Source organism: Xyrauchen texanus, chromosome 18, assembly GCF_025860055.1.
Source record: "Xyrauchen texanus isolate HMW12.3.18 chromosome 18, RBS_HiC_50CHRs, whole genome shotgun sequence".
NCBI classification, from domain to species: Eukaryota; Metazoa; Chordata; class Actinopteri; order Cypriniformes; family Catostomidae; genus Xyrauchen; species Xyrauchen texanus.
The window spans coordinates 10,349,787-10,596,402 of NC_068293.1; the positions used below are offsets into that span (position 1 = coordinate 10,349,787).

General features: G+C 39.3%; 10 protein-coding genes and 1 pseudogene across 18 annotated transcripts; 6 read left to right on the forward strand and 5 right to left on the reverse strand.

Moving 5' to 3' along the window:
- Nucleotides 1-21,204: 21,204 nt before the first annotated feature.
- Nucleotides 21,205-31,980, reverse strand: LOC127659287 (uncharacterized; annotated as a pseudogene).
- A 1,375-nt stretch (nt 31,981-33,355) lies between these two features.
- On the forward strand, nt 33,356-59,798 carry LOC127659073 (glucose-6-phosphate exchanger SLC37A1-like). Its single transcript, XM_052148705.1, has 20 exons — nt 33,356-33,424; nt 33,847-34,098; nt 37,166-37,247; nt 37,712-37,817; nt 38,134-38,212; nt 40,590-40,725; nt 41,775-41,851; nt 42,028-42,194; nt 43,937-43,989; nt 45,688-45,765; nt 45,971-46,099; nt 46,195-46,285; nt 48,137-48,199; nt 52,438-52,523; nt 52,938-52,986; nt 53,704-53,777; nt 55,181-55,259; nt 55,389-55,486; nt 57,964-58,028; nt 58,131-59,798. Exons 2-20 carry the CDS (start codon nt 34,043-34,045, stop codon nt 58,144-58,146), a joined length of 1,584 nt encoding a protein of 527 aa, XP_052004665.1. The 5' UTR covers nt 33,356-33,424; nt 33,847-34,042; the 3' UTR covers nt 58,147-59,798.
- A 2,781-nt stretch (nt 59,799-62,579) lies between these two features.
- Nucleotides 62,580-105,132, forward strand: pde9aa (phosphodiesterase 9aa). The gene is made up of 18 exons (XM_052148441.1): nt 62,580-62,743; nt 73,451-73,521; nt 73,616-73,693; nt 74,436-74,479; nt 83,469-83,523; nt 83,690-83,760; nt 87,060-87,144; nt 90,069-90,126; nt 92,067-92,141; nt 98,495-98,581; nt 99,444-99,548; nt 100,337-100,419; nt 102,852-103,008; nt 103,095-103,208; nt 103,999-104,103; nt 104,622-104,750; nt 104,829-104,924; nt 105,005-105,132. The coding sequence occupies exons 1-18, from the start codon at nt 62,681-62,683 to the stop codon at nt 105,053-105,055; spliced, it is 1,527 nt and encodes a 508-aa protein (XP_052004401.1). The 5' UTR covers nt 62,580-62,680; the 3' UTR covers nt 105,056-105,132.
- An 866-nt stretch (nt 105,133-105,998) lies between these two features.
- On the reverse strand, nt 105,999-114,398 carry LOC127658892 (tRNA (guanine-N(7)-)-methyltransferase non-catalytic subunit wdr4-like). Of its 2 annotated transcripts, none has more exons than XM_052148440.1 (12): nt 114,291-114,398; nt 113,067-113,210; nt 112,560-112,628; nt 112,284-112,427; nt 111,111-111,267; nt 110,792-110,904; nt 110,651-110,711; nt 110,458-110,562; nt 108,174-108,238; nt 107,841-108,027; nt 107,679-107,751; nt 105,999-106,209 (listed from the first exon to the last, which is right to left on the reverse strand). In XM_052148440.1, exons 2-12 carry the CDS (start codon nt 113,147-113,149, stop codon nt 106,013-106,015), a joined length of 1,254 nt encoding a protein of 417 aa, XP_052004400.1. In that variant the 5' UTR covers nt 113,150-113,210; nt 114,291-114,398; the 3' UTR covers nt 105,999-106,012. The 2 variants fall into 2 exon arrangements, with proteins under 2 accessions (XP_052004400.1, XP_052004399.1); XM_052148439.1 differs by having other exon boundaries at nt 112,284-112,430.
- On the forward strand, nt 113,886-122,271 carry LOC127658891 (ice-structuring glycoprotein-like). Of its 3 annotated transcripts, none has more exons than XM_052148437.1 (8): nt 113,886-114,039; nt 114,352-114,412; nt 115,050-115,140; nt 117,915-118,567; nt 118,598-119,552; nt 121,025-121,088; nt 121,574-121,698; nt 121,939-122,271. In XM_052148437.1, the coding sequence occupies exons 2-8, from the start codon at nt 114,368-114,370 to the stop codon at nt 121,968-121,970; spliced, it is 1,965 nt and encodes a 654-aa protein (XP_052004397.1). In that variant the 5' UTR covers nt 113,886-114,039; nt 114,352-114,367; the 3' UTR covers nt 121,971-122,271. The 3 variants fall into 3 exon arrangements, with proteins under 3 accessions (XP_052004397.1, XP_052004398.1, XP_052004396.1); XM_052148438.1 differs by having other exon boundaries at nt 117,915-118,507; XM_052148436.1 differs by having other exon boundaries at nt 117,915-119,552.
- Nucleotides 122,272-129,624: 7,353 nt separating this feature from the next.
- ndufv3 (NADH:ubiquinone oxidoreductase subunit V3) lies at nt 129,625-137,288 on the forward strand. Its single transcript, XM_052149012.1, has 4 exons — nt 129,625-129,700; nt 130,641-130,752; nt 132,995-134,203; nt 136,972-137,288. The coding sequence occupies exons 1-4, from the start codon at nt 129,656-129,658 to the stop codon at nt 137,136-137,138; spliced, it is 1,533 nt and encodes a 510-aa protein (XP_052004972.1). The 5' UTR covers nt 129,625-129,655; the 3' UTR covers nt 137,139-137,288.
- Nucleotides 137,289-142,033: 4,745 nt separating this feature from the next.
- Nucleotides 142,034-151,561, forward strand: pknox1.1 (pbx/knotted 1 homeobox 1.1). Its single transcript, XM_052149050.1, has 10 exons — nt 142,034-142,461; nt 143,442-143,572; nt 146,088-146,259; nt 146,347-146,517; nt 147,194-147,308; nt 147,450-147,547; nt 147,650-147,778; nt 147,893-147,969; nt 148,857-149,020; nt 149,806-151,561. The coding sequence occupies exons 1-10, from the start codon at nt 142,408-142,410 to the stop codon at nt 149,991-149,993; spliced, it is 1,299 nt and encodes a 432-aa protein (XP_052005010.1). The 5' UTR covers nt 142,034-142,407; the 3' UTR covers nt 149,994-151,561.
- A 67-nt stretch (nt 151,562-151,628) lies between these two features.
- Nucleotides 151,629-170,871, reverse strand: tmprss3a (transmembrane serine protease 3a). Its single transcript, XM_052149049.1, has 13 exons — nt 170,770-170,871; nt 164,393-164,654; nt 163,318-163,425; nt 162,719-162,832; nt 160,116-160,239; nt 159,089-159,217; nt 158,090-158,136; nt 155,119-155,284; nt 154,795-154,967; nt 154,514-154,609; nt 153,264-153,406; nt 152,495-152,647; nt 151,629-151,970 (listed from the first exon to the last, which is right to left on the reverse strand). The coding sequence occupies exons 1-13, from the start codon at nt 170,869-170,871 to the stop codon at nt 151,926-151,928; spliced, it is 1,662 nt and encodes a 553-aa protein (XP_052005009.1). The 3' UTR covers nt 151,629-151,925.
- Nucleotides 170,872-179,519: 8,648 nt separating this feature from the next.
- On the reverse strand, nt 179,520-195,650 carry LOC127659119 (poliovirus receptor homolog). Of its 6 annotated transcripts, XR_007972495.1 has the most exons (11): nt 195,344-195,650; nt 191,761-191,802; nt 189,403-189,744; nt 188,723-189,019; nt 188,169-188,262; nt 186,997-187,142; nt 185,411-185,504; nt 182,841-182,925; nt 182,677-182,722; nt 182,208-182,477; nt 179,520-179,844 (listed from the first exon to the last, which is right to left on the reverse strand). XR_007972495.1 is itself a non-coding variant. In XM_052148776.1 (10 exons), the coding sequence occupies exons 1-9, from the start codon at nt 195,516-195,518 to the stop codon at nt 182,684-182,686; spliced, it is 1,290 nt and encodes a 429-aa protein (XP_052004736.1). In that variant the 5' UTR covers nt 195,519-195,650; the 3' UTR covers nt 179,520-182,477; nt 182,677-182,683. The 6 variants fall into 6 exon arrangements, 5 of the variants coding, with proteins under 5 accessions (XP_052004736.1, XP_052004735.1, XP_052004734.1 ...); XM_052148776.1 differs by having other exon boundaries at nt 179,520-182,477; nt 188,723-188,995; XM_052148775.1 differs by having other exon boundaries at nt 179,520-182,477; nt 186,997-187,139.
- Nucleotides 195,651-196,124: 474 nt separating this feature from the next.
- On the forward strand, nt 196,125-199,941 carry LOC127658620 (uncharacterized). Its single transcript, XM_052148000.1, has 6 exons — nt 196,125-196,148; nt 198,867-198,917; nt 199,012-199,056; nt 199,156-199,220; nt 199,353-199,488; nt 199,624-199,941. Exons 1-6 carry the CDS (start codon nt 196,125-196,127, stop codon nt 199,939-199,941), a joined length of 639 nt encoding a protein of 212 aa, XP_052003960.1.
- A 4,810-nt stretch (nt 199,942-204,751) lies between these two features.
- On the reverse strand, nt 204,752-213,781 carry LOC127659348 (uncharacterized). The gene is made up of 6 exons (XM_052149127.1): nt 213,648-213,781; nt 212,623-212,931; nt 212,400-212,493; nt 212,081-212,129; nt 211,855-211,964; nt 204,752-205,421 (listed from the first exon to the last, which is right to left on the reverse strand). Exons 1-5 carry the CDS (start codon nt 213,715-213,717, stop codon nt 211,881-211,883), a joined length of 606 nt encoding a protein of 201 aa, XP_052005087.1. The 5' UTR covers nt 213,718-213,781; the 3' UTR covers nt 204,752-205,421; nt 211,855-211,880.
- Nucleotides 213,782-246,616: the final 32,835 nt, after the last annotated feature.

The following is a 246,616-nucleotide window of genomic DNA, read 5'->3' on the forward strand; positions in this document are numbered from 1 at the left end:
TGAGATGTGCTTTAAAGAAGGGAAGAGAAGCACAGTCACGAAGAGGTTGTGGGAGGCGGTTCCAGAGTTTGGGGGCCAAGGCACTGAAGGACCTGCCACCCAGGGTGGAAAGTCTGAAGCGGGGGATAGCCAAGAGATTTTGATCAGAGGATCTCAGTGAGCGGGAAAGAGTGTACGGGGTCAGGAGGTCGCGGATGTAGGGGGGGAGCAAGGTTGTGGAGGGCTTTGAAGGTGAGTAGTAGTACTTTGTATTTGATCCGGTACGGAACTGGTAACCAATGGAGTTGGTGGAGAATGGGTGTGAAGTGTGCTGATCGTCTGGTATGAGTGAGCAGCCTGGCTGCCGAGTTTTGAATATATTGTAGCCTTTGAAGTGATTTAACAGGGAGACCAAGGAAAATTGCGTTGCAGTAGTCAAGACGGGACATAATGAAGGAGTTTACCAAAATCTGTGCATCACTAGCAGAGAGAAAGGGTTGGAGGCGAGATGAAAGAAGGCAGTCTTAGTGAGTGATTTGATATAAGGATCAAAGCTAAGGGTGGAGTCAAGCAAAATGCCAAGGTTTTTAACAACAGGAGTAGGGTGGATAGGTGAACCATCAATGTTGAGAGTGAAACTGTGAGATTTGGAGAGGATGCTTTTAGGACCCATCAGCAGAATTTCGGTTTTATCTGTATTGAATTTGAGAAAGTTGTTTTGCATCCATAATTTTAAGTCAGAGAGGCAGTCAGTGAGGGAGCATGGTGGTGGATCAGAGGGAGAGGGAATGGTAAAGTAGAGTTGGATATCATCTGCATAACAGTGGAAGTTTAGACCGTGGCTGCGTATAATCGGGCCAATAGGGAGGATGTAAACGAGAAAGAGGAGGGGCCCAAGTACAGAACCCTGGGGGACACCACGGGTGACAGGGGACTTGGAAGACTGATGTGAACCAAGTGTTACAAACTGCCTTCTGTTGGAGAGGTATGACTGGAACCAATTCAGGGCTGTGCCAGAAACACCAATAGCAGACCAGATACAAAGTACAAAATAGTTTTTGTATTTCAGTATGTATCTGAAATACTGCCCATCCCTGCATACATCCCAGTGTGATGTAATAATAACAATTATTGGGAAGAAATAGGTAGGCCTATCACCATATATAGGAATAAATTATACAAGTAAAGTGCACGTAAACCAAGTCAAAAAAGGCGCACTGCCCTAAAGATCTATGCACATTATACAGTATGTTTCACAGCAGAGGCCTTTGTAGGCTTTCATCATTACTGGGAGTCTGGGGCCCATTAAGTACACAATCCATTTATTTCATTTATTTGCAAACACCGCACCAAAGCATTCATTTTGGTGATTTTCAGAGCATCATTTGAAAATTTTCTTTAGTAACATTTTCTTTATTATATTGTTTAGCATTAATGAAACCTATGGAATAAAATCATATTGACACCTTTTCACATTACACAGCACAAGATGAAGTTTATCAAAGTAATTTTTCTCAAAAGACTGCTGTGTCAGTATCATGGTATAGTGATGGTACAATATGGTAAAACCTTGTATTTTTATAAAATATGGTATTTATTGTCACTAAATGCAGAGTCAGGACCCAAAAGCAGAGTTAAAATGTGGGATTTATTTATCAAATACAAACACAAACAGAAACCTCCCACAAAGTCTAAAACAAACATAAACTACCCTGTAGGGGAAAAAGGTAATCCAGGCCTGGGGCAGAATGCAGCGGGGAATAGTACCGAACGGACCGGGTAGGGATGAACAGGAACAATCACTGAGGGTGTTTCTGAAAATAATTGGGGTGCTCTGTATAAAGTGGAGATATATTGTAATTACAATGTTTTAAATATATTAATGCTACTAAAACAATGTAAATACAAAATTGTTTGTACAAAACATTTATGACTTTGTTTCACATGATCTGTCTGAAAATGACACAACTGAATAAAACTGCATGACACTATAAATGGTTATAAAATATCTGCCAGTGTAACATTCACATACAGGTGTGAGGGACTGCAGAATTTCACAAATAACACAAAGAACAAACATGTTTTTCACTCGCTTGGTTTTGCTCACGTGTCCCCTCCACATGCGAATGATGCGAAGATCTATTGTGATTTTACTAAAGTTCACCACTGAAAATGTTTGCTCGCAGACTTGGCACTACACAGCCTCAAGAATGGACACGGATTGACTGCATCATACTGTTCTTTTAGCATTATATTGCACCATTGAGCACTTAATTTTTTTCCGAAAAGGAACGAGACAGTGCGCACTCGCAGGCATGGTTGCCAGATAAATTAAGTATGACATAAGGTGAAATTGTCTTATTTGTGCAAGTTTAAATCTCTGATTGGGGTGTTGCATATATTATCTGGCAACCCTGAGCATATTAAAAGCTTGTGGATGCAGGATAGGTCCCAAAGCCAAATAAATTAAAGATCTAATAAAAAACGTTCATGATAAATCGACCCACGTGCAGTAGTTTGCCTTGGTCTGCAATCGATGGTGCTCTAAAGTTCGTTCAAGCTCCCCAGTAGAACCGGGCCTGATCTCACAATACAACAAAATACCCGAATGGCATGAGCGCACCTCACCAAGACAATGATGCAATATACGCTCATGCCAACCAACAAACAAGACAAGAGAATGCGTAGCAATGCCATGCAAAGCGACACCACACATTCCCACACTATATGAAACCTGAGCGTACATCGTGAGTAAAAAACTACGCGATGCACGCAACCGGTGACACACACAAACCCGAAACCCCAGACCGAAGTGTCCGAACCTTAGCACAATGTGAAGACAGCACGTGACCCAAGCGCAGCTGAAAGTTTTGTTTCAATGAATTGTAAGTAAATATCCACTTCATTCAGCGTTGTTTTTGTCTTCTGTCTTCTAAAGCAACCGTTACTGTTTTACAGGGTGGCAAAGAGCTTCAAATGATTCAGCCCACACGTTAGACAGATGTTGCATTTGTCAGCCGCATACGTCATCGAGGCTGTCTCGTTTATGAAACGCGAGTAGGACACTTCGAATGTGACCTTTCACAGGAATTCGGAGGATGCATGAGGTGTATCCTTCGTGAGCACTCATAACCCACAATTCTTTGCTTCAACGGAAATGTCTAAAAAAAATTACGCCACTTTGCCCGTAAATATGATGTTCATACGCAAAATTGAATATGTTAATTCCCAAATTGAAGTAACTCAGTAGATGGGTGCAGAGTATATAATATGTATAATTATGTTAATATATAATTAAAATAAATGACTAAAACTACACCTGTAAAATCTACTTTCTTTTCTCTCTACATCATTATAACTCTCCTAAAATGCACCTCATTTATTTCCTTCGAAAGGGACTTTGTTCCCTTCTCACTTTAATCGTTCGTGCTTGTTAAAGAGTGCCGTGCTGTCATAGCAACCATGTTACATTCCGTATTCATTTGTCCTACTTGTTTAGGCTTGTTTAAAGGAGGACGCTCTGTATACTGAAACCTTCAAAGGATGCGTCCTACCTAGCATGCAGCCTTCAAAACGAGACACCTTCATCAGAATGCACAGGGCGCATTTTGTTCAACACAGAATTAGACACTTATTGGCTCGGCACTCACCTATGTCGCCCAATGGGTTGACCAGCCCTGGCTTTTATATTTTGACATTTTTCTGTGATATTTTAAGCAACTGAAACTCAAAATGTATTCTTTTGATCTGGCTTTCAGTTAGAAAATAATCCTAACAAAAGAAATATGGGTTTTGCATACATATTCAATGACCACATTTCAATATCTTGTAGAGAGTCATGTTTTGTAGTTTTGTACCAGCTTTGCACACCATTAGGGAGGTGTAGTAACAAGTAGCAACACTACTATATTTTTAAATTGTGACATCAGCTTTTTTCATTGTTAGTGCTAGTGCATTGCTGCTTTTATGCCACTCAACATGACTTCCATTCAGCGTTGCATCCGGCCCCTCCTTTATGTGGTTAATTTCAATGGGCAGATTAAAAAACCTGAATAACTGTTTTGTTGGGAGTTAACACACAAATTATTCCCAGATGTCCCTGTATGACCTTTGCAACCCTTGCTGAGATATTGATTGTTTTGTGCCAGTTTAACACCACTTCAGTTTTGGTGCTGAACATATACTGTTTATAGTTACCTTTTTTCTGAAGTGAAGTACATCTAACTACTTCATCAAAGGGTAGTTTTACTGTAACTAAATTTAAATTATGAGTGGCTTTTCAATGTAGTTTTGCAATGTTATCAGAAAAATCTGGGGTACTTAGTTCTCATCCATTTTTCTTTGCTTTTAGCAATGTCCAGTCTCTGCTTATGAAAAGCAGCCCCACAGCATGATACTGTCACCGCCATACTTCACTGTGAACTATTTTGACATATTTGGTTGCACTTTATTTTACAGTAGGTATACTTTCAGTATACTTAGTGTACTTACGCAAGAACGTGCTGTGTAATAGTATGCAAGCCCATCTACTTAATATGGGTTAAAGTTGGGTTGGGGTTAGGTTTAGGGTTATTACCAAGTAATTACTGGAGTTGTTGTAATTATATAAGTACATGTAGAACAGTACTTTAAAAAGAAATGCTACCATTTTTTTTTTCTTTAGATCTGGCCAGTGTCAGATTTGTGCTATACATATGACTTTGAGTTTTGGCTTAACAAGCTCGGCCACAATTGACCGCAATTGTTTTCCCTCACTTTGTAGCAAGGTCACGATTATGTTTGTGTTTCAACATGGAGGAATGTAGAGTAATGATTTATTTTGTGCCACACTTCACAACAGGCCAGCACTATGCAAAGCTCTTGATGTAGGTGTTTTGATGTAACATTCACTTCCTGATAACTCCTGATAATAATACTGCCCATTGGCCAGTGGGATATTCAAGCACTCTGATAATGTTTTGAAGGCCACTTTCTCCACAATTTAATGCTTTTAATTTTTTTTTACTTTAGCTTATTTGGAAAGCTCTTCCTGAATAATGATACTGCAACTGGGATTTTTAGTGTGAACTGTTTTAGTTACAGATTTTTAATCAATCACAGGAGAGGCCAACTGTAGGGCAACTGTGTCCTAGTTTGGACCCTTTATTTTTCATTGGTGAGCATGTGGAGCTGGAACATTGGGGTGGCATATTTCAACATATTTACGTGTGTGTGTGTGTATATATATACACTCACCTAAAGGATTATTAGGAACACCTGTTCAATTTCTCATTAATGCAATTATCTAATCAACCAATCACATGGCAGTTGCTTCAATGCATTTAGGGGTGTAGTCCTGGTCAAGACAATCTCCTGAACTCCAAACTGAATGTCAGAATGGGAAAGAAAGGTGATTTAAGCAATTTTGAGCGTGGCATGGTTGTTGGTGCCAGACGGGCCGGTCTGAGTATTTCACAATCTGCTCAGTTACTGGGATTTTCACGCACAACCATTTCTAGGGTTTACAAAGAATGGTGTGAAAAGGAAAAACATCCAGTATGCGGCAGTCCTGTGGGCTGAAAATGCCTTGTTGATGCTAGAGGTCAGAGGAGAATGGGCCGACTGATTCAAGCTGATAGAAGAGCAACTTTGCCTGAAATAACCACTTGTTACAACCGAGGTATGCAGCAAAGCATTTGTGAAGCCACAACACGCACAACCTTGAGGCGGATGGGCTACAACAGCAGAAGACCCCAGCGGGTACCACTCATCTCCACTACAAATAGGAAAAAGAGGCTACAATTTGCAAGAGCTCACCAAAATTGGACAGTTGAAGACTGGAAAAATGTTGCCTGGTCTGATGAGTCTCGATTTCTGTTGAGACATTCAGATGGTAGAGTCAGAATTTGGCGTAAACAGAATGAGAACATGGATCCATCATGCCTTGTTACCACTGTGCAGGCTGGTGGTGGTGGTTTAATGGTGTGGGGGATGTTTTCTTGGCATACTTTAGGCCCCTTAGTGCCAATTGGGCATCGTTTAAATGCCACGGCCTACCTGAGCATTGTTTCTGACCATGTCCATCCCTTTATGGCCACCATGTACCCATCCTCTGATGGCTACTTCCAGCAGGATAATGCACCATGTCACAAAGCTCGAATCATTTCAAATTGGTTTCTTGAACATGACAATGAGTTCATTGTACTAAAATGGCCCCCACAGTCACCAGATCTCAACCCAATAGAGCATCTTTGGGTTGTGGTGGAACGGGAGCTTCGTGCCCTGGATGTGCATCCCACAAATCTCCATTAACTGCAAGATGCTATCCTATCAATATGGGCCAACATTTCTAAAGAATGCTTTCAGCACCTTGTTGAATCAATGCCACATAAAATTAAGGCAGTTCTGAAGGCGAAAGGGGGTCAAACATAGTATTAGTATGGTGTTCCTAATAATCCTTTAGGTGTGTGTGTGTATATATATATATATATATATATATATATATATATATATATATATATATTATTAAATGTTTCCTAAAATATATCAGTCACAAATTTCGAATTGTAAAGCTGAGAAATCAAATCAGAGAGAGCTAAATTTGAATGCAGTGTAGAGTATTGGAGAAGGGATTTTACCATGCACACATGCTTTATTATTTAAAATGCATTACTGAGAATCTCTGCAATGATACAGTTCTCAGAAAACAAGGGAATGAGACCATGTTAACAGTAGACAGCTGAGCTGCTGATTCTCTGCTTCACTGTCATACATTCACTATTCATTTTGAAACCTTTACATTTCTTAACTTAACTTTTAGTTGTGAAAGTGTCATAATGTGTACAACAGAGACACTGGCAACCTAAGCAACAATCACAGGCAAGATGCACTTACCTCATGGAAACTTTACAGTCAGACCATTAGTTCTCTCTCAACACAAATGTAAATGCTAAGACCATAGGACCACCTTTGTTGTTCACAGAATATAGAACAATGCAGGTTTTAACATGTTCTCTTAGCATTGTAGCTCATTAAGCAAATTTACCTCTGTAGTTTAAAGCTCAGGTTGTTCTCCCTTTGATCAGCCCATAGCATTAGTAACATGATTGGTAATCCTGTAGGGAGTCCAATTGAGCAAATATGTCTTTTCTCTAGCAGATGTTAATATTGGTTCCAAATACCTAGTTCATTGTGACTGCTTACCCCATGTTGTGTAACAACATGCAAGTTGTAAAAAGACAAACGTGAACACACTGTCTTATTTTCCTGGACAATAAAAGTGAAAATGTTCAATAGCATTGTAGCAACTTTAAGGTATGTGGCTATGCAGAAACTGACTTGCAAACATTATCTTGGTCTGAGAAATAGTCACTGAAGTACAAAGTGTGACAACTTGGCCCAGTCTCCCCAGATTGCTTGAAATATTAGCTGCTTAAAGGTTTACATTAGTAGTAAACACGGCACAAAGCACTTAAATTTGTACTCGATCTTGTACTCTGTCTTACTCCCTCCTTTATAAGGCATTATAAATGTGTCCCAAATATGGTTGAGTTTATTTAGAATTCTCAAGGGAAACTCGTCTTGAATGCAGATAAAAGAAAATCAGTTTTTTAATAAGGCCCAAAACAGTTTTGCACGTCTGCACTTAAATCAAAATTAAATTGAATGGCTTTCCGGTCTTAGATACTTGACATTTGGATGAATAACATTTACAATGGCTGGTTTTCAATGGAAACAAATAAAGATAAAGCCAACAAAATACCTGTTTTAACTGTGCCTCCTGCTATGTATAGAAGTAGGTTGTTTACCCCCAATCCCCCACCACTCTGTGGCTTTTGTTAGGCTGCATTTTTGGATTTATTATCGTGTCTGTGTGCAGTGCGGCACACATCAAATGCAGTTAATATGTTGGATATGTATCGTGGGAAACAACAGTGCTGTGGTCGGTGAGTTGAAGAATTGGTTTCTTGCCAATCTCACAGTCATGAGCTCAGTTGATGCTCAAGGCAAAGTTTTGCAACAAAAAGATGAGCTTCTCAACCTCCTGTGAAAGTCTTTTAAAAGCTAAGACTGCAAGTTCTTGTTATTCTCATTGTGTGACAGCCATGTTTAGGCAGACTGTCTGAACTATTGTTTACATGACAGTGACAACTATTGAACTAACATACTGAAATAATTTAATATACAGTAAGTAGGGTTCCAAATGTCTTTGACATATTAAAAATCTACAAACAATATTTTTGGATTTTGAAACATTTTGAGAATTCGGCTACTAAATTTGGTGAATTGAGTTCTGCTGCTGAAATCGGTCTGCTCTAACCAAAATTGAACCAGAAGCTGGAAGTGTTGTTGACCAGTTTCCATCTGAAATGTCCACAAGGTGGAGCTAAATGCGAGTTTTATTTTTAGTTGCACAGTAATTGTCAACAGGAATGCATATTTTATTAGTCAGACGCTCTAACCCAAACCCATGAAAACGCAACCCCTGAATCCTGAAATTTAAAGAAAACACCTATGTTTGGTCATTGAATCAGTGTAAGAATTTGACTTTGACTGTACATCAGTTTTGTTAAATCAGCATTGAATTTCAAGTTAATTCAATGATAATGGCGGTTACTGAATCAATGTTAGAATTAAGAAGATATGCTATCAGTAGTCCCAGGGGGAAATTTCATCTTTGAATCGATGCAAATCGGCACTTATAAGTAATTCAGCATAATGAGGTCATTTTCAGGGTACATGAACATTTGGAAGCCGGGGGTTTGTTTGTTTGTTTGTTTCCAGCAGTAGAGCATTAACTAATCTTGTGCATTGCTCAATTATTTTGGGGACACTTTGTTGTATAAAATAGCAATAAAAATCCATAAAATCAAGATTGTAAGTACAACTAACTCAAACAATCAAGTACAGAACTGAGGATCTTGCACTTGATTCATTTAAGCATGTGTGTTTGTTCAAAAGGAACTTAATTTTGGGCATTTACTGTAATTAGTTGTTTTGTGTAAAGTCACCATTATGGTGATTAGGGTTCTTTTGGTGAAGTTGGATTCTGTTCAATCCATGAAATTATTCCCTTCACATGTAAATGTGCGTAGCTGAAGTGCAGCTTTATCTGTCACGTTTAACGACTGTTCCCCTTCTGTCGCTCTCTTACGTTGTGTCAGAGAACGACACTAGGGGTCTCTCTTGAGCGCCGATATTCACCTCTGTACTATGAAAAAAGGCCAATGAGAGTTGGCAGCCAGTATTTGCATGTCCCGCCCCCGGACATACGGGTATTTAAGCGGCGCAAATATGGGAGTTCATTCAGAAAATTTCTTCGGAGCCGATGGTCATTTGCAGTTTGCTGCGTGACTACACACCGAGTTCCTGCTATCCTCTGCTGCATGCTGTTGGATTCTGCGGCGCACAACAGCGGCTTTCTCCTGGTTGCACGGCTGTGCACTTCCTGCCCCTGAGCGCATCGACAGTTGCAGAAATAAGAAAGATCTCTCACGAGTCTTTCTTTCATAAAAGAGTTATTTCCTTCTAAAAGAGTAATTTCTCTAAAAGAGCAAAAACACAGCGGCGTGAACGTCCTTTTAAGGACGCCGTCTTTTAAAGATGCCCTTGCGCCCTGTGTTGTTCCTGGATGCGTAGAGTACTCTCCGCTTCCGACGGCCACAGGTGTTGTCTCGTGTGTCTGGGCAGTGATCACACCGAGGCTGCGTTTGTGGATGGTTCATGTTCTCACTGCGAGAACATGACCATGACAACGTTAGCGATCGCGGCTTGCTTACAATCGTAAGCAAGCCACTCCAGCCGCCCCGTGTCGCTCCTTCTTCCCACAGGATTGAGGACGATGCGGCTGGCGATGGAGGCGATTTGGGGATGGCAGCGGGTGCAGCTCGCCGGTACGCCCCTCGGACCACCAGCGCCCGGCACGCTCGTTGACTCCCGTCCTCGCTCGAGGTGGCGGCGACTCGCCTTACAGCCAGTCTGCCTACCCTCAGGCGATGGAAGCAGATGAGTTCGCCGCGACATCGGAGGGCGTGGGCTCTGACGCTGAGGGCTCCTCTGGGCTGCCGCCTCGGGCTTGCACGCCCAGCAGGAGGCCGACGCGCAGATGTCCGATATGCTTTCCGGGCAGCCAATAGCGTGGGCCTGGATTGGAACCCTCCATCCTCCCGCAGCCATCACGGCTAGACGATTGGTTTTGAGCGTGGCGCGCCACAGCCTCGCCCCCAGTACCTTTCTTCCCGGATGTGCATGATGAGCTGACGCCTTCGTGGAGAGCACCCTCTCCACTCGCCGTGCCACCTGCTCATCCGCCCTCGCCACCCTCGACGGCGGAGCGCCACGGGTACACGGAGATCCCCAGGTGGATAGAGCTGTTGCGATCCATCTATGCCCGGAAGCACTACCACCTGGCGGGCCGCCCTGTACTCCCTTCCCGGTCCTGTAGAGCAACATCCTCGCTCACCGCTAAGGCCTACAGCGCTACCGACGCGCTGCTTCGCCCTGCATGCCATGGCTCTCCTGCAGGTCCATCAAGCCAAGGCACTCCACAACATGCACGGGGTGGCCCTGATCCCGACACGCTGCAGGAACTGCGCTCAGCGACCGACCTCGCCCTGAGAGCGACGAAGGTCACAGCGGGCACTCGGGCAGGCGATGGCCACTCTGGTGGTCCAGGAACGCCAGCAATGGCTGGACTTGGTTGAGATGCGTGAAGCCGACAAGACTCGCTTCCTCAACGCTCCTGTCTCCCAGTTCGGCCTCTTCGGCGACACCGTGGAGGACTTTGCCCAGCAGTTCTCCCTGGTGAAGAAGCAGACGGAGGCCATTTCTCACATCATGCCGCGCCGCAAGCCTGCCGCCACGGCCCAGGCCCCATCTGCTTGCCGAGGGCGTCCTCCTGCGGCCAGAAGACCTTCTGCTCCGCCCCAACCTGGGCCCAGCTCTCAGCCCCAGCGTCGAGCAAACCGCAGGAAGCGTACGCCCCTGCCTCACGGACCTCGCCGAGGACCCGGAAGGCTCCCAAACGTCCCTGAGACAGCGGACCCAGAGGACGAGAAGTTAGCTCCGGAGATGGTGAGACCGCTCCGTCCCCCGGTGGAGGGCCGGGAGGAGAATCTTGTGTTTTTTCATTTGCCAAACCCAAATTCTCAATAAAAGAGCTATTTCCTTTACCTCTGGGTCACATGGCCCGCAAATGCCGTTCTCACGGCACTTTTGTTTCAGGCCTCAACAGTCCCGGCGCCCAGGATGCGGTGCTCCCGCCCTCAGCCCCACGACTGTTCCCCAGCCGGCCGGTTCAGACGAGTCCAGAGGACGCCGACATCAGACCTCCTCCTCTGTCACGAACCCGCCCCCTGCCGGGTGCGCGGTACAAGGTAAGTGCTTTGAGCTTATTCTCAGCACCAGAGCCTCGGACGCCACAGAGCCTCCCGACGCTGCGCTACCTGTTCCACGACCGCCACGAAGCCCGCCCGGTACGCCCAAAATACTTGTCCCCTTGGTGCCCCTAGCACAGAGCGCAGAGGCATGGCTTTCTCTGCCCAGCTCGTCACGCTGGCTGCACCGACCATTCGACTCGGTTACGCAATTCAGTTTGCCAGGTCTCTGCCCCTTCCTGGGCGCTCGTTCCTCCGCAGTGCACGGCTAACATGCCCTCTCCTGCGCGAGGAAATCGCCTCCTTCTAATCAAGGACGCGATAGAGCCTGTCCCTCCAACCGAAACGAAGAAGGGTTTCTACAGCTCTTACTCGTTGTACCCAAGAAAGGCGGTGGCATACGACCGATCTTGGACCTGCGAGTTTTCAATCGGACCCTGTCCAAACTCCCGCTCAAAATGCTCACCCAGAAACAAATCCTATCTGCCGCTCGGCATCTAGATTGGTTCGCAGCGGTAGACCTGAAGGACGCCGTACTTTCACGCCTCAATTCGCCCTCGACACCAACCCTTTCTACGGTTCGCATTCGACGGCCAGGCGTATCAGTACAAGGTCCTCCCCTTCGCCTGTCTCTGTCCCTCGCGTCTTCACGAAGGTCGCAGAGGCGGCTCTTGCCCCGCCACGAGGAGCGGGCATACGCATACTCAATTACCTCGACGATTGGCTCATTCTGGCCCCTCGCAGGAATTACTATGCGCACACAGAGACCAGGTGCTCGAGCACCTCCGCGCTTGGGGCTTCAGGTCAACTGGGAGAAGAGCAAGCTCACCCCAGTCCAGAGCATCTCTTTTCTCGGTTTGGAGTTAGACTCAGTCTCAATGACAGCACGCCTCTCCAACGAGCGTGCTCAGTCAGTGCTGGAATGCCTTGCTTCCTTCAAGCCAGGCACCGTGGTCCCGTTGAAACGTTTCCAACAGCTCCTGGGGCATATGGCATCCTCCGCGCGGTCGCGCCACTAGGGTTGATGCATATGAGACCACTTCAGCATTGGCTCCAGACTCGAGTCCCGAGACGAGCATGGCGCCACGGCACGCACGGCGTGGAAATTACCACTGCCTGCCTCCAAACCTTCAAACCCTGGACAGACCTCTGCTTTCTTCGGCAGGGGTACCCTTGCAGCAGGTGTCCCGTCGCGTTCTGGTTACAACCGGCGCTCCAAATTGGGTTGGGGCGCCGGTGTAACGGGCGCAGCAGCCGCAGGCCGGTGGAACCAAGGCCGCTGCGCTGGCACATCAACTGCCTAGAGCTGCTGGCCGCTCGTCTTGCCCTGAAGAAATTTCTTCCGATGATTCGTGGGCAAACATGTCCTGGTCAGGACAGACAGCACCACGGTGGTGGCTTACATAAACCGCCAAGGCGGAGCACGCTCCCCACATGTCACAGCTCACCCGTCGTCTCCTCCTTTGGAGTCAGCAGCGACTGGAGTCGCTGCGCGCCACTCACATCCCCGGCAACCTCAATGTGATAGCGGACGCGCTGTCAAGACAAACCTTGCCTGGCGGAGAGTGGAGGCTCCACCCCCAATCGGTCCAGCTGATTTGGGACAGGTTCGGCAAGGCCCAGGTAGACTGTTTGCCTCCCAGGAAACCTCCCACTGCCCGCTCTGGTATGCCCTCACAGAGGCTCCCCTGGGGACAGATGCTCTGGCTCACAGCTGGCCCGTGGGGCTGCGCAAGTACGCTTTTCCCCCAGTGAGCCTTCTTGCACAGGTGCTATGCAAGGTCAGGGAGGACAAGGAGCAAGTCACTCTGGTGGCCCCCTACTGGCCCAACCGGACATGGTTTTCGGATCTCACGCTCCTTATGACAGCCCCTCCCTGGCTGAATTCCCTGAGGAAGGACCTTCTTTCTCAGGGACGGGCACGCTCTGGCACCCGCGCCCAGACCTCTGGAAACTCCACGCCTGGTCCCTGGACGGACGCGGAGGGTCTAGCCGGCCTACCTTTAGCCGTCATAGACACTATTAACCAAGCCAGAGCCCCTTCAACCAGGCATCTTTACGCTCTGAAGTGGCGTCTGTTTGCTGAACTGGTGTTCTTCCCGAGTCGAAGACCCGCAGAAGTGTGCAGTTAGTTCAGTGCTCGTGTTTCTTCAGGAGAGGCTGGAGAGGAGGCTGTCCCCTCCACCCTCAAGGTGTATGTTGCTGCTATCGCGGCCCACCATGACACGGTAGACGGCAAGTCTCTTGGCAAGCACGACTTAATCGCCAGGTTCCTAAAAGGTGCCCGGAGGATGATTCCCTCCCGCCTAACCTATTTCCCTCCTGGGATCTCTCGGTCGTCCTGAGGGGACTCCGAGACCCCCCTTCGAGCCGCTTGACTCAGTTGGACTCAGGGCCCCTCTCTCAAGACCGCCCTGCTGATCGCGCTCGCCTCCATCAAGAGGGTCGGGGACCTGCATGCGTTCTCTGTTAGCGACGCCTGCCTGGAGTTCGGTCCGGCAGACACTTTCGTGATCCTAAGACCGCGACCGGGCTACGTGCCCAAGGTTCCTACCACACCCTTCAGGGATCAGGTGGTGAACCTGCAAGCGCTGCCCGGGAGGAGGCAGACCCAGCCCTCTCACTGCTGTGTCCGGTACGTGCCTTACGTATTTACCTGGACCGCACACAGAGCACCAGACGCTCTGAGCAGCTCTTCGTCTGCTTTGGGGGACAGCAGAAAGGAACGCTGTCTCCAAGCAGAGACTCGCCCACTGGGTTGTCGATGCCATTTCCTGGCTTATCACACCCAGGCCGTGCCCCCCTTTGCGGGTCCGAGCCCACTCCACCAGGAGTGTTACGTCCTCATGGGCACTGGCTAGGGGCACTGCCCTAGCAGACATTTGTAGAGCTGCGGGCTGGGCAACACCTAACACTTTTGCGAGATTCTACAATCTCCGAAGTTGAGTCAGTTTCGATCCCGTGTTCTCTCAGGTACCGAGCCCGTGAGAACTTCGGTGACACGTCGACGATCTGACCGGGTGGATCGCTTGCACCCAGCCCTTCCCCTAACCAGGGAAACAGTGCGCCTTCTTCCCAGGAGATCCCAGGCTTGGGACACTGGTTGGCTCCTCCCCTAGCCCTTGCGGGTCGCAGTTCTCGTGGAGGGACTCGCCGACCCAAACCACTGCGGTACCGCTAGCTACCCTGTACTGGTATAGGGGCCCCACAGGTAAGGCCTCCTGCTCGGACTCCCCTGTGTGTAAAACCACGGTTCTGTCCCCTCACGTGAGTTGACGCCGTGTTTCCCTTAGGCAGTCACAGCTGCCTCAGGTGCCGTGCTGTATGCTCCCCTCTCTGAGGCTGGTGCTACCACCAGCACTACTGTTCACGATAAGGCCTAGGTATAGGCCATGCGATGTATGTGCCACTCAAATTTGCCTCCCCTCCGGGTAGGTGTGGCCTCCGCGAGGGTCTTCCCCGCCCTACCAAGGGCTAAGACCCCCTTCCCTCAATGCGTGTAAGGGCCCCGGCGTAGTTGCTCTATCGCGAGAAACATAGAGAGAAAAGAGGCCCAGCCAGGCTGGCCCGTTCCCATGTTGGCGGCCGTCACCTTGTTCCCTCCTCGGGGTAACGATAAGGAATCCTGATGGCTTAAATGGGGCATTGGGGAAGAGTACGTCGCGGCTGATACAGTTGGTCGTTCTGCACGTAGGAATACCTGCTCGCTCCTGTATCAGCGGATCACGTACACGGCTCAGCGCATGGCGCTTTTAAGTGGACCCCTAGTGTCGTTCTCTGACACAGCGTAAGAGAGCGACAGAAGGGGAACGTCTAGGTTACGTATGTAACCTCAGTTCCCCGATGGAGGAACGAGGCGTTGTGTCCCCCTTGCCACGTCGCTGAGCCGCGCCCCTGTTGTGGCCGGACCATTTCCGGCTCCTCAGAAAAATCCTGAATTAACTCCCGTATTTGCGCCGCTTAAATACCCGTATGTCCGGGGGCGGGACATGCAAATACTGGCTGCCAACTCTCATTGGCCTTTTTTCATAGTACAGAGGTGAATATCGGCGCTCAAGAGAAACCCCTAGTGTCGTTCTCTGACACAACGTCTCGTTCCCTCCATCGGGGAACTGAGGTTACATACGTAACCTAGACGATCTCAGTCATTATTTTCTTTTGTGCTAATTAAATTAATTATAAACAACAATTTAAATGTTAATTTGAAACAATGTGCTGCTAGTTGTTAAATCAAATTTTTGTGACATATATTTTTATGTAAATAAAGTTGAATGAACTGATACATTTGTGTAGATCTAACAAAGGTTTTCTAGTTATGCTGACATAAAATGACCATAAGTTGAATCTACTTAAGAAGCGTGATTAAAAAATGCAACATATATATTTTAAAGTAAATCCAACACATAATTGTTTTCAGTGTACGTAATTAAAAAACGTTGTATTAAATTTGAAAAGAATGCAAAATAGAAGCATTTTAGTGGTCTTAGACTTTTGGACCCTTACATCATGTGCAAAAAGTTATACTATCAACTGATTGATGTTTTGGTCTTGAAAACCTTTGGGTAATTTGTATATTCGTTAAAATATACATACACAAACAAAAAACCTGTGGTAAAGTGCATTTTAAAGCAACACTGCCTCCCTCTGAATATTACAAACACTGCAAGAGAGCTCTCAAACTACCATTTCACCAAGAAATAGAAAGAGAACAAAGAGAATCAAAGAGAACATATCCTTTGACTATATACTTTATTTCTTTATATTTTATCATTGCACTTCATTTATAAAAGACAATACAGTATTGCTATAGATTTAAAATATATGAATAAACTCCATGCATTAGAATGAGCCTTGTATTAACATTTTGTCTAGGGTAATTGCATTGCATTGATATCCTTCCTAACAGTAAAAGAGACACGAGGTAACTCTGGGATTTTTTTCAAGGGTGAGATATGATTAAAAACTGTCTCTTAGCTTGCAGATGAAAGAACCAAAGAAACTGATTTCCATGACGTAACGGTCAAATAGGGTTATATGAGATTGGTCTCATGCAGAGGTGAAAAGGCACCGGCTGAAACAAGATTTATTGAACATCATTTGAATCATGCATCTCTTCCTATAGTATCAGCCCTTGCAATACTATGCTATAGTGTCACATGCATTACTATTAAATGACATTCCCATACTATGGAGCTAAAAGAGTCTCAATAAAGATAAATGCACACACTACATTCACATATGCACACACATGATTCATACATGCACACACATGATTCATACATGCACACACAGGATTCATAAATGCACACACAGGATTCATACATGCACACATAGGATACACAAATGCGCACAAAATTCACAAATGCACGCACAAAATTTAAAAAGCACAGAAGATTCACAAATGCATAAAAGAATCATAAATGCACACAAAATTCATAAATACACACACAATTCAGAAATGCAAACAAAATTTACAAATGCACACAAGATTAAGAAATGCACAGGACAAGATTCAGAAATGTATTTCTGATGCACGCACAAATATATCTTGATTTACAAACTTTTGCGGTCTGTGAACTTCACTGCATTTGTGTGTGAATTTTGAGACTCCCCTGACTTGGCTCGACACACAAATGCCTTTTTTTAAACAAGGAATGATCTGGAACCAATCAGATATCTCCCTTGTTTTAGCCAATCACGAGAACGCACCCCACGTGGGGATTGAGCCAATCACATGAACAGCGTTCACACAGCGCGTGCATGTGGTGCGGGCGCGTTCACGGTCATTGTCACTCAGTTGAGACCTCAACATGGCTTCTGGCAACGACAGGGGAGCGGTAAGTATAACTTAACGTGTTTAGCTAGTTAGAGCCCTGTTATGAGATGTTGTTTAATTGTTAATGTTAACCTGTTTATTTGTGCAACTATCAACATAAGCTAGCGAGCTGAGCTAGCGAACTACGCTAGCGCGTCTGCATGCTAATAGGGTCAGGCTAACGTTAGTATCTTTCCATAAAGTTGAAATTCTTGTGAATTAAGTGACTGTTTGACAGGGTCTGTCGCCCCAAGCCGAGGTAGCAGCTCGGGCTTTTGTGCAGTTATTGGCCCGGGAGCTGTCCTCGACTCCAAACGCACCGAGAGAGAGTACAGCAGCAGTCAGGGCTGGAGGCAGTGCTCCTCTGCCGGTTAGCGATGGTAGGGTGAGACAGGTTATGAGAAGGTGATCCATTTAACTTAGTATTTCTACATTTGCTAGTAAAGTATAAAGAGAGACCATAGTCCCTCATCTAACTATTCTTATTGCCCTCTGTCTGGTAGGGTTGGGAATCTGAACTCAAAAACTAATTTTATTTTGGGGGGTGTTCCATGCAGGTGCTGAACTTGTCCCAAACTTTATTTCAAATAGCTTAATTGGCATGAATGTTTAGGTGAAGTATGTTGCTAAAGCAGAAATTCACATACAAATTTACATTTGGTGCTTAAGAAAAGATTAATCAGTCCTCCAAAGTTTTTGGTACATAGATAAAGTATTATGTATTGTTTATTAAGTGACACATGTTTACTTTACTGACAGTGAAGTTCACAGACCGCAAAAAGTTTGTAAATCAAGATATATTTGTGCGTGCATCAGAAATACATTTCTGAATCTTGTCCTGTGCATTTCTTAATCTTGTGTGCATTTGTAAATTTTGTTTGCATTTCTGAATTGTGTGTGTATTTATGCATTTCGTGTGCATTTATGATTTTTTTATGCATTTGTGAATCTTCTGTGCTTTTTAAATTTTGTGCGTGCATTTGTGAATTTTGTGCGCATTTGTGTATCCTGTGTGTGCATGTATGAATCCTGTGTGTGCATGTATGAATCATGTGTGTGCATATGTGAATGTAGTGTGTGCATTTATCTTTATTGAGACTCTTTTAGCTCCATACTATACTGCATCACTGAACAAATTGGCATCTAACAGCATGTGTCTAATAGATACAGAAAGTTTCAATGTAGATTTCATTTTCTACAGTAATATTATGCAAATACTTGTTAACCCATGATCAAATCATTATATGAAATAAGCCTGATTAATCAGCCTGTTGCGCTTTGAATAATTTATCAAAATCATACCATACATTACAAAAAGGATTCAAAAGAAATGTACTTGCTGATAAGATTCTGATAAACGTATGCGTATGCTGCTTTTTCATCTGCTGAAGACATCCAACACATAAATGAAAAAACTTAAATTAGAGGTCAAAAGTACAGCAAACAGCATGAAATGGTTCTAAAATGAACTCCACAAAATCTTCCATCTCCGACACATTTCCCCATAGATGTTTGGAGAAGAACCACACTATGGGGTGTCCAGACGCATTGTGCAATGAACATCTAAAGAGTGAACATCTCTTAAACGCAAGGATAAACCCGATACCCAAGAAAATGCCTTGTAAATGCATAAATGGACCTCACATAAAAGACCAAACAATACTAGGGCTAGGCGATTATTTTGCTGGCGATACAAAATTAAGCAAATTTGTGAATATTGCAAAGCTAATAAAACGTGTATCGCTAGATTACATTTTCCTGTCTCATATAAATATGTTTACATAAAATGGCATTTGCATTTGTAGCAAAAATGCCATTTGCATTGGCAAGTTCTATTTCCGTAAATGAGTTCAAACAGTCAGTTTGATTAAAATGATTCAGTAATTTGTTTGTTTCATCGCTCAGAAATCTTCACAGAAGTCTCCATGTGTTTCATAAAAATGTAGGTAAATATTGTTGTTGTTTTGTTATATTGTGCCTATAAAATTTAAAATAATTAAATATAAGAAATTATTAGTTGAATTAATGACATCATGTGCCGGTTAATTAATTGAATGAATCGCAATTAATCGTAATTAATCGCAATTAATCTCATACCAATCAGAGAGAAAGGTCCCCAAATAAATATAATTTAGTTTATAATATAGAAATTGTAATATATAAGGATATTACAATTCATATAATTCAGATACATCATATACATGTATTGTGGCAGCAGGCATGTTAAGCAACATTTTGTCTTTTTTTTTTTTTCATATCATACTTCCCTATTTTTAATTGTTGGTCTAAGTTCTCATGCATCAGACGGGCACTTTTTGAGCGTCTCACTTTGGTTGCGTTTTCAGTGCCGCCAGTCATAAGAGCGGTGTCTTTAGAATGCTGTGTCAAGTTAAATGTAGTTTGAAACGTTGAAAAAATATTAAGATCCCTGCATTCTAATGTCCTCGGTCCAGCTATCTAAGAGTGCAAAAGCGCATCTGTGGAAGGCTGTTCTGCCTGTTGCTCTTGTTGCTTTGACGAGGCATGTTGCCTGTCAGCTGGAGCTGACTGCCCCCTACTGCCTCATCAAGCTTGAATTGGAATAAGCTAGGCATTTACAGCAGCTCATGTTCGAGGACGCACATGATCACATCTTCGAGGACCTCTCGGAAGGTGTCCAGTCTAAAAGACGAGAGTTCGACGAGGTTTGGCAAGTTTCTTGATCGTTTGGGTGCGGCACAATTTTATTCTACTTTGGACTTTAACAAAGAGTTAATGGCAGATCCCTTTAACTCGAATCTCCCGAGAAAAACTGCTTTTTCCAAACTGTTTGGCTTACACCAATTTGTGACCCTTCCGTTCGATTTGTTCGGGGCCCCCGCCACATTCCAGCTTCTCATGGATAAAGTTCTCAGACCACATACAGCATATGCTGCATATTTAGACGATATTATTATTTATAGTAATGACTGGAGGCGGCACATGCGACACACCTCTGAGAGCTGTCCTGAGGTCGCTGCGACGGGCGGGGCTCACGGCCAACCCGAAGAAGTCTGCAATTGGGTGGGTGGGTGGATGTTCGGCATTTGAGGTTCCACTTGGGCCACGGGCAGGTGCGTCCCCAGGTTAACAAAAACGCAGCGATCGTGGTCTGTCCGAGGCCCAAGACCAAAAAGGAGGTGAGACTGGCTGGCTACTACCGAAGGTTTGTGCCTAGTTACTCTGACGGCACCAGCCCGCTGACTGATCTTACTAGAAAGGGGCCCCCCCGATTGAGTCGTGCCAATGGGCTTTTCCTCAAAAAAAACTCTCTCTGAGAGAGACTAATTACAGCACCGTGGAGAAGGAGTGTCTAGCGATCAAGTGGGCCTTCACCCTCTGTTCATATCACGCCCCAGTCCAGTGGCTCCACTGCATGAAGGATACCAATGCACGGATCACCCGTTGGTACCTGGTACTTCAGCCATTCAAATTTGAGGTGATCTACAAACCAGGCATGCAGATGGCTGTGGTTGACTTTCTCTCCAGAAATGGGGGGACTGAGTCAGGCGGTGGGGATATGTGGAATGGGGGCGTGTTTGTGTGTCTGTCTGTGGTAGAGAGAGACCGGTAACGCTCGTCACCTGGGATATCATTATCTATAAAACCTGTTTCTATTTGTAGTGAAGGCTGAGGGAGACATAAAAAAGGTGCACGAGGCATCAGAGTGGACAGAGAGACCATGGAGAGAGACACTGTACCTGTGTGTGCGTGACAAGAAGCACTTTTCTTGTGTGTGTGTGTGTGTGTGTGTGTGTGTGTGTGTGTGTGTGTGTGTGTGTGTGTGTGTGTGTGTGTGACTAATTGGCCACTGAGTGCCCTTTTTGTTTTAAGTTTTGTGAACGATGCTGAAGAGTAATAAAAATACTCACGTTGACAGTTTACTGCCTCCTGACTCCTTCATTGCATAGAGAATGAACCTGCTACTATATATATATATATATATATATATATATATATATATATATATATAACATTTTGTCTTTTTTTCTATCTATGTATTTTTTATTTTATTTTTTCACGTGTGGAGAAGCTCTTGGTTAATCTAGCTATGTAAATTTGTACATTTTTGACTGCAAAGCAAACAAAAAAACTAAAAATGTCATATCATTAAATTACATCAAATTAGGACAGCCCTATTATATATAATTCAACCTTAATCTTATTGAGTGAAAACCTGTGTGGAAAAAATATAATAACTAGATATTTTGTTTTATTGTTGTTAAAATAAACATTTTGAATCTACTTTGCCACAATGCCTGTTTTCATTTAGATTCGTTATTTTATTTATTTATTTGTTTGTTTGTTTTTAGCTATAACGATATAACATTTTAGCCCTAAACATTACATAAAAGACATGCTCTTGTGTTCAGTGTAATCAAGCAATTAATGCACCATAGTTTGTTTGTGCATATTTGTGCATAGCATATTGTCCTTTTTTGCTTTTCATAGTGTTGCTTAAAACTCTAAATTAAAGATATAAAAAAATAAATTCACATTGATTCAATAAATATGATAATTTAGATAAATTAGCCTATATACATTTATAAAGACGTGCTTGTAGGAGAAATGTTAAGACCATTAACAGTGCATAATAATCAGTGCAAAACACTGTAATACAATTTGTAAAATTACAGGTAGAAAACTAGGTTATAAATATTAGGCTACATATCCACATTGCCATTTGGGAAGTTGCAGAATAATGAAAGGAGATCTAAATGCATAGTTACTCTAAATTCATTGAGGGTACATCTCTCTTATCTGCTGTATGTGTTCAATACAAACACAATGCCCACAATGAGTCAGTGATTGAGCGATAATGTGCGTGAGAATGTGGTTTAGCTCAGTCTGTGCAGTTTGTAGACCAGTCATATGGCAGAAAGCTCACTTTGACATTTCCTTCCGACAGTAGGGCTTGTAGACTGCACTTCTTTTGTGATGCTCCCATGTGATCAAACACCCAATTTAGCAGCTGGAAAAAACATTGCTAACTGATCAAGTGCACCATTAAATTCATGATTTACTCACCCTCATGTAATTCTTTACCCATGTGACTTTCTCAATTGCATTAAACACAAAAAAGTTATCTAGCAGGACTACTTTTATCATCTTTTTATGGTGCTTTTATATCTACTTTTGGGCCTTCACAACACCTGGTCCTCATCCACTGTCATTGCCTGGAAAAGAGTGGCTTGGACATTATGCAAAATTTCTCCTTTTGTGTTCCATGGAAGAGAAAAGTCACACAGGTTTGTAACGACATGGTGAGTAAATAACAGAATTCCAAGAGTATTTAAACATTGTTTTCATAACACAAGAATATCTTCCATGTGCATACATGGAGATTGATATGACAACCAAAGGTTTTAGTACCTTCTCATCAGTGCCTCCAAAGTCAGCCTTGTACCATTTGAATATCTGGCTGAGTTTCACCTCTCTTCTTGCACTGTCAATCATGCAGCTGTCATCGTTCTCCAAGAACGCTTCTGCAGCAGCACACAGCTGACTATCAATGTTCTGATGTGAGACAGGCATGATCATTTTAATCAAAAAACATAATTTCCTTCCCATTCTTATAAAATAATGTGTAGAGGTTTACAAGTAGTATTGTAAATGAGAATAGTTGGGGCAGTAACCTGTGGTGTGTAAGTCTTGATGGGAGGGCAGCCCTTTGCACCACAGTTCAGTGCAAAATGAATAAGAGGCTCAACATCAGGAAGCGCCACCTAATGGATAAGAACACATATAATTGATGTATTTACAAAAGGCCATCACAACTATCCTTTTATTTATCTCTGGGGCTTTTTTATGTTGAAAATAGGTAAAAACCAGAACATAATGTGATACTAAACTTTGTTGCTAAAAACATAAAAAAGCACTTTTCCTGATCATTTTAAATACATTTCAGGCCATGCAATATTCATAATTTGTCCCTTTGTATAAAAATACGCTGATTTTAGAGGTAAACCAATATATCGGTTTTACACATTAATTGGTACAGATAGTTGCCTTTTGGAACTACTGGTAATCTTCATCTGGTTAATCTATAAGCAATAAAAAGCTTAATTTGGTAAATACACACATATAGAGCATTTTAACTGAGCCAAATCTCTTTAACTTAAAAATGAGAGTCCCCGGTGTATTACGGGCTTGTTTCAAGTAAAAAGTCCCACATTATGCATCGAATCTTAATATATCTGGTTATTATTGGGATTTTGGTTGCACAACAGACTGTAAGGAGAGAATAGGGGTTCTTGTTTATTCTATGGATCTATTTTTAAAAACTATCGCCCAGTTAATTGGTTATTGGCTTTTTTCACCACCTCAGTTATCGTAATGGCAAAATCCACTATTGGTTGACCTCTAGCTGATATTATGCATATTTATTCACTTAGCAGATGCTTTTATCCAAAACAATTTCCAAATGAAGAATTTAACAATACTCTATATAAATACAGTAGACTTTACAGTATACTTAAGAAAGTTTCTAAACAAAATATACTCCTTTTTAGCAACAAACCGGTACAATTAATTACAATAAAAAGATATGAGTGTGTATCTTTAAAGTGATACTTTACCCAAAAATTTTAATTCTTTCATCATTTACTCACCCTCATGCCATCTCAGATGTGTATGACTTTCTTCTGCAGAACAACAAATTATGATTTTGAAAAGAATATTTCAGCTCTGTAGGTCCATACAATGCAAGTGAATGGGTGCCAAAATTTTGAAGCTCCAAAATCCACATAAGGGCAGCATATAAGTACTCCAAGCGACTCCAGTGGTTAAATCCATGTCTTCATAAGTTATATGATAGGTGTGGGTGAGAAACAGATCAATATTTAAGTCCTTAATATATTATAACTTCTCCTCCCTGCTCAGTCAATGCCCACTTCAGTTTCACTTTCACATCCTTCTTCTTCTATTTTTGGTGATTCAAATTCCTGGAGGTGACTGTTCAACAGACGATGCCATCGCCACCACCCTCCATCTGGCACTCACCCACCTAGATAAAAAGGACTCATACGTTCAAATGCTGTTCATAGACTTCAGCTCAGTATTCAACACAATCATTCCTCAGCACCTGATTGGAAAGCTGAACCTGCTGGGCCTGGACACCTCCCTCTGCAACTGGATCCTGGACTTCCTGACTGGGAGACCTCAGTCAGTCCGGATCGGGAACAGCATCTCCACCACCACCACACTGAGCACTGGGGCCCCCAGGGCTGTGTGCTCAGTCCACTGCTGTTCACTCTGCTGACTCACGACTGTGCAGCAATGCACAGCTCGAATCACATCATCAAGTTTGCCGATGACACGACCATGGCGGGTCTCATCAGCAAGAACGACGAGTCAGCACTGTGTACTGGTCGGCGCTGCACTGTCTCTCACTGTGTCTATTGTCCTGTTCATTGTATGTAATTTATTGTACTGTCCTGTACTTTTTGCACACGTTTGCACATGCACTTTATATAGGTATATATAGGTAGTTTATATAGGTATGTTATTTAGTCTGTGTAGTCTCATGTGGTTCTGGGTTTGTCCTATGTTGTTTTATGCAGCACCATGGTCCTGGAGGAACGTTGTCTCGTTTCTCTGTGTACTGTACTAACTGTATATGATTGAAACGACAATAAAAACCACTTGACTTGACTTGACTAATGCACATCGCCCCCTACTGGGCAGGGAGGAGAATTAATAGTGAAATATTGATCTGTTTCTCACCAACACATATCATATTCTGTCTGAACACATGGATTTAACCACTGGAGTCATATTGATTAATTTTATGCTTCCTTATGTGGATTTTGGAGTTTCAAAATTCTGGCACCCATTCACTTGTATTGGACCAACAGAGCTGAAATATTCTTCTAAAAATCTTAATTTGTGTTCAGCAGATGAAAGAAAGTCATACACATCTGGGATGCCATGAGGGTGAGTAAATCATAAGAGAATTTTCAGTTTTGGGGGAACTATTCCTTTAACAACACTTTGTCATATGAAACAAAGGTATTTTCTCAGTGAATATGTTAAGAACTACTCAGTCAGTGAGTGGTTTTTATCGATGGACAATGCAGACGTTCAGGAACAATTAGCAAAACCGAATGTCACAAGAACTGGTTCTCAGTTCTCAACCATTAATGCAACCACATAAACAATCAGCATATTAATCAGCATATCTGATGAAAGCGTAAATAACCTTGAGTGAGAACAAATCACACAATTTCAGCTTGGAATACCTGCAGTCGAGGGTCGTTCTTTGAAAAGGGCTTCATGAGTTGTGCCACGTCCTTTCGATTTCCCCTGAGCACTCCATTTTCAATATCCTGCAGTGTGAAGACCTCACCACCAATGAAGTAGCTCACATAGTTAAAGAACTGTAAAATCAGAAGCATCAAAAGTAAAAGTTATTTCACTTTCTATTTTTGACCAAAACACCATAATCAAGTCACATGGGATCATGTGGGATCAAGAGCTGGGTATCTTACCCGGTACCTTTGCCATATGTTTTTGGGAAAGCCCAGGCGCAGGTTGCCGTGGATCACGAGAGTGTTGTAGATGTTGATAAAGAAGGACAGTTTCTCTTCACGACTCAGGGATAGCAGCTCCATGCGCTGAAGTTGGACGGCTAGCTCACAGTACCGCTCGAAGTACAAGCTCTGAGACATGGCCTTGTAATCAACTGTCTGGTTGAAAGTAAAGACCTAGACATTCGTGACATGTAACTTTTTTATTTAAAACATAATGTGGTGAAATGCTCCTCAGGTCCTTCACCCACCACAAACATCAAACATTCCATGTAGCATTCGTATCAGTAGCCTAGTTTCCATCCACCTTTCATGCTGTTTTGTTATCAACAAAGTGAAAATGCGACATTTGCCGCCTTCTGTCCGTTTCCATTCCAATGGCCTTTTATCGATAAAAAGGGTGTGCGTGATGACGTCATGCCTAAAAAAAACACTTTGTCGCATAAGTTTTGGTTTAGCACAAAAGAAATCTGCCCTGAAGCCGGTTCCATTCAGAAATGTGTGTTTATCACTAATTTGCCTCCCAGATGTCCCTAATTGTTTTCCTCCGAAGTTTTGGTAAAATGGGGAGATTATTGAGACAATTCATTAAAATTTGCCAGTTTACTGTCATTTTAATTTCACATAAAAGCAATCAGAAGAGGAGGAATTGCAATCAAAAGGGAGCAGTTGCCCTTCTGGTAGGACTGTAATATTGGTCCTGATGTTGCGCATATCGCAGTTTGTCATCGGTTCCGACCCGAAAGTGGATCATCACGGCCCTGTTCAATCTGGCAACCTGCACCAAGTAGTGGCGGAAACTTTCTGTCTCAGTATAAGGACCATCAATCGATGTGTATATGCGGTGTGCAGAGCTAATAAAGAAAAAAATGATGCGGTGTAATATCAGGATTTACATATGATACATTCCCGATATTCTATATTTTGAACAATCATCTAATCAAAAGCATCGCCATCACAACTGCATTATGTCCCGCATATTTCTCCAGAAATGTTTAACGACCATCTGAACTTGATTATCATATAAAATGTATTTTAGCTTCATTTTTCCATCAGCTTTTGATGTGCTAAAACTTTTTTCGCAAAAAATCCTCGGATGGAAACGTAGTTAGTGGCGAATCCATTTAACATGGTCTTCCATCTATTTGATATGCAGTGAGTCTGTAATGAGATGGTGAAATGGTAGATTACCTTGCCATCTTCAGAGAGGTGATCAGGGTAGAGTTTCAGAATCTGATTCGTCAGCGCTTCAGAGAGGTCACAAGCCGCTTAAGGAAAGTGTAACAAATAAAGAGTATAATAAGAACGGATGTAACAACCAAACACAAAGAACCATAGTTGCAGATGTACTGTATATTTCATTCTTAGTCCATAATGTAGCCAAACTAGATTTACATTCTCTGAAGGAAAAACAAATTTAATAGTGTCAACATTCAAAGTTAAGAGTGTAGTATATGTTATGCATAAATTGAATGCCCCATCAGAGCCGCTTTAAAGTTGTCTTACACTCTGCACGTCTAGAAGTTCACGCCAACTTTTTCAGCTATCTGGGTTCTGGAAGTACTATTTTATCCCATCCATTTTTTATATAAATAACATAAAGGCTATGTACTTCCCATCTTTCATAAGAGCATGAACTACAGTTTCATGAAGCATTGTGAATGATGAAATCGAATTAAAAATTATAAAAATATTTATTTAAAGAAATTGATTAGAATATATGCAAAGATACAAGTATTTCGGAAAATCTACAATATTCTCCTTTGCAAACAATTTATGGGATTTTTACATCCGGAACTGTTCTCTATGGTTTTCTGTTGGCTGTGCACAAGAATCAACACATACCGTGACAGTCTTTGTGTTGTTAGGGCATCTATAGATGATTACAAATATGCAATGAAATTAAGACCAATAAAAATTCTGTATGCATATATTCTGATCATTTACTCAGCCTTATGTTGTTCCACATCTGAATTTCTTTCTTTCTTCAGTGAGCACAAATTGAGATGTTGGGCAGAATGTCAACATTCACTTTCAGTGTATAGAAAAAAGATGCAATGGAAGCCAACATCGTCTTCTGTGTTCCATGGAAGAAAGAACGTCATAAAGGTTTGGAAAACATGGTGGGTGATAGAATTAAATTTGAGGTTGAACTATTGCTTTAAGCGGTTTGAGATGAATTAATTGCATACGTTTATTAGTAAGGGTTAGAGGTTTACAATAATCCCATGCCAGAATGTTTGACGAATTATCAATACAGTGCTGCCTGGCAAACAACAACCAGTCAATAGATATTTTCACAAAAGTCAAGTACATGTCTACAACATTTCCAGTTATAAGACATTGCTATATTGGTAATTATACAAACTTCGAAATGACTAAAGAATCAGAGAATGTACCACAAGCTTCATTCATTACAGACAGAATGCAGTCGCATGCAGATCACAAACACATGCAGGTCTGGAAGAGCTTGTGTACAGTAAAGCCTAAAAGATGTGTTTCAAAAGCATTACAGGGGGGAAAGATATATGGCAACCCAAAGAGGAGATAAGATGCCACCACATTATATGGTAGACTATAGATTATAGACTGTAATGCACCACCAGATTATAGAGTATACTCTAGTTAAGATTATGAGTCTGTAATTCCTAGCCAAGATAGAATAGTGGCTATGGGAAAACTGGTTCCACATACCCTTCATGGGGCTGCATGCTGCCGTTTCTCCAGAGTTGAGTACTCCATTAGGAACGTGCTCCGGTAACCTGAATAAGGCGCTACTCTCATCAAACTCTTTTTGGCCTGTCACAGAGATCAAAAGCTTCCTGACCATTAAACTCTGGGCAGTTTCACCAATTTCCTTCCTATCTACACAATGCAAGTATTAGAAGTCAGAATATTTTAGGATAGCAAAGACCACAACCCAATAGACCATACTTTCACTGTGCACACACGTAAACACAAGCACTATTCTATCTAGACTAGACATATTCAGTTTCTACAGAAAGTTACAAGTCCCACACAGAATTTTTGCACTTTTTTCCCATTTTCTGTGGCCGAGTTGTGAGTGAAAATCTGTGGAATTCTACAGAACAGATTTAAAGGAGCTTTTACACTTGAGTTTTTGGTGCAAATATGTTTTTATGTGGTCTGTTTGATTGGTGTATAACTTGTTGCACATTACTGAACCACACTTGAATCCACTTGAAAAGGTGGTCTTGGATACAGTTAATTTGAAAGCGCACACAGTTCACAATTGGTAAATTAGCAATTTGTTGTAGTTTACCCAAAAGTGTAATGTGAACAGAGACCTGCAGGGGGAGAGATTGAGCTCGGGTTCGGACCAATCAATCAAACCAAGGGTAAGAATAACATCCATCCATCCATCTAAACACATACATACATGTTTATCTATCTATCTATCTATCTATCTATCTATCTATCTATCTATCTATCTATCTATCTATCTATCTATCTATCTATCTATCTATCTATCTATCTATCTACCTAACACATACATACATGTTTATGAGGGCATATTTTTCTAAACATACTGTATATGTAATAATTTATTTACATTCATCAGTTTAATTAATTAATAAAAGTTCTCAATCTGAATATTTAGCCTCCGACCCATAAAATTCAATCAACATCAAATTATATTTTATGTGATAATGTGTTTAACTAATAGAATATTAAGAACTATGTCAGATGTTGTATAAAAAAAAGAAAAGAAATGCAATACAAGGGCATATTGAACAGAATTTTATTTAAAATTTCCGGGGCATTTTTGTCACACTTGGTGACTTTTGAACCAAGAGTGACAAAATATTTTGCCCTTAGCACCCCTTCATTTCTGAACCAGTGTGCGTGTTGATATACAGTATATATATATATATATATATATATATATATATATATATATATATATATATATATATATATATATATATTTCTTTTTAAATGGAGCTGAGAGTAGTAGCCTACACTTTTATTGGTAGATGAAAGCAATGTCAAATCATTAATAAAGGAACATGCCAGGTGTCACATAAATGTCACATCCTAATCAATTCCTCTAGTGTTATAGTTGCCCTGCTAAACATTCCTGTTTTTATGGAGCAATCTGAAGTAACTTACCCACACCATTCTCTCTGCACAGCCAGTCCACCAGCTCAATGCCAGTGAAGCTGTTCCTGTACACCCTCAACCCCCTCCTGTGGCTGCCAATCACCACGCTCCTCTTCAACTCCTCTATCATGTCCGCATATCCCTCTCACACTTAAACTCTGTTAAAGAGGTAGTAAATAAAATTTGCAGCCAGACTAGTAGTGCAGAATCTATATAGACACATTTGTATTAATTCTTGGAGAAACAGCTGGTAATACTGAAAGAGAGTGGAAGACATGCAGCTAGAAAAATCCAAGAGAAACCATGTCAAGTTCTTCAATAAAAAGATAATAGTGGCAACACAAACAGCAGTCCTTCTCTAAGGCAAGCAACAAGAAGGAACAAGGGAAACATGAGAACATAATGACCACATTATGTGACAATCTAACCTCCATCAAGCTCAACCTCAGGGACTGGACTGTTTTCCTCCGGTACAGGTGGAGCATCCAGGGGCACAGGTTCCTCTCTTATCAATAAGATGAGCTGTTCCAGATGTTCAGGATCCTGAGAACACACATAAAAACATCCTTGACCACTAATAAATCATATTTCCCAGAAGCAGATATCAGAACCAAAGCCAGAGCTTATGGATGCATAGTCAGTACTATTCAAAGTCAGGTACTGTGTTTATGTGCAGACTGTGGGACTCACCAGGTTCTGAAGGTCTTCGTTGTTTCCAACGTAAACATTATTGAAGAATATCTGTGGTGCAGTACTGCAGCCTGTAAGCTCCTTTACTTGAGTTCGTAGTTCTCTATACTTGTTTACATCCACATCGCACACAGGCAGACCTAATTTACTCAGAGTGGCTTTGGCCTGTTTGCAGTGTGGACATCCTGGCACAGAGTACACTGTTATACGTCCCTTCATGCTGGTATTATTATCCAACATCAAAGCATCTGAAAAGCAAAAACAACACATAAATACATTTGACTACCACTAGTTATCCACTAACTAGCAAAACAAGAAAGAATACTTTTCCTTTACAAAACTATACCATGGTGCGCATGGTTACTGCCAAGATAGCAGATACTCCAGTTATTGTTACTCCTGTAACAATATGTATGCTTAATCATATATATATATATATATATATATATATATATATATATATATATATATATATATATAAGCATCCAGAAGGTATTTTTAAGTGATAACAAGTCAGTCTTGTAAAATGCTTATTATACAGTATATTTACATATATTCGCAAGATTTATTACATATTTTTCATTAGGCCTCTGCCCTATGTTCCACCATGTTGGACACATTTATAAAGAAATTTTCTTAATGTATCAAAATTTACATTGTGAATGTTTGTCCTTTTGTATTTTGTGCATTTTTACATAACTTCCATTATATAAGGTTGACTTGTAATGCATTGTATGTTACAAAGCAGGCCATGACCACTTACAGTATAATAGAATATGATCACATCATAAAGCCTTATGTCTGTTGACACTATGCTGCTTTTGCCTAACAGCAAATATACAATAAAACACACATATGACATTACAACTTCTGTGGATAAAATTGGATGGTAATTGTGCTCATGGATTATACTCTTTAAGGTATAACTATAAGCCCTATATTATAACAGTAGCTACAAATATTTATGAGAAGTTATGACATTTTATAAGCTGCATTATAAGACATTGTGAATGTATTATGTAAGCCTTACAATATGGGCTTCATAGAAAGTGTTGCCATTTAATCATTTTGGCAGTCACTATTCTATACTTTAATGACTATTATAGCCTACTGTACTTAAAAATCATCACAATAAAATGTTTGTAACAATAACAGATGTTAATGTACATTTTGCCGATAAATATGGTGACAATGAACAATTTTTGTAAAAGACAAATATCACATCTTACATGGATACAACAGCACCAGGGAGTTATAGGAAGATTATTAATCTTTCTGACCCTAATGAAGTCAACAATATTGTTGCAAAAGCTAAATATACAAACATAGCAACCCATCAGATGTTATGTCACTGTATATTTTGGACTTACCTTTTCTATCAAGCTGGTTTTACGTGTATCAGTGCGCTTGGCGTCAGTCACCATAGACTCAGATAGATAGAAAGATCACAGAGAAGTATTGTTGTATAATGTATTGCACACTAGAATGCTATTCATATTGACACACAAAAGTGATTCATCCGCAGTTGCAGACTAGAGAGAGACTGGATGGGACAGCAGAGGAGCATCGATCTCACAGCAATGTGAAGTCAGCAAGCGCAAGGGTCTAATTTAGAAAAGAATAGAATATAAGTGTGCCATCAATACATTTCAAATATTGAGTGCACAGTGTATTTTTCTTTTCTTTTTTAATTACAATGGCACAATCCTTTCACGGTCCAACTCTGGATCCAATTTATATTTGTATACTAATCTAATTAGTTCACGAGAAACATCAACTCATATTAACATATTAAACTGAAATATAAACGGAATATTTCTTCAGCTAAATCAATTTTAAGCAAGGTTTCATAAGCCATCTTTACACTGCAAAGCTGGCACATAAACTGCATCTAAAGTGGGATTTAGATGTGTTTACACAGACCGTTTAATGCTCAGATCAGTCATAAATGCATTTACACTGCATTACAACTGCATAAATCATGTTATGAGATTAATGTTTGGAATATAAAACTATGAAAATAGAAATTTTAAATGAATGTAAATACAAAATTATATCTATTTGTTAAATATTAAACTAAATGATTAAATATATGCTCTATCATGACAACAACTATTTTAAGGCTTTTCTGATGCAGAATTTCATTTATACAGGACCAAAGCAGCATCAGAACTGCCATTGCTACTAGGGACTGAGGTGAGTCAAAGGCTTAAAGGGATAGTTCACCCAAAAATGAAAATTCTCTCTTAATTTCTCTCCCTCATGCATCCCAGATATTTATGACTTTCTTTCTTGTGCTGAACACAATCAAATATTTTTAGAAGAATTTTTTACTATAAATTCTCCCCCCTGCCCAGTAGATGGTGATATGAACGACGAATGCAATCGGCAAAAACAAAAGAAGAAAAACGTGAAAGTGAATGTGGAGATTGATAGTAAAAAATGACTTAAAAATGTATCTGTTTCTCACCCACATCTATCATATCACGTATTAATACATGGATTAAATCACTGGAGTCTTATGGATTAATTTTAAGCTGCCTTTATGTGCTTTTTGGACCTTCAAAGTTCTTGTCACCATTCACTTGCATTGTAAGGACATACAGAGCTGAGATACTCTAAAAATCTTCATTTGTGCTCAGAAAGAAAGTCATACACATCTGGGATGACACGAGGGTGAGTAAATGATGAGGGAATTTAAAATTTTGAGTGAACTATCTCTTTAATTCAGTTTGGCTTTTGCATATTTACGCAGATTTGTACCTTCTATTTTGAAATATTTTACTTCCTGAAGTCTTCTTGTAGTGTCTAGTTGTGTCTGTGTTCATGCTGCTCTGAGTGTCGTCATCGCATCAGCGTGAAAGAGGAAGTGAACAGACGGTCGTGACAGACGTCGCTGAACCGAGAGTCGCACGGTACGTTGAGACCAACAACAATGTTTGATACTATTTTAAATTAAATCATGCATTAATGGTTTCATATCTCTTAGTCCGTTATCAATTGATTAATAAAAGTGTTTTCTTCCCATTACCTTTAGAGAATGCGACTCTTGACATCATATGCAATAATAATGATGTGCAACGTGAACCCTCACTGTAGTCTGTCTGTAATTTAATATTTATGATCTTGGTTGAATTATATTTTAGCACAGTATCTGATATAAAGCTTTTCTGTAAAGCTTTTCTCACATGTAATTGAGTTTGTGCTGTCTTTAAGTTACTCTTGTTGTATATTATTTAACAATCAAGTCATGCTTTATGATCAAAGGAGCAGGTCAAAGTTTAATGAAGTAGTTCTCTGACAGGAAATCATTCTCATTCTTTCTTCATTTGTTCAGGATATAAAGTCACATAACATGGGACAGATCGGGTTTGGATCTTGCCTCTCTTTGATCACATCCCAGGCCCCTCTAAGTCAGAGATGGGTCTTGTGACTTTAAATCTATGGCGGGCATCCTGCCTAACATCTTTATGAGATTTAGTAGGCAGCTTTATTAAACACGCTGTGTTAATTCACTTACAATATATACAAACATGGCAACAGTCCCACCTGGCATTCGCTTCCTGGCGTCCTATGATAAGAACCAGTGGTGAGTTTCTTCTCCTGTTTAACCATTTTTTGTGCCTTTAAACTAGCTTATAGACATAGTTTACCCCGAAAGTAAAATTCTGTCATCATTTCTCACCCTTATGCCTTTTGAAACACCTATGACTCTCCTTCTTAAGTTTGGAACGACAACAAGGTATGCAAATGATGACAGGATTTCCTTTTTTTGAGGTGTGATTTCATCAATATCAATATCTAACTGTTATGTGACTGGCTCAAAATGTTGTTGTTTCTGTGTGTGCTAGCTCAATGTCTTTACTGCTGTATAATTAAACAAAAATGCCCAACTTATACATTTTTGATTACTAGTCAAGCATTAATACAGCTCCTCCTGATCTGCACAGGTCTGTAATAGAATAGCATGTGCAATCTACCTATGTTTACCATTAACACTGCTTAAATACAGGCCTTGCTTTACACAATTAGATAAGCATCAATATTGCATTCTGTTCCATAAAAAAAGTGTTGTTCTCTTTCTTGACCTCTGCATTTAAATCCGTGGTCGCTGCCTTGCACATAAAATCATGCACTGCCTGAGGTTTAGATGAGCACTACTGCTTACTTGGTTTCCATTGCATGTATACGTCATTCACACATTTCAGTGCTGTGGAAAAGTATTTGTCCCCATCCTGATTTCTTCTGTTTTTGTGTATATCTCATACTAAAATGTTTCAAAAATTCAAACAAAATCAGCTAGACTAGATACTCCCAGACCTGATTACTGCCAGCCCTGTTCAATCAAATCAACACCTAAATAGTTCTTTAAAGCAGCATGAAATTGGCTAAAAGGTCTCACCCAGTAGCACACTATGGCAAGGTCTAAAGAAATTCCAGAAATGACGAGGAAAACAATTGGGATTGAAATACATCAGTCTGGGAAGGGTTACAAAGCTATTTCAAAGGCTCTGGGACTCCAAAGAACCACAGTGAGAGCCATTATCTGCAAATGGAGAACACTTGGCACAGTAGTGAACCTTCCCAGAAGTGGCTGACCTTCCAAAATTTCTCCAAGGGCATAGCGACTACTCGTTGAGGAAGTCATAAAAAGCCAAGGACAGCATCTAAGGGCTTCCATGGAAGAGTGGTGAGGCGAAAACCACCACTAACCCAGAAGAACATTAAGGCTCACATGAATTTTGCCAAAACACACATTGATGGTCCTCAAACCTTTTACATTTACATTTATGCATTTGGCAGACACTTTTATCCAAAGCGACTTATAGAGCCCTTATTACAGGGACAATCCCCCCGGAGCAACCTGGAGTTAAGGGCCTTGCTCAAGGACACAATGGTGGTGGCTGTGGGGATCGAACCAGCGACCTTCTGATTACAAGTTATGCGCTTAGCCCACTACGCCACCACCACCACTCCACTCCACCTTTTGGAGAATTTTCTGTGCACTGATGAGTCGAAATTGGAACTGTTTGGAAGACGGGTCCCGTTACATCTGGTGTAAATCAAATACAGAATTCCATAAAAAGAACATCATACCTACGGTCAAGCATAGTGGTGGTAGTGTGATGGTGTGGGGATGCTTTGCTGCTTCCTGGCCAGGGTAGCTTGCAGTAATTGAGGGAAACATGAATTCTGTGCTCTACCAGAAAATCCTATATGAAAATGTCCGGTCATCAGTCTGTGAGTTGAAGCTCAACCTCAATTGGATTATGTCGCAAGACAATGATCCAAAGTATAGGAGCAAGTCCAAATCTGAATGGCTCAAAATATATACATTTAAAGTTTTAGAGTGGCCTAGTCAAAAACCCTCCAATGTGGCTGAAATAAACCAGTTCTGCAAGGAAGAGTGGGCCAGAATTCCACCACAGTGTTGTGAAAGACTGATCTCCAGTTATTAGAAGCATTTGGTTGCAGTTGTTGCTGCTAAAGGTGGCTCAACCAACTATTAAGTTTAAGGGGGCAGTTCGTTTTTCACATTGGTGATATAGGTGTTGGATAACTTTTAGTGAGTTTCCCTTATCAAAGGAACACAAAGACAGGCTAGACGTGTTTACATTCTTGCGTCATGTAGAGAAGGGTGCTGTGCCTTGTACATTAGCAAATATAGAATTATATGGATATTTGTTTTAAACTAGCCAGACTTTAGCTATGTGGTCCAAAAATGAACTTTTTGCCACACTGACCAATGGAAGGTGTATTTAAAAAAATTGTCTGAATATAAACTTTTCATACTGCCATGAAACTACATTTAGCATTATTATTAATAAACAATATATCTATCAGGTTTCCCAAGGCTATAGAAAACATGGAAAGGTCATTGAAATGGATAAAATCTTAAAAAGTAATGGACAAGTCTGAACATTTCTATAGCCAACATTAGATTTTTCTAGTTTTGCTCAGCCCTAAAATATTGAATTGCTTACGATGAGTGTAATCTTCATAAAAAAATTTAAATCCTTAATAAAGGGATAGTTCACCCAAAAAAAAATACATCTCACCCTTTACTCACACTCATGCTGTCCTAGATGTGTATGACTTTGTTTCTTCTGTTGAGCACAAATAAAGATTTTTAGAAGAATATTTCAGCTCTGTAGGGCCATTTACTGCAAGTGAATGGTGGCCAGAACTTTGAAGCTCCAAAAAGCACATTAATGCAGCAAAAAAGTAATCAATTGACTCCAGTGGTTAAATCCATGTCTTCACCAATGTGATAGGTGCAGGATATAAACAGATCAATACTTAAGTCCTTTTTTGCTATAAATCTCCACTTTTACTTTCACATCCTTCTTTTATTTTGCTGATTCACATTCTTCATGCATATCGCCACCTACTGGTCACGGAGGAGAATTTAAAGTAAAAAAATTACGTACATTTGTATCTGTTTCTCACCCACACCTATCGTGTCACTCCAGAGGGTATATGATTTACCAGTTACAATTTAATGCTTGTTGCATATGTCTAGTATCCGTCTAGTATTTGGGACAGTTTTGGAGTGCAGCCAACATTTTTATCATATATGGTGTGACAGTCCATGAACAGAGGATATTTCACAGTTTTTTTTTTTTATTGAACCCTGTTGGCTTTGCTTTTCGCAGGTACAGGGCCTTTACATTTGCTCTCACTTTCCTGCTCTACACTAGCTTCCATCTATCCAGGAAGCCTATCAGCATTGTTAAGGTAACCTGACACCTGTCAAATTGAATAACCCTTTGCATGTAAGAAATATACATGATCAGAACAGTGTTTATTTTATTTTTTTATTATCAAAACCAAATTCATTACATTTCTTGCAATTCCCATCCCTAAAAATCTCTATATGAGACAGTGCTTAAACAATGCTACATACTGATGGTGTGATAAAACATTTACACATCCTCTTACCGACAATGTGCTTACAGGAACTCCTAGAGCTATTTTTGTCGATTTCTGTAACACATTAACGCTTGTATCTGGGCATTATCTAGAAGTACATGGAATGCAGCCATCTAACCATGTTGAACTTACTTGCACTGTTGACCCTGCCTTGATATGTGACCTGTATCAAGTAGTAGTACGTACTCACAAAACATTTATGAGCCGTCAGAGATTCGTTTATATTGTGTTGACTGATCTCTGTGAGTGATGTGTATGTGTTTGTGTAGAGTGAACTGCATAAGAATTGCTCTCATGTTACGGAGCTGTCGACAGATAGCAGCAGTCAGCAGCCTGGACTTCACTTGGATCTAGACTGCAGCTGGAAACCTTTCGGTAAGATTCTAGCTTGGATATAATTTACTATTCTTTTTTTCTATGCATCTTTACGCAGTACTTATGGCTTAGAGATGCTGGAAAACCAGCATCACAAAGACATTCCATCTAGCATGTTTAAATAGAAAAAATATTACTATTTTAATAATTGTGCAGACGGACATCAAGAATGCGTCTTTTGTCACCCTACTAAATGTGTTTACTCCAGAAACAATTGAGATTAATCATTATTATTTTAATCAGTTCACTGGCCCTATTCTGTTAATACTGTAAATTTCAAACTATTATTTTGAGCCATCTCTGTGTATCCCTATAGATAGAAGTAACTATAAGCAGTTACTTGGGGCAATGGATTACTCTTTCCTGTGTGCTTACGCTATAGGCATGTATCTCAGGTAAGAACGAGTACAAAACACTCCCCGTCTCACCATAAAGCCTAACTGAGAAGAGCAATCACTGAAGTTCCAGCAGTTTACATAAGGGGTGGGCAGTATGACCAAAATTATATATTGCTGTTATGAGTCATTTACATCACAGTAATATAATATAACATGATATACTGTAGTTAATGATGCTGGAAATCCACTGTGGTAGTTTTTCACAATTCCTGACATTTAATCATAGAAAACTTTCCCTGTCTTAGGTCAGTTAGGATCACTGCTTTATTTTAAGAATGTGAAATGTCAGAATAATAGTATAGAGAATTATTTATTTCAGCTTTTATTTCTTTCATCACATTCCCAGTGGGTCAGAAGTTTACATACACTTTATTAGTATTTGGTAGCATTGACTTTAAATTGTTTAACTTGGGTCAAACTTTTTGGGTAGCCTTCCACGAGCTTCTCACAATAAGTTACTGGAATTCTGGCCCATTCATCCATACAGAACTAGTGTAACTGAGTCAGGTTTGTAGGCCTGCTTGCTCACGCACACTTTTTCAGTTCTGCCCACAAATTTTCTATTGGATTAAGGTCAGGACTTTGTGATGGGCACTCCAATACCTCCACTTTGTTGTCCTTGAGCCTTTTTGCCACAACTTCGGAGGTATGCTTGGGGTCACCGTCCATTTGGAAGACCCATTTGCAATGAGCTTTAACTTTCCTGGCTGATGTCTTGAGAATTTGCTTCAATACATCCACATCAATTTCCTTCCTCATGATGTCATCTATTTTGTGAAGTGCACCAGTCCATCCTGTAGCAAAGCATGCCTACATTATGATCCTACCACCCCCACACTTCACGGTTGGGTTGGTGTTCTTCAGCTTGCAAGCCTCACCTTTTTTCCTCCAAACATAACGATGGTCATTATGGCCAAACAGCTACATTTTTGTTTCATTAAAACAGAGGACATTTTCTCAAAAAAGTAAGATCTTTGTCCCCATGTGCACTTGCAATCTGAAGTCTGGCTTTGTATGGTGGTTTTGGTGCAGTGGCTTCTTCCCTGCTGAGCAGCCTTTGAGGTTATATTGATATAGGACTCATTTTACTGTGGATATAGATACTTGTCTACCTGTTTCCTCCAGCATCTTCACAAGGTTCTTTGCTGTTGTTCTGGGATTGATTTGACCTTTTTGCACAAACTACGTTCATCTCTAGGAGACAGAATGTGTCTCCTTCCTGAGTGGTATGATGGCAGCATGGTCCCATGGTGTTTATACTTGCACACTATTGTTTGTACAGATGGTATGTTCAGTCATTTGGAAATTGCTTCCAAGGATGAACCAGACTTGAGGAGGTCCACAATTTTTGTTTCTTAGGTCTTGGCTGATTTCTTTTAAATGTCCCATGATGTCAAGCAAAGAGTCACTGAGTTTGAAGGTAGGACTTAAAATACATCCACAGGTACACCTCCAATTCAGAAGCTAATTGCATAAAGGCTTGACATCATTTTCTGGAATTTTCCAAGCTGCTGAAAGGCACAATGAACTTAATGTATATAAACTTCTGACCCACTTGAATTGTGATAGTCAATTAAAAGTGAAACAATCTGTCTGTAAACCATTTTTGGAATAATTACTACTAATGTTCGCTAGATAATGTTAAAATTTGAGTTTTAATTACTTCAACTTGCATGGAAACTTCTGATTTCAACTGTATACATTTATATTTATAGATTATAAACATCCCATTCCAGATGTGTAGGTCTTATTTTAATCTGTAGAACACAAACAAAGATTTTTAGAAGAATATTTCAGCTCTGTAGGTCCATTTAATGCAAGTGAATGGTGACCAGAACTTCAAAAACACTTTGGATGGCATGACAGTAAATGATGAGAGAATTTTAATTTGTGAGTCAACTATTCCTTTCAGTTATAAAAACAAAAGACTCACTACAGTAACATTAATATTATGCAATGGACAGTTTACGCTCTAAATTCTGATTTGGTATGTAAAATAGCTGAGATACGCACACCAGTGACCACACAGCAGTTAAATTCTACTTCAATTCTGCCTAATAACACCCCATAATATGTTCTTCCTCCTTTTAGCTAGTTTGTGACACGTCCTACTATGTATTTCCAGGATTCATTGCTCTCACATGTTTAATATGTAAAGCAGTCGTACACACTGATGGCCGCACAAATTAATATATGGTGGTATAAGCTGCATAGCCAAATCTCATGTTGACACATTTCTGCCATTGTAGCATACAATCGTATCACCCATATCTAGTACACACTTGATATATGTTTATAGTATGTTGCTGACATTAGACATCAATTGTATAACTGTCTGTAAAATGGATCTGATTCATTGTCCTGTCTCCTTCAGTGGAATAATTGGAGAGCGTTTGCCCATTCGTCTGTACCTGACTGTGGGCATGTTGACCAGTGGCTTTTTCACCTGTCTGTTTGGACTGGGATATGTCTATGACATCCATAGCCTCGGGTTCTATATATTTGTTCAGGTGAGAGTCATACAAAAACAATGAAACGACACCCTCGATGACTTTCATTATTTAACGCTCATTCACTTTGTTCATGGTCATGAAAAACCTGGAAATATCAGGGAATTTTATAAGAAAAGTCACAGAAATGTGAAAGTCATGGAAATGTTTGCTAGTTATGCTCAGCTTAAAAATATTGGCTATAAATTGCATATTGCGAGTGCAATCTCTTTGAAATGATTAAAAAAAAATCCTTATCCAGAAATAAAAAATGACAGAAAATTAAATGGTCAAAGGGTGTGGAAACCTTTGTGTCTGGGTGAATATACAGTCAGGTCCATAAATAATGGGACATCGACACAATTCTTATCTTTTTGGCTCTATACACCACCACAATGGATTTGAAATGAAATGAACAAGATGTGCTTTAACTGCAGACTTTCAGCTTTAATTTGAGGGTATAGTACAGATAATATTGCCCGAAACACTTCAGAATTCATCCTGCTGCTTTTGTCAGCAGTCACATCATCAATAAATACAAGTGAACCAGTTCCATTGGCAGCCATACATGCCCACGCCATGACACTACCACCACTATGCTTCACTGATGAGGTGGTATGCTTTGGATCATGAGCAGTTCCTTACCTTCTCCATACTCTTCTCTTCCCATCACTCTGGTACAACTTGATCTTTGTCTCATCTGTCCATAGGATGTTGTTCCTCACACTTGAAATGAACTCTGGACCTTTTATCTGCTCCTTGTAAATGGGATAATGAGGGAATAACACACACCTGGCCATGGAACAGCTGAGCAGCCAATTGTCCCATCACTTTTGGTCCCTTAAAAAGTGGGAGGCACATATACAAACTGTTGTAATTCCTACACCGTTCACCTGAAATTAAAGCTGAAAGTCTGCAGTTAAAGCACATCTTGTTTGTTTCATTTCAAATCCATTGTGGTGGTGTATAGAGCCAAAAAGATTAGAATTGTGTCGATGTCCCAATATTTATGGGCCTGACTGTAGCAAGAATTCAAATGATGCCAAGCAGACTCTGTTTTCTGTCTGTAGGTGGCTAATGGTTTAGTTCAGACCACTGGTTGGCCTAGTGTCGTGACTTGCATTGGTAATTGGTTCGGCAAGGGCAGGTATGAGGCATCACACTATCCACCATCACAATAAATCTTTTTTATGTGCTCAAACACTCAAAGTGTAGTGTAGTTTATTCACCTCTTAGCTGTTGTTTACCCACTTGAGTGTATCAGATCTGTTAATGTCACTCAAGTAGATGTTACATAATCTCTTTTTTTGCGTTTCATTTAAGGAGAGGCCTCATCATGGGTCTGTGGAACTCTCACACATCAGTGGGCAACATTCTGGGCTCTTTGATCGCTGGATATTACGTGTCCTCTAACTGGGGTCTGTCTTTCATCGTCCCTGGCATTATCATCGCTGCTATGGGGGTCATCTGCTTCTTCTTTCTAATAGAGCGTAAGTGTTTTGAATGTGACATCTCAAGATGCTAGATTGACCTTTGTCTTTATTTATTTGGAGTGACAGGTGTAAATAGCACTGGCACAACTATTTGCACCTGGTAGAGCTATACAAATGTTGGTGACATGGCCTGTTGGGTAGTGCGTGTTCTGACATTTTGCATGGTAGTGCTTATGCGTGGGTGAGCCGAGATTAAATCCGGCTTGTGACATTTTCCAAATCCCACCCCCCACTATTCCCCCCATGTTTTCCTGTCTCCTTTCTCACTACCTCTATAAATAATAAATTCCCAAAAATGCAAATATTATGTTATAAATTTATTATATTTTACATTGTTTTATGTTGTATTATATTATGTAAAAATACATATATTTTTGACACTTTTAGCCACTGTTAAAAATATGTGGATTTCATTGCATCATATAGGAAAATAACAAACCAAGTGGCATCTGCAACTTTTCTCTGAACTAAATTAACTTTTCTGAGCCATTTTTGCAATTACGTTTAACCAACAGCATCTATAGTGATATTTAATGGATCTATGAAGTCCTAACAGCACATTAACTGAACATGTTACACTGCGTTTGACAGACAGAAAGTGCCCAAATGCTTTTGTCTATTTACAAGTTTGTATTTTCTATGCCACCTGCAAAACTAGAAATGGCTTACTTAAAGTTGTCACGGAATATTAAGATGGGATAGATATTATATTTTAAAGGGATAGTTTACCCACAAATGACAATGCTCTCACATTTACTCACCCTCATGCCATCCCAGATGTGTATGAATTTCTTTCTTCTGCAGAACACAAACAAAGATTTTTAGAAGAATATTTCAGCTCTGTAGATCCATACAATGCAAGTGAATGGTGACAAGAACTTTGAAGGTCTAAAAAGCACATAAAGCAGCATAAACGTAATCCATACGATGACAGTGGTTTAATAAATGTCTTCTAAAATGATCTAATCGATTTTGGGTGAGCACAGACCAAAATATAATTCCCATTTCACTATTAATCTTGACATCAGTCTTCTTGGCGGTCCTGATTTCAAACTCAATTACATTTTCTAGTGTTCTGAGCATTTGTCAAGCACTAGGAAGTGTAATCAAGCTTGAAATCAGGACATCATGATTGTGCCTAGAGACTGAAATGACATGATGTACAGTGAAAAAGGAGTTATTTCCGTTCTTACCAGAAAACTTGAGTCTTATGGATTACTTTTATGCTGCCTTTATGTGCTCTTTGGAGCTTCAAAGTTCCAGTCACCATTGACTTGCAAAGTGACAGAGCTGAAATATTCTTCTAAAAATCTTGTATCTTGTAAATCTGTATTCATCTGAAGAAAGTCATACACATCTGGGATGGCATGAGGGTGAGCAAATGAGAATTTTCATTTTTGGGTGAACTATCCCTTTAACTTTGAAAATGTTATGCTGTCTTTAATATAAATGCCACATAAATGACCAAATAATCTTTTGTTGTCACTGTTTGTTATTAAACTATATATACAGCAATACTCTATACAGTATATCCTATTTACTTTATTATTGTACATGCTATTTTAGAATGGTAGACCATGTTACTTGATAAAATGTAAATAGCATGTTTCTGTTTACACCGAGGTGCAAATAACATCTGCCTTACTTATGTGTAAGGAATGAACATTGTTGCCGTATAGCCTAGTCAAGATGTTCTTGTTTCTTAATGAGCTCTGATAAAATTGCCTCTGTATCTTCAGACCCTAATGATCTGAAGACTGCCAGCGCCCAGAGCTCAGCTCCAAGTAATCAGGTGAGTCACTGTTTTATTTAGTTTTGTTTGAAGCCCTAATCACCTTCGCTTATTTATGCATATGTCTAATAAACAGTGAGTCAGACAAAGTCTGTGTCATCTTCACATTAGTTACTGTCTTTCCTTTGGGATCTGAGGTAAAGATGGTTGGATAACATTATTGCCTCTGATGCATTCATGCTCTAAATCTGTCGCTATGGCAACGGCATACACTTGTGAGTCTCAGTAGAGCAAGAGGTGCCCTTTTAAACAAAGGGAGAGTTCAGATTTCTGAAACCCCTCATCACATTGATTTTGATTTGGGAGGAGTGGCTAATCAGGACTAACAGAGACGTTAGGCATGGAGAAAGGGGGTGACAGATGCAGAAAATGTTGATTGATGCCTCTTTTTCTCATTTTGACTGTGGAGGAGGAATTAATTCAATTCAAGAGGAACTTCAAACACTTTGCAGCTGGCTGCTGCATAATTCTTGATTCTTTTTCATTGTTTACTCTAATGCCTCTTGAATTGTTTCTAAAGGATCCTTAAATATTCATAGTGATTCATTAATTACAAATTACTGGAGGTGTGGCACTGATACTTAGAGCTAATGCACAAAACTGCTTGTTTGGAAATATGCAAAACCATAAATCCGAGGACCAGAACTTGTAAGTTCCAAATAGCACATAAAGACAGCATAAAAGTAATCCATAAGACTCCAGTGGTGAAATCCAACACATTTACCAGCATTCTTACTGGCATATCCAAACCTGTTTACGTTTTGATGTCAAAAGCAGAAAATAATCTGCCGATTTCAAGTCTCATGTAAACACGGTTTTCTTGTGTTGTCATATTTTTTTTTAATTCACCGATTTTTGGGAGTTATCAGTGCAGTGATGTGCATGTAAACACTAATTGTGTGTTTCTCATGATATTTAAAACCATTGGTTTTAAAGGCTTATTATGCTTATTTTTTAATACAAATATACTCATACACACTAAATTGTGCCCCATGGATAAATGTCTTTGCTTAATTATATTAATATATACTGTATATACTTTTTGGTAACACTTTAAAATAAAGTGCCATTTGTTAACATTTGGGAACAACATTCGTTAATATCTACTAACAATGAACAACACTTTTAAAGCATTTGTTAATGCTTTGTTAATGTTAATTATAACATTAACTAATACATTTTAAAAATCTAAAGTTGTATTTGTTAACATTAGTTAATGCAGTATGAACTAACATTAACTAACAATGAACAATTGTAATACAGCTTAATAAATGCTATAATAAATATATTGTTCATTGTTAGTTAATGATACCTAATGCATTAATGTTAACTAATAGCACTTTATTGTAAATGGATCAGTTAGTGAAGGGAAAATGTAAATGATCAAAGGAAGACTGAATTACTTTGAAGAATCTGAAATATTGTATTGTAAAATATTGTAAAAGCATTTTTGGTCACTACTTTATTCTCAAATTCAATTAGTTATTTTATAGTTTTTGATGTATTTACTCTTAATAAAAATGTGGAAAATAGTAAAAGAATATAGAATGAGTAGGTGTGTTTTACCTTTTGACTAGTAGGCATATATCTTCTGTTTTTTATATTATGACTGTTGAATATATCTCTTGCAGTGTGTACCCAAACTACTGTCCTGTTACCTCTGTCAGGCAGTTTGAACGCTTGTTGTGTTTCTTTCAGAAAATGCATAAAAACTGGAATGGTTTGAACGGACATAAAGACCTCTACTTGCAGTACAAGCAAGGAAATAAAACACAGGTACGTTTTTGATCCCATTGAGTCTCTCTCATTGACTCCTATACATATACACTCTGCTGTCAAAAGTTTGCTTTATGTGCTTGATGAACATTTAATTTCAAAACCATAGGCATCAATTCCTCATGTGCAAGAAGGGTGTGTGCACATGCTTTTGGCCATACACTGTAGTGTCTCATACATAATATTGTACTGCTGTGTTTGTTAGAGCTGGGATACAGAGCTTCTCCTGGGGCAGGAGAGCATTGGCGTGTGTGTACCTGTGCAGCAGGTGGTGGTGGTGAAGAGTGAGGCTGAACCGTCAGCCATCAGCTTCATGGGAGCGTTACGCATTCCTGTAAGTACCGCCCATCCGTCAGTCCAATACAAGACTCCATTCAGCAGTGTAATGTGTCACTGAAGTTTCTGCTGGTTTTGGCTATGTTTTTGCAGGGAGTGGTTGAGTTCTCTCTTTGTCTGCTCTTTGCCAAGTTGGTCAGTTATACCTTCCTTTTCTGGCTTCCCCTGTACATCACTAAAGCAGGTGAGAGATACAGTTTTATGTTTCTTAAATTAAGACCTATTCTCTAGAAACCTTTAGGCAGGTGTGCCACATAGAGTAGTAATCATTGGCAAGTGAACAACATGATCGAGAAAGATTAAAGAGGTCAGATCAAATTTATTCCCTGCAGTCTACTTACAGTATAATTATTTTGGTACAAAGAGCATAATACATTTTTTATGGCCACTTTACACCGTCTCTCTGACCCATAGAATTAAATGGGTAATTTTAGCTGCTGTGCTTTTAAGAAGCGCCCTTGTCACATGTGAAATGAGAAACATTTATTTGCCTCTCTCTCGCTCAGGCTGTAGGCCTGCTGTCAGGTCTAATGTCGTTTTTAATTGTCGGGTCCGTCAATAAGAGCTGCTGCAAATCCTGCATTACTTTTTGAAAGAAATAAAAAACAATCCACACTGAAATGTGGCAGAAAATCTATGATTGTTGCGTAAAGATCAGGAACCTTGATAAAAATTAACTTCAAGCACTCTTTCCTGACTTTAGGGTTCAGGAACTGAACAAGATTGAGCTAACATTCACACCTTTAAAGTAATTGATTTCCTGGCATTTAGAAATATTAGCATCTATTCTGCTTGTGGTATCTGGGCAGTCCCAAGGATTTTTGTCAACAAATTGTGCTTGGGTTCTACTAAAGAGGACTTTTGAGTTCTGACAGTAACAATATCTTTCCATAGCTCAATGAACTCTTAATTTCAAAAGATTGGAGAAAATTTGATTCCTCATTATACGGTGTGTCCCCTTTAGTATCAATTATTATTTTCACGTCCCTTGAATCTGCATGTCAAATAACCACATGCAGTGATCCTCCCTTGTAGTCACATGGCCAGTGTTATTGAGTTAAGAGCTGAATTTGAAGCCAAACTCTCTTACGAAGCTTTGCTATCTAACCGCATTGATGCCCCGACCTGTTTAGAGTATGCACTCTGCGTATCATGGCAACGCCGGCATTTCAGACCTGTATACATTTTCTGGAACATCATTTCTAAGTAATTAAATTCATTCTGAGTACAAACAAATGCAGTATATTCTTTCTGTTGTTTCTTTTGGTGTGGGCTTGTAACGCAAGTTCCTGTGGTGACGTGAAGAAGCACCAATACACTGTTGATTTGTATTCTTATGTCAATACGTTTAAGCCACAAAGTTTGCGTTAACGTCATGCTTGATACAGCACAGTGATTGACAAGACAAATTAACAGTAAACTCAGCAGTATTGAAGATGTGCACAGTTCCACACACTTGTGAGCATCCACATTTGCTTACATATTTGTCCTTAAAGGGGGAGTTCTTCCAAAAATGAAATATTGTCTCATCATTTACTCACCCTTATGATATCCCAGATGTATGAATTTCTTTCTTCACCAGAACACAAATGAAGATTTTAAGAAGAATATCTCAGCTCTGTAGGTCCTTAAAATGGAAGTGGACGGTGATCAGACTGGTTTATAGTTAAAAAGTTCTTAAATATTGATCTTTTTTGCAGCAAAAGTGATTGTTTCACTTTAGATGATATTAATTTAACAACTGGAGTTGTATGGATGACGCTTATGCTGACTGATTTTTGGATCTTCAAAAGACAAATTTCCATTCACTTGCATTTTAAGGACCTACTGGGCTGAGATATGTTTTTCTTTAAAATGTGGTCTGCTGAAGAAAGAAAGTCATACACACCTGGGATATCATAAGGGTGAGTAAATGATATGAGAGAATGAGAGAATTTTCATTTTTGGGTGAACTATCCCTTTAATCTATTAGTACATAATTAACAGATGTGGATTCTCTGTCTTCCACAACTAACATGTGATTCCTTTTTCTTAGCTCACCTAGATGCCAAAGAAGCTGGAGACCTTTCAACACTGTTCGATGTGGGAGGCATTGTTGGTATGTTGTGAAAAATGTCATGTATATTCTAATAAAACATACAGTATACAGTTGAAATCAGAAGTTTACATACACTTAGGTTGAAGTCATTAAAACTAATTTTTTAACCACTCCACAGATTTCATATTAGTAAACTGTAGTTTTGGCATCTACTTTGTGCATGACACAAGTTATTTTTCCAACAATTTTTTACAGGCAGATGGTTTCACTTTTAATTTACTATATTACAATTCCAGTGGATCAGAAGTTAATTGTTAATTAAATTAACTGTACCTTTAAGCCGCTTGGAATAATTAGCCAATTAGTTTCTGATAGGAGGTGTACTGAATTGGAGGAGTACCTATGGATGTATTTTAAGGCCTACCTTCAAACTCAGTGCCTCTTTGCTTGACATCATTGGAAAATTAAATTAAATCAGCCAAGACCTCAGAAAAACAATTGTGGACCTCCTCAAGTCTGGTTCATCCTTAGGAGCAATTTCCAAATGACTGAACATACCACATTGTTTACAAACAATAGTGCGCAAGTATAAACACCATGGTACCATGCATCCATCATACCGCTCAGGAAGGAGACACATTCTGTCTCCTAGAGATGAACCTAGTTTGTTGTGAAAAGTGCAAATCAATCCCATAACAACAGCAAAGGACCTTGTAAAGATGCTGGAGGAAACAGGTAGACAAGTATCTATATCCACAGTAAAATTAGTCCTATATCAATATAACCTGAAAGGCTGTTCAGCAGGGAAGAATCCACTGCACCAAAACCACCATAAAAAAAAGCCAGACTACAGTTTGCAAGTGCACATGGGGACAAAGATCTTACTTTTTGGAGAAATGTCCTATGTTCTAAAGAAACAAAAATTTAACTGGGCCATAATGGAGGAAAAAGTGTGAGGCTTGCAAGGTGAAGAAAACCATCCAAGTATGGGCGTGGAACTATCATGTTGTAGGGGTACTTTGCTGCAGGAGGGACTGGTGCACTTCACAAAATAGATGACATCATGAGGAAGGAAATTGATGTGGATGTATTGAAATAATATCTCTAGACATCAGCCAGGAAAGTTAAAGCTCATTGCAAATGGGTTTTCCAAATGGACGGTGACCCCAAGCATGCCTCCGAAGTTGTGGCTAAATGGCTCAAGGACAACAAAGTGAAGGTATTGGAGTGCCCATCACAAAGTCCTGACCTCAATCCGAAAGGAAATTTGTGGGCAGAACTGAAAAAGTGTGTGTGAGCAAGGAGGCCTACAAACCTGACTCAGTTACACCAGTTCTGTATGGATGAATGGGCCAGAATTCCAGTAAATTATTGTGAGGAGCTTGTGGAAGGCTACCCAAAACGTTTGACCCATGTTAAACAATTTAAAGGCAGTGCTACCAAATACTAATAAAGTGTATGTAAACTTCTGACCCACTGGGAATGTGATGAAAGAAATAAAAGCTGAAATAAATAATTATCTCTACTATTATTCTGACATTTCACATTCTTAAAATAAAGCAGTGATTCTAAATGACCTAAGACAGGGAAAGTTTTCTATGATTAAGTCCATGTAAACTGACTCCAACTGTATATAATATTATTACATAATATATACAAACGTTTTAGGCACCTGTGAAAAATTTAGATTTCTTAAAAAAAAAGAGGATTTCTTCAAAAATAATGTCATAAATAGTTTTCATTATCATTTACATTTTACATTTACATTTATGCATTTGGCAGACGCTTTTATCCAAAGCGACTTACAGTGCACTTATTACAGGGACAATCACCCCCGGAGCAACCTGGAGTTAAGTGCCTTGCTCAAGGGCCCAACAGTGGCATCTTGGTGGTGCTGGGGCTTGAACCTCCGACCTTCTGGTCAGTAACCCTGAGCCTCAACCACTGAGCCACCACTGCCCCATCAATTGCACCATGTAAAATCCAGTAAACATAAAACAAGCCTTCAAAACAGCACCAATTCTCCTAGGTACACCTGGACAGTTTTTCTTGTTTGTTTTCAGATAGGATGTTCCAAGCTATTATCAATCTATTTAGTGTCTCTCAGTTACTTCTGTCTCTTCATGTAATCATGTTTGACTGACTCAAATATGTTGAGATCCAGGCTCTGTGGGGGCCATAACATCTGTTGTAGGCTCCTTGTTCTTCTATATAACTTTTGCACAGTACTGTATATAAATTTGGTTATGCCCGTTTTGTATAACCCTATGTATTAAATACTTTTAAAATGGTGCTTTTTCTCTTTTTAGTATTTTCTTTTATTTGGGAACATGATGGGCGCAAACCAAAGATAATATTATTTATAATAAATTAGTTGTAATTCTGGCATCCATGTAGAAACCGCTTCAGTCTACATACAGGTGAAACTCGAAAAATTAGAATATCGTGCAAAAGTTCATTAATTTCAGTAATTCAACTTAAAAGGTGAAACTAATATATTATATAGACTCATTACAAGCAAAGTAAGATATTTCAAGCCTTTATTTGATATAATTTTGATGATTATGGCTTACAGCTTATGAAAACCCCAAATTCAGAATCTCAGAAAATTAGAATATTGTGAAAAGGTTCAGTATTGTAGTCTCAAAGTGTCACACTCTAATCAGCTAAACACCTGCAAAGGGTTCCTGAGCCTTTAAATGGTCTCTCAGTCTGGTTCAGTTGAATTCACAATCATGGGGAAGACTGCTGACCTGACAGTTGTGCAGAAAACCATCATTGACACCCTCCACAAGAAGGGAAAGCCTCAAAAGGTAATTGCAAAAGAAGTTGGATGTTCTCAAAGTGCTGTATCAAAGCACATTAATAGAAAGTTAAGTGGAAGGGAAAAGTGTGGAAGAAAAAGGTGCACAAGCAGCAGGGATGACCGTAGCCTGGAGAGGATTGTCAGGAAAAGGCCATTCAAATGTGTGGGGAGCTTCACAAGGAGTGGACTGAGGCTGGAGTTACTGCATCAAGAGCCACCACACACAGACGGGTCCTGGACATGGGCTTCAAATGTCAAACGTCTTACCTGGGCTAAAGAAAAAAAGAACTGGTCTGTTGCTCAGTGGTCCAAAGTCCTCTTTTCTGATGAGAGCAAATTTTGCATCTCATTTGGAAACCAAGGTCCCAGAGTCTGGAGGAAGAATGGAGAGGCACACAATCCAAGATGCTTGAAGTCCAGTGTGAAGTTTCCACAGTCTGTGTTGGTTTGGGGAGCCATGTCATCGGCTGGTGTTGGTCCACTGTGCTTTATTAAGTCCAGAGTCAACGCAGCCGTCTACCGGGACATTTTAGAGCACTTCATGCTTCCTTCAGCAGACAAGCTTTATGGAGATGCTGACTTCTTTTTCCAGCAGGACTTGGCACCAAAAGTACACTGACACTGACACTTGACACTGCCAAAAGTACCAAAACCTGGTTCAGTGACCATGGTTTTACTGTGCTTGATTGGCCAGCAAACTCGCCTGACCTGAACCCCATAGAGAATCTATGGGGCATTGCCAAGAGAAAGATGAGAGACATGAGACCAAACAATGCAGAAGAGCTGAAGGCCGCTATTGAAGCGTCTTGGTCTTCCATAACACCTCAGCAGTGCCACAGGCTGATAGCATCCATGCCACGCCGCATTGAGGCAGTAATTAATGCAAAAGGGGCCCAAACCAAGTACTGAGTACATATGCATGATTATACTTTTCAGAGGGCCGACATTTCTGTATTAAAAATCCTTTTTTTATTGATTTCATGTAATATTCTAATTTTCTGAGATTCTGAATTTGGGGTTTTCATAAGCTGTAAGCCATAATCATCAAAATTATATCAAATAAAGGCTTGAAATATCTTACTTTGCTTGTAATGAGTCTATATAATATATTAGTTTCACCTTTTAAGTTGAATTACTGAAATTAATGAACTTTTGCACGATATTCTAATTTTTCGAGTTTCACCTGTACACTTGAGTTTATAACAATAGACTTGCATAGTTCAGATTATAGAGTCTAAATGACAAGCCACATTTGAAGCTGTTTTAAAATAGGTGATATATGCACACCTCTGACCACATTTAAGTTCTTTATTTCTTTAATAGAAAAAAAAGAAATAATTCTTTATTGATGCTGCAAATTGCAGTGTTGCGCTTTTTACCTGTTGAGTTGACTCGTCTCTACCATTGCACGGTATATAACGTCAAAATGCCCAGCCCTATTCAACAATTAAGTTTTTAAAATAGCATCCTACATGTTTGTGTTTGTGTGTAGGAGGTGTCCTGGCTGGAGTGATCTCTGATAAGATTGGAAAGAGGGCCACCACTTGTGCTGTGATGCTTCTACTGGCTGCACCCACAGTATGTCATTCTATTGCCCTTACAAAATACACTTACCTATATGAACCAAACGGAAGAGTCAACATTTCCATGTGTAGAAATGCAGCGAACCAAAGCATGTGGATTTAAAGGCTCTTCTCTATGGAAGCCGCTGCAGGCTGTCTCACGTCTCCTTCAAGGGGCACGTGGGTGAGGGGGTGTCTTAAAACAGAGTTGAAAGTTCATTGGTTGCTACAACGAGTCAACTGTCCAATAAACTCGATTGTCAAATGGAGAAAGAAAAACAAATGGAAAAAGAAAAGCCAAAGTTAAATGAAAAAGAAAAGGCATTGGCAAATAGATGACGAAAAGTAACTGGAAAATAAAATAATTACCAAATGATTTTTAAATAGGTGCATTCTCTCACCATTGACTGTGGTTTATGTTTTTCAACAGCTCTATGGCTTCTCTGTGATGAAGCAGTTTGGCTTGGGGCCCACTATTGGTAAGATCATCCCAGTGTTGCCTTTCAGAGTTACATAAGTTTTTCACCACATTGCTTTGCCACTAATGAGATGTGCAAATGAGCTACTTCTAAACGCCGTTCTTTCAATGATGATGATCATGAATCGAATGCCTGCTGGTGTCATTGAGTTAAACCGTATTTTGCAATATATAACAAATGCATAACGTTTATAATCATTTTAATTAATATTAAATCATTTCAGTTTTACTCTTAAGTAAATGTCTTGTTTTCTAATGTTTTTTCAGTTTGGGACAGTCTTAAATGTCAACTCTGTTACCACGATTTATTATAGGTAACAAAAAAATAAAATAAAAAAAATTCCAGAAAACAGACCAACATCATTGCAGACTTATTCATGCAGGTTTTGTCCAATTAAATGCTCTCTAAAATGAGAATGTCCCTCCCCCTTATACCACCTGCAACCAACTAGCATGCAGCAAATCATGCTTCTTCATGTTGTGACATAACTAATGTCTATTGGCTGTTTAAAAAGGTACAAACTCTTCAATATGTCCAGCCCAAACCTCCTGTTTCATTGAGAAATATGTCAACAGAATATTCATGAAGTCTTACAGACATTAACGTGAAAAGTCACCTTTTCAAAATGGAAAATTCATAGAATTAACCATTTTGTGTTTCATATGTTGTTCTATTGCATGTTTTAGTGGTCTGATGTTTGTGTAATTTCACATAAAGGTATGCTGCTGGTATGTGGTGGTTTAGTCAATGGACCTTATTCTCTTATTACGACTGCTGTCTCTGCTGATCTGGTGAGTGTGTGGGTGGGTGGGTTTGGGTGGCAAATCACTTAAAGGTGCAGTATGTTAGATTCAGAAACCCTTGTTATTAATGACACCTGTGGCCATTAAGGGAACTGCAGCCAGCTACCTGTTGCTTGTGCACACACTCCATAGGGACGCCAGCGAGCATTGACCAAAACAATGATGTAACGTACAAAGAGACTGAACGTGATTCACCGTAGATTACTGTAGCTGTATATTATATTTGACTCTCCAGTGCTGGAACAGGGCTAAAACAAAGTGTGGATATAGGTCTGACTATGCGAGTCTGTAGTTTGAAGTAAATACTTTTCTTTGCATGATACACTGACTGCATTTAAACGATAACCTCTGTCGGCGTTATCTAGCCAACTTTATCAATAGCTGTAAGCTAACTTTGGTGGATGATGACAGTAGCTGTTTATAAAATAGACAGTACATTATAAATAAGTTGAGACAATTCAGTATTGATTTGATTCCATCACAACTGTCATTTGGTATATTGATGTGTTATTGTTTTACAATAATAGAATGTATATATTTACTGTATAACCAAGTTACGTTACACTAATGAAAGGGACTTTTTGCATTGTCTTGAACATTGTCTAGCATTCATTTAATGTGTCGTTGTTTAGCTAAAATTACCCAGATCAATCCTTATGGCACAATATTTCACATGCTTTGCAGTTATGTAAGTTTACCTGTCCAATAAGATGAACACCAATTTAGGGTTGGTTTTGATCCCCAAAATAAAACTAAGGTCCCTCCAGGAATCAAATGCCCTGCCGATGTTCATTCTAGTTTTCGCTCAACCACAATCACGTTCCCGCTTCGCCAGAAGGGATTCAGTAGATAAATGGGCTTGTTGTTTTTTTTTGGCTTGCTCTGATTTTGTGTTGGAGTCGGACATTTGCTGGATTCCATCTCTAAGATAAAGTTATCTAGTGTAGCTGTTTGTTTGACGCTGTTGAATAGCGGAAGAGAAGCGCTGAGGCAAGGCTCTCCGGAGCACGCATAAATGTCACGTCCTTTGGATTTTCGCAAAAGCGACCTGCTCCCTTCGCATGAAAATCAGTCTACAGGCTTTAATAGGCAACCTAGGAAGTCCGGGAAGGGCTGTTCACACATAGACAAAAAAAAGGGGCGAATATTACAGGAAAAGTGTTACATATTGCACCTTTAAAAAACATACTAAACTGTTTTGGGGTTTTTTATGTTAAAATGCAGAAAGTTGTTTTGTGAGGGTTAGGTTTAATCTATAGTTCACACAGTATAAAAATCATTATGTCTATGGAGAGTCCTCGTAAGGATAGCTGCACCAACGTGTGTTTTTGTAATGCATAATCTTCTGCTCATGTCTATTGTTATTTGACTTATTTTATTTAATTCTATAGGGAACACACAAGAGTCTAAAGGGCAATGCCAGGGCTCTCTCTACAGTTACAGCTATTATAGATGGCACTGGATCAGTTGGTAGGAGCATTATTACTGCTGAATTGCATATTTTATTCAAGTAGTATTGGTAGACATTGATATCAGGATGAAGCCGTCTCAAGCACTTACAGGTAGAACTGACAGAAGTAACTCTTTCATCTTATGCAGGTGCTGCTGTAGGACCTTTGCTGGCAGGGCTTTTGTCAGCACGAGGCTGGAATCAAGTCTTTTACATGCTCATGACTGCAGACTTTTTGGCACTGCTGGTGAGTTTAAGCTCATGCTGACTGCATTTCCAGAGCTTTAAAGGGACAGTTCACCCAGAAATTAAAATTCAGTCATCGTTTACTCAGCCCCATGTCAGTCCACACCAAAATGCCATCATTTTTTTCTGTGGAATGCAAAAGGTGATTTTTTTTTATTTTTTTTTTTTAAGAATCTTCACACAAGTCTTTTGTTTATATAAAAAAAAGTTTAAAGTGACAATAACTGTCAAGCTCCTAAAAGTAGTAAAAAAAAAGCACTGAAAAAGAAAACAGTCTGTGGAACAATATTCAGAGTCATCTGAAGGCATAAAGTAGCTTTGTGTGATGGACAAACCTAAAATTAAGTCTATTTGTTGAAAATCTTCCCCTCTTCTGTAGCGCTTAATTCAAATTCTTCATCTTTCATATTAAAACTACCACTTTGTGTTTGTTTATTACATATTAGAACCAATTATGTTTTGCCGTCAAACCTGCTGGTCCAGTTTCTGAATGCAGTTGCGAATTATATTTTAGAGCTTTGTTGAAGGGGAAGATTATCAGTAAATAACGACTTGGGTCTGTTACTCAAGCAAAGCTACAGAGTGCACTAGTGCCCTCTTTATTTTTCAGTCGTCTTAGTTCCACATGTATATTTTCTATTCTTTTTTTCTGTAGGGATTTCATAAGAGTTCTAATGAACCAAACCAACAAGCTCCGAGTTGAATCACAACATAACAAATTTTGTCTTGAAGCTAAAGTATTTAAAAAATCGGACAAAAAGACTGAGTACTTTACATTTTTAATAAGGGACTGTACTACAATCCTGTGGAGCATTGCAAATGACAGAAACAGCTTAAAAAATGTATTTATTTGAAGATGTTGATTGTATATATAAAATCAATATGTTTGTGGCAAGGTGGAGGGCGGGGCCAGGTCATGATACCGCATACCAGTGTAACATGGTTAAATGGAAAGGAGAAGGCGAAAACCGGCTTGACAATATCAATAATAATTTAATTATAAACTTAAAGTGTTAGTTCACCCAATAATGAAAATTATCCCATAATTTACTCACCCTCAAGCATTTCCTAGGTGTATAGTATCAGAAAATGAGTTCCAGGATTGAGAATGTTATCAGTAACATTGCTAACACTGTTCTACATTTCAGAGAAATACTAAACCGTAATAATGAGCTTTTAAAATATAATTTTTCAAGCGCACGCACGAAGCGAGCCGCAGCGACACCGGGAAAAGCGGTAATGATTCTGAATGTGTCGGCAAAATTAGCAAGAACATGTCATGATGATATTTGGCTGGTTTTCCCATGAATCTATTAAATTATTATTGATAATAATTATTAGACTATTATTATTATCAAATTAATATTACAAATAATTCGCCTGTAGACACAAAGACATACGTTTGAAGAAACACTCTATTATATTATTAAGTACAGATGACAGAAAAGCCGTATATGCGCATATATGACGCGCTGATACAGAGGCAAGCAGTCTCGTGGAACACGTGCTTCTAAGGATCTCACTCTTTGTTTCTGCCTTCCGATTTAAATTTTTTATGAGTGCTGCAAATGACCTCTGACATCTCAGTTCAGGAGGTGCTTTGAGTTCAATTCACTTTAATTCCACAGAGCAGTTTATTGTGAACGTAACTCTGCAGCCTGTATATATATATAATAAAATAATACAAAAACACTTTCACCTTGAACCATGATTTATATTTCAGTGATTATTATCATCATCATAATTATTATTTTTACATTTATAATTGTTTTTATGTCTTCATTTGTGTAAGTAATTTTCCGCCTGCATGTTTAGAAGGATTCTTGCCTGACGGTAAATGGGAAATGTGGTTACGTGTGTATATATATAATATTTTATCATTTTATTATTTATTTATTTGCTTTTTCGTTTAGTTTGGAGTGCAATTTGAATTTGGAAATGTTTTTGATTTTAAGTTTTTGTTTTTTAAATAAATTATTTAATTTTCAATGCAAAATCAAGAACGCAAGAATATTCACTAATCCCTCAGCCCCGAGGTTTCCGATGTAATTGGATATATATATCGTGAAGGAGGGAACTAAACAAATGTATTAACATGCATGATACATTTTCCTGGATAACGAAATACCCGATGGGTAGAGAATGCACGGATGAAGCTTCTTTGCCAGAGAGATGTTCAACTGTTGTAAAGCCATCTTTCAAAAAGTTGAACAACACATTTTAAATGCACTTATTTTTTCCCAGTTTCATTTCAACTTTTTGTTAAAATATATAAAAAATAAAGTTCAAAGTTTGAAATCAAGGTGTCTTGCTTTATTGTTTAAGCTTAACCCTAACCATTTTTACCTGCTGTTTTTTTTGTTTGTTTTTTGTTTTTCGACCAAAGTATTGAAAAACGTATCGTTTAGGAACCGGTATTGAATATTTTTGAACGATACCCATCCCTAATAATGACTTGTTTGTATGTTTGTTCTTTAGCTTTTGCTAAGACTTGTGATGAAGGAGCTTCGCTCTCACAAGAACCGTCCAGGAGTTGCTGTTGAGTAAGTGACCTCCCCCATCTTATTTACCATATCACTATTTTATGTATGCAAATAATTTACCAAAGTTGTTTGACATTTTTGTAATTTATTTCTTTTTCTTAGACTGAAGGAACATTGAGTACTTTGCACTAACAGAGAGAGAAAAAGGGGGAGCACTGGAGCCAATTATTTAAGTTAATCTTTTGCCAATTCAGATATCTGACCACTTCCTACCCTGGACCACAACTTGAGGTTTGGACCAAAACTTGACTGAAACCTGTGTTTAGTCTACAAACTTCTGTTTTAAAAGACGTTATTTCCTTTTTCAGCACAACATCTTGCAAGCTCTAATTGCATTTGTCCTTTGAACATTGTAGCCAAACAAATGAACATGAATTGTAGATCAAGCCTAAATATATCTCCAGTTAATGGCAAACTTGCACAACCAGAAGGTAGCCTCCTCTTTGCTTTTATCAAGGGAAATCTTAAATAAATACAGTGTAATTTCTACTCCTAGACCTAGAACCCCTCCCAGGCATATAGTACCTTATTCACGAAACACAAGCAAATCCATTCTTATGTAAACGTTTGAATTGAGTTGCATGCAACAAATAACGCAAGGATGGTTATACGAATGATTTATGTACATAGAAAATCGTTCTGCTCGTGTTTCATGAATAAGGCCCATAGAATGTATATAGTTGGTTTATTTGTTTTGTATATGTGCTAAATCTATGATAAATTACTATATTATTCTGCCTTTCAATGAACCAAAACCAATCCTATTTGTTGTACCTTATATTTGGACCAGTTCCTGTGTCTTAGATATGTCGTACAGTTTGGTGACATTAAATGTCCTTATCCTGTATTTGCATGTAGGAGATCCATAAGGGGATTCAGACATGTAATTGTTCACTTTATTTTCTTATTTAATTCTATATTTATTTATTTTTGTAATTGGAGTCTTTCTTTGCTGGCCTGTGACTTGAATAATGTGAAAGTTTTTTTGAATCCTCATAAAGGAAGGTTAGCAATAGATTTTTATCTGAACATTCAAGTACATGGTTACTGATTACTACAGTATACCTTCAGCGCTCGGCTGATACACTTATTTTGTATATTCACATTCAGAGTTTGTTTTATGTTAATAAAGGAGGATACAGTATTAGTTTACTTTTAATAGTTTCACTCATTCTCAGCTTGGTTGTTAGCCTCAAAACATGTTCACATCAAACTCAATTTGTGTGATATTACAAATCTGTGTGAATAAACCAAAAGAGCCTCTTGACCATAATTTTAGGACTTGCACCTGCCTGCTACATTCATGAATATATAAGGTGTATATTTGAATGTTCAGATTACTGTAGGACTTTGTTGCTCTGCAGTGCTAGAGATACAGGACCTCTTGCATAATCATATGTTTAGCACGTGTGCATTTATCCATAAAGGACACTGCACTCTAGATAATTGAATGTATCTGTATAATTTATGGGTAGCACCTTGGTGTAATGAGAAAAAAATACATTGTGCCTTTTTTCTATTTACTTTCTTGTATATGGATGTCTTTTAAGTGTTCATTTTTAATTTACTATCAACTGCTTTACAAAATATCATGTAACAAATAGAGTTTTGGGAATTATCTGTATATTGTGTTGCTGTGTGTTTAAAGAGAACATTCTAAATAAAACAAACAAATAGCAATACATCTTTTTTGTGTGAATTAAAAAATATAGATAAAATATGATGCTCTATGTACCACTAGAAGTAGTGAAAATAAGAGTAAAATGTTGGAAACTGTCAAACCTTGTACTGTGTCAGACTGATCTTACAGTAAAATCGGAAACCGTAGGTTGACTTTTCTTTAGCTGAAATCATTCTGTGCTTAACGAAATGTGAAACACTGCCCCCAGTGGCCAAAGCTGTAAGTGATAATGGGCATATGAGCGCATCTGAGCTATATTTTCCAGGAAAATGTCCACGGACGGGTGCCAAAAGCGAGTTGTGAATTAAGTTGTTTTCGGCTGTAATACAGTGAAGCAGAATGCATGATTTATAAACCTAACCACCCAAACCTTAAATTAACCATCAGTGGAGTAAAAATGTTATGTTTGATGGGAAAATTTAAATCTCTTAATCTTGCTCGTCACTGATTATGCTAATGTCATTTATTCCTGGTTTCAAAGTGGTATGCTAACTCAAGTCTCCTACGCTGCTGATGCAATGATCTTCAGGTCACACAACAGGGGAACTGATCCTAGAGTACCGGTACTCTCGCAAATAACATGCCGACTTCCTGTCTGATCATGTTGGATGTGTCCTGGTTGCGTGTAGCACCTGCTGCTCTGCACATCCTTTTGAAGTGTCTCATTGTTAATGGCTGTAGTTCATAATTATTTCAGTCCGATCTTAACAGTTTGAGCAGCACTTTTCAGGATTGTTTTGTAAATATGCCATAATGTATTGCAGGTTTTGCAAAAAGCTGTAATTGAAGGATAAGGCAGTTGAAAACATATTGGACCCGACAACAAATCTGCAGCTTGTGAAAAGTTCTGATTCCCATTTATATGTAAAGAGGGCGTTAACAGTCATAAATGGGTTGCACACCAGATGTGGCAGACCAACAACATATACAGCATAAAAAAAATGTAAACTTGTTTTCTGTTAATGTATGCAAACCATTCACCCATCTACAACTTCAGGGGTTGCTCAAGATTATTATCTTAAGCCTTTAAAGGTGCCGTAACATGATTTTTTATTATTTTAAATATGGTCAATATAATATTAGTATTGGTCATATATTTGTAAAACATGATCATTTTCCACCGTTATTATGACCCTTTGGCAGAAACGCTCGGTTTTGGTGCTGCTTCTCTTTTAAGACTTGACAGTAAACGCCCACTGTTCTGATTGGTTCTCTGATCTTGACTGACCTGCTGTCTTATTCCATCTCACAGATCACCGCACAAGGGGTGCTCTGACTGCTTCAGCTTTCACCTATGGCCACACCACCTCGGGCATGTCTGATCTCGGAAGCTAAGTGGGGAAGGGCTCGGTTATTACTGACCAGATTAGTTAGTGGCTACCAGAACCCTTCTAAATGGAAAGCCTAATAGCGTAGCCTAAAATAGCATAACGAGGTGCTCCCATAGACATTATATGGGCGGTACACTGGCAAGGATACAAGATGCCGTTCTTTTTGAATGGATGTCTATGAGGAGATGCTTCAGTGTGCTGAATAAACTGCTTTTGTGAGAAAACTGCTCATCACTTAAGGAACTGACTGTCCACTAATCTTTAACATGTTTATACTAAAATGTTCTTTTGGACTGAACTATGTGTGGAGTTTACTATGATAAAATTGCTGTTTTATAAGAGAGGTCATAGACAATTTTTGACAGGTAGGTGTCACATGAGGGTTCTCCCCATTCAATTGTATGATATCCGCAAACGTTGACTGTCGTAACATGCCAGTTGACCGCTACTAGCCGTTACGCTCTCTCAGGGCGGGACTGGTAATCTGGCATGCCGGGCAATTTCCCGGTGGGCCGATGCGCTTTGGGGCAGATCAGGGGCGGACTGGCCATCTGGAGAACCAAGCGGGCTGGTTCCCCCCCAACCAAACAACTTTTGGGCCAGTTGCCATGTAAAATCCTGGGCCGATTTCTCTTCCCAGTCGAGCCCTTGCTATCTCCATATATATAAAATAATCTCTGGTGGTTCCGGAAGTAATAAGGTAAAGTAGGCATTGATGTGTTGTGGAGGCAGTCAGATTTAAATGTCTATCACAGTGTGACATCACAATGTGGAGGGAAAAAAAGTTTTTTTGTTTTTTTTTTACAAGATTGCAACAATGATGTTGTCATTTTAAAACATCATATGTTAGATTTAAATGAAACTAAATACAATACAACTTTTTGACAACTTTTTTTTTTTTTTTTTTGCAGTGAGGAGTAAGTTTTGAGTTCTGAAACATACAGGGTGTTTTTATCGTACAATGATGTAATTCCCTCATGTCATGACCCCTTTAAATTCTCCCCCCCAAAATGGCCTCATTCACTTCCATAGTAAGTGCCATTCAAATAAAGTGCTTTTTTTTTTAAGAAACAAAAGGACAAATAAGCCTAAATTGTGTGTGTGTGTGTGTGTGCCACAAATGCCTTCAATTCAGCTTAACTTGTATTGAACCTGGAATTTTCCTTTAAGTAATGTGTCTTTTACTTGAAATGCGTTTTACTTGACCAGTCAATTAATAAGATATTAGACATCCACCCAGTGTGAGTCTCGGGTAATCATGACAGATGATTCATTAAATTTGCCTCAAGGATTCAATCACGTTTCCTCTATATGACTCCTGGACTCCGTCTGTTCATTTTGCCACTTCAGACTCACCTTCATCAATTCTTCGTTATTCGTGCAGTTCTCATTAAATTATTACAGTTTGTTCTCAGTATTCACACGGCGGGAAACGCCACTCCATCCTCGCGCGTCCTTGTGTGGTTTGGTTACTATGGAGATAGTGCGCGTGCACTAGTGGGAGTGAATGGGGGCAATAAATTAAGAAGAGATCAGTGGCAATGAGAAACACAGTCACTACGTATGTAAATCCGTTCCTGTTCAAAGAAACGGTCAGGATTTTACTCTAGGTCGGCCTCGGAGTGCCGCGCACGAGCGAGATGGGCAGCGCGTCTTCGGCGTATCGGATCATATACCTGGACGTGGATGGAAGGATTCAGAAGGTAAAACGCTCGTGTGATGCGGAGATTTTTGTTGTTGTTTTTTTGTTTTAATTGTTTTACGTATTATAGAAGGTAGCTTTTTATGTAGTTTCCTTACTCAACCCTTTTCGAAACATTGTCCTCCTTAAAACAGTTCATTAGCTATTGTATTTAGTTTCATTTAAATCTAACATATGATGTTTTAAAATGACAACATCATTGTTGCAATCTTGTAAAAAAAAAAAACATTTAACTCTAATTAAATAAGTATGACTATACCCAAAGTGTCAGACGTTTCGCTCATGATTAAAGCAAAAATAAATAACAATAAATAACAATCATTCAATATACACATTTTTCTTTATACAAATATTCTTTAAAGGATTTTGATGCTGGGACACACCTTTAAGAAAAACAACTGCTAATAAACACTACATTTAAAACTACTAGCATAGGCCTACTTGTATTTTAGTTTCTGTTTGGATAATTGTTCTGATAATAGTGATAATGATGATTAAAAAATGTTTTATATTTATGAACTACTTTCTCTTGCACACTTTGCCACTCCATAAAACACCTTTATACACCATAAAAACTTTAAACCCATTTCTATCTTTTTATGCTTCAAAATGTAATAGAACCCACCTATTCTCATGCTTTGAGGAGTGTGCTCTCTACTCTTGGTGTTATAAGGTCAAACAGCTGGTCTAACTGCCTTTGATGATCAGTTATCTAGATCAAACAGATAACTGAGATATTTGCTTTACAGTTACTTTACAGATATCCATGATGCCATCAGTTGCCATCACTGTATATTTATTCAAAATCGCTTATAACAAATTAGTGTGTTGTGCATACATTAGAGTAATATAATGCTTAGTTTTCTGTTACAAATGTGTTATGGTTCTGCCTTGGCAAAGTGACAAAAAAATCTGCATATAAAAGCCTACAGCACAATAAAAAACAAAAGGACATCTTAATAAGCGCATCTGTATTTGTATGCATACACCCACACTGTCTGCACACACACACACACACACACACATACACAAAACATTTTTAATACAGAAGCGGGAAAGTAAATATGATTTACTTTGTTCCAGTGCAACTGTCTTCGGCACTTTTTAAGTGACATTCAACTAAAACTAAAATATCGCATCGACACTGGAAGATACTTGAAAAATTTAAATGCTCCTCTGCTAAAATGAGACTATGATTTTTGCTCTGTGGTTGGTGGTACATAATTTTATAATCTCTATTATTAAGGCTGTGAGATGTTGTTTTAAGTTCATATTTGACAAATTATTAAATTAGAAGCTTTTGTTGGACACTAATAAGATTTTCTCATATCCTTCCATTTAAAACCTGCAATTGCATTATGTAAAGATCTGGTCATATAACTCTCTTTATCCCGCTCTTTTTCAATCATTCACTTTTCTCTTTTAAGCTGTAAGTCATATTTAACTCACATTTGCACTCTCTCTCTCTCTCTTTCAATTCAATATCAGTTTAATTTTTTTTTCTAACTTTATTGGCATGATTGTGTTTACATACAATATTGCTGTTTAATACACAAAACAGATAATGACAAGACAAATAATAATAATGTAATAGTAACAAATAAAAATAAAAATAGAATTAAAATAAGATCTCAGGTAATGAATAAAATAAAAACTATAATAGCAATATACACTATACAATATAAAATAAAATAAGCCTTTAACAGGACATTAGAAAATAAAAGTACTGTGACTGAAGTACATTAAGGCAGTGATTGGTTTCTGAGGAGTTGCATCTCAAAAATGAATTTAGCTGCAACTGATGCATGATGGTCCTCCCCCAGTAACACCAGCATCTGATCTGTTTTTGCTGAACTGGAAAACTGTGGCGTGAGGTTTGAGAGTTTGTGGAGGTATCTCTCTCTCAACTCTGTAAATTTCTCACAGTGAAGGAGAAAGTGTGTCTCTGTCTCGACCTCACCCGTGTCACAGTGAGCACAGACTCGTTCTTCCTTTGTGGAAGCCATGTTTGTCTGTGTCTGCCTTTTTCTATGGCCAGACTGTGATCACTGAGTCTGTATTTGGTGAGGATCCGTCTCTGTTTTTGATCTCTTATAGTGAGATATTCTGCTACATTATATGTTCTGTTTAGGGTCTGATAACATTCCAGTTTGCTTTGGTTTTTACTTTCATTTTCCCAATGGTCCAAATATGAATGTTTGCTTTGCTTCTGCTCATCTGTCTCATATCACTGATGTCATTACTTGTACTTCAGACACCTCACAGTTGGTTGAAGTTTTTGACACCACTTGCACTGCCATTTTAGATCAGGTTGCTCCTTTAAAGTCACGGAGATGTAAAAATAAGTCAGGCATCCAGCCTTGGCTTAATGAGTATACTCGCTCTGTTAGGCAGGACTGTAGAAAGGCAGAGCGTAAGTGGAAGAAGGATAAACTTAAGGTTTCATTTGAAATGTTTTTTGATTCCTTAAAGCAGTATCAAGTCTCTGTCATGACTGCAAAATCGAACTACTTATCTGAAATAATTGCTAAAAATGCCCATAGGCCTAAGATAATTTTTAATACAATTGATTCTGTTTTGAAACCTGCCCCTGTGGGCTATCCTGATGCAACCCCTGAGACATGTGAAAAGTTTCTTGAATTTTTTATTGACAAAATTCAAGACATTAGAACACATGTCATGGGCCAAGCTGTGATACACTCTGATCCCACGCTGCCATCCAGTTATTTTAGTCACTTTGACCCTGTTTCATCTGCTCAACTGTCGGATATAATTTTGTTAATGAAACCTACAAATTCTCCCATGGATGTCATACCATCACGGCTTCTCAAAGATGTTTTTAGTACTGTTGCATCCATTATGCTGGCCATAATCAACAGTTCTTTGAGAAATGGAGCAGTCCCTGCCAGCTTTAAACATGCTGTGGTTCAGCCTTTGCTGAAAAAACCTAGCCTTGATCCTATAGTTTTTAAGAATTATAGGCCTATATCAAAATTGCCCTTTCTGTCCAAAGTCTTGGAAAAGGTGGTTTATTCGCAGCTCAATTCTTATCTAACCACCTTCAACGTATTCAACAAATTTCAATCAGGCTTTAGGGCACTGCATAGTACTGAGACTGCACTAGTAAAGGTGACAAATGACATATTAGTCTCCCTGGATTCTGGAAACGGGGCCATTTTAATCCTTCTAGACCTCAGTGCAGCATTTGACACGATTGATCACTCCATTCTCTTACATCGTCTTGAGAAGGTGGTTGGCATCAAGGGAGTTGCATTAAACTGGTTTTCATCATATCTTAAGGAAATAACTTTTTCTATCAATTGATAATCACTTCTCTTCCCCAACACTGCTCACATGTGGCGTTCCTCAAGGCTCCATATTGGGTCCTCTGCTTTTTTCTCTTTATATGCTTCCTTTAGGCTCCATCTTTCAGAAGTGCAGTATAGCTTATCATTGTTATGCTGATGACACACAATTCTACCTTCCTGTCAGGTCTAACGATTGTTGTTCTATCAGTAATCTCATCTCCTGTCTTGAGGAAGTTAAATTATGGATATCTGAAAACTTCCTCATGCTTAATGAGGATAAAACCGAGGTCATTGCTTTGGCTCTTCGCTACATATCGCTGATATTGAAAATCAGTTGGGTACTTTGTCTTTAACCATGCACAAGATAGTTAAGAACTTGGGTGTCATCTTTGATTCTGACTTATTTTTTTATAAGCAGATAAATGCTGTTGTTAAAGGAAGTTTTTTTCATCTAAGGTCCATTGCTAAATTAAAACAGTTTCTCTCAAAGAAGGACTTGGAAATAGTAATTCATGCTCTTATTACATCCCGGCTGGATTACTGCAATGCCTTATATGTGGGTCTGTCTCAATCTTCTTTTCACATCTGCAATTAGTCCAAAATGCAGCACCTAGACTCCTAACTGGTACCAAGAAAAGAGAGCATATTAGCCCAGTTCTCGCTTCCCTACATTGGCTTCCAGTTCGATACAGAGTACATTTCAAGGTTGTGATGTATGTTTATAAGGCATTGCATGGCTTAGCCCCTCAGTACATTGCTGATTTACTCCATCTACATTCTGCACCTATGTCTCTTAGATCATCAAATCTGTTACTCCTCTCTGTTCCTCGTTCCCGGTTGAAAACTAAAGGTGATCGGGCGTTTGTAGTTGCGGCCCCCAGATTGTGGAATGCACTCCCATTTACTGTTAGGTCTTCCACCACACTGCCGATATTTAAATCTAAATTGAAGACACATTTGTACTCTTTAGCCTATAATGTTGGTTGATAATTTTAATAGTTTTCTGTGTAGGTTTTATAATGTTTTATTAATTTGTTCTTTTTAACATTGTATAAGTTCTATTAAATTCTGTTATTAATGTTTGTAAAAAATTGTACAGCACTTTGGTTACAACATTTGTTGTTTTTAAGTGTGCTTTATAAATAAACTTGACTTGACTTGACTTAACTTTTATGATTTGGTTTATTGTGATTTGGTTTAATTCAGCAGTGCTGGTCTGAAACTGGTTTTTGTTAGTTGTTAGTGGGTTTGTGAGTTTCAGAGCCAGCTGACAAAGGGGACTGGTTTTAGGCTTCAGATCTTGGGTTTAAAGGGCTTCATGTTGCAGTGTATTGTCACAGTTTGGCTCCACAGTGTTCAAGGACTCTTATTTTGAAGCTTTCTCCTGCACTACATTTCCCAGTATCCACTGCCCCAATCACTTCTTATTATCCACACCTGTATGCCATTCCCTCATTAAGTTTCCAAGTGTATATATATACCCTCTAGGTTTGTTTAGTAGTTGTCAGTCCTTGAATTGTTATGTTTGAAGTCTGATGTTTGTAGAGTTACAATTGTATTGTTGAGCCTTTAGTCTGTTTTTCCCAGAGTGAATGTGTATCTGGTGTCCTGTAATCTGGCTCTTTTCTGGAAGATCAAAATTTCTGTTTTCTCTTTTTTTTTTAGTTTAGTCTCTCTTGACTTTGCTCTTTGAGTCAGCTGCAACCCCTCTCATTGTCTTCTTTTCTGTGTGTGTGTGTGTGTGTGTGTGTGTGTGTGTGTGTGTGTGTGTGTCTGTGTGTCTGTCACCTGGCTTGTTGTGTCTGCTGATAGCATATACACAATATGTTTTTTAAGTGGGTCAGGGCCACTCAGGGGTCATGATTGACACTACAAATGATAGGTGAAAGGAGTTGGCCTTGGCTCTGCTCAGAAGTCTCTACAATCAATAAAATGTAATGTTTAATGGTCAGCACCACATGGAAACCAGGAATATTTTGGTCAAATTCTGCAATTAGGGTAACTTTTCTGTCCTCAAAGATATTGTTAAAGAAAAATGCTTTAAAAAAATCAATCATTGGAGTTTTTTTAAAAAGTTGATTAACATTTTTGTGTCACTTTCATTATGTTTTCCACATTTTGGGGAAAAATTAGTTTGGAAAGAAATTCAGTTCAAAACAGAAACAAAATCCTGCACACTGTTGCAGCTTGCAAATAAAACACGTTAATTAATACAACATTTTGGTCATGTCATCTTCGTCAGGCATGACCAAAACATTGTATTAATTAAATTGTTGTTATTTGTCCAATTAAAATTAGGAAACTTCTGCTTTAAACCTTTTCAAAAGATCTTAAAAAAATTTTGCTTTTCAGATATATTTAATTTCCATGAAAATGTCAAAAATGGCGTTTTCAATCTAATTTCAGTTCATCATGCAGCCTTTATGGGTATTATAATTTAATATAATACAGATGATGTCAGAAGTTTACAAACACCTTAAGCATACATTTAAACTCAGTTTTTCACATTCCTGACATTTAATCGTAGTAAGCATTCCCTGTCTTACGTCAGTTAGGATTACTAATTTATTTTAAGAATGTGAAATGTCAGAATAACAGAAGAGAGAATGATTTATTTCAGGTTATATTTCTATCATCACATTCCCAGTGGGTCAGAAGTTTGCATACACAGAGGGCTGTCGATTTAACGTGTTAATTCAGTGCGATGAATAAAAAAAAAATAACGCGTTAAAAAACTCAACGCAATTAAATCACATGCCCCCGGACCACAATAAGGAAGATTCCTGGGAAATGCAAGCTTGTAGTACCATCTGTTTACTCCAGAGGGCAGTAAGTGAAATTTCAGCTGTGTGGCAACGCGCAGTTTACACAGTGAAGAAAACGTTACATTCTTGCATTCTAAACACTTGATGGAGCGCAAATTCGAACTAAGGGATCTCAAGATGTGTTTAAAGATTGAGTATTAAACTATATTTAACTTGACACAGTGACCTAAAAAATCGTATGTTTATGACGCAACGCACCCGAGACGCTACACAAGCATCTGTCTGACGCAGGTGTAAATTGACGGGTCCTTAAACAAGCCCTTATAATAAATCTCGAACTGATTGACAAATTCACTTGTGAAATGGATTGCTGTGAACTGTATGACAATGATTGACTTATGATCAATAATATGGTAGTAAACAATACATTGTATTCTAAAGCTGCTTTTTGTATTATCTTATCAAAGATTAACTCTTCTGCTACAGGAATGTAATTCATTTGAATTATCTGAATATCTTTTATATATATATATATATATATATATATATATATATATATATATATATATATATTTTAATATTTAAAGATAACTATGTATAATTATTTCATCATTATATATTGAATTATTGTTATATATTATATATATAATATATATATGTTATATAATTAATCGGGACACCACGTAATTAATTTGATTACAAATATTTGTACAGTCCTAATACACTTTGTTATTATTTGGTAGCATTGCCTTTAAAATTGTTTTGGTAGGCTTCCACAAGCTTCTCACTATAAGTTTCTGGAATTGTGGCCCATTATTCCAGACAGGACTGGTGTAACTGAGTCAGGTTTGTAGGCCTCCTTGCTCGAACACACTTTTTCAGTTGTGCCCACAAATTTTCTTTCAGATTGAGGTCAGGACTTTGTGATGGCGACTCCAATACCTTGACTTTGTTGTCCTTGAGCCATTTTGCCACAACTTGTATCCTTGAGGTATGCTTGGGGTTATTGTCCATTTGGAAGACCCGTTTGCGACCAAGCTTTAAATTCCTGGCTGATGTCTTGAGATGTTATTTCAATATATCCACATAATTTTCCTTCCTCATGATGCCATCTATTTTGTGAAGTGCACCAGTCCCTCCTGCAGCAAAGCACCCCTACAACATGATGCTGCCACCCCCATGATTCACGGTTGAGATGGTGTTCTTCAGCTTGCAAGCCTCACACTTTTTCTTTCAAACTTAACAATGGTCATTATGGCCAAACAGTTAACAGAGCAGCCTTTCAGGTTATGTCGATATAGGACTAATTTTTACTGTGAATATAGATACTTGTCTACCTGTTTCCTCCAGCATCTTTACAAGGACCTTTGCTGTTGTTATGGGATTGATTTGCACTTTTCACAACAAACTAGGTTCATCTCTAGGAGACAGAATGGTATGATGGATACGTGGTCCTGTGGTGTTTATACTTGTGTACTATTGTTTGTACAGATGAATGTGATACCTTCAGGCATTTGGAAATTGCCCAGACTTGTGTGATTTGGAGTGCTTGTAGCCTGCTAGCCTGCTTAGAATTGCTTATTTTTATTCTCATACTGTGGCAGCGGGGGCGTGGTCAAGGGGGAGGGAGAAAGCGGTAACATTACTCATGTCATGCACAAAGTAGATGTCCTAAAAGATGTCATGTCTGTAACGCTGGTTTCCCATTTAATTGAAAACAACAATGAATAAAAATAAATATTACATATTCTAAGAAGTGACAACCCTTCTAAATTGGATTGTGCATTATAATTCACAGAGTTTTTACAAAGTGTGTGGTCGCCCAAAAACGTGTGTCCATTTTTGTCACATCTGTAACGCAAGCTCATTTCCTGATCTAAAATGGAAAGAAACTTGTACAGATTGAAACCTTTTTGATGTCTTGACACTATCTGCAGGGGTTTTCTTATTATACATAAAAATGTTATATACTGGTAACGAATATTTTATATATGAAGTTAAATTATTAATTTGCACTGAAAATGTCACATCCATAATTTGAAACATAACTTTATGTATAATATATATATATATATATATATATATATATATATATACAGTATACACTCATCTAAAGGATTATTAGGAGATTAAGAGTTCAGGAGATTGTCTTGACCAGGACCACACCCCTAAATGCATTGAAACAACTGCCATGTGATTGGTTGATTAGATAATTGCATTAATGAGAAATTGAACAGGTGTTCCTAATAATCCTTTAGGTGAGTGTATATACACTCACCTAAAGGATTATTAGGAACACCATACTAATACTGTGTTTGACCCCCTTTCACCTTCAGAACTGCCTTAATTCTACGTGGCATTGATTCAACAAGGTGCTGAAAGCATTCTTTAGAAATGTTGGCCCATATTGATAGGATAGCATCTTGCAGTTGATGGAGATTTGTGGGATGCACATCCAGGGCACGAAGCTCCCGTTCCACCACATCCCAAAGATGCTCTATTGGGTTGAGATCTGGTGACTGTGGGGGCCATTTTAGTACAGTGAACTCATTGTCATGTTCAAGAAACCAATTTGAAATGATTCGAGCTTTGTGACATGTTGCATTATCCTGCTGGAAGTAGCCATCAGAGGATGGGTACATGGTGGCCATAAAGGAATGGACATGGTCAGAAACAATGCTCAGGTAGACCGTGGCATTTAAACGATGCCCAATTGGCACTAAGGGGCCTAAAGTGTGCCAAGAAAACATCCCCCACACCATTACACCACCACCACCAGCCTGCACAGTGGTAACAAGGCATGATGGATCCATGGTCTCATTCTTTTTACGCCAAATTCTGACTCTACCATCTGAATATCTCAACAGAAATCGAGACTCATCAGACCAGGCTACATTTTTCCAGTCTTCAACTGTCCAATTTTGGTGAGCTCTTGCAAATTGTAGCCTCTTTTTCCTATTTGTAGTGGAGATGAGTGGTACCCGGTGGGGTCTTCTGCTGTTGTAGCCCATCCGCCTAAAGGTTGTGCGTGTTGTGGCTTCACAAATGCTTTGCTGCATACCTCGGTTGTAACGAGTGGTTATTTCAGGCAAAGTTGCTCTTCTATCAGCTTGAATCAGTCGGCCTATTCTCCTCTGACCTCTAGCATCATCAAGGCATTTTCAGCCCACAGGACTGCCGCGATACTGGATGTTTTTCCTTTTCACACCATTCTTTGTAAACCCTAGAAATGGTTGTGCGTGAAAATCCCAGTAACTGAGCAGATTGTGAAATACTCAGACCGGCCCGTCTGGCACCAACAACCATGCCACGCTCAAAATTGCTTAAATCACCTTTCTTTCCCATTCTGACATTCAGTTTGGAGTTCGGGAGATTGTCTTGACCAGGACCACACCCCTAAATGCATTGAAGCAACTGCCATGTGATTGGTTGATTAGATAATTGCATTAATGAGAAATTGAACAGGTGTTCCTAATAATCCTTTAGGTGAGTGTATATTTAAACTTCTTAAAGTGACAGATGGGCACATCTCTGGCAGAGCAGCAGAGTGACAGACTGAAGATCAGAAATGTAATTCATTTCTTGTAATTCAATTCATTAAAAGTTTTTAGGCTACATCATGTTTGTAGGGCTGGTTTATTAGCTGCCATTACGAACAAGGAGTTGGTGTTTGAAAATTTAAATTCAGAAACAACAAATTTCTTTTTTTATTGTTGTTAATTCACAGTTATTACAACCATTTGTCCAAAAACATTTGGCATTACACACACAATATGAAAAATCCATATTGCCACATATTATAATAAACTTGAAGGTAAAATTTGAAGGTTGATCAAGGGCATGATCAGATTAATTCATAAATAAATAAATAAATAAATAATCTGTCTGAACAAACACTTCCCTCCCTCAGGGATGTGGGGAACTATATGAAATCTCTTGGGGCGTTGGGGAAGGTTACGCACAGTCTGATTTACCTGCTATTTTTGCATGCAACAGCTTGCTTGCACCTGCATCAGCAGTCAACGTAACACATTCAGTGTTGTGGCGTTTTTAATTAGGGACCCCTAGTGTCACTACATCGACACAACGTTGAGTGAGTGACAGAAGGGGAACGTCACGTTTACTGTCGTAACCTCCGTTCCCTGATGGAGGGAATGAGACTTCGTGTCCCTCTTGCCACAACTCTGTACTAAGCCTCTGAAATGGCTGGTACCTTACTCTCAGCTCCTCTGCTCAAAACCTGTCTGAACAGATGCACGCTTCCCTCCTTTTATACCCGAATGTCTGGGGGAGGGTAACCGAGACGTTTTCAGTGCAGTGTAATACAAAGTATTAAATACTACATACTGAATACTGCACAGCACACAATGTACTGTACTATTTAAGTTAAACATTTTACATTATATAACAATTAATTAACATGTTTACATTTACACCAATCTGGTGATAGCTACCAAAAATGTGCTTATTATAAAAAACAAAAAAACAAAGTTTACACACAAATACTCGTAATTGTGGAATCAACCTATTATCTAGATTATTAAGAAATGCACGTAATATTAATATAGAATATTATCACAAAGAGAGTTTAATTTAGTTAGATGACAGTGAAATGACTGTTTGTGTTTCTTTTAGGTTGTTTTCAGCCGTTCCTGTAGCCCCTGTGATATTAAGGAGCTATTCTGCACTGCCACAGGCCTCTCCAGGTAAAATGTGTGTGTGTGTGTGTGTGTGTGTGTGATTGAAGTGTTTCCAGTTTTGAAGTGCTCCATATTTAGAGTGTGTATCTGCTGCTGACAGGAACACAACCATTTCCCTTCTGGACTCAACAGGTGCTATGGTCTCCATCGACCCCACAATGCTAAACAACTCAGAGAGGTAACAATGCCCTATTTCATTTGGTCAGAATCTCTTTTCAAATTTATGTTTCAAATGTAAAAGAGGTTACAAAAACAAACAACAGGTAATTTTATGACCTTTTATCTAGACTCATGCTTACAGATGAATTCTGGAAGGACTACTGATGCAAACTCCTGTTTAAGTTTATCTGTAAAATAGCCAGACCCCTCTATAGATCCACTTAGAGCAGTGCTTCTCAGCTGGTTGGTCACAACAAAAAAATGGGTAGTGCGTTGGTTCATCACTTGATGTCCAGAGAACCACTGCTTTACAGTCATTAATTAAAACCTCAGTGGGGTTTTTGTTAACTGCAAACTTTAACTAAAGGCTGGAGAGATTGTAACATAAATCCAAGGTTAGCTCTGATCCATGTTAACAGAGGACACACATACAACATAAAGGAATTTTTAAAAGATTCTGTGTTAAGAAGCCCAAATAAAGTAGCCTAATCTCTGTACCTTATCCGTGGGGTATATGCAGGTCTGCCTACAAAAAAAACAATGGATGGCAGCCAGATAAAGATAAAATGGAAGAGCCCACTTGCTGTCATGCCATAGATACATCCATCACTTGGGTTGTAATTCTACAGATAACTACAGCACTCTTGTGGAGTGACTGGACATGAGTGGGTATTGATGATCAGTTAGGGAGAGGGGACATATTTTAATGTGGCACCATAGCTGCTTTGTAACTGCGTTTGCGTGTTCTGGTGTTTTTGAAGGTCGCCGTACAAAGTGGTGCCTCAAACCGATGGACAAATTGCAAGTAAGTGACCGATGTTCCATACTTTTTAATGATCACAAGCATGTTAAGGTCACAAAATGCAAAGGCAGGACCCAATAACAGAGTTCAAAAAGGAATTTATTGAATACAAAAAATAAATGGAAAAAATTTAAACTCCAACAAGGGAGAAAAAACAACATTAACTACCCCAAAGGGGAAAAACACAAAGTAAGTAATCCAGGCTGGGCAGGGGAAACAGGGAACAGGACCGACTGGACTGGAAAACAGGAACCAGGGAAAGAGCAACAAGACAGACTGGCAGGACCGACAAGGGAGAACAAACAAGACTGGAAACAAGACGAACTGGCACTGGACAGCTTGGAGACTAAAATAGGGTGAGAAATTAACAGGTTAACAAGAGAGTGCAGGTGTGACTAATAAACTAATAATGGGCTAAAAAGGAAGAGGGGTATGATGTAAGACAGAGAGAGACGTGGCGATACAGAAACAAAACAAAACGTATCGGTTACCTAACGTAACCTCGGTTCTCTCTAGATGAGGGAACGAGTATTGCGTAAGCTAGCTTACGCTACGGGAAAGATTCATCTTTTCTGAGATATTGAAGCCAAAAAATTATCCTTAATTTTTGTATCCATTGTCAACGCAGTGCGGCAGCTGCAGACCTTGAGCGAGCTAGCTAGCGAGCTCATAGGTTGCTCTGCGGCAACTGCTGCAGCCTATAGACGAGCTTGGGCTGAACTCGCGATCCAATGAGAGAGCGTCCGCGCTCACTGCATCAAAGCCCGCCAAAATGGGCGTGACTAGAGTGCATATAAGCGTAGTTCGTGAGGCTGGAACCCTGGTTTTCATTGACTGAAGCGTAAAAGTCGCCGTAGGCGCGAGCACGGCCGGCTACTGAAATACTCGTTCCCTCATCTAGAGAGAACCGAGGTTATGTTAGGTAACCGATACGTTCTCTTACGAGAGGTTCTCTCGTATTGCGTAAGCTAGCTTACGCTCACGGGAACCCATTGTCAACGCCGTCGCGCCAAGCATCCACTGTATGAGCCCCAGGGAATTAGGGGGACCCGGGGACCCGGGGAGCCCTTATGAGTGGGGAAATAATATTTGGCCGGCAAGAATGCGGGTCATTGATTGTGTAATACATAAGCACATAGCAGGACGGGAACGACAGAGCGGCGGTGCCGGTCTGTGTGGAATGTGTCCCATCAGTGCAGCTCACCAGGGGAGCTGTAGCGTATTAAACCGCTAGTAGTTTTGCCTGCAGAGCGGGCACTTCCATATTGTAAAATCTGACAAAGTTGGAGGGGAAGTCCATCCCGCTGCCACACATATGTCGTGAATGGAAATTCCGCTGGACCATGCCCACGAGGATGCCATGCCTCTAGTGGAGTGAGCCCTAATGCCCAACGGGCATGGCAGGTCTTTTGACGCGTATGCAGCAGCAATAGCGTCCACTATCCATCTAGATAGTGTCTGTTTCGAGGCGGCGAGACCTTTGGTGCGCCCTCGAACGAAACGAAAAGCTGCTCGGAGCGTCTGAAAGCAGCGAGCGCGCAGTATACAATCTCAGTGCTCTGACCGGGCAAAGGAGATTGGCGTCGCGTCGCTATCCGGTGCTGGCAGCGCCGATAGGGAAATAACCTGTGCTCTGAAAGGAGTACCGATCACCTTGGGAACATAGCCGTGTCTAGGCTTTAAAATGACCTTGGAGTCACTTGGTCCAAACTCAAGACACGCAGCGCTGACAGACAGCGCGTGAAGGTCTCCCACACGTTTGACTGATGACAGGGCAGTCAGAAAAACAGTTTTGAGTGAAAGGTATTTCAAATCCACGGATTGAAGTGGTTCGAAAGGGGGCTTTCATAGTTTCGAGAACTATAGAAAGATCCCAGATAGGAACCGATGGGGTGCGGGGGTTCATCCTTCTAGCTCCCTGAGGAAGCGGATGACCAGCTCGTTTTACCCCATGACTGGCCGTGCAGGGTTCAGCGAACGCCGCAACGGCCGCCACATACACTTTGAGCGTGGATGGGGATCTGCCCTTATCCAGCAGCTCTTGTAGAAATACTGAGCAGCGACGACACCCCACATGTCCGTGGGTCCAGGTCTCTGTCGGTGCACCATTTTGAGAACACAGACCATTTTGACGCATAGAGTCTTCTCGTGGAAGGGGCTCTAGCGTGTATGATGGTGTTTATTACTCCTTCTGGCAGAGCGACGGGTAGTCGTTGATCACCCACGCATGCAGCGCCCAGCTCTGGGTGGGGATGCCAGATTGTGCCGCGAGCTTGAGAGAGGAGATCTGCTCTCACTGGGATGGGCCACGCGCTGTCAGTGACAGCTGCGTAAGCTCCGGGAACCATGTCTGATTCTCCCAACGCGGGGCTATGAGGAGCACCGAGTGACACGCTTCCCTGATCCTCTGCATTACCTGTGGCAATAGCAAGACGGGAGGGAAGGCGTAAGCGGGCGTCTGGGCCAGTCCTGGGCCAGCGCGTCCTCGCTTCGAGAAAAATATTGGGCAGTGAGAGTTCTCTTTGGACGCAAAGAGGTCTATCTCTGCTCTGCCGAATAGGTGCCATAACGTCTGGACTGTTTGAGCGTGCAGGGACCATTCCCTGGGGAATATTGTCTCTGGACAGTCTGTCCGGGCCGTCGTTCAGGTGGCCTGGCACGCGCGTCGCCCTCAGCGAGCGCAGGTGGCACTGGGACCAACTCAGTATGCGTTTTGTCAGATGGAAGAGGTTCCTGGATCTGACACCGCCCTGACGGTTTAGGTAGGATACCACAGATCTGTTGTCCGAATGGACCAGGACGTGGTGACCCTGAATGACCGGGAGAAAGCGCGCAGCGCGTACTCGACCGCTATCATTTCCAGACAATTTATGTGAAGGAGCTTTTCCTGAACTGACCATAGGCCGAAAACCGGAGAGCCCTCGCGAGACCGCGCCCCAACCCGTGTTGGACGCTGCCTGTCGAGATGACTTTTCGGCGAGATACAGCTCCCATTGTCACTCCCCGCTGATACCATTCGGCCACTGTCCAGGGCTGCAGAGCTGATATGCAGGTCTGAGTCACCTTGATGGGCTGGCGGCCTGTGGCCCAAGCCCGGCGAGACGCTGGTGTTTAGCCAATGCTGAAGCGGGCGCATGTGCAGTAAACCCAGCTGAAGTACTGCTGCGGCTGAGGCCATGTAACCTAGCACTCTCTGGAATTTCTTCAGAGGCGTGAGGCTGTTCATCTGAAAAGATGCGGCTAGTCGCTGAACACGGCGTCGGCGCTGTGTAGATAAGCGAGCCGTCATTGCCACGGAGTCTAGTTCTATTCCCAGGAAGGAAATGGTCTGACTGGGCTGTAGTGAGCTCTTGGTCCAATTGACTGCAAGACCCAAACTGTTCAGATGGCTGAGGAGAACTGCTCTGTGAGACAGAAGCTCCATATGTGACTGAGCCATAATCAGCCAGTCGTCCAAATAGTTCAGAATTCGCAAACCCTGACTCCGCAGGGGTGCGAGCGCCGCATCCATGCACTTCGTGAAAGTACGGTGTGCTAAGGACAGGCCGAACGGAAGGACGGTGTATTGATAAACCTGGCCGTCGAGGCGAATCTCAAGAATGGCCTGTGACGGGATTTATCTGAATCTGAAAGTATGCATCTTTCAGATCGAGAGAAATAAACCAGTCCCCTGGCGCACATGCGCGAGGAGTTTCCTGATTGTAAGCATTTTGAACGGTCTTTTGCAAGCACCTTGTTCAAAACCCTGAGATCTAATATGGGTCTGAGGCCGCCGTCTTTCTTGGGAACAAGAAAATAACGGCTGTAAAGCCCCGACTCGCTCAGAGAGGGTGGCACTTTTTCTATGGCCCTTTTGCACAGAAGGCTTGCTATTTCTGAACGAAGCATGCACGCTGCTTCCGTGTTCACAGTGGTTTCGAGCCGCGCTCTGAAGCGAGGGGGCGGCGATCGAACTGTAGCAAATAGCCCTGTTGTATTGTGCTTAACACCCACTTGGATATCCCTGGAATAGCTTCCCACGCTTTGAAGCGTAACGCTAGAGGGTGAATGGCCAATTCGCTCTGATTGCCGCACACAGAGCGCTGAACAAAATGTGTGAGCGCGTTTAGTGTGTTCATGCATGATTGCTCGCAGACAGCATGAACAGGCTGTTTTGTGAGTGACTTCCCGATTGGAATGAATGGGGAAAGAGTCACATCTGTTACGTGATGCGCATGCATAGTCATGGGCACGGGGCTTACACACAGAGGAATGGTTGCTGGCCGTGTAACAGAGCGGGCAGAGAATGGGCGCGCGCACACATTTGTGGGCGCATTCATTGACTCTAGCGCTCGAGCGGTTCGTAACCACTTTATGTGAGCGTGCTCTGGTGGGGACACGAGACATGCAGTGCTTGTGTGCAGAAGTGAACACTGGATTGTGGGCACATTTTCTACACATAGGGCTGGTCGTGTGACAGAGCGGGCAGAGAATGGGCGCGCGCACGCATTTGTGGGCGCCTTCATTGACTCTGACGCTCGAGCGGTTCGTAACCGCTTTATGAGAGCGTGCTCTGATAGGGGCACGGGATGTGTTATGCTTGTGTGTAGGGGCGAACACTGGGTTGTGGGCACTTTTTCTACACATAAGACATGTTTGCTCTTTACAAGATTTATTTGGGTCGCCGTGAAAACGGCGTTTGAGTGCAGGCAAGCGGGCAGTGTCACCGGCTTGTTGGCTGCTAAATTCACCACTGTAGTAGCCTGAGAGAAGGGGACTGACAGGGGGTAAAGCTTTGACAGTGGTCCGGCCGCGGCGGACTGAGCCGTCGTTTGTTCAACACAGTTAGGAAGACTTCGGCTGCTCGGGTTTCAGCGTTACCTTAGATCGAGGCCCGCGGGGCGGCGGTCTGCGGCGGCTGTCTGAGCGCGATCGAGGGCGGCCGCCCTGTCGACGCTGAGAAGTCTGAGATTGTTGAACTGGGCGCTGTGAAGAGGCTCGTGCAGGAGGCTGATCACGTGAGCGGCCTGCAGAGGAGCTTAGCGCGACGCGGCAGGAAGAGGTTCATGGTTTGGGTGGCTTTCTGGACTTCTGAGAAGCGGTCAACAATGCCACTCACCGCGGAGCCGAAGAGACCGGTTGGAGAGAGCGGTGCGTTGAGGAACGTGGAGCGCTCTGCTTCTCCCATGTCGGCTAGTGTTAGCCATAAGTGTCTCTCGGTCACAGTCAGCGAGGCCATGCACTTCCCTAGAGCTTGGGCTGCAGCTTTGGTAGCCGAAGGGCGAGGTCTGTCGCGCCAGTAGATCAGTAACAGCCTCTGGGTGCCTGCCTTTCTCATCCCACTCGAAGAAGGTCTGCTTGTAGGATCTGTAAAACGGCCATTGAGTGCAGAGCAGATGCGGCTTGGCCGGGCGGCGGAATAGGCGCGCCAACATAGGCGGAAGTCGCTCTGCAGGCCTTAGACGGGAGCACAGGCTTGGAACGCCATCTCGCAGAGGGCGGACAAAGGTGTGCTGCTACCGAAGTCCTCGACCGGGGGATGGAGGAGTAGCCTCTCTCAGTGGTGCCGTCCACCGACGCGAGAGCGGTGGAGACGTGTGAACGGGTCCTGGCTGAAAAAGGAGCTGCTCCACGACTTTGCAAGCTCCGTATGTAATTCCGGCAGGAAGGGAGCGGCCCGGCCGCGGGTGTAGAGCGGCGATGGCTTTGAAGAAAGCAGCCGTCGAGTCTGTTGGGTGCCTGCTCAGGGGCGGTGACCACTCGAGCCCGAGGCGGTCGACGGCCTGTGTGAGGAGGCGTGTTAACTCCCTTCGACTCGGGCGCTGGTCCTGCTGGATTCCTGGGCTGAGGAGGAGGCTTGGGAGCCTGTCCACTCCTCGCTGTCCGAAGCCATGATGGAACAGCGGCCCTTATCCTCCGCTCGTCATCCGAGATGGCAGCAGTGCGGCCGCTCGGCGGCAACTGCGCGTCCCGGGGCGGGAGGGTGAAAGCGATGCTCGAGGGAGAGGTTCCGGCGAGGCAGTCGCTTCAACCACAGTTTCCGGCAGCCTTTGTGAGCGGCGCTTCTTCCTGCGCTGGCTGAGGGTAAGGCGGCGCGGCGGTTTCTGCTTTGATCGGCTTCGAGTCGAGCCCGCGAGGGTCGACATCGGTAGCTCCTCGCAGAAATCGCATCCGCCCTCAGTGAGGGCGAGCTCTGCGTGCCCCAGTCCCAGGCAGAGAGCGCAGATGATGTGGCGGTCTCCTGTGCTGAGAAGGGCGCGACATGAGGCGCAAGTGGAGCGAGGCATCTTGAAAAAGACGCTCGTACTCTTTTGTGAATAGTTCGTGAGAACTAGCTTGCTGAATAAAAGGATACGTCGTCGGATGGCGTAGCTCGCAGGATGGCGTAGCTCGCTAGCTAGCTCGCTCAAGGTCTGCAGCTGCCGCACTGCGTTGACAATGGATACAAAAATTAAGGATAATTTTTTGGCTTCAATATCTCAGAAAAGATGAATCTTTCCCGTAGCGTAAGCTAGCTTACGCAATACGAGAGAACCTCTCGTAAGAGAACCACGTGCTCTCTCACAAGACAACAAAACACCTGAATTTCATGAGCGAACACATCGCCAAGACAATGAGGCAATATATGCCTATGCCAACGGACAAACAAGACGAGAGAATGCGTAGCATGGCAAACAAAGCGATGCCACACATTCTCACACTAAACTAAACCTGAGTTAAACACCACGCGATGCACACAACAGGCGGCAAAAACAAGACAGGACACCTGTGCAAGAGTTTGGCCACACAAACACCTGACACCTCCGACCGACGTGACCGAACATCAGCACAACATGAAGACAGCTCGCGACCAGGGCGCACAACGCAATGCAAGCGCGCAGTGAGGCGCACCCGTGTTCGCGAGAGACAGACAAACCATTGATGTGAGTGCATGCTGCCAAGATGACATAAGTACGATGCACCCATGTCAATAACAGACAAACATGGAGCACGAGTGACCGGATGATCCCAACACAGACTGAAACCAAACCATATAGGAAGTCCTTTAGGAAGGTTCTTTACAGTTAACCTAAATATTTATATACAGTGGCTCCAAAAAAGTATTTAGACACTTAAGTCAATTAACATTTTCAGACTGTCATTGCATTATATATTCACCACTGAAGTGATCAGTCATAAATGTGGTGTACAGAGTGGTGCATGCGTGTTGAAGATCATTGTGGAAACACTCTTACAGCAAAGGTGCATTACAGTCTCGCTTATCATGAGCTGAGAAATAACTTTTTACTGATTACAAAGCAAACTCTAATACACAAGTTCCTTTTTTTGGACAGGTTTTCTGACTCATCTCCATTCTGTGACTCTTTGTCAGCAGATTTATTGTTTATGTTGTGTAGTTTTCCTGCTTTTTACGCTTTAAACTCTAATATTGTTATTACTGGAAAATTCAAATGTCTTAATTAAACATTACTTGAAATGTCAAGTTTTGGGCTTATTACACAACTAACTATGTTCCTTGAATTTATTAATCTTAAAAATCTAGTACAAACTCAAGGCTACTGTATGTGGAATACACTTAATCCCTTGCGATTTAACGATTTAATTGTGTTTCCTTCATCAAAGGGAACATATGAGATCATTTAAATAGTTATCATTAAGAATTCATAGATATTTCAACACTTTTGTTATATTATTTATGTTGTTTTGTTGCAAATAGTTGTTTCGTGTGATGTCACCATTAGGGTGATCTGTGTCTCCTTTGGTCAAGTTGGATCCTGTTTACACTATCACAGTTCTCCTTGTGCATGTGCAGCCAAAGTACATGTGTATATGCATTTCTGTGGAGAATTATTTGATAATTGACCTAGAATCATTTATAATCTTCTATATTTGAGCTGTGTTATTGTACGATCTAAAATTTAGTTAATTCAACTAAAATTGTTAAGTAGAAACAACATATAAATAGCAAATCTGAGTTAATTCTACTTGCATCTAGTTACCTTAACATAAATACTTAAGTTAATTCTATATGAACACCAAGTTAAGTGAACTTAATTACGCATATTTTCGATATGCCATTAGTCAATTCAATTGAGGGAACAAGTTTACTCAGTCAATTAAGTAAAGTCAACTTATTATGGTTTTCAGTGCAGTGAAATACTAAGTTCTAAATACTACATATTGAATAATGTAATGTATACTGTCTACTATTTAAGTTAAACATTTTACATTATGCAGTCATTTATTAACATGTTAACATGTGTACCAATACGCTGATAACTACCAAAAATTAGCTTATTAAAAAAATACGTCAACACAAGAAAAACACCTTTATGTGAGATTTGATATCATTGGATTATTCTTTGCTTTTGACGTCAAAACTACAACAACATTGTGCACATTGGCTAAGCCAGTAAGAACACCAGTAAAGGTGTTTACTTGCAACATGAAATCGGGGTAATGGGCACAAATCTACACATGCTGATCTGTATATGTTTAAACTGTTTATAACCTTACCCCAATAAAGGAAAGTCATGAAATACAGTAGCCATAGCCTGTGTGTTTTGCCGCGAGTGGAGAATAAGTTGATTGTAAGCGCTGTGTGAAGTTATTTGGGAATAATAAGAGAGAGTGTGCAATGATAGCCAGCCAATAGGAAGTCTTTGTGTCCCAGGCTCTTTTATTGGGCTCTTGGGTTGAACTTTGATCAAGACAACTAGTGGAGCTACATCAGACAAGCAAGTTTCACTCTATAAAATTTGTAAGTGACCAGTTAACACACAAGACCGGGCAAAGTGGTTACAGTTTCTCTGATACAAAAGCAGGTGATATTGTCAAGAAATTTGGACTTTCTTTATCTTTACCTTCTTTCTATCCTCTTGTCTCCATTAATATAACCATACTGTTTATTGCGAGATGCCTAATTGCTTAATACATCATGCTGCTTTTATGAAATAATTGTACATCAGTGTTAGACCATGATTTAGGATGCTGATTGTTTTTCATCTCTCAGATAAAGAAGAGCTGTTCCAGAATGTGTTGACCCAGGTGGCGGAGCAGTTCTCCAGGTATTGTCACAGTCTCTGCTTCTGCATTTCGTCCTCAATTGCTCAGCTTATTCAAAATGACCTTCTTTTGATTGAATCCTTTTCTATGTGCTGCATTTCAAGGATGAATGATTTCTTTGTGTATTTCCCTCCATCTGCATTGGTCTGCCTCCCTGCTGTCCACAAGGGCATTTAAAATCAATGAACTGAAGACTGAAGTGACAAATCGCTTGGCCATGCTGGAGAAGAGAGTGGAGTGTGAGTTTGAAACTGTTTCATTGAATATCTTTTGTCGTTTATTGCTAATGGAGAGGGTGCATGCTCAAATCAAGGGGTTCCAATGTTGCTGTTTAAATCTGCAGAAAGTGAATCATTAATTTTCGTGGGCATTCAACAAAAGCAGGGCATACGTGAAGTGCACCCAATGTAGAATGCTATTTCTATGAAGGTAGGCATTGAGATACAAGGAAGTAGAGATGTTTTTGTTTGATTTATGTAACTGGCTCATTTTGTTTATGTAAGAAGCCTTCAGTACCACAGCTGATAACTTACATTGACAGTGACAGGTATTTATTGTGCACTATATCTTTTATGATTTATCGGAACTGCAAATGTTCATGTAGTTTACATGCTGTAGATCACAGTCTATACATTAGACCTGCAACAAGTGACTGTTCTTAGTTGTCATCATTTGAGTCTGTTTATTGTTGTGCACCTTGAGCCTGGTGTTATTTTATAGAGACAGCTTTTTTACACATGTACTCTTGTTAATGGAGATTTTCAACAGGGTTCACTAGGCAGATATATGAAGGAATATGACGATGACAACAGCATCACAAAATATTTTGTTGAATGTCACAAAATCATGTCCAGATTGCATTTCACCAACAAATTGATGAATGAAATTATCTATCTATCTATCTATCTATCTATCTATCTATCTATCTATCTATCTATCTATCTATCTATCTATCTATCTATCTATCTATCTATCTATCTATCTATCTATCTATCTGTCTATCTGTCTGTCTGTCTGTCTGTCTGTCTCTCTATCTATCTATATGTCTGTCTGTCTAATTATCTAAATAAATAAATAATGTTTTCATAAAGAATTAGAAAAAAATTGAAAAAAGACTATGGCATCAGATTTGACTTAATCATGCCCAGGATATGAAATTAAAATTATCTATAATTAAATATAGTATTAAAAAAATATAATGTTTTATATCAGGAATGGAATTACTATTAGTGAAAATGCTCATTTTGATATCAGCATTTAGGTTTGGTCTAGTCAAAACTTTAATTCTTGATATAAAAAATGACCTCATTAGTCATGACAGTACCCAGACTTGATATTAAAAAATGTCATTTCAATTGGTAAAACGAAAATTATTCATATCTGTATTTTTATTATCACTTGCCAAAAACGTTACGATGATTTGAGATTCACTCTTGTTCAAAATACAGTTAAATGTATCTATAACAAATGTTGTTCAAGTTGGAATTCCAAATGCACATATCAGCTATGCACTTCTTCAGGTATAAATGTTTGATAAAAAGTAATTACACTCTTACTATGTCCATTCCTGACATAGACAATTTAATTGCAACTCATTAATGAGATACTCTGCCTTTTAATTCAAAAAGCACTCTCACTGTCTGGCATTTATTGAACAAACAGGTATAGTCCAGCCCACAACTCATGCCATTGGTTGAGCCTGTGGTGCTAGTGCCACAGTGTTTACACTTTTGGTGGCAATCAGCCTACAAATGGCTTACGGTATTGTTGTCTGCATATTAGGCCTGGATTGGAGAAAATGTAATGTTGAAAACTTTGGTAACATTGAAAAAAAAAGGGGGGGAAAAAACTGTCCAAACAGATAGAATAAACAAAGATCAATGCATCATCTTTGTTTATATCTATGCTCAATAGTTGCTTCAGAACTCCATCTCAGGATACATTGAATTCAGCATGACTATGTGTTCATAGAAATTCATAAACAACTGTGACATATTCAGTTACCAAGGTGATGGAAGTTGGCCCCTTCATTGGTGTGGACAGTAAATCAACCTTCTATTATTTTAGATTATTTATTACTGTGGACTGTCGATAAACAGAGTTGTAGCAGTGACAACTCGAACTAAATTACACATTATAGTCAGAAATGTACCAGGGCTTGAGGTAAATATACCTCTCAAAGTGGGGGCCCATGTAGCTCAGCGAGTATTGCTGCTGACTACCACCCCTGCAGTCGCGAGATTGAATTCAGGGTGTGATGACCAGCCCAGTCAAGTCTCCTAAGTAACCGAATTGGCCCGGTTGCTAGGGAGGGTAGAGTCACATGGGGTAACCTCCTTGTGGTCGCCATAATGTGGTTCTCACTCTCGGTGGGGCACGTGGTGAGATGTGCGTGGAAGCCACGGAGAATGCCATGGGCCTCCACACATGCTATGTCTCCGCGGTAATGCGCTAAACAAGCCACGTGATAAAATACGCGGATTGACAGTCCCAGACGTGGAGGCAACTGAGATTCGTCCTCCGCCACCCAGATTGAGTAACTACGCCACCACGAGGACTTAGAGCGCATCAGGAATTGGGCATGCCAAATTAGGGAGAAATAATATATATTATATATATATATATATATGGGGCCAAAAGTAAAGCCCCAGATGTTCAAAATGCAATAGGTTCAAATAGGTTCAAAATGCAATAGGCAAAACATGCCCCTATAGGGATTTCCTCTGTATTTATTTATTTATTGTAAATAATCTGGACATTGTAATCTACTTTAAACTACATTGTAATTTTTATGTATTTTCAAAAATGTCAGTTTCTTGAAGTTTTCATGATCAAATAGATCAGTTTTGTTGGGTTGCCACTTGATGTCCAATGTGAAATCTGGATCCTGAAACAAAACCACTTTGTTAAACTGTGTTAAGAACCTATGTGATAGATTTTACAGAATAAAGCTGTTGCTATAATCTTAACAGGGGCCAAACAATTATTTATTGCTCAGATTGGCAATAGACAAATTCATTTAAAGATTTTCACATAAATGAATACCATGTTGTGTTTTTATATGGTTTGGCAAAAAAAAAAAAAAAAAGCACTTGTAAGGACAAAATTGCCCCTTAAAACCTTAAAAAGTTCATTTCTGACACTGCTTCAAAGAGTTGACATCAGCGGTCATAAAATGGTGGTTAATAAAAAATACCTGTACAATCTGGACGTTGTAATCTACTTAAATTACACTGGTGAACTGTTTGTACTCCAGACCAGGAGCATGATTTTGGACAATAGATGGAAACATGCCAGACAGCAGCAGGTGTCAAATACCCCTTTTCTGCATTGGCTCAGCTGTAATTTCCTGTATGTGTTTGTAGGGAAAAGTGTACAGGAAAACCCTGTGGGTATGCAACCCATGAACATGACCAACAGCTCAATTTTATATTATCTTTGCATTTGGCTCTCTTTAATTTTGTAAAACCATTTAATTTGTTTCCTTTATGTGTCATACACCTTATTCATGCATTTCTTTTGCATCATGTCCCTTCAGTGGAGGGTATGAAGGTGGTGGAGATAGAGAAATGTCGTAGTGATATTAAGAAGCTGCGAGAGGATATGGCCTCAAGGAACAACAGGTCAGTCACCTTATTGCCTTTTTTAAGATTTAGATTAAATGGAAATATCAATACAGTTTTTAAGTGTCTTTTCTGCGGCACTAGCATCAATGAACTTAATTGCAAAAATAGTGATTGTTTTTTAACAAGTTTCCCAAACACTCCCGTTGTGTACCATAGGTCAGATAAGTAGATAGTCCCACCCCAAATTCATGCCATTGGCTGAACTAATGTTTTAATTGAGACTCAGGGTAACTCTGTTTACAGTTTTCAGGGAAATTAACCTATGAATTTCTTACTTATAGTTGTCTATCGACATTTAGCTGTGATAAAAGAAAGTATTGTAATGTCAAAAATTACACACTTCACCTTTCAAGTCAACATGTAATGCTGTTTCCAACCCGATTTACTACCAGAATCTGGTATATTTCAGCGAAATAGGATATTCTATGATGAAAAAATACAGGTGGTTAGGTGGCAAATACTGAATAATGTGCACTGACAAATCTTTTACTGGGATCGGGAAATGTAAATAGGGTCAAATTATATTGGTATTAAGTATGCCAAATTCATCAGCCTGTAAAGGGCTGGCTCCTGGCATCTATTCTCAAGTGGGCTGGTGGATATGTGTGTATCCACTTGATTTAATTGTCAAGATTATAAGGCCCAATATAACTATATTTGACACTTTTTCACCCATATTAAAAAATATATTGAAATAAATAAACTGCTAAACATTGTATATAATCATAAGATGTAAGTGGGCCCTGGCAAATTTACACTTTCAGAGTAATTAGAATTACAGCTTTAAAGCAAATTACAAAGACAAATCAGAGTCCCCATGAATGCAGGGATGGAGTGGAGAGAAATAATATCAAGGAGGAAAAGAAGGATGGAGTGAAAGGAAATATATTAAATTGAGAGATCAAGATTAAGAACCTAAAATTTGACACAGATGGGAACTGCTTAAAGAAATATTAATATAATATTAAATGATGAAAATTCACAGAAATGTTTGACAGAAATGTAATGAGCCATGATCCTGCCCCACAAAGGCAAAATAGGTATATGAATGAAACAGGTCTCTTATGATCTGTCCGGTTACATAGGAGTTTGTTCCGTTTGCTGAAATTCAGAGTAACATTGTGAGAAAATGCAGTAACAACAAAATCAACATCAAAATAATTCAAGCCATTTTTCTCAGTTTCAATGTTAGTTAATGAGTATGACCTTTGTAGGGTAGTAAAGGGTATTGATATTTTTACCAGTGAAACTGTATGTGTAAAGCCATTTAGGGAATACAGGAATTTGGATGGATGGATGGAAAGGAATGCCATGTAAGCACCAAAAGTTATTTTCATGGCAAACAGAGTAGTTTAAAGCTCAATGACAAACAAAAAACAAAAAACTATCACTGCACTGTAAAAGTGTGTTAAAGCTTTATTAAAGATTTTTACGAACAAAACTTTGAAACCAACTAAAGGTCAATCAGATATTTGGCAATGTTAGAGTGATAACAAAAAAAAAAGATTTTTCACTAATTTTTTTTGCGGGTGGATTAAAAAAAAAAAAAAAGATACCGGATTAGGACAGAATCTTAGGGGACCGGAACTAAAACATTTGCGGAGACCACTACGCTACCTGTGGGCTTGCGGGTGGGAGCGGGAAAAAACGTGAAAGTTGCAGGCAAAATATGACATATTGTTTGCGGGAGTGGGACAAAATCTATCTTGAGATAAATGAAAAATCCATCCCGCGCAGACCTCTACTTTATAATTCAGGTCCAATATTTCACGAACACCCGCAGCGTGATTTTGGGGAGCTGATGTGGAGAGAGAGAGAGTCAGGGATATATTTGATAAGAGGGAGCTTGTGATACATTAACAGCAGCCACATGGTCACAGCACACTGAGACAGCACCAGGCTTCTTTATGGACATTAATGTTAGATAATTTTGTCATTCAATGTATTTAATTTATTTTCTTGATCTGAAATCCCCGTCTCGATGCGGCTCAGCTGAGGGAAGAAAGACATGACACAGAGACCCAATGCTATCAGAACCTTCTTCAACGTTTATTGTTCAGCACTTCGTTATATGGCCCAGAAAAACCACATTCCACTGGACCCCCACCAGTGATATAGTTCTTTACCTTATATGGGGGTGACATACATGTTGAGCGACGTGAAACGTGAGAGTAGAGACAGGAAACACATTCCTATAGAAACAACCTATTCTTGCAAGGGGCAGCTTTGATTTGTGATGACACAGCAAGCTACATCACCCAGAGAAGTTGTTGAGAAGCCTTCATTATTTCACAATTAAAAACATATGCATTGCACAAAAATATCTCTTATTGCCATACTCGCTCGCAGGATGTCTTAAACTCCCTAGTTTGCAGCAGCAGCTTCTTGAGTGAGTCATAGCTTTCGGCCAATGACAAAAATAGAAAAACACTACAGTTTCCTGTGCTGTTTTGTGATTGGTTGGGCAGTCTACAGCCCACCCTTAAGGTTTGTAACAAACAATGCACAAATTGGAAAAAGAAATAATAATAATAATAATGTAAAACCATGTTTCCAAAATGTTTTATTGGGTGGCAAGACTCACGTTTTGGTGGGTTCAGCCCACCCCTGCCCATGGGTACATCTGGCCCGAGCCTATATCTATATGTGACTAATCATTGCACCAACTGCACTGTTTGCTATTAATGAGAGGAGAATTAAGAGGCCGCCCGGGTGTTCTGTTAGTCAGTTCTTGTTAAAATACACCAACAGATAAGGTCTTGTCTATTCTCGTTTGAGTCTTAATGAGCTCGGCCTCTCTTTGAGAGAGTATCTTGAGAATGGTACTTAAAAATGGAAAACACATCATGTTCTGTTCTTAAGCAACTGAGCTCTAGCTCTGCTCACTACTAAAGTGTGCTTTTTTTTTACTTTTGCCGTAGTTTCCTAGATGACAGCAAGAAGTTAACTCCTCGCAGAGATGTGCCTTCATACCCAAAGGTAAAAAGGGAAATGTGTACAACAAGCGTATAACCTTTTTTTTTATATATATATATACTCATTGTGTGCTCTAATAGTTTAATACAGGACAGCACAGAACTCTTTGTATAATAATGTTTAGTGTAGATCCTATAGGAAACCACGTTGTGTTGGTTTAAGGATACATTAGTGAAGGTTTTAAGAGATCGGTCACCAAAAATGGAATATTTTGTCATTATTTACTCACCCTCATGCTGTTCCAAAGCCATGTGCTGTTGTTTTTGCTCATGGAACACAATAGGAATCTTCACGCAGCTCTTTTCCATATAGCAGCAGCCGTTCATAGTGCTAATATCTATCAAGCTCCAAAAAAAAAAAAAAAGAACAATAAAACCACAAGATATGTAATATCTTGCTTTTTCCAAGTCTTCTTAAGTCAGCTCATTATTTTTAGAATTGTACTTTTTTGTGAACTGTTATATTAAGGGTAAGATTAGTAGGGTACAACTGGGCTAAACTGGGATCACTGCTGTAGCCTATTCATGAGACAAAAATTTTACTTTCTATAGGTCATGGTTTATTTTTCAATTATTATTATTATTTATATATTTACAATTGTATTTGTGATCTAATTTGTATTGGTATTTTTCCACCTGTTGTCATACAGTGATTTTTAAGTCACTGCAAAAGGGGCCGGTGGAATTTAGAGAGGGTATAATGCTTGGATTTGGTATGATTATTAATTTTTTATTTTTTTTGACCACATCCATATTTTGAATATATTTTCATTTTGTTTGAAGTGTGATTTGAATTTAGATATTTTTTTTAATGTTTCAATAAATGAATTTAAGACCAGTAGAAGTGAAGTGCATGCTGTTACAATCACAATTAAAATAAGCCATGATTTGTGTGTCAGTACATTCTCTATAATTTAACAGAGCGAGATTCACATTTTCCATGTGTATAAAAGGAGTGTGTCACTGTCATAGAAATATGCCTGATATTCATCAAGGATGTAATTAATGCACAATAGAACGTAATTTTCAATTCTTCTAATTCATCGCACACAGTCTATTTATACTACCAACTTCTTTTGAATGTGCTGTCTTTGTTTATAGCACTGGTGCTTGAGGTAATTAATTATATAATAAAACAGATGGTGAAATGACTGGAAAAGAACCTTAGAATTAAATTGCACTTGATCCACCCCATTTCACCAAACCCACTTACGCCTAGACTTAGCACATGATTACACGAAAATACCAAAACTTCATGGCCATGCCCACTGACTTTGCACTTATGACCAATGGGATAGAGCTACACTTAGCACTAGTGCTCTTACAATAGAGACCATTGTTTTTCTTAAGTGGATAGATTTGTTATGAAAGTGTTCAAAGTGGGCTCACATTGACTGATCTCATCACAGTGAAGATTCATTTTGCACCCTTTTCTGAAGTGGTTATTTTGAGCATAAAGCATTATCTTAATTTGTTACTCCAAAAAAAGCATCTTGCCATCTCAAAAGTTTTGTATAAGTTGACTAATGTAGCCCTATAACTGTTGTCCCTATATTTACACAATATCAATAAACTCAAGTGTGGGGTAAAAGGCTTCCTTGCCACCTTCATTTATATAATGCATTTGAATCAAAACAACCTTCAATTATTATTTCTTTTCACACAAATCATTTTGCTGTTTCAATATACCAAAAATATAAATAAATTTTTTTTTAATATCGATACACTATGTGACCAGAAAAAAAAAAACATTTTCCTTAAGGTGTGCCTTTAGCCCCGTTGTACCCTACTCTCTATCCAGACCTTTCACATGTACTGTAGAAGCATGACCACTTTACATATGCTTTAATGCATATTCCTCATAGTTGTGTGGATGAAATGTTTGCAATGGCCACAGCCAGGCGTTGGTTACCGGGGCTTAACTGGGAGCTCTGTTGCCTGCAGTACATGCTCTCACAGCAAACCATAGATGCCCTCAGAAAACCCGCCTTCGACGTCTGGCTGTGGGAATCCAGTGAGGTAAGAGTCTAACATTACACTGTTCTATCTTTCTCCTCTTCTCTCTTCCCTGTTTTCTCTTTTCTGCATCTGCTGCTTGTGTGTTTGTGTTTGTGCATGGGGCTTATGTAGTACCACCTCTCCCAGGCGACAGTAGAAGCTTTGAGGCAGCCAATCTTCGATGTGTGGCAATGGGAACCTAATGAGGTGAGGATTGGCCGGATTCAAGATGTTCTGTAGACCAGTGGTTCTCAAATGGTTTTGCTACTGAGCATTAAATGGTGACTGAATACTGTAGTTGTCACAAACCATGTTTATCCTAATAGCCAATGAACCCACATATGATGTACCTGTAGTTTGATTAATTTGATTTTATTTTATTCACATTTTCATTTTGTTCATTGTTTCCGAGGCACGTCACTGTACATGTTGGCATCTACCTAATTTTGCTAACTTGAATTTGCAACATATGGATGTCAACAAAAACTACAGGAAGCATTTTCTCATCACTTTTATAGTTGAATAGCCTATTTATAAATTTTTTCATCTTAACCATGCATAATAATGAAGTTAGTTGCAATTTCTTATTTGCATTTTCCTGCTGTCAGTGACCCAATCAGAACAGACCTACAGCCCATTTTAGGTCATGACCAACCAGTTGAGAACGACTGCTGTAGAATAGTTGTGCAAGTTGTGCGATACTCTCAGAAAAAAGAACCATTAAAGGTACAAAGCCGTCACTGTGGTAAGTGGCCATAGGGAGAACCAGGACTTTTCCCAGTGGGCCACCGGGTTATGCAGAACGGGCCACAAAATGCCGCTGCGATCTACCAATGGGGCCAGCGATAAGGACACCGATAACTGTTTCATTATGTTCTTTCCATGATGTTGATGCATTTTGAGGAGTATATAACTTGTGTTCTCTTACGAGAGGTTCTCTCGTATTGCGTAAGCTAGCTTACGCTATGGGAAAGATTAATCTTTTCTGAGATATTGAAGCCAAAAAATTATCCTTAATTTTGTATCATTTGTCAACGCAGTGCAGCAAGTGCAGACCTTGAGCGGGCTAGCTAGCGAGCTCATTGGTTGCTCTGCAGCAACTGCTGCAGCCTATAGACGAACTTGGGCGAACTCGCGTCCAATGAGAGGCGTCACGCGCTACTGCATCAAAGCCCGCCAAAATGGGCGTGGCTAGAGTGCATATAAGTGTAGTTCAGTAGGCTGGAACCCTGATTTTCATCTCTTCAGCGAAGCTCTTCGCATCTCTGAACTGGAAGCCGCGTCGCCGTTCGAGGGGCATCTAGCAAGCTTGGACAGCGCTCGAAGAAGCCGGCCGTCTTCGCCACCTTCAGCCATCCTGCGAGCTACGCCATCCGGTGACGTATCCTTTTTTAGAGCAAGCTAAGTTCCTCAGCGAACTTCACAAAAGAGTATCGAGCGTCTTTTTAAAGATGCCTCGCACTTCCTGCGGCTCATGCCGCGCTCCTCTCAGCACCGGAGACCGCCACCTCATCTGCGCTCTCTGCCTGGGACGGGAACATGCAGAGCTCGCCCTCGCTGACGGCGGATGCGACCTCTGCGAGGAGCTTCCGATGTCGACCCTGCGGGCTCAACTCGAAGCATGCAAAACCGAAGCCGCCGCGCCGCCTTTCGTTTCGCCGTGCAATAAGAAGCGCCGCTCCCAAAGGCTGCCGGAACCGGTGTTAGAAGCGACTGCCTCGCCGGAGCCTCTCCCTCGAGTCTCGCTTTCACCCTCCCCGCCCCCCCAGGACGCGCAGTTGCTGCCATCTGGGATGACGAGGCGGAGGATAAGGGTTGCTGTTCCATCATGGCTTCGGACAGCGAGGAGTGGTCAGGCTCCCAAGCCTCCTCCTCGGCCCAGGAATCCAGAGGATTCGGTAGCAGCACACCTTTGCCCGCCCTCCGCGAGATGGCGGTCTAAACCGGTGCTCCCGTCTAGGTCTGCAGAACTACTTCTGCCTGTGTTGGCCGCGCCTATGCCGCCGCCGGCCAAGCCGCATCTGCTCTGCATTCCATGGCCGTCTTACAGATCCTCCAAGCGGACCTCCTTCGAGAATGGGATGAGAAAGACAGACACCCAGAGGCTGTTTCAGATCTAAGGACAACGCACCGCTCTCTCCGTCCGGTCTCTTCGGTTCCGCGGTGAGTGGCATTGTTGACCGTTTCACGGAAGTCCAGAAAGCTACCCAAGCCATGAATCTCTTCCTGCCTCGTCGCGCTCAGACAGCCGCCGCAGACCGCCGCCCCCCCCCTGCGGGCCTCGGCCTAAGATTGCGTTGAAACCTGAGCAACCGAAGTCCTCCTAGCTTTGTTGAGAAAACGACGGCTCAGTCCCGCCGCAGCCGGACAGCCGTCAAAGCTTCGCCCTCTGTCAGTCCCCTTCTCTCAGGCTACTGCAGTGGTGGATTCAGCAGCCAACAAGCCGGTGATACTGCCCGCTTGCCTGCACTCAAACGCCGTTTTCACGGCGACCCAAAGAAATCTTGTAAAGAGCAAACATGCCTTATGTGTAGAAAATGTGCCCACAATCCAGTGTTCACCCCTACACACAAGCATTACACTTCCGTGTTCCTATCAGAGCCCACTCACATAAAGCGGACACAGCCCGCTCGAGTGTTAGAGTCAATAAACGCGCCCACGAATCCGTGCGCGTGCCCCTTCTCTGGCCGCTCTGTCACATGACCAGCCTTGTGTAGAAAATGTGCCCACAATCCAGTGTTCACCTCTACACACAAGCATTACACTTCCCGTGTCCTGATCAGAGCCCACTCACATAAAGCGGACACAGCCCGCTCGAGTGTTAGAGTCAATAAACGCGCTCACGAATACGTCGCGGCGCCCATTCTCTGCCCGCTCTGTCACACGGCCAGCAAACACTTCTCTGTATGTAAGTCCCGTACCCGTGACTATGCTCGCGCATCACTTAACAGATGTGACTCTTTCCCCATTCACCTCAATCGGGAAGTCACTCACAGAACAGCCTGTCCCTGCTGTCTGCGAGCAGTCATGCATAAGCACAGTAAGCGCGCTCACACATTCTGTTCAGCGCGCTGTGTGCGTCAATCAGGGCGATTTGGCCATTCACCCTCTAGCGTTACGCTTCAAAGCGTGGGAAGCTATCCCAGGATATCCAAATGGGTGTTAAGCACAATAAAACAGGGCTATTTGCTACAGTTCGATCGCCGCCCTCCCCGCTTCAGAGCGCAGCTCGAAACTATTGTGAACACGGAAGCAGCCTGCATGCTTGAACGACGGCCCAGACAGACTGTCCAGAGACAATATTCCCCCAGGGGAATGGTCCCTGCACACTCAAACAGTCCAGAAGTTATGGCGCATATTCGGCAGAGCAGAGATAGACCTCTTTGCGTCAGAAGAGAACTCTCACTGCCCAATATTTTTCTCGAAAAGCGAGAACGCGCTGGCCCCCAACCGCCCGCTTTACGCCTTCCCTCCCGTCTCGCTATTGCCACAGGTAATGCAGAGGATCAGGGAAACGCGTCACTCGGTGCTCCTCATAGCCCCGCGTTGGGAGAATCAGACATGGTTCCCGGAGCTTATGCAGCTGTCACTGACAGCGCCGTGGCCCATCCCAGTGAGAGCAGATCTCCTCTCTCAAGCTCGCGGCACGATCTGGCATCCCCACCCAGAGCGCTGGGCGCTGCACGCGTGGGTGATCAACGACTACCCGTCGCTCTGCCAGAAGGGGTAATAAACACCATCATACACGCTAGAGCCCCTTCCACGAGAAGACTCTATGCGTCAAAATGGTCTGTGTTTTCAAAATGGTGCACCGACAGAGACCTGGACCCACGGACATGTGGGGTGTCGTCGCTGCTCGTGTTTTTACAAAGAGCTGCTGGATAAGGGCAGATCCCCATCCACGCTCAAAGTGTATGTGGCGGCTGTCGCGGCATTCGCTGAACCCCTGCACGGCCAGTCACTGGGAAAAACGAGCTGGTCATCCGCTTCCTCAGGGGAGCTAGAAGGATGAACCCCCGCGCCCCATCGGTTCCTATCTGGGATCTTTCTATAGTTCTCGAAACTATGAAAGCCCCCTTTCGAACCGCTTCAATCCGTGGATTTGAAATACCTTTCACTCAAAACTGTTTTTCTGACTGCCCTGTCATCAGTCAAACGTGTGGGAGACCTTCACGCGCTGTCTGTCAGCGCTGCGTGTCTTGAGTTTGGACCAAGTGACTCCAAGGTCATTTTAAAGCCTAGACACGGCTATGTTCCCAAGGTGATCGGTACTCCTTTCAGAGCACAGGTCATTTCCCTATCGGCGCTGCCAGCATCCGATAGCGAACGCGACGCCAATCTTATTTGCCCAGTCAGAGCACTGAGATTGTATACTGCGCACTCCGCCTCTTTCAGACGCTCTGAGCAGCTTTTCGTTTCGTTCGGAGGGCGCACCAAAGGTCTCACCGCCTCGAAACAGACACTGTCTAGATGGATAGTGGACGCTATTGCTGCCACAAGAAATGCCACTCTCCACTAGAGGGCTCACTCCACTAGAGGCATGTCCTCATCGTGAGCATGGTCCAGCGGGATTTCCATTCACGACATATGTGTGGCAGCGGGCTGGGCTTCCCCCTCCACCTTTGTCAGATTTTACAATCTGGAAGTGCCCGCCCTGCAGGCAAAACTACTAGCGGTTTAATACGCTACAGCTCCCCTGGTGAGCTGCACTGATGGGACTCATTCCACACAGACCGGCACCGCCGCTCTGTCGTTCCCTTCCCACAATGTGCTTATGTATTACATACACACTGGCCCGCACTCTTGCCGGCCAAATATTATTTCCCCACTCACAAGGGCTCCCCCGGGTCCCCCCACCCCCGGGGCTCATGCAGTGGATGCTTGGCGCGCACAGCGTTGACAATGGGTTCCCGTAGCGTAAGCTAGCTTACGCAATACGAGAGAACCTCTCGTAAGAGAACGAATCGGTTACCTAACGTAACCTCGGTTCTCTTTAGACGAGGAACGAGTATTGCGTAGCCGGCCGTGCTTCAGCGCCACGGCGACTTTCAGCTTCATTCAATGAAAACCAGGGTTCCAGCCTCACGAACTACGCTTATATGCACTCTAGCCACACCCATTTTGGCGGGCTTTGATGCAGTAGCGCGCGGACGCCTCTCATTGGATCGCGAGTTCAGTTCGTCTATAGGCTGCAGCAGTTGCCGCAGAGCAACCAATGAGCTCGCTAGCTAGCCCGCTCAAGGTCTGCAGTTGCTGCACTGCGTTGACAAATGATACAAAATTAAGGATAATTTTTTGGCTTCAATATCTCAGAAAAGATTAATCTTTCCCGTAGTGGAAGCTAGCTTACGCAATACTCGTTCCCTCGTCTAGAGAGAACCGAGGTTACGTTAGGTAACCGATTCGTTTTTTAGGCGAGTGAGATGAGTAAAGAGTGCTGTTGGGTATTTAAAGCACATGTATTTTGCTGCAAGAACGGGCTCCTGAATCATTTTCTCTTTTTGTAATGCCTGCTTAATGCCTGGATAATATAGCACAAGGTGTTTGCCAATTGATTAGCGCCACCAACGTGCTGGATTGAGCCGCTGCAACAACTCCAGAAAAATGCTAAAAAGCTCTCATCTCATTGGTCAGTCAGTTCTCATCACAGTACAAAGGAAAAAATGGGACCACTCTCCATCAAAAAAACTTTGTATTATCAGCTGAACTATTTTCCGGACCTGATGTGAATAGCGTCATGGGAATCCATTGTTCCCATTAAAAAGCTTGTCGGAACAATCGCACCGAAAAAAACTGACTTGGTGTGAACAGGCCTTAATACAGCAAAGAGGAATGCATATTTTATAAACTGAACACCCCAAACCTAAACCTAACCATCAGTGGAGTAAAAATGTTATGTTAGAGGGAAAAATGCAACCTCTGATTCGCACTTATCATATTGAACGTGATTACTTCCTGGTTTCAAAACATATCTGAACCCAGGTGTTCCATGCCGTGACGCAATAATGTGGCAGATCCTAGGGTACTGGAACTCTCTGAAACAACATGCCGACTTCCCATGTGATCATGTTGCCTGGGGTAGTACCTTTAAGGAGACAAAAAGATCTTGTTCCTTTTTAACTAGAGGGACAAAAATGGTCCCCTTAAGAGAACCATTCCAGTGACGACCATGGAGTCGTCTGAGAGTGTGATGTATCTAAAAGGCTGCTTAAGATACCAAATATGCCAAATGTTCTTTGCAAATATGCATTTATATTTATACAAGATTATCATAAGTCATCTATTTCAAGAAGACGTATGAGAGACACTTGATGAGCATGCAGCAACTGTTGTTCTTATCAAAATATGTTATTATCATTGTTTTGTACTTAAAGATGCTGAGTTGTCTGGAGCACATGTACCATGACCTGGGGCTGGTAAAGGACTTTAATATAAACCCCATCACACTGAAAAGGTGGCTGGTAAGAAAACTATAGCTATTTAAAGAAATATTCCGGGTTCAGTACAAGTTAAGCTCAGTCGACAGAATTTGTGGCATAATGTTGATTACCAGGTTACAGTGAGGAATTTACATTGGAAGTGAATTGGGCCAATTTTTGAAGGGTTTAAAGGCAGAAATGTGAAGCTTATAATTTTATGAAAGCGCCTACATTAATTACTCTGTTAAAACTCATGTATTATTTGAGCTGTAAGTTTGTTTAAATATTTTTTACAGTCGTTTTAGGGTTTTAGGATTTATTGACATTTCATCGTCATGGTAACAAAGTTGTAAAATTGGCTTTAACTTCACTCAGGAAAGTGATTTTTATCACACTAAAATCATGTTTACATGCATATCCTTTATGTCTTGTGGTTATACTTTTGAAACAGTGTATATTTTAACATTCAAAAATTGGCCCCATTCACTTCTTTGTAAGTGACTCACTGGAACCCAGATGTTTACTTTCTAATGGAAAGTCAAAAATAATTTTTAATTATGCCACAAATGCTGTCGATTGAGCTTAACTTGTATTTAACCTAGAATATTCCTTTAAAATAATATAACAACAATAATAGAACAATTCTGATAGATAAGGCTTGGTATCTTACTTAACTGTAAGTTTATGGGATATCCTATTGCTTGGAAAATTATAGGACACCTCTTTTCAAAAAGCTGCATGATATGAGTGGTCGTTCATGTCCATAATAAAACAGTGTTGAATTAGTTAATTTAATAAATAGGTTTAGGTGTTTTAAAAAACAAGCAATAGTAATGGTGATAGCAAGCGCTACTATTTATGCAAAACATGTAGATATTGCTTTGCCTCTCTGTCCCCCTTACAGCTCTGCATCCATGACAATTACAGGAACAATCCTTTTCATAATTTCCGCCACTGCTTCTGCGTCACACAAATGATGTACAGCATGATCTACCTCTGTAACCTACAGGTAAATACATTTTTAACATAATATTCTGTCATGATATGAGGAAAACACTTGTTGTGGCACTTCTTACTCCAGTGAATATTTTGCTGGGTAGGATTTCAAAGTACATTTCTGCATATCTTAAAATCTTAGCTTCGAAATAGTTGTTGAACATTTCAACCACTACTGCCAAGGAAAAAAGGAACAGCTTATTGGAACACACATTGGCCTTTTGTGACAACTTGCCCCAATAGCGGCTCCCACTATATAGAGTTTTACACAATATACAGTACACTACAAGTTATCACAAGCTGCCATTAAACTGTTTATGCAAGGCTTTCCAGCTAAATTCAAACAGAAAAGCAATTATGAAACACAAACAATTCATGAAGCAGCAAATGTGAACGGTAACAGAAATGTCACACATTTTTTGCTTTATATCCACCTGTTTCTTTTCCAGAGGAAAGTTCGAGTCGCAGAGGTAGATTAAAGTTGAGTGGGAGGTGAATGAAAGAAAGAGATTGAGGGATCACAAAGGGAAATTGAATGATAAATGAGTGATGCATGGGGGTGTAAAAGCAATTTCGCTCGCAGCCTCTCACCCTCCTCTATGTGCTGCGGTTGCCATGGATCTGTATTAGAGTTCATTGAATTAATTATCCCAGTTATTAGAGGCCAAATCAATTACTCCAATTTACCAGTGTAGGAGAGCTGGAATACACTTGCTAACCCTGCCTCACCATCATTGTTAACACACTCAAACACACATATTTATAGAAAGGTTTAGTTTGCTGTGATTACATGTTTTTCAGGAGAAGTTCACACAAGTAGATATTCTTATTTTGATGACTGCAGCTGTGTGTCACGATCTGGATCATCCTGGGTACAACAATACGTAAGAGCCTCTATAGTTTATTAACACATCATTTACATTGCTATACGCACATTTACCACCAATCTCTTTTAAACCGGGTTGGGCAAAATTTCAGAACGTAAAAATTGCAACGTAGTCTCATAGAGGCTGCATCGTAAAACATCAGGCAGCTGACTTGGCTGCCTAATCAGTTAAGGGCTTAATAACCATCAGTGTTTTTGAATGAATGGAACTGTTAAAGGTGCCCTCAGTAAGTTTTTGTTCATGTTGTCTTGAACTTTCACTGACACCTAGAGGCATGGATGCAGCATCATTCAAACTGCAAATGCAATAGTTTTAGGTAAAGATGCTCTTGTAGAAATTCACTATTCACTATGTAGTATTTGGCTGGTCATGTGATTCGAACATGGCATTCTGCATGAGGGGAGAATGAAACAGGTTTTATAAGGTTACTGATATGACTGGAGTCTTCATCTCATGTGAGTCATCATGATTATATACATGTGTCAAAATTGTAATTCGTTTCTTTAGGAGTATTTTTTTTAATGAGTAAAAATGACTGAGTGCACCTTTAAGGAAACTAGTCACAGAACAGTTTGAAAAGCACCTTATTTTCATTCTACCTCCATATACAGCCTGCTAAGGCAGAATTTTTCAGTTTTCGGACACAGCCAGCATGAACGTTACTATAACTACAGAACATTTTAGCAACAATCTTACTTTTATGTGCCGCATTCTACGCTTCGCTGCAGTTTCCTGGTGAAATGAACACTAGAGGCGCTACAACAACTGTATGTTTTATTCAATTTCACTCAAATCATGAGTACAACTGCTGAATCACTTTTATTCTAACAAATAATAATAAAAAAAAAAACGCTACATTTTAAGGGTTTCATTACATACCCATCTACATTCACACACTAATTTCAATGTGATTAGCTTCCGCGGTAGCTCACCTGATAAAGTGTTCTGGTGCGTTCAGACCAGAGGCATCGAAAGCATCAAATAGACCGGAAGTCAATTAATTTTCTATGGCAGCCAGCATCTCTCGACGGCGAGAAGCGGCGCTGCGAATCTTGGGCGGTGTGGCCCTCAGAGGAATGTTCAAGTGCAGGCAACATTATGGTAATGAGCTTTGATGCGGTTCGGCTGCAAACTATTGGAGTATAGAAGTGCTCCGCCCTAGCGAAGTCTAGAGAACACAACCGTGTAAACTTTGGTTCCCACCAAACATTAGTTCCAAAGACAAACTGGAGGAGAAACTGATTATTGCTGTGGCGGGTTTTCCCGTAATATATGATCTGTCCCTGTTTGCTTACAGGGATATACATTTTTATTTTTATTTTTAAACAATGCGTGGACAAAGGTGTCTGAAATTGTTGGTGTGCCAGGTGAGTTGATGAAGTGGATATTATGGTTTATATAATATTATATTAAAAGATTTCATGAGGATATTCGCTACTTGTGATATGTCGGCAAAAAAGATGTCTGTCAGTTTTGCGGCCCCTTTAAATATAGTTCACAAAACCAAGCATACCGAATGAACGTTGCCGCCTATTTCAACTACATAAGAGTATCCACGAATCTTTCATAGCGTTGTTGGCAGGGAAGCTTGTTGGCTTTTGGCACCCCATGCTGGACATTTTACAGGGAAACTGCACCCAAACGTGTCATAACTAATTATATTTTGAAAAAATATTGCCACGGTCATGTAATCTTCATGTGACCAGGCTGGAAACTTGTCTCTCTCTCAATTCATGAGTTGGAATTTGAATTGGACACAGCCCACAGGGTGTTACATTGAAATTTGATTTGGAATAACAGAAAATTGAATTTACCGAATTGCTATGTAAAGACATTAAACATAGTCACACAGAGAAACATTATAGATAACTTCTATGATGTTCTGATTCAGTTTTTCATCTTGTAAGTCAGCTTGCTTGATGTTGTTTGTCTCCATTTGAAAGATTTTGGGGTAAATTAGTGATAATGTGCTCTTCCATTGTAATCCATAAAATGAAAGTTAATTTATTAAATATAATTTTTTGTATTATTATAGTAAAATAATGTATATTTAATCATCAAAAAAATATATATATATAGTTTTTTTATTATATATTTATATTCAGTATACTGATTTAAGGTACCATTTTAAAAAGGCTTATTGAAATGAGCTAATGTTTCTGGAAATACCCCATATGTTGTGTTTATTATAACATGTTTGTGGGTTATTCGTTCTGAAAAAATAAAACTATGATTACTGAATGATTATTGAAAATTAGACTTCAAGCAGTTATTTTATTTATTTATTTTTTATTCCATTTTAATTTTACTTAAATTAGAATTCAATTCAAATTGCAATTGAATATGTATTTAGAAGGCATTTTTAGTTTAATTCTAAATGGTTAAAATGGTGCACAACCCTACTTTTCAGTCTCCTCCCTATTTTGCAGGTATCAGATTAATGCACGCACAGAGCTGGCTGTGAGGTACAATGACATCTCTCCACTGGAGAACCACCACTGCGCTGTGGCCTTCCAAATATTCTCTCAGCCAGACTGCAACATCTTTGCCAACTTTGATCCTGAAGCCTTTAAACAGATTCGTCAGGTATGCCTTGTGGCATTTAAACTGAACAGTGTGCACATATGTATTTGTAAATTGAATTAAAATTCTTTATTTATTTTCTCTGACAGAGAACTATTACTCTGATCCTGGCCACAGACATGGCTCGACATGGAGAGATTTTGGACTCCTTCAAGCAGAAAGTGGATAACTTTGACTTCACTAATGAGGAGCATGTTACTTGTGTGAGCTTTCCTACCAGTGTAAAAAATGACATACATGTATATAAATAATAGTTTTTTGATTATTCATTCAATTTTTCCCATATGGGAGAGTTCACCCAAAAATGAAAATTCTCTCATCATTTACTCACCCTCTTGTCATCCCAGATGTGTATGACTTTCTTTCTTCTGCAGAACAACAAAAGATTTATAGAAGAATATCTCAGCTCTGGAGGTCCTCACAATGCAAGTGAATGATGGCCAGGACTTTTAAGGTCCAAAAAGCACATAAAGGCAGCATAAAAGTAATCCAAACGACTCCAGTGGTTTAAATCCATGTCTTTAGAAGTGATATGATAGGTGTGGGTAAAAAAAAAAAACTGATTAATATTTGTCCTTTTTTACTATAAATCTCCACTTTCACTTTCTTCTTCTTTTGTTTTTTGCGATTCGCATTCTTCATGGTTATCGCCATCTACAGGACAGGGAGGAGAATTTACAGTAAAAAAAGACAAATATTGCACTCACCAACACCCATATTATCACTTCTGATTAAACCACTGGCGTCGTATGGATTACTTTTATGATGCCTTTGTGTTCTTTTTGGAGTTTCAAAGTTTTGGTCACCATTCACTTGTATTGTGAGGACCTACAGAGTTTAAATATTCTTCTAAAAATCTTTGCTTGTGTTCTGCAGAATAAAGAAAGTCATACACATCTGGGATTGCATGAGGGTGAGTAAATGATGAGAGAATTTTCATTTTTGGATGAACTCTCCCTTTAATTCTAAAGGGCATTTTTTCCCCCCTGACAGCTAAAGATGGTGCTAATTAAATGCTGTGACATCTCTAATGAGGTTCGACCAATGGAGGTTGCTGAGCCCTGGGTGGATTGCTTGCTTGAAGAGTACTTCATGCAGGTGAAATGTGAATATTCTGCATCAGTGTTAAGATTATGCTGGTTTCACTCAAAAATTTAAATTCTGTTATAATTTACTCACCATCATGTTGCTTCAACCCAATATGACTTCCTGTTTTCTGTGGAATTTATCCTGTGGTCCATCCAACTTTGTGTAATGATAAATATAATGCAATTGCATGGCTTTGGAAGAATTCTAGTGGGCTTCAATATATAGACCATTTTTATGATTTATTTATAAATAGTGCTTTTATATCATTTTGAAGCTTGCTAGCCCCAGTCCCAATTTACTTACATTATATGGAAAAGAGCGGCCAAGATATTTTTTCCTTTTCTTCCAAAATTCACCAAGGAACAACATAAGGGTGAGTAAATGATGACAGAATTTTCATTTCATTTCAAATCAACATGTACATGTAGTGTTAAAAAGTGTTTAAATCTCTTGATTTGTAATGGCTGGCCTCATCAAATTGATCTTAATACAATTTAGTTCTTTCTCTGAATACTCCTCTGAAACAGAGTGATCGAGAGAAGGCAGAAGGTTTACCTGTCGCTCCATTCATGGACAGAGAAAAAGTGACCAAGCCCACGGCTCAGATTGGCTTCATCAAGTTTGTCCTCATTCCCATGTTTGAGACAGTGATGAAGGTGAATATTAAACAGGTATTCACAGAAAGCACAACTCTGGAGGTGGTTTTGCTCTTAATTGTTCTCAATGTACTCCAGTTGTTTCCTCAGATTGAGGAGATAATGGTACAGCCACTAAGAGAATCCCGTGACAGATACGAGGAGCTTAAGCAGATAGATGACGCCATGAATGAGGTTAGTAGCATTTTTGTGGTGTTTTGTTGTTGTTTGCATTACCTACTTCCATATTGTATTATGCTTGTATTTTTTTGCAGGTACAGAAAAAGAAAAGTGAAAATTTAACAATGGGAGGAAAAAAGAAATGAGAAAGGTCATTGTTCAAAGATTGTGCTGTTAGCAACTAAATTGTATAATTACAGTGATCATTTATGTTACCTCTGAGTGAGTTTGTTTTTTGTTTCAGCTGGAGTCCCCATAAGAGACAGCTCCATACGTTTTTGCCATCTCAGAAAATCCAAAGCATCTTTCAGGGAATTGAACCTTGTACAGCTTATTCCATTCTATAGATTGTGTTGTTTTTATTTGATTTTGTAAAAGTATAGCCATTATACAGGATGTACAGATTTTTAGTCACTTTTACAAAAAATAAATAAAAGTTTAACTTTAATAAAACGCAAGAAGTCTCTCTTTAGTAATACAGTACTATTTTTCTGTCCATCCTGTCCTTTGAGGAAATTGTAGCTGCTTAACAAAAGCCATCATCACTAACCTATATGGATAAATGCCATATTTTACTTGACATGGATGAGAATGAGGTCGTGAGGGATAAACATACAGTCCATTCAAAGTACTTAAGGTCCTAGAAACTTTATGAAAATATCTGGAAACTGAAAATGTAGTCTAAATTTCACAACCCATTTTGGGTTTTTTTCTTTTTCACACTGGACATTTTTATAGATATTGTGTTGATTTAAATCAATATAAAAGGTGCACAACCCATTGAACATACTGTAATTATATCCCGCACAGCCACACTTGTGTGTCAAAATAAAAATCTAGTTTGGCAAAGCTCTATTGCTGCTTTGTAACTTCTCATCCATTGAGTGTGATTCAAAGTTTTATGACCTCTACTGGCCAAAGCATGGTACAAAGAAAACAGAGAAAAGAAAACAAAGTAGTGTAAACTGTAAGGCTTTACTAAATGAAACACATTTACAGTATAAAAATTATATAATCATTGTCACTGCAGTACTGTAGAATATATAAACATTACAAAGGAGCTTTTTGGGGGTCTGAAAGCAGAAGTACAGACAGGCACTCCCTCAGCTGGTCATTTGAGATACAGGGTTGCCCTCCTTTTTACTCCTTTTTCCATCTATGTTGTGTTTAGTGCCTTTGGCTGCTGCTCTCTTCTTGTTTTCCTGTTCGAGTCTTTCCTGTTTCTTCTGCAAATATGATGCCATGTTGTCAAAGTTCACCTTATACAGGTGCTTAAACTGACTCTCCAGTCCCACAAAACCTATGAACAGATGATGGAAGGGAAAATAGTGTTCAGAAGAAAAGAAAAAATTATGACCCCTTTAAATCATCTCTATAGTTCAGTCATGACAACTATCAGAAATATTTAGCATGTTAAAGTGGGTATGACATATTGATAGGATATTGGTATTGGTGGACTAGATCTGCTATGCTACTACTATATACATAGACATACTGAGTTAGCATGTGGACATGCTGCTTCTCAATTAGACTAAATGTAAGACATGCTGCAATGAGCCTGTATGGCATGCTGCTGCACAAATAGACATTACATCAAATCCCCATGTAGCGGAGCTAGACAAGTGTAGCTGGGGTGGAGGAGGGTTTCATAGAAAAATTATCGCAGCGCACTGCAGAGAAACCAGCTTATCTTGAAAACTGAGCCATTTAAATGTTACACAAAGAGAGAGAAGTTGATTGGCCACCCAATTACAAGACAAAGGACCAATCAGCTTACACCATGCAAGCCGATTGGCTTAACATGTCACATGTGAGCCAGCCAATTGGCTAATTACATGCTCAAGAACCAGCCAGCGCCACATAGTTGCATTGCTAAACTTTGGTCATTTCAGCTTTTCTTTAAATAATTTTTTACCCACTTATAATGCTTGAATAATGTTCTTTTAATGTTAAGTTTTTTTGTTCCAAGTCATCATTTATTTTTTCATGACCATTTTCTACCCTCTCTCTTACCCCTATAATTAAACTGGCCTCTTTTTTTTTTTTTTTTTTTTATGCTGTTGTTTCTTTAAGACTTCTATAGAAGCACCCTCTTTGCATGTGAAATGAGTAACAGTGATGTCCTGGACATATTTGTGAGCTTCGGATTTATTATCCAGTCCAGTGAAATTTGCAACACCTAATCCTTCAACAACTGCCTCTTTGCAACCTGCAGTACATTGTTACAGGCTTACAAAGCTATCTACACTAAATCAGACAAAAATTATCAGGGACCTAGATAAATATAAACTTCAGCCATTAATTTGGGTTCCTTCAGATGTGTATGCAGAGCTGCAGGTGCTACACACAGGCAGGAAATCACAAGGTCTGATAGACACATATCAGGTGCTTATTATTATTATTATTATTATTATTATTAGTATTATTATCTATGCAATTTCTAGTACCTCCTCACTACTGGGTGGGCCCAGTTCAAATGTCTTCAGCTGTCTGACGTCAGAAAGTTACAGAAGTACATACAGCAATACATTTTTGCAGCTTAGTTTCAATAAATACTATTTTTTTGTCTCCGGGAAGGAAGTTTTGAGTTCTGAAACATTTCAGTATGTTTTCATAGTACACTGAACTTTTAACTCAAAAGATTAAGGAACTTTTGATTCCTAATGATATGACCCCTTTAATAAGGATATGCATAAGCAACCAATTGAACTGGGAACCCCCAATCATTTTCTTTCTCGGTTTTGTAATCATATTTCTTTGATTTCTTACCTTTAAAGACATTCCACTGAGCCTGTAATGCTTTAGTGGCCCTCTTCAATTCAGGGGTCTCTGTGTCACACAGCTATACACACGGAAAACCAGTAAGTCAAGTAGAGTCAAGTAAACTTCAGTACATCAACACACAGCCACAAAAAATAAAGGTCTGTGTACCTTCCAGTGCTGCTCTGAGTATCGATATAGAAGCACATTCACATCTTCACTCTCCAGCAAGAGCCAAAGCTGGTTTTGTGCATCAAAGGTCATGTCCCAGGGGGCAAGAGGAAGAGCTAGTGTCTCAGCTGGGTTTAGGCAGCCCTCTGTCCCGGCATCCACCAGGAAGAGCTGAACCGAGGGAAATCTAAAAAGATGACAGTATGTTACCCATTTAGACTTGGGCTTTGTGTGTAAAAAGACTATATTTAAGCTTGTGTGTTATGATCTGATCAAAGGAGTCTCTTAAAAAAAAGTTCAGTATGTTTACAGGATCAAAATCATGAAATGTACCTCTCACACTGCACAGCAACGTGTCGCCCATCTGGTGAGCTTATAATCCTGCTGACCGCAAACCTCTGAGGACAGAAATGTCAAATTTCACTTTAAAACATCACTTTAATTGAGTGATGTCAATTAAAAAAAAAAAACTTTAATGCCACAAACTGATATACCCTATTCTCAAATAGAAGAAACATCACAAACAAAGTTGATAAAACAAGTGTGGATAACAATGTCATAGAAATGGTGAGACAACAGATATAAACACTTCATGCCATGTTCATCGGATTCATCAAAGTGAACTGAAGAGAATAATCATCATGCTCTCCATGTTGCATTGGGAAGTCAGATTCATTTTAGTGAATCAGATAGTGTTTAAAATGAAATAGTTCATTTTACATAAACTTTTTTGTAGCAACACACAAAAAATATATTGTTTATTACAATAATTTTTCAAATTAACCACTTAAACTCTGGTGCATTTTATGAGTGCCTCGTGCAATTTTTAACACCCTAATTTAAAAAGCTCACCTTAAAGGGGTCATGACATGAGAAACCAAATTTGCCTTGATCTTTTGGTATATAAGAGGTCTTTGTATCATTAAAACGTCCTGCAAGTTTAATATTTTAAGACGTCCTCCCCATTCTAAACGAATCATTTATTTAATCAAGCTCAAAATACAGCTCGATCTGGATTCATGGTTAGAAGTGACGTGTCGGTTAGAAGTGACGTACCAGCGTTTGCATATGACCGCCTCCAGCACAAGATAACTACGCTTTAAGCGCAAGACAACTACGCTCATTTCAGTATCGCCGTGCGCCTCACAAGTGTTCAGTCGATGGACAGCGAGCTCTGACAGAGACTACTTGTGCACAGGAAAATTACGATGCCACACAGATGTGCTGTTCCTGGCTGTGGTCAAACAAAACCTCTGAATAAGCTGCCGAAAGATCCAGACGTCAGGGAAAAATGGATGCAGTTTATTTTTTGCAGACGTCCCAGTCACGGCAGTGTTAACTTAAGCGTTTGTTCTGTACATTTTAAGGATGACTGTTTTGAGAACAAATCTCAATATGATGCTGGCTTTGCCAGAAAACTGTTGCTCAAAGATAAGTCCGTGCCGACTATTCTGGGAACAACGACGACGCAAACTGTAAGTAATCTATTTTAAACTTTAAACTACTTTTTAAAGCGCAATTTCATTCATTATGAATAATCACAGTGTTTTTACTTAGTTTACTTGCATATTGTTCTGGCTGGGGGCGTCAATAATTGATACATAGGCACTGACGTTAGCCAATCATAACAGTGGGCGTTAACACTGAAGTCTTAAATGGAAAACGCCCCCAAAACAGACTGTTTGAATCAGAGGATGAGAAACAGGGTGGGAAAAGGTCATAAATCACTAGATTTTAAAAGTTTTTCTTAAAAAAAAATATATTAATACTATAATTGCACCTAAGGGAACATAATAATACAATAAAAAACCCATGTCATGACCCCTTTAAACAAATACAATGGAATAATTGCACAAAAATGGTCCCCAAAACCCCCCAAAATTTCAAACAAAGATTCCCATAATTCATATATAATACTGTATATCCTTACTATTTTAAGATTAACACAATTTTCCCCCCTAAATTTATATAATTCTGGTTCTGTTCGCTCTCTCTCCCTGCAAAAAGTCTTATTTTATTCCTTGATGCTTGCTTGAATAAGGTCTATTTGCCACTTACAGAAGCAGTGATCGAAGCAGACATGAGACATTTGTCTTTGATGTCTAAGATCTATTTCACTTTGTGATTCTTTTGATAAACATTGAAACTGTAGTGTCAAGACAACAACATAAACTGCACAATCAAATTCCTGAGAATGAGAGCATTCGTTTATACATGACATGTCTTTTTAATTTCCATATGCTGAAACACTTTCATATTTATATCTACATCATTAGCTAAATGTGGTGCTCATTTTATTTAGTGCTCATTTCAAGTATTTTCTTATTATTTTATGTGACTTAAATGCAAAAGTGATTTTCTAAGCTTTCAAATGGCACCACATATGAGTAACTTGTGTATCCAGGGACTTTTATTTTGTAATCATAAACGCATTACATGCTCCTGGCCTCAACAAAGGAACTTGTACGAGGATGATACAGTATATAATTTAGTTCAATGCTGCTGTTCATCTCTATGCTTTTTACTAGTGTCGACCCCACCAACACAATTTTCATTTTGTACACGTTTAAATGAGGGTATGTGTGTGGATGACTGTCTGAAGACAAATGGATGGCACCTTTTCAGTATCTGCATCAGAGGTCTGTAAAATGCCAAGCTGCCTCACATCAAAGCTCTGTAACCGCCGACCAGTTTCATAGTGCCAGACCTTCATTGTGCCATCCTACAAATACATCCATTAGTCCTGCTGTATATTCAAATATGACACATATAATTGCTATGTTGACAGAACATCACAACAAAACACTTACCCCTGAACCAGAGAGAAGCAAGTCAGGATGCCCTGCAGGCACAAGCAATGCACTGACAAATCTGCATAGGAAAACAAAGGTTTTAAACAAAGACAACAAAATGAGGTGTAATATCCATTGCCTCCCACTGTTTACACTTACTCTCTGTGCCCTAGGCAGAAAGCCTGAATGTTGTAGGGTGCCCGCCGGAAGCTTACTCTGATCTTCTCATCTCTGTCCGCTGTTATGATGTACTTATCATCTGTAGAAAGAGTCTGAAGAAGCAAGTAAAAAAGGCTTCTGTTTAATTAAAGATGAGTCATTTCTACAATGCAGTACATTTTCAAATGTATACATATTGGATAAAATATTAAATTGTAAAATATATAATTAAGTTGGCTTCCTTTTATCACAATATAAGGTTTCACAGGTTCATCCTGATCTGTTGGTGTACAGAAACAAAGCCAAACATTACACTTACCACAGCCAATAACATAGAGAGATGTCCCAGCTTCAGCTCTCCTGGTTTTTGTGGCTCCAGAACAGAGAATGTATATACATCACCAGACTTATCAGCCACAAAGACTTCATCTTCAGCCTGAGTAAATACAAGAGACGTGCATCTTCGCACAACCCACCTACAAGGGAATAACAATAGACTTCTATTTAAACTTAGGGAATTTAGCATTAAAGGTACAATTCACCCAAAACTGATTTTATTTTTACTCACCCTCAAATCATCCCAGATGTGTATGACTTACTTTCTTCTGCAGAACACACATAACGATCTTTAGAAGAATATCTCAGCTCTGTTGCTCTATACAATACAAGTGAATGGTGGCCAAAAATGTAAAGCTCCAAAAAGCATATAAAGACAGCATAGAAGTAACCAATAAGACTCCTGTCTTATTGTTCCAGTCTCCTGAACTGATCCAGTCAGTTTTGGGTAAGAACAGCCAAAACCTGTAACTCCTTTTTCACTGTGCATCTTGCCATTGCAGTCTTAAGGCACAAACATGATTTTAAGCTCAATTACACTTCCTAATACTTGACGCATGCACAGAGCACCAAGTAGTGTTATTGAGCATGAAATAATGATGATCGCCAAGAAGACTGCTGATGTCAAGATTTATAGTGAAAAAGGACTTATATTTTGTTCTGTTATTACTCCAAATCGATTGGATCACTTCAGGAGACGGATTAAACCACTGGAGTGTGGATTTCTATTATGTTTCCTTTACGTGCTTTTTGGAGCTTCAGAGTTCTGGTCACCATTCACTTACATTGTATGGACCTACAGAGTGGAGATATTCTAATACAAATCTTCATTTCACATCTGGGATGGCATAAGGGTGAGTAAACGATGAGAGAATTAAAATTTTCCCTAAAATTAAACTATCCCTTTAAGTATCATAAAAGTCTTCTGAAGCCATACAATAGTTTTGTGTCAGGAAACAGCCCTCATTCATTTTCTCTATATGGAAGAGAACAGACAGGTTTATTATTTAAACATTTACCCTTTGTGTGCCACTGAAGTAAGTCAATGGTCAAGGTACAGATTTGAAACAACAGGAGGCTGAGTAAATGGGTCAACTTTTGGGTCAACTGTTCAACTAAGTTTCCTATAACCTCAGAAATGGGAGTTTGCTGTTACCGTGTACTAATGCACTGCCAGGATGGCTCAGTACAGAAGAGAACAAGACGTTTGTGGTCATCTGTGAGTGCTACATGCTTCCCAGAGGCTGAGACTGCAAAAGCAAGAATCCTATCACTGTCAATCCCCTCTGGTCCTCCTTCACTACTGCAACACAAATATGCATTAGCTTTATGATGCTCACAATCACAGCTACTGTATTATGTACGAATCCTCTGAATATAAAGTTAAATTCAAAAACATGTGGAGAAAATATTTTTACAAAAATAATGTTACCTTGTGTTACCACCCTCAGCTTCCTTCGGTCTCTTCTTGGCTTTAGCACAGTCAAACACAAATGGCTCTCTATCAGAAAACATTATTTGCATTTGCATAAGTAAAATAACACATAAATCTAAAACATGAACAAGTTCTTTTAGTGCATTTCTTCAAGAGTTTCAATAAAAGTTCTGAGGTCAAAACAGTATACAAAAGGCTTTTAGTTCTGTTTTTATTTTGTGAATATAATCCAATTCGTAATTTATATATTTATAATCTACTTTTCATTTTTTTTATATGTGTTGACATTAAACCAATACATATCACGTATTTCTAAATGCACTATTTTATTAAATGAAATCTATCCAAAAGAAGAATATGTATTTATCACAAAGTTTGAATGCGCTAACGTCACATTTTGGAGCACTGCAGAAATTATGCTGACGCACCAAAGTTCCTGCAAAATATCTAAAGAATCTGCAAACAAAGAGACAGTTGATAAATGACCAAAACACAGCTACTCACCTCGTCTGTTTAAGGTTTATGGCAACTAAAGAAGTAGAACAGCTACAAACAAACCAGTCTCCTTTAGAACACACTACTGCCATGATTGTTGTTCACGTGTGAGCTGTCAGTCGCGTGTTTAGTGCATCATCAATGTGCTGCAATCTGGCATGACAAAACAGCCATTTTTTTATTTTTATTTTTTTTTATGTATTATTATTGCAATTAAACATCACAAAACAAAACAGGGAGCATTCAACAACGTAAGACACAAAGAACAAACTTAAAGGAACAAGGACAAGGAGCAAGATTCAAAACCGAATAGGATATATATAGATTCATATGCATATACGCATACATACATACATACATATATAAAAACACAAAACAAGGATGTACTAAAACAACAAATACTTTGACATAGCAAAACATAAAGATTCAATCTTTTTATTTCCTTTTTTAAAATATTTGAAGCTCTGGAATGATTTCACAAAATCACATAAAAATAAATTAAAGGAGGGCTTGCTTTTTTCCATTTACATGTATGAATATGATATTTATCCAGCAACAATACCATATTAACCATGTCAGAAATTTGGGGATTCAAACTGTTTTTATAAAAAAGGATATCTTGTAGAACAATAGGAGGAATTGTCTCAATTTTTGACAAAAACAGCCATTACGAGTGTGCGGGATGAGAAGAATTAATATTGTATGAATGATTAATCACACTTTTCACAAAAAGTTATTTTTATTAGCGTATATACATGATTGGGATACTCGAATTATTTTTGCTTGATTTTCAGAAAGACAGTATATCAGTTGCTGAGCTGCAAGAGGGGCGTGTTCGTTACGCAAGGACTTTACTTCAAGCAGTGCATGCATGCTACAAACGTGTTCTTTATTCGTTTTTGGACCTTTCTTAAGTTCACTTGCTGTCGTTTGTAAGAAGTCTTTGATTTGCATTGATTCGAACATCTCTAAACAAAGTCAGGTAACTTTACCATGGAGCCGGTGGCATTTCTCATGGATATCTTATGCTGGTTTCTATTATTTACAGTCGTGCGTAACGAACATTAAACCTTGTCAAATGTGTGGTGTTTCCTATGTTGCTGTCTAGTCTTGAAATAATGGAATGCAAAGAAAAAGCAACAAAACAGCTCAAATTATAATTTGCGCAAAGGAACCGTTGCGCTACATGGTCGAGCGACCTTTATTTTAACGAGACAGATATTTAACACTTACAATTTCACGTTGTGAGGATTTGTGATGGATAATATTTTCATGCCGCTGTTTATGTCAATAGGGATTCAGCAGTAAAGATGGCAGCCTCTCTGCTCAGGGTTGGACGACTTGGATCTCTCAGGGTAAAACAGCGTTTCTCTTCGACATTTATCAATACATTTGCATGCATTCATTTAGTGCATTTACAAAAATATGCGGACTCCGAGTATATCCGAACACAAATCTGTGGTAACTCAAGTGTTAAATCAGAGAAGAATTTAATCCAATCAACCCCAATACAAATGCGTCTTCTTTTGCCGTTTATTCACGTAATACTGTAATTATTCCATTATTATTATTATTATTATTATGTATTTACTCGATCTGGATCTGATTGTACTAGAGATGTGTGCAAATTATATTTTATATGTAAACGTTGCAATTAATGATTCATATATTATGTTTGCTATATAGTCGTTTTAAGTCAGTGTGTCTAGAAATCACTTTTTATTTATTTAAAAAAATATATATGAATATCCATTGCGAAGACAGGTACAACTGTTGATGTCTGTATGTTGTTCAAATGTGCATACTTGTGTTGAGAACACGGTGTACTTTTGGTCACTTTGTTTAAGACCAGAGCAAAGATTAGTGAAAACTGCTTTCACATTTACCTACACCCTCCCTCCTTATAATGGGGAAATGGTAGTTGTGGTTATTAATAGGTGTTCATGGTCTGTTTTGAAATCTATGTGGTGTTTCTGTTGCTTTTTTGTTTAGTGTCTGCAGTTGGAGAGTTCTTTAAGAGCTCCAGTTGTCGCTCTTAGTTCAAAGTCTGGGGATAGCAAGAAGTCCAAAATGTCCAACAAAGGTAAATGCTGCATGTATTGATGCAATGTTTTAAATGATTGTAATAGTATTTGGGGGTGTATCATGCATTTGAGGGGGTGGAGTGTTCTGTTGGTGAGATTGACATGCCATGCATGTGAAGACTGCAGGGGTTCAGATCTTGCAGGGGACATGTCTACTGACCTCATCGGTTGTTTCTGAACCTGCTGGAGAGTGTGTTTTGTTCCCTTTCTGTGCAGTATAGGAGTAATACCTTGCAAATAACCATATGCATACTGAAGACATGGGCAAAAGTGAACAAACAAGAATGTGAAAATGTTTATGTATATGTACATGTAGCTTGTAATGTGCTCTAGAGATCAGTTTTTTTTGTTTGTTCGATATTGAGGGTTCCATAAACGGCTGTATAACCAACATTTTTCGTGTGCCATGATACAAAAATGGCCGCCGTGGTTAATCCAAGTAAAATAATAAGCTGGTGGTTTTGCAATACCAATACATAGAGGTAATCACTCAAAAAAAAAAGTTAAGCAACCTGTATTTGACCACTTTGGGATAGACTGACCCATTTATTTTATTTAATACTTTATATTCAGAATACTTGGCACCCAACTTCTGTACTCTCAATATATGTACACATTTTCTCATGTTTCCAATTACTTATACTGTTACAATTCACCTGTGATCTTCCCATAAGAAAGGTTACTAAACCACAAGGGATAATGCATAATCATTATCAAAACATAAACCCTGACCGAATTATTTGGAATGATGGAAGCGACATTGAGGAAACTGGTTGCCAAGAACCGTCAGGCACAAGAACAGTTTTTTTTTCCCACAGGCTATCATCTCATGAACAGTTAAAACAGTTTCAGTCTTTGAAACCATTAACTCAGCAGGGAGTCCCGAAAGTCAAGTGAGTAACACTTTCCGCTGAGAGTCGCTAATGTGCACTCAGTCTCCCCTTGCTTGGCTGGTGATTATGTTAATGAAGCTAACACCTGAAAATCATTGGAAAATTCAGCTAGTGTTTCATCAGTCCACAAAACATTTTCCCAGTAGCGTTGTGGAGTGTCATGATGGTCTTCGGCTAACTTCAGGCAGTGTTTTTGTTGGAAAGCAGCTGCTTCCTTCGTAATCTCCTGCCATGGACATCTTGCTTGTTTAATATTTTACGTATAGTAGACTGTGATGTTAACCCGTTCCAATGATTCCATCAAGTCTTTAGCTGTCACTCTCTGGCTCTTTTTTTTTTTTTTGTGCATCCTGCAGCATGCCCTTTGAGTCATCTTGGCTGGATGGCCAATTCTGGGGAAATTAGCCACAGTACTAAATCGTCTCCATTTATAGACCGTCTGTCTAACTGTGGACAGATGAATATCTAAACTATTTGAGACAAATTTGTAACCCTTTCCAGCTTTATGCAAAGCAACAAATCTTGATTGTAGGTCTTCTGAGATCTCTCTTTTTGCAAGGCATGGTCCACGTCAGCAGATGCTTCTTGCGAATAGCAAGATCAAAATGTTTGAGGGCTTTTTATAAGTCAAAGTAGCTCTAATGCACACCTCTAATCTTGTTTCATTAATTGGATGCAAGGTTTGCCAACTGACTGTAATTGGCTTTAGTTGACATCATTAGCCTTGGGGTTCACATACTTTTTCCAACCTACACTGTGAATGTTTGAATGATGTATTCATTATGTCCAATAACAATACAATAATTTGTGTGTTGTTAGTTAAAACCGATTGTGTTTGTTCATTATTGTAACTGAAAATGAAGTTCAAACCAGATTTTAAGAAAAATTTATACATAAAGGCAGGTAATTTCAACTTTTTCTTGCCACTGCATTTGGGAAAGGTGTTGTTATGCATTAAAGGAAAAGGCTCACAACTTCTTTCTGGAGTTGTGTTAAATGGCACACTTTTTTTTTTAATTATTATTATTTAAAAAATCATAATCTCAGCAAAGTCTGGTCCTACTTTGCCTTATACAGTAAATTCTGCAAATACTATCAATTTTGATGTTCCTAATATGAAAAAAAGGGTGGTACCAACATTTTTTACTCTTTGAGAAAATTTTACCCATATACTGTACATTTAGATGTTCCTAATATGGAAAAATTATTGATTGCTCAAAGGGTGGTACCAATATTTTTTTACTCTTTTAGAAAATTTTACCCATATACTGTTACATTTCTTTAAAAGTTATAATTTATTATTATAATGACATTTAATGTACAATATTTTTTACCTAAACAGTATTTATGAAAAACTGGTTTACTTGGTGTGAGTTGTTCAGGTTAAAACCAAATGGCAAATGGTCTGCACTTATATAGCACCTTTTTAACCTAAGCGGTATTCAAAGCTCTTTACACTGTGTCTCATTCACCCATTCACACACACATTCACACCAATGATGGCAGAGCTGCCATGCAAGGTGCTAGCCTGCCATTGTGAGCAATTTGGGGTTCAGTGTCTTGCCTGAGGACACTTCGGCATGTGGAGTCATGTGGGCTGGGAATCAAACCACCAACCCTGCGATTAGTGGAAAACCCACTCTACCATCTGAGCCACAGCCGCCCATAAATGTTTTTTTAAATTAGCCGTAGTTTACTTAAATTAGTCAAACTATGAGGTGTTCTAAGCTCCACCTCCACAGTTGATGCTGATCTGCTTCTTTATGTTAAAGAAAATGGGTAAGATACATTGCTCTATGAATTTGAGTTGCCTCCTTTTGGCCTGATAATGCACATGATGTATCAAATTATTAAATGTTTATGTTTGCCCTCCATCCTAGACAAAGGGGCTCCAAAAACCTACTTCAATATAGAAAAACTTGTCCAACACAAAGCGTATGTGGAATTCCCTAAGAAGGAGGTTGCAGCCCCAGCTGCTGCTGCTACCTTTACAAAAGCTGCACCAGCTGCTAACCCTGTATCTGAACCAGTTGCCTCTGAGCCAGTTGTGACTACCATGGCTGTGCCTGCTGCAACAGAAGCACCAGCCACTACTGCTTCAGCTGTTGTCCCTGCAGCTGAAGTCACAACCCCTGCAGCTGAAGCCTCTGAAGTCACTACCCTTAATGCTGAGGCAGCTGCTCCTGCTGCTGAAGCTGCTGCCCCTGCAGTTGAAGCTACTGAAGTCACTACCCTTACTGCTGAGGCAGATGCTCCTGCTGCTGAAACTGCTGCCCCTGCAGCTGAAGCTACTGAAGTCACTACCCTTACTGCTGAGGCAGCTGCTCCTGCTGCTGCTGCCCCTGCAGCTGAAGTCACAACCCCTGCAACTGAAGCTGCTGAAGTCACTACCCTTGCTGCTGAGGCAGCTACTCCTGCTGAAGCTGCTGCCCCTGCAGCTGAAGTCACAACCCCTGCAACTGAAGCTGCTGAAGTCACTACCCTTGCTGCTGAGGCAGCTACTCCTGCTGAAGCTGCTGCCCCTGCAGCTGAAGTCACAACCCCTGCAACTGAAGCTGCTGAGGTCACAACCCCTGCAACTGAAGCTGCTGAAGTCACTACCCTTGCTGCTGAGGCAGCTACTCCTGCTGAAGCTGCTGCCCCTGCAGCTGAAGTCACAACCCCTGCAACTGAAGCTGCTGAAGTCACAACCCCTGCAACTGAAGCTGCTGAAGTCACTACCCTTGCTGCTGAGGCAGCTACTCCTGCTGAAGCTGCTGCCTCTGCAGCTGAAGCCACAGCCCCTGCAGCTAAAGCCGTTGAAGTCACTATCCCTGCAGCTGAGGCAGCTGCTTCTGAAGCTGTTACCCCTGCAGCTGAGGCAGATGCTCCTGCAGCTGAAGCTGCTGCTCCTGCAGTTGAAAACTCTGTTACTGCAAGTGAACCTGTTGCACCTGTTGTTGAAAATGCTGCCCCTGCAGCTGAAGAGACTTCAGCTGAAGCACCTGCAGTTGAAGCTGCTGCCCCTGCACTCGAAAGCGTTACACCTGCAGTCGAAAGCACTGAAGCCACTGCCACTTCTTGTTCACCTGAAGCTGGTGCCACCAAGCCTAGTTATGTTGCTGAAGCTCCTGTTTTTGATGAACCAGCCTCTGTAGCTACAGCTGCACCTTCAGAGACTGTTGCCGAAACCGCATCTCCTGCTTCTGAGTCCGTTACCACAGTCGCAGAACCTATTGTTGAACTTGCCACTCCTGTGGCTGAAGCTGCCACTCCTGAAGCTCCTGCAGCTAAAGCCAATGCTGATGTTGCACCAGCTTCTGAAGCCACACCTACAGAAGATACACCTGCCAAAGAAGCACTTGATGAAGCTGCCTCCGTTGTAGAGGCTGTCACTGAAGTTGTTGCAGAAGCTGTGGCTGAAGCTACCCCCATTGAGCCTGTTGTAGAGCCTTTTGCAGAAGCATCTCCTGTTGAAGATTCTGCCCCTGTGATAACAGATGCTACTGACCAAGCTGCAGTTGTGGAGACGCCTGAGGGTATACACCATATCCCCTATAACCCCTAATTCATATTTTGGTATAATGCAGAATTTGACAGCAGTTTTAACGTCATTTATACGTTTTCTACATAGACATTTGTAATGATAATGGTAAAGATGTAACAAGGGCCACATCACTATGCAATTTTGGCCTTTTATGATTTCAATTGCAAAATGTATCTAATGACGTATACCGTATGTGTTAATGTGGAACACTTGCAAGGACAGTTCAGCATCACTGCAGCAAAGTAGCCTCATGTTACTCATTAATTGCCAAGTTAATTTTCTATTTTAGAAATTAATTTTAATTAAATATTAAATATGTTTGCTTGCAGCTCCTTGACTTTTCACCACGTTATGCAATGCATGTTCTTCACTGAATACTTCTCATTTACCGACTGCTATTTTTTAGATATATTTTATTTTTATTTAAATGCATCTTTTCTTTATGTTTAGTCCTTTTAACCTCTTGCCTTCTGCTCCTGTCTTCCTGTAATTATATTTTATCTTCGCTTTCAATCCCCAATGTTCCTCATACCGTTATTAAAAAGAAAAATCTGTTACTTTTCTCATCAACCCCAACCCCATTTTGTTGCAGTGTATGTGTAGAGATAAATCTACATATTTCATGTTCATTTTGGTAATGTTAAAGGAAAATTTCACTTTGTCCACTTTGTAGATTTTCTTTTTGGTTTATTATAAATTTAAGGTTATGTTAAATGCTAAGGCAGCACTGAAGTCACCAAGTATGATGCACTTTCTTTCTTTTCTTTTCTTTTTTTTACCATTTTGTCTTGAAAGAGTACAAGTATGGTAACAACAATATAATATTTATGTTTTAAATTTTCTCTCCTGTTTCTCTCTCCTCACCCAAACACTTTCTTAGTCAATGTCTCACTTTTCTTCCCAGGGCGTCACATGCTATCAGTAATCAGTTACTTATCCTTATATCTTTGCCTGTGTATGGTGGTTTATACAGTGTATATATAAATATGTATTGTCCTCTGTTCCTTACCCATTTTCCCAATGTACGGTGCATTCAGTGATCTTGAGTTTGCACACTGTTTGCTGTATGTGGAATGGAAGCAACAGTTTATGAGCAATAATTGCTCAAATTAATAATCAATATTACATGTGGGAATTTGTTGATGGTAAACAAACATTGTGGTTTATTAACCTTTTGTTTTTAAATGCTTCTGTTTCATTGCAGTGCAGATGCAACCTCTTGTCATAGTTACTCACAGCCTGACCTGCTCCTTGACTTAGTTCTTTTCCTATTTAGTCCGTAGGTCGTCTTCTGTATCCACACCAGGCACTCTTCTTATGCATGAGAGTTAAAGAAGAAGAATTTTTTTTCTTTGGTGTTCACAACATCAAGGATTCTGGCATCCATATGAATGACTTGTATTTAAAAATATTTTTACCATTGATTAATTATGGTGTTTGTTTGTTTTTTCCTGTGACTGTCAGCTGGATTAGACCCCATTCAGAAACTTTTCCTTGATGCAATTCGCTCATACTCCACCCAGAGCAAGTAAGTGGTGCTTATTGTATGAGTACTATTAAAGGCGTTTATCTTTGCACAGCAAAATTCAGTTGGAAAAATACAGTCATCTCAATTGGAATCTGCGTGATCAGGAATTTTGCATGATGGACTTCCAGTGGCAAAGAATTTCCCCTCAAAGATTTCACTTGGAGTTTAAGTTTAGTGGTCTTTTGCTTTGACCCCTGTGTGGGCGGTGTTTGTACACAGCTGCACTGAATATTCACAATGGGCAAGTAAATCATTTTAGTGGTGAGCTTCTTTAAAACAACTCTTCTGGAGTAAAAAGTGCAGCATTAAAAAGAGGCTGCTTGGCAAATAGTTTTGTTTTTTTTTGCAGTTTTCACATGTGCACTACCTGCGGAATTTCACTGTGCAAATTTAAATGTGACCGCACCTTAAAGAACATTTTACAATTTTTTGCTGTCCAAACATTATTCATTTTAAATTATAATTAACTTTTCATGTTTTCTAAGTACTGTTGGCAGTCTAGTTGATGCAGGCCCAGAGTACCAGAAGGCTCTTGCTGAGGAAATAACTAAATTGCAGCGGCTGTATGGTGGTGGAGACCTGACCTCCTTTCCAGAGTTTAAATTCCCTGGTATGTAAATACTAAGCTTAAATGTTTCAGAAAAAGAAGTCCTTTTTTTATTTGATAGATCCCATGAAATTGCCTGTGACAACCACTAAAAGCCACAAAACTCCAATTTTGATTTCACATGTTCTTTAAGAATTCCATAAGAATTTGTTAAAGATGGCATCTGAAATTAGTTTGTGTTTTGGGTTGCTTATGTGAAATTGCATTACAGTTGACTAATATTATTCCTCTTTGTAATTACAGAACCTAAATTTGATGACATGTCCTCCAAGTAAACAGCCTTTATTTCTGTTTTCCTCTCCTGTGCCTCAGTGAATTTTGTGAAAGAGGTCTGTTAAATTACTTGTCTTTCATCTGTAAAAGTGAAAGTTTTATGAGAATATTTTGTGACTCTGAATAGCTATTTTCAATAAATCTTATATATCTTGAAAGAAAGCTATTTCATGTATAGTATGTACATGTGGAAGAGAGTATAGCTTAGCTGTAAAAAAAAAATAAAAATTTCATGTGCTGTAATACTTGTCAGTGAGTTTATGTGAAATATTTTTGGAAATAATGCTGAATAAACTGAGCCACACGTGATCTGTTTGGTCTGCATGTTTTTTATTTTGTTTTTTTCTTCAGAAAAGATTTGGTAAATATTAATGTAGTTTTTTGTTGTGACGCATGTCACTCTTTTCCTGTTAGTTTTAATATGATTAACATAATTTATCATGACAGTCAACTAATGGTTAAGTGGAGACTTGAGGCATTAAACCCTCAAGATAGTCATGTGTTATTAATGGGGAGCTTTATATTAAGATGACTGTGAATGTTTTCTGCAAGCCCCAAAATGATCTATAAAGGTGTTATGAAAAGGCTTTACAATAGCCCCTTCCACACATACAAATATACTGCATTTTTCAGGTTAGTGATCATGTGTGAACAGTCACAACCTTTTTGAAAATAAATTAATTTCCTTAGTGAGAGATTATTCTTGAATCCCCCGAAGCTTGAATTGTGAATCTATAAAGTCTATAGGCTGACCGTTTATTTGGTTCTCTATATGCTGTCTGGTTATTTAAAACGATTTTAACGTTTAAAGTATGGTGAGACTTTTATTACGTTGTTTCTGTACAAACACCATTTTAAAATAACTACCGATGACTTGTGAATTGTGGTTTTCATTTACGACATGGACAATAACTGGAGAGCACATGGATGGACTCAAATTTAACATTTGAATGCCACATTTAAAAAGTAGGGGACAAATGTAAGATGGTAATAAATGTATTACGATGCTTTGCTGGGACAGATTGGGGGACTAGTTATATATAGTACTTTAATAAGATCCACTATAGATTATGGCAGTATTATATATAGTTCAGCTTCTGCATCTCTGAAAGAAATGTAGAAGTTACGCAGGCATTAAGAATTTGTTGTGGTGCATTCAGATCTTCACCAGAAGCTGCTCTTCAAGTGGGAGAAATGCCTTTGGAATTTACAGTTGCTGGAAAAATAAACAACAAACAAAGATGTGTAGCTAAGGATATGGTAGTGAGGCAATATATATAGATCAAGAGTATTATTGTTGTATACAAATCTATACTGACAGTTCAAAGAATCCAGAGTCTGGACATACAGCAACAGCTGTAGTTATTCCTCGGTTTGAGTGTAAAATAGGGAAAAGAACATCTAATCATTTATCTGTTTTATGCATCAGAAACGATAGCAATACAGTTGGCTCTTCAGTGGGTGGTAGGGTGATCATATTCTGGTTTTCCAAAAAGAGGGGTTAGGGTTATAATAGGGTTCAAAGCAGTGTTATATGAATGGAAACTTTAATACAGTGAAAAATACACTATTAGCATTACATATACAAAATTCCAACATTCTTTTGAATGTTCATGTGCTAAAATAAAATATTTGACGCCATGATTGCACCTTTATTTACTATTACTATTATTTTGAATGGCCATGGAAAATGAAGCAATGTGCTAATTTTATCTGGTCGCAAAAAGTACTCACTAAACTTTCAGCTTTTGCTAGCCCTTTGTGCTTTGCAGAGCTAACGTGTGCTTCTAAATCACATGCACCATTATTAGCAACTGACACAAGGGTGTAACTTTGGTTTGAGAAGTGGGGGGGACACAATGATGTTCTCGATCGAAAAATGTTTTCTATTTGAATCCCATTTCCTCCATTTACATATAGGCTACATTTAGGGACTATGGCGATACAAAATCCAGGAAATGGATATAAAGTTGTTTATAATGATAAATTTTGCCAAAAAGAATAATAGGCTACTAAACTATATATAAGAAAAATATGTCTTACCTTATTTATTGTTTAATAGCCAAGACTTGAGAGAATCATTTTATGAAGTCAAAAATTTTCACAAAACAAACTTTTATTTCAAACTAACCGTTTAATCTGACATTAGTCAGAGACACATCCACCAAACCGCAGGTACACAAGATTATTTGTTACACAAGATGCAAAATTGAAACACAATCTCACAAACATAAAAACAAACATTTAACTTTAATATAAAGATATTTTTTTAGTGTCCTCCATCTATCAATTCAATCCCATCTCTCCATATAGGCCTACTAACTATCATTTCTGTGTGCTGCGCTCATTTGTTTTCATTTCTGCTCATGAGGCGGGATCCTAAACAGCACAACCTTGTTACCGTCGGACAGTCAGCGGCTGTTTGCTACGGAAGCGTATTGCATTCACTTGAGAAAAAGAAATCTACTCTGTTTTTCTGAATTAACGACTTAATTATCTCAGAATTATGAGATAATTTTTCATTAAAAAAAATATTTTGTTCTGTTTTTCTGAATTAATGAGATCCCTCAAAATCCTGCCAGGAGCTCTATGGGAGCTAATGTGAAAATGTATTAGTTCATCGACAACCACAGAACTTGCTATTATATTAATTACAGATACAAATTTGATTATTTATATTAAATTATTCTCTTTGTAAAATAAAAACAAATCAATACAATAGCTTATAAAAACATCACCAAAGTGTATTTCAATGCATAGTAAAAACCTTAGACATGTATGAAACACATATAGGCCAAACCCAAAATGACCAAAGCGGTTAATAAAGAATATGAACATTCAGCTAAACTGTGGGAAAACTGATTTAGAAAGCAATATTTGTTTTACTGTGAGCAAAAATATCATGCTGTAAAACTATAATGAAAATAGTATGCTGTAAAATCATTATGAACGAATTCTCCTAAAAGTGGGCTCACTTGAACAAAAAAGGGGCCCCCTTTTAGGAGAATAATTTAATATAAATAATCACATTTGTATCTGTAATCAGCTACAATAGCAAGTTCTGTGGTTGTCGATGAACTAATACATTTTCACATTCATTAGAATTAAAATGTCGTGTCCTGGTGTTTATTATTAATATAACAGATTAATTTATTCATGGATTTTGATTCCAGTGGCCGCATATGGATTGTTTCCAATTTCCAATAACTCCAGAGCGTTGTAAAGTCCAAAAGTCAACATGTTTTGAAAAAGGATAGATGTAATAATTTCCAAAATTCTCAACATGTTTTTATCTAACGAAATATTCCGCCTCAATCCATGTTTGTTGGCGTTTAGACTTTCGAAAACATTTTCACTGTGGTGAAAAAACTTGCTGTACACAAAGCGAGGCATGCACCTTCCGGGGCAGTCTAGCTAATATATAATATATATATGTGTATTTATATAGTCTAGCACTATTATATATTACAAAAAAAGACTATCTGCGTTCGCTTGGCGCTCCATTTGATCCATATTATTCTATTTTATTCAATACATTTTTAGGGTGATGACGATATAAAATATGACGACAGACATTAGAAGCTTCATTCTAAAACCTCAATAGAAGTTTCGAATGTAAATATGACATGACATTTGGTCCAGTCTAGTATGAACGGTCAGAATGACCACTATGGCCATTCTAGTAGTTATAGACTTCCGGTAGTTCTCGTGTTAAATGCAAGTACAAGTCTATTGCTTGATTCAGTGTCCTTTGGAAGATCAAAGCGTGTCTCAGCCATGACAGTATTACAAATGTCATAGACAGAAATGTCTTTGTATTGAAGGCCAAGTTTAAAATATATCTCTATAAATTCATAGCATCCAAGTCTCAGACGACTCAAAGTAAAATAAAACCGGATTAAACTTGAAAGGCGGGACATGTTTACTTCCATGCAATCCAGCTAAAATAGAGCTCCTGGCAGGATTTTGAGGGATCTCATTAATTAAGAAAAACAGAACAAAATATTTTTTTAATGAAAAATTATCTCGTAATTCTGAGATAATTAAGTCAGTTAATTCAGAAAAACAGAGTAGATTTTTTTTCTCAAGTGAATGCAATACGCCTCGTAGTTTGCGGATTGCTAATGTCGGCAGATATTTTTTAAAATTAACTTACATTTTAAATGAACAAATATTGTAAGTGAACAACAATAGCTCAAGTTTAGAAAAACATTTATTATTAAGACTTTAAAAAATATTTCTGCATCTGAGTATAATGAGTTGAGTTGAGAATAACAATAAACTAGCAGCCAGAGTCTGCTTGTCATACATTGCTGACAGAAAACGCCACGGTTTAAAGTGGACTCGTTTTCATGGTACACAGAATGTTCTAGGGCTAGGCAACATTAAATGTTTAGCTAACAGTTTGAAGTTACCTAGCAACAATGTATGTTAACGTTAGCTCAGTCAATGTTAGTATCAACAGGTGTAGACAAAATAAAAATTACCCTGACCTGATCTAATTTACTGGATCAACCAACTCACAACTCCTTTCTTTTTTTTCATCCATGAAGATATTAAAACCTGTTGCTGGCGCTTCATGACTGACTACCGCGATACCGGCTGCTCAGTAGAACTTTCAGTGCGCTTACAGTTACACTATTAAGAGTGTGCACGAGACGTTCCTGCCTGTCTCTGTCAATGCGCTGCGTCCACGCATCAGGCACGCAGGACGCCGCGCACTGACAGAGACAGGCAGGATGTCTGTATTCTGCTCGGTCCTGCTCCTCCGTGGCGATGACGGCGCGCGGTTAAAAAAAATAATAACAAACGAATTTGAAAGTGGGGGGGACACGAACGGGATTTTGAAAAGTGGGGGGGACATGTCCCCCCTGTCCCCATAGGAAATTACGCCCGTGAACTGACACATGCCATCTTTACATGTCATACATTCTGCTTCCCACGGATCTCGACCTGGCCGAAAGCATGGGAAGTTTTGTGCAAATCTTCTGTAAATCTGCACTTTCGTTTAGGATTTGCTACTGTCAGGCAAATGTTTGATTCTGAATCCGAACATAGCGCTTCGCGCGTTCGCGGAGAGATTGACAGGCAGGAATTTGGCCAATAGCTGCTGCAAGCCTCTTATTATCGACCAATTGGTGTGCGAGAAGGCGGGACTTACAAAGAGGGCTTAAAGCAATGCAAATATGCGCGCACGCTCAATTAAGTTTTAGAGCAGATTCACATCATAATGCAACTAAAGCCGAATCCCGGACATTTTTGCAAATTTAGAAATCCCGGCCGGACTCTTTTTTTTAAGGTCCGGAAAAGAGGACGTAGGCCTATGTGAAAGAAGTTCAGCCACTAAAAGTGGTGGTCTGTTCTGACACTCTTTCTGGCCTTACCACCTTAATGAATGGGAAATCTAATTCTAGACAGGATATTCTTTTTGAAAACCTTCAGACATTGTTTAGAATATACGGAAGAGGATTAGGGCCAAGCAATAATAAAAAAGAATAAAGCCATCTCGAGATTAAAGTCATTATAATGCGAGATTAAACTCGTTAAATTTCGAGAAAAAAGTCGAAATACAATCTTGAGAATAAACTCATTAAATATCGAGAATAAAGTCGTTGTGTTTCGAGAAAAAACTCGTTAAATTTAATCTCGCATTATAACGACTTTATTCTCGATATTTAATGAGTTTATTCTCAAAATTGTATTTCGACTTTTTTCTCGAAATTTAACGAGTTTAATCTCGCATTATAATGACTTTATTCTCGAGATGGTTTTATTTTTTTATTATTGCTTGGCCCTAATCCTCTTCCGTAAGAATAAACAAGGGATGAAAACATTCTTTCTGTGGGTGCCGGCACATGTGGGGGTAAAATGTAATGAACTAGCAGATGAAATGGCTAAACATGCATTAGAGTATCCAAGAATAGATATTAATGCACCAGTGAGTAAAGCAGAAATGAAAGGATTCATTAAAGAGACAGATAAAAGTAGGTGGCAAGAAACGTGGACCCAGGAGAAAAAGGGAAGACATCTATATGGCACTAAAAAAGAGGTAGGAAATGAGAGAGTACTTGTGGCAAAAGAAGGGATGACAGTAATTTCCCAACTCCGTATTGGACACACTGCATTGAATCAGTCACTATTTAAGATAGGTAAGAATAACAATGGACTGCAATAATTGTGGATTACCGGAAACTGTTGAACATGTTCTATTAGAATGTGTAATGTGACAAAGTCTGTATTAGATTACCTAAAGACAGCAGGTCCGATTAGAAGAATATAACATCAAGACCTTGGGAAATAATATCATATTCACATTAAACAATTAGATTTCAGATAAGTGTTTTTTACCCGCTCTTTTCCATCTTTTTACTTCCTTCTTCATCAACGCATCACACTCCATCCCAGTAGGTGGCAGAAATGCACCTAAGCTGGTTTGCCAACCGTGAATAAATCCAAAGAAGAAGAACAGGTGAAACCAGCTTTAGTTTAAGAGTATAGATATGCATCAATATTAACCATGCTGCCGCAGCCCAATGTTGATCTAACTCTATCAGAAATAAGACAAAATGAAGGACATAGTGCATCAGAAATGTATAAGGTGGGAGTATGTGGGGTTGAGATATGAGGATTTCACCCACATTTCCACAGATGCTTTAAAAGATAAAAAAATAAAAAATGTGTTGTGCACAATTCCAAAGTTGAGAGTGTCTTGGATAAGAAGGATATCAGATTATTTATCAGTGTTTACTGGAGAAATGATTGCTGCAATGATGGCAGTGAAGTGGGTAATGAAGTTAGAGCTCAACATTTAAACATATGCTCAGACTAGACTAGAGCTAGCTCAGCCCTCTTAAGTCTGAATGTTCAGCAATCAGATACAAGACAGGATTTGGTAATAGAGATTCTTCAGGATTTATATTCATTAATGCAGAATAATATACATCTTCACATGTGTGGCTGAAAGGAAATGAAGAGGTGGATACATTGGCAAAGAAGGCATTAGAGAGGGAAACAGTGGATATCCAATTGTCTTTTAGTAAATCAGAGATAAAATCAATAATCAAAAAGAATATTAATTGCATATGGCAAAAGCAATGGGATAATGAATAGGCAGACATTTGTATGCAATTCAACCAGCAGTAGGAAAGGGTAGGTTATCAGGAGGGAGAAGGAGAGAAGAGAATATAATAACAAGAATAAGGTTGGGTCATACAGGACTGAACAGTACAATTTAATAGGCAAACATACAACAGGATTTGTGGAGTGTGTTGGGTCAGTGAAGTGTGTAATTGTCCAGTTAAGGAAATATAGAATGGAAGAAAGAGTGAAGAGGTAACCTGAAAGGGAGAACAGCTTACATTAAAGAATTTGTTAGATCCACAAATAGGATGATGAAATATCTGGAAAGTTCTGGGCTAGTTAATCAAATATAAGGTGAAAGGATTTATTTAAATGTATAGTTTATAGGGGCTGCATGTGGAAGCTGGAGGAGCTGATCATGCAGAGCCAGCTGAAGCTGCAGCCCGGACGGGGTTAGGAAATTAGGTGTGAAGGTAGATAGGGTGGTGTAGGTATTGTATTTGCAAATGGAGTGTCAATGGTCCAAATAGGAGATGGGTGGCGGTAATGCACCAATTGGTTTGCGAACTGCCGTAAAACAGCAAGACGACGAAGAAGGAGAGCAAAGATGGCGGCGTCCCTGCTCAGGTTAGGTCGACTTGGCACTCTCAAGGTAATAATAAAAACATTTCCTTTTGGTTCTTCAAATATGCCATATTAATACTTTGTATATTTGACATTGATAGAACAAGCGATTCGAGAGTGAGATTTTGATGAAAACTTGTTTAATCGGTTCTTCTACAGAGTCACTGTCCTTAACCTCAGTAGTGAGATTGATAAATTGATAGTTAGACTAGTCAGTGGTAACCAGGTAACAGTTAACCATTGACTACAGATAAGCAGACAAATAAGTTTCATTTGAATGGGTATCGAGGTTTAGCATTCATTTGCAGTCGTCTTTGGATATATTCCAGGCCTAAATGCTCGACTTGCGAGATCGTTCATGATTCTCTCTAAACCTGTCAAAAAAAAAAAAAAAAAAAAAAAAAGATTTATGTAAATAAAGTGAGGCTTACATTTAGGAAAATTCAAGATTTGTATTTATTTATTTCATTTATTTTGTGCATTGTGATTTTATATCCAGGCACATTTCCCAATTCTCACTTCTACTCTTTCCATTGTTTTCAGTGATGATTCTTATAACCTTATGCAAAAATTTCATTTTTACTGTACTACAGTAAAGATATACTTTTTAACAGATTTTTATAATTAAAATCAGCAAAAATTGGAAGGCATTGCCAAGCGAGTACAACTATGATGTATAGCTTAAATGCTTTAAAATGTCTCTCTCTCTATCTATATTATATTACATTGTGGTAATGAGAATATCATAATGACCTTTCTTTTTGCATTGTGTTTAAGAGAATTGGGACTACATTACAGACATTTTAAGCAAAGTTTATTAAACATTTTATGGCCATAAAATAGTCTTCATAATCTTTATGCTAAGTATATAATGCCTAGTAGACATTATCTTGACAGGTTTCATAAGAATTCCACTGTTACAATCGTGTTGTGAGAGAATTTCATGTTTTGTTTCTGTGTTCATGTAGTGTCTCCTGCGTGACAGCTGGGGCACGCAGAGGACCGCTTTTGTTGCAGCACTCTGTACTAAAGCAGATATCCCACCCAAAACAGCAAAGAAGGCAAAGGCTGCAAGTAAGAGTAAGAGTATGCCTTTTTTGTCATGTTCACATCATGAAACTCATTCAGTTCCACTCACTGGTGTTTCTACAGCATGCTACATGTGTTGATGCTAATTTTGTGCTTAAAAGTGACGTAAGCCATTCCAGTCATTTTGCAGACTTAGTCACTGAATTAGACTTTCCACATTCCTTCAACCACATGCCCTAACAAAGATATGTTCAAATGTCTGATAAAAAATACAGTGGTGGCCAGAAATATTGGCACCCTTAGAAAATCTGCGCAAAGAATGCTGTGAAAATATTTCTTTATTGTTAATCCTTTTGATATTTCATTTAAAATATGAACCAAAATGTATCTGAATATCAAACAATTGCAAACACAACACAAGTTTATAAAAAAAATATATTGGTGTGTAATATAGACCGATCAGCCACAACATTAAAACCACCTGCGTAATATTGTGTAGGTCCCCCTCGTGCTGCCAAAACAGCGCCAACCACAATTGTACAGAGCGGTTATACGTTACCATAGACTTTGTCAGTTCAAACCAGTCTGGCCATTCTCTGTTGACCTCTCTCATCAACAAGGCATTTCCGTCTGCAGAACTGCTGCTCGCTGGATGTTTTTTGTTTTTGGCACCCTTCTGAGTAAATTCTAGAGACTGTTGTGTGTGAAAATCCCAGTAGTAGTTTCAGAAATACTCAAACCAACCCATCTGGCTCCAACGTCACTTGTTTTGTTTTTTTGACCGTGCAAAGAGTGAACATTGAGATTTTGTGTTAACAAGTAGAATTTTTTTTTTATATAAAAGTCAAATAATTTTTATTTGTATAATTTTTTTATTTGTGCTTTTCCCAATACACATTTTTCCGAAGCAGCTTTACAGAAAATCGGCTGTAATGTCTGTAACATCTCAAAAACATGAATAACCAACACTCCTGGAAACATAAACATTTTGATAAAAAAAAAAAAACTTTCTATAGCTTGATATTATATAACATTTTACAACTTAGACCCACTGTCCCTATATGAGGACATCAATTTTTATGAAAACTATTTGCTCTATAATTTGTTTTAGTTTTTTTTTTGCATGTTTACTGGGTGCTATTAGTTCAAATCAAAAAGGGAAATGCACACAGCAGTCACGCTCCGGTCTCACAAGGTTAAATTCCTTGGCATCACAAAGTCTCAAAAGGGTCAGAGACAGTTTAAAGAGGAGGACGACTTGTTGAAACACCATTGGGAGAAATTTCAATGCTTAATATGGTGGTTATAGAAAAAGAAAGTTCTGCAGAAGGTCAAGAGAGCCAATCGCCTTATTGGCAGTGCTTTATTTTATTGTTCTGAAACACACATGCGCATTAGCTGGACTAGCCTGAATTTTGTTTTATTTTTTCTTAAAAAAAAAAAAGAAGAGCATTCAATCAGTTGTTTGAACAACTAGTTGGTGTAGTAAGGATAATAAATTACTATCAGACACGTTTCATAGGGATATAGAGATGTTAAGTGTAGCACTTCAACATGATAACTAACAGACATTCAACAAAAATGTAGGCTAATAACTATACAATCTTATTGCACAAAACTATCAAAGTAAGGGAACTAAAAAAATAATAAAGGCTCCAATACAGAGCAGCACAAAACTGCTTATGCATGCTAAAAGCAGAATGACGTGCTTCAGTGTAACTAGAGCACTTGGGAGTCTCTGAAAGATCAACGCTGTGCATTCAAAAGTGCAAAACTGCAAGACAATGTTCCGGGTACACATCTTGTTCACGATATCAAGCAGTTTAATCCTTTTTTACTGCAAATTTTTATTCAAGCAGTGTCAGACATAATCAGCAAAAGACTTTTATCACTCCAAAGCACATCACAAACGCATGAACAACAGAGGATTCAATGTCCGACAGTGATCATAATGTATTGTCGATTCAGCGCTTTGATGTAGCGATGCATAAAATGGACTAAACATAGCTTTAAAGAGATGAAACTTCATGCACAAGATTTTATTGTGCTCACTATTATTTTAGTTTTACCACAGCAAGCTATAATCACAATAAAATGTACCATGGAAAATCCCAAGTAGAAGCTGAACTTGCAAGACAGCTTCCTGGGGATGTTGAGATGGTTTCCAAATTGATTGACTTGCCTTGAAAGGGACTTTGATAGGGTGTGTAATGTGTTCCTACTATGGTTCCATTCAGCAGGAGGGTTTCTCAAATGTAATACATGTATTTTATCCCATTTGCCATTTCCTCAGCCCTAGAGGCAGACGAGAGGGCCTCTCTTCTAGCTTATAAGCCCACAGTTGCCTTCCCTTCTAAGCTGTCTGCCACAGGTGAGTCTGAGTCTAGTGTGCACATTGTGACAACTAAGACTGTGGTAGCTGCAGCTGCATCTTTAGAACAGCCAACTCCAGCATCCCAATCCGTGACTGAAGACACTACCTCAGAGGAGCTGACCAAGGAAACAGAAAATGCCACTCCAGCAGCAGAAACCGCTGAGACCATTTCCACTGCTGATGCTGATGAGACGACAACTGATGTAGCTCAGACAGCAGCTGCTGAAGTTGCTGAAGAAGATACAAAGGTCACTGATGTCCTATTTACTGATCAAGTCACCACAGCAAGTGAAGGAAGTAAGGCTGATGTTGAGGCAGATGTTCAGAAAGATCAAAAGGATACCTCCTCATCATCCAGTGATTCTGATTCTGATTCTGATTCAGACTCTGATTCTGATGATGAGAAATCTGAGGTAAAACCAAAGACTGAAACAGTCATCCAGTCTGGAGAGAAAGCAGTAGAGGAAAAGAAAGCTCCTGTTCAGGAAACTGAAGGAGTAGATATTGATGAAAAGAAATCAGAACCTGAATTGGTCATTGCACCTAGTGCCTCATTTGGAGAGAAAGAAGAAAATGCTGAAGCTGTGATTAAAGCAATGCCTGAAGAAGTGCCTTCCCCAAGGGTTGAAGCAGTTGGCTCGGAGGAGACCCTTATTGACCCTGCCCCTATATTGTCCTCCACAACTGAAGCAATTCCTGAAGTTACTAGTGAATCAATCACAGTTGTGACCCCTGATGAGTTAGTGGACACTGCAGCAGAAGTTAAAGCAGCTCCTACAGAGGAGATTCTTGTTGAAAAGGAAGCAGAAATTCTGTCTGAGGCTACACCAGTTGTCGAAGGCGCTGTTGAAGTTGTCCCAGTGGTCACAGCTGAGGCCAGCCCTGAAGAAATTGCAGACTCTGCTGTTGAAGCTAGTCAGGGAGTAGCTGCTGAGCCTCCAACAGATGTTGTCTCTGAGGTGGTCTCTGAAGTTGCAGCTAAATCTGAGGCTGCATTGGAGACAATAACCAAAGCTGCTGTTGAAGCTGGAACGGAGGTAGCCCCATCTGAAGAGCTGCAGGACCCTGCTCCTGTGACTGATGCTGTAGAGGCCCTAGCCAAGACCGAAGTTGAGGAAACATTTGAGGGTACACCACACATCACCTTTACTCTGTTTCTCTCTCTAGATCTTTCTTTGTTGATTTTTCTTTATATAACACTAAAATCTTTTCATGGCTGTAGTGGGATTGCTATTGCTTGTCTCTGCTACAAAACTGCTTTTGCTGAAGTAGATTTGAAACATTTTATTTTCATTTTACATTTGCATTGCATTGATTTTATTTAGTTAATTTATTAACTCAAGGGTTAACTCATAATTTATTAACTCATCATGACTAATGAATTTCCATAACACTTCCAAGACTTTTTCACAGTACTGGATAAGGATTTTGAATCTGTTTATTAAGATTGCATTTACAAAGAGCAAGCCGAGAAAACTAGAAAAAATATTATTAATTCATTTTTTAAAGATTTTATTAATCTCCATGACTTTTCCAGGCCTGGAAATCATAATTTCTTTAAATATGCATGACTAAATACTACATACTACATATGCTCTTGTTCACACCTGATTACTTTGCATGACTGCTTCTTTTACATTTTGCATTTACTTAGACTAAAGGTGGGTTTAGGCTTGAAATGGCTTTTAAATATATTATTCATTAATCACGACTCTGTCTGCATTTTAAAGGTGCATTAAGCAAACTAATTTCTAGGTAGGTCTGTAGAGAAATTAACATGACATGTTTTCCAAATAATTATAATAATAGTAATACCACTAAGCCATTGTAGTTTAATGCTGTGCATTGCTACTTAAACAAGGCCAACTCTACAGACTTGGAGAGTGAGATTGGTTGTGGCTCTTTTCCTTTCTAGAATCAAGAGACAACTGAAAATTAACAAATTATAGATTTAAAATGTACATGATAACAATATCAGCATAAATGCAGCATAAACATTATCACTATAAAGCCAATCATAAGGTACAGTATTTATTGTAACCTAATTTTCTTTAAGTCTGTTATCTTTAGCCAGTTTTTTAAACACATCCCATGCCCCTTATTTTATTTTAGTATTTTATGGATATTTTATGGGCAATGCTCTTTTGTTATTCTTCCTGTTTTCTGTATGTATGAACATCTGCACAATTGAAATATGGTTTGTGTTATGTTAACATTAATGGTAATGCTAATGATTTTTCCCAACTTAATCCAATCTTGTTCCCATCCATCCTATTTTGTTGTTTTTAAAGTGGGTGTGAATGAGAGGTGTCTTATTGACATCACCCATAACTCTCCTCTGCCTCTTTTGTCTTTCCACTCTTGGATATACTGTGAATACATTTTCCTCTAATAACAAGTTGAAATGCATTATGTAGAGATTCATTAATGTGGGATGTTTTATTTATCAGTTTGTGCAGTTATGCTGTAGCTCTTTTATAAGTGATATGTGTTATTACAAATATGTAGGTGTTTATGGTAAAGCTGAGTGTAATAACACTATATGGAAAGGTTGTCACATTGTAAGCATGCATATAGCTGTTTTTTGTTGTTAAAATATGATCGACTTGAGCTGTAGAAAGTGAAATGGAAATAACAAAGTAATTTTCATTTAAAAAAAGGAAATATCTTCCTGGGTTCTCTGTAATGCCTTCTATGACAAAAAAAAACGTAGATGAATTTGTTTTTTCCTTGTTCAAGTACACTATCAGTCTAGGGTTGTGCGGTATACTAACGAAATATCGCGATACCAAAAAAAAAATGTTACGATGGTACGTTATCATCTAATTTCGGTACCTTATTAAAGTATGCTGCCATTAGCATAATGTAATGTGAGTTTTGAGATTAAATCAAATACCATTTGAAAATAGTAATAAAAAAAACCTCTATATGGCCATGTGTGATTATTAAACAGCAGAAGGATGTCATTTAATTAAAGAATATACAATCACATGCACTGTGCGCCACGGTATGAATAAGAGGTGCCTCTCTGCCCTGTCATCACACATACACACACAGTTACACAAACAAATGCAACACACACTACTAATGCTTGATTTTCATGCAGTGTGTCCAATAGTATCCATCTGCAGAGCCACAGATCAGTGTGTTGAGTGTATAAACGGCTGTGAACTCTCAAATTAACTTTTTCTCTGTTGCACCTCAGAGATTTCTGGATGAAATGGATGACTTTGACTGAATAATAAAGAAAAGCAGCCAATAAGTGCCCAACATAGATGGAAACTCCTTCAATTATTTTTAAAAAGCATCCCAGGGTGATTCCTCAAGTTGGCTGAGAAAATGTCAAGTAAATTTCTGCAAATTCTAGGCAAAGGGTGACTACTTTGAAGATGCTAAAATATAACACTGTTTTGATTTATTTTGGATTTTGGACAACATAATTCCCGTATTTCCATTTCTATTATTCCGTAGTTTAGATGACTTTACTATTATTCTAAAATGTGAAAGAAAATAAAGAATAAGTGACCCTAAACTTTTGACCGGTAATGTATAGAGTTGAAAATATTTACATTTAATTAAAGCTGTACAGTATGTATTTGATTAAACACAATCTGAATGTGTGATTGTATTCTACCAAACTAAATTTTGAAGAAAAACAATTGCATTATAAAGAAATAGTAGGTTATCCAAACATTTCTCAAGTAATGTGTTTTCTATATATATTCTAATCTAAAACAGATGGCTACTGATAATGATACAACTAGTTTTTGTTTGGGTATGGTACTTAAGTGTACAGGCTCTACATTCTGAAAATGATTGTCTTTGTTGTCTCTGTGTTTCTGTTTTTCTGTTCTGTTCCACGTGTTTTGAATCTCTTCCGTTCTTCATTTTCTCAGAACAAGCCCCAGCGAAAGCCCCGGAGCCAGAGCCGGAGCCTGAACCCTTTGACAACACCACTTACAAGAACCTGCAGCACCACCACTACAACATGTACACCTTTGCTGATATGGATGTAGAGATGTCTAAACACCGTTTGCCCCAGCCTTCCTCGAGCAGACCCTAACCCAGGCACTAATCCATCATAGCATGGCCTGCAGTCTTGCTACCTTTGTCTACATCCTGTGTCTTTCCCATGTTACTTTGGTCTTCAACAATTCCTAGGTTTACTCTAGAATTCTGTTATTTTGGAATTAAAATATACAATTTAACTTAATATAGTGGTTTTGGGTTGTTTTTTGCTATTTTGCTGTATTATGGTATCTAAAATCCAGATTTTATTTTTTATAAATATCAAGGCAGGCTGTTTTTGGAGTTGTTGCCTTCAATAGGTTGCAATATGAACAGTATTGTGAATACATTTCATTACAAGTGTTTGGCACACTTCTCTCATTATTATAATGAGGCGTATAGCTGTCATGGAGTTACATTATAGTTGTATAGTTTCCAGCCATAATTACAAATTAAAAGCCAAACAAATTGCTGTAAAATAAATGCTTCTAAACATGTAAAAATCTTTGAAGGAAAAAAGGGGATTTACTTTAATTGTATAGAGAAAAAAATGCAGTGATGGTGAATGTAAAATTAAGACAAAAGGAAGTCATATGGGTTCGGAACAACAGACAGGTGCATTTTTGTTTGAACTATCCCTTTAATAGACGTCCAAAACAACGTCAGGAGAGAAAATTAGTTTTAGGTGTAGAATATTAACAACTAAAGTGCATAGTTGCTTAGTAACACTGGAACAAAATTGACGCAAATTGGCTTGACCATGACACTCCTATAACGAGGAGCGCACAAAATATTCATTGAGGGCGAGAACTTTTGGCGTCTATTACGTCACGCCCTCCTCGTAAATATTCATGATCAAAATGCCCTGCGTCCTTTTGCGTGATGACGCAATGCGACAAATGCGGATCCCGATTGCTGCAGCCGCTTGTCAGTGTGACGAAGATTGGCACCCAGGTAAGCTGTCACTCAAACTCGTATTTTTCCGTTCCAATCAATCAAACAATAGCAGCGACACACAAAAATGCCTGGGACTGAGGGAAAGAGAGCACACGCTGTTGGGGGCTCTTAGGAGCTGTATGGGACATTCGAGCCATCTTGGCCTAAAATCTTTAGGGGGGTGGGGCAGAAAATGTCGGGTTTTAAGACAGAAGGTTTCTATTCTAGTAAGGTCGAGCGCTGAGTACAGGCCCGAGTTTAGCTGTTCTCTGAGCCCAGTCAGCCAAGAGAAAACGATCTCCGGTCTTGTTTAATGATAATAATTAGAATTAAAGACCCTTTGTCTATACATTGCTTTCATGTTACATACAGAGCTCCTTAGATGAAAGAAACGCGCAGAATTGGATGTTTACGAGAGCCAGTGTTGCGCTGACCGCGAGACTCATGTGTTTGCTAACGGGCTAATGTGTACTAGCTAACTAACTGTTGCTTACTAGAGAGGAACACCGCATTTAATGATTTACCAACTATGTATACCTCTATCTTTAACAGTATACCATACTATTGTCGCACTTACTATATCTATTTATTCAGAGTGACGAGTGTTTAATATTCGTCAACGTTTAGTCGCTGCCGATGGCTAATAAACAAACTGGTCACCGCGGACTGACTGTAGGGTCTCGGTTTATAGATTTGCATTCAATTTTATTTTAAATAAATATTTTCTTTCATAAATACTTTGCTCGCTTGGCTTGTGACAGTGTAAAAGTGGTAATTTTGTTTCTTCGCGAAATTATCGAATGCATTTGAGTCTTGCCTTAACAATACATGAAGCGACTGTAGTTGCGCACCTTTATATAAGGCGAAAATATCACACATGTACTGTATGATAAAACAACGTGCATGAAAACATGTAGATTGCATTTCTCAAGCAGCGAGACTGGTAACCGTGTTGGCGCCCACTAGAGCAATAGGGTGGAGCTGTGAGATTATAAGTGTTGTAAAACATGGGAATGGTGCTACAGCAACATGACAGTCATTTCCTTATCAATACATTAATTTTAGGCTTCCCTTTGGATGCATTTTCATATTAATGTACGCGTTCTCTCTTTTTGAGGTGAAGGCATGAAACCACTGAAGTGTGTAAATACAGTGGGAAAAGTCTTGCACAATGTAGTCAGAATATCTGTCCAGGTTTTCATCATTCATTGCCCATTTGATTAGTATATACACACACACTATTGGTCAAAAGTTTTGAAACACCCATTCTTTATTATATATATTATTATTTTTCACATTTTTGAACATAAATGGAACTATGGGAATTATGTGACTAAACAAAATCCCAAATAAATAAAAACTGTTGTATTTTAGCATCTTCAAAGTAGTCACACTTTCCAAACATTTACTCTTGACATTTTCTCAACCAGCTTCTTGAAGTATCATCCTGGGGTGCTTTTTAAACAGGCCATCTATGTTGGACACTTATTGGCAGCTTTTCTTTACTATGTCTAAGTCAACAATTTAAAAAACGTTATTTTTTTTATAAAATTTAGTTTTATAATGAAATATATATGGCGGCACAATTATATTTTTGTTTATAAAACTAATTTCAATCATTTAAGCATACCCCTTCAAATCAAAAGATTTTTAACATGAGAAACATTTCAGTCAAGTGTTTCAAAACTTTTGACTGGTTGTGTGTGTGTGTGTGCGCGCTTTTGTGATATACCAGGACAATTTTGTAAGTTATAAACTGGTAATCACAAGGTTATTATGCTATAAATGTGCTTTATGAGGACATAGACTAGTGTCCCCATATTTCAAATCGCTTAAAAATCATACTAAACAATGTTTTATTGAAAATGTAAAAATGCAGAAAGTTTCCTGTGATGATTAGGGTTAGGGGTTATGTTAGGTTTAGGGGATAGAATCTATAGTTTGCACGGTATAAAAATCATTATGTCTATGGAAAGTCCTCATAAGGATAGGAAAACAAACGTGTGTGTGTGTGTGTGTGTATATATATATATATTATACACACTGACGTGCGGTCTGGGTAGGCAAACTAGGCACTGCCTACCCTGCCAAAATTCAAAAATAAAATGTTTATTAAATAATAAACTTGTATTTATATTTTTACTTTTTATTCTTGTGATTTATATATGCAATATGTGTGTTATTCCAATTGTTTAGACGTTATGATGACAAATGTAGCAGTTACGCATAATCAACTAAAAACAAATGGTAGAATAAGCAGTGCTTTTACGGTCCATTCATTGCAGACGACAAGCGGAAAACCCATGTTGCGCATGCACGCCGATCCTGTATTCTTTAACATGTACGGCAAAAGCACAAATCTGCTGTGCCTTTTGACGTAAATATGTTATGCCCGTAATCATCTCCGTTACGTATCAGACATGGACCAATTAAAATCGAGATATTCCTGGACATTTCGTAGCTAGCATTACACAGCTAGCCAAATTCACAATCAAAATGACAGTACCGGCCGTAATCACGGAATTAAGAAATTTTTCCAAGCTCGATTTTAATTCCAAATATGAGTTAATTGCAAGAGGGAGGTTTACGCCAGCCTTAGATGGACTAGTACAGCAAAAGGGCCCAAAAATTATCCGATCATTTCAAACTGATTGGTATGTAAGAAAAGATTGGCCATGTGGCTGTGCGCTTGTGTGTGTGTAGAGAGAGAGAGAGAGAGAGAGAGAGAGAGAGAGAGAGAGAGAGAGAGAGAGAGAGAAAATACACGATATACATCCTGATTTGTACATTTCTTGATATGCCGCGCTTGTGCGTAACGTTCACTGTTATTACGTATTATTAGCTTAAACAATAAATCAGGTAATCTGGCTTTCATAACTCAGTGCCTAGCCTCATTAAGACACCACCGCACGTCACTGATTATACACACTCACCTAAAGGATTATTAGGAACACCATACTAATACTGTGTTTGACCCCCTTTCGCCTTCAGAACTGCCTTAATTTTATGTGGCATTGATTCAACAAGGTGCTGAAAGCATTCTTTAGAAATGTTGGCCCATATTGATAGGATAGCATCTTGCAGTTGATGGAGATTTGTGGGATGCACATCCAGGGCACGAAGCTCCCGTTCCACCACATCCCAAAGATGCTCTATTGGGTTGAGATCTGGTGACTGTGGGGGCCATTTTAGTACAGTGAACTCATTGTCATGTTCAAGAAACCAATTTGAAATGATTCGAGCTTTGTGACATGGTGCATTATCCTGCTGGAAGTAGCCATCAGAGGATGGGTACATGGTGGCCATAAAGGGATGGACATGGTCAGAAACAATGCTCAGGTAGGCTGTGGCATTTAAATGATGCCCAATTGGCACTAAGCGGCCTAAAGTGTGCCAAAAAAACATCCCCCACACCATTACACCACCACCACCAGCCTGCACAGTGGTAACAAGGCATGATGGATCCATGTTCTCATTCTGTTTACGCCAAATTCTGACTCTACCATCTGAATGTCTCAACAGAAATCGAGACTCATCAGACCAGGCAACATTTTTCCAGTCTTCAACTGTCCAATTTTGGTGAGCTCTTGCAAATTGTAGCCTCTTTTTCCTATTTGTAGTGGAGATGAGTGGTACCCGGTGGGGTCTTCTGCTGTTGTAGCCCATCCTCCTCAAGGTTGTAGCGTGTTGTGGCTTCACAAATGCTTTGCTGCATACCTCGGTTGTAACCAGTGGTTATTTCAGTCAAAGTTGCTCTTCTATCAGCTTGAATCAGTCGGCCCATTCTCCTCTGACCTCTAGCATCAACAAGGCATTTTCAGCCCACAGGACTGCCGCGATACTGGATGTTTTTCCCTTTTCACACCATTCTTTGTAAACCCTAGAAATGGTTGTAGCGTCAAAATCCCAGTAACTGAGCAGATTGAGAAATACTCAGACCGCCCGTCTGGCACCAACAACCATGCCACGCTCAAAATTGCTTAAATCACCGTTCTTTCCCATTCTGACATTCAGTTTGGAGTTCAGGAGATTGTCTTGACCAGGACCACACCCCTAAATGCATTGAAGCAACTGCCATGTGATTGGTTGATTAGATAATTGCATTAATGAGAAATTGAACAGGTGTTCCTAATATTCCTTTAGGTGAGTGTGTATGTATATATGTATGTGTGTGTATATATATACACACACACACACACACAACCTCCTTACTCGTCACAAGTAATTAGATCAGTATCTTTTTGTTGGTTAAGTTAATGGGCATTATGAAAAGTGATTGTATCAAAAGTGATTTAGAATTGTTTTTATAAACTCGCATGTGGTTATCTTAGGTCATCTGCTGCCGCATGCCCATATAATGCTACAGTGTTGGCTGAGGCAACTTTGAAATGATGGCTGCCCAGTCCGTGTCCATAGACAAATATCAAGAGGGAGACCAGCAGGTGGGTTTGATTTATACAAGTTTCACAGAAATTCACACAAACAACTTCTGTGTTTATGTTGCCTATATAAGTTTAACTTTCAGTGTGTTGCTGCTTGCAAGGCAGCACTTTATAGATTTTCCTTAAACATTCTGGTTAGGGTTTTGATCTAAACCCCCTTACGTTAAGTATTAAACACATCCAATTAATTCTGCCTGAACTGCTTACAGACTAATGATTTCGGCCTTGGGTGTGCTATGTATTTTATTTGTATTTTTTTTGTTTTGTATTTTTCATTTTGAACACTTAAAAATTTAAGTTAGAAAATCAACCATTGACTTCGATCAATAGAATGTTTGCCATTCAAAATGCAACATGCATCGATTATGTCATCTTAATATTTGAATATTGAATTCTGATCAGTCTTATATACAGTACTGTGTAAAAGTCTTAGGCACATAAGATGTTTCACAAAAGCATTTGTCTTAAGATGGTTATTTATAACCATCAGCTTTAGTGTCAATAGGAAATATAAATGTTAGACTCCCAAACATTACTTTTGCTAATAGAAAAGACTATAATAGAAGAACAGGAAGCCCTGCAACCGATGTCATGGCCCCCACCTGAATATTGAGACAGTCTGAGATTACATAAAGAGACAGAAGCAGTTGAGACAGCCTAAATAGATTGAAGAACTGAGGTGAATTCTCCAAGAATATTGGAACATCCTGTCTGCCACCAACCAAGAAAACAGAAGGTGGTCACACCAAATATTGATTTATCTTTTTTATGTTTACTGGACTTTGTATGATATTAAGTGATAAATTATTATATATTATTATTATTATCAATTTTGAAGACATCCTCACTATGCAACATTTTTCACAAGTGCCTAAAACTTTTGCACAGTACTGTATATGTGCACCTATTTTACCATCTTTTATTTGAATAATTTAACCAAATTAAATGATTATTATTTGGACTGTTTCTCCCTGGATTAGATGCAGGTATTGGAGCAAGTGGACAGTGAGTCTGAAAAAGGATTTGCCAATGGAAACGCAGGAAGATCTAGCAGCACTGCATCCGCTGAACCGCAGACACAAATGGATACAGACAAAGCCTCTATATATAGGTGACATGACATGCTCACAAGTTAAATTTCACCTCTTTGGTATTTGATGGGGCAGTGAGAACCAACCTTAACCCTAGAACACATATGTAACTTCATCTCACTTAATTGTATATGTGGGTCAAAAAGACCCAGGTGAAATCTAAATGCGTATTCTTTATTTCCCCCAAGGAAAATTAACTCCTGATGATAATTTTATTAGTAATTTAACATTTTAAATAGTGGATATATATTTGATTAAATTCTGAAGAGTTTCGGACACATTCAAAATGAAGTAGGACTTTTAGGTGGTAGTTTAAAAAAGCCTTTATAACAGAAATTTAGAAAATGTACATGTTTGGTTGTAAAATATAATAAAAGGAGAGAGAAGTTTTTCACACAATGTCCATAAAAAAAATATATCAGGCATTTATTAAGAGACCACAAAGTGCAAAAAGTGCCTGTTGGTAAAATATAAAATGTCTCAACAACTCTACACACACACAAACATACAAATAAGTACATTGGATTGGGAGATAGTGTTTTTTACAAAACAAATGTGACAAACTTTTGCTCTAAACGCAGAGCTATGCCATCAATCATAGGTGCAAAGTCAGTGGGCATGGCCATGAAGTTTAGCTTTTTTTGTGCAAGCATGCGTTTAAGTCAAGGTGCAAATGGGTTTGGCGAAATTATGCGTCCAACACGCTGATGGGCTGGGTCAAGTGCAATTTAGTTTGGAGGGTTTTCTCTGGTTATTGCAACATCTGCATTCCATTTATATAGTCCATTCCCTCAAGCACCAGCAATTAAACATAGACAGCACATTAAAAAGAAGTTGAAGTGAAGATGGACTGTGAACAATTAATTGAAAGAATAAAAAATATGGATATGCTCCTTTTCTATGCTTAGGAAATATTTTTCTCATCAGGACTTGGATGTACACTCCATCAACTTATAGGGAATGAAAGTATTATTAATCTTTTTCATCTGTTGAAACGCAAATCATGGCTAGTATTAAAAATGATTGTATCACGATCTTCACTTCTACCGGTCGATTTTGATTTTAAACAATTAAATAAATTTATTGAAACACCGCAATCAAAATAATTAAATGGTCAAGAAAAAAATCATATACCAAATCCACTCATGCACATTCAATTTATTGTCACCTGCTGGTGGACAACTGCAAATGTAGGAATGGAGATTGGACTGCTCTGAAAACAGACATGGTTTTAAAATGTCTTAGTGCAACAACCTATTTCTCAGGAAAATGTCAAATTGCGCTTTGCGCCACTTCATTAACCTTCAATACACCCATAGTTTGCACTCATACACCCACAGATAGCGCAAACACTCCCAGCCATGCCCACTTGTGCTGGCACGAAAATTGCACTTAGAATTAGTGTGCAATCGCAAAAATATAGACCAATATTTCTATATTCCTAGCTATATTTGTTGTTTGAAGTGGTGAGGCATACTGAAAACGAATAGTTGCAGGTTCAAACACCCTAAGAAGTGTTCTAGGAGCTATAACCATTGTGTCCTGTCTGTGAACAAGGCATCTGACCTCAGGTTGCTCCATGAGGACCTTCCCTCTAATGAATGTAATGTCAAGCACTTTGTTTATATTCATCAGCAGTATGACAACTTTCTACACTTGCATAATACACATAAATACAAACGTGAACATGGTATTTAACATATATTTAATTGCGAGAGTGGTGGTGGCGTTGTGGGCTAAAGCACATAAGGGGTAATCAGAAGTTCGCTGGTTCTATCCCCACGACCACCACCATTGTGTCCTTGAGCAAGGCATTAACTCCAGGTTGCTCTGGGGGGATTTTCCCTGTAATAAGTGCACTGTAAGTTGCTTTGGATAAAAGCGTCTGCCAAATGTATAAATGTAAATGCATTGAACACATAGTAAGCACATATGGGTTATACAGTATAGTACTCACAGATGTACTTTAGGGTTAGTGAATAAATTATTTTATAATTTAAAAAAACATTCAACTTATGTTAATAAAAGTAACTTTGTGTGGTTGAAGACCCCTTAATTGAGCCAAAAGACCACTTCACATAAAAATTGTGTCCTAAAAACTGGCCCGGGGACATTTTTGACCAACATATGTGTCTTGGCCTTCTAGGGTTAAAGGAATAATTTGGGTTCAATACAAACCTCTGCAAAGTTCAATAGACAGCATTTGTGGCATAATGTTGATTACCACAAACATTAATTTTCACTCACTCCTCCTATTCTTTAAAAAAAAAAAAAAAAAAAGCAACAATCGAGTTTACAGTGAGACACTTACCGTGGAAGTGATTGGGCCGCGATAAGCTGGAATGTGCCACGACAGGCTGAAGAGGGCTGCAAAACAGCACTGCAATATAGCGATGGGGGCTTCCAAATTTTTGTAGTAATCAACATTATACAGCAAATGTTGTCGATCAAGCTTTACTTGTTTTGAACCTGGAATATTCCTTGAAAAAGTGCCTTCAACAGGGTAATCTCTTACATTATTTTTTCCACCTCCAGACACCCCCTTTTCCCTCTTTTGGCTCTTCTGTTTGAGAAGTGTGAGCAGTCCACTCAGGGCTCTGACTGTGTAACTTCAGCCAGTTTTGATGTTGACATTGAGAACTTTGTACGCAGTCAGGAGAAAGAGGGCAAGGCATTCTTTAGTGAAGACCCTGATCTCGACAACTTGGTGAGAGACTTTTTCATTTTTAATTCCTGTATGTACTATCATGATGTCAAACACTGACCAAGATCACTACTGTTCCCTTGTTCGCAGATGATCAAGGCCATACAAGTGCTGAGGATTCATCTATTAGAGCTAGAAAAAGTTAGTGACCTTTGCAAGGATTTCTGCAGCCGTTACATTTCGTGCCTCAAGACCAAGATGAACAGTGAGACATTGCTGAGTGGAGACCCAGGCAGCCCATACTCTCCAGACCACGACCAGGTGGATGCTTTTACCTGTGATTCTTACGTTCGCCCTCTTATTTGGAACTTTCCATTAAAGGGTACACTTTGGTCACCCTGTCATTTTTAAAAGTATTTATTGCACAAGTCCGATGTTTTTTTTTTTTACATTGAGAGATTTTAGATAAGATTGAGACTGTTTGTAGATGTAAAATTGACATGGCATGAAAAGTAGGTAGTTTTATACGCATCAAATATCTGTATATCTACCAGTAATGTATGTTTGTAAATAATTACAAACCTACCAATAGCTTAATTTAGGCTGAATTGTTTCTTTATTTGTTTTAATTATTATAAACACCTCCATACAAAAATACAAATTAACATGAAACACATTTAAACTGTATTCTGATTCAATATTTCCATATTTTGGTAACAAAAATGCAAACCTCATATAAAATACATAGTATATAAAACAACTTGTATATCATAGACTTTCTGAGGTTCACAGTCAACATTTTCTGAATGTTATACACTTTCTTTCACTGACCATTTTTTGAGAAATTTGTGTTAAGATTAAATAAGAGTATTCTAAATGAGAGTTCGAGGCCTGATTTTTTTGTACCCTATTTGTCAAGTGCCATCTATAACTGGCCTTCCGACTCTTACCAATAGTAGCGAGTGTGTAACAGGATTTTTTTAAATTATTATTTCAGATGTCAAGCTCTTTCTCAGGGGCCCTCGGCACCCAGGGCATTGTGGTGCCTGCATCAGGCCTTCATCAAGGCAATGTTGCTGTGACAACAGTCAGTCCATCACAAGTGGTGACAGGTACATTGTTGAAATCCCTAGTTTTTGTTTTTTTTGTGCAGGTATCTTCTTAATATAGTACATGACATTTGAAATTTGAAATGACATTCTAACTGGCTGCACTGTCCCTTGCACTCTAGTAACTGTTACTTTGTAATACAGGTAATACATTATATCAGCCTGTGACAGTTGTCACACCACAGGGGCAAGTGGTGACACAAGCTATCTCACCTGGAACAATACATATTCAGAACTCACAGGTTTGCATTTAACTCCAATAGGCTACAAATAAAGCACACCCTGTTTGCACAATGATTACAGACAAACTTGCAGATCATTCACTACTTGTTCTCTCTTTATAGCTCCAACTTCAGCTCAATCAGGATTTGAGTTTCTTCGGTGCAGATGACAGCTCATCTAAAAACAAGCGTGGTGTTCTTCCTAAACAAGCCACCAATGTCATGCGCTCCTGGCTCTTCCAGCATATTGCTGTGAGGAAACCTATGAAAACCATGTGATGATAGACATTCAGTGTGTTGTTGTTGTTAACTCTCCACTTTTTTTTTCATGTATTTATTTTATTGTTTTACAATTACTTCATTTAGCACCCCTATCCCACTGAGGAAGAAAAGAAACAGATTGCAACTCAAACAAACCTGACTTTACTCCAAGTCAACAATTGGTAAGTCAGTCTGGCAGACAATATAAGCTCTGTTCCAAAAATCTAGTGAGCTGCCTGCACATGCAGCAATTTAAGGCATCAGAGGTGCGATTCCGACTCAATGGACATTCCAAAAGGTAAGTAGCTTAATGATAATGCCTTCTGAGACAATGTACTGTAAGGAAGCATTGCACATATACTTTGTGAAAAGGAAACCCATGCATTGCAACCGACTCCGTGGAAAAACAAGTCCATCCACATAAAGCAAGATAAATAACAATAAATATACTATTTGATTTTGTACTTTTTCATTTAGTACTGACAAGTAGCAATACAAATGTAAACTTTTATCAAGAATGTCTATGCACATTAGCTGGATCACCCTGAAAATTGTGATTTTCTTTTTTTTTTTTTTTTTTGCATTATCTGTGCTAAAGAAGCACACTTTATGATTCGATTGTTGCCAGATTTTATTGCTGATTTGAAATATTTTCTTTGATCATAATTTTGACCAACTGTTCAGGAGATTTCAGTCTTTCCCCATTCAAGTAGAAAGGAACTGTACCTGTATCCATTTAAAATAGTGTCCCGTAGTCTGCCCGAAGGGGACTTGACTTTGCCTTTAGGGGACTTTGGCTGAACTGTATTGAAGTCGAGTCTCCCCTTTGATTTGTTGAGTTATTAGCCATGTAATGCTTTCCAAATTACTTACAGAATGAGATTCCTTGGCAGTTAGGATGAAGACCGTAGACCGCAAAGCATCTCACTAGATTTTGGAATAGACCCAATATTGTCTTTCTCAATTTGTTTTTGATTCATAACAGCTTGCTTTATTAAAATTGTAAGTTTCATCCATTCTCCCTTGTAATTCCAAATGGTGCAATCTATTGTCTGGGTCTGTGTTGTAGGTTCATTAATGCCCGCAGACGGATCTTGCAGCCAATGATGGATGCTAGTACCACAGAGACACCCAAAACCAAGAAGAAAACTCCCCCGAGCCGCCCACTACACCGCTTCTGGTCTGATACCGTCGCCTCTTCTGGAACCCAGGAGCAGCTCACAATGCAAGGCGGTATGACTGCAACCGTGTTTCCTTGGCCAAAGCAAATATGTATTTGTAAAGGGATTTAAACGGGCAAGGAGGAGGCGAGAACCGGCTTGACAATATAAATAATAGTTTAATGAGAAACTTAAACAAAAGACATAAATGGTCAGCTGAACATAAACGATCTCTCTTGTCGCACCATTTTCAGCAGTCTGTCTATCACTCTCTGAGGCTTAATTAGCCTGATAAGGGACCGGGTGTGTATAATCACGAACCGGCCCCGCTCTGTCACAGTATTTTAACTGAGTTGTGTGCTTGGGAATTGAAAATAATAAGGGAAAAGACTACTTAATAAGATATAGACAATAAACATGGCTTTCTTTTGCATTGTCTTCGCTGACTGCATGCAAAAACGAACATGCAGTGCAATAGCCGTCCAATTTGCGAATGGAGTGCTCGATTGGTTCTGTTCTTTTAAATGAATCAGTCGCACCAATTGGAGAGTCACGTCTGAACAATGTCATTGGTCTTATCATGATTTCAAACAATCAGACAACTCTTTTGCTGATTGAATAGCAAGTTGTTGTTTTCCATTACTACGTTTTAATTTGGTGAAACTTCAGACTAAATCAAACCAATTACTTACGGTACTGGTTACATGACATGGTTTATATGACAGATTATAGCTAAAGATGCATATCCACAACAGAGTTTTGTTGTAACAAATGATAATTAATAATAAAAGAGAGAAACATTGGTCAATGTTTCTATACTCAAAAATGTATCAATGAAATATCTGTTTATGTGTGAAGGTGGCATGGTTACAGTTGGGATGAATGTAGATGGCTTCCAGGCGCTTTCATCAGATGGAGCAACTCTTGCCATGCAGCAAGTCATGATGGGGAATCACAGTGAGGATGAATCAGAAGAAAGCGACGATGAAGATGACAACTTGTCATCAACCAACATGACCGTGCTGGGCTTAGATGTTAGCGACTGAGCCACATGGATGGGGAACACACTGCATGCCTACATACACATTGGAAAACTTGAACATTTGGAGCAAGATATCCAGTCCCCTCATAGATTTTCAGCAAAGCTGAACTACAAAAAAATGTGCACTACAAAAATTAGGAGTACTGTATGTTGGCCTATACAACTGTATATTAAACACAAATGCATATGAACAGTTTACAGAGCACAATGTTACTAAAAGATGCCATGTATGAAGAATTGCATTTCAGCACCTGTTTTTATTGCATAGTTATGCAGTCAAGTGCACTTTTATGTATGAGATACTCTTCTAGAACATAGACAAGAAAGATGCAAGAACTTAACACCTACCGGCAAGTTTTTAAGCCAGTGCATGTTTGGTAATGATTTTGTTTTCTATTTTAAGTCATTTGAATGCCAAGATTTTGAGAGTTTGTCCTTGTGCTGGTTTTATTCACCCTGCATGCTAATGTTTTCTAAAGTATGTTCTCATTTCTGAGAAAAGAGATTCTTATTTTTAGATATTAACGTTGTACAAAAAAAAAGTGTTGTTTTTCCGTTGTTGTTTTTTTTTTTTTATATATATATATATATAGGTTTGTGTTTTATAAGGAATATTTCTGTACAGAAGCATTATAGCTATGTGCCCTGTTTCAGGGGATGCTTAAACATTTTTAGAAAAGAAAAAAAATATGGATTGAAAACCATTTTTAAATATGTAAATTGGTTTTAACACACACAAGTTATAAAATGCCTTACATATTCTTCTGTAAATCTGTTTAGCTGATACGCACAGAAGGCCTAATACATTGGCTATGTTCAGTTAAATATCAGTTACATCAAGGTCTCTTCCAGATAATATTTGTCCTTATGTAGAAGTTGTTCCTTTGTTTCAGAGGGGGCACTGTATTTGGTCAATAGGACAGAGACTTTAGTCTCAATAATGTAGTTTTGATCTAACATAAGCTTACCATATCAACTAGATTGATTAAAAGATGCTTTGGAAATTATGATGGCATAAAATGTTCTTATCAAAGTCAAATAAAGGTCAAGGCTGAATCTTTTGCCACAGTACTGCATTAAATGTTTGTTAATTGTGTGCATTTTATACAATTAAAGGTGCAATATGTAATATATTTACTGTACTAAAGCATACAATTATCATAATATGTTATCACATAAACATGCTAAGTAGAAATACTGAATTTCTGTTTGTGTTTTGGCCTGTATGCTCCCGCCCACTGCTCATTTCCCAACAGAATTCCTATCTAGCTAACATTGACAGTTATAAAAAAAAATCCACATGAGCTGGTTGATAATTTGAAAACAATAAAAACATTGCAAATGTATACATAGCTGATAAACTTAAAATGTAAGGCTCGTCGCTTGCCATTGTCAGTTTGCTTGTTCCTGTTGCGTGTCCTCAATCTGGCAACACGCGTGAGCTTTGAGTCTGGGGAGGAGAGGCCGGGCGAAACATCTCTCTCCAATATTTTGAATTTGGACTGCAGTGCCCATTCTAAACGCTTGATATCAATGTTATAAACTGCCCCTTTAAGGACTGTAAGCATTACAATAGTATTCCATAGTACGGCTTTATGAAGTTGAAACAATGAAAATAATGCATGGATTTTTTTCTCACTATTTATTGCCTCAATTCACATTGTGAGTTCTGTTTTCGTGGAAATGCTTAAGTGTAATATCTCATGACACTTTACAGGATTGTTTGGCAGATTATTCCTTAAAACAATAGCAAGTACTGTATAAGACTACTTGCACCAAATAAACAAAACTTTTTCAAATCTGAGTGCACATAATATACATGATTTCTTATTATATATGACAAACAGTTACAGCCAGTGGCAGATTATTTTTCCTATTGAACCCCTGCCTAGATTCAGTATCCTGATGTCATATTACCCTCAGTTAGAAAGTTGTTTCAAGAATCTGAGCTGATAGTAGAGGGCTTCAACATTTCTTCTCTCTGTAAGAAAAGAAGAAAAGGATATTGTAAATGAATTTTGTTGTGTAAATGTATTAAAAACCACAACAGGGCACTGATTTATCAGAATAACTTCTAGCTACCACAGAATGACTTGATGATCAGCATGTGACCATGCATGCATGGCCTAGCTCAACAAACAACAGAGTTCCCATGCAGTGGAGGCCAATGCTTTCCAAGGTTAGGACACAAATGCATTTACTGAAAGGTTAATGAATAATAAGCAAAGATGCTTTTTTTTCAATTGTGCCTGTGACCTCCCATAGACTCCCATTGAAGCCTGGTGTCCAGATGGGACCCAAAATGGAGCCTCTTGTCCAATCAGCATTGATATTTTGTGCCATTATGTCAATGGTGTAAAAGATCAGTACAGGTAAAAGTTGATCTAATCCCACCACTATTACATCTCCCTACCTATGTAGCAACCTTTTTCTAGTTACCATTTTCTAACACAGATTCCTGCACTCATATAGAAGTTAAGAGATACACATGATCACTGTCCTGACCTCCATCTGTAGATGTATCCAAGTGAGGGACTGTGTGATGCGTGTGTAAACCCCAGGTTTGTTTTTTTCTGCACAGCCTTGGCCCCAGCTTGTGGCCCCCACCAATTTCCAGTTGGAGGAATCCTCACAAGCAAGTGGTCCACCACTATCACCCTATCACCAACACGGACAAGCAGTTTACAAAACCATCATTCTGGAAAGACAACCATAATGTTTAAAGTGTTTTTCTGTGCTGGTTCTTCAGATATATTGTAGAGCTGTGACATTCAGTTTCTGCTTTACGTACATGCACAGTAATATTCTGAAATGTATCACAATTTTGTCATATTCGGTATATATATGCGTCATGTTAGTGTGGTAAAAGTTTGCCATAACCCGTTAAACTAATATTCAGATTTCTACAAAATCCAAATAAAACAACTGGATTAATCTGAATTGTGGGTCCCATAAACACCTTATTCTGAATATCTAAAGCAATGGAATATTTATATCTGTGCATATCCAAATAAAAGTAATTATGGGTGATATGAGACACTTAATTGTCACGTTTCATAAATGATTAACTGTTTATTCAGAATCGTGTGATTACTTATACAGTATACAAAATATTCCCATAATAATGGAATAAAGACTCAACCAATATATAGACTGTAATGGAATTTTAATGTGCATGTAAAGGTTGTAATTTACTGTTTGTGCTTTCTGAAAATGTATTACTTTTACAGTATCTGGACTGAAGTTTACACAAACCCATGGTGAGATGATATACCTGGCAGGAGTCTGTACCACCCTCCAAGTAACCTGCACAGATCATCCCTGGGGAAATATAGCCTTGATAAACATCCGGCTGACTGCAGGCCTTATTGGAGATCAACGGTACTCTTGCTGAATGCAGAAACACACTCGCTTCACCTACACCACAGAACACAAGGAGAGATTTTGTCTCACCTCTTTCGGTTTCAGTTTATGAACTCAGTGGAATCTTTGAGTTGGTTGTAGTTTCATGGTTTTGCATTTTTTGCATGATTTTAATCTGAAGTAGAAACCAAAGACATCTCAATTCACATCTCTCAGCAAGAAACTGCAAATATACAGTATTGTACTCTGTAGTTGCTTTAGATGAAAAGGGCCTACTAAACATCACAGAAATCAGGTTAAGTGTATGATTTCTGTACCATTAGCAGTACCAAATGGAACTGAAATCTGTTTGTTTGCCCCATGGTGTCAGGGTTTTGCTACCTGTGGTGAGTAGTTACCCCCTGCTGGTAGATATCATAATTATATTATGAAAGCAAAATAAAATAAAAAATATCTGTCTTTGGCACAACAAAAATATTTTCATTACTGATTTTGATTCCGCCCATGAGCCAAAGCCAAGAAACTGCCACTGAGACAAATGGACAGCTTTCTCCAGGTATTAGAAATGGTTTGAACAGTCTGACAGGGCCACATATATCAACACCTGCATGAATTTGGAGAAAGGACTACCTTTAAGGCTAAAAACATACATGAAAATAGACATTCTTTTATATGATCAAATAATATATTTCAAGTGTCATTTGGTGCTGCTTGTTGCACAGAAATTACACACTTCACTTTTTAAAGAATGTGCCAGGTTAAAAAAGAGCTATGCTCAATTAACAGGATTTGTAGCATAATGTTGATTTTCGCACAAAATGATTTGACTCGTAAAAAAGCAAAAATCATGGTTACATGAGGCACTGACAATGGAATCAAATTGGGCCAGTCCATAAATGCTAAAATACTAATTGTTTTAAATCATAGGCAAAAGATGTAAACATTATACATGTTAAATTTCTCTGTAATCCCAGTATTGGATATAACTTTAAACAGATAATTTTTTTTAAGCAATTCTAACACTCTAAAATCACGTTAACATGTATTATGTTTATGTCTTGTGAGTATACTGTTTATGGACTGGCCCCATTCTTACATCCATTGTAAGTGTCTTTTAGATATATATATATTCCCCATCCTCAGAAGAGTCTCCAGACTCACCCCCATCCTCCGTGGCCCCCCATCCTGAAATCCAGCACATTTTTCCATCCTCAAACTGCTCCCCAAAGTTTGGCAGACAAATAGGCTGAACAAAATCTGAGCAAAAAAATGAGACACCAATCTATCATTCTAAATACAAAATAAAAGCAAATGTTAATAACTGCAGCAAGGGCACAGAGAGGTGAAAAAGATGAGATAATGTGTCCATTTGCATGACCTTTAGCCATTAAACTAGCTTAAAGAAAAAGCAAGAACCCATGTGTTTCTTTTGCAGAAGGTACCATTGAAACCATTGAGAGGCTGCACCAGTTTAAGCAATGCAATATCATAGTCCAAGCCTTTGGGTCTGTAGCGACTGTGATAAATAATCTTCTCCACCGCCAGAGACTTTACTCCATTCACTGGCTGTTCTATCAATCCCACATGTACTGACCAGAGCGTAGGATATGCAAACCTGAAAAGACAGACCACGGTTATTCCCATTTGGCTATGTGAATGTTGATTTGAATGCCCTGCTGACAAAAAAACAGCATCGGTCCACCAGTTGGACCAGCACCAAACCAGCATGGCTGGTCTTTTCAGCAGGGCCGATATTACAAACTCACCCGTACACACAATGTGCAGCTGTCAGTATCCAGTGAGATGATATAATGGAGCCACCGCACAGATGCTCACTCTGAAAATGTAGGCTCACCTGCCAGGGGAACTGGCCCTCAGCCGAAAGGTTACCACCGACTATACGAGCACTGAACCGAGGTCTGGAACCACAAGCTATGCATATACACAAAATAATGAGAAAGAACAGAAATTGGAGAAGAATAAAAAAAGGTTTGCTGTTAAAATACTTTTGGAAAAAGTATGTATCTGTGTGTAATGTGTTTTCTGTCCACTGAATGGCATTGTGGGATGTAATTATGCATAAATGGAGCACCTGGTAAGGTATGTCAGGTGTCTGGATAATCAGAAAAGCACACAGTTTTTGACCGTAATAAGGAGAATGTATGTGGTAAAATGTGCAAGGAAAACATGTTGGAATATGGAAATCATGAAAATGAATTGTAATTGTGTGAGATTAATTCTGTTTGGATATAATAAACACATAATTTTAAATCTACAAAGGACTTGGACTGTCTGAACACAAGTGAATTACTTGCTCATAAGCCTGTTTTCAATTTCCTGTCTCCAGTGTTTTCAATTGCATCGGCAAGAGTTTTAAACATGTTTTTTTTTTTTAAATGACGTAAAAAAAATTGGCCAATAAAACAAATTGGCTCCATAGTGTCAAAACTTGTTGCAATGACAGTCTTTTGACAGTGGATGGTATGAAGCAATGGCCCTAGGTTAGTTACGTTGATATCATTAACTACTTCAAGTTTTTAATGACAGCCAACAATTGCACAAGTTGAGCCTGAACTCATTTTTACTCCAGCTAACACTTAAAATGGTCTGGATTGCTTGTTTTGGTTTCTACATTACTTCTTATGGAGACCAGATAAAAGTCCAGATGCAACGAGAATCATCAATGCACCACCAGTGGTTGGTCAGGAAAAATGACTGAAGATCTGGCATGAAAATTAAAAATGAAAATGAAAAAAACGTACTCGCTTGGTGTTAGCTAATAGGTCCTATGACATGTAATCGAGTAACCAATTAACTCTGCTAAATGGGGATTGTATGTATGTCTAATTGTGCACCAGCAGCATGCCCTGGATGTTCAGCATGTCTTATGGTTGTCTAATTGTGCAGCAGCATGTCCACATGGTTAACTCATTTTGTCTATGTAGCAGTAGCAAGTCTCCATACTGAATTATTCCTTTAAATTGAACAGGATTAATTTTCACATAAACTTTAGGATTGTAATCAATCTGGAATATTGATAGTTACAGTTTTTCACTTTACACCCCAAAACATTTTTTTTTATATATACGGATTTAAATTTCTTAACAAAATTCCAACAAATTTGAATTTGAGCCATCTATAAAAGTGTCATGATATGTGGAATCTAATTTTCCTTGATATTTTAACATATATGAGGTCATTGTACTATAAAAACATACTGTAAGTTTCAGAACTAAAAACATCCTCCTTATTACAAAAAGAGCATTTATTTAACCAGGCAGTTGAAATGGCTCATTTGGAATTTGTGTAACTTGTGACGTCACAAGGTCCAAATATATCCGCATATGACTGCAAGGCATCAATGCCTATTTTTGGTCAATGCACCCTTGGCCCCACCCACTGGAGCTCAGTCACACTCTCACAAGTGAAGAGGAGAGAGAGATGGGCACACAGGACACTTTCATGAGCCTATCTGGATTTAAATGGATCTACAATAAATGAATGGCTTTGAACGTTATCATGCATTTTGTGTCACTTTTAAAAGATGCTTTGTCAAGTACTAACTCTAAAAAGGAGACCTCCATTATGATTCATTGAGTTTCTTGCTGTTTTGAAGGACCTGGACCCTTTTTGCACCCATCTGTGCTACATTTAATAGTTGGTCTTTTGTAAACACACACTAGATGGACGTCTTTAATCGTTTTAAAGCATTTCCAGCTATGTGCGTCGCATACAAGCGCAACTTTTTAAAACGTGTCTCGTGCTGGGAGAAACATGCTGTTCTGTGTGTAAACAAACACAGAAGATGTAAGATATCGCTCCTGTGAAGACCAGCAAGGTTTGTAGTTTGCGGATTCAGAACATTTCAGCATGGATTGTATGTGTTTTTGTCTGATATCAGCGCTGATTGCTTGTGAGGCATTCACAATATGATTCAAGCTTTGCAAAGGAACTGAAAGACTTGGCAGTTAAACACTACCGGACCCATGAGTAAACAGTTTAATTCACGAATTTGATAGTTGCTTTGCTTGAGTGAACATTTTGATACATTCAGGTGAAATGTGTTGGGTTTAAATGATGTGTTAACCCTGAAATGTAGTTATATGAATTATAATGTAAAGTTTGTTCATTTTCTTTCTATTGAGTTTCAAATAATGCTGTATTGAAGGGACTGCACAAAGTAAGCCAATCAGAACAGTGGGTGTTTACTTTGAAGTCTTAAAGTGCCAGATAGCCTAAAACTGAGCGTTTCAGACACAGGGCCAGAGACAGGGTGGAATATGATCATATATTATTAAATTATGAATGTTTTGGTGCAAATAAAACTTTACTGACATTATAAGTGGACCCCAGGGAAGATAATAAAATTATGTTATTAAATAAAATACATTTACATTTATGCATTTGGCAGATGCTTTTATCCAAACAACTTACAGTGCACAGGGACAATCCCCCTGGGGCAACCTGGAGTTAAATGCCTTGCTCAAGGACACAATGGTGGTGGCCGTGGGGATCGAACCGACAACCTTCTGATTAACAGTTATGTGCTTTAGCCCACTATGCCACCACCACTCAAAAAACTAAATATTTTAAGTTTGATCAATTTTGTTAAACATTACACAGTTCGATTTGAAAAATAAAATAGGCTAAAATATTTTTGGAATGTATGTCTAGAATTTGTAAATCCATGCATGAGGAATTAATTGTATTAACAAAAGCACTGGTGTTTTTGCTTACCTATACACTTCAGTGTTGTTACCTTTCCAAAACTGCACTGGGTTTTACTAGGGAAAGAGAAGGCAGCAAAATCATAAATGGCTAAGAAATGCTTGCCACTAAGGAACTCAGTCTAGTCTGTATTTGTTGTGGCATTTTACAATATGGTAATTATATTTGACTTCAAGGCTTTGTGGGATCATTTTAAAGTATTGTGCTGATATTAAAAGGGATCTAAAATGGTAAACATGACAGCTGAAAAAGAATTAATTTATAAATAGGGCATTTGGTGCTTTAAGCTGATGATTACAAAACAAAGTGAATGCAAACCCCATCTTAAGTATGCATGGGAGTGCTGGGGAACTGCCAAGGAGGGTAAGGGATTGTACAAGAGAACACTCCAAGCTTCAGTTCTGTGCAAAAGCAATTATGCGTATCATAGAACAGAGAAGGCATGATAGGGCCATTCTCAGGGACTTTGCTTTGAATGAAAATGATCCAAATGGCTTGTATACTTGATCAAGTGTCCTGGACTTTTTCAAAACCAGTAATATTAACACCAGAAGCTAAATGTGTAAGCAAAGAAAGCATCATAAGTTTGACTTCAATGCTTCAATGCATGCATTCAAAAGGGAGCTGCCATATGTCTTTGTCTTGTAGGATATCAACTCTCAGTTTTACTTTTCAGCATTGAGGGTGAGGGATAGTGAAATTCAGTCTAGTGTGGAATAGTACAGTGTATTATATTACAAGGGATGTGAGTCACTATAATGATATGGTAGAGTAATTACTAGATATTTACATCGTAAAAAGTGACTTTTACGATGATATTCTGGACCCAAGATGTGGCTCTGGTTCATCCTTCAGAGTAAGTCTTTGTGATTATCTTCACCTATTTTAATATTTGCCAGATGATTATGGTGCTATGACTTTAAAATGAGCGATTCTTGCCTTTGCGAACACTATTTAATAGTATTACATAATAAAGAATAATAGTGAGAATAATGTGTAATATCACACCTGAGACTAGACATGTTGTGTATCTTGATGGGTTGCTGGGAACTTGTGTGGTTCCAAATGATTGATACCAGGTTACTTTGAAAATCCTGCTCAACAGAGGACAGAGGAAGTGAATTCCACGCCACATATCTAATAGAGAAGGAGAACACAAATAAGCTTTAAGTAACATAATGGTAGATTCTAATACAGTGAAAAACATCCATGTCCTAAGCCCCTTATAAGATGTTAACATAGTTCTAAGCAAGTTGCCAAATGATAGACATTAATGGCCATTTATATTTAAGACATTTTAACTGAAAGAAAAAAAAAATCCAGAGTGACTTGTATAAATTTTGCAGGTCAGGTTCAGATATTAACCAACACTCTGGGCAAAAATACCACTGAAAGTGATAAAAATGCCTGAACTATTTAGAATATAGAAATGTGTGCTGAATGTGAGTAATTGAACATGTAATTAATATGAAGTGTTTTTCATGAAAAAATACTCAAATCAGCTCTGAAATTACTGAAAGAAGGACACTGATAAAAATCTATATCAAATCTATAATTCAAATCTAATGTTGCAGTAGACAGTACAGAGCTGTAGTATGAGACAAATGAAGTACAATGTATTCTAGCAAAGCCCTTTTTGTGTTATGATATTTTGTGCATTACTTAATGCTACTTTTCAAGTTGATGTTGATTTGATTTTATAGTGAACAGACATAATTGTTCAAAATCAGAATTTCAGTTACTTTAATTCAATTTAGGTATTTGACATAAACGGGTGACACGTTGAGTGTTTTTCTATGTTTAGAAATAAATCATAAATGCCCTCATAAATGTGTCTGAAAATCAACATTGCTGGTACACATCTGAGACAATGATGGTCAACAGAGGTCAAGCTTGCAAGTCGTAAATTCCTACTTCCTATACATATTCCTATAATGAGTTAATTGCATCTTGTAGGTGTGAGAAAAGTTACTGTAGATTTGATAGTTTGACAGGAAGGGTGTATAAGATATGACTTTTGAGTAGTTTTGAGTACCCGGAATAACCAAGCTGTTTGCACGCAGATAGCGAAAGCTCAGGGCCCCAGTCCTCAGCACAAACAGTGCTCCAGACTCCACCAATAAGCACCTGAAGTACAGAACTCCTACCACTCAGACGCACTATACAGACAGACAAACATAAGAGATATTTTAGTTACACTAACACTACACTAAGTTACAGAAATGAACATTTATGGCTAATAAAATTGTGCTGCCAACAGGAAATAAAAATGACAAATGAGATATCTTTAAAGGTGAACTCAGTAATTTAAATAATAATAATAATATTATTTTATATTTGTGTAGTAATTAATATACATAAATAGAATGCAGAGAAAGTTGTCACGATCCTCTCCCTCGGTCAGTCTAGCTTTTTGTGCGATAGGGTCGTGACATCATTGTGCTGATCTTTTGTTTTGTCTTCTGTCTTTGTGTGAGGGCAGGTTTCGGTTGTGGTTACCCTGCCGTGCGCTCTTCAGTCGGGTTTGTGTCTCATGTCTGGAGCAGGTGTCTGGATCCTGACCTCCCTGTCTGGTTCTGTTTCCGTTTTGGTGTTGGGATCCGGACACACATGTTCCATGTCTTGTCTGGTATTGGCGTGACACTTATGTCTCCTCTGGTCGAGAGCTGTCTTCACGTTGTGCTGAGGTTCGGTCACTGTCTGTGTCGGGTTTGTGTGTGGCTTGTGTCTCGCACAGGTGTCCTGTCTTGTTTTGTTGCCTGTTGCATGCATCGCGTGGTGTTTGCCTAGTGATGTACGCCCAGGGTTTGTCTAGTGTGAGAATACATGGCATTGCTTAGTTAGCGTGCATTCTCTTGTCTTATCTGTCAGTTGGCATAAGAGCATGTTGCCTATTGTCTTGGCGATATGCGCTTGTGCCATTGGAGTGTCTGCGTTTTTGTGAGAGCACATGGCTTTAGTTTTGTTTCTCTTTTGCCTTGTGTCTCTCTGTCTTTCGTCATACCCCACCACCTTGTTTGCTTATTATTAGTCACACATGCCCTGCTTGTTAACCTGTTTGATTTCTCTCCCTATTTTAGTCTCCTCGTGTGTGCTGTCTAGTGCCAGTTCTTCTTGTTTGATGGTCTTGTTCGAGTCAGTCCTGTACCCCGTCCAGGCGTTCTCTGTGTTTGACAGTTCCAAAGCATTAAGTGCTTTAAAAAACATTAAAATAACCTTAAAACCAATCCTGTATTTCACAGGTAACCAATGCAAATCTGCTAAAACTGGTGTAATGTAGTCTCTCCTCCTGGATCTTATAAGCACTCTGGCTGCAGCATTCTGCACCAGTTGCTATCTAGTATAAAGTGCATTTCTATGGTTGATGGGAGAATTAATAAAAGCATGAATCAATTTGATCACATCATCAAGAGAAACAAAGGATAGAATTCATGCAATATTTCTAAGATGATAAAAACAGGTCTTAGTAACATAATTTATATGAGATTTAAAACAATCACAATCTATAATGACATCAAGGTTCTTCACCTCTGTCTTTGACTGCAAAGCCAGAGAACCTAGTGCAGTTTCAGTTCTTTCCCTCATGTTTTGAGCCAACAATATGTATCTGCTGTATGTTCCTTTAAATGCAAAATGCTTGTGTTCATCCATAATAAGATGCTGGACAAACATTCAGACAATCTCTTTAATGCTTGTGTGTCATTAGGCTCTACAAAGATATAAAATTGAGTGTCATCAGCATAAAAATGGTAGTTTACCTCATGTTCATGAATTATGTAACCCAACCTGCATCATATACAATAAAAAAAAAAGTGGTACAAGAACTGACCCTTGTGGAACACCATATGTCATGTTTCGTAAAGGTACAGTCACATATATTTTAGTTATTATAGTTATTGGACACTATCATTCATGGATTGAATTAATCCTGGTTTACTGCCAGGGTGGCTCAGCGGTTAAGGCTCTGGGTTACTGACCGAAAGGTCGGGGGTTCAAGCCCCTGCACCGTCTAGATACCACTGTTGGGCCCTTGAACAAGGCCCTTGACCCTATCTGCTCCAGGGGCACTGTTTCATGGCTGATCCTGCGCTCTGACCCCAGCTTAGTTGTGATATCTGAAAACAACTGCATTTCATTGGCTCTGTACAGGCAATGACAATAAAGTTGAATCTTAATCTTAATCTCTTAATCTTACTGTGCATTGTGAATTTCTACAATGGCATTGGTAACTGAAAACTACTGTGTTTGAATGATGCCGCATCAAGGCCACTAGGTATCAGTGTAAGCCAAACTTCGACATACTTAAAAAAAAAAATACTGAGTGCACCTTTAATATATCTGTTGTTTCTCCAAGTAAGCAATGAAATTCAACATCTAACAAAAACCTCAACACAGCTTCAAAAGATATGAACACCTTTTATTATACTTTAAAGGTGCTTTTGCATTCTTCTTGAAGCTTAAGTAACTACATGAAAAAGAGCAACCAGTAGGCTATATTCTTCAAAAAAAAAAATCTAAAAATCATAGGGATTTAGAACAACACATGGGTGAGTACATTAAGAATTAGCTTTTATTTATTTTTTCAACTATTCATTTAAGCTAAATTTGCCCAAATAATTTTCTGTGGGATGTGCTCACCGCAGCTGAGCTCATCTTCTCCATGCTCACAGTCTAGATGGCCATCACATTGTACAGACATGCTGACGCACCCAGAAGAACCACATCGAAACTTCCCGGCACAACTCAAGCCAACTAGGGTGTAGAGAGATTAAGATTATTCACATTTAGGATAAAGTGAGCCAACAGATACTAATTGAGTAAAATTTCCTTTTAACACATTATGTGGGATAGGTCATAATTACATGCACTTATTTCACTACACAAATCTCATTAACACAAAGAACACAATTTAAATATTGAACTGTGAGTAAAATTCTTCCTTTCATAATTTGTATTGCACAACGTCTCGCAAATTAATGGTGGCTATAGTTTCTGCATAGTTAAATAATGGTCATTCGCCATTGTCATATAAAGAATACAGCGCATACAGTGCATTAGCAGACACCATAAAACAAGGCTTTAGTTTGTATTAGATTGAGCAACTAGAGTTACAGGCACCTTATGAAAGATTTTGGGTGTTGAGTTCTGCAATCTAATACAGTCTTGTGTCAATTATTCAGTGCAGTTGCGTTGGTTCATCTTTGCTAAGGTGTTTTAAGTATAAGATATTAACTCACCACCCAATCCAATCCCAAGCACAACGATGAGGGCGAGCAGCACACAAGCTCCGATTAGTATCTCCATCCTGCTTGCATACAGGCTGCCACGAAATGTTTTCTCCTCAACTAGATTTTCATTAGTTTGAAAAAGGATTAGATATCACGTGGCACATTTGAAATGTAACTTGAAAGAAACATTTTTATCTTATGTATAGTGTAAATAGAAGTATAACTGTGTGACTGAATCAAACCTAACCAATTAGAATGCATGTGTTGCATCATTAAAAATGGTTTTGGATGGCCCATAGAGGCCCCTTTTTGATGTTAAGAGTTTGGGCCAGTGCTACCAGCAACATTCTTGCAATCATATAAAAATAATAAGTTATGAATATAATTACATAGAGGTGCAAAAACCATATATGCAAGGAATGCAATGCACAGGGGTGCCATGTAAAAGCTTGACACATATCACAAGGTGTTTCAACATTTAATCACATGCAGGATATAAATATCAACAATTCAGTTTTAACTAGTTAAATGCTAATTCTTAATTTCAGGGATGGAATAAGGTTACGACTAGTAAAACGGCAGATTTTTTATGTAAATAATTACTTTTGCACTAGTAAACACCTTGTTTCTAAATAAATAAAAAAAATGACATCATTGTATCAAATGCTTAATTACATAGTAGTTAAAGACACCTAATATAAAGTGAGACTAGTGCAAATGTATTTATTGATATAAAAAATTATCACTTTCACTAGTAATACCATTCCTGATATCAAGAATTTCCATTAAAACTAGCGAGAAGTAAATTGTTGATTTCAATGATTCATATCCTGAACATGATTAAAAGGTCATTGGGCTTGCAATAGACTTCAGCTTTAATTTGGAATAAATCAGTGGTGAGGAGGAAACCAATTAGCAGTTTACAAGATGAGAAAGTACCTCAGACATGCAGGCCTCCTTGAAACTGTGTAAGTAATTATTTACACTGAAACTAAACATAGATAATTGTAATATAAGAATTATTAGAGAAATTAGTAAAACAGGAATTATTATGATATGTGACCATAAAGTGCATTTGTGGTACCTGTAACGAAGGGCTGGACTTTGGTAACTGGCATTGATGGGCTGGACTGAGCTGAGACATTGTTAGCGACTTCAGTTAAAGGATCTTTGGAAGCTGTGTCTTCAAAAGCTGGTTTGACAATGCTGCTGTCTGGTGCAAGACTGGCACTTGGGCTGTCCAGGGGACTGACGTTCAGAGTGGTTGGGGTATCAATAGCAGGAATATCTTCTTCTGTTACAGACACGACCTCTATTCTCTCAGGATCAATCTGCTCATTTGCTCCCTGGATGCAAGTATGAATACTCAAAACTGATCAAGCATGAATCTGTGTTGTATTCCTGCATTACAATGCATCAAAACAGAATTTACATCCAATGGGTGCTTTTATTCAAAGTGAGCTATTCATTTATCAATTTGTTTGTTTCTTGGGAATCATTCAAGACACTGGCGCCGTTAGCACCACACTCTAGTTGCGTGACAGAAAACGTTTAAATTAATTTATCATTGTTTTTAATACAAATTTTCCTTAGAGACTATTTCATTTATTCTACAACAAAATTGTACACATAGCCAAGACACACATCTTCCTAACAAATGAGGATGTAATCTAAACCAGTGGGTCTCAAATGGTGGGTCATGACCCAAAATTGGGTTGCAGCAGGTCTGTTCTTCTGACAGAGCAGGGAGAAACTATTTTAAAAGTTTTAAAATCATGCATAGGTTAACTTAGGATAGCAAACTAAATATCTTATCAACTTACAAAAGGGAGGAGAAAACACTTCCATATCTGTTGTAGTGATGTAAAAAAGGCAGTTAGTGCATTCAAACTATGGTGTTTTAGTGCAAATTCATCTGTCACTTGGTAGAAACTAGCCAAATAAGGTAGATGCTAACATCTACCTTAGATCAGACAAGTTGCCTGACATGCCTTCATCCTCCAAAACCATGAGCAAACTACACACAGTTTAAAGAAGGCCCAGACTATGTTAAATACAAGTTCACTTACAACAAGGTTACCATTGGTTTTGTGCCAACCGCAATGTGTTATGTGAGGTTAAAGGTGCACTCAGTAACTTTTTGTTTGTGTCAACTTAGACATACAGTGACACCTATTGTTGTGCGTTATTCAAAATCAGTAGTTCTGTTTAATTCCTCCTGACTGCCAGAGACTGTGCTATAGTAGTGAATGATCGCAGCACTAGCCATTTAGGTCGAAAACATATACTAATGAAGTCACGTAGTGATGGAAGACGACCTGAGGGAATATAAGCGACTGCAGCTTGGCACCCCGCCTCTTTTGCTTTCTCGCCTTCATATTAGGTCATAGAGTATTTCATTGTCAATCGTCAAGTGCAGCTTTTCTCGGAGCATCAAACTTCATCCTCCCAAGCTGTGACGATATGGTTTTGCATTTGAGTGGATTAGATAATTTTTTCTTCATCGCAACCTAGTCGGTAGCTTGTGTGTTTTTTACACAAAGTTCATATTTATACAGTACGCCGGTGTCACAGTGCCTCACGGTTCTATCCAGGGGTGTGCCATCCATGTTGTTGGGTTGTTTTTCACTGCTGCTTACCTTTTTTCTGTTTTTTTCATATCGCTGTTTGTGCACTGTCAAGTTAATGAGCTGTTGGATTGGAACTGTTGATTTTTGTGGTACCTACAATGCGAAGACTCATCCTCTCAGACTGTGACGATACTGTATTGCATTGGATTGGATTCTTTTTCCTTATTGTGGCTTGGACGGTAAGTTTATTTCTCATATTTATATACGTCGGTGACACTTTACCTCATGGTTCAATCCGGGGGTGTGTCATCCATGCTATTGGGCTAGTAAATAAATGATTTGAGTGAGTTTTGGTTATCGTAGGTCTCTTGCCCGTATTCTTTTTTTGTGTGTGTTCTTTCGCTTAAGACTGTCTGTCCTAACCATGGGTGATTTTGAGCTTGTAACTCGAAGCCAGTGCACTCCCTTTTATCTGCCCCTCCCAGTTCATCCGGAGGTAGTAATATATTTGCAAATTAAGTATTTAAGTAATTCTTGCAGTTCTATCTGAAGTGCACTATTTTTACTGTTGAAATGGCTTATAACTCTACTGCTTACCCACTGAATTGTAGGCTCTGTCCTAATGAGCTCCTTCCTGATGATGTGCATGGTCTCTGTCCATCAGGCCGGGGACTTCAACATTTGAGAGAAGCGCTTACTGACCCATGTTTGCATTGTAGTTTGCTGCCTGAGAGACAATTACATTTGGCTGGAATGGGCCACAGCCAGAAATCTAATCTTTTACAAGTGGATCTGGCTTTGTGGCAGAAAACTCATAAGCGTCATGCCTCGGCAGCTGCTGGCACTCCCCCAGCCAAGAAAAGGTCTGCTTCTAGAGGCAGCCATGGTAGGGCACCTGCTGTCAAAGAAGGTTGCTGACCTCTCTTCAGAAATGGTAGAGATGAAACATCTTCTGCAGGCCCTTCAACCAGCAGACTTAGTTTCTGCTGCTGCTACAGTTTGCGCTGAGGACGCACGTTCCCATTCATCAAATTAAGAGGCTACTGGTTCTCCTTGCCATTCTCATAGCTCCCACCTTGACTTTGTGTCTTCATGCATTTCTGACACACATTTTCAAAACTGCCTTGAAACTAAAGCTGCTGTGCTTGATCATTTACAAGGCATACCAGTGGAGTCTACAATATCTGGTGGCTCTGGCGAAGGCTCATGTAATTATTCAGGGATCATTCCACCTCCAATGGACACATTGGATGGTAACAGATGGCAGTGGCTCATCTTGGCCTTGATGAGCGCCCTGCACATCTTGTTCGGTTCATGGTTTACCAGCGTCAATATTTTCATGTTCTGATTGAAGTGCATCACAGGAAGTTCTACGGTTCAGTTTCAGGAACCAGACTTATCAGTTCAGGGTTCTGGCCATTGGCCTTTCCCTAGACCCTAGAGTGTTCATGAGGTGTAAGAAGGCTACCCTTTCACCCTTATGGTCCCAGTGGTTGCATATCCTACCATACCTGGATGACTGGTTACTACAGTATGTGCTCAGACAAGAGGCCAGGCTGTGCAGGATACCCAGCTGCTGCTGGATCATGTTGCCAGGTTGGGTCTCTCAGTGAATAGGGCAATGAGTCTCCCATGCAGTGAATCACATACATCAGCATGTCAGTCAATTCTGTCACCATGCGTGCCTCTCTGTCTCAGTCCTGGACAGTGGATATCCTGAAGCTTCTTGCTCAGTTTTGTCTGGGTGCATCTCTCCAGTATGGGATGTTACTGAGGTTGATTGGGATGCCGACGGTTGCCACTCCTGTGGTTACCCTAAGGCTGCTTTACCTGCTACGGTAACAACAACAGTTTTCAGTTGGACCCATCGCGTCATTGTCATTTACAGATTGTAGTGCCTCAATGTTGCAAACATGCCCTTCAACAGTGGACGTCACTAGCCGTTTTGACACCAGGCGTACCGCTAGGCATTTTTCCCTCATGTCAGGAGGTGATAACAACCAACGCACCACTTACTGGTTGGGGTGCAGTTTGGAATCCCAGAGACATCAGTGGTCAGTGATCAGAGGCGCAGTCTATGGCCCACATCAACCTGTTGGAGATGTGTATGGTTTTTCTGGCTTTAAAGCACTTATTTCCAATGCTGTCTGGATGTCATGTGCTTATGGGCTTGGACAACACATCAAAGGTTTTCCATCTGAAATATCAAGGGAGCACAAAGCCAGAGAGCTTACTATGGCTCATTTACAGCATTCTCATTTGGTCGCATCCACGGTTTGCATCACTGTGAGGGCTGTTTACCTGCCAGTAGTAGCCAATCAGACTGCAGATGCTCTGTCCAGGAACTGGCTACACCCAGGCGAATGGAGGCATCACACAGATGTAGTTCAGGAAATCTGGCAGGAGTTTGGAATGGCAGAAGTGGACTTATTTACTTCTGAAAAAACAACCCACTACCCGTTGTGGTTTGCCCAGATTGAAGCGTCCAGTCTGACAAGACGCATTGTCACACAACTGGCCGGAATTTCTCCTGTATGCCTTTCCCCTGATTCCTCTGTTGTGGTAGACGCTTCACAGAATTGCTAAAGGCAGAGACAGGTGGCTGTCCAGACCATGGTTTCCCCTGACTTGTTGGTAGACAAACCGAGGCAGCTTCCACCCAGGAAGGACCTGTTATCCCAACTGGTTGGCCGTATTTGTATTTGACCCTAAAATTTTATGTGGCAGCCATTTCTGCGCACCATTCCCCTGTTGACGTTTTTTCTCTGGGCTCTCACAGTCTAATTTGCAGCTTTTTGAAAGGTGCGAGACATCCCAATCCTGCTCACACTACCTGTTCCCCAGACATACCTCTGGTGTTGGAGTCTCTTTGTCTACCTCCTTTTGAGCCATTAGAAGATGCAGACCTAAAATGGAAGTCCTTGAAAGCAGCTTTCCTTCTGGCTGTTGTTTCTACAAAAAGGGTTAATGAGCATCGTGCAATGTCTGTCAGTCAGTCCTGCATGAGGTGGAAGCCAGAGGACACTGGTGACACCCTCTGGCCCAACCCCACTCTCCTTCCTATGGTGCTCCTTTAACGGTTTATTATTCAGTCCTTTGAGCTGTGTTCTTTCCAGCCACCAGTTCTTGAATCTGATGTTGAGATACATTTTTGTTCTTGTGGCCTGTGCATGCTATGATGTGTTATGTAGAAGCTACTGTGCAGTTGAGACTATCTGATCAGTTGTTTGTTTGTTATGGTGGTGTTAAAAAGGGTGCCCCTTTATCCAAACAGAGGCTGTCATGGTGGGTTGTTGAGGTAATTGCCATGGAATACAAGAAGGCTCAGCAACCCTTACCTGGGGCAGTCACTTGCCATTCTACCTGGGCTGTTTCCTCTTTGTGGGCAGTCTTCAAGGGTGTTTCCCTTACTGACATTTGTGCTGCAGCAACCTGGTCCTCTTCCTGTACATTCACAAGGTTTTACAACGTCAACATTGCCTCATCCCATGATGTGAGCTCTGCTGTGCTCCGATGATAACCCCTGTGATTTGGGTGAGTTTATTCCTTGTGACTTTGTTGATATTGGTCATCCACTACTATAGCACCATCTCTGGCGATCAGGAGTAATGAAACAGAATGCTGGTTACGGATGTAACAGTGGTTTTGTGAATTCCGGATGACCGCCAGAGTTCCCTGTCACTCTGAAGACAAATGAGAAAGATGTTCTGAGGCGGGGTGCCAGGCTGCAGCGGCTTATAAACCCTCAGCTCAGGTTATGTGACTTCTTTGGTATATGTTTTTGACCTAAATGGCTGGTGCCATATAGTACCATCTCTGGTGGTCATCTGGAATTCACAGAACCACGGTTCCATCTGTAACCAGCGTTTTCAGTTACAAATGCCATTGTAAAAGTTCGCTATTCACAATCAGCCATGATTAATTTAATCCAAGTGTGTATAGTTGCTTTTTAAAACTGTAGGTTTTTAGATCTGTGCCAATAGTTACTGATATTTTTTTTTTTATTCCTAATTTTTTTATTTGCTGTCAATAAACCTCATCGGGTGAAATGTATCTACAAAACCCTTCATCTGGTGAATAGGCTATAAAAAGTTTAATTTGGTAAACACTTACATATCCACTTTTTTCCTGAACGTGGAAGTGTTCCACAATTCAACGGTTTTCAATATCAGGTCTCCAGTATTTTCACTCGCATCAGTGTATATTCTTAGCGGATATTGTCATGTTTAAGGTATAACATTTCTAAAACCTGATAATAAAAAAAACACGTGGCTGTATAGTGCCGATACTTCAAAGAGTCGAGATGGCAAATTTTTATTGACAGTCCCTCAAATGACATTATATGAGCTAAACATGAATTGATGGTCCGAGGTTAGTTATTGTTATGTTATGACAGCCAACAACAGCACAAGTTCAGCCTGAAATTACTTTTTTCTCCAAGAAAACCTAAATGGTTGTTGTTCTTCATATGGACCTCTCATTTTAGAAGTTTTTGAATTGTGTCTGGAGACCAGAAACAGAAAACAGGCATTTAGAATCATCATGGCGCCATCAAGTGGTTGCTCAGGAAAACTGTGGATGGAGCATTGTAACGGAGGCAAATCTTCGTAATTTCAAAATAAGAGTCCCTGGCTCATTCCGGCCTAGTTCATACTGTAGTTAAACGTCCTGCGCTATGCACCAAATCTCTTTTTTTAATTAATGTTTTTTTTTTAATTATTTTTCTGGTTGAACAATGAACTGCTTTTGAGATTTTATTCTACTATTCTACTTTATTCTTAACTCTTGTATCCTCTTTCTCTGTTCCCTTCATTTCAAGGAAAGGCTACAATTTCTTTCTTTTTTTTTTTTATCATTCTTTAAACATATAAGAATTGCCATGTGGGCTCACCTGGTAATCTGCATTTGTGCTCTCTCCATGAGGTATAGATTCTCCATTTACATCAGCACCAACATCTACACCTGCTATCTCGAACTCGTCTGGATTAGCCATGTCTTAATTCATACACTCACCTTAAAGCTCTCAAACCTATGCAGCTGATTTCACATTTGTCTGGGAAAAGAGGTAGGCTGCAAAATCAGAATTTATCTCTTGTTCATAAAAATATCAAAAATATTTTTACTGGAAAAAATAAAATAAAAACTGGTTTAGAAAATGATTTAAGAATTAAGAATTAAGGGAATGATGGAGTAAGAAAGGCACATTATAAAGTATAGTGCAGTATATGATGTTGAACAGAACGTCCAACAGAACACAAGAACACAAACATTCAACAACTCTAATTTACCTTATAGAGGTATAAATTCCATGTTGTCTGATTAGCTTGAAACTTTGTCATTCCGTTGAACCGTTCCTTTTTGGACTCCTTTTCCCTCCTTCTCTCTTTGCCTTCTTAACTCTGTCACACTCAGACTGACACAAATTCTTTTTGGTATAGAGGGACACCTGAGCAGGGACTGCTGAGAAGTTGTGTCATTGTGAGAGGGGATCAGGTGACCCCAGCATCTCCCTGAACGCAAGCTCAGGTTACAGAGGCCTGTGGCCCTGATCAAATGCAGACTTGGATGGTATAGATATTGAATAGATAGACTGGTTCATTTTGATTAAAGTGTACAAATAAGTGGTTTATATAGTAAAAAAGGGTTTTAGTCTGGGTTAGTATTGAGCAATGTCTCCATGAATACACTGCATTCTGAGCAGAAAATGATGGGGCAAAAAATAATCGAAAAGAGAAATTTGTCAATACAAACTGCATGTTGGCATGAAAAAGCCTTGTCTGAACATTTAAACCAAACCATTCCTTCAAAGTTTGAAGGAATGTAAGCCTTGTTAGGAAGTTGGGAGTGAGTAGTTGATAGGCGGTTGCTAGGGTGTTCTGGCTAGTTGATAGATGGTTTCTAGTCAGAAAGACAGACTGACAGAAGGTAGATTGATTGACAGACAGACAGATAGGCATACATAATAAGTGAATACATTCATTAGAATATTAGTATAAATAATGCACATTTCATCATGTAGGAAGAGTTAACGCTGGTCTCCATCGAATAGCATTAGATGTGTTTTTGGAACTGTTGTTATAGGAGAGCTCTACAGAAGACTTGTCTGCTTGTCCACACCTATTTACCTTTCATGTCTTATTCAATTAGGAGTGAATTAAGCTCTGGACTATGTTTTTGTTTGCTCATTCCATCATTAACAATCATTCGACATGTCTGTCTGATCCTGTCAGACTGAGGTTTATTTTGCAATATGATTAGCCTTGAGATTGACATTGAAGTACATTCAAACATACAATGCAATATATGTGATATTTTCACATTGCCAAGACAAAAGAGTTTACAGACAAACTTCTGGTCTAGTTTAACATTGATATGAACAGGTCATTTACTGCTGTATTATTCACACATTTAAAAAATAAATAAATATATACATAAATATTTAAGCTACCAATATTCACAGTAATGATGCAAAACTGCTATATGTTTTGCATGTGAATATAAAATGTAAGATTCAAGTCAATTATAAATGTTAAAGTTTAAAATATATAAACACTCAAAAATATTTGTATGTTGTTTAAAGGGGTCATGACATGTTTTTTTTTTTTATTGTATTATTATGTTCCCTTAGGTGCAATTATAGTATTAATATATTTTTTTTTAAGAAAAACTTTTAAAATCTAGTGATTTATGACCTTTTCCCACCCTGTTTCTCATCCTCTGATTCAAACAGTCTGTTTTGGGGGCGTTTTCCATTTAAGACTTCAGTGTTAACGCCCACTGTTATGATTGGCTAACGTCAGTGCCTATGTATCAATTATTGACGCCCCCAGCCAGAACAATATGCAAGTAAACTAAGTAAAAACACTGTGATTATTCATAATGAATGAAATTGCGCTTTAAAAAGTAGTTTAAAGTTTAAAATAGATTACTTACAGTTTGCGTCGTCGTTGTTCCCAGAATAGTCGGCACGGACTTATCTTTGAGCAACAGTTTTCTGGCAAAGCCAGCATCATATTGAGATTTGTTCTCAAAACAGTCATCCTTAAAATGTACAGAACAAACGCTTAAGTTAACACTGCCGTGACTGGGTCGTCCGCAAAAAATAAACTGCATCCATTTTTCCCTGACGTCTGGATCTTTCGGCAGCTTATTCAGAGGTTTTGTTTGACCACAGCCAGGAACAGCACATCTGTGTGGCATCGTAATTTTCCTGTGCACAAGTAGTCTCTGTCAGAGCTCGCTGTCCATCGACTGAACACTTGTGAGGCGCACGGCGATACGAAATGAGCGTAGTTGTCTTGCGCTTAAAGCGTAGTTATCTTGTGCTGGAGGCGGTCATATGCAAACGCTGTTACGTCACTTCTAACCGACACGTCACTTCTAACCATGAATCCAGAACGAGCTGTATTTTGAGCTTGATTAAATAAATGATTCGTTTAGAATGGGGAGGACGTCTTAAAATATTAAACTTGCAGGACGTTTTAATGATACAAAGACCTCTTATATACCAAAAGATCAAGGCAAATTTGGTTTCTCATGTCATGACCCCTTTAATAACAAAACTTTTACAGCTTTTAGTTTTACTTAAAACAATATTTTAAGAATTACACATTTCAATTTCATAACAAAATTCCATCAAATTTAATTGTGTAATTTTTAACTAAATTAAATTAATAAATATTTGAATTGTATTTTTTTTTTTTAAAAGATAAATGTATGAGTCTTAAAATAACTTTTGTGTAGAGAGAACAAGCTGTAAATGTAAAAGATTTGTTTTAAACAAAATGAACATAACAAAAACCATTACAAATAAAACACTAATAAGTATTTTGCCAATTAAATCATAAAATTAACTACATACTCTATGGACTGTATACATGGATTAATATATATATATATATATATATATATATATATATATATATATATATATATATACAAAAATGCTGAAATGGTCCACTGACTTAATATTCAGCACAATAATACTTATAATTTCAGAATTTATCTGCAGTGTTCTATTACATTATGATCTTAGAACTAAATAGTTAAATAACAAATATAGAAAATGATGAAAGAAAATGATTAACACTTTAATATAATATGGTATGGTGCATGAGTGTTTAGAGAGTTAGGGGTTGCAAGGTAGAAAGTGTGTGCAGGCCTGGTGTCGGGCCACTCTGTTGCCCCTCCTCAGTTGGCCTTGCTGTGACAGAGCCAGGTAAAGACTTGGGTGGGCCAGAGATGAGTGAGTGTTGTAGTGATTTTCCTCCATGTGCTTTTTGAATAGACACTCATTTGAGAACTGCTTCTATACAACACATTTTTTTTAAATGTTAATATTTATACTTTTGTAAATGTGTCATTATTTCAGGCTGCTATTAATAAAAGTAGGGACCCTGCCTTTCAAATAGCTGACATTCACATAATCTAAAATGAATGCCTTTAACAAAGGGATTAAATAGATGATAGTGATTTTGAGAAGCGTGATGCTTTGTCACTGGGTTGAGAAACATGCCACGCATAACAGTTGTTTTCTTGCACCATTCCACGTGTAATTCCTTCCTTGTTCATGCACAAATGCAGTTCACTCTTGATACCTCGAATACCCACTACACAACGCCTTATAGCAAACACTCTCAACATGCCTTAAAGACAAAGATAGAATGAGAAAATCACTACATTGTAAGTAATGCAAATTTTGACTCATTAAATTCAAATAAAATGAATATTTACAATATAAACATTATCATGAGAAAATATCATTTCCCTTAATGTTCTGAGAAAAAAGAGCCTGATGAAACTCAGCAAAAACGCAGCAAAAACTACTCTGAAACGCAGACCTGTGCACATGTCTTATTGATCAATGAGTCCAATTCTTCCGTCCAATAAACTTCCATTCATCAGAATCTGGAGGTGGAATCCAATCCCAACACGACAATCAGGGCCGGACTGGGACACAATTTCAGGCCGGGAAATCCTACACCCATCCAGGCCATTCTATGCACCCAAATAAAATTTAGAAACACGGACAACCTTGTTTTCCCCCTAAATTACATTTATTTCACAGTATGACCATAACATAAAAACATAAACAACCAACCTAGAAGTAAAGCAGTCCTAATATCAAATGGGTCTGCACATAACGTCCTGTGCACTGCAATTACAACTGCAATAAATAATGTTATGAGATTGATGTTTTAAATAAATGTTTCAATATAAAAAAAATGCAATACTTAAACATTAAACTAAACCACCAATAGGTGGCAGCAAGTGACCGTCTTAATTAGTGAGTCGTACAAAAGATTCGTTCAAAACGCTGAATCATTCAGTAACAAAACACCGCGCTGCTGTAGCTTTCCTTTGGAACTATTTTAGTCGGTGAAATAGAACAAAAACAGTTCATATGGTTTGTGCCTAAAATGTAAGTAACTTAATAATAAATATTAACTACGCTACTTTTATTGAACAATAAATTCAATGTAACATTTTCAATCGTGATAATATTCAGCTAAACAGCTCCCTTAGTTGTGTTATGTTAAACTAAATCATAGGTTATAAATAAAAAAAACAACAATTAGAATTTTTTCTGTCCATATTTTTCAAATGTAGCTTACATTTGCTAGCAGATCAATACTATGTTAACGAAGGATAAAGTACAGTATTTACAGATGAAACTGACCTGCACTTGAAGCCCTGAACAGGTCAGTAATTTTGCAACATTTTGCTGCTTCTTCTTAGAGTGCTTTCTTTTTTTTTGTCCTTTCCCTCTCTGCATAACCCTCTCTGCGTTAGTCACCTGAAGTGTAATTCACCAGTTATGATATGCAAAGAATATCCCGGCAGTTTTACAGGCTTAAGATATCAACCCTTAGAAATAAGATAAACTGAAGTTTGCATGACCGCAAGCGATGCATTACTGCAAATGATCAAGTTTGCAAAGCATTTCTTAAGTTGACATAACCTGTCACTGATCTAATGGGTGCTTGGGTTTGAAGTGGACTCCATAAACTCTGTACAGTTCTCCAATCACACAGATAACAAGTAACTACTGTATGAATGCCTTTGCAGATTACAGAAATGTCTTGTACAATTAATGATACATCACATGTCCATTTTCTTTTCTTTTTTTACGTAAAGATTTTAGGACCTGCAGTGTGAAAAATATATTTTTCAAAGTACAAATATAGTGCTATTCCATGTAATCTCTCAACGTGAGCTCATAAAACAGACATAAAACAAAACATATTAGTTATGGAAGAAATAGGATAAATAAAGACATCTTAATGATTGTTTTAGACTAATTACTGTATATATCACACTACATTACACTTTACACACTTGTTGTTTTTGCATAATCTAACTACCAAAGTGTTCAAAGTCTCATTGTGATTGATAAGGCACACCTAATGACTCTCATTATTAGTCAGGTTGCTATCAGAAACTTTTTTCATTTATCGTCTCATTAGTTATACAAACAAAACTTTGGAAATTAGTTTAAGCATGATGTGTTGTGTTCATGTTTAGAGGGGAGAGTAAGAAAATGTTATCAGGTTGATCTGGGTGAGTTTACCTCTATATTATTTAACCTTCTTGATGTGGGAACATTTGTTATCATATACTTCTGTCACTGGTCAAAGCTCAGCTGTGTGTGTGTGTGTGTTTATGTCATAACTCATATATATTTATGTTGTAAATAATGATGTTTCTGAGAATGTTTCTTATTGACGTTTTAACATGTTTTGCATTGAATGGCTTAACTGTTGGAAATGTTAACAGTTGGGGGACTGTTTATCCTATCTCTGTTTCTTCTGCTTTCTGTATTCCATCCTCTTCCCACTGTTTTGGGTCATGTGCCTGCAGTCTTGTGAGGTTATTTAACACAGTGCTGTTCCTGTACTTCTCTAAATCGAACTAAATCATCACAAAAGCATTTCTTTTGTCGTAATACTTATGAGGCCTTCTCTTGTTTCCCCTACATAATTTCACTGACTGATATCTGCCATTTCGTCAGAATGATATAAAGCTACAACGAATCAGAAGTAGTACTATTTGGTTACTAATCACTTATATGAGATATTGTCGTACTGAGCCCAAACACTTCAGCAGTGAAATCGGGCCTGTTCATTAAGATGGGTTACTGAATGTGTCTTTCAGGAAATTAAGGGGGAAAACTAAATTTGTGACTTGTCTAAATACTAGCCTGATCTCATGAAAATTTGGTGAATGAGGCTTAATATTGGCAAAATGACATTGTGTTCCTGACGTGTTTCCTTGTACATATCGCGGCAGTTACGAGAAAAAATTACCATGATTTTTCAGACCAGACAATCCTTTTCCAGCCTTTAAGGAGTGGAATACAGCATTGGCTTCAATATTTGTGTCACTCAAGGATGCCTGTCTGCACAGCAGCTCTGTTAAGAGCAAGAACTGCTGCTCAATGCATCTTTATTTGCTTAACTTATCCTGAGGGAGAAAACATCATAAAGTCAGCAGTGGCTCTCTCGTACACAACATTTTCCTCAAGAAGCAAAAGGAACTCGAACCAACAGAAAAGTCGGTTGAATTAAAAAAGATGTCCGAAACCAGATGGGCTTGTCAGTATGCAGCACTGTGGGCCATTTAGAAAACACTGCCAGCAATCTGTGCTACACTTGATTATGTAATCAAACAGTCGATGGCTAGAAGAAAAACAGAAGCTAGAGCAGTAAAGGCACTGATAGACAGATCAGTTTGTTTTGCAGCTCACTCTATTTGAGGATCTGTTTCGCACCACCAAATTCTTGTCCGATTATTTGCAGTCCCCAGATCTGCAAATAGCATCTGCTTTGGATCTTGTTGTGTCCGTAATTGCATCCCTGTCTGAAAAGCGAAACGAAAAGTCATGGAATGACATTTGGGACAAAGCACAGGCCTTGTGCACCAAGACAGGGATCATCGTTCAGTTCAGACAAGAGCGACGACAAGGTCAGCCTGCATGCCACCTGGAGGGATTTGTAGTTGACGCCCACACAGGAAAACGTCCACCACTCACCTCCATTGATGACATCTGAAAGCACTGCTACTACCCTGTCATTGATAGACTTGTCAATGAAATGAAAAGGCGGTTTTCGCCCGAATCTTGTGGTGTTCTACAGGGCACATCTGCCTTAAACCCCCAAAACAAGTAATTCCTTCATATGAGCGTTCTATCACCCATGGCCCAGCATTATGGGGTAACAACAGAAAACCTGTCTGCTGAACTTCACCAAGTTCGACGGCTTCTTGACCGAAAAACACAGCAGGGACAAACTCTGAACCCCACACATGAATTCCTCTCCGTTCTCCGGCCATACAAGGATGCATTTTTTGATTTGCACAGACTTTTGTGTATCACGTGTACACCGCCCGTCACGTCTGCAACCTATGAACGCAGCTTTTCATGTTTACAGCGTGTTTAAAACTACTTGAGGAGCAACAGTGGGGACTCAAGGAATAGTAATTTGGCTTTGCTGTCCATCAACGCAGAACGTGCAAGAGCCCTTGATGTGGAGGACATCATAGACGCTTTCGCCATGAATCACAACAACAGACACATTGTCCTGCTTTGACTGACATCTATTGGTGAGTAGGGTCTGCCCTTATTACCTTAACTTAGTGAGTGTGTGTGTGTGTTTGCGATTGCGGTGGTGTGGCGATCTTTTAAAAAACAATTGCCACTCTGTACATGTCGGCTTTGACAAACTCTTCATCTGTTGAAAATTGGCCAGCAACTCCTTGCGGCCATATAGCAACTGTTAAGCTAAAATTCTGGTGCCGCCCATGCCTATAAGACTGTGCCGAAGGTTAACCTTACAACAGGACAATGACCCTAAGCACACAGCCAAGACAACGCAAGAAGGGCTTAGGAAGGTGCTTCAACTAAGTACTGAGTTAAGAGTCCGAATACTTGTCAATGTGATATTTTCTTTTTAATACATTTGCAAAGTTATCAAAAATCTGGGCCCCCTTGTGCCATCAAAACGGCGCCAACCTGCATCTCAGAATAGCATTCTGAGATACTATTTTCTTACCAAAATTATACAGAACAGTTATCCGAGTTATCGTAGATTCTGAGTAACTTCTAGAGACTGTTGTGTGTGAAAATCCCAGGAGATCAGCAGTTACAGAAATACTCAAACCAGCCAGTCTGACACCAACAATCATGCCACGGTCCAAATCACTGAGATCCCCATTCTGATGGTTGAAGTGAACATTAACTGAAGCTTCTGACCCGTATCTGCCTTATTTTATGCACTGCTGCCACACTATTGGCTGATTAGATAATCGTTTGGAACGTCATGAGAGAGTAAATAATGACGGAGCTTTCATTTTTGGGTGAACTGTCCCTTCACAATAACAACATGTGCTAATGCACTCTGTGAGGGTTGATAAAATACATGTAAACATATCAGCTTGAGTAGATATGTCCACAGGGGGACCCTTAGGCTACACCACTTATTGTTTTTTTTTGTTGCTCTTTTCCATCTGACTGTTTAAAGTATAAACAGTTGACTATAAACATGCTGATTTGCACTGTTAACGAATGGAACAAGAGCATTATCATTGCAGACAGGTGGAACTGATCTTGGCTTCAAAAAACCTTCAGTTAGAACTGTGTACAGAGTTGTTCACTCTTTATTACAGGATTGTTAAGACAAAGCAATTGACAGAATGACATTACATTTATAAATAACATTTAGCTGGTTTACCATGAAGATATGTTAAAAAGAATGTAAAGAATATTTAAACTACAAAAACAACACTTCAAATGTAACTAATTTTGGAGAGTGAAGGGGAGATCTGAAGCTGGCAACATTGCATCAATATTCCTTATGTTAAATCTGATGAGTTTATTAAAAATAGTGTACAAAATAAATTACCATGAAGAGTGCAAGCTGTTTTCCACTTCCTTAATTTCCTTTAAACCGACTGACAATGTCACACTCATCTAAAACAAATAAAACAATGGAGACATTTTTAATGCACTGTTTTCCAAAAGACTCTTTATATTAGGTGGCCTTAACTACTATGTACTTAACCATTTGATACAATGTACTTATTATGTAAATACATGTTGTTACATTTAATTACATTTGTAGTTACACTTAACTCTACCACTAACCCTAACCAAGCCCTTACCCTAGAACCTATCTCTACCCCAACCCTAACTCCTAAACCTACACGTACCTCAACCTCAGTAACAGTAACTGTGGACATTTTGCAGAATAACATGTAGTTACACACAGTAAATAAATAGTCTTGTATGCATATAATGTTAATTATAAAGTGTGACCAAGAAATAACAGTGAAATGGTGTATCTACCCATGTATCTGCTTAAATGTGTAAATTGTATGGTTATCAAGTGTCTGTGGAACATTTCCATAGTTGATTAGATGAACAAAACAAAAATTTTGCTGATCCTTTTGTGCAAATATTTTGAATTTAGTTGCAGCATAAGTTTTTGTAATTAAAGCTGCACTTTGAACAATTTTTGTTCTTGTCTTACTTCTATTCACTACTGTAAGTGTACAAAAATTATTCCTCTTTAGAGCTGTCAGGTTGGATTTGTCAAGAAATCGCATGAATAAGTCATTGTTCTTGTGTATTTACATCATGTCTGTTAGCTCAGACAGAAGGTCCTGTTCAGAAAGCTGTTCAGTCAGTCCAGTCATGTTTTCAGGGGACAACAGCGGCATGAAATTATTCTCCTAATGGATTTATTTGAACTGTTTTAACTGTTTGGTGAAGTTGTTTACCAGCTATAATGCTTGGATATGTTTTCTGGTATTGTTTTTGTCGCTTATATTGGTTGTCATACTTCAATGAATTACACATGTGTACCGATCTCAATGTGTTTAGAAGTTCAATTGTCTACTAATATTTAGTATATTTAGTAAAAATATTAATATATTTACATGTCTACTAATTTTCATGACCAAAAAATAAACTGTTCAAACCACTGACCATACAAACTCGGACGCATTTTAAAAATGATTTTAAATAGTATTTACAAGTATACCACAAATAATTGTGCTTTGGATCGTGTTTGTGAAGATTTCAGATTTCATTAGGGGTGTGATGATACACGATACTGGGTTCACGAGAACGAGACGTTATTTTAACACTATACATGTATACATGACTGGTATTTTATTCGACTTGGGGACGGGCGATACCACTATTTTCTTTTCAATCCGATACCAAGTACTTTTAGGCCAGTATTTTTATGAATACTTTGGATAAAATTAGTAACTTAAATTATTACTGAAATGTTTTATATATTTATAGGCTTAAGCAGAAAATTATTAGGCTTCTTTTTTTCCTTTTAAATTTTTTTTAGTATATTATATGGCTTCTATAACTAAAACAAAGTTACAATATGGATAATACAGTAATGCTGTAGTAAAACCATGGTTAATTGTATCAAAACCTTGGTTACTACTAAAATAAATACATAAATAAAAATAAAAAAAACATGGTCACTACAGTCGTGGGTATCTTTTATTAACTAGGATTAAAGATCATTATCAATGTTTTAACACCTCTGAATTTAAATAAGCCCGTTAAAATGGTCACACAAGCCCATTATAATACATGTCATGTCTAGGTTTGTCATTACTTGGTGTGAATAACTCCAGATGCTGTTTTTCTGTCATTACCTCAGGAAAGCACTGCTTCCTCTTTGAACGAGCGCTATGACTGAAAGAGTGAGTGCTGTCTGTCTGCTGGTGTATTTTAGCATTTCTGTGCGTCAAGATGAGCGGAAGAAAAAAAAGTTCTACAATTTGCTCATATAATAATCCTTTTCCACTCTGAAGCTTATGAGATACATTAATATTCATGTTATATAAATAATAAGATCACTAGTTAAAAAAAAACCTTCAGAATCTATATTTTTATGTGAGAATCGATACTTTAGTATTGATACGCCCATCCCTAATTCGACTGAAAGTAACAAAATGCAAAACAATGCAGGTGCATTTTGAAATGTTTTAACTAATCATCTTGTAATGAATGTCACTATAGTTCTACTTTCTGAATATAAATTATCATATGCAGTAAAATTCAGAACAATATGCTAGCACTGTAAAAGTTTCTGCCACAAACTCAACTGACAGCTTCTCTCCTGTATGATTTCACATGAGTCCAGGGTCGGCGCTGGCCAAATTGATGCCCTACGAGTTCCAGGTGGAGGGGGTTTCATATGATATGAGTGTGAAGTGAGTGTCTGTGTTCCGCAACTGCTTTCAGGTCTTTGAATAACGTATAATGTGTGAGTAAGGGCAGCAGGTGAACTTTCTGGTGCCCACCTAGTGAGTTGGTGTCCTGCGCATACTGCGTAATATGCTTATAGGGAGCGGTGGTACTGCATGAGTCTCTTCAGACCTGGTGGATTTAAGTTGAGAGCTGTGGTGGTCCTGTAGGTGTCTTTACATTGTGCTTGTGTTAGCCGTGGTATACAGCACTATTTTCTTATTTAAATGGACCATGATCATCAAACAAACCTTCCTCTGACTGATATATCACACCAGTGAAGTCATTACTGATATTTAGTGAGGGCACTTTGGTATCAGCTGAACCTGCCGAAGGAAAGTGGGAGGAGCAACAGAAGAACAGGAAGAGAGGAAAACAAGCACAGACACATTGAGAGCTGGGTTAAAGCTATACATACTTGGATATAAAAAACAAATAACCAAAAACAAACAAACAAACAGACAAACAGAAATTAGGTCACTGAATATAACAGTTGCTAAGACCAAATCATAATAGGTCACTGACCTGACCATCATCTCGCCTCCTCTTGTATTTCTTCAAGTTCTTCAATCTATAGGCACAGTTTAGGCAAATTTAACTCATATGACAACAAATAATAAAACAAAAATAAACAATTATGATATTAAATGATATGTAAACATCCATACAGTCTGGTATAACAAACACACCTGTGCTTCTCCTGGATTCGGGGGATCTGTAGGTACTTGATTTCTATCCGGAAGCATTTCTCGAATCCTATTCTGGATCCTATCCCTACAAATAAGATAATTTAAAGTTTCTGCAGTCCTTTTTAACTTTCATGGTAAAACAAATGTCCTAACCAGGCATGATGCAATAAAGCAACTAGCATTAGACAAAAATCATAAATTATCCTAATCGGCCACGACCAAGAAGAGTGACAGGACATTTTAATGGTCTTGGTTTCTATTTCTGCGGCTGTGTGCTCGGTGGCCCCGCCCACTGCGAAATCTCATTGGTCCAAAATTCTGCTCTTCCTAACTACATTAATCATCAAATATCTTCTTGTCTGTCTGAGACAAATTGCTTATCACTGAAAACTTGTCATATGATGCCTGGTTAGGACGCAATGTAATATTGAATGGCAATATTACATTGCATGTTACACTTTGTTTATATTATATAATGAAAGACACAAGCAAATTCACTAGAGGTGTAACGGTTGAAATTTCCCATGGTTAGGACTGTATCATGGTTTTAGGGTCATGGTTTGGGTCTGGTTCAATATTTGTTGTGAAAAAAAAAACATAAATACTGTCAAATCCAAAGGCAAAAACTCGGCTAGACAACGGCATGTCACCAAAAGACATAAGCGGCTGTGCCATCATAAGCTGAAAGGCAGGACTTTGAACTGGTAAGCAGTTCACTCAAAGGTGAATCTGAATTATGGCCTATGATGCGGAGCGATGTGCACGTGAAAGTAAGCATCTTTTGGGTCGATCGATACAAACCAGTCCATAGTATGAACATGAGAGATTCTGAATAATCATTTTGTAAGGAAACCTTGCGAGTGCTTGGTTAAAGCATATCAGATCCAAAAAAGCTTGCAATCCTTTATCCTTAATTATTTGTCTTTTATGTTGACTAGAAAATAGTGGAATTCGCTGTGGGCATTTTACATTGATACCATCTCTATTGCATCTTTTGCAAGCAGATTTTATTTGCTAAGTGAAGAAACAGCATGCCCCGCACCGTTATGGTGGAGGAAATAACATCGTTGAAGCGAAGAGGCCGCCTCTCGAACTCTAACCAATACCCTTGTTCTATTGTCCTCAGCATCCAACTGGAAATGCCCGGAAGATGGTGCCACGAGTTCACGTAATGAGCCAGATGACATAGGAGCCTCTCTGTATCTGGCTGCATACATGAATTGGAAAAGAGCTCTTTATTGTGAATATGTTTGTGCCCCGAGCAATCACATCGGGGCTTGCATTCTTTAATGGTTTGTGACACACTCTTGGCATGAAGCCAACAACATTGGAAACATAAACACAGTTTTCTTATCAGTTCCGGGAACCGTCCGGAAGAACCACTGAAGCTCTGCGGGGACTCGATTGGACGATCCGGGTCCTCTTGAATGAACATGTCTGTGGGCTCTGGTTCCCGCTTCATGCCAGTGACGTTAGGAACGCTGCTCCAGTTTGGCAGGAGGCCTCCTGCTGGTTCAAGGGCACCTCGCTTGGGCCAAGGGCATTGGGACCTCACGGGGGGCTTTGTCTCCATTTTCATGGTGCAGCGGGCGCACTGATTTTATAGGAGCGTTTACCCGAGGAAGAGTGCGAGAGAGTTGGAGGTACTACAGAGCCCCCCTCCTCGGCAGGAGGTGCTTATTGGCTTGCTTCTGCGCCACCTGAAACCTTTTGGTGAAAGTGCTAATGGTGTCACCGAACAGGCCCTGTTTAGACACCGGGGCATCTAGCATGGCTTTGTCCCTGTCACACATCTCTGACAAATTAAGCCAGGCTATGCATGGATCTGCCGATGGCTTGGGTGGTGAACTTGATAGCCCAGAGAGCAATGTCAATGGCACGGCACAGCTCTGTGAAGGACTCAGTATCCGGCCCGCTCGTGTCCATTTCCCTCAGCATTTCAGCATGGTAGGCTTGCAGCACCACCACCATGGTGTGCAAATCCGAGTCAGCCTGACCCGCTGACCTGTAGCCGAGACGGTGAGCAGGCCTGGATTTATATGCTGGGGTCGAGGAGAGGCACAGGATGGCTGCTACCAGCTGTTCAACCAGAGGAATCAACATATATCCCCGTTACTCAGCGCAGTCCAGTGTCATGATGGCTGCGGCTCCCGAGACGAGCGCTCATGCTGAGTATGGCGAATGCCACATGTTCGTGAGCTCTTCATGCAACACTACTGGAAGAACAACAGTTAACAGTTACAGGACAGTTTCTCTCTGTAGAAAGTTGGCCCACGTGAAACACAGGCGGAGCATGTCCATCGACAGCGCCATAGAGGTCCATTAGCAGAGGTTATTACTGTAGGTCTATTTGGTGCTTTATTTTCTTCGCCAAACTATATGATCCAGATGCATCATTAAACCTGTTATGAACCAAGGTACAAATGCTCACGAATTGTGGATGGCGAACCGTACGGTTCCTTTTATTTTTTTACAGAGAACCGTTACACCACTAAAATTCACAAAAACTTAGAATACACATGCTTCCAAACCTCAAGTTAAACTATTTCATATCAAGTAGACAAACTCACCACAGCCCCGTGCTCAATATGTTCCCGACAACAATGCCAAGAACAGCAGAGCAAATGACAAAACCAAACAGACCCCAACAGATAATGCTGGATTCTATGAAGATGGGAAACAAGTGGAAATCTTTCAAGTTCACACTTCTACAATGTTGATGCTACTCTGAAAATGCTGATAAACAGGATTGAGATTCATTAATACAAGTATATCTGGTTAACAAATTAATGATCTGGTTAACAAATTAATGAATGCCCACATTTACTGTTTTATTAGGTAAGGTTTTTAAAGTATTTTTACTGTCATTTTGGTCTGTCATGCACACTTTGCTAAATTTTAAGTTGGTTATACAGCATGTATACTACTACTTAAAGGCATGGTTGATAATTCACCCAATATAATCTCACCTGAGATTATTGGCATCAACAATAATGTGCCATCTTGTCTTACTTAAAGTAATGGTATTTCCAAAATCTACCAACAGCTTTACAAAAGAATAATAACGTTTTTTTTTATTATTATTATTGAGTAAATGATGTAGTAAAAAAGTGCTTGTTTAAAGAAGAAGTGTGCAGTTTCTGTACCACAAGCGTCACTAAACGGTATAACAAAAATGATTGATCATTTAGTATATAGCTTTCAAAAGGAGAGCTGGTCTTTTTGAATTAAGCCTATACACTTCTGTTTAATAATCCCCCAAACAACTGCACTCATCTAAAGAACTACATTTTTCTAAGAATAGTAATGTACTCTGCCCAGTTGCAAGAAACCCCTTAAATTAAGAAAACCATTGGTTGTAATTATAAGGCTGTCATCACTAAGGCTTTTCTTATCTCAAGGTTTTGTTTTTTTTTTGCAACAGATGCTGAATATAATAATTTTGTCAGATTATATGTAGGCTAGTGAATTTGCTTTTTTACTGTATGTAGTAAAGCTATGTCTGCAACTACAGACTCATTCTTCACCATTAAACAAGTCTTTGTTGTACCACACAGAGGTGCAATTCAATGAGAAATTGTACATTCTGTACATCATTTTATGATTTTAAAGAGGTTTCACCAAACATTCCCTCCATTTGCCACTGGTTGGAGATAGTCCTGCCCCAAACTCACTGGCATTTGTTGAGTCAATTTTGCTATATCAGGTTGTTCAAAGTAACAGAGGAATTTTATAGCACCACAGAACCAGTGTTTACACTTGTCAGGGAAATCAACCAACAAATGTCTTTCTTCTAGTTGACTGCATATGAAGCTGGGCTAGGGGAAAATATTTTAAAAAATGCCACTCTTCAGTTTTAGAGTCAGTACCTTTGTGTGCATCTCATTTCTTTCATTATATTGTATAACTTACTTTTTACTTTGTCAATAATCTACACTCTCTACAAATCGTATCAGCATTATTAGCCATTTCAAAACCTATTTTAGTCAACTGCATTAATTGATCGGTTGGATATATACAGTTTATAATGTACTGTAAGAATTTAATATTGCATTTAGCACAGAAAACAAATATCATACAAGAGTACAAAAGTATGGCAGCTTCAAACAATAACATAGATCATAATCCCATAAATTATTTAGAAAAATAGACTTACCAGTATGCACATGCAAATACAGGGAACCTGATGAACTTCCATACTTGTTTGAAGCATTACAGATGTACAAGCCATTAAAGTCAGAGGACTGTTTGGGAATAAGAAGTTTGCTTCCCTCATAATATGGAGTGATTTTATTATCTCTGCTAGAAAGGAGAGATGTCAGAGATCAATGAATGTGTTTTGGCGAGAGCTGATAGCACATAAGTACACTAAGTTACGTGAAGGGTTAAAACTAAGTAAAATATTGGAATTGAAAATGAATATTTTAACTACTATCATCAGATTTTCGTTTTGCCAATACTACTGCATATGCAAAAGCGATATGCACCTTAAATTGCTGTATTTGCATTAGTTTGCAGAGCAAACAGCTGACAACTGACTTCAAGCTTCAAAGTGCTGATTGATTATCTATCCAATAATTTCCCTAAGGGTCAGGTGGACTTGCGTGACAGCCTATACCATTACACTGAATCCGATCTAAAGGTCAGGTCCTAAAAAACTTTTTTGCATTGAAAATTATCATTTTAAAACCCACAAATAAATAAGCTCAAAATATGGCTCAAATAATCAAGAAAGCCTTTCCCGGGGCCTGGGTAGCTCAGCGAGTATTGACGCAGACTATCACCCCTGGAGTTGAATTCGAATCCGGGGTGTGCTGAGTGACTCCAGCCAGGTGTCCTAAGCAACCAAATTGGTCCGGTTGCTATGGAGGGTAGAGTCACATGGGGTAACTTCCTCGTGGTCACGATTAGTGGTTTTCGCTCTCAATGGGGTGCGTGGTAAATTGTGTGTGGTTTGCGGAAAGTAGCATGAGCCTCCACATGCTGCGAGTCTCCGCGGTGTCATGCACATCGAGCCACATGATAAGATGTGCGGATTGACAGTCTCAAAAGCGGAGGCAACTGAGAATTGTTCTCCGCCACCCAGATTGAGGTGAGTAACCGTGCCACCATGAGGACCTAGTAAGTAGTGGGAATTGGGCATTTCAAATTGGGGAGAAAATTGGATAATTTATTTTTTAAATAAAAAGAAAAGAAAGCTTTTGCCCAATCATAGGCCCATTTAAATTATGAATGCAAATTGTTGGGAGTAATACCCTGTACCTATTACACCACTGACCACACATACCCAAAAAACTATGAGTGTTTTAGCACGTGAAATGTTATTACCTACTCCAGGTGTAGGTCAGGATTGGGTTACCATCAACTTTACAATGAAATTCTGTTGGACTGTCAGCAACTATCATCACTGGTTCCGGAGGATCTACGAGAAGGAATCAATTAGCATAAATATTTACTTTATCATTTAGCATATAGCTTTCAAAAGGAGAGCTATTTTTTTTTATAAATTAAGCCCACTTATGTTTAGAAATCCCAACTCCTGAAGAAGAAAAAAAAATAAAAATAAAACTGCACTCATCTAAAGAACTCCATGAATAGAAATCTACTCTGCCCAGTTGCAAGAAACCCCTTAAGTTAAGAAAACCATTGATTGTAATTATAAGGCTGTCATCATTAAGGCTTTTCTTATCTCAAGGGGTCTCTCGCTGATATAATAATTTTGTCAGATTATATGTTGGCGTGAATTTGAATATCAGTTGCTTTTTTACGTAGTAAAGCTATGTCTGCAACTGCAGAGTCATTCTTCACCATTAAACAAGTCTTTGTTGTACCACAAGGAGATGCATTTCAATGAGACCTTGAACATTCTGTTCATTACTTACAATGGATGCTTATTGTGTAGTCCAGTTCCTTGGTCAGGGTGCTGTGTTTTGCAACACATTGGACCTTCCTCTGGTTCAAATATTTGTCCGGTACACCAAGTAGGATGGACACAACAGTAACAGTCCCATTTGGGTGGACTGTATGGCTGGTTTCAGTTCTCAGTGAGTTATTTAGAGCTCCTAACCTCCAGAATACTTCTGCTGCAGGTCGTGCATTGTAGGCGAAGCATGATGCCAAAGTAACTTCTAAATTACCAGCAACAGGTGCTTTTTCTGTCAGGATAACCACAGGAGGAACTATGGTTGAAATAAATAATAAATAAAAAAATTAAAAAAATGAATGAATTTTTAATGTAAACTGTGAGAACTGTTACTAAAGTAGCTCTGACTGCTCTTGGTTGTCCCATAATTACTAAGAGTGTTTTGATTTCACACGTTTTGCATGGCACATACCACATTTGTAGGGGTAAAGTCTGTTAAGGTCAAAATAAAATTAAATTTGACCTAATTTAATTCATAAATACATGCTTAGGTCTTAAAGTGAATGATTCATCTTTATTCAAAAAAATGTTGTCTTTGTAAATGGAAATTTCTTTGTAAATATTTCAAATAACTGAATTATAATATTGGTTGTAAATCATTGCTGTAAATCATAGAATACATAAATAAAGCCATCATACCAAGAACTGTAACATTGATGTTTGTCTCAAATGGCCCACTAGGAAACAGGTTGAAGATGCAAGTGTAGATTCCTTCATCCAAGATCCTCATTTCCACCAGCTGGATCGTTCCTTTCTTCTCTGCAATGTTCCCAATAAATTTTACCCTGTCCCCTAAACCATTTCTGTGTTCTGTTTTGCCATCTTGACGAATAATAAAGAAAGTTGTTTCTTCAGGATTTTCTCGTGTCTTCTTCTGCCATACAATACGTGTTATAGCATCTTTGGTCTCAGTCAGCTCAGAAAACAAAGTAGCATTTTGTCCATTTAAGACTGCTGTATCATGACCGACAACATTAACACCTGAAAAACAATACAATAAATGAATTAATAAACATTTACACATTTAGATATTCAACTATGCAAGTAGTATGAAACAGGGTCTTTGTAAAAGGTCAGTGCTTATAGCTTAGACTGCCATATTCATTCGAAAACTATGACTTGAATGCCCATTGCCCTGACTGAAATCAATCCGGGAATCAAACCGCCAACCCTGCAATTAGTGGCCAACCCGCTATACCACCTGAGCCACAGCCGCTACAGTAAGCCTGTAATAATTATTTGTATTTTTAGCTGTTGGGTTGGATTTGACGCAAAATATGTAATTCTACCTTGCTTCTTTACATCATGTCTGTAAGCTCAGACAAGAAGGGCCCAACTACTATATAGCGTTTCCGAATAGCACTCGTCACTGGCTATGCAAATGTGATTACTTTCTGGTTTCAAAGTAGGATACAAACAACCAAGCTGATACAAACATGTCTGATGGATATGGTGTTTGTCAGTGAGTCAGCCCAATGTCACCGATCCAAGGGTACCGGAACTTTCGGAGACAACATGCCAACTTTATGTGTGATCAAGCTGGTTTTTTCAAGTCTTTTACCCCAGTCACAGAAATGCACAAATTATATCACTTTCCATTGCCCTTTTTAGCAGAACATCTGTTTAAAAGCCACTATAGGACACTACAAGATAGTTTCCCATTTATATTAAGCATAGTCATCTCATGTTGTTATTATAATGTATGCAATACATAGCACAGTAATGTACATAATCATTTGTTTAGCTTGTATCCATATCTCTATTATAATAATCAAAGAAACAATTAAGTAAACTGTTTATTGTCATTAATTTAATACATACAATATTTCTCCATATTATTTTCATGTTTAATAAAGTATTTTTGTTACCCATTATTACTGAATCCACTTTTTGGTGTTTTTTAGTTTAGTTTAATTTTTTGCAGTGCATATACCTACTATTGTAGTATTTTGGTTTACTTGCATTGTCCACTTATCATATTAGCCATTTCACAAGCTTCACCTCTTCAATTCATAAGTGTACTAAAATACAAACATTAATGTGTATTGTGAAGTGGATAAAATATTATATTAAGATATAATTAAGAGTGTTGATTATCTTCCTCAAAGCAAGTAATATATAGGTTATAAATATTTAAACAGATAACACTGTATCAACATGAAAATACCTCATCTTGTCTCCGCTCTTCAGGTAAATATCTTCATTGTCCACTGAGATTGTAATATAAAAAATGAAGTGTCTTCCATTGAACTCGTATCAGCCATATCACAAGTTTTACCACTTAAATTTGGGATACGCTGAATGTAGTACATTACAAACATTAATGTGTGGTGGATCTATGTATTTATGTTAAAAAATAAATAGAATAAATAAGAACAGAATTATAATAATAACCCAAATTATAAACATTAAAAAAAAAAATTTATATAACTAAAGCATGTTAGTTTACATGTTAGCATAGCATGTTAAATTAACTACTAAATGAAAAATAACATCAGCTGTGTGTTAGGGTCACCTCGTCTTGTTCTCACTGTTACCCCTTGGTTGTCATTTTTGTCACTTTTGTATTCCTTAGTTTTCACTTTTGTCCCTTGTTTAACTCCACAGTCTCCCTGTTAGCGTTCGTGTTGTCATTCATTGTTTTCACCTGCCCTCGTTAATTTGCCACTGGTTTCTGTTTATCCCCTTGTTATCTTGTTTGAGTTCTGTTTGTTCATTGGTTCCTGTCTTCCCATGTCCGTGTATTTTAACCCTGTCTGTTTGTTCAGTCGGTGTCTATCGTTGAATGTTGTTAGCCTGGTATGTAGGGTTGCCACCTATGTCTGATAAAAAACCTGGACAAATCAATGACCCGGCCACCGCTTTGCTCACAAGTGAAAATGTCCATTAGACATTAGACTCAGAAGACACAATTGGTCGTTGTGCAGTAAAATTGTGCATAGTCGTGAATATTTTAAACATCTCAAGTATTCTCACTTATCTTAACTTATAGCTTACCTGGTTGCTTAGATACTGGTGCTTGTGCTTGCTTTTGCTTTGCTAAAGAAATAAGTAGAGGGATGACATTAGATTTGCATTTACCATACCTTAGCCACATCTATAGCCACTTTTATTTAGTATGTCTCAATCAGACATTGGAATAACAAAATCATACATAAATGGGCCTTAGCTTACCTAGTCTTCCATCTATACTTGGCGTTTCCCTTTGCTGCAGCTATCAGTGGTTTCTGTTCTTCAATGAATGTCTTGAATTCAGTGCATGACAATTTGAAATTCAATCTGACCTGAAGCTCAGACTTCACCATTGCAACTAACAGTCTGTTTCTTTTATCGGACCAAACATCCTCCATATGACTGAACACTCTTTCTGCATAGGCATTACTGACTGGTATGGAAAAAACAAAAGCAACTACTTTCAACAGCTCAGTGGATTCAGTTGCCTTGCTAAAAAAATTATTTGTTTTAGCATGGTCATCCAAAGCAGTTTTGCCTTCATGTTTAACCAGAATTTTAACTGATTATACGGAGCAGGTAGCATAAAGTGGGTCGCCTGGTGTTGGCTTTAGCCATGTGGAGTAATTGTAATTTTTCAACCAGTCATTTTAATTTTTCAACCGGACAGGCCACTTTTTTACTGGCCTGTCCGTCTTTGTGAACACACTGTCATCTTCGTCTTCCGTCTCGCCACCCATGTTAACGCTAACGAACGACGTTGACGTACAATCTTCTTCACACTGCTTCTCAAATTGCCGCCTGTAGTAACTGGCTAGCTGCCAAGAAGACAGACGCGCTAGATGACGTAGCCTACGTCACGTCACACGTCCCAGAGCCAATGATAGCGGATTCTACACACAAGAGACACGGACCACTCTGTGCACAACGCATAGGCTATTTCAAGTGGAGAGAAAATAGATAGTTGAATATACATATTCACGTAGCCTTTCGAAAACCGGGACATTTAGTGTCCCGGGAGAGTGGATACATTTCCCGGGACAGGTTATTAAAAAGAAGGACAATCCCGGTAAAACCGGGACAGGTGGCAACACTACTGGTATGTGTTCCCTGCCCGTTTTCTCAGTCTTGTGTTTATTTCCCCATTGAGGGTTTTTCCGTTGTTCCCGTGTTTTCCGTGTACCTGCCTTGTTTGTTTCATTAATAAAGTTGAACTGCACTTGGATCCGCATCTCCTCGTCTGCCTTCGCTGCTCATTCACAACAGAACGATAGACCAAAACAATGGATCCAGCGGTTCTGCGAGCAAGCTGCCGTCTGCTCAGCCTTAGGCTGGGAAACCGTCCGGTGGAGGACCACATCCGCGATTTCCTCGCGATTGCGAGTGCCACCGAATTCCCTGACTCCGACCTGGTGGTGTTTTTTCAGGCCAACCTGAATTGTGCGCTCCAGGAGCGGTTACCACCGTCGACGCGCGGCTGGACGCTCCGCGAGTTTATTGAAGAGACTCTGCTGGTCTGCGCTTCACCGTTCACTGTGGGCGTCATCGAGGAGAACCCTGCCACTCCTCTCACAGTGGTAACCCTCCATTCGCCCGTGGTTCGTCCCTTCACGCCTGCCTTGGTCAGCGAGCCAGCGCGGCCCTCTTCATCTGCCCGGAGGAGGGAGAGAAGACGGGCTTCCGCCTTCCGGCCCACACCAAAAGGGAATTTTCTCGAATTCCCTTTTGAGAAAATCAACACATGAACTTTCTCACAATTAGCAACTCTTCCTGAGGCAGGGTTGATGATGAATTCATAAAGTGCAAATTATTAACAATAATTGCTTTACTTCAGTGCCCAGAAAAGACAGAACAACGCAGAGATCTTCAAGGGGCAAATCTATCTATTTTTAGCAGTTTTCCTTGCCTTTTTACACCTGGTTGGTGTCAACAGAGAATTCAGAAGTAGCTGGCGTATAGTATAAATTTTCGGTCAAAATCCATACATCTTTCTCATTTGACGCTGATAGTTTTGCATGAATACATCACATCCAGTTGGGCAGTTGCATATGGTCTTGTCACATGAGTTTAAATATTTCAATGCAGCCAAAGCTCAAATCGGATCTGTTAATGTCGCAAGCCCACACAGCCCCCGTGTGAAGCCAACTTTTCACTGTCTCCAACATTCACGTACGACTGTAGTATTTCTCGCCCTATAGGGTTAGTCGTGTTATGTTGCTTGCAATGGATTTTATTCATTAAGAAAGAAGGTTTACCTCAGAATGACGTTACTGTGTGATTTTGTTGAACAGATGAATGAATTCAATAAAATGTCTGAATCATTTTCACTCTGTATTTATGATTTATAATATTGTAATTAAAACTGTTATTATTATAGTTATATTTTATTACTATAATTATTATAATTAACAGCAACAAAACCATGATTCAGCAAATGGATAGCAGATTCATAGATGTGATTTTAAATAAGTAGACTTTGCTTGTGCAGAAATAAATTCATTAATCTGTATCTTACTTTATTAAAGGATTAAAGGGCTTTAGCAGATATTACAACAGACAAACTATTTGTATTATGTCCATAAGAGGGTGCTTGATCGTGTTAAAGTTGTTTTTGAATGATCCCTCACACCATTTGAAAGTTATTAAACTTTAGAATTGAAAGCACTGTAATTACTGCTGAATAACTACTGTAACGTTTTCAGTTTTGTTTTAAACTCAAGTGATAGTAAAATTGAATAACCCTGAGCTAAAGTATTACTCTTGGGATAAATATAAGGGGTTCCAACTTGTTTTGGAGCAGTCTGTCCCTCCTTTCAACAACTATTGAACTGTATCTATGCCATTAAACAAGTCAACACTAAACAATGCTTCTAGACATGAAAGATTTGAACCACATTTTGTGTACTGAAGAGATAGCATGTCCTTTAGGTTACCCAGAAGGATTTCCAGCTTGTTTTAGAGTAATTGGTTTAACCATTTAGAAAGTATTAAACTGTTCCTTAGAAAACTCTGCTGTGAAACTAAAACTAAAGTGTGTTGTTTATCCTGTAGGGTCCTTAAAATTTTTCAATTTGTATTAAAGTAGCCTACTGTGTACAACTATTAAAAATGTATAGAAATATTGGGGTGACATGTTCTAGTAAACTGTGTTCTGAAGGAAACATGAATAATTTGTTAATTATTTTAAATAATTCTCTAGTAGGCCTACAGAGGTTTTCAATCGGTGAGGCACACCTCCCCTGGAAAAAGAAAATAACGGTTCGCTTTGGATCGTAAGTTAGTTTCACAGCAGTTTTCTAAGGAACAAGTCTGTCTGTCTTCAAGTGCTCTAGGAGAAGGCTCAATTTTTATTTATTTTTTATATATTAGGATTATAGTACCAATTAACCTTTACAACACGATAAAGAAATATTAACGCACACTGATCAAACGAAGATTTCAAAAGATAAGAATAATTTTTGCACCATCCACGTCCCAATTTAACCCATTTTATAAACGGTGTACTGCATCACTTGCAGTTAAATCTTCATCCATGTTTTCACAAAATAATGAGATGTGCTTTCAGGAACAATTGACCATGTTTATATTTTTAAAGGCTAGGCCTATATGTTACACATCTTCCGCTTACCTGCTGTTCTGCTGCAGCCGAGTAAAATCAAACACAGGAGAGAAGCATATTGTTTTGTTGCAGAGAGGGCATCAATACCGTATCTACAATAAAGTAACCTAGTCATTAGTGGTAGCAGACATGTCCTCCATTTATTCAACCGTCTGTTCCATTCTGAAGGGCGATTCCTATCCATTACCGCATATTACGCAGTCTGCGTAGGGCACCAACTCTATAGGGATGCACCAGAAAGTCCATCGGCTGCCCTTATTCGCACATTATGTGTTATTCAATGATCCCCCCAAGCGGAGACCCTTCTCTATCGAGAGCCTGCTCACTGCAGAGCAAAGGTGGAGCTTACGTTTAGCTCCCCCTCGCTAGACGTCCAGACAAATAACAAAACCGAGAGCCTAAATACATTTAATTTGTGGTTCAGCGAAGCATTTTAAGTTTCGTCTCAGCTAATGTTAACACTGTCTATTATAACCGATTAATTTCATATTATTGGCTAACATGTGGACACCACTTGTTGCCTTTGGCAAGTGTGGGCAGTGTGTGTATTATGATAAGTATAGATATAGATTTATATATCTGTATAATTAGTTATTTACTTTTTGCTGATAGATGTAAATGGTGTGTGTGTCTGTTTAACCTGCACAGAAGCATCAGACAATACTGAAGACAGGACATGATCCCCTTCTCTCTATTGAGAGATACACAGTGTGCTGCAGAAAATACCACTGTGACTACTGTAAATTGGTGTTTAACCATTTGAATGAGGTATAGATTCATGTAGTAGGTCATGATCGAGTTGCAGTTCATGAAGGTATTTGTGTGAATTATTGTAAGTTTCTTATACAGTTCAATTATTGTTTGTGTGTGTAAAAATCATATTTGAAAGTTATGAACCCTTTTGTTTTTGGCATGTTTTGGCCTCGTCATTTCTCCCTAGAATATTAAAGTAAAAACAAATAGTTTCATTTAACATTTCATTGAATTGTGAAACCATTGGGATGTCTGAATCCCAAAGGTTCACATACTTCTGCTCAAAAGGATACTTAATGTATTAAGTAAATAGTTCAAATATATCCGAACTATTTGTGTTTTCTGTTAATCGTGCCATATTTTATCAGAAAATGTAGCGTAGATGAAGACATAATGAGGTACGTCTAAAATATGAAAAACAAACTTCCAAAGGGGTTCATAAACTCAGTTTTATTCAATCACTATATGTGATTTGCCAATATGTAGATTGCTCAACAAATGATTGATATTCTCTTGCTCCACAGTTATAGGTTAATTATCTGATGAACATTTATTTTATTCTTGTGTATTGCTCTTTTTCCCCATCTCTTTTTTGTCCTATTGTATAAGACAATCTAAAAATTGGCAAATTACATATATGGTAATTTAATTTTTTATGTAATTCATAAATTACATCGTTGTTAAATTCATAAACGAGTAAAACTATAGAAATTCTCTTTAGACCAGGGGATGTAAAAGCCTCTACAGGGGCACTGCACTGTATAAAACATCAAATCAAATCAAATCACTTTATTGTCACACTACCATGTACACAAGTGCAACAGTAAGTGAAATTCTTGTGTGCAGTTCCGAGCAACATAGCAGTCATGACAGTGACGAGACATATACCAATTACAATAAACAACATACTTACACAACACAATTTACAAATCAAATGTACACATACTTACACAAAACAATTTACAAATCAGATGTACACATACTTACACAACACAATAATATATACAATGTACATTAAACAATATACACAATATAGAATACACAATATACAATAAGTAGGAGTATATGAAATATATATATATATTTTTTTACATATATACTTTTTATTATGACAGTCCAGTGTGAGATATAATATTAATAAAGTGCAGTGCTGATTATTGATCATGAGAGATCAAGAGTTCAAAAGTCTGATTGCTTAGGGAAAGAAGATGTCATGTAGTCGGCTGGTACGGGTCCTGATGCTGCGATACCGCCTGCCTGATGGTAGCAGTGAGAACAGCCCATGACTCGGGTGGCTGGAGTCTCTGATGATCCTCCAAGCTTTTTTCACACACCGCCTGTTATATGTGTCCTGGAGGGAGGGAAGCTCACCGCCGATGATGTGTCTGGCAGATCGCACCACCCTTTGCAGGGCTTTGGCGGTTTTGGGCAGTACTATTGCCTTACCAGGCGGTGATGCAGCCAGTAAACATTGTAAACAAGACAGTTCATCAAAGTTATTCTTTCTACATTTTAGATATTGTCATCAAAAAGTGCAGTCTAGACTGCAGACAAGCAGCACATTTTCACTGCTGCTACTGCACATCAACATTAATCAGAGGGGATGAAAAATACAGCATCTAGATAGCTTCTACCCACAGCAGCAGCACAATCTCCAGCACCACCTCATACTCCAGCAGCAGCACCGCCTCCATCCCCGGTAGCACCATTGTCAGTAGTAGGATTATGCGTCCGGCATCAAGTTAGGGTGACTTCCACACACTGTGGCATTCAAATAAATAAAAGGAACTTGCTGGTTAACATTAACAGAAAACACATGCAAAGGGTAACTGAAATTTCAGCTAAACGGCACCTGTCATGCCAATGCGTTGATGCCAAAAATGGCATCTTTGCTGTTGATAAATCATTCTTCAAGCCTTGCTCTCCTATACATGTTCAGAAAACAATATGGGGTGCAAGCCAAAACCTAATCTGTGAACTGGATGAATGCAAGACAAATGCTGAATTTGCAGTCAGGAGTGGAATTCTTCCTTATGAATGCATGCATCTAAAGTCTTTGCTCTTCTGCCCTCGAATGGACACTGGCATTCATCATTTTGGAGGAGGAGGTTCTGTCAGAAATGGATACTGTGTTGATATTTGGGGATGCAAGGAAGGAAAGTTGCTTAAACTGCCAAAAAGCAGCTGCTGATGCAGGTGTTCCACTTTCTGTTCAGGTGAATGTTGGAGGGCCTCCTTCTAAAAAGTCATTTTCAATATATGAGCCAAAGATATCACACCACAGCAGACTGGGCAGCAGAATAGCAGCATATGATTCTAAAAAGAATTCCTGGCACTGCCCATGTGCCAAAGCAAGACAGACATGTCTCCATAAAACAATTGCTAAGTGTCTATCTATGCAAACTGACTGGAACTAGCTGTGCAGTAAACTGTTTCAATGCACACCGCCTTCCAGCCAATCAGAATCCAGTATTTAGACTGACCATGGTATAATACAATATGATCAACTTTGTTTTCTTCTTACATTTGACTGCAGCTCCAGAAGATATATTGTTGTATAATAATTAAATATGTTGTGTTATTGTTTTATCATAGAAACTTAGCTAATCAAATTTCACCTGGCCTTTGGACTATGTCCTTACTGAGAGACTGTGGTACAGCTTTTAACTTCTTTGCATGTAAACCATTATTATCAGCAGTGGAATATCATCATATAATACATTCAGATACACTATATACTGTATGTGCAATATGGTCTTATTCCACTCTTAATTAACAGGGTGCACCACTTCAGCTTGGAGGGACTGACTGTGGGATATTCATGTTGATGGTAAGTGGTCTTATAATTGCTATACCATTGTCTCTCTGTGTGCTAAATACTGCATTTGTTAATATAACATCTGAGATTTGATTTTGTATTTCAGTATGCCCTGTATGTGACCCTTGGGAAGCCTTTTGATTTTTCAGCAGTGAGTTTTTACCAATTTCTGGTTATTTGTTCAGCAAAAAGGGTTGAAAACACAATTAACATTTTATGCTTAAGATTTTCAATTGCCATCTTTTATCAGTCTGACATGCCTGTACTCAGGAGGTGGTGGTGCCATCAGTTACTACAGGCATTTCCTCTGGCAAGGTATGATACTGATAACTATACTTTATGTGTGCATTCCCAGTATGCAGGTCATTTGTAATAAATAAAAAATAATGCACACTGGAAAATGTTCCAGTTTTCCAATTTTACTGTTTTGTCACTTTTTCTTCAAAGCCAACAGTCAGTCACCAAGCAAATGATCCAACCGGATCTAAACATCATGGAGGCCACCCCATCTGTGCCAGACATCATGGAGGCCACCCCATCTGTGCCAGACATCATGGAGGTCACCCCATGTACGAGAATCCATGTATGTACAGGGAATATTTATGTATTGTTTGACTATTGTTTGTTTATGTAATATCCTTTCCTGTTTCATAAAAGTGTTTGAGCAGCACTTGACTAAATACATTAATATTGAAATGTGATATATTTTTGCACAAAGGACTCGGCGGTGATGAAACGGATTCTGCTCGCCTGTGACAGGGTGGAGGAGAACCGAACCCACTTTGCTGGGAAAGTTCACTTACCACAGGTCATAAGGATGAATGAGGATGATGCCTTGTTGGCCATAACAATGAGGGACCTGTTTATTGACTCTATTTTCTATGAAGGTGAAATGAATGAGGACAAAATCCAGACTCCCTTCCTTTTCACCTTTGAGAGAAAAGAGGACATGGAGTTTTTCATGCAGGAAATATATGATAAAAGAAATATTTGTGTGTCTTGCCTGCACAACCCTCACCTTCAACAAGCTAACTGATGGGGTTGATCTGGGTAAATTTTGTTTTGTAAACTTTGTTTTGTATTGTCTTTTAGTTTTAAGGTTTGTAAAATGTCTTGTATTTTCAACCAATTAAAGTGTTCTTGAAACTTAATATACTATAATTCAGTTTTGTATCTTATATCTTATTATACATTTTGTTCCTAGATTGAAGATTGATTTTTATGTTAGCTGTACATTTTGCTAATAAAGGTTATCCATCCATCCATCCTTCAACCGCTTATCCGAAGTCGGGTCGTGGGGGCAGCTGCTTTAACTATTACTTAAAATGTTTTCATATATTTATATGCCTAAGCAGAAAATTATTAGGCTGCTTTGTTTACCTTTTAAAAAATGTGTAAGTAAAAGCAACATATAAAACCACAAAATTAACCATATATATTATTATATGGTTACTATTACTAAAACCAAGTTACAATATGGATACAACATAATGCTGTAGCAAAACCATGGTTAATTGTTTCAAAAGCTTGGTTATTGCCAGAAAAGAAAAACACGGTTACTACAGTCATTGTTAATACAATATTACTACAGTAAATCCATGGGTAGTTTTCATGAGGGTATCTTTTATTAACTAGGATTAAAGATCATTATCAATGTTTTAACACCTCTGAATTTAAATAAGCCTGTAAAAATGGTCACACAAGCCCATTATAATACATGTCATGTCTAGGTTTGTCATTACTTGGTGTGAATAACTCCAGATGCTATTTTTCTTTCATTACCTCAGGAAAGCACTGCTTCCTCTTTGAACGAGCGCTATGACTGAAAGAGTGAGCGCTGTCTGTCTGCTGGTGTATTTTAGCATTTCTGTGCATCAAGATGAGCAGAAGAAAAAATAGTTCCGGTGCCATGCAACAATTTGCTCATATAATAATCCTTTTCCACTCTGAAGCTTATGAAATACATTAATATTCATGTTATCTAAATAATAACATCACTAGTTTAAAAAAAACTTCAGAATCAATATTTTAATCTGAGGATCAATATTCTTAATATCACATCAGTATCGGAAGTATCAATACTTTATTATAGATCCGCCCATCCCTACGATTGAGGTGCTGAAGGCTATGAAGATCACACCAGGGAAGTCAATGTAGAAAGTGGAGGAAGGTATTAACAAATCAGAATTCAAAGGAGTGCCCTTGCATTTCAGCAAGGAAAATATAAATCGGTTACAGTTCCTCCATGCCATCATTGACAATCTAAATTTACGAATGCCTGACCCCAATTCTAAAACCAATGGATCCCCTCAACTGGCCAAAAAATAGGGAGTCCCGAGTTCTCTTTGGGGAAAAAGATATCCATGACCAGGCAAAGAAGCTTGGAGTACCAAGTAGAGAGGCAGTTGAGGACTTCAGGTATTGGAAACTCAACAATAACCAGGATGTGAAGATCCTAAAAAAAGCTGTTGACTGCAAGCAAGACATTTCTGGTAATTTCAGCTGAATATAACAGAGGTTTCTCTGCTCTAAATTTCACTGCCACAGATGCAAGGAATTGCTATCGAACCAGAAGTCTCTCTCCAGTGCTGTTTATTGACATAAATGGCCTTACTCTCAAGATGTTTGACCATGCCTCTATATTTAGTCCTGGCTAAGGGGAAACATTGTTTGTCAACTGCCAGCAAAACAGGGAGAGGAAAATCTGTTGACAAAAATAGGCCACTATTGGTCATTTAAACAGCAGCGTGTAGAGATGCACTTTCTCAGGAAAAGTTCTCTTCACTACTGTTTTATGTTCTGTTTACATTGCTAATAGCACTGAGAGAAAAGACCATGTAAACTTTTCTGTGTGTTTGTTTAATAAGTAGTTAAGTCAGAAGAAGAACAACCCCATTACAGAATCAGGTCTCTGCATAATCTTTATATTTTTTCATGCAAAATGTAATTATTGATACAGTTGGAAATGTGTACATGTGTGTGTGTGTGTGTGTATGTGTGTGTGGGTTGGGGGGGGTTGATGTTTGGTTTGGAGGGGACACCCCAAGAGCTCTTGCACAATTTGAACACTGAGGAAATTAGTATCAAAGTGGCATTCAGCCGATCAAAAATATAATCAAGACATTACTGATGTTAAAAAACACCACCATCACTATTCGAAAAAAAGTCATTTTTGATCAAATCTAGACTGACCCATTTCCAGCAGCCATCAGTCCAACACCTTATCCTTGAGTAATCGTGCTAAATTGCTAATTTGGTACTAGAAAATCACTTGCCATTATATCAAACACAGTTGAAAGATATTTGGTTTGTTAAATGAAGCTTAACATTGTCTTTGTGTTTGTTTTTAAGTTTCCACAGTTTGCAATAGACTGGCATGCATTAAGGTCAATATTAGGACAAAAATGGCACAAAGAAGGCAGGCCTTATGGGAAGAATTGCAAAGAAAAAGCAACTTTTGAAAGAGAAAAAAAAAAAAAAGGTTGGAGTGGGCAAAGAAACACAGACATTGGATAACAGATAATTGGAAAATAGTGTTATGGATCTTAACCCCATTGAGATTTTGTGGGATCAGCTAGACTCTAAGTTGCGTGAGATGTGCCCGACAAGACAGCCGCATCTATGGCAAGTGCTACAGGAAGTATCTGGCAAACTGACAGCTAACATTTCAAGGATCTGCAAAGCTGTCATTGCTGCACATGGAGGATGTTCTGAAGAGAACTCTTTGAAGTAGTTTAAGAAGTTTTTGTTTTTTGTTTTCAAATTGTAATAGTAATTTTCACATTATTAATTTCCTGACTGTACATTGTGATCAGTTGAATGCCACTTTGGTGAATAAAAGTACCAATTTCTTATTGGTATCTATATGTTTTTCCAAATTTTTGGCCACCAGTGTAACAAAAAGAGGATACAATTATCCCCTGTCTCAGAATAGGGCACGCTTAATTATTCATTATTTACAGTAATAATATGGAAACATGAAACAGGTCAATGCATATATTGCAGCCAAGCAGAGACAGTTGAGCATGTGCTTCTATATGAAAATGAATGACAAAAAAATTACAAACTATGAATGTTGTCAACATCACAATGCAAAGTCTTATTAAAAGTGGTCCTTTTATTAAAAGGAAAATACATTATTAAATTATCAGTAACATTAATATAAAACAGGATTTAAATAACATACACGCATAATAAATATTGAATAGATCGTGACAAAATTGTTGTTAATTTTACCCACAATTAAACAAGCTGCAGCTCTAAATCAAAGTCATTCTAGCAAGTCAGTCCACTGTTTGCCATCTTTGGAATGCTCCCAGGAGTCTTCTTCCAGGGCAAATTCCAAACTGCGTTTTTGCAGCCTTGGAGGGCACTGTGGGAAGGGGACACCACACAAAGGGGTGTATCAAATGAAAGTGGGCAACTCTCAAGCCCTCTTCGAAGGGCCGTTCCACAAGGCCTTTAGCGAAGGATACATTAGACAGCCATAAGCAGAGATATACTCCAGAAACAGGGCTAATTTTTTTTAAAAACCCTGTGGTTTATTATTATCAAATAACGTTCGGCGGGAAATGTTCATTCATGTATGTTATATACATTTAAGTACATATGTTTTATAATTATTATTATTATTAAAAGAGCAAAGGTAAGCAATTTTAAATAAAGCTACACTATGTAACTTATGGACATCTAGCGGTTAAAAAATTAAAATGCATGTGTCTTGACGAAGAACAGTGTTTTGGTAATGATGCAAGTCGTGCTTCGGCTCTGCTCCTCTGTGCGGATGAATGTGTTTCGAGGCACATGTGGATATAGGACATCTTATCAGAGTGAATGGACAAATAAATAATGAAAGAAAAGAAAAAACTGATATCCAAAAACATGTCATCTGAGCAGATATGTGCCAAATCTTATGCTGTTGTTTTGGCTTATTGGAAACCTTGATTTTGAAATAAATGATGTTACAAAAGTTACACAATGATTGATAGTTTGATAAGGTCAAACGTTTAAAGTTTTTATAACTGCAGGATATTCTGGCCAAATAGTCCACGGTACAGACGTGTGTGTGATTACACAACTACACATAAACCAGATCAATAAAATATCTACCTGTTGAGTAAGAAAAAATAGCCACCTCTGGGTCACTTTTAAATTTTTTCAAATCTCGGAGTTGTCGCCACCTCTGAAAAGCCAAGCCGATGTTGATTCGGGTTTTATTACGGACACTGTCACTTTCCCTTTTTACTTGTACACTCTGCTCTGTTTGGGATTTTTTTGTTTTTACAACAGGTAATTCCCCAGAGGTTTGCCGTTTTGAATGATCCATTTTCTAGTTCATTGTGACAACAAACTTTCAGCTTCACGCTACTCCCACACACGCGCTACAGTCGCCTGGAATTATAAATTGTGCTTCTTTACATCATATTACGCAAAAACACAACATTTTTCCAGTTTGTGTAGCTAATGCGCATGTGCGTTCTAGAGTTCATTGACAGGTGATGTCTATATCTAAAATGTAATTTGGCTCTTCCTTTCTACATCCGTTGACTGTTAGGCATTCCAATTTCTCCCATTCATTTAAATACACACTGTCAGAAAAAAGTAGCAAAAAAGGTTCCTTTAGGGGTACAATGGCTTGTCACGTGTACCCTTTAACATTGCTTGTACCTTTTAATAGGCAAATATGTACTCAATACAGCATAAAACAACCAAAATTGCTTCATCACGTTTATTAAATTACCAATAAAGCATTCAATCGTTTTTCCCCCATCAATCTCATTCTTTTTTGTTGACATAAGCATTTTCCACAACAGTTTGTCATCAGTAGCATACATATACTATTAATGCTGAGGTTCCACTTTTCGAAAACAAATTTTATTTGAACTTTTATACTCTAAACATGTTAAAACAATTGTCATCAATATACTGATATACAGTTTAGTCCTATACAAGTAATTTCACTTTTTCAATGCCATGTATTAGGAAGGTCCTGACCTTAGGAAGGTACAGACAGATTATCACGTTGGTTTATGTTATAAATTTTTAAGTAAAATAATGTTTTTCACTGCAAGTGTTAAAAAGGCTAATAATGAATTGACTTAAACTGAAAATTAAAGGATACTTTTCTCCTTTCTATAGTGGGTTTCGGAAAGGTCGGAACACTATGGATGCAGTTTTATGTCTGACATCAGGAATGCTCAAGTTAACAAGGAAGTTTTAGTAGGGGTATTTCTCGATGTGGAGAAAGCCTACAATATGATATGGAAAGAAGGGCTTCTAATTAAACTGGATAAGATGGGTATTGGAGGGAGAATGTTTAATTGGTTTCATAGTTTCCTTTTTGACAGATCTATTCAAGTCAGGGTGGGATCATCGTATTCCAAAACATATTATGTCGAAAATGGTACTCCTCAAGGTATTGTGTGTAGCCCCATCCTATTTAATGTTATGATTAATGACATATTTTCCCAGGTTGGTGCAGGAGTTGAAAGGTCTCTGTTTGCAGATGATGGAGCACTGTGGAAGAGAGGAAGGATTATTTAGTATGTGGCTAAAATTAATGAGGTGGAAAAATGGACTGATAAATGGGGACTTCATTTAACAGTGTCAAAAACACAGGTTATTTGTTTTTCAAAAAAGATAGAATGTCCTAGTGTTAGATTGCAGCTATATGGCAAACCCTTAGAACAAGAGAATGTGATAAGATATCAAAACTGACATTTGCAATTCACATACAAAAAATTGTTGATAAATGTAAAAAAGTTTTGCTGGGGTGGATTGGGGTGCCAGGCGTCACTCATTGAAGAGAATATATTGTGCATTAATTAGTTCAACTATAGATTATGGATGTATAGCATATGGGTCTAAGTCTAAAACATTGCTGCAGACAGTAGAAATAATTTTGTCACAGGCATTAGTTATATGTTGTGGTGCTCTCAGACCTTCTCCTATTCCTGCCTTACAGGTAGAAATGAGTGAACCGCCTCTTGATATTAGAAGACTAAATTTAATGTTGACTTATTGGATTACAGTAAAAGGACACTATGAAACTCATCCAATTAAAAAATTATTGGTATAATGCTGGGAATATGAGTCAGCCAATCTACCCCACAGTAGTAGTGTCACCTATTTCACCTTGGCTATTCCCTTTACCATTAGTAGATCTTAAACTGCAAGAAATGATTAATGATAAAATAGAGTAATAGCAAAGGATGCAATGGTTAATCAGTATCTAGAGCAGAATTACTACTCAATGCTTACAATTTTCACTGATGGATCTAAAGATCCTGAAACAGGCCGAGCTTCAGCAGCTGTAAATGTCCCACATTTTCAAGTTAAAACTGGTAAAAGAGTATCTGACCAAGTAGGAGTTTATTCAACAGAGATGGTAGTGATATTATTAGCAATCAGGCGGATGGAGGAAACTCACCAAATGAAAGTGGTGATATGCTCAGATACATTCTCTGCTTTATCAAGCCGTATTAGTGGGAGATCCTCAAGACAAGACATTTTATATGAAATTATTTTAAGTATGTATAGAATTAATAAAATAGGAATTAAGATGCATTTCCTGTGGATTCCAGTACACGTGGGAGTGGATGGAAATGAGGTGGTTGATCAGTTAGCAAAGCAGGCACTGAAACTATCACATATAGAAATTAATGTCACACTAAGTAATTAAGATAAGGCCAAAATCAGAACAGCTATAAAAGGGAAATGGCAAGAACTTTGGAATGAGGAGGCAAGAGGAAGACATCTTTATCATATTCAAAATTAAGTAGGAGGTGAATTTTGGTAGTAGAAGAGAAGACACAATCATTACCAGTCGCCTTTGGCACACAGCTTAGGTATGGGCTGATCTATACTAATGTATCGATACTTCCGATACTGATGTGGTATCAAGAATATCGATCCTCACATAAAAATATCGATTCATATGTATTTTTTTAAATGAGTGATCTTATTATTTAGATAACATGAATATTATCTTCGAAGTTCCCTGATAAAAGCGGAATGAGATGCTGTGCTGATTTAGCGCTTTGGGAACGTCTTTAGGATTGACCGGCTGTGAATAGGTGTTCAACACATCAATTAAATTTACTAGAATTTATAGCCTCTGCTGGTGACATCATAGGATGCACCTGTAGCAGGTCTATAAATAGATGCGTCACAGGTACATCATCAGGTATTTTGTCTGAAGAGCAGTCCTGGGGCATCATCTCTGCGGCAATGAAGCACAGCATCTTGTTCCGCTTTTATCAGGGAACAGGGGTTACGGTTAAGTAACCCGAGACGTTCCCTATCAAAAAGCTACACTTTGATGCTGCTCTGATTTAGCGCTTTGGGAACGAGAATACACACGCCGCTCCGCTCTTTCCTTCTCCGGCGTTATAAATGGTAGGGAGTAGAAGGCTTCGAGAGTGACCGGATGTATGGTCGAGAAAGGAGCCTTAGGCAGGTAGTAAATGAGGGTCCAATATTGCTTTAGCCATTCCTGGGGCAACATCTAAGCAGGATGGCAAGACAGACAGAGCCTGCAGATCCCCAATTCTTTTAAGAGAAGTAATTGCATAAGAAAAACCATCTTGAGAGTCAGAAGTTTATCAGACGCTGACTCTAGAGGTTCAAAGGGGGTCTCAACCAGACCCTCAAGGACTATTGCTAAGTCCCATGGAGGGATCCAGGTCCTAGCAGGAGGTCTCAAATGCATGGCTCCACGAACTAAGCTAGTGAGCAGGGGACTTTTCCCCAATGGCATCCCATCAAAACAGCCGATAGTGCGGCCACATAAACCCTGAGATTGGCGGGGCATGTGCCTGCTGATAATTATTTCTGCAGAAAGTCCAGAACTGAAGCAATCTGGCAGTTAACTGGATCTGCTGGATTATGTGCACTGCACCATCTTTCAAAGACACCCCATTTATTGGCATAACTTCTTCTAGTAGAGGGAGCCCTAGCACTTAGAATGGTCTCGATAACCTCAGGTGAAAACCCAGTGTCTCTCAGTTTGTACCCTTCAGGGGCCAAACATAAAGGTTCCACAGCTCGGGCTGAAATATTGTCCCCTGTGCCTGAGACAGAAGGTCCCTCCTGTCCGGAATCGCCCAAGGCGAGCCGTCAAGGAGAGACATTATCTCTGAAAACCATACCCTGTTCGGCCAAAGCGGCGCTATCAGTAAGAGGCAGAACCCTTGCTGGCGAACTCTGGCCAAGACTACCGGGAGCAGAGAAACTGGAGGAAATGCATACAGGCGCATTCTGGGCCATGTATGTGCCATCGCGTCCAGACCCAGCGGGGCTGGTTAATTCAGAGAAAAGTAGAGGGGACATTGCGCTGTCTGTTGGGAGAGGAAGAGCTCCACTTATGCTCTGTAAAATATCAAGTGCTCCACTACCTCGGGGTGGAGTTTCCACTCCCCTGTCGATATTTTCTGTCTGTAAAGTAAATCTGCTCCCACATTCAGGCATCCAGGGATATAAACTGCCCTGATTGACAGGAGCTTGCCCTGGGTCCAAAGGAGAATCTGCCGTGCCAGTCTGTTCAGCTAGCGTGAACTTAGACCTCCTTGATGTAAGAGGCTACCGCTTTGTTATCCATTTGCACCAATACATGGCAGCCTCTGGAGGAAGTATTTCAGGGCCAGATATACAGCTGTCAACTCGAGACAGTTGATGTAACAATCGAGCTGACGACCCTCCCATTCCCCTTGAGTTGGACGGCCACTTAATAACGTTACCCTGCCCGTCAGGGAGGTGTCTGTCGTTATCAACTTGCGACGGCAAGACGCACTTAGAGTGGGACCCAAAGTGAGGAACCGGGGTCTGAACCACATAGAAAGGGTACGTAGCACGCAGCGTGTAACCCTTATCAGCCTTAGGGGCTGGCCCTTGGATGAAATCCCCTGGCTTTGAGCCACAACTGAAAGGTCTAATGTGCAAAATTCCCAAAGGAATCACAGAGGATGCAGATGCCATGAGACCTAGTATTCGCTGATACTGACGAACAGTGCAACCTTGGCCTAGCCTGACTTCGCTCAGGGTGTTCTGAATGGTCTCAATTCGAGCGGATGAAATTGTGCCCGCATCATGATCGAATTCCACATGATCCCCAGATAGGTAGTTTCCTGAGTGGGAGAGAGAACGCCTTTCCTGACGTTGAGTCTCAATCCCAGAGAAACCAGATGAGCTAAGACGATATTCCTGTGCTGTTATGCCAGTTCTTTTGACTGTGCTAGAATCAGCCAGTCATCTATATAATTAAAAATGCGGATGCCCCGGAGTCCAAAGGAGCCAGTGCTGCATCCGAGCACTCCGTGAGTGTGCGGGGTGATAAGGCTAGGCTGAATGGAAGAACCTGATATTGGAAAGCTTTGCCCCCGAAAGCGAACCTCAGGAACTTCCTGTGTTGTGGCAGACTTTCTATATGAAAGTGCGCGTCCATGAGATCGATCATGACCAACCAATCGCGATGTTGGATTTGAGACACGACTGTCTTGACAGTTAGCAACTTCAACGCCCTTTGAGCGGTTCAAGCCTCGAAGGTCTAAAATCGGACACAACCCTCCATTCTTCTTAGGGACCAGGAAGTATCACTGTAGTAACCTGATTCTCTCTCTGGAAGGGGAACATGTTCTATGGCCCCTTTGCCCAAGAGATTTGCAGTTCTTCCCACAGTAGATATGCTTGTTTCGGTTTCACGGTAGTGGGAACCACGCCGTTGAAATGCGGAAGACGGCGAACAAATTGAATTCTGTAGCCTTTTTCTACTGTTCTTAGAACCCACATAGAAACACCTGGCAGTAGCTTCCACGCTGCCAGGTCCTCTGAGATGGGAATACATTTTGATACTTCCTGTTGAGAGGATGTCGAGTATGTCCTGGAATACGGCAGGAAGCAACGGAACACCCAACATTTTGCTGGAAACCGCTAACTCCCGAAACACCAGAGGCGGCGGGAATGGAGAGGTTTCGTGGGGGTATAGGGAAGGTACAGATGGATGATTCACGCGACGAACCGGCCCCCAGTCTCTACGAGGGGGAGCACGATTGTTCGCGTCTGTCTGTTCGCGCTCCAGTTGTTGATCACGCGAATGGCAGTGATTTACACTCAACTTGGATGTTTACATGGATTTATACAGTTAATTCGCCTGAAGTAGCTGCGATAGTTTCCAGTACCCCGTGAGGGTGCGTAGTAAATGCATAAATACTGCTTATGACATGCGGGACAAAGCACACTGATATATTGCTGCACTGATTTAAAAATGTACACTTAAAAACTGATGTCATAAGAACCCAGTAACATTATCACCCTGAAAATGAACATCGCATTACACAGAAAAGCCCACAGAAGAATTAGAGCCAAAACATACCTGACTAAAGTTGGAGCTGTAACTTTAATCCTGAAATATCAGCTTGTCTTCGTGTTAAATTAAGGCATTGCTTGACGAAACTATACTTCTTTCACTGTGTGGAGCGAAGTGTTTCACTTTGAAAAGTTTGATGCTGCTGCACTGATGACTTGAGTGACAGTCTCATCACTCAAGTGGGAGCGTCTCATCGTGCACAGCAGTGAACTTCCACTCTCGTAAAAGTCCCATTCAATAATCTCTCAAAAAAATTAATGAATTAAACACATTAATTCAAATTAAACCCAGTAATGTAACGACAGTAACACCACAAATTGTAAAGTAAAAGAAAAATGAAATTTACTTGAGTGAGAGTAAAATGTAAATGTAATGGAGTAAATGTAACGCGTTACTACCCACCTCTGATAATGATCTTTAATCCTTGTTAATAAATTATACCCTTATGAAAACTTACCATGGATTTAATGTAATATTGTATTAAACATGACTGTAGCGACCATGTTTTTCTTTTCTTTTTTTGTCAATAACCACGTTTTTGAAACTATTAACCATGGTTTTGCTACAGCATTATGTTGTATCCATATTGTAACTTGGTTTTAGTAATAGTAACCGTATAATAATATATATGGTTAATTTTGTGGTTTTATATGTTGCATATACTTACACATTTTTAAAAGGTAAACAAAGCAGCCTAATAATTTTCTGCTTAGGCATATAAATATATGAAAACTTTTAAGTAATAATTTAATTTACACATTTTATTCAAAGATTTCGTTAAACTTGTACTTAATAGAAGTATCGGTAGTGGTATCGATATCGGCGATACTGTCCTAAAAGTACTTGGTATCGGAACGAAAAGAAAATAAGTGGTATCGCTCATCCCTACTCAATCATTATATTTATTTCTTGTGTGGCATAATACTTAAAAAAATTTCATATACTATATCTGTCTTGAAGGCTGAACATCCTCCACCCAGCGAAGGGCCTAAAAATGTGAATTGCTTTAACGCTTGATTTAAATCTAACAGTTTCCTTAGGGACATACACTGAGACATAACTTAGAGAGTGAGAGTTAGACAGTTACGTTAATATCACATGTTTTTTGCATTCAGATTTCCATCTGTAGTTAGAGAGGGCCTTGTTGACATTTTCCTGGCCAGGGACCACTTACCCAGTCTGTCAGCTAACCCAGGAACATACTATTTAAAAATAAATTACCCATAAATTAAGAAATATTTACAATATTTGTCTTTTAATACAAATATTCTATATATAATTTTTTATAACACCATGCACAGACCCACTGCAGTACCCTTATGGGCCCCCAGGGGTCCACAGACCCCCATGTTGAAAACCCTGGTCATCTAGACTAATCATTTATCTAAGCTTTATTTGCTTCATCTAAAATAATAATAATAATAATAATAATAATAAACACATGAAAAGGGTTGTTTGCAGTATCCTATTACTATAAAAATCCTAGATATGTTCATATCTTGATTAAAATAATTTCAGAGCAAGATAATTTGAGGTGATGCCCAAATGATGAATTCAACAAATAAATATATTCCAGAAAGTTCTTACATTTTGGTAATCATCAGTTTCGTTTTTCACACTTGTCCATACACTGAGTTGTATCTCTCAAAGTAGTGACTGTTTTGAGTCTGTATCATTCCTCTGTTTGGTGACTGCGACTATGAAATGAGAAATTAAATCATCACTTATTTCTGAAAAATAAATATTGTTTTTATAAATAGAAAAATGAACTACCATGAAAGCTATTTGTGTAAAAGAAAAGAAAAAAACTCACATACTGTACTGTTTCTCTGTGACCTGAATCTGTGTTATTTTTCCAGATCCTGTAAATATTTCATATTAATGTCAAATATATAATAATATATCATATTATGTATTTGTCTACTTTCACTTATGATTTAGTTTAAATTAGCAGAGACAATGGAATATAGCTGGAATATATGTATGTTATATCATGATGTTTAACACATTTGTATATAAAATTAAAATAGTCACTGTCACTTCTTGAATAAAACTTATGAAACCTGTAATTAATAATTGTGCACCTGACACCCTCTGTTATTTGTATAGTTCATCATGAGTCGATCACTCACCTGTGAATCCAGATGCTGAGGCTGATTGCCAAGCACATTATAATAACTCCAGAACATGAGCCTACTATGTACATGTGTATTTGTTTGAGTGACTCTGATAAGAGAAAAAAAAAGTCAAACAAATCTGATATCAGTCAACCAGTACTTATTGCACTATAAAATATAAGCACTGTAATTGTTCACAAAATTATAGAACATCCAATACAATAAGACATGGAATAACCTATTATTGTCAATTTCCATCTTATTGCTGCTGGATAACAGGTATAATTGCCTGCATCAGACACTTGTATTTTATTTATTTTCAACTCCGTTGGAACTTCTGGGTCAACAAACATTCTCTCTGAGGTGAAGTTTTGCATCATATTGTTACTGTGTGTGTCACGGCGAAAAATAATAAAGTTGTTCATTTTCCATGTGTAATCTTCATCATCCTGAGTTCTGTTGCAGCGAAGAGTAACTTTTTCTCCCACAAAGACAGTTTTGTTGATGTGCTGCTTAATCTTTTGCTCTTTAATGGATTTGGAAGAACCTGATGAAAACACAGATCTTAGTCACTGCATGTTTTTCAATAACTGTACTGGGTGTTAAAATCGTGAAAACATGGTCATCAAGCGCCAAAAATGCACACATACAAAAAAAGACTCATAAACTGCTCGTGACCATACTGCAAACAGACACAAGAAAATCACAGACAAATAGAGCAGTTGTTCTCAGCTGGTTTTGCTTCAGGACCCAAATTTTACATTGAAGTTACATTCAAGAAGTGGCTCAACACATTACCAGATTTGCCATTAGAATCAACTAATGAAATTCAATTATTTTACCATGAATTGCATAGGCCCAACAATATACAACCTTACTAACGTGACACTTTTGTAAATGCACAAGCAATATCAGAAATGTGATATACCAACCTAACAAATGGAATAAACACTTGGCCAAATATTGTATTAATATTAGCTGTATCATTGCATCAAAAGTTTATAAGAAGTTGGTTTGAATGCACAGCCTGTAACGTTTAACATCTCTGCAACAAGTTTTGAAAAGTTGAAGTTATAAAAGTTTATAAGCCTATTTCTTTTGCTTTACTAACAATGCAAGATTTTATTATTTGCATTTATCATTGTTTTAACCCTGTTGTCTGCAACCCTATAGGACAGACCTGTGATTTTGTGTCACTTTATAGATGACAGAAAACTAAACAATCAATGACAAAAAACAGTTTTAAAAACATTAAAGCAGTACCTGCATAGATCAGTAGAGTAATGATTACACAGAGATTCAGATGAAGAATCCTGGTTTGAAAATCCTCCATAACAAGAAGTCCAATTTAATATGTGAGGTAGAAATCAGCCTCAAACTCTTTCAGCATTTTAAAGCACTTCTGATGTACTGAAGAGGGTCTGCAGACAGGAACAAGAGAAGTGGTTACGTGAGTGTGGGAAACCACTAAGAACCACTGAGCTCAAGAGAGCAACGTGAAGATCAGTATGAAACAGGTTAAGATGATTGTTCATTATAGCTACCTAGGATACACATATCTATGGCAGGCGAAATAGATTGTATTTTGCATGTTCTAACTGCAAATATACAATTGACATTGCATGTCATTGTTGTGATATACACAATATGGGTAATGAATATACTGTATATGAATGGACTTCAATATTAGGGAAACTGTAGATCTTAGGTCCAGATACTGGACACTGGCTTTTTTTCTGTCTTCTTTTGCCTTTTTGGTTCATGGTAAATGAACCTTCATTTTTGACAAATACATTTTTAAAAGTATAAATATTTCATGTGTAGTCTCTAGATTACATAATATAACAAAGTCATAGAATTTGTATGCATAATAGTTATATAGAATAATTATTTTATTATTATCATGTTTATTTCGCCTTCATCGGGAGCTTTTATTATGAAACGGAAAGTGCAATATTTGACTTAAAGGGGTCATGACATGGTTTTTTTAATTGTATTATTATGTTCCCTTAGGTGCAATTATAGTATTAATATATTTTTTTTTTAAGAAAAACTTTTAAAATCTAGTGATTTATGACCTTTTCCCACCCTGTTTCTCATCCTCTGATTCAAACAGTCTGTTTTGGGGGCGTTTTCCATTTAAGACTTCAGTGTTAACGCCCACTGTTATGATTGGCTAACGTCAGTGCCTATGTATCAATTATTGACGCCCCCAGCCAGAACAATATGCAAGTAAACTAAGTAAAAACACTGTGATTATTCATAATGAATGAAATTGCGCTTTAAAAAGTAGTTTAAAGTTTAAAATAGATTAGGCCTACTTACAGTTTGCGTCGTCGTTGTTCCCAGAATAGTCGGCACGGACTTATCTTTGAGCAACAGTTTTCTGGCAAAGCCAGCATCATATTGAGATTTGTTCTCAAAACAGTCATCCTTAAAATGTACAGAACAAACGCTTAAGTTAACACTGCCGTGACTGGAACGTCCGCAAAAAATAAATTGCATCCATTTTTCCCTGACGTCTGGATCTTTCGGCAGCTTATTCAGAGGTTTTGTTTGACCACAGCCAGGAACAGCACATCTGTGTGGCATCGTAATTTTCCTGTGCACAAGTAGTCTCTGTCAGAGCTCGCTGTCCATCGACTGAACACTTGTGAGGCGCACGGCGATACGAAATGAGCGTAGTTGTCTTGCGCTTAGAGCGTAGTTATCTTGTGCTGGAGGCGGTCATATGCAAACGCTGTTACGTCACTTCTAACCGATACGTCACTTCTAACCATGAATCCAGAACGAGCTGTATTTTGAGCTTGATTAAATAAATGATTCGTTTAGAATGGGGAGGACGTCTTAAAATATTAAACGTTTTAATGATACAAAGACCTCTTATATACCAAAAGATCAAGGCAAATTTGGTTTCTCATGTCATGACCCCTTTAAGAGTTTTGCATCTTGTGAACCGCTGTCAAACTCTGCTGTTACTGTTCCGCGTTTGATTTATTTGTACAATTACTTTATAGTGGTCACTAATGTTTGGAATTGCGCAGATGTTTGAACCGGCAGTACTTCACTATGCAGGTGAACTGTGCTACAAACATTAGCCCCCGCGCGAGCACATAGATCAGCGCGTCGCCAGTTCTTTCTGAAGCACACAGACCATGTTCATCTGTCTTTAATCGCAGTTAAATAAGTAATAACTTCATTGTGATTCATTATACAGCCCTGAAGGATCGTTAAGTTTGCCTACTGATGCACTGTATGAAACGTAATGGCCAAATAAATGACTCATTAAAATCATTTCGATATTCACAATATTGCTGAATTATATCGTCAGCAAAATCATTGTAGCCTAATTAGGGCCCAAGCACAAAGTGCGTAGGACCCTATTGTTTTCGTTAGGATTATTATTATGATTATTATTATTATTATTATTATTATTATTATTATTTTTACGACTTACGGGGCACTTTTGGGGCTCTTAACATGCTCAAAAACTCTTGAAACTTTGCACACGGGTCAGAACCTGCGGCCATTAGGGCCGGGCTCAAGCTGGTACCCGGGCGTGGCAGGGGGGCTCGACAGCGCCCCCTGGAACAGGGTCCGAAAACTTGGTCTATAACTCAAACACGCTTGCATGTAATAATATGAAACTCTGTACACATATAGATCTCATCGTTTCATATATCCTTCATACTTTTACTTTTTACCCCAGACCAACAGGAAACCGTCTATTTAGGGTTGTTTGAAAAACGCACGCAATGGAATTTGGAATACTCCTCCCAGAGAATTCCACCAATCGCCACCAAACTCGGTCAGCATGATGTCAAGACATTGAGCAAGAAAAATTGCCGGCAGATTTTTGATATCTCTAACGGTTTGGCCGTGGCGACGAAACGAAGTGATGGCGAGAAACGAGAAACAGTCAGAGTGTTATAACTTCTGCATACATTAATTGATCTCGATGAAACTTCAGCGGTGTGTTCGCTGTAAGAGGCCGATCGCATGGATGTGACTATTGTGAGTCAAAGTTATAGCGCCACCAACTGGCAGAAGGAAGTGTGTCACTTTCAAAATGCTTTAAAATCACCCACTTATTGTTACACGATTTACTTCAAACTTTAGGTGTATAATGTAAACACCGGCAGATGTAGACGTGTGAAAGGATTATTGATATCTTAAATAGTGTTGTTGTGGCAGCTCTTCAAACTTGAATTTTCTTTTTTGATGCCTGGTGCAGGGGCTCAGTAGCGCCACCTTCAGACAAAAGTGGGGTATTGGTTTCATACTTTGACCTAGAGTCAGATATTTTGGTTTGAATGTGGAACACATTGCAAATGAACTTTGAAGCTCCAAAAGCACACAAAGGAAGCATAAAGCAAGGAAGTGTGTTATAACTTTTACATATATTAACTGATCTCGATGAAACTTCAGCAGTGTGTCACATGGATGTGACTACTGTGAGTCAAAGTTATAGCGCCACCAACTGGCAGAAGGAAGTGTGTCACTTTCAAAATGCTTTGAAATCACCCCTTATGTCGCAATTGAACAAACAGTTGATAAAGAAATCGGGTATCAATATATTGAATTATGAATTATTGCAGTGATCAACTTTAATGTCCGGTTAAGATGAAAATAAACTATTGCTCTGTCTAAGCCATTATCTTTCTGAAACACGTCACAAAAACTTACAGAAACTGATAACACAAACATGATGTTGGAAATATACACTTATCAGAATAGTTATATTAAACTTTAGTCTATTTCAGTTAAAGCCATTTCAGTTATAAAGCTGTCTCATGTAATTTCTCATTTAATTCTATAATATAACCACTAGGTGGAGTTCTAAGCCTATTTTCTGTATTCTCGTTGTTTTAACGTATGAAGAAGACTTACATGTTGTTGAGAACGCAGTAAAGTGTGACGCATATTTCGTTCTGTGAGTTTTATGAGTACTCCGAGTCTTTATTAAAACCAACACATGAAACATATGTCTAAAGAAAGTAGGGATGGGCTGATCGATCCGAACGTATCAAAACGTCCGAGAATGATGATCAAATTTCAAAATGCTTTGAAATCACACTCTTATTAGTGGTGCTTGCAAAGCATCACTATTGTAATCTCACATACTTATTATTATACTTTTTATTTTTATTTGTATTTTTATTTTTATATCTCTTAACAAAACTTCGGCACCTAACTCGTCCCGCACCGTTTGGCGTAGACCCACGAATGAGGTGTCAAATCGAACGGCCTATTGAGGACACATGTGCTATGACTTTTATAAGCGATCGGAGTACGGTATTTGCCCCAGGGGCAAAAAAGCGCCGAAAAATCCCATAGACTTAACATTGAGACAAACTTTGACGCGTCACAGCTCCAAGCGAGGATTTCGTAGAAACGTGTGATTTGCCACATTTGAAGAGGCTGGCAGGCTCTGTAAGAGCATACCTCAATATGGGGTAAAAGTTGCACCCTGGGGGCAGGAGCTGCCCAAAAATGCCCCAATTGACTTATAATGGTGTAGGACGGCCCATGAAATGAAAAGGCATAGGGATTTGTATTGAACATAGCTCTGGATCACAGTGTCATAGAGACGAGGGGTGGGCTCATTTTACTCAGACAACCAATCAGTCTCTCTGGATCATTGTGAAGCTATCAAGCCACGCCCTAGCAACCATTAAGAGCACCTTAGCAACAACTCCCATAGACTTCTAATGAAAGAGATCAAAGGGATATCTACGGATAAAAGTGTCATAGAAACACAAGGGTGGTCTCGTTTGACTCTGGGCAGCAAACAGCCAATCATGAATCACCTCAACACTTCCTAGCCCCTCCCTAGCAACCACTGTCGACCACCATAGCAACCAAAATCCATACAGGGATATCTTCCATTCTGAATGTCACACAGGCATGGGAGTTGGTTTATATCATTCATACTGACAAGCAGCCTTTGGAGATTCATAATTGGCAGCTGCCAAGCCACTCCCTAGCAACTAAACAGAGTACCCTAGCAACCGAGTAACAAATCACGTATTTCTGCACCAGAAAATCGTACAGACTTCTGGGTTGATTTCTTTCAACCAGGATGGCAAGGACACTTCATTAGTATCACTATGGTAACTGCCTAGCAACCAGATGGGGTTACCCTAGCAACCGAGTAACAAATCACATATCTCTGCACCTGAAAACACTACAGACTTCCGGGTTGACTTATTTCACTCAGGATAGAAAGGAGCAATGTATTGTATTACCTTTGTAACTGCATAGCAACCACACGGCCTTACCCTAGCGACCGAGTAACAAATCACATATTTCTGCACCAGAGAATCGTACAGACTTCTGGGTTCATTTATTTACGACCGTGATTTTTGCTCTTTTCAAGTTACAACATGCTGTTTGACGAGTTTCGCCACGGCAAGCACCACTCACATTTTCTTCAGGAAATGTACCCATCTAGTTTTTATTGTAAACCTGTGATAAAACATCGATGCTTGTGTTTTACATTTTTAAAAAAACAAAAAAAAATGGCAGCAAACAACCACTTTTATAATTATTGTTTTGCGATCTTTGCGATTGATTTTCTTTCTGATTAATTTTCTGATAAATCTACCATTTGTTGTTGAAATGACGTAGTTCCAACGGAGTGCGAAGTGGAGGGCGGGTCCACCTTCTTCATGTAGCCAATCAGATGAGCTAATCGCTAACTCTCGATTTACTCTTATCTGATTGGTTTAAAAACACGCCAGTCACCAGAACACATCTTTAACATAATTTGGCTCAGACCCGTTCTCGTTGCTGCAATGGTACTTTTAATAATGCACACATGCATGTTAAATAATAAATAAATAAAAGAACAAATGAATATATAAATGAATAAATAAACCATGATTACTTAAGGTTACAAATACACACACACACACACACACACACACTCCATCATTGCAATCTTGACATCGCAGCCTGTTCATTATATCCGCAATAAAATATAATAATAAAATAGTAAACCTAACATATAAAGATTACTCTGTTTAAATTAGGGCTGGGCGATAAAACGATCTCGATATGGCATCGCGATAATATTTATTTAGACTACGATGATAAACTTTTGACATGTTTACTCGATATGGATACACCTAACAGCCTATTACAAAGCAGAAATAAACGGACAACAGCCAGTCAGAACGCAGATTTTGGCTTGTGCGTCTAAGTACACGCCCATTTACTAGCAGAGCACTGTTTGAGCTACCGGCAGTGAAGAAAGTGAGTGTAAAGAAAAAATGAGTGGAAACGACGAACTGGAACTATCTTCCAAAGCTGAGGAAATTGTTGACAAAAAAGGTAACAAGACGTCAATTATATGGAAGTGGTTTGGATATCTGAAAAGCGACGACGCGCAAATAAAGACGGTCTGCGAAATATCCCGTCGGTCGGTGATAACCAAGACGGGAAACACAAATAAAACCTTTTCGGTCACCTGAAAAGGTACCATCCCAGCGACCACACCGAGAGTATGAAAATGCGGGCCCATGTTAATGTTACTCCGTCCAAAAGTTTTGCAGACTAGTCTTTCTGGCAAAAACCTATAATAGGGTAATTAGGGTTACATATGACGAGCACTACCTAAAAGGTGTAGCATAGTGACTGGTTTACAATGTTTACATTTTGCACGTTTTACTCAGATTGCTACCTCTAAAACATTTGAGATATTTAAAACCAGTACACAATTAATATTTTATTTATCTGACAGTTAAGTACTTAAATCTGCCAGGGACTTTGTGGTTCACTTGTTTACATTTGTTGTCTTGGTTGTACCTCTGCAAACATTTTGAAATGTTTGCTGCCCTGCCAAAGAAATTTGATGTGATAGTACTGTAGTCACAGCTTTTAGTTTGATATTTTATAATCAGTTACAAGGCAAGCTAACTTGCATTGTTTTGTCAAGGCAGATAAAGCATGTTTGCTAAAAGTAAAATGTTAACATTTAGATTTAAAGTTTATCAATATTCTTTTATAACAAAATATATTCTCAACCAATCCATGTTTGCACAGTTAAATGTTTGCATTGTTATTTATTTATGTTAATAAACTATATAGTTCAACTATTGAACCTTCTGGTTTCTTCAGGCATCATTATCAGTATACTTTTCAAACGGGCTGCATTATTAAATTATATATCGTAACAAATATCGATATCGATCAATATGGAAAAAATATCGTGATAATATATTTTGCCATATCGCCCAGCCCTAGTTTAAATAGTCAGTAGTACAATTCAGTATCATTCACAGTAAGCACCGCTCCACTGTGATGTTTCCAAGCATATTTTTACGCATGTAAAGAGGATGATTTTCTACGTCGGTATTGGAGCGTGAGTAAAGTACAAAGCCTATAATAAAGAATAGTTTAGCATCCAAATACATCGCAAATGTAAAAACATTTTGATTGTAAAGAGATTGTTTTTTTATTCGTGTTCTGTTCTGAATATCATTCAATTTCAAGGATTTGTTGTGGAATGTTTTGAGAGTATCATCAAATAAGAATAATTCTCTCGTTTTAGTGATTCCCTAGTTATTTTTTTTTATAATTCTAATCCGGTAAGGCAAGTAATATTCTCTGTGTCTTTATATAAATAAACCAAAACAAAAAAGTTTGAGAACCGCTGCTTTATGCCACGTTTTGGATTGTGTCAGCACAGAAAACAGCGCACGATTCTTAAATGGTTTGAAAGTTATATTGAAATGCTTACAAAGGAATGGATAAGAGGAATCAACATTTTTATTTAAAAACAAGTCATCTGAAACCTGACATCAAGTAAGGTGAGGAACAACGAATTTCACACACTTGGAAAATGCTTTTTATTTGAATGAGTGAATGTGGCTCTTAAAAGAGCCATTGTTGCTGCCCTTAAAAGGACATTTGTTGCTTCATCTTCTGAGTTCCACCTGCAGAGCTTCTCGGAGGTTGCTCGGCAGAAGCTGGTTTCCCTCTGGTCTCAGGTGGACTCCGTCTCTGCACAGATGGAACAAGCCGATGTTTCTGTGGTGAATGCAGCGCATCTGCCTCTCTGCCAAGAAGCCAGACATGGCGCCGTTGATCCACCGCCGGCTTCGTTCAATGCCATAGCCAGTCCTGCCAGTCTGTCCTCTCCAATTTAGACGGGGTAAAATGCCAGAAAACACCAGCCTGGTTCTGGGAAACATTTGTAAGACTTCGGTCAGGTCACTCTTTATTACCCGAAGAAAATCGAGGCGGTTGCGGCCCACCCGACACAAACTGTTCCCTCCCAGGTGAATAATGAGAATATCTGGAGCTGTAGCTTTGGCCCTGAGAGAGCGCAGAGCTGGAAACAGCTGCTCCCAGAGTCTGCCTCCTCTGCCGTCCCAGGTGATCTCACACTGAAGACCGAGGTTTCCGTCCAGGCGCTGCTCACAGAAGCGAGTATGCAGTGTGCGGATGATGGAACTGCCGACGATCCAAACACGTGAAGCCATCTCAAAGACGAGTGAGGGAATGTGATTTACAACCGGTATTTATGAGTGTTGCACGTTTGGTTCCTAAAGGTGTTACAGGCCCCACCCATTTCCAGATTCAATAATCGGCTCGTTCTTACATAGTAGAGCACGTTCACACATCGCGCAGTCTTCAAAAACGGTGCTTTATTTATTTATGTACCGTACAAAAACGGTACATAAATAACATTTGTATGTGTTCTAAACAAAAGACACAGGTTGTACTGAATGTCAGCTTGTTTATTTGGCTCAAGATAAGGATTTATTAAGTCCACATGTCATGCAAACAAGAAATGCTTCTAACTAGGTCGAGAGCTGTCGTTGCGAATGTTCGTTGGAGCTCTACAGCACACATCTTCTTCTCGACAGTCAAAGCGAGGTTACGTTATTGCCCATCGTGCACAGCAACCCTAAAGGCACAGGGGTGGCGGTGCCACCGGCTTGGGCCCGTCATCGCTGCTCGCAGCTTTAATTATATCGTTGGTACTCGATGTATTGCCACTGCGTCCTTCATTGAGTTTATTTATTTTGCAAGACACAACAAACAGAGAGTAAAATGCCTTTATTAATAAGATGAAACCAGATACGTTTTGGTGCAAAGAAAGTTAAAGCAGCATTTGCCCAGTGGCTTTCTCTTACTATTTAGCCTGTGCAACAGTTTGATAAAACGATGGCAAAATGCGCTAAATGTTTAAACTATCTGCATTTAAAACCAATGAGTTCATGAAAATCACAATTAATGATAGTAACATGTCGACATTTATTTCCCAGTCTGTAATCAATAAGGTAGTATTTTTGTAGGCTATAGCTAAAATAACTGGAAGTGGGTTAGCCTACCGGAAGTAGTGCACTCACATTCATGTTTGATAATGGCGGTGCCCTAGTTTAACCTAAAAATAAGGCATAGGTCTGAGGTCTGAACACCTACATTATTGCAGCTTTCTGTATTGTGAAAACCACACATTTGTATGATCAATTCCCTGTTTGAACACATTTTAGTTGTTGCAGCAGACCTTTTCTGTGATGGTGAATACTAATCTCTTGCTATTTTGAATCAAGATGTCATCATAAGCCATCATAATTTTTTTTCCAATAACTTGAGCTGGCAGTAAAACATTACACATTTCCCCATCTGAGACATGTAAACTACCAGTTTTTTTTTGTTGTTGTTGTTACATGCCATTGTGAAACCACAATAATAGACCAGTGAGCAAAATAGTCTTAAGTCAACCACTACCATAGTTATCAGGTTCAGCAAAAGCAAGTGAGAACATGACATTGAACATGAAGTGCTGTGCATTTCATGCTCCTCATCTCTCCTCTTTCCCTGTAACTTAACAGTTGTCTAATCTGCAAATATCCAAACAAACAATAGTATATATTAAACAATAGTACATATTTTAAGGATTTAATTCATAAAGCTTACAAAACTTGCACAAATTCAGCAATGTTTTGAACATAAAACAGGAGAAGCTGCCAAGAACTATCTAAAAAAGCAGATTTTTGGGGGGTGAAATTTACAGGGAAATATAACACAATTTAATTCGATTTTTAATTAGACATGTTATTTACTACATAATTAAATTGTGTAATGTCATACATGCATGTGTAAATATATGTGTGTGTGTGTGTGTGTGTGTGTGTGTGTGTGTGTGTGTGTGTGTGTGTGTGTGTGTGTGTGTGAGCGTGTATTTATCACTTTGTGGGGACCAAATGTCCCCATAAGGATAGTAAAACCCGAAATTTTTGACCTTGTGGGGACATTTTGTCGGTCCCCATGAGGAAAACAGCTTATAAATCATACTAAATGATGTTTTTTGAAAATGTAAAAATGCAGAATGTTTTCTGTGAGGGTTAGGTTTAGGGGTAGGGTTAGGTTTAGGGGATAGAATATAAAGTTTGTACAGTATAAAAACCATTATGTCTATGGAAAGTCCCCATAAAACATGGAAACACAACGTGTGTGTGTGTGTGTGTGTGTGTGTGTCTGTATGTATGCATATCTCACCCACCCTGCTCTCTAAATATTGGTAATGGTCTGCACTTATATAGCGCTTTTTTATTAACCTTAGAGGTTACCAAAGTGCTTTACACTGTGTCCCAATCACCCATCCACACTCACATTCACACACCAATGGCAGCACACGTACACAGATTTAGCTCTTATGGAAAGAAATTGGTCCAAAGTGGCATTCAACTGATCACAATGTACAGTCAAGACATTTATAGCTTCTTAAACAATTTCAAGAGTTCTCATAAAAAAATTCCTTCACCTGCAGCAATGACAGCTTTGCAGATCCTTGGCATTCTAGCTCAGTTTGTCCAGATACTCAGGTGACATTTCACTCCATGCTTCCTGTAGCACTTGCCATAGATGTGACTGTCTTGTTGGGCACTTCTCACGCACCTTACAGTCTTGCTGATCCCACAAAAGGGTTAAAATAAAAGACTGTAGTGTACACCTTTGTATCCATCATTCCTCAAAACAATGATTGACTGATGAGTTTCTAGAGAAAGCAGTTTCTTTTTGCCATTTGTGAACTAATATTGACCTTAAGACATGCCAGTCTATTGCATTTAGTGGCAACTCAAAAACAAACACAAAGACAATGTTAAGCTTCATTTAATGAACCAAATATCTTTCAACTGTGTTTGATGTAATGGCAAGTGATTTTCTAGCACCAAATGAGCAATTTAGCACGATTACTCAAGGATAAGGTGTTGCAGTGATGGCTGCTGGAAATGGGGCTGTCTAGATTTGATCAAAAATATTTTTTTTCAAATAGCGATGCTGCTGTTTTTAAAATCAGTAATGTCCTGACTATGGTTTGTGATCTTTGTGAGTTGAATGCCACTAAATTAATGAATTAAAGTACCAATTTCCTTCCGAAATAGCAAAATCTGTACATTATTCCAAATATTTGGTGGCCAGTCAGGTGCATGTTTACACCATGTCAGCTAAGAAAGATGAATATTGAAAGAAGAAAGGTGATATTTGATGAGAAAGGAGGAATGTCTTGGTGGGAAAGCAAGGATGAAAGGAATAGAAAGGATCTGGTGTCCAGCAGCTGGGGGTGGCAGGAACACGTCCCTGACCACTACCCCTCCACCAGGAGATGTTCCAGGATTAACACAGCATGTAAAAGTCAATTTAAACAACTTTAAAGCTCAAATAATACAAATAATAAAAGAGTTTTAACAGAAGAATGAATGTAAGTGCTTTTACAAAATTACAAGCTTCAAATTTCTGCCTTTAAACCCTCCAAAAATTGGCCAAATTTACTTCCATTGTAAGTGCCTCACTATAACCCATTTTTACTTTATTTTTTAAGAAAAGGTGGTAATCAACATCATGTCACAAGCTTGATTGAGCTTAACTTGTATTGAACCCTGAAAATTCCTTTAAGGGCTGAAACATACACTACATAAATGCAGACATATCTTGCAACACAAGCTTGATTTCACACATCAGTGCATTCTGAAATGTGTATGAGTGCAAATCATAATCTAATGCAAGTATACATTGCATTCTCAGCATTGCTGCAAGGGGTGCTATAGCAGACATTAGTGTGAACCGAGAGCTACGGTGAGATTTCTCTTTCAAGATAACTACTGTCATGGTGGAGAAACAAAAAGTAAGTTAAAGTCAAACAATTTATAGCATATTACCTGAATTATATTACATCCAGTTTTATTTATGTAGAGTATGTTTCTACCTTAAGGCTTCATACTGCAATAGCTAAAGAGCCCAGAGTGGTAGCATACTATTGAAACTTTAATATGATCACACGTGAAGATGGTATGTTTCTACCAAATGTTCCAGTACACTGACATCGACCCCATTCTGCCAATTACTAACAAGTGCTATCTCCCACCAGATATATTTGCATTAGTTCGATAATGTTTATGTACATTTTCATGTGGTGTGACTGATAGCACATTTTACAGCCTTCAGAGACACAGGTTATCATCCTGCGTTAAAACTAGGATGTAATCCTCGTCACATGATCAATGATGAGCGTGATTCTAGGGGCCTGATAGCTCAGCGAGTAAAGATGCTGACTACCACCCCTGGAGTCGCGAGTTCGCATCCAGGGCATGCTGAGTGACTGCAGCCAGGTCTCCCAAGCAACCAAATTGGCCCGGAAAGTCTAGTCACATGGGGTAACCTCCTCGTGGTCTCTGTTGTTTACTGAAAGTAAACTTAGTTATTCAGATTGGACACATTCATCTGATTTCAAATTATTTGTGGTTTCATACATTTTTTAAGAAGAAATATGGACACAAACACATGCTGTGCCGCACTGCATACTAAATGTGATAATGCTGATTGTTTCACTAAGTAAAAGAGAGCTAAAAACTCTAAATATCTAAATGTTTACTATGTTTAATAATGAACATTCATAAAGAATTAAAACATCAAATTCAATGTATAACTGATGACAACCTGCCACTTGAATCCATTGGCATAAAACATGATACATTCATTTCCTGAACTTTGAACATGCTCATGAAATCTTAATGTAAATACATAGGCAGTGCATGTGTGGTCATTTCAACTTTCACTGGTACCTTTGTTGTGCACAAGTTCACATGTTCAGAAACCTGTGGCAAACCCTGATTGAAGGGAATCCAGGAACAAGGAAGACTTAAAGGTTTAGTTCACCCCAAAATTTAAATTCAGTCACTGTTTACTCACCCGTGTTGTTATAACATCATATGACTTTTTTTTTTACACCAAGGAAAAAATTGTAAAAACATTTTGTGCTCAACTATGTCATTGTGGAAGGAGTGGAAGAGAGGAGACGCAGGAGTAGAATCATTGAATCCTTTAATATTACACTAACCGGAGTAGAACAAATGCTGGTGTGGAAACAGACAACAAATCTTAACATCAAACATTACCATTCAAGGAATGACAAATACTAAACAAAACTAGAGGGTATATATATACACTTGGAAACTAATGAGGAAATTAAATACAGGTGGGGATGACAATGAACAGATGAAGTGATTAGGGCAGTGGACTCTGGGAAACGTAATGCTGGGGAAAACTTCAAAATAAGACTCCTTGAACGCAGTGGAGACAAACTGTGACAGTCATACAGTTGCAGTTTATAGTGACCACATTTCAAACTTCAAAAGAGCACAAAGTATAATTCAGAAGTCTAATAATTTTTTTCATGAGACTCATGATTGTTATGAACGCATAGATTTGGTGAGAAGAGTTTTTGTCCTAACCAGCCGTGACGTGTGACAGTATTCATCTATACGAAATACAGATTCTATCGATCGTTTGGTTTCTATTTTCGGCAGCGTTTAAGCCAGGTAATCCCATCTTTGAATTGGCATCGGTCCAAAAACTTTCTCATAACAGTATTGTGCCAGGGCGGAGGGCGGGGCCGGGTCATGATCCTACACACCCGGTCCCGTATTAGGCTAATCAAGCCTCCCGAGAGGGATAAAGGTCAACTGCAGAGGATCGTGCGGGAGAGAGAGATCGTTTAAGGACATGTACGTCATGTGTGTGTTTGTGTCTTCTGTTTTAGTTTGAAATTAAACTATCATTTATATTGAAAAGCCGGTTCTCGCCTCCTCCTTCCCATTGATCCCTTTACAAGTATATTGAAGCCAGCATCTCAATGGCCGGTTAAAAACTAATTCATTTTGGCAAAGAATGTTTTCGCTGAGGAATCTCTCTCTTCAGTCAGAGGTCTGCCAAAAATATTCCCTGGTTCAGAATGGAGAAGACGTGACAGACATTCTCACCTCCTCAGTTTATCTCTCGGTTTGATTGAGAACACTGTTTCTAACAAATAAGGCTGGGCATAGAAATGCATCTATTCTCTGACTACACACTCATCAGACATGTTTAGTAAGTTGTGTTCTCTTGTTTGTGTGCAGCTGTGTTGTATTCTGTTGTTACTATTAATGTGGCAGACCTGTTATTAGATAAACAAAATGAGTTGACGCTTGAATGCACCATCTCACCTTGAGTATCTCATGGTTAAGTGTAGACCTTTCTATTTGCCCAGAGAGTTCACATCAACTGTAGTAACAGCAGCCTACATACCACCTGATACTAATGCTAAGATTGCCATGAAAGAACTGCATTCTGCTATCAGTAAACAACAAACTCTGCATCCCGAGGCAGCCTACATTGTCGCAGGTGACTTCAACCACTCAAATTTAAAGACTGTACTGCCTAAATTCCATCAAAACGTATCATGCCCCACAAGAGGAGGAAAGATTTTAGACCAAGTCTACACAAAAATAGCTGATGCATACAAAGCTGCTCCCCTACCCCATCTAGGACACCCAGATCACCTCTCTTTGTTTCTACTGCCCAAGTACATAGCACTCATCAAACGTGTGAAACCAACAGTAAGGATAGTCAAAGTGTGGCCAGAGGGAGCTGACTCGGCACTTCAGCAGTGCTTTGGAAACACTGACTGGAGAGTGTTCGCAACTCAGGCCACCCACAACTCCCACACGGACATCGATTCATATGCCTCCTCCGTTCTGGACTGTATCAACTCAAACATCAACAGTGTCACCACCCTCAGACGGATTACCACTTTCCCTAATCAGAAGCCATGGATGAACAGTGAGGTCAGACTCCTGCTGAAAGCACGAGACATTGCATTCAGATCAGGTGATGCTCAAGCCTATAGCTCATCCAGGGCTAACCTGAATAGGGGCATCAAAAAGATTCGATAGGGACAACAAGGAAGTGGCCATCAAGGCTGTGGTCTCTGCAGTTCACGAGCCCCTCACACTCTCCACCACCGATGTGTGTGTGGCACTGAGCAGGATTAATGCACGCAAGGCTACTGGTCCTGATGGTATCCCCACCTCCATCGTGCCGGTGCCAAAACACTCCAATGCAACAAGCCTTAATAACTACCGTCCAGTTGCACTCACCCCCATCATTACGAAGTGCTTCGAGAGGCTGGTCCTGGCCCATCTCAAGACCTGCTTACCACCCTCACTGGACCCCTTCCAATTCGCCTACCATCAGAACAGGAGCACAGAGGATGCCATCTCTACAGCACTTCACTCTGCCCTGTCCCACCTTGAAAATAGAAACACCTATGTGAGAATGCTGTTCATTGACTTTAGTTCAGCATTCAACATCATCATCCCCTCCAAACTGATCACCAAACTCAGTGAACTGGGCATCAATTCCTCACTCTGTAACTGGATTCTGAACTTCCTAATCAACAGACCTCAGTCTGTTAGGTTAGATAATCACACCTCCTCAACCATCACCCTGAACACCGGCATACCACAGGGTTGTGTGCTGAGCCCTCTCCTTCACTTCCTCTTCACCTACGACTGCACACCTGTACATGGCTCTAACAACATTGTCAAGTTTGCAGACGACACTACTGTGATTGGTCTCATCAGCAACAACGATGAGACTGCCTACAGGGAGGAGGTCCAGCACCTATCATCGTGGTGCACTGACAACAACCTGGCTCTCAACACTAAGAAGACCAAAGAGCTCATTGTGAACTTCAGAAAGTCTAAAGCTGGCACACACACACCCATTCTCATCAACGGGACTGAGGTGGAGCGTGTCACCAGCTTCAAGTTTCTGGATCTCTCTTGCACCCTCAACTCCTCTACCCTGATCAAGAAGGCTCACCAGTGTCTCTTCTTTCTGAGGATACTCAAGAAGGTCCACCTGTCTCCTCAGATCCTGGTGAACTTCTACCGCTGCACCATTGAGAGCATCCTCACCAACTGTGTCACAGTTTGGTATAGCAACTGCTCTGCCCACGACCGGAAAGCACTGCAGAGTGTGGTGAAAACTGCCCAACGCATCACCGGTTCCTCACTCCCCTCCATCGAGGCCCTCCAGGGCAAATTATGCTTGCGTAAGGCGCGCAGCATCATTAAAGACTGTTCCCACCCCAACCACAGACTGTTCACCCCACTCCCCTCCGGGAGACATTTCAGTTCCCTCCACACCTGAACCAGCAGGTTTAGAGGAAGCTTCTTTCAGCGGCTGTCACCCTACTGAACTCTAGCCCTGCATCCCGGTGACAATTGATGCCCCCCCCCCCCCACATTCTGTTCTATTTATTTATTTAAAAATGTACATACTGTAATTACACCTATACATAGCCATATTCTACTGCTCTTCATAGTATTCATCTTGCACATACACTTATTCTTACTGCTCTTATAATGTTACCACACTGCACATAGCTGTATATACTGTACATATCTGTCTATATGGTTCATACATAATATCCATATTTACTCTTTTTTATTATTATATATTCTGCTAATACACTGCATATATCTATATTATTCTTACTACTTTTAATGTCACTGCTACTGCATTGCATATATCTGTACATGTTGTTCATACACTGTTCATATTACATAGCCATATTTATTCTGCTCTTATAACACTGCAATATATTTATTTTCCTGCCCTTGCACCACCTGTCTATACTTGAATATCACATTGCACCTTTCTGCTTTTTTGCACTTCTGGTTGGATGCAAACTGCATTTCGTTGTCTTTGTTCTTGTACTCTGCACAATGACAATAAAGTTGAATCTAATCTAATCTAATCTAATCTCACATGCAGGATGCAGCACAACTGTTGCTTTTGAGTATAGCAACTGTCGTTTTCACACTCTCTCTCTCTCTCTCTCTCTATCTCTATTTCTCACTCACTCGCACACACACACACACACACACACACACACATATCCATCCTTGTTTATCCAATAATGGTTTGAACCAGCAACAGCAGATTCTGATCCGCTGCGTAATAAAGTAGTTCCATGCACAAATGGATTTTCCTAATTTTTTTACATTTACTTGTTCATTGAACTGTTATTAAGCAATATCACACTCGCAATTGTGCATTATGGCCCTAAATCAGCACTGCTGTGATTACCTATGGCACTCGCCCTGCGCCTCGTGCCTGCAGCCGAATCTGTAGGGCTATGTAGCACTCTTGCTTGTGTGATATTACTTAAATATATTCAGAAATAAATGTTGACACATCCTCACTTTTACTTACCCACTGCTCATGTGTACAACATTCACCACAAGCCCTTTAGGTCATCTGAGTATAAAACATTTAGCAAATTGAAAAAAAAATTATAATCTGGTAGTCTGCAGTCTGGTACAGTTAATTACACTACACAATAATAACCTATTGCATACCAACATGACAAACCATTTAATCAAATGTTGAAATGACAGTGAAGTAAACTCTTTGACAATGGGCAACAATGGGTAATTTTGGCTACTTTCAGATTTTATAATTTTGACCTACATTAATGTCTCTATTTGGACCTAAGCCTACTGAGCATATGTCACTAATAACTTAGTATGGCTTTATTAATGGTGGAAGATTGTTTGTTCAATTACTGACTGATTTTATGATATCGCATAATATTTAGGTACAGCATTTAGATGAGAAAATTACATTCTTATTTCATATAATGTCATAATCGCACAAGACCATCAGCTTGTAAACTGAGGCACAAATTAACATGGACACTGCTGGATTATATGCACCATTTCACACCGAATACACTCATGTGAATACAAAGATGCTCCCTTAAATTGTTGCTGTCCAGAAGCTCAAATGGATAGCTATAGTGTCACACTGATCATATTATTGATGGCCGAATCTCCTACCTCTCTACCATTTGATCTAATAATACCACTTATTTTAATCTGTACAATGATGCTAGATCATGTAGTAAGTTTACATTTAATGGATAGTAAAATATTGTGTCAGAAGCATGATTTTCAGAATCGAATCTGCGGCCGGTCATTCATATCTAGCATAAAACAGGAGAAGGTCACCAGTTAATATGAAAACCAGTTGAACAGTAACACCAGTGTTGTGCTTGGATAGAGACACAAAGTGCTTATACCTTTAAGAGATCCTTGGGTCATACACGGAAAACACTATTATGAGCATTGCATACTGCTGTTTGTAGCAGATGACAGCATGCAGAGCGCTAATTCATTTTTTAGCTTGAGTCTTATACAGACTACATACTTATTTATTTACATAGTAGCCTTTTGCAGTTTAATAATTATTGTGATTCATGTAGCAAAACGCTTTTCCTGAGTGGGAATCTGCCATCATTACATCAGCTCTCCTTGGTCTAATAACACAGAAACACTTCAAAATAAAAGCTCTGCCAAAATAAAAGCTCAATTTAAAAGACAAAATTATGAGAGAAATAGATCACTACTGTATAGTTATGCAATATTTACTGTTATACTGCTACTACTAATAATAATATTAATATTAATAAATCAATAGTAACTAATTTAAGCAATATCTCACATCTGTGATGCTCTGTTTTGCAGCACTTTATTTGACAAAATATAACTACAATGTTGAATTAAGGATTGTGCTTTAAGGTTCTGTATAAAATTACTTCATTTGATAAAAATAATACAATTTCATGATGAAAATTAATTTTTATACTTTAATTTGATTAAAGTTGAATTTATTTATTTAAACATAATTTTGATGATAAAATTGAAATAAACTGCTGATATTATAAATATATAAAATATATATATAAAAACAGGTATCAGACTCGGCGAGTACTAAAATAAAAGTAGCGGTACTTGTTCTCGTTCTCAAAAAAATGGTATCGGGACATCCCTATTTTTAATTGTTTGGGTTGACTATATGGCCACATTAATTCATTATATTCATCATCTTTTTTTTCTCTCTCTTTTTTTCTGGAAGCCAATGCTTAGGATAAAGTAAATATTTAACTCTAAAAATACAAAGTGAAAATGCAAATACACATCACCTAAATACAATGCTTGCATATACACTTATATACTATATGTAATGTATGTACACTTAGCTTCTAATTGAATAAGATTAAGATTCAGTTTGTTCTGCTCTCTGCAGACCAGTGAAACCACAGAGCACATTTTCCACTTCCTGTTACTGTCTACCACAGTGTTTGCTTGAACTTATCAAAGTCAATATTTGCAAATAGTCATCCTTTTAGATTTGTTTAGACAGATTATAAATTAAACTGAAAAAAAAAAACATTTAAGTTTTCAACTGAACATTGAAATGAGTTACAATTTCAAGTCAAACTCAGTCGCTTGAATTAATTTCTGCATCAATTACTTGCTAACTCAAACATCATTGTGGACAATCATATTTGACTCAAATGTTCATCAAAATAACAGAATATCAGAATAATATATGGAATAATGAGGTAATCAAATTCATTACTGATCTTCTGGTAATGATCCCAGGGTCTCATTCTTCAAACCTTGAAAAAGACACATATCACTGTGAGATGTCTGTCCAGTAGGTTCAGCTACTAATGGTCACTGGAGGCTATTAATGTCCTGTGTAAACCTGTGTGAAGGATAGTGAGTGAAAATGTATCAAGATATTTAACAAAAGGAGGAATTTAACTTTTTTGTTGTTGTTGTTGTTTTACATCTTTTTGTGACATCTTCATCTTGACTTCTGTTGCCTGACTTCAAAAATATTTTATAACTATATATAACTGTTGGTTACTAAAAAAAAATAATAAACTGGGTGATTTACAAATATTTTAATCTTAATGGCCATGCTTTATTCACTTTAAAGAATAGTTCACCCAAAAATAAAAACGTTTTGACCCAACCTCATATCATTCCAAACCCAATAGACAAACTTTATACAGCCAGATTATACAGCCAATTATGTACTAAGGGTATGTTTTGCAAATGTCAGTGGGGTCAAGTTCTTTTCTCTTTAACTTCCTGTAAGGCATGTGGTTACATGTGCCAGTGCAGTTGTTCTCCTGCACATAAATGTTTGCATGCATATTAATCTACAAACCCATATGACTTTCATCATGCCTTGGAATGCAAAGATGAATTATTTGAAGAATATCCAGAGAAACTCTTGTCTACATAAAGAAAGTGAATGATGAGGCTGTCTAGCTTAAAATAAATAAATGAAAAAATTAAAAAGGAACTTAGAAATATCTTAAAAGTAGTGACTTGTGCAGTGTGTTCTGCACAGTGAGTCTTTTGAAGCCATGTTATAGTGTTAATGTAAGTTATTATTCACTGAAAATCTGCTCTATGGTTCTTCTTAGCATGCTCATGGGAGGACTAGAGATTTCCCATCCATCATCAAGTTTCTATTTTGAGTTGCAACTTTTCAGTGAATCAGTTGATCAAATTCACAAAACTGTCTGAATGATTTGTTCACAAATTGGACTTATCAGTGAATAATGACTTACATTTTTGATCTGTTTCTCACACAATCACAATGACTTTTATCAAATGAACAAGAGTGGCTATGATATTCTTCCAAAAATCTACTTTGTTCCACAGAAGCAAGAAATTCATGTAGATGTGGAGTGGTATGAGGGTAAACAATTCCTTCATTTTCTGGTGAACTGCTCCTTTCAAAATGCTAAAGTATTTTGACAGTAGTACACAAAGTTTGTACCACAGATTATTCCAAATAATTTGTATCATTATTTTAATATTACTGTATTTTATGAATTTCAGTAAAATGCAGTATTGTAGATGTATGACAAGTCTTGCTGCAGTTGTGGCATTTTGCTTTCTTTGTTTCTGTTAGTTAAACTTAAACTGTGGCTAGATGGCATCCAAGAGATGTTTTAGCTTCTCGCACTTGTAATGAACAGGAGCAGGATCTAAGTGCAGCTTAAAAGTTAAAAGTACAAATAAAATAAGCAAAGTACAGCCACGTCAGAGTCTGCTCCATTCCATGTCACAGCCATGCCTGAGTCAGCTCCAGACCATGTCACGCCAGAGTCAGCTCCAGGCCATGTCACGCCAGAGTCAGCTCCAGGCCATGTCATGCCAGAGTCAGCTCCAGGCCATGTCATAGCCACGCCAGAGTCTGCTCCATGCCATGTCACAGCCACGCCAGATTCTGCTCCATGCCATGTCACAGCCACGCCTGAGTCAGCTCCATGCAATGTCACAGCCATGCCAGAGTCAGCTCCAGGCCATGTCACTCCAGAGTCAGCTCCAGGCCATGTCACACCAGAGTCAGCTCCAGGCCTTGTCACACCAGAGTCAGCTCCAGGCCATGTCACACCAGAGTCAGCTCCAGGCCATGTCACGCCAGAGTCAGCTCCAGGCCATGTCACGCCAGAGTCAGCTCCAGGCCATGTCATAGCCAGGCCAGAGTCTGCTCCATGCCATGTCACAGCCACGCCAGATTCTGCTCCATGCCATGTCACAGCCACGCCTGAGTCAGCTCCATGCAATGTCACAGCCATGCCAGAGTCAGCTCCAGGCCATGTCACTCCAGAGTCAGCTCCAGGCCATGTCACTCCAGAGTCAGCTCCAGGCCATGTCACTCCAGAGTCAGCTCCAGGCCATGTCACTCCAGAGTCAGCTCCAGGCCATGTCCCCAGAGTCAGCTCAGGCCATGTCACCAGAGTCAGCTCCAGGCCATGTCACGCCAGAGTCAGCTCCAGGCCATGTCACCAGAGTCAGCTCAGGCCATGACATAGCGCCAGAGTCTGCTCCATGCCATGTCACAGCCACGCCAGATTCTGCTCCATGCCATGTCACAGCCACGCCTGAGTCAGCTCCATGCAATGTCACAGCCATGCCAGAGTCAGCTCCAGGCCATGTCACTCCAGAGTCAGCTCCAGGCCATGTCACGCCAGAGTCAGCTCCAGGCCATGTCACACCAGAGTCAGCTCCAGGCCATGTCACACCAGAGTCTGCTCCATGCCATGTCACAGCAACGCCAGATTCTGCTCCATGCCATGTCACAGCCAAGCCTGAGTCAGCTCCATGCAATGTCACAGCCATGCCAGAGTCAGCTCCGGGCCATGTCACAGCCACGCCAGAGTCAGCTCCGGGCCCTGTCACAGCCACGCCAGAGTCAGCTCCGGGCCCTGTCACAGCCACGCCAGAGTCAGCTCTGGGCCATGTCACAGCCACGCCAGAGTCAGCTCCAGGCCATGTCACTCCAGAGTCAGCTCCAGGCCATCTCACTCCAGAGTCAGCTCCAGGCCATGTCACGCCAGAGTCAGCTCCAGGCCATGTCACAGCCACGCCAGATTCTGCTCCATGCCATGTCACAGCCACGCCAGAGTCAGCTCCGGGCCATGTCACAGCCACGCCAGAGTCAGCTCCGGGCCATGTCACAGCCACGCCAGAGTCAGCTCCAGGCAATGTCAAGCCAGAGTCTGCTCCATGCCATGCCCCGCCTCAGCTCCATGGTCCAGGCCCGCCCCTCGAGCCTCTCATAGCTCTACCCCCATGGGCTCCACCCTGATCCCATGCTCCACGCCCTGTCTCGCCAGACCACGCCCCATGCCTCAAGACCCCCCCTCCAGCTCCCTACAGAACTTTGGGTTTTATATCATGTTTATTTATATCATGTCTTTTATTTTGAAAAGTCTAGTTCCTGTCCCTTGTCATGTGATTTCATGTTTCCCTCCATGTTCATGTGTCTTGTTTTCATCATCTCATGTTTTTTTTCGATTTATTGTTTCATTATGTTGTTATCAGTTCTAGTTTGTCATTGGTTTTAGTTTATTAGTCTTGTTATCTTGTTTATAGTTCTGTCTGTTCATTGGCTGTCTTGTTACCCTGTCTGTGTATTTAAGCCCTCATGTTTGCCATTGTCTCTTGTCAAGTATTGTAAAGTGAATGTGTTTAGCTTTGTTTAGCCAAGCTAATGTTGGCACCCCCTGGCACCCCCAGTCAAAATTGTCTAGAACCACCCCTGGTTTGAACATGGGGATGTCTGTCATGGATCACACACCTCAAACAATAAATGGCCATTAATTATCACTCTTTTCATTTTTTATGTAATTCATCTAACCCTTTGCTCCAACATTGTATTTTATCTTTCTCTATTTGACTGCACTCTTAAAAATAGAGGATCTTCAATGTATTTTGCAGCATCATGCAGTAGGTTTAAAGAACTGTTTTATTATATATATAAATAATATAACACATATTTTGCTGTATAGGATTCTTGAGTTGGCTATATGTTTCTTATTTGGTTACAGTAGGCTCTTAGAGATTAACAGAGTTATTGTTTTGGTGAATTGCAGTGCATTGAGCCGAGTTCATAATTTTATTTCTGCCATTGATGGTTATGGCAGAAGTAGTAAGCGTATTATGAGTAGTATGCATTTCCCAACTCAGCATTGGTTTCTGGTAAAAACCATTAGTGATAGATGGTTTTCTAAAGAACTAGAGATTAAAAAGTTATTTGTGGAGCTTAGAAATGTTCTCCTGTGGCATCAGACTGTAAACACTAATTGGAGATTTGCGATGTGCCCCCCTCATTTTTGGAAATAACTCAATTTAAAAAGATCAGTGACCAAGTCCAGAGTGTAGACAGTAAGGTGATACAAGCTTCTGAAATTGTTCAGGTAAGATAATATTTGACAGTAACATTAAGGAATATTTTATGCTTTTATTTTTTGGTTCTGGCTGAGTTTACCAATGTTTGTCAGAAGTCATATTCTTCAGTTTAATTTGAACATTTCCATTCATGCATGGTTGCTACATTTATTATTAAAGTTCAATCATAAAAAATGATTGATTGACAGACGTTTCTAAAAAGCTCAGTTGATATGCTTTCTTTCAAATTATATCACATCTTAAAAGCATATATTCAAAAAATAAAACACATATTCTTAAAAATGATTTTAAACAAAATTATTTTTGTTTAAAATCAGAGACAGCATGTTTCAGTTTCTTTGTTTTACATAAGCAGGAATATTCCGAATAGATGAATAATATATGGAGCATTTGAACTTTTTTCAGAATAAAGTCAACTTTAAGAGATGGATAGACGAACTCTGATGTGAAATCATCAATTCAGATCAGGAATTTAACATTGCGCTCATGTTTAGGCTATAAATATATACATGAGAATCACGTGTGAATCGTGTGATACATTAACATAGACATTTCAAGAAGTGGAAAGTATATATGATGTCATATCTTATTGATAAACTCGATAAGCTCCAGACGCACACATGTAGCAGTGACCAAAACCATCACAAACGAGTCGAAACCACACCCATCCGATCTGAAATCACACCGTGAACATTTGCATTCATTACACTTCATAAATATTGGCTGCACAGATTCATAAATTCATTGTAATTTTGGATATGTTAATTTAAAATGTTGCTTTATTGTTGTGCTTCTTGGATATTCAGTCAAACTAATATATTTTTTTAATATATTATTCGGATTAATCTGTTATTCATTTTAAAGTCATTATTTGGGCTTTTCCGAATAGAGCATTTGGCTTTGGGCACATCCCTAGTGGGAACACTGTGCTAAAGATCTCTTTTTGTATTCTGTGGAAGGCAAAAAAACTAAAACAAAAAACAATCATATGGGTTTGGAACAACATGAGGATGAGTGAATGATGACAGAACTTTCATTCACATATAGTCTAAAAAGATAGAAAAAAAAATATATATATTATATATGAATTTTCCACCATAATACAGTTAAAGTGACATCTTTCCGGTGATGAAACACTGAATCACAGTTGTGACTTGACACTTTACGAGAAAAACAGCTGTTGACAGTTTCAAGCTTTATTAGACGTTGTATTATTATACTGTCTGTATCTAATCAACTCATAAAACTCACTTCATGAACATTTATGAAGAGGTGCTGATTTGGAAGAGTTGAAGGTGACAACATCCGGAATGAGGATTTCCATCATGTATGATTACTAATGCAATGTCTGCCTTTGTGTACCTCTTTATGTCTATGCGAAAAACAAGCCATTGTAAAAGTAATGACAGCTATAAGAAGTTAATTTACTAGGACATAATATACATACAATTCATTATACTGTATCTTTCATAATGAACGTACCAGGGCCACATCCACACTAATATGTTTTCAGTTGAAAATGAAAATGATATATATAGTCTATATAATCCTATGTTCCTCCTTTGCAAAGTATGTAGCACTAGAGAGATTTTTCAAAGTCTTTTACATTGGAAGAAAATGTTGCTGTGTTGATGTGAGGAATAAATGTATCAAAGTCAATTTGTTTTCAACCAAAAATGTATTAGTGTGGAGGTGGGACAACTGTCCCAGTGTAGTGTTACAACAGTGCCCATCATGAGGACAGTTATAGCAAATACGCTCCTTGTCTTCACTAAATGAGAAAATTAAGGACTATGTATGTCAGTTTTTTATATTTATTTTGTTGGTAGACAGATAAATGCATCTCATAAGAAAGAAATGACATGCTTTTTCTGGTCAGCTGTACTTCATTACAGCTGTACTCTGTAATTGACCCTGTATTGCAGTGTTTTTACAACACTGCACTTAGTGAGCAAGTACAAAATGAAGTTCTTTGGAAGATCTGCTTGTTAGTAGCTACTAGAGCGCAACTGATATGGGATTTTTGCCCATGTCAACAGTGTATAGCGGGCAAAAGTGTTTGTGTGTGTGTGTGTGTGTGAGAGAGAGAGAGAGAGAGAGAGAGAGAGAGAGAGAGCTTGTGGGTTTACCTCTATTTGTTGTGGCTCTCCTCAGCAGTTATATTACTTCATAGTTAAGTATAAGTCTACTTCTCAGTGTCGCCATGCTTGTATAGCTTTTCCGTTGCTAAACAAATGTTTATAACCCCAATGGGTCACAGGGGTGTGCTGAAATTAAGGCTCTGTTTGTTTCTCGCGTACGCTTGTGTGTGAGAGAGAGAGAGCGCGATCGCAAGTGTGCTTTCCACTGATATTAAAAGTGATTTTGGATAATATAGAAACTGTTGTATGGGGGTGTATGTGTGTGAGTCTGGGTGATAGTGTGAGAGAGAGAGAGAGAGAGAGGAGAGAGAGAGAGAGAGAGAAAGAGACCCTTGGTATGAACAAAATTGATCATGCCACAAACTACACATACCTTGGTTTGAGATTCAGTGAAAACGGAAACCTTGAACTGAAAGCAAAAGCAAGAAGGGTTCTCTTTCATCATCTCATGTTCAAGATCCACCTATGGGAAGGGCATCCGTACCTGACCTCTGCAGAAGCATCCAATTGCACCAAGTCTAGCTAGACAGACAGAAGCGCATTACCTATGATTGGTAAGGACCCACCCCCTTACCTAAGAGGATATAATGACCTGCATGCGCTGCTGCTCTTCAGTTGACATTCACTTCTCGCGACCTCTGTTTTTTCTCTCAGCTCGGTTGGATTTTGACTTTCACTAATTTGTCTACAGGAGGACACATCGCTCAGCTCAGCCTCCGCCAGACATGACTGTCTTATTTCAGCCAGGTTAGCTGTTTCTTGCAAGCCGCCCACGCTCGCTTAAACTACCACCAGGCTGCCGGCCTTTCTCTCTCACCACTTCCCCTGCGTGCGGTGCCCTCATCGCAGCCAGAGACCCTCATCCTTTCTGTGTCGTGTGCATGGGCCTCAAACACGCGACGGAGGCTCAAGGTCGCCGCTACCCAGTGCACCAACCTTGAACTCTCCGACTCCGATGGGGGAAACGGTGATGACAACGTGCTCCTGGGTCCTTCCCGGGGCGCAGCCTCTCTTAGCTGGGCCGATCAAAATAACCCGGCATTCCCTGAGGTCATTCTCTCAGGGGCCCCCTCGTTCGCCAATGAGCCGGCTGGTTCTGGTGACGAAGACCAGGTGACAAAGAGGAAGAGGAGACCATCCCGTCTTTCATGACTCCCCAGGCTAACGCCCCCGCGGCCCTCCCCCAGTCCGTCCTCATCGAGGTTTGTGAGCGAGCGGCCGTTCGCCTCAATATCGAATGGCCAGCCCTACAAAGTGCCACTGACCAAGAGAGGGACGTGTAAGACAGGAAACTCCTGGGACCCCCTCCCGACCCGAGAAAACAACTTCTCCCCGTCCTCCCTGCATGCGCAAAGCATATGAGGTATTTTTGGGGGGCCTCGAAGTGAAGGATATGACGGCCATTGGCATGGGTGACCCCCTCCCGCCACCGAGCCCTCTATCGCCAGACACCTTAATCCCTCTCAAGGTGGCCTACTTGCCCCCCCAAGCCTGTTCTCCCCAACAAAATGGACCAATTTTCTGCCTCCATACACCATGCCTCTTTCAAAGCCTCAGCCTTGGCTGTCAGGGCCCTCAACATCTCCTCCCTTCTCTCTGCATACCAGGCTGAACTCCTGGTCGACATGGGGCAGCAACTAGAGAAAGGGACCCCCACACCCTCTCTGTGGAAGGAGATTGTCACAGTCAATGACCTTGTTCTCCGAAATGCCCGTCAGGCCGTCCAAGCCTGCGGGCGCTCTATGGCTTTCTCAGTGGCCGGAGAACGTGCACTTTGGCTTAATCTGTCGGGCCTCCCTGACAGTGAGAAGCGGTGCATTGCGGGTGCCCCTGTAGAGCCTGGCCAGGCTCTCTTTGGCCCTGCCGTCACTTTAATGCAAAAGAAAAAGGAGGACGAAGCACTCAAATTATGCCTTCCTAGGAAAGCGGCACCGCGGCAGGTGCCCCCCGTGCGACCACCCAACCCCCTGCCTCGGGGCGTCCTTTCCAGCACCCCGGTAAGGCAAAGCCATGCAATAAGCCACCTCCTCAGCAGAGTAACCCATCCTCTGCTAAGCCCTGGGGTAGAATGTCTTTCGCCGCAGCTGCGGCCAAGAAACCCCCCAACTCTACCCCATCCGACTCTAAACGTAAGCGACCGGCCTGGTGCACGGCCTCAGGGGGCTTTGAGTCCACGTTCTCGGGCCACAAGCCCCCCAGACTCTTATTCTACCCTCCTAGTTCACAAAAAAATGAGGTTTTCACCCCCCTGTGCCCACCCTGTGTGTTCAGTTCAGAACAATGTGTGTTCCCCTGTCCAGCTCATGTCGGGGGACCTCCCAGTGCTGGAAGTGTTTACAGTGGGAAAAAATATGAGAGCAGTGTCACCACACCAACCCTATTACATCTCTCCCACACATTCAGTAAAGGCTTTGACCCCAGTGTTTCACAAAAACACAAAAAATCAAATAAATCCATTACAGAGAGAGAACATCTCCCTGCAACCCCTTATGTCGCCCCTAGGTTGTCCACTAGATGGTGCCATTGCATTTCAAATGAGCAAATCGGGCATAAACGCAGCAATAAGCACTTCCCCGTCTCAGGTGGGGTCACTTGCGAATCACACAACAGCTTGGCAGGCTGTGTCGGCTCCCGAGTGGGTGATTCGAACCATAATGAACGGATACAGACTTCAGTTTGCCAGGAAACCCCCGCCTTTCGGCGGCGTTATCTTTTCTCACACAGAGAAGAGCGCTGCTCACATTCTGAAAGAAGAAATCTCCTCCCTCCTCACGAAGGCGGCGATTCACGTAGTACCCCTAGATCAATGCAATCAGGGGTTTTACTCCCGTTATTTCCTAGTTCCAAAGAAGGATGGCTCTCTACTTCCTATTATGGATCTCAGAGTGTTAAACAAACATTTGAGGAAATACAATTTCAGTATGTTAACACACGGCACACAATTCATCAGAACGACTGGTTCACATCAGTCGATCTGAAAGATGCTTTTTTCCACATCAGTATCTACCCCCCTTTGTTTTTGCCTATCAGGGCATATGCTACGAATTCACAGTCCTCCCTTTCGGCCTCTCACTAAGACACTCTCCGTGTGCTCACGCACATCACATCACTCGGGTTCAGAGTGAATGTGAACAAGAGCAATTTTACACCTGCCCAGAGTGTTATATTCCTCGGTCTGGAGCTAAATTCAATCTCCATGCACGCGCACCTTTCACAAGACGCGTTCGCTCTCTAATGAATTGTCTATCACAATTCAAGGAGGGGACAAAAGTGCCATATCTCACATGTCTCAGATTACAGGGTCTTATGGCATCAGCTATTCAGGTTTTGCCTTTGGGCCTTCTGCGAATGAGGGCATTCATGAAGTGGGTTTTATCCCTCCTCTTCAGCCCATTACGTGACCTCTGTCGCTCTGTCACAGTGACACGCTCGTGCACAGCAGCCTTGCGCCAATGGAGGAGCGCAGACATTTACGCACATGGGACCCCTCTCGGGGCTGTTATGTTGCGAAAAGTGGTAACGACAGATGCGTCCTTAACAGGGTGGGGAGCCACTCAGGAGGGCAGGACAGTGAACGGTTCGTGGCCGAACGAACTTCGTTCAGCCCACATAAATTATTTGGAGCTCATGACTGTATGCAAAGCTCTGAATCATTTTCTGCCCCGCTTGCAGGGGCATCATGTGCTCGTTCGCTGCAACAATACCACAGCAGTGGCACACATCAATCGCCAGGGTGGCATGCGCTCAAGCTTCATGCCCTAGCTCACAGGCTTTTAGTGTGGAGCAGGCAGCACTTCCTGTCGTTAAACGCGACCTATGTTCCAGGCATTTTGAACAGGGGCGCAAACCTTCTGTAGAGGGGGAACCCGCTCTACGGAGTCTGGCAACTCCACTCCCAGATAGTGGGCATGTTGTGGGAAAGATTCGGACAGGCGAACGTAGATCTCTTCGCCTCTTGCAAAAACTCCCATTGTCCTATGTTCTTCTCGCTAAAGGACGAGGACGCGCCCCTCGGCGTGGACGCACTAGCCCACCCGTGGCCCAAAGTGCTGCTCTATGCATTTCCTCCCATGTCTGTTAATACCTACCCTGGCCAGGGTGAGAGAGCAGGGCCTGTCCCTCATTTTGATAGCACCCAGGTGGCCCAAGGCACCATGGCTGACAGAGATAATTCCTCTTCTGCATGCCCAACCGTGGCCCCTCCCTCTACGCACAGACCTGTGTTCTCAGGCGAATGGGGAGATATATCCCCCACACCCGGACAGGGTGGCTCTTTGGGCTTGACCCGTGAGAGGACAAATTTAAGCTTGATGGGGCTTCCCCCACAGAATACTAGGGCCTCCTCCACAAGAACCCTATATGACTGTAAGTGGCAAGTGATTGAAGGGTGGTGTGATGGGCATGGTTCCACATCATATCAGTGTTCAGTCTCTGATATTTTGTGTTTTTTACAAAACCTTATGGATAAAGGCAGGTCTTTTTCCACTATTAAGGTCTACCTGGCGGCTATTTCCACTTGTCATTTTGGGTTTGATGGCTCAACGGCAGGGCAGCACCCCCTCATTCGTAGATTTATGAAGGGTGCCCGCCGTTCTCTCCCAGTTACTAGGAGAACTGTTCCTGAGTGGAACCTCTTGCTGGAGGCTTTATGTCAGCCACTTTTTGAGCCCCTGGGAAGAATTTCCCTAAAATTGCTGTCTTTCAAGATCAGAGGCTGAATGGTCTGTGTCCGGTCCGGGCTTACTTGGATAGGACCAGTGCTTTTCGGAAGAGTAATCAGCTCTTTATCTCTTGGGCCCCCCTCACTCGGGGAATTCCATTTCTAAGCAACGCCTCTCGCATTGGCTTGTGGAAGCTATCATTTTGGCTTATGAATCTAGGGGAGTGCTGCCTCCAGAAGGCATCAGAGCCCACTCCACGAGGGGCATGGCCACCTCTTGGGCTCTGTTCAGGGGAGTTTCGTTGCAGGACATCTGTTCTGCTGCCAGATGGGCTTCTCCCCATACTTTTGTACGTTACTACCGGCTGGATGTTACCAGGACCCCGGTAGCTCATTCTGTCTTGGGGGTGGGTTCTTCATAGCCCCTCCCCTGTTAGCTCCTTTCCTTTATATATATATATATATATATATATAAAGTAAGAAAAAGGGGTAATGTGCCGGTTGGCTGTGCACACCAAGCATGCATTAACATTCCTGCCTGGGTGTTGTCTTTACTGTATGCTGCTGGGCTGATTTTTATGTTTGTGCCACTAATATTTTACTTATGCTCTACCTGTACACAGTTCTCACTTGTGTGCTTCAGTGTTGCCATGTGTGTGATTATGGGACATGTCAAGCACCGCCTCCTTGGGGCGACCGTTCCCTTAACTGGCTTGCAGGACCTCACTGTGAGTGTATTGTGCAATCAGGGAGCTGTCCATGTCTCCCATAGGTGGATCTCGAAAACGAGATGATGAAAGAGAACAATAGGTTACTCACGTAACCTCGGTTCTCTGAAACATTGAGTGGAGAGATCCACCAAGCTTGCCCCGCTTGCTGCACAAGAAGCGAATATACTTACTGAGGAGCAGCAGCACGTGCCGGTTGTTATATGCTCTTAGGTAAGGGGGTGGGTCCTTACCGAGCAGAGGTCACGTGCTTCTGTCTGTCTAGCCAGACTTGGTGCAATTGGATGCTTCTGCAGAGGTCAGGTACGGATGCCCTTCCCATAGGTGGATCTCTCCACTCGATGTTTCAGAGAACCGGGGTTACGTGAGTAACCTATTGCTTTCTATGCCATAAAAAAATCTGTCCAATTTGAAATACCAATTAGAATCTGGCTCAAAATATTCCAATCAGTCATAGAACCTATTGCACTATATGGCAGCAAAGTTTGGGGTCCTCTCCTAAATCACCAATTTGACAAATGGGACAAAAATCAGATTGAAGCCCTGCATACAGAGTTTTGTAAAAGCATTCTTAGGGTACAGAGACACACACCTAATAATGCATGCAGGGCAGAATTAGGCCAATACCCTCTATTAATCCACATTGAGAAAAGAGCCATTCAATTTTGGGAACATCTAAAACTGAGTGACCCCCAACTCAGCAAAGCCCTTAAAAACCATGAAATGAACGCTGAGAAGAGTCTCATCATTCAGCTGGTCCTAAGACTCCACAAACAGACTAACACGACTAACAATAATCATCCTCAGGACACGGACACTCTCATCCACACAATCCGGCACAACCAAATGATTAACGCACAAAAAGAAAAGTACCGAACTTATTGGAATGAAACAACACATAATCAAAGCAAACTACAATGTTATTTGTCCCTAAACAGAGATTACACGATAGCAGAATACCTGAGTACAGTCAGAGACCACAAACTGAGGAAAAACATGACGAGGTACAGACTGAGTGACCACAGCCTGGCGATAGAGAAGGGCAGATACAGACAGAGCTGGATGCCCAAAGAGGGCAGGTTATGCCCGTAATGTATCCAAGGACAAATAGAAATAGAGCTGCACTCCTTAACCACCTGCCCTAATTATAGTGAAATTTGAAAACACTATTTTCCCAAATTTTTTATTATTTGTCCCAACTTCAAAATGTTGAAGAATGATGCACAAGCTCAATATTTACTTGGTGAACAAAGAGACTGTATTTCACTAGCAGCAAAATACATCAATTCACACACACACACACACACACACACTTGTTGTGTTTCCATGTTTTATGGGGACTTTCCATAGACATAATGGTTTTTATACTGTACAAACTTTATATTCTATCCCCTAAACCTAACCCTACCCCTAAACCTAACCCTCACAGAAAACCTTCTGCATTTTTATATTTTCAAAAACATAATTTAGTATGATTTATAAGCTGTTTTCCTCATGGGGACCGACAAAATGTCCCCACAAGGTCAAAAATTTCGGGTTTTACTATCCTTATGGGGACATTTGGTCCCCACAAAGTGATAAGTACACGCTCACACACACACACACACACACACACACACACACACACACACACACACACACACACACACACACACAGTTGTGTTTCCATGTTTTATGGGGACTTTCCATAGACATAATGGTTTTTATACTGTACAAACTTTATATTCTATCCCCTAAACCTAACCCTACCCCTAAACCTAACCCTCACAGAAAACTTTCTGCATTTTTACATTTT

What these genes read in the sequence shown, in the direction of transcription:
- LOC127659073 (XM_052148705.1), top strand. Translation starts at nt 34,043, where the DNA reads ATGGCAACAGTCCCACCTGGCATTCGCTTCCTGGCGTCCTATGATAAG. An exon ending in TCCTATGATAAGAACCAGTG is followed by an intron (nt 34,099 to 37,165) that starts GTGAGTTTCTTC and finishes TGCTTTTCGCAG; the next exon opens with GTACAGGGCCTTTACATTTG. An exon ending in CTGCTGTCTCTGCTGATCTG is followed by an intron (nt 53,778 to 55,180) that starts GTGAGTGTGTGG and finishes TTAATTCTATAG; the next exon opens with GGAACACACAAGAGTCTAAA.
- pde9aa (XM_052148441.1), top strand. Translation starts at nt 62,681, where the DNA reads ATGGGCAGCGCGTCTTCGGCGTATCGGATCATATACCTGGACGTGGAT. An exon ending in ATGCTAAACAACTCAGAGAG is followed by an intron (nt 73,694 to 74,435) that starts GTAACAATGCCC and finishes GTGTTTTTGAAG; the next exon opens with GTCGCCGTACAAAGTGGTGC. An exon ending in TGTTTGAGACAGTGATGAAG is followed by an intron (nt 104,751 to 104,828) that starts GTGAATATTAAA and finishes AATGTACTCCAG; the next exon opens with TTGTTTCCTCAGATTGAGGA.
- LOC127658892 (XM_052148439.1), bottom strand. Translation starts at nt 113,149, where the DNA reads ATGGCAGTAGTGTGTTCTAAAGGAGACTGGTTTGTTTGTAGCTGTTCT. An exon ending in TCTCTATGTTATTGGCTGTG is followed by an intron (nt 110,905 to 111,110) that starts GTAAGTGTAATG and finishes TTGCTTCTTCAG; the next exon opens with ACTCTTTCTACAGATGATAA. An exon ending in ACTCAGAGCAGCACTGGAAG is followed by an intron (nt 107,752 to 107,840) that starts GTACACAGACCT and finishes CCGTGTGTATAG; the next exon opens with CTGTGTGACACAGAGACCCC.
- LOC127658891 (XM_052148436.1), top strand. Translation starts at nt 114,368, where the DNA reads ATGGCAGCCTCTCTGCTCAGGGTTGGACGACTTGGATCTCTCAGG. An exon ending in GACGACTTGGATCTCTCAGG is followed by an intron (nt 114,413 to 115,049) that starts GTAAAACAGCGT and finishes TTTTTTGTTTAG; the next exon opens with TGTCTGCAGTTGGAGAGTTC. An exon ending in AGTTGTGGAGACGCCTGAGG is followed by an intron (nt 119,553 to 121,024) that starts GTATACACCATA and finishes TGTGACTGTCAG; the next exon opens with CTGGATTAGACCCCATTCAG.
- ndufv3 (XM_052149012.1), top strand. Translation starts at nt 129,656, where the DNA reads ATGGCGGCGTCCCTGCTCAGGTTAGGTCGACTTGGCACTCTCAAG. An exon ending in GGCAAAGGCTGCAAGTAAGA is followed by an intron (nt 130,753 to 132,994) that starts GTAAGAGTATGC and finishes CCATTTCCTCAG; the next exon opens with CCCTAGAGGCAGACGAGAGG. An exon ending in AGTTGAGGAAACATTTGAGG is followed by an intron (nt 134,204 to 136,971) that starts GTACACCACACA and finishes TCATTTTCTCAG; the next exon opens with AACAAGCCCCAGCGAAAGCC.
- pknox1.1 (XM_052149050.1), top strand. Translation starts at nt 142,408, where the DNA reads ATGATGGCTGCCCAGTCCGTGTCCATAGACAAATATCAAGAGGGAGAC. An exon ending in TACATATTCAGAACTCACAG is followed by an intron (nt 147,548 to 147,649) that starts GTTTGCATTTAA and finishes CTCTCTTTATAG; the next exon opens with CTCCAACTTCAGCTCAATCA. An exon ending in GGCTCTTCCAGCATATTGCT is followed by an intron (nt 147,779 to 147,892) that starts GTGAGGAAACCT and finishes TACTTCATTTAG; the next exon opens with CACCCCTATCCCACTGAGGA.
- tmprss3a (XM_052149049.1), bottom strand. Translation starts at nt 170,871, where the DNA reads ATGGCTAATCCAGACGAGTTCGAGATAGCAGGTGTAGATGTTGGTGCT. An exon ending in AGTCCAGCCCTTCGTTACAG is followed by an intron (nt 163,426 to 164,392) that starts GTACCACAAATG and finishes ATGAAAATCTAG; the next exon opens with TTGAGGAGAAAACATTTCGT. An exon ending in AGAAGATGAGCTCAGCTGCG is followed by an intron (nt 160,240 to 162,718) that starts GTGAGCACATCC and finishes CTGTCTGTATAG; the next exon opens with TGCGTCTGAGTGGTAGGAGT.
- LOC127659119 (XM_052148774.1), bottom strand. Translation starts at nt 195,518, where the DNA reads ATGGATAGGAATCGCCCTTCAGAATGGAACAGACGGTTGAATAAATGG. An exon ending in CGGCTGCAGCAGAACAGCAG is followed by an intron (nt 191,803 to 195,343) that starts GTAAGCGGAAGA and finishes TTATTTCTTTAG; the next exon opens with CAAAGCAAAAGCAAGCACAA. An exon ending in CGAATCCAGGAGAAGCACAG is followed by an intron (nt 182,723 to 182,840) that starts GTGTGTTTGTTA and finishes CTGTGCCTATAG; the next exon opens with ATTGAAGAACTTGAAGAAAT.
- LOC127658620 (XM_052148000.1), top strand. Translation starts at nt 196,125, where the DNA reads ATGATCGAGTTGCAGTTCATGAAG. An exon ending in CAGGCATTTCCTCTGGCAAG is followed by an intron (nt 199,221 to 199,352) that starts GTATGATACTGA and finishes TTTTCTTCAAAG; the next exon opens with CCAACAGTCAGTCACCAAGC. An exon ending in CCCCATGTACGAGAATCCAT is followed by an intron (nt 199,489 to 199,623) that starts GTATGTACAGGG and finishes TTTTGCACAAAG; the next exon opens with GACTCGGCGGTGATGAAACG.
- LOC127659348 (XM_052149127.1), bottom strand. Translation starts at nt 213,717, where the DNA reads ATGGAGGATTTTCAAACCAGGATTCTTCATCTGAATCTCTGTGTAATC. An exon ending in TACTCTACTGATCTATGCAG is followed by an intron (nt 212,932 to 213,647) that starts GTACTGCTTTAA and finishes TGTTTTCATCAG; the next exon opens with GTTCTTCCAAATCCATTAAA. An exon ending in ATGGAAATTGACAATAATAG is followed by an intron (nt 212,494 to 212,622) that starts GTTATTCCATGT and finishes TTCTCTTATCAG; the next exon opens with AGTCACTCAAACAAATACAC.